A 286,143-nucleotide genomic window follows, 5' to 3' on the forward strand; every position below is an offset into this window, starting at 1 on the left:
GTCAGGCCGGTGTTCACCTTTACTGCCTTTAAAGATTTGCTGTGGCCAATTATCTCATCGTAGGGCGCCTGCTGAACAGTGTGTGTCATCTGCTTTCATCTAACCGTGTGTCAGCTGTACATGTCACACTGCTTTGGTCAATATTCACAATGAAGAACAGCAGCAGGCCTAAAAACCCTCCGTCCCACGCCGGCCTCGTAGCTCTGGCAGCTGATGCTCCAGTGTGTGTCTCACTGTCGTGTCGGTTTGTTCACATGACTGGTTCTCTCCCCGACTCTCCTCCTGCCAGATGAGATCGACTCGAAAAGTTTCTGTGTGGCCTGTGGCCTTCGTGGGCGGTTTACGGTACGAGTCCCCCAAGGTCAATGCAGCTGGAAAGGTCTACGGCTGGAAGACGGTGTTCGACCCTCATCGGCCCTTCGCCATCGACATGGCTGGCTTCGCCATCAACCTGAGGCTCATCCTCTTCAAGCCACAGGCGTATTTCAAGCTTCGCGGGGTGAAGGGGGGCTACCAGGAGAGCAGTTTGCTGCGGGAACTGGTCACACTGAATGACCTGGAGCCCAAAGCAGCCAATTGCACCAAGGTAATTCCACCTCTGTTCAACTTTTACTGCTGTTAAGCTGCTTAACATCAGCAGCTGGTAATTAAGGGATTTGCTCAATTTGTATGAGCGTGTAAAAAAAATGCAAATGAACCCTTGTCTGCTATAACACAACATGATGTCCTGTGTACCACGTGACCCTCAAAGGTCCGACCAGGTCACCAAGAATGTTTGACCTCTGTAGAAGTTCATGCTGAGAAGAAAAGAGAAAAACCTTAAAAGATTTTCAGACTTGGTGTCCGACCCCCTACTGTGCGTCGCCCTTGGCAACGGAGAGAATTATAATGTTTTCACATCTATTAGCAAATTTTCTAGATTCATTCTGCAGTCAGATGGGACTTGATTTCATTGATACCAGCGCTCGAGGGTCTGACTCTTTACTCCCTTATTCATCTTTTTTGTTTGGAGAGGAACTGCGTCTCCGTAGGTTTCCGTGCATCGATGTTTCCACGTTTCTGAGGCTGTTTTCATCCTTCTTCCTGAGACGAATCCTGGCTCCTCCACCACAACTCCTCCTAGCTCCATCGATGCGAGCTGAACATCGATGCAACGTGGAACTGTCAGAAAAACACGCGGACATTGATAAACGTAACCGATAACCTTAGATGCATCCGATGCCGGTCGGATGATGTCGCTCTCGTCCTCCACCCACAACAAGGAGACTCAAAATTAACTGAAACAGAAATACATTGAGACCAACATGGCCTCCGACAATTTAAGGCCTTGAATCTTATTCTTGAAACTATATCTTATGTCACATGACATAACTTCAGTTATTTCAGCAGTGTCAGTTTCTACAGCCGGAGTCTGACGGCGTGAGTCTGCGAGCCGTCGTGAGGCAGTGAGCTCGTTCAGCTGCCAGTGTTCCTCAGGAGGCGGCCTCCTGCTTCTGGACATCCTCTAACATCCAGAATGTAAATGAGTGTAATTTTTTGCTGGTACACACCAACACTTAGAGGGTAGAGGAAGGCAGGGGGAGCTACTTTCAGCCAGCTTGTGCTCTGCTCTCCTCCGGCCATTCAGACGGGGAAATGAAAAGAGGGGATTCAGCGAACGGCTGAGAGAGCGGAATTGGAGATCAGGGAATGAGGAGGGTGGGAAGTCATGCTGATTACAGATGAGTGCAGCCACGGACAGAAGGGGTGGGAGGGAAAAAAGGAAAAGTTGTGCATGGGCATCTCTCTCCCTTATAATCAACTACTTCAGATGCAAGCATGACGATTAACCTCCCCTGCACCTAAGAAAAGTGGGAGTGGGCTCCTGGCACATCTCAACATCCCTATGCATAATTCATGGATGGCACCGTGGCAAGATGAAAGCAAGGAGCCATCCAACACAAAGCCGACGAGGGAAAATTAGCTTGACACTTTTCTGCTCTCCTCTTCCTCTCGCCATCCTTTACCTGGATGTTCATCCGGGGCCAAATCAGCCTGGTCAAAGGCTGGAGAGCACAACAGCAGGCCCAGGAGAACCCTGCTGCTGCAAAGACAAGAGCTCAAGCACCGCGTGGAAACATTTCCAGTTGGCTGAGAGCGGCGTGTCGTATCTGCAGGAAGACACTGTGATCCCTCCTCACTCTCATCTAATGCAGGGTTCACGCTCAAGTGGTTCTCCACCCGTGGATGGAGGTGTGCTGCTCAGGCTGTGACAGAGTAGAACAGAAGCTGGAAGAGTGAGTGAGTTGAGAGGACCTTGGTTACTAATGGAGCTGCTCTTTGTGCTTGCATGTGTTTTTCTCACCAGATACTTGTTTGGCACACGAGAACAGAGAAGCCTGTGCTGGTGAACGAAGGGAAGAAAGGATTCACAGATCCCAACGTGGAGATTTGACCATTTCCTCCCCAAACCACGGTAACTATCAAGCTTATATCATGTATACACGATGATAGACCCTCCATTACCGATCTCCCTACTTGGTCTCGTAGACAAACATAAAAACACCTTGGTATCAAACATCCGTGTGAACTGAACTCTCTGTGATTGTGGGGTTCAGAGGTCACCCATCCTTCCTGAATGGATGTTGTAGAGGAAATGAAAACGGGATTTAATCTGGTCTGGGATCTCTCGTTAGGTGCAGTAACAGCAGAAATGTCCTGTATTACATGTCACCAATGAAATTAACAGGATCAACTGAACGAAGCACTCACACTTAAATCCCTCCGATTGCAGGTGGATGGCCTTTGACCTGCAGAGTCTCAACCAGCGCTCACGTCGTAATCATCAGAGAGAAGAAAGGGTGGCCTTTGAAGGAGGATTCGGTCCCCTTGCCTGAACGTGACATTTCTGAAACTAAGACAAAACATGTATCATTCTAAAGCACAGATAGGTGAAAGGTGGCAGTTATTTATCAGGTCCAAGATTTAAGTGCAAAGCAGACGACATCAAGGACGCCTCAGAGACGGCGTGGACATGAGCGGCACCGTCACGGTGACGCGAGGACATCCTGACGGAACAGACAGCACAACTCGGACAACATAGAGCCAGTGGACCCAGAGGAGTCTGTGCTGGAGAAAGAAAAGAAAACACAAATGTGTGGGGCACACTAGCATGACCAGAGAAACTCCGCCTGGATTCAAGGACACGTCTGACATCATCAGCCTGGACGACAACACAACAGGTCTCATGGATTTGACCAAGGGAAGGAATGTTCTTTTGACAACTATGAAATGTTTGCTTTATTTAATTTAATCGGTTTGGGTGTCTTCTGAGCACTTGACTTGCTAGTTGAATACTACTGACTACATTTACTCTTGGGTTGCCATTGTTCATGGTGTCATTATAACTCATGTCTTCATTTAAACCATCACATTCACTCGACGAGGCCGCAGTCAGAGACGTACCCCTGAAACCTTCGTGTACACAATCCTAACACTCTCCTTAGCACTTAAACACACTGAGATTTTTCTTTGTGGTGACGTGTAAATAGTGATCCCACACGGGAGCGATGGGATGGTGAATGGGACATTTTGACAAAAGCATTGTAACTACTGTATTTATATGTTTAATCATAGCGACACACAATGAGGCACAGATTCATCATGGGTTTGACACATGGAAAGAGTAATAGCACATCCCCTCTTTGATTTGGTTGTCAGACATTTAAAACACCCCAACCAACAATTCAATCATCTACACGACAGCGTCAGGTTCGAAACCACGAGGGAAACGGTGTTTCTATGGTGACGTGGTGAATATTTCCCTTCGTCTATGCACGCTCACGAATGTACAGAAGCAGGAATTAACAAGAGCCTCAACAGCAACACTCAGTTTCCCCACACACATGAAAGGGAACAGCTTTTTGGGAACATTACCGTCCATCGTCTCCAGAGACAGACAAGCAGACCTTCGCTCCTCAGGCTAGTTAGCTTAGCACATTGAAATATGGGAAATGTTAACATGTCTGCCAGGATTTGCACCACGAGGATTGGTTAGAACGTTTGCTGTACGACAAGACCTTAAAAGGATGAGGAGAATCAGACACTTAGCCGGAACTACTTTCTTGACTGTGCGTAGTGATTTGACACAGCACCTTGAAATTTCTGCCAACAAAACTAAACGTCTGTTGACAACTAGAAGAGCGACTACTTCTGGACCAGTAAAAAACCCAGAATCTGATCTGGTTAATGCTAACACTTCCCACCCACTGACAGTCATTGTGCTAAGCTAACTAGCATGGGCCTCAGAGGAGAGAAGGATCTCTAGTTTCTCAGCCGACTGTAGGACGATGGGCAACTCACTGCCAATCAGCTGGTTATTTGATCCTGGGTTACATAATGCATGACTCCTGCTATCTTCTTTTCTGGAGAGACTCTGGCTTCCACTGAGATCACTCATGCTACTGTGACATCAGGCGAAAGAAAAGCACAACAAAAATAACTTTTTTTCCTAATTTGGCCGTTGATGTCACATGGCGTCAGTCCTGACGCTGGCATCTCATGGCTTCTCTTTGAACTCCTATCCTTTGAATTTGACCCGGATTGTGGAAGGGAGTCACTGCACCTCTAATGACCCTGTAGAGCTCAACGCTAACACTTCCTCGACACCTCATCTCGATAAACCTTCCCCCCGGTGCAGGATACAGTGGTGCTCGTTATCTAACGTTTCCTGGCAGAAGTAGATAATTCAAACATCGAGCCTCTGTGCTGTTGCCAGTTTATCTCTGTGCAGCCCCCACAACACACACACACACACACACACACACACACACAAAATCACCCCAAATACACTGCTGCAGTATGAAGACTTACGAGGATGTTACAGCCAGAGTTTCACACGTTTTACTTGGAGGTGAACACTCTCTCTCTCTCTCTCTCTCTCTCTCTCTCTCTCAACGACTGCATGATATTACACTGTATAGGGTTCGGCCATGGAGGTCACATCTTTCAAGTCTATCTATTCTTCGACCTGCCTCCCATTATTTATTAAAAAAGCAAATGTAATATATTTATTTATGTATTTATTTGAATTGTGGACATGCAATTTGACAGCACTGTTTAAATCCCAGCTGCACTCTAAAACAGCATGTGCACCAGGACGGTCACGTCAATCAGTATCTGGGTTAGCGATGACGTCACGGAGCTGCCGTTCATGAAAGATCAAAACACAGCGTCACTCGTTCACTCCACCAAGAGTCTGCAGCACATTTGTTACGTTTCCAGTGATCCTCGCTTTCTCCTAAGTGTGTCGAAACCTGAATTGGTGGAATAAAAATGTATGCATCACATAAAAATATCTCGAACAACTCAAAGGGCTTCACTTCCTTAAGAGTGATGGTGTAACGGCTTCGTCTGGCATCGGAGCTGAAGTATATCCAACATACGATGTATCAAGCAATATGTGACGCTCACGGATGTAGTCTAGGAGAGGCGACCGGCCCTCACATCAGCTTCAGCAGCGCAGGTTGCCCCGTAGCCACCGTCCGCCAACCAGCATCACCCTCGGAGGGCTTCTCGAAGGCACAATACACACAAGTCCTCCCTCTCCCTCATCGTCATCATCCTCATCTCAATCACCTTTTATGCATGTGACTCTTGCGGTTGTTTATTTGCCACAGTGATTCTGTCTCAGAGGAAGATGTTAGTTGAATCAAGAGAAATAAACAACTGAGAAGAACGAGTGTGTCGGTGTCCCTGGGCAGTTTGCACTCCGTGTGTGTGTGTGTGTGTGTGTGGAGGGGGGGTCAGGAGAGTCAAATGTGATGCATCAGTAGCACCGATGAGCAACACAACTTCACCACTGATGAAGATGTTTGGCCCCGGCAGGAAATGGCACTCCTCCTCCAATCATGTTGTATAATTCATCGGTCGTGATCCTGAAGGTCATCGAGGGATTGCCAGGGTACGACTTCCTCCCAGGGCCACAGACTCATACAAGGGTTTATGCTGTGACCTTGGTTGCTATGGAAACAGCTTGAAAGACTGGCTAAATAGAGGGAAATGACCCATTTATTCAAACAATGGTTAAAATTATGATTCAGCGACGAAGGGTTCCATGCTGAGACCTGAGCGTGATGTCACCAGCGAAGAAACGGAAGGCACATTTCACACTAATTCCTGAAACGAGGTCTAATAAGACGATTAGAAGGAGCGACAGTGTCTGTGCACGTCTCCACTTGACAGCAGCTGGAACAAAACCCACCAGTGAGCTCAGGAGAATATAAACCTTTGTCAAGGGGAATCAAACCAGCGAGCCTTCCATTACTGAACAGCTGCAGGAATTCTGAAGGTGAAGAGAAAACCAGCTTGATGGCTTCAAACTAAAAGCCTCAGTGGTTAGTTGGTTGTTGTGTGAGAGAGGAAACAGGTTCATCCTGAAGCCTTGTGAACACGTGTACACGCGTGTGCACGTGTTCACAAGGCACGGTGCAGCATTTCTTTGTCAGGAAGGAGCACTTTGACTATCGTCTGGATACGAATCCAGGAAACTGTTCATGTTTGGCTGGAGGAAATATTCACACGCTTGGTAATGAGGAAAGGTTTATTGGATGAAAAATACTAGGAATAAATGCAGATAAATGTGATTAATAAGCACAGTGGGCGACACCATAGTGGTGATCCACCTGACGATGGGAACCAAGGCGAAGGTTGGAGGAGCAGACGCACCGATAAAAATGGAGATTACAAACTGCCACAGAATAAAAGAAAATCTGACACCGCTGGACGATACAGCCTCCATCCAGCTGAAGGGAAATCCAGTTAGACTCAACGACACCGTTTACAGGGACGCTAGGAAAAAACTGATCGAACCAGCCTGCAAAGAGATGCCGCCCGCTGTAACCATGGTTACCATCTAACGCTAGAACCGCTGCTGGAGAGTAATAGTAAAAGATGCGGTTCCTCTGATTCAAACAGTTTTCAGTATTAACCACAAATGTTTACCTTGAATAATTGTTGTTGTTTACAAAGCAGCATTTAGTTTCTCATGGTTGGTTTGGTGAATTCCTGCTTTGTTGAATCTTTCAAACATTTCTTTCAGCTCCTCCATCATTTCCTGCAATCTTTCCAGGTCTCCAGTGAAAAAGGCCACTTCAGTTTGGGTCGTATCACATTTATAGCCTCGATGGCGTCACCAGCGAGGAGCAGACGGCACGTTCATACGTGGTTGATGTTCATCTCTTCTGCCAACACCAACATCTCGTTCACTGAGAGCTGCTGGCGGCGGCCAGCGTTTGGTGTCTGAGCTGATGAAACTCATCAACATCAGCAGTGGCGCCGTAGTCGGGGCTGCTGGTGAACTGGATCTTACCGTCTGTTTGTTGCTCTTCAAACACGATGACCTGTAAATGAAAAAATATCAGCTCAGCAGGTCGTTGCGGGACAGCGTGAGTGGGCGAGCGAGTCGTGATGTCAGTACCAGCTCAAACAGAAAAGGAAAGTTCGCGGAGTCAGGGAGGCGAAGCGGTCCTGAGGCGGTAGCTCCTGGCCTCTTAGACGCTACTGAGCTCAGCAACATCACAAGTGAGGTGAAGAATATCAGCCACTTCCTTCTGTAACGCCTGCTCACCCTCACCAGAAGCAAACCTGACAACGGTAGGGCTTTTTTTCATTCAGCGGGCTCATTTTAAGTGAAGCAGACTGATAACCGTAGAGGTGAAACCTCTTTATTTTCCTGAAGAATTCAGTCGGAACGGATGCACATGCAGACGTGCACAACTGAAGTTGAGATGGTGAAGACGTCGCGTCTGGAAAACTGATCTTAAATGGAAAAACAAACTGGGAATTACGAACTCAAAATCCCTAATGGGAAAATGTCATTCGCGACAAGAACTTCCTTCTGATATTATTTGGAACTCGTAGGAAATGTGTTTTTATGGGGAAACATGAATGTTAGAAAGCAAGTGCATTCAGAAAATTCCGCATTACTTTTCAAAGCAGGCACAGAGCAACAGCTTTGATGAGTCATCGCTCAAACACAGCCTCCCCCTACTAAATATACAGGCGTCCTGTCAAACACATTCTGGAGTTGAGAGACGAGGAGCGAGAGAACTTGTCATCTTTCTAAAGTCACGCGTGTTTAACACATGTGCAAGTTTGTCCAGAACAATGAGGTTATGAGAGTGAAGGGACACGTACCTGGTTGTGGCCCTCGTGGATCCAGGGGCCCGGGAGATACAGAGTCTGCTGGGGGCCGACGGACCAGTAGCGTCCCAGGTTCTTACCATTGACAAAGACAACACCTTTGACACAGCCCTACACACACACACACACACACACACACTGTCAGCCATGAGGAAAAACACACACAGTCCTTCCCTCTGATCAGACTTTGTTCAATCACAAGTTTCTCCATCTGAACGTTCTACTGCCCACGTTAAAAAAAACCCGCTTGTTCCCAAAGTAAAACACAACAAGAGAAACAGACACGATAAGATAACAGATAAGATAACACGTTCACTCTGATGTACAGTAGGTGGCGCTAATGCTCATAAATGTGGGTCACCACTTGCCACAAGGAGCAAAGGAAGAAGGAGAACAGCGCCACCATATCCACCTGTTAAATATGAGAGCAAGGGTGTCGAGTGTCCAATCATGTTCCTGTTACCAGGCAGAAAACACAGCCTGAGATTCTGTGTAGCAGGAGGGGAATGAGCGGTCAAGAGCCACTTGACTTGTAAGAGTGAGTTACGCGGGAGAGAATAAATATCACACCGTCAACTGCATACTCAAGTTCTCACCATCCGACTAAAGGAAGTAATGAAGAAGGAGTAGTAGTAGCAGTAGCAGTGGTAGTGGCAGTAGCAGTAATAGTGGCAGTAGCAGTAGTAACGGCAGTAGCACTAGCAGGAGTTGCAGTAGCAGTATTAGTATCAGTAGTAGTAGCAGCAGTAGCAGTATTAGCATCAGTAGCAGTATTGGCAGCAGTAGCAGTATTAGCATCAGTAGCAGTATTGGCATCAGTAGCAGTATTGGCAGCAGTAGCAGTATTGGCAGCAGTAGCAGTATTGGCAGCAGTAGCAGTATTGGCAGTAGCAGCAGTATTAGTAGCAGTAGTAGTAGTAGCAGTGTTAGCAGCTGTAGCAATATTAGCAGCAGTAGCAGTATTAGTAGGAGGAGCAGCAGCATTAGGAGCAGTAACAGCATTAGTAGCAGCAGTAGCAGTATTAGTAGCAGCAGTAGCAGTATTAGTAGCAGTATTAATAGCAGTAGCAGCAGTAGCAGTATTAGTAGCAGTATTAGCAGCATTCGTAGCAGTAGTAGCAGTATTATTAGCAGCAACAGCATTAGTAGCAGTATTAGTAGCAGTAGTAGTAGTAGTAGTAGCAGTATTAGTAGCAGTAGTAGCAGCAGTGGCAGTATTAGTAGTAGTAGCAGCAGCAGCAGTAGTAGCAGCAGTGGCAGTATTAGTAGCAGTAGTAGTAGCAGCAGTATTAGTAGCAGTAGTAGTAGCAGCAGTAGCAGTGTTAGCAGCAGTGGCAGTATTAGTAGCAGTAGTAGTAGCAGCAGTATTAGCAGCAGTAGTAGTAGCAGCAGTAGCAGAATTAGCAGCAGTGGCAGTATTAGTAGCAGTAGTAGTAGCAGCAGTATTAGCAGCAGTAGTAGTAGCAGCAGTAGCAGAATTAGCAGCAGTGGCAGTATTAGTAGCAGTAGTAGTAGCAGCAGTAGCAGTGTCAGTGCATAGATTAAGTCAAGGCTCCAGATGTGCTCCAGGTCGAGGTTTTCACCCGGGAACTAAGGGGTTTAATTCTGCAGCTACGAAGGAGGAAGCAAAACAAGACCAGACAATAAAATGCAAGTTGCTCAGGGTCACAATGAAAGAACAGCACCACACTGGGATCCCACTCACAGGGAGCTTGATGAACGTGTCTTTCGGGGAACCGCTGACGTGGAGCGTGGCCTGGAAAAACGCCGGGAACGCTGGCGGCTGGTGCATCGACCTCCACTGACCTGAGGCCTGCAGTCTGGAGACAGTTCAATCATTTGTTACTTTTATTTCTCTCCATATGTGTTCAAAAATATTTATCAGTCTGGTACCCGCAGAAATAAACGTCCAGTTGATGGATGAAAGATGATTTATTTCACGTCCGTCTTGTCTGGAACTCCGGCCGTCAGGCGCTCTTAAATAAACATGAATGTTAGAGGCCTGTTTTCCACCGAGCCGCTCAGCAACCTCACGCATCACCATCTCACTTTTATGTGCTATGAAGGACCTGTTTATACGTTTGAGTGGTTATTATTTTTGAGTTCAACAGCTAATCTTTAAAGACAAAAGCTTCTTTCCACGTGCGTTTACGACGCTCTCAGTTCTGCTGCACTCGTGTGTGACAGGTGTTAGCGGCGTTAGCGCATTCCCACTTTCTACTCCGGCTCTTGTTTCTCGTTCAGAGTTCTCCGTATGCTGTCATGGATATAAAATGACGGTGGCGACCGAGGCGCTTCACATCTGTTTGGATTGTCACGAGTGTCACATGGAAGATCTTTCAGTATTTAGGAGCAGCACCTCTGGGTTTCACGGCCTGTTTGGGGTCGAGGAACGATCAGATTCATTAACTCTCATTGTTGTGGGCTTCATGCTGCTGAGTGACATTCAACCTTCAATTAATTGTGCCTTTACCTCCCTTTTCATGTTGTTTTCATGATTATGATCAATTATAGATTAAAGCCGCGGCACATTTTATGCTGCATGCTGTCGACCTTTATTCTCATTAAGACTCAAAATACCAGACAAGAATTATGGTGCTAAAAGGGTGGAATATTGGAACACCTTGAACCGACTCCAGCAATAAAACCACTTGTTCTTCATCTGACTTCATTACCAACATGAGAGACCGCAGCGAAGGCCGTGTTCTCTTCTCAAGGTAATTGTGTAAATCAGAGAAATAATCAGAGGAAGACGCGTGTAATGGCAGAGAAACACAAGCATGAGACAAACCTGTTTACAAAGCCCGGCTTCATCTCCAGAGAATGAATGGTGAAATCTCGGAGGAGCTGCTGGTTCAACGCCACATCTCCAACCAAACCTGGAGCGTGAGTCAAAGGTGTCGTCAGAGCCTCCAGCAGGAGCGCAGAGAAGCCTTGGAAGCCTTCCTACCTTTCCGCTGCTCATCCAGCTTTTTCCCATAATTCACTCTTCCCCAGTTCTCCACCAGTAAACTCAGAGTTCTTTTTCCCTGCAGTGAAAGAAAACAAACCTGAGAACACAATTATTCCTCCACGGGAGAAGAAAGGGACAAACATCGATTCTTTGTCGCTGGTCACGGCTGCTGGTAGTTTTCTGGGAGGTTGGAGTTTAGTTCAGATCACTTTGTTCAGCTAAATACTCAGAAGAGGGTTTACTGAAGTTGGATGCTTGGAAGTTTGCCACCAAAACCTCGATCAGCTTCCCCTGAAGCGTTTCAAGCATTACATGCAAAGAACCGCAATTATTAGGAGGAAACCAACTTACCTTCCCATCAGGGAGAGCGAGTTCCTGCTTGTTATAATCCAGCACCCCAACAAGACGTCTGTCCACAAACACCTGAGGGGGCAGGAAGAAACGGTGTTCAGCGACGACCAGCCCACTCCAGCGAGAGCAGACTCAGACCTGCGATCAGAAGCAGCAGCAGAGACCAGGAGGCGTGACGTCCTCACCAGAGCGCGGTCCCTGACGTTGTCTCTGGCGTTGAGCGTTCCTCCGCCGGCGATGCTGGTCTCATACAGCGTGTATCCGTACGACTGACCGTTGTTGTTGTTGACGGGGAGGTTTTCCATGTTCACCGGCTGCTCCGACGTCAGCGGCTGCAACACACGGGAACGTTTCTCAACGTCTTTCTGGCGAGCTTCTGAAACTCCTGTCGTCCTGTGTTCGTCTGTGAGGACGCAAAACCTGCCGCACTGATGTGGACACCACTGTTCAACTGAAAATATGAACATTTATTTTTGTTTTCCACTTTGGAGTGAGCTTTACAGAGAAGTCCACCCTTCTGATTTACTTCTGAAACTGTTCCAGATGTTTCTCGCTCTTTGGCAGAGCTCACAAACGGTCGGTGCCGATGCTTCTGGTGCCGTCCTCAGGACGCTTTCATCAAACCTGCGGGAACGTCCCTGTCTGATGTGAAATTCTTTGTTTTCAGAAACATCTTTTAGGGGACCCTGGGGAGGCAGGGACAATAAACCTTCCCCGCTATGACACAATTAACCACCGACCTCCAAACGGAGGATATCATCTCGTCCAGCTCCTGCTCTGAGGAGAAGCAGTTCCTTTAAATCGAGGGTGTGCGGATGGTCAGAGGGACGCAAACGGCGTGTTTGTGGAGCCACACGTCAAACTCCATGAACCCTTCGGTTGGTGTTGAGAACTCCAGAGGGAGATCAAATCAGTCTGGAATATATTAACATCATGTGTTTGCCCCTCCTGCAGCTGCCATAAATATCATATACCCTTATTTTCTACTTTGTTTGCTTCAATCTTTTACTGCAAGTAAATGCCAGGCGTGCCTGAGTCTACGTCTGCATGAAGGAGACCTTCTTAGTCAAGGAGGCTTCAGGCTGCAGGTTCCTGACCTCCACTTGACAGTCAGAAAGCTGCTCACAGTTGATCACCGCTGATCCCAGAGCAGGTCGGACCTCCTTCGCCCCCCGCTGGTGAGAAGACCTTCATTCTTCCACCTTCTTACACACGAGAGCCGCACCATTTTGAAAAATTATCTAGTTGCAATTACTTTGAGTGCTCCTGAGGTATGATTGGTGATATTAGAGGGAAGGCTACTTCTTACATCATGGGATCATTTCTGTATCGAAGTGGATTCTGAAGTCAGGAGCAGATGATGTGTAGTCAGAAATGGAGTAGAGAGGAAATGGATGCTTCAGTAAGAGCTGAAGGATGTGGCTCATTTCTTTGCTCTGTCAGACAGTCTCAGTCACACTGCTGATCCAAATGTGGCCAACTTGTGTTTTCCTGTTTACGCACTGTGATACTTCAGGACTTGATCATGCTGATCATCAGAGAGCATCCGACATTTCACCTTCAGCTCCGCTCAGCAGAGGAGCTGGACTGATGCTCAGCAGCTGTTACTAACTAGCTGCAGTAACCAGCGTTAGCGGGTCGCTGACAGCTGAACGCGTCCACCTGTAATTCTACACGCACAAACGCTGCCTTGAGAGTGGAGGCTTGGTGTGAGCTGAGCAGACGACAGCCTGGCGGAGTTTTACTCCACAACAGGCTGAACATCCTCCTCAACACTTTACCTCTGAGACACAGAACTGAGCGACGCGATGCAGAGGATCTTGATGACTCCGTCAGTCTGACCTTGTCAGTGAATTGCAGACTGTCCCACAGAGACAGGTGCTGCTGGACCAACACCGGCTGGTACTCGCTCCTCTCCTGGGGGGGCAACAGTTCAGGGAGAGGCCGGCCTGAAAGACCAGGACGGAGAGTTAGAGCTGAGTCTGGATGCAGTTCAGTCACTCGATTCAGAAGTGTAATTTGACAGTACAGTTTTTAGAGCAGCAGCTAAGACCCAGTAGGGTCCTGAACTGAGGCCAGAACAACGAGCACAGAAGTAACATGTCAGACGCATCGGAGGACTCGTGGTGGACGAGAGCTGCAGGGTTCTACTGAGACCCTGCTCACGTGCCTGAATGGAATTATGAGAAATCAGCATCAGAAATTAAACCCCAGCTGTCAGACTGGATTGTGACTTGCCTTTTTTAAGAGGCCCGTGATCATAAATGCAAGTTCGACAATCTCCAGAGTGACTGACAACCACCAAAACAGATCCTTTTAAGAATGAGGTCATGTGTTGCTGGGTGGATGAGGGAAGCTCCTCAGATTCAGGCCACTGCTCATTGTTCAGCAGACTACAAAACATACGGATGAATCACGCACAGGCCGCCCGTCCAACCATGTCCAATCACCACAACGCTGCACAAATTGTTGTGTTTGAACGAGTCCCAGATCGCCAGCAGCTACGTTTCCAGTCCGGGTCTCTAAACATCTCAGACTTCTGCCCCCAAACTCAACCCACTTGTTCCACTAATGGAAGGAACTGCAGAGGCAAAAAACATGAACCGAGGCAAGTATGCAGTCTCACCACGGGCAGTAAGCGAGGGTCTCTCATTCACACTCACGCACACACACATATCTAATCCATACTTGTAATCATGTGCTAAGTTATCCTGCTTTAGCCAACAGAGAACAGGTTCTACAAGCAGAATTAACTTAAGTGGGGAGATGAAAGGGAAAGGTGAGGCAGGGACCCTCTCAGCAACAACACAACACTCACTGTGGTACTGGCTGAATACATTCCTCAGAAGATGGTACTTGGCGGTGTAATCCCCAGCCTCGGATAATGGAGCATCGTAATCTGAAAGATAATGCGCTATCAGAGGAGCCGACTCAGGAGCCAGAGAGAGAGGCAGGGATGCTTCTCGGCGAGGCAGCTGCTTTCACCGCGCTCCCCTATCACACATCTGGAGACGGCAGCGGGCACAGACGCATTCCCTGTTATCTTGACAGAAGATTGAGCCTATTTAAGGCCAAAAAGTGAAAGCATTCAGTGAACACAAGTAGGATGATTGCTGAGAGTCAGAGGTGGCCTTCACACTGCTGCGGTGAGGAGCAGGAGCGACGCTGCGCTCTCTCCAGGGAGACACCAAACCCTTTCATTCATATTCTCCATGTATTCTGTCAGGAATTAAAGGCATATTAATCATATTCTAATTTCCTAACCACATTAACTTCAATGAATCAAGCAGAGGGGCTGAGATTTCTGGCTGATAATTAAAGGCAGATCAATTAGATAATTTCAGTAATTGTTTCAGCCTTCTCCAAACACACGCGAGTCTTTGACTCGTGGAATGATGCCTCGATTGACGCTGAGACCTTCAAATCCAGACTGAAGACGGGAGTGTTTCTTATTTTTCTCTGCACTGCAACATCATTGGCTGTTTCATATCCATTTGTTCAGTTTTTGCTCACATCTTCACTGCCTTACTTCCCTCGGTTGGGTTTCCTTGTCTCATATCTCAGCTGTCATTGTATTATCTTCTTCTTTTGCTCGGGTGGACAGCAACTTCAGTTGCCATGTTACTGCAACGTGCTATCCAGCATACGTTTGCCTTGCTAAGTAGCACGCAGCTAGTTAACCTTAACTAATCCAAGCAAACAGTTCTCCTAAGTCTCCCTGGGAAGGTTTTATTCAGATAGTATGAAAAGCGACATTAATGCTGGTGTCTGACAGTGGAGGGGATCAACGGTACCAACCGTAGCTGGTTATCATGGGTTTAGGTGCCGGAAGCCCATCCTCAAACGCTCCGTTCATGAAGCCAAAGTTTGTCCCTCCATGGAACATGTATAGGTTGATTGACACGTCAAGTTTCAGGATTTCAGTGACCACGTGAATCATGTCTGTCAAAGCAGTGACAGAAAACAAATACCAGTTAATGCAGAAAACAAAACCAGTCACAATGTCAATAATCCTGTTTGCTCTGATGTCACAAACATGGAGGCTCGTCCACACACTAGAGCAGGTTACTGTTATTTATGAGGCCCTTCAGGGCGCCGCTCCTAAAAACACATTAAAAGTACATAAAACTTGCCAGCATAAATTAAGCCACCTATAAATGTAACAGTGCAGTAGATGAGAGTTTAAATTAGATTTGACAATGAGATGGAGAAGAACGTCTGAGCGAAGGACGGCGAGACAGAGCCGGACAGGAGCCGTGACCAGCGGCTGGAGCTGTTTCAGTCTGCAGAGGGCTGAGCTGTCAAGGACGCGGATCCCTGAGGAACGATCCGGGGTTCATCTCATAGCTGTCACGTTCCACACGGTGACACTGCTCTCTCCTGTGTTCTGTTCTCACTGCAGAGAACAGACAGAAGCCAGGACTCCCTGTCCATTCCACTCCGGAACGTTGCTGGGTGGGATGGGTGTAGTGTTTCCCAACCACTGGGCTGGGGTCCATAACCGGGCTGTTAGGTGCTTTCTTGTAGGCTGTGAAATGCTTTCAAGTTGAGGTTCAATAGATCATTAATCTAAAAATATGATATACAATACGATAGCATTATAGAAGATTAGCTGTATAAAAACCATCTTTGCAACCACTGTCTCATTAAGGCTCTCTAACAAGCTAACTGCTAACATGAGGCTGCCGCCTGGGAACAGGAAGTAGTGCTGATTCATGAGTTCACAATGTGGCAGCTGTTTATCATGTGACATTAAGATACTGTAGGAAAACATGATATCCTGAGATGTGATGAGAGAGCAGCTACAGCAGACTGATCCAGGGACAGTGAGAGGACCCGGCATGAAAGTCACTCCTGCGGTGAGTTCAGCCGGTCCGACAGAATCACTGCCACACATCTTTGAACAATTCTGAACAAGCAAACGTTTGAAAATCCATCCTCTCATCTGCAGACGTGGACACACAGACTGTTGGGATGGTTGGCTCGTAACCTGCTGTGCATGCAAAGTACATAAATCTGTGACAAAGCCAGAAAGGAAGGAATTAATGACCATATGCTGAGCGGTGCCCAGCTGCACTGAGTGGGTTCTGCACTCAGTCTGGAGAATTTCTCTCACACAACCCTGACGGCTCTGAACTTGTCCTTGGTCTGCACTATTTCCTTCTCTGCTAAAAAGGAATGGCTTAAGCCTTTTTCCCCTACGGCACCGACACTCTCCAGAGAGTGTGAGTCCGTCTCACCTGAAGATATTCTCTCCTGGCTCGCAGCATGAACCCCAGTCAGTGTCAAATTAGCCAGTAATAGCGACCCCCCTGCAGACAGAGCTGCTGCAGCCGCCACAAAGACTGAACAGCAGAAACTCCCACTGATCCTCATCTGGTCGCCTGTCTCACTGTTGTTACAGATCCAGTTTCCCTCTTTAAAGGAAACCATCCATACCACAGTCCGGCTCACCCTCAGCGGCGAAGACGTGATGGGGGTCCCCCCAGACATCGAACCAGCCGGACCAGTACTCCATCACCATCTTGGGCTTCTGAGGCTGAAGGAAGACACAATGTTTGGCTCTGACCCGCTAACTAAAACTTAAGTGAAAAGACTGACCTGTCAATCATTTCAGCAGTGCTACAGTAATAAAACTCACTTGTACTTCATCCAGATACTTGATGTCATCTCGGTTAAGTTTTTGAAAATTGATGGTTTCCAGAGCTGCAACCAGGTGAAGACAGAAGATCAGCAAGATGTTAAGAAGAGATTCAGCGCATCAGAGACCTGAATTGTGGGGCCACAACGTCACGCCATGGTAACTGATGCGAAGACGTGATCAAGGCCACAACAAATAAACTCATCGTTACTGTACAACAGCTAATCCCTCTACTCATCTCCCAGAGCTCAGCGTGACCAAGTCTTGAACTTGTTGACGTTCTACGATTCGCGAGAATGTCAAAATGATTCAGTGATGGTTTTATCTCATCTTCACTTTCCAGGGCTGAAACTGAGAGAGGACCTCTAGTATCGATTTACACACCATGACAACAAGCAGCCGGTTCATTCAGTGAGCTCTCAGTCACAGACGGTGGTACTGGTGAGTCAGTCCAACACCAACCAGGCAATCAAAGATGGCGAACCACAACTTCAATCAGCGAGAAGGTCTCCAAACGTCATTTCTAGATTATGACTGTGTGGATGGAGGGTGGTTCTTTTTTAATGGTTTGGTCTTTTTTTATTACTTTTTGAGTTCTTTGCATATTAATTTTAGTCACTGACACACACCTCACATGGGAGACGCCCCCCGAGCGTTCAAGTTCACGTGCTAATAACTCAGTAAAGAACATCTCCTCACGGATTATTCCTGAATTAATGCACGTTTCTACTGGTGTGTGTATGTGACGTCACACTGCACAGCGAGATGAGGATTAAAAAATGAAGTTGATCTGATGTGGAGGAAGTGAAACACTCCAGCTAGCAGAGCCTGAAGTTCACTCCCTTCATCCTAACAGCTTCATACCTGCTTCAGCTCGCCAAGCCTCTACGCACCCAAACCAGCCTCTGAGAAACCACTCAAGCCCTGGTGCTAAGCTGCAGCTGCCTGAGTGTGTGTGTGTGTGTGTGTGTGTGTGTGTGTGTACCTCCTTCCACGCCTCCCAGGTTCTGTCCGTCGTTGCTGTCTGAGGTCAGCAGCAGCTCCGTGATGCCTCTTGACAACAAGGCCTAGAAAGTTGTGGGATTATTGAGACAATCATGGACTCAAGAGTGAATGAGTGAATATGTGAAAGGGTGCATTACACAGGCACCCCCCCACTCACTAGAAAGGGGGTGATGCGGACATTGATGCGATATTTGCTGACATCACAATGGCTGGTAACGATTCAGATTCTGGCGCCTGGCAGCACTGAGACCACATCCTCCGCCCATCCAGCGCCACCTCGTCCACCTGCATCGACTCACAGACGCGGACGGCAGGCTGACTTTACCCCCCCCCCCCCCCCCAAAAAAACCCTTTCCTTAGACAAATGTATTTCCAACACATGGTGGAATCGGGGAGAGGGAGACCTTCCATGCGTATTTCAAAGATGGCACCTCCCAGTGGATCAATGTTTCTGGATCACTGATCGCTGAATCTGTGTATTCATGTCTCGTCCCACCTTCTAACCAGCTGGCACCCTTTGACCTTACTCTCTCACCTCTTTGATGAAGGCCATGTAGGCTCGATCTTCAGCGTAGGAGCCATACTCGTTCTCCACTTGAACCGCGATAATTGGGCCACCCTTGGAGTACTGCAGATTTAGAAGCAGAAAACAGAGAACGCGGATCAGGATGTTCTAGCCTCAAAACAACACTGTGAAATCCATGATGCAAAGTTCTGATGGAGAGAGAATCTGGCAGCGAGGGAGGTGTATGGAAGCAGGATAAGTGACGGTTCAACCACGACCCTCATTCTCCACATCAGTGAGCAGTGACACGTTGGGATAATCGGAGCTTGGCTGCTACGGAGTTTTTGGGGCTGATGCTGGAAGCAAGAGACGGGCATCGCACAAGTCTGGCATCGATATTCTTACTTGCAGTGATCCCAGATATGAATTTATCTAAAACTTATAACAAAGATATGCATTTTACCATTTGGAAATAAGCTTTATGAACCAAACTATCATCAGTGCACTGGTAGCTTCAGAATGGCAAATTCTCCAGAGCATCTTTTCCTAAATCAGGTTGATTTCTCCCTGCCAGGACCTTCGGCCCGGCGCTGACGGGAACTACCTGATGTGGGAGAACCCTCTTGATGAGTTGGTCCAAGTAGGAGTCGACCGCTTGGGTGAATCCTGGGTAGGTCGTTCGCAGTCTCATGTTTTTATCCCGTAATAGCCAACTGAAATGGAATCACAAGAAAAACCTTGAAATGAGCCAGGAAAGTAAGACACGAGGAAATGTTTGTGAACTCTTGTTAGGTTTGTTGCTATCAGAGAGAATCTCATCCTGCTAAGCATGACTATCATTAAATAAAGTAGCAGAGGAAGTGATGCTCCACTGCTTGCCTGTAGAAACACTCGCTTTTGATGATTATCAAATAAATGTTACCTCTAACTCACTTTCCCTGAGGGCAAACCACTCCAAAAATACCTCCCTGCAATCCCTCTGCCTCTCTATTATCCGTCCACATCTATTTTGATTACAGAATGAAATTAATTCACCCTTTCAGGGAGATACGCCTGCCAGATTTAATTATCGTTCCACCTCACCTCTGATAAATCAACCCTGGTCTGAAGTGGCTTGTTTGCATGCTGTGGATCTGAAACACGTCTTCAGCTGTTGTCTGTGTAAAATATGTGAAAGTCTGCATCGCCTTCACCGACAGAACTGACTTTGTTGTTGGAGGAGCTGAGCAGCGCTGGTTAAAAGTGAAACCAGACGAGAGGCAGCACGCTTGCAGTCGTTCACGCGACTCAACTATGAATCAAGAGTTATTTTGATTTCGCCTGCAGCAGAGACACCAATCGCTCACACGTTTCAGCTCATAGCCGAGCCGTTTAGGAGCCTGACTGGATGGGATCACCTCATGATGGTGCGTGACTGAGAAACAGGTTTCTACTCAAGGTGTGTTTGTCTACCTGGGAAGTCCTCCTAAATCCCACTCAGCACAGATGTACGGCCCTGGACGCAGAATCACCCAGAGGCCCAAGCTGGAGGCCAGCCGGAGGAAGGCTCTAAGAGACGGAGATGTTCTCAGTAGAGGGCAAGAAAAACGTTGACACTAGACGACGCAAACTTGCCAGAAAGTTCCCTCGGACAAATTTCACTGTATTATATTGATTTCACATTTACAGGGAGAAAGATGAGCAGTTTGAGAGAACATCAGTTTCCTGTGTCAGACCAGATCAATAAACGAGGAATCGCTGAGAGCAGCTCCTCCCTTTAGCAGGGCAACAGCGCCCCCCTGTGGGGAATCGGCTCCTCCTCAGTCTTTTCTTACTCCAAATCCAGCTGATCCTCAAAGCTGAACGACCCCCTCTCAGGCTCGTGCAGGTTCCAGGGCACATACCTGCAACAGACCATGATGCTGATGACCACACAGTTTGGTGGTGTAAAAGGCTCAGTTATCACGCCGTGTCCTTGCTTAAAAACATGCCAATGTCGTGTCCTCCCTTGAAAACATGTCATGTGTGTAATATGTACAATCTTCCCCAGCAATGCTGCTACTCATCCTGCTGCACTGAGGACGGGAATGTGAAACAGATGGAGCGTACGTGGTGAGCGTATTGAGACCACAGGCCTTCATCTTCAGCAGCCGGTCCTCCCAGTAGGCCCTGGGGACCCGGAAGTAATGGATGGAGCCTCCCAGGATGAGGAGGGGGTCCCCCCCCAGAGTGAACTGAGGGGAGTCGGCCTTCAGGCCTTCCATGCGATTCATTCTCCTCACTGCAGGGGGCTTCCTGAGCGCTGAACACAGACCAGCGTGGTCTAGTGACACCTAGTGGTGAGTTGAGAGAGGGAACATTGACATTTTTACAGTTGCTGCAGCATGAACTAACTTTTAGCTCATTTAGTTAAACACACACACACACACACACACACACACACACGAGAACACTTCAGACATTAAACAAAATTAAAGACTTCTCTCTCATCGTAGTTGATACAAACACAAACTGCGCAGGTTGAACTTTGACGGGCTGCGTGTTAAACATTAGTGCGCGAGCATCGTAATAACCGTCCGCAGAGCCGCGGAGGTCAGAGGTCAGAGGAGGGTTCTCAGGTGTGGCGGTGCAGTGGTGGGTTTCACCTCCTCCACACATGCAAGCGCAAGCTCGCCCCCGGTTCGGCCTCTCAACCACCTACAGGCGCCAGCACATGCATGCACAGCTGGAGCCAATCAGACAGTTTCTTCACATTTTGTACATTCTGAAAAAAAGCATTTAAATGCTGTGAATTTGAGAAATTTTCCTTCTTTCTCTGCAAAAACCTCAATGATAAACTTCGTCCTCACCGCCAGGACTTGAGAAAGATGTTTCTGTCAATACCGATATCTATCAATACTGATATCGATCAATACCGATATCGATCAATACTGAACAGTTCCCTGAAATCCGAGGGAGAGTTTGCTGCCAGGAACTTTGCAAATCTGTACAAACCGTCCGGATGACGTGAGCGCCACTGGGAGTCCTGGAACCACCGTTTATCGGGGAGAGGAGTGTAACTGACGCTGGCTGGTGTGACGTGGCGACGTGAAACCTTCCGTTTCTGGGTTTCTGGCTCCCAGCGCGCGGCAAAGCGTCTTCAAATGTCCCATGAAGCCATGGCACCGCGTCGGAAGTGTCCTCGCAGTTTTCTCTGGTCAAACAAGAGAGGCGTCACCACCGGCGGTGAGGTGACCTCATCCACCAGGACGCAGGAGTCTGTGTTTGTCAGGTGTGACAACTTACATTGTTGACGGGGAAACAACTTCTAACCAGTCAGGAGCGAGACTCCGCAGCCATCCGCGAGCTCCGCGTCGGCCACCGTCGACTTCTGGGATCGTCTCAAACTTTCACCGATGAGAAAAAACGCAGACAAAACATTCCTGACATTAATTATTCAGAATTGACTGTTCTATACTAAAGTCGCTGTTGAACACATTATTAATATTTCTGTTTACTTTTATTCTTCATTATTCATACTTCCCTAGTGGTTTTATCATGCTGTTATATCCTGTAAATGTTACTGTAAAAATAATGTAACAATTCTAAAAGAAACGATACAAATAGAGTTAATTAGTCACTGAGGCATTTTTGACTTCATTTTTATTATTTATTTAATTGGAACCAGCCCAGCAGGCAGAGAATGTCAGTTCATCCTGTCCTGGCGTAAATCCGAGCTGGAAACAAAAGTGTTCATGCGAGGTGCAACTTTGAGGAAACTCTCCATGTGGACGAAGACGTGACATCATCACTCGGAGTGTTGGACGTTTCCTTCCAGACCGTAAATTTCACGCTGCTCTCTCGCTAAATGCTGCTGAAACTATTTAAAAGTCCCCCGTGCGGGATCAACTAAGTATTCTCTTTCTTCGTATTAAACCACGTTTGTATGTTCACATTTGCTCCGACACACCAGTTTTCTGTTCTAGCCCTCAGGCTGTTCATTGCTCAGTTTGGAGTACCGGTACTGACAGAAAACTGCATTCATTTACTCGTTGGAAATACTACTGGGCAGCGCCTCTCTGTTGAACGTGAACTTTGCTCTTGCGTCGGCTGCTGCTTCCACGAGCTTCTGATTGGACCAAAGGCTTGTCTGTTACACCACCCACTTTTACAGACCGGAAATACAATATTTTGACTTTCATAATAATAATACCTAATCCATTAAAAACTGAGTAGCAACGAAAAGTAAAAGAGACAAAATAACACACATGCTATAGTCTCATTTTACTATCTGAAGACACTATGGAAACGTGGACGTAATATGCCACATCGGGAGGTGTGACTGTGAGGGTTCGGTTGTAAGGACTTATTTTGAAAGCCCTTACCGGAAGTATCCTTTAAAGCTCTCGCAGCTTGATGTGTGAAGGAGTGAATCACGTTCCTGTGACGACTGCGAGGCGGATGTGGAAAGTGGTCGCTCGGTTCAACTTGTTGAAATGTAGACGAGGTGTTCTTCTGCCTTCCTCCGCCGTGAATGTCCTTGTGACGGCGTTTCGACGAGCCGGGAGTGGAGGCGTCGCCGCTGCTGGAGCAGCTCCGGAGTGTCGTAGCTTAGCCGCCCAGCGTGCGCCTCTGTAGGGCGATTTAAGTTTAGTAAGTGAGGGCTGCGCTCGTCTTCATTCCCCTGCAGCCGAACATGGAGTCGGCGGGAGCCGTGCTGGGATGCTCTCTCGGCGCTGTGCTGGGGGTTCTGGTGTTCGCTGCCTACAAACTTGGTTTGCTCTACCAGTTGTTCCACAAGGTACGGGATTCACCTCTTCGTGAAGATCATGACTTCCTGCTTCTTTTGACGTAGTTACACGCAGGACTCAGCACGCATCCTCGGCTAGCTCGCGTGCGTCACCTGACCCTCAACCCTAACAACTTGACCTTTCCGCCGCAGCTGTAGCAGGTGAAAGGTAAACTGGACCCTATAAACGTTAAACTTTGGTCCCTCACTCAGGCCCTGCAACACCGAGCCCGCCCCGACTGGGTGATAATGGTCTGTGGCTATTGTGAAAGGTGGGCGGAGTAACAGGGTAGTGTGGGACAGGTGACCCTGGGGTTTGTGGGGCATCATCTTACGCTAAGGGTTTGTCTGTTGCTGCTCTCTTCTATAATGGAACAACTCCATATTTTCTAACGTTTTCTAGGCAGAAACAAAGAGTCCACGGCACGGCGGTGAGAGCGTGGCAGAAGTCCTCCGCGCCCACGGCATCAAGTATGTTTTCACCCTCTGCGGGGGGCACATCTCACCCATCCTGGTTGCCTGTGAGAAGGTGGGCATCCGGATCGTGGACACCAGACACGAGGCCACTGCCGTCTTCGCTGCTGATGCTGTGGCGAGACTCTCAGGTGCAAATTCATCTCCATGGAATGAAAAACTGCTGAGATTGGTTTTGCTGATATTCTGCTTGGAGTGGTTTGGGAGAATTAAACTTTATTGAGAGTGTGTGGCTCAGCTTAGGTGTGTTTTGGTGCAGAATATTAATAATGGATGCATTCCTTTGGGGGGTTCCACTCCTGCAACAGCAAGTAGTAGTACTCTGTAGGGCTGGGGAAACAATGTACTTTAATCCAGAATAGCAGAGATGATTGTCATTGAGACGGCTGGATGATTAACTGATAATTTATTACTCATAATAGGCAGAATGTGTAGAAAGTCATTTTGGAGAAATCACCACCAACGAAGTCTTCAGATCTCCTCAGAGGAACCCAGCGTCTTCATGTCAGTGGTTTGAAATTAGAAATCATGAAACAATCATGATTCTGTCTAATATTGTGAGTCATCGCAACTGAAATATCAGTTAAAGTCATCAAAATTAGATTTATTTTCCAAATATTTCAGTCCAGTCAAAGAAAATGTATCAAATACTGACATTTAGAACCTGACTCTTCCTCGTTGGTGTTGACTTCGTCAATACCTTCCCTCTAATAGTTCGACATATTAACAGTTCTAGTAGGACTGAGTGGAACGCTAATAAATCATCTTTCGTGAATCATAATCACGTTTGAAAGAGATTCATATGAAGTCATAGTGGCAGCTGCTACTCCTGCTGGACGGTACATTTCCATGTTAAGTTGAGTCTCCTGACCCTGACTGGTGGCGGTGGGGGGTGCTGTGGGTGATTGTCTCTCCATCAGGGACTGTGGGTGTAGCAGCAGTGACGGCCGGTCCAGGCCTCACTAACACAGTCACAGCAGTGAAGAACGCTCAGATGGCTGAATCGCCAGTGCTGCTTATGGGAGGAGCTGCTGGGACACTGCTTCAGGTAGGCTCAAATGCTGATGCGTCTGCAGCAGAGCGCCGCAGGACAGTGGTCACTGGTTCCTTTGACTTTGAGCCAATAGGATCACAGTTCATCAAGATCATCTTCACTAATGAACCCTCTGATGATGCTGGAAGCCTGGATGCTACGGTTTGCAGTGCTAAGCTAACAGTAACCTATGAAGGAGCTACACCAGGGTCACATGACTTCAAGGTCACCACCACTAAGCTTCAGGCTTCTTGTGTTTCCCCTGGTGACCTTTAATGACCTCCATGACCTCTGTAGGCTCCTCTAGACTCTTGTTAGCAACCCAGGTTTTTAAGACTCCACCACTCCACCATCCACCGGTCTGGTGTTTACTGGTGGATCTGATGTAGAACTGAACCTCCAACATCCACCGGTCTGGTGTTTACTGGTGGATCTGATGTAGAACTGAACCTCCAGCATCCACCAGTCTGGTGTTTACTGGTGGATCTGATGTAGAACTGAACCTCCACCATCCACCAGTCTGGTGTTTACTGGTGGATCTGATGTAGAACTGAACCTCCACCATCCACTGGTCTGGTGTTTACTGGTGGATCTGATGTAGAACTGAACCTCCACCATCCACCGGTCTGGTGTTTACTGGTGGATCTGATGTAGAACTGAACCTCCACCATCCACCGGTCTGGTGTTTACTGGTGGATCTGATGTAGAACTGAACCTCCACCATCCACCGGTCTAGTGTTTACTGGTGGATCTGATGTAGAACTGAACCTCCACCATCCACCGGTCTGGTGTTTACTGGTGGATCTGATGTAGAACTGAACCTCCACCATCCACCGGTCTGGTGTTACTGGTGGATCTGATGTAGAACTGAACCTCCACCATCCACCAGTCTGGTGTTTACTGGTGGATCTGATGTAGAACTGAACCTCCACCATCCACTGGTCTGGTGTTTACTGGTGGATCTGACGTAGAACTGAACCTCCACCATCCACCGGTCTGGTGTTTACTGGTGGATCTGACGTAGAACTGAACCTCCACCATCCACCGGTCTGGTGGATCTGATGTAGAACTGAACCTTCACCATCCACCAGTCTGGTGTTTACTGGTGGATCTGATGTAGAACTGAACCTCCACCATCCACCGGTCTGGTGTTTACTGGTGGATCTGATGTAGAACTGAACCTCCACCATTCACCAGTCTGGTGTTTACTGGTGGATCTGATGTAGAACTGAACCTCCACCATCCACCAGTCTGGTGTTTACAGGTGGATCTGATGTAGAACTGAACCTCCACCATCCACCAGTCTGGTTTTTACTGGGAACCACACAGCTGATTGCAGGTCTTTGACCGGGAGACCAGGGAACCAAATGTTCTACTTGGAGAATCAGGCCCCTTCTCCAGTGCTCTTTATGCTGTGTTTGTGTTCTTGGGTTCTCACAGCAGAACAAGGGAGTGTAGTAGCAGCTGGGGGTTTAGTCTCTGACAGATGCAGCCTAGTTGATGAGAGCAGGTTTCATTCTTCAGTGTATCCTGACTGTCTGTCTCATGTTTGCTGTCTGTGGTGCAGGGCAGAGGAGCGCTGCAAGACATTGACCAAATGTCTCTGTTCAAGCCGCTGTGCAAGTTCTGTGCCTCCGTCAGGACTGTCAGGGAAATCGTGCCCACGGTCAGAAAGGCGCTGGCCATCGCCCAGTCTGGAACTCCTGGTCCGGTGTTCATAGAATTCCCCATCGACACACTCTACCCCTTCCACCTGGTGTCCAAAGAGTTTGCGGTTAAAAACCCTCCCAAAGGCTTGTTGGGGAAGATTGTCTCATGGTAGGTTATCAGCAGGTCTCGTGTACACTGGAAAAGAGGAAAAGTCGCTATCAAATACAATCAGACTCTGGGAATAGAAACCAGTAGACTTCAGACAACAATAGGCATTATATTTGCATGAAATTAAAATTGTAATATTGCTGTAGCACAGCTCATGAATGTCATGGGTATATGAGGTGCTAATTATATTGTTAATCATAAATTAATAACCTGTGAGGCCTGCAGAAGCGTGCCTCATCACCGTAGCATCTTTGATTCCACCTGGACTCCAGAACCACTTTTCTCTCACCTTCCATTTATGTGTCATTTATCTTGTAAAATGCAGAACCGCTGCTATCAGATGACTGTATGTCCTCAGGTACCTTCAAAACCACCTCAATAACATTTTTGCCGGTGCCTGGGAGATGAGAGATGTCTCGCCACTTCCTGTTGTCGTCCCACAAGCCTCAGACGATCAGGTGAGTCTGCTTGCGTGGCGCTCTTCATGTTGTTAATGACATAGGCAGGTGTGCACAGGGGAACTGACCCTGGATGTTTAATCAGGTACAAAAGTGCATCGAGTTAGTGAGTCGGGCCAAGAAACCTGTGATCCTGCTGGGCAGCCAAGCCACACTGCCCCCGACGCCGGCGGATGACATCAGGTAAACAGCATGCTGTTTTTGTCCGGCACACTTGGTGAGGTTTTGGTGTTGAAGTCTTTCATAGAGTACAGCTGTTTGGTCTGGTCCTCGTAGAATCACCTTCATCCAGGCAGCACAAACACTCAGTCACACTAGAATGTTCCCTGCATTGAAAAGCTGACTTGTTTCAGTGATGCTCATCTGATCAGAATGTCCCCCTGCGTGCAGGAAGGCGCTGGAAGACCTGGGCATCCCCTGCTTCCTTGGAGGCATGTCCCGCGGCATGCTGGGTAAAGACAGTCCCATCCACATCAGACAGAACAGGCGAGAGGCTCTGAAGGAGGCTGACGTGGTGATCTTAGCAGGTTGGCCAACGCTGTAACTGTCAGAACACTTGTCACTGACACTGTGGTTCTCAGGTGTGTGATGTCATTGGTGTTGTTGCCTGGTTCAGGTTCACATGACACCCGCAGAGTCGGAAGCTGTGGAGTCGTGTCCGACTCAGCCTTGATAATGTACACATGGGTGCTGTTTTCTAGAATATCGCCACATGGCTGACATTTTGCTTCCCGACTCGTCACAGAAATCAGTTCTTCTTCACTGTTCAGAAACAGTAGTTGTCAGTGGAAGCACAACTTCCTGTGTCGGCTGCTGTTTTAGAGCGGTGCAGAATTCATTTCAATTCATTTCCTGTATGTTATTACTCAGTTGTTCCACTTGGCTACCTGGGAAGTAGCAGGATCTTGTTTCAGAGCTAATAAATCCTCTGGTATCAGATGGTGCATAAATTTTCATGCAGATCCTGACTTTGTAGCTGGTATCAAAGGAGGGAAGTACCGGTGTCAAACTCTTAACAGCCATTGATCGCTGTCAATAGTGTTGTCATGTAGGTTTACACATGGTTGAGGTTGAACTGTGGTTCTGTAGAAGTCCTAGAGAAGTGTGTGTGTGGGGTGTGTTTGCAGGAACTGTGTGTGACTTCCGCTTGAGCTATGGAAGAGTTCTGAACCGACGGAGCAAGATCATCGCCGTCAACAGAGATAAGACGCAGCTGCTGAAGAACTCGGACATGTTCTGGAAACCAGCTGTAGCCATTCAGGGTATGATCGTCCTCCTCCAGGGTTATTATTCATCGAGCGGATGAACAGGGATGGAGAAATACAGAATATTAAGACAAAAAACCCAGTGGAGTTTCTGAGCATCGTGTTTGTCTGATAGGTGATGCTGGCACATTTTTAGTGAGGCTCTCCAGAGGCCTGAAGGGCCATCGCTGTCCAGAAGAATGGCCTCAGAGCCTGAAAGCTGGAGACGCCACCAAAGAAAACACAAACCGGTAAGTTGAGCTGTCGAGGCGCGTCAGTCCTTCTTTTATAAAACCACATTATAGATTCGCTCCTTTTTTTTTGCAATTTCATTTTGACTTTTTAAAAATAATATCTTACAGTGTGTTAAATATTTAGTTTTAGCCTTGTTATTAGCTTCTGTGTTGTTTTATTCTCTTTTTATTTGTCATGAGCAAGATTTTAACAAGTCAGCAAAAGTACTGTTTTAGGTTAACTCAATAAAAGACAGCATTTTAAAAACTATATTCTCTTAAGGTAGATGAAGCGAAGCCCCAGAAGGCAGATTGATAACTCCTAGCATGCGCCTGCAGCAACAGAGGGATTCCATACTCCCCCTAAAATACTGGGCTCAAGTATAAAAGAAATCCTCAGTTCTGGACTTGTGCGTATATCCATAAGCTCCTGTGAGGGTTACTTGCATATCTTTTTGATGTCACAGGTCGAGAGACGTCCATCTGTGCTCAGGTCACATGAACATAACCTCCTCCATGTGTGTTTCCGTTCTTCTCTTCCATCACAATAACAACTGAACAACATGCGCACTTGTATCTTAATCAGTGTGCTCCCAAATTAAATGAATGCAATGCAAAGTACCTGCTGAGTATGAATGTTGTTCCTGTGGATGGTGACTGCGGTCCTCGAAGAGAAGAGGCTGACGCCTGCAGCGGGTTCAGTTCCTGTGACTTGATCAGTAAATTCCAGTGTTGAAAGGGTTAACTGCAGTGCTCAGATGCTAATCAAGACCAGATTTAACGCGGTTGTTGTTTTGGATGAAATCAGGAATTGATGACATTTAATATCTGAAAAGTCATCTGCAGTTTGACATCACAACATTAAGATATTTGTCAATTCTCTCTAAGATTCTCACAGAAGGAATATTGACATTTCGGTTTCTCTGCAAAAGACGGTTAGAACTTTTCAAGATTCGGTCTGGTCTTTGCTGTGAAGGTTCGAACACTGATGTAGACTGGACCGTTGGTGGAGGCGAACAACCGTGAAGCAGTAATCCAAGTTTGTCCTTTCAGGGCTAAAGCTGACGAGAAGACCGAGCGACACTTGAACCCTTTGAAAGTTCTGCACCTCCTGGATGAGCTGATGTCAGAGGACAGCATCATCGTTGCTGACGGCGGTGATTTCGTGGGAAGTGCTGCTTACATCATGAGACCTCGAGGACCGCTGCGCTGGCTAGATCCAGGTCAGATCCTCGCCACTGCCTTCGTAATACATTTTTGTTCACCACAATGTGATACCCGAAGGCTCGTAACTTCATCGATATGTGAAACGGTTCATAAAGACTCACCGCAGTTCTCGACCCCACAGGAGCCTTCGGGACCCTGGGAGTGGGGGGAGGATTCGCACTGGGCGCAAAACTGTGCCGACCTGAATCTGAGGTGACGCAGTCGTAAAAGTACTTTATTCAACCGTCTGCTCATCAGCCGTTAATTTAGACGTACTTTGTGTTGCTCTCCAGGTGTGGATCATCTATGGCGATGGCTCCTTGGGTTACAGTGTTGCTGAGTTTGACACCTTTACGAGACACAAGGTAAAAGTACAGGAGTAATGGTGTCACTACATGTATGTACGCAACTCCAGCATCGGTGTGCAGTACCAGAATTGCTATTGAAAATATTAGGAATGCTGCTATCAACACACAGGAAGTTGAGTCAGTCCAGTCCAGCACAACACGGGTGCACCCCCCTTCATGAGAGTGAATCTGTCGTAGGAAGTGAGTAACCTCGGGTGTCGGGGCAGCACTCACCCTTGATTGTCCGTCTGTGTCTCCTCTGACGCTCTCCCCAGACACCAGTTATAGCTGTGGTGGGAAACGATGCATGCTGGAGTCAGATTGCCAGAGAGCAGGTTCCCATGCTGGGCAGCAATGTGGCGTGCGGTCTGGCGTTTACAGGTACTATTACTACATATGACATTGACATCACTTTTAATGACCAGTATGTAAGATTTGGAGTAATTACTGTGTTGTGTTGGGCTTCTATTTACTCTCCCCACTTGGACTGGAATGCTGTCAGCCGGCGGGTGAGGTCTCGCCCGGACCGACCCAACTCAAATCACTTTTTTCCTGAAATCTAAGAAGCATTTTAATGCTCTAACCATAAAGCGTAGAGACCTTTTCCTTAGAACTGATCCATTGTAAGATGGAAGCTGTGATTAGCCATGGTTGAACACTGCTCCTCTGTTGCCGCTCGTGGTGACGGAGCGTGACTCTCATGGTGGAACCGCTGAAACACCAGGAACCAGAATAAAAACAGGCTGAGCCACGGTTGACAACAAGGAAGCAGATTGGTATGAAAAGTGTTTTGAGAGTGACGCAGCAGTTGCCCTTTTTCTGCTGGTTAGTAATCTAGCATGGAGGCCTCCAGAGGTTTGGCTCCACTCTTGGGGGGGGCATATGGGGGATGGGGGGGGGGCATGATGTTTGGGCAGAGGCTAACTGGCAAATATCCCCTCCTCCTTTGTGCAGATTATCACACCGTGGCTGACGGTTACGGTGGTAAAGGCTACCTTGTTGGGCGCGAGGACGAGGATCGGCTCAGTGACATCATCAGGGCGGCTCAGAGGGAGAGCTGGGAGGGCAAGGCGACACTTCTCAATGTTCTGATAGGGAAGACCAACTTCCGAGATGGCTCCATCTCTGTGTAGAGCACGTGTGCTTTTCTAAAAAGGGTTATCCTCTGTACCTTCGGCTTCCTTCCTAGACTGCCAGCGTCTATGAGCGGCGTGGAAGCTTCTCTAGCAGACCTGCTAATCCCTGGTGCCCTTTAAGCCTTATTTCCCTTTGGTAACGAGAGCCGATGTTTGATTCCCTCGGTCAACAGGTTCTAGTCAGTCATACGAGTACTTATTGTCTTCTGTTGTGTTATAATACAGCTGAATTTTGCTCAAGATGTGCAGGTCTTGACACCAGACCTTTATTTGTGCATCATGTTATTTTCAGGTTCATGTTATTCTCTTTCAAAGATTGATTGCTGCATTTCAAAAAGGGAAAATGTGAGATGAGGCGAGTTTCATGAGGGGCTTTTACCTCTTCAGGTGTCGGTTAGCTTTCTTTTGTTTTAGCCTCAACCAGAAACACAGCAGTGATGGAGTGATTGTGTGAACTTATGCAACCAGAATGCCTTTTTTCCTGTTATGAATTGAACTTTGGAGCCTTTTAATGACGATGTTTGAAATCTGACTGCTGTAATATTTGGGTTTATGATGAATTTGTTAAATGGAAAATATTTTTTGAATGTGAAACATGGATAAATGTTTGCCTTTAATATTTGATTGTATCTTCAAATACACTAATATGTATGGATTGAAAATGTTTGCTGATTCAGCTCTGATCCAGTCAGATTTAATTCTAACATGTATGCACTGATGCTGGCTATCGACTACAATATTCCTATACTCATTATGTATTGCACTATAATTGTAAATTATTGGCCTGCAGGGGGAACACACGTGTGGGTTGTCTCACTCCAGAGAACATGTCTGGTTCCTTGGATGTCTTGAGGGATGTAACTTTTGATCAGAAAATAAATTGAGAAAAAAATCAGGTTGCAGGATTGTTTCTCCCAGCATTGCTATGCTACTGCTGTTGTTAACCAGGGCAAAATCAGGTGAGATTCTCTGTTTTTGAATAAATCACAATCTCATTGTTTGGGTTTGTTCGTCTTGCTTTGGGTTCGTCTTCTAGAACATCGAAGTGACTGCAGCTTCATGAGGTTCTGAGCATTCAATACATGTACGGCTCCTCTGTCTCCCAGTGTGTATGGACCAGTGTTTACTTCTGTATTGTCCATCGTCCATCCACCCATCCATCGCTCCATCATCCCTCCATCATCCCTCCATCTTCCCCCTCTCCTCCTGTTCAGGGTGGTGGGGGTGGAGCCTATCCCAGCTGCCTTCCCCCTGGACAGGTCACCAGTCCATGGCAGGGCCAACACATAGAGACAGACAACCATTGGCTCTCCCAGCCACGCCTACGGTCAATTTAGAGTCTGGATTAACCTGGTCCCTCTTGATGTCTTTGGACTGTGGAGGAAGCTGGAGTACCAGAGAGAACGGAGAACATGGAGACTCATCCAGAAAGACCCCGTGCTGCAGCTGGGGCTCCACCCACAACCTTCTTGATGGGGGCCACAGGGAGGACCACTGCTCCACCGGGCTGCCCCTTTTTGTATTGTAAAGCATTGAACTTTCTTCAAGTACAAGTTGAGGAATTGATTGCTTTAATATTATAAAATACTGTGTATTCATGTATCTGACACTTATATTTGGAGTTTGACCCTCATACTACCACAGTCTGACAAATTGCAGTTTTACTGTTGAATATTGCTAACACTCCCTGCAACTTCCCCCATCGATGTAGAAATGTCTCAACTTGGAAATCAGTTTAGATTCTATCAGTTCTTCTGCACGGCCGCGAGGAAACACGGGTGTTTTCTGGTATCGGAAGGGTTCCTTCTATTTAGTAAACAGTCATGGTGAATGCAGATATCAGCCCATAAACATTTCCTCAATGTACTTTTGTGACTTTTGCCCTAAATACTGCATAGTGTGGTTAGGGCTTTAAACAGGAGATGGCGCTCTATCGGTGTGTTGACAGAGTGAGTCTATGCTGACGTGTTCCTGTACTGCAGAAATCAGCACTTGTATTCAGGGAAGATAAAAACAAGCCAGCGGGGGAATTCATATCAATAATTGAAATTTTACCTCCAACAGTCAAACTATTAAAAGGGCGTAAATCCCATCACGGCCCCGCCAGTGCTCAACAACAACACATTCACGCAGTTCTCGCTGAAGGTGCAGATCCTGAATAACTTTATTTTCATATTATTTTTAATCCGAAAGATGTACCACGCTCGCCCTGCTTTGACGTCACATAATTGGAGAAAGTTTGCTGCGTTCAAGGACTCATTGCAAAGCTCACTTTAAGCTCACCGAACGCTTTAAATCGAAGTACAGGAAGGCTTCTCGGCACGAGCGGAGCTGAACTGTGCTGAATGAACTGTTGTGATGTGTGAGATTAATAATCTTACATAACAACAGCGGGGTGATAAAACAGGCGTGACTGCTGCGCCCCGTTCTACCGAGCTTTGCTGGAGTCCGTGAACGCGTCATCCGACTGGACGCTCGTCACCGCAGGCGGCGACTTCAACCGCTCCGCTGAAACTTGAACACGGGCGAGAGTAGCAGGGAGGACCGGGGGACATTCACGGTGGGGAACCCTCCACAACGGAACTGACCGTTTCCAGCGTAATTCACCGGCTCCGCTCAGCATGACTCACGGCAGCGAGAGTCGGGGCTTCTAGCAACAGTTAGCTCAGCGCGGTTTTGTCCGTTATTCACGGTTCCCTCGCGACGGTGGAGGGAATATATTTGGAAGTAAATTCAGATCGATCCCAACCGGGAAGCGAGCCGGTGTGAAGTTAAGCAGGCTACTTTACGACTCAGATTAAAGGGATTTATTTTGTTTCACGTGAACACAGACAGAAGTAGACGTCGGACCTCAGTAACTCAAGGTAAGGCATGTTGACGTAAACACCGACGTTTGTGCCCGTGTGGTCATGGTAGGAGCTGAGTTACTGCTCTCCACTGGGAGCGTCAGGGTTCCGCCTGGAACAATAGGTGACTTCTTCTGAGGCACGTGTCAGTAGCCGAGGTTTGTTCCCAGCAGGAAATTCAGAAAGATTTCCTCAAACTGGGAGGACGCGTCGCCTGCTGGCGCGCTGGCTTCTCACCTGTGGAGGTGAACCTGCCCGGGATGAGCGGGGCTCTGTAGTGCGCTGAGCTGGTCAAAGCGTGTGGTCGGTGTTTGTGCTCCAGGTGCTGAATGGCCTCCGTGGTAGCCGTGAAGACGGAGAAGAGACCTGCGGCTGACTCTCAGGATGCAGATTCCAACGCCAAGAAGCCCAGGTGAGATCCGGGAGGGGGGTCGTGCATCAGTCTGACCGCAGTTCAAGGCTCAGTCATTCCTGGAGCGTTTGTTGAGTTACCCTCAGAGCTCTTGAGTGACGTCACCCCCAAGTTGAAGATGTGGGGAAACTGAAAACCTCACATATGCCGTGTTTCCATCAGCACCCCCATGTACTGTAATTATTATTTTTATGGTTCTGGGTTCTACTGGTGAGGGCCCCGGTCAAGCCCTTGGAGGACTTTTCCCGTCCCTCCATTTTTCTCCCTCTGGACCTGCGGTGGGCCTGGTTTGTCAGGGGGGATGTGAACAGTAACTGAGGGTATGTAGCATGGACGCAGCTCCAGGGCCAACACTCGAATGCCTCGGCAGCAGAAACTTCCCGTACCTGTTCTGTGACCTGGGCGATGGCGGCCCGGAGGTAGTGATGGGTCAGAACCCTCCCCTCAGTGAACCCTCATGGACGCCCCCCTGATTCTGCTATGGTAGCAGCAGTGGTCCCTGTCACGTGGACTGAACCGGGCTCTCTTCCTCTCCTGCAGTGTCCCCATGTAGCAGTGGTAGTAACCGCGACGTTTAAAGAACTCACTGTTGATGATGCATACATGGTAATCTGGTTCCAGACCCACTCACTGGTTTATGGCAGTCACATGGTGGTGTTGCTCCTTGATGCTGATTCTACTCTCCACCTTTCAGACGTGTTTGATATGAAGGGGTTTTAAAAATGGATGACAGTGTAAGTACTTCGCGACCAGAGCCCGGTGGCCAACGAGGAAGCAGTCGTCCTCCTTACTACTATTTACGACTCACTCCTCCTTTTAGAACCGTGTTGACCACTTCTCCTCAAATATTTTAATATTGTCTGTGTCCTTTCATTTTTTCCTCTGCGTGTGGTTTACATGCCCCGCCCCCTCAGGCTTAATCATCCTATTTGTGCTTCATTTATTTTTTAGATAACTCATTTGACCACAAAGAGAAAACAAAGAAACAGATTTCAACGGGAACTTGACTGCGTTTTTTATCTGTTTGGTCAATGCTCATCATTGTGAGAGCGTCAGAAGCGAATGTTGGGACGCTTGCTCCTCTTCCTCCTCATCTTTCTGCTGGGGTGCTGTTTATTTGCTTGTTGTTTTTTGTCTTGCCGTGACTGAAGCACAAGCCGCTGGTTCCTTGTGTTAACAGTGCAGGGCATTCAGCTGTAAATGTGGTGTTATTTGTGGTTGTAATAAAGTAAATGAAGGGTTACCATGATCTGCTAGCTAGTTTAGAGAGTGAGGAGTGAGCAGCAACAAACTATCAGCACTAAATCATGAAGGTGTTGATCAGGTTCTTATTTTCAGGTGATTATACACTCATAAAATCATAATTCTCCATGTTCCGTCTACTAGAACTGTACACTCTGGAACTTTAAGTCTCTTGCTGCACACAAGAAGAAGTTCTCTTTGAACTTCATGCTGTCAGAATGATTTGGAAAACTTGGTGCTTGGAACCATCACCAGTCAATCTCTCCCTGCCTCAAAGGAAACTGCTGCCCAGCTTGAAGACGAAGCGAGCCCCCGAGCTTGTCCTGGTGATTGGGACGGGAGTGAGCTCTGCAGTGGCCCCTCAGGTCCCGGCTCTCCGATCCTGGAAGGGCCTCATCCAGGCCCTGCTTGATGCAGCCAATGACTTTGATCTGCTTGAAGAGGAGGAGAGTCGACGTTTCCAGAAGCACATGCAGGAAGATAAGAATTTGGTGCATGTAGCCCATGACCTCATTCAAAAGCTTTCCCCGGTAAGAGTGACTCACCACACGCTTGAACACGTTAGCCAACCAGCAGCTCACAGGCTTCCCTCAGCCAGCTAACCTTAGCATGAATGCAGTAGAATAAGTGTTAGCTAATTAAAATACATGCAGCTGACGCCACAGGACTGGTGTCCACAGACAGAGCAGTTGATCCTGAGGATGTTGTTTCTTGAGAGGACTTCCTGACACGAGCCTCTGATGAAGGCAGGGCGCCGCAGTCGTCCTCTTCAGTCTGGATCACAGCAGACAAAACCTCTCTATGCTTCCCCTCTACAGCTGCTGTTATTGCTCTGTGCCAGTGAAATCCAACGCTGGAGGCATTTTGGTTTTGTGGCGTTCGTCAGCAAGTTAACATACTATGAAAAAACATCACAAACATGGCTAATAGCATGAAGTTAGAAAGCCAACTTCAATTTGCCATTGTTCTATGTCATCTCAGTGATGCCTCGAGGGAAAGCACGTCAGACATTTTATGAAATTCCTTACAAGTCTCAGCTACACACAGAACATTATGGTCCCTGTTCAGACAGTTGGCAAACTGATTTTAGACGGTCCCAACAGCTAAAGTCAGATTTTGACCACGTTTGGAGGTGGTTTGAAATCTGATTCAAATCACATTTAGTCATTGTTCTTGTGAAGCTGTGCCACTAAAATCATCAAAATCAAAATTCAGCCAGTCTTGATCTGACACTTCCCACCAGAGACGTAACCAGTCCGTCTATAACTGCACAGTCTCTTAGGCTCAGAGGTCAAACACCGACATGAACCCTACAAACGGTTTGTAAAATGCTTGTTGGGATTTTGGTGGTGCTGCAGCAACAAACTCCACACAGGAACACCACCTGCAAATAAAGTGACGTAATCAAGGCCACCAAAAGTGCAAGGAAATCCCGGCAACCCAGAAGCCCGGCAGTGTTCCAGCGTTTACGTTGTCACGGACTATGAGAGGAAACTTTACAGATCCTGAAACTAACGTCGAGTGGCAGAATCACAACTCTCCTTTTTTACCGCAACTGGACTGTTGAAATAAAGTAAAAGAATGATTGAAACACTTTTGGACCCATGTAGATGGGACCGGTCTGGTCTGGAGCAGAGCTGGCAGGTGGGAGGCTTAATACCGTTTGCCTCCTGTGTTAGTCATGTCTCATCGCACCTTTGACATTGATAAAACTCTCTTTGTTTCAGCCATCAGCCTGTTGTCACAAAGGGAACAAACAGATCTTTTATGGCTTTATCCGTTGTGTTTACTTCGATCCACATTAGTGCAGACACCAGACACACAGCAGGCTCGAACGCGCCGAGGGAAAACAAGCATAGAACAGTGTTTTCCAGGCCCAGGGTTTACATCCAGGCAGAACTGAAGCACCACTCAAACACCGAGCATACAGCAAGTTACAGTAGGAGACTCACGAATGTAGCGAACCTTCATTCATAAAACCTGTCTGCGGTATAACAGCACTCAGGTCGTCTCTGGATGTGAGGTGGTGATGGATGTAGCGGATTAAAACAAAGCTCTCTGCTAAATGCGCTCAAACGCATCGTTCTGAGATGTTTATCATCCATCAAGAAATGTGCTAGAATCCAGTTAAACCCAGCAAGGCTGGGCTGTGAGTGTTTAACCTACTTTCCAGGGAGTTGAGAATCAGCTCCATGCTGGCGGTCTGCTCGCACAGCGTCGGGTAATTAGGGTAATCTGAAGTAAAAACTCCAGAGAATGTTTTTGTCGTAAATCCCCTCACACCTTTGACCCCAGTTTGCAAGGTTAACTACAACTTTGCTGAGTAATTCATTGCTCAGTTCAGGAGAGAAACACGAACAACTTTCTCCCCCCAGTCGTGGGACTAAATCATTGATCATTTTTCCTTTTGCATCATTTTAAAAATGTTATCGTTCTATTTTGGCCCTCAAAGTTAACTGTCGTTGTGTAATTAACCAGAACTGTTTGTGGAAAAAGGTCACGCTCCTTTTTATCACTGTGTTAAAGGAATTTCCAATATAAACACATCTATGGACACGTTGCTTTCACCCTTATAGATCTGCAGGAACTGGACTGTGCACCGATGGCTGCCGAGACAAATCAACATGAAAAATAGTCCATTCACTTAAAAGCAGAGCTGTTTACTTGCACTTGATGTGGTGATTACTGAAGTTCGTGGATGGTCTAAGGACACCGTGATCAGGATGGTGTCGTGGACACCAGACGCTGATAATGAGCGTCTTCCTGTGGAAAAGGCTCCTGCTGCTTAGCCCATTAGAGCTGTAATCTCTGCGAGTCAGCGGAGCATCTCCCTCTGCTACCATCACCTTGGTCACTACAGCTCGCACAACCCACGCTATACTTAGCTGCTCGAGCCTTTCCCCTGTTTACAACAAGCCGTGCCAGGACAGAGTTGATGGAGAGGGTGTAGCCGCGGCCCATAATCTCAGCTGGCAGCGGAAGAGAGAAGGAACAGGGTCAGAGATTAGTTTGCTCTGTTCTAGTTTGTCTTGTCCTGTTCAGAGCACGTTAACAATATTCAGTTGCAGGCATACCGCTATACAAGTCAGTCGTACTCAACCTGTGAGTACAAAAAGTGGACTCATATTTCTGTGTCCAGAGCTAAATAACATTTCACTGTTGTTGAGAAGTTGTACTTTCACCAGCGGTACTGAACACTGTACTTCTGCTTCCACTGACTTAAGACACTTGTTGCATGCATTGTCGAGTCACATGGGGTGATGAGTGAAACTGTGCTTGAGAGTTCAATCCAGTATTGAGCTCCTTGCAGGTTTTTGAACACGTACTTGACGTTGAAGTTGGGGTGTGTTGGTAATGACGAAGTGGTATTTTAAACTCCAAACTGTTGTAACTAACAGTAATAGCACTCGTGGTTCTGTGAGAACATTTCTGCCAGCGGTCACATTCTGGCTCCTCTGGCAGAAATGTAGCCAGTACAGGAATGCTTGGGTCAAGTCATTGTTCAGGAGTAAAACTTTGGGTTCTTCTCTGTGTATTTTAATGTTTGGGTACTGTTGGTTTTGTTCATCTACAAGCATCAGGCCCAGAGTACCAGCACCAATTTTACTTCTTGTACATAGGGGACCTGGTGGGTCATGGGGGGTCATAGCCCCTAATCTCATGGCAGATTAGCTGGCATGAGTCAGCAGTTGAGGAGCTGGTGAACAGGACCAGAGATGACTTTGTCTTGTCCTGTTGAGAGCACGTTCACAACAAATATTGAATGAAGCCTGCATTCATTGTTGTGGGTATAAAGAGATTCTGCAAAATGTAAAAATTAATTTTTGCCTTTTTAAAAAGCTGAAGGAACACTGAAGCGTTCACTTGGTTCTTGAAGTGTTGGCAGAAATGCTGACTGAACATGTTGGTAATGGAGGGATCGAAGGCCTATAAGTGATTAAGACGCCAAAATGTGTGACCTACAAGCGTTTGCTGTCTTTGTGTTTTGAAGAGAACGGGGAACGTGCGATCCACATTCTTCAAGGACTGCCTGTATGAGGTGTTCGATGACTTGGAGTGCAAGATGGAACATGCAGGGAAACATCTGCTGCGCTCCGTGCTGCAGCTCATGGAGAGCGGGGCGCTGGTCCTCACCACTAACTTTGACAACCTGCTGGAGATCTACGCAGCCCACCAGGGCACCAAGCTGGAGTCTCTGGATCTGACGGATGAGAAGAAGGTAAACAGTTGATGACTGTATTAGGGATGCGCTGTTGTAGTCCAACAGGAAATGATCATGTCAGAGATGAGGTGTATTACCAGCCCAACAGGAAGTGGTCATCTCCTGGTTCCTCCCAGCAGCCAATAGGATCGCTCCATGTGATTGTGGTGATTGAATCAGTAAATCAGCTCTGGTGAACAAAAGTTGATGATCTTCCAGGTTCAGTTCATCAAGATCATCTTCACTAATGAACCCTCTGATGATGCTGGAAGCCTGGATGCTACGTTAGCAGTGCTAAGCTAATGTTAGCCTAGGGAGGAGCTACACCAGGGTCACATGACTTCAAGGTCACCACCACTAAGCTTCAGGCTTCTTGTGTTTTCCTCGATGACCTCCATGACCTCTGTAGGCTCCTCTAGACTCTTGTTAGCAACCCAGGTTTTTAGACATATGAACGCATCAGAATAACTGTGATTTTTACTGACAGATGTTATGGTATAGAAAAAGAATCCTCTTGCTTGATAATTTCAGACCTTATTTCTGGCGGCTTTTAGAAGCCACGGGCCTGAGATGTTGAACAGCTATTTCTGAGTTCAGGACTCACTCCTGAGCCGCTCTATTGGCCTATTGGTTGATTGATCTTTCCTGCCTCCATCTGATTGAGTCATTAAAGCACACTTGAGCAAATACTGTACGCCTCAGATGTATTGAGTTACATTTCCCTTATGAGCTCAAACACGCTTTAACCTGCCTGTCAACTTGTATGGAAATCCATGCCGATGCCTTTCTGTAAAGTTCTGTCTCGGCCAAACGGACGGTTTGACCTGAAAGAGCCTTGTGTCTCTGACAGGTGGTGGGAGGTTGAAGGCCATTACTTAGCTTCTGTCAAATTTTATAGATTGAACAATATTTGCTTTTGGTTTAAGACTGGGCTGAAGCGGAAGCACGCGCTTTCTGAGCAATTATGTGGTTGTATAATTTCTGACCAGTTTTCCACAAAATCTCAGAGGTGCAAACATGTCATTTATCTTTGTTAGTACAGTTTCTGTTTGAATATGACCGAAACTTGTTCGGAATTGTAATAGTTTTCAGGGGGAGAGCGAGAGCTTTGCCTCTCAGTTCTGGTATTTATGTCTCGTCTCCATCAGGGCTCATATCCTCTCACCGACGCTCTACCCAGCCAGAACAGGATCGAGTGCAGTGGACTGTTAAAAGTGTGTGTGTGTTTAGGTGTTGGAGTGGGCTCAGGAGAAACGGAGGTTAAGTGTTCTACATATCCACGGTGTTTACACCAACCCCAGCGGTATCGTGCTGCACCCTGCTGGCTACCAGAATGTACTGCGGAACACGGAGGTTATGGTGAGCGCTGGTGTGGTTTTACTGCTGCCGATCACCTCTGTCCTTAGACCTTCATAGCTGAATAATACGTATGGTGCAGCTTTAAAAGATGAATTTGCCGTATACTTTGGTTCCTGTTCGTGAAGACGACTAACGCGTCCTCTGACTGGACTCAACAGCGTGAGATCCAGAAGCTCTATGAGACCAAATCCTTCGTGTTCCTCGGCTGTGGACGGACTGTCGATGACACCACCTTCCAGGCTCTCTTCCTGGAGGCAGTCAAACACAAGTCCGACCTGGAACACTTCATGCTTGTGCGCCGCGAGGACGTGGGTGAGTTCAAGAAGCTGCGGGACAACATGCTGGACAAGGGCATCAAGGTCATCTCCTATGGAGACGAGTACGCCGACCTGCCTGAGTACTTTGAGCGGCTGGCCAATGAGATCTGCAATCGAGACATATCGACCAATGGCTGGGGTAAGAGGGACAACAGCCAATCGCAGCCTTCGTTTCACCCTCATCTCTTTGATGTTTTTACATTTGAAGTCTGAAGTAAATTCTGTACCTCTGATCCTCTGACTTTATGCATGAAAATCACTCATGTTTTAACTCTGATGAGTCCTTCAGTTAGCAAAGTAGGGCGCGTTCATCTGGTCAGATTGGAGTTATCGGTGCAGCCAGCAAAGCGTTCATGTAGTCGGTGACGTTTGTCTCTGTAATGTGGACCGAGAAAGAACTCCATCAGTTTGGGGGCAGAACCCTTTAACCAGGACAGACTTCTCTGAGTGTCTGATACGAACCTACACGACCAAGTCTTGTTGATGCTTTGACTCTCCTGACCAGCCTCGGATGGCAGGTTTCTTTATTTTTAACCGCTTCAATCACAGAATTGTTTTCTTTTTTCTGTACAAAAACAACTGTTGTTCTGGTGCTGGTCTTGGTGGGTTCTAGAAAAATGGCTCATTTCAGTTTAGATTCATTTTTAATTGAAACAGAGCTGCTATGCTTGGAAGCACCAGCAGTAATTCTGCTTTCGCCCGGCGTCCTGCCTTGATTTTCTTCTTGCGGGTCTGATTCACAGGAGTTCAGTGAGTGAATTGTCTTTCTTTTATCTGTTATTTACAGGCTCTCCCTCCCAGAACGGGGAGGAACAGCAGAATGGCTTTAACACACAGAAAAACCTCCTTCAAGGTTAGGACTGAATGCTTCTCTTTGACACCAGCAGTCGCCACTGGCAAGAGACTTTCCCAGAATAACTCAATAAAGCTCTGTCTTACTGCATGCTGGTAGAGGTAGAAAATCAAAGTTTTTGATTTTCAGTGTGGAAACAGCTGCTGGTGTTCCTTTACACGAGATACTGAAGTGATGTAGCGGTCTTGCATGCATGGCGACGTTTCAGTTGATGCTCTTGTTTTTGTCCAAACGTTCACTCAAGTCCCTCCTTCTCTTTTCACCCCAGACCATCAGTCTTGACAGTCATCAGACATTTTCCTCCAACAAGAGATCAGTCTACTTGAAGTAGTACTGGAGTCTGATTTCATTCAGTGGATTTAGGAATCCAGGGACATTACGGAGACCTAAACGCTGTTTTTATTTTCCAGATGTGTTCGTTGTTTTACAAACCAGTAGCCAACAGCCCCCACTGAGCTGTTTCTGATGTCGCTTGAAGCTGAGGTTTGGGAAGTTTTCCTAAAACCATGTATGCAGATGATGGAGCTGTGATATTTTTGACAAAACTGATCCGAATCCATCGACAGATGTCAGCCGTGGACGAGACGCTTCGACAAGTCTTGTTGACGTGTTTCGCACACGACTGAGTGGAAATAATTGAGTCCTCGCTGGTTTGTGGTTTACAGACTCGGATGTTCTCAAATGTACGTTTCTCTAGCAGAGCGGCTCCCTGCCTGTAGCATCACTCTGCCACTCCTGTGCTGAAAATAAAATGCTCTTTGTAAACCTTTGGGTTTTTTTTAAATACTTGCATGTTTTGTGACAGCATTTATAAGTAATATTTTCAAAATAAAGGTTTTGGTATCCTATTAACGCTTGCATTCCTTTAAAAGTGAACGAGTGTAGTGGAGGACTGCTTCAGCGTTCTACAGGTCAGAACAGAAGAACTTCAGCTGTCATAGTGAATAGCAGCTTTATTAAGAAATGATTACATTCCAAATGAATCCTTTATCATTCTCTCTTAATATGCACTATCAAATTAAGGGGGGGGTAGAAGTATTTCTTTAACTCCTTTATGAAGATGAAATCAAAGTGGGACACATAAATAAAGAAGCCTGAACTTATTTGGACAACCTAAGAGTAAACGTAATTTACACAAAGTCAAATTTTCATCTCAAACTGAAGGACCACCATCTCCTTTTGGTTGCTAACATAAGTTACTTTGAGTTTGGCAGCTATGGAATTCTGGGCGTTTGTAGATTACAGTTAAAGAAGTACTGCAGTAGTCTGTGTTCTGGACTCTTCTGTGACCCCTCCTCTGGACCAGGAGGGTTCTGACCTGATAAACTTGATAAATCTCACCATCCACGTGGTGCGAGTTTCACCTAAAGACAACAGGAGGCAGAGAGGCACTATGGTCACTGAGCTTTCCTCAGGAGGAGCCTGGACATGATCGCATTCTCAAGAAGAGGGAAAGCTGACTGACAAAATGAAGTACTTTTACTGTGTAAAGGAGTAAAGTGAGGACATTTACAGCTGAGGTCCATTTAGCCAGCTGTCATTTGAATGTGAATTCCATCATTTCAAAACTGATTTGAGGCCTGGAATTACGGAAAAGGAGGCTCGTCTGGCTTCGTTGTCTGTGTCTGTCGTGCACGCTTGTCCCTTACTCAGGCCTGCAGCGGGGAGAATAAAGTCCTGTGCACGACATGAGTTACTGGTTTGATGCAGAAGTGACGGGAGGCGGGGAGAGGCAGGCTAGCAGGACTGGAACATCTCACGGCAGCACGGCAAAGGTATCGTTGGCTTCGTTGCGATGATGATGGAACAGAACATGCAGCCACTCAGGCCTTCATCAAAGCGCTGACCACAGCACGGGCGTTGAGGCTGCGCAGGTCGTTGTAGGTCTGCCCCGTACCCACAAACACAATCGGCTGGCCTGTGATGTAGGTCATGGAGATGGCAGCACCAACCTGGGGAAGACACGCGTGTGTTCAGCTTCATCACAACAGTCACGGCACGATTCAGTCATGGCTGCTAAGCTGAGGTACCTTATCATCAATGGTGTCAAACTTGGTGAGAACGATTCCGTCGATGAGGCGAGGCTTGTCAGACATGGAGTGGTCGGCCAGAGCCTGGTTGAACTTCACCTGAGGGCACATGGAGAGATCAGGTGGAGGATCACATGTAGAGAACCATCTTTCCTCCTCAAACACAACGTGTGAAAGACCAGCTTGTGGAAGTCTAGGACTCAGACATCAGTGGAGCAACACTGACCTCTGCTGGACAGTTCTACTGAGCCAGAGTTTGCAAATGATATTATTGTTATTTAAGGATTTTAATAATAATACTAATAATGAATCATTAGGATAAAACTTTGAATGACAAGACGAAGAGTTTTTTGATGATGATGATGTCTGTTAATCTGTCAGGGTTCTTACCAGCTGGTCAACAGCCTCGTTGCCCACCAGGGCCTCCCCAACGAACAGTACCAGGTCAGGCATGTTGACGGCGATGAGCTTGGCCAGGGCCGTCATCAGGGGGGCGTTGTCCTGCATTCGTCCAGCTGTGTCCACCAACACCACATCAAAAACTTGGTTGCGTGCTGGAGGGATGAAGAACAGACGTGAAGTCACTACTGATGCTTCTCAGATGACATCAGCACCTCTGCTCCTCCCCCTCTCACGTTAGCTACAAATCCCCAAACTAGTTTACCGTAGGCAATGGCTTCCATTGCAATTCCAGCGGCGTCCTTCCCATATCCCTTCTCATAGAGCTGGACGACCGGCCGTCCTCCATGCTGCTCCGGAGGATGTAGAGAGTTCAGGCGGCGCTGATGAGTGCGCAGCTGCTCCACTGCCCCGGCACGAAACGTGTCACAGGCAGCGATCAGCACGGTGAAACCGTTCTCTATTAGCCAGAAGGATATCTGCCCCAGGACAAGGACAAGCATGGGTCATGTAGACAGGGAGAGGACACAATCAGCAACATCATCATTACCCCTCCAACAACTCACCTTCGCCAGGTTGGTGGACTTCCCAACTCCATTGACACCACAAAACGTAATGACAAACGGCTTCCGCTGACTCTGCGCCTCCATGACGTCTCTCAGAATATCCACGCGTCTCTTGGGCTGCAGGATCTGCACCAGAGACTCCTGCAGGGCCTGCTTCACCGTCGAGGCCACAGCTGCCAACAGAAGCCCCACCTTTAGCAACAGGGATTCAAGCAGTGCGCACAGACGTCCCACTGAAACATCCCACCTGCAGAATCTTCAAGTCAGGTCTGAAACATCCAGCATCATCATCGTCGTCTCAATGATGTGCCGAGGAAGAGTTGGACAGGTCTGGTCTGGCTCTCTGTTCAGAGGTACTGACTCAGCCTTTTGTGTTAACCCTGATCATGTGACCTACTCACGTTACCAGAACTCTTGTTGGTCTTGTAAACAACAACTAAAGGACCTGCTGATGATGACGAGGACACCTCCCTCCCTTGATGACAATTATGATTGTTGGTCTTACAATCAAGTGAAGCATTGTGATCCTGGGCTTCCATCTTAGATTGTCAGTAGAAGCCAATCACACGGTACCAATGGGAACGAGGATTGATTAGGCAGAACAGCAGATCAATTAGCAGTCAGTGTGAGCTAATGAGTAGGCGGGGCTGTGCATCATGATTGCGCGCTGTCACAGGAACAGTGCAGGACTGGAAGCCATGTTGTAGAGAGCTGTAGCCTCCGGTATCGAGACATGAATTTATCAAAAACACTTGCAGCATCTTTAGAGGCGTGGGGACGTACCGGGGTCAAGCCCGAGTGTCAGACCAGCCTTCGCTTGAGCTGGAGGCTGATGACCAGCTGACCAGAGAAGCTCCCAATAAAGACATCTTTCCAGTCCATTATTCAACGCTTCTCCACTGAGCGACACCGCGGGTCACGACCAGCCACGTAGAAACGCCGCGCAGCTCTAAACGAGCGTACGGTGGGAGAGTTGTGTACTTACTGGTGAATGTGCCCATGACTTTGCCCTCCAGTTTTTTGGCTACAGAGTCACAGAGCTGGGAGGCGATGTCGGCTGCTACATTCTTTGCTGGGGGGGCAGAGATACATGACTAGATGGTGATGATCAAATCCTCTGGGATGAAGATGATGAGAGAGGGGGGAACACATACCAATGAGGTGCTCCCTCATCTTCTCCAAAACTGGCTCCATGTCCCCCTGAGTCAGACTCTTGGAGCCCACCAGGCCCTTCAGCATCCCAAACATGCCCCCAAATCCGCCCCCTTTTTTAGAGCTGAGAAAAAGATGTCATAGCATGACCCATGTTTGAGGTGTGTAGCAAAAAGTCACACATTTGAAAAATATTTCTGGTATAAAAAGAAGGAAGCATTTTACCTGATCTTACTTGTTTCCTTGACAACCACTCTCTCCTCTTCCTCCTCCAGCCCTCCTTCGTCCTCCTCACTGGACTCACAGTCCACTGACAGCAGGTCTCCCTTCATGGAGCTCAGCTGCATCACCTGAGACACAGCAGCTCAGTCACAACCTTGATTCTACCTGTGAGCGGTTCAGGTGCTGTGGAGAGGGAAGGGGGCGGTACGTACTGGGTCATTAAGTGGTTCCTGGGTCTGGTCCCCACCATTGGGGGAACCGTTTCCATTCCAGGCACTGTAGTCCAGCTCCTTGGTGCTGCAACCACCCATGTCCCAAACGCGCCTCTGTTTCTCCTTCGGCTTCTGAGGCTTCGGAGACTTACTGAGAGACAACAGATTCAACTCCATCAATTTTCTGTGCACGTACCACGTATTTGTAATGTAAGCGCTCAGGGTTCTCTTGATGAACACATTAGAACCACGTCATTTCAGTAAACTGTTGCCTAAATACACAAACAGTCAAGAAATCAGTGGGTCGTCTCTTTCTACACTGATGTTGCTGAGACAAGCGCAACTAACTGTCCCTGACATCTTTAACTAGTTATTTCTCACCTGGATTTTTCAGCAGTTCCTGTTGTGCGCTTGCGATAGAATTCCTCACGATTCTTCTGGATCTCTTCCGGGGTCAAGCCCTGGTTACCATTCTCAACCGTCTTCTGGCCAGCGGTCGAGGCTTTGCCTTGATCCCCTTTGACAGGTTCAGCTGCTGCAGCTGGAACAGACAGAGCCGTCGACTGAGGTGAGGTCTGACATTAAAATAACCCGAACCACCAACAGCATTTACCTTCCTTTTTGGTATTTTTACTCTTCTTGCCACCTTGATCCTTTCCTTTGTCGCCACCCTTTGTCTCAATCATCGACTTCACAGTTTTTTGGGATTTCTCCGACTCCTTGAAGGACCGCATGGGGGCGGGGCTCCGAGCTTTGCAGCTCTCCTCTGCCTCTCTTTTAGTGAACATTTCACATCAGTCAGCCACAGACAATCACACATTTGACTGAACTGATCATTAAACCCACTCCTTTAAATACACGACACAATATCCCAGCTGAAGCAGCTCATGACAAACACATGGACTCCCTGCCCTGAGCTCTGCAGCATCATTAGCATCATCACCTCAGAAGCATCTGGAACTCGTCCTCGAACTCGAAGTTGTTGCTGAGAAGCTTCAAAGCTCCCTTGTGCTCCAGTTCATTCTTATAACGATCCCTAAAGTGAAGCTGGACGTCATCTATGAACTTGTCCACGTATGTCAGCGTCAGGATCTTTTGAAAACCCACCTGAGCAGGGACAAGAGGAGGAGGTGAAACTGATCAGCACACACGAACGGTCTCTGAACGGAGTGGATGTGCAGGTGTCCGACTTACCACAAATATCAGCTCGAACTCATTGTCCAGCTTGTATTTCAGGCTGAGAGCCTCATGAGTAAAGGAATTATTCCCACTTCGCTCCTGAAACGTCACAAACATCATCAGCTAACACACTCGTCCCTGATGCTAAAGCTAACCGCTAGCTCTCTGGGGCTCCATCAACATGCCAGGAGCCTCTGGAGCACCAACCAAGTCACCTGTCAGCTGACACTCATTCTGAGCTCTGGAACCGAGAAGCATTGATACATCATCGGATTGGTTACGCAATAAGCGTGCCGCTACTCTTAGCATTAGCATTAGCATTACCATTAGCATCCCACGCCGCTCGCGGGTAAACACAGGCGACAGATGCCGGTGTTTGACCCGTCAGCGAGGCTCACCTGCAGGATCACGGAGCGGATCAGGGCGTTGACAGGCCCGGTGAAGGACTCGGTGACGCCCGCTCCCTGAAAACACCACAACACTATCCCCCCCTTGCTGAAGATGGTGAAGAAATCTAGCATCTTGTCAGCACGTCACCTGGAGTACGGAGAGTTGACAAAGAAACATGTGAGGGTTAATGACGTGGGCGATGACGGGGGTAACAGAATCCGCTCCCCAAGCCTGCCTTACCAGACAATAGTTAATAGAAAGAAAATCCCCCACGAACACACTCCACCACCAGTGCAAAACAGCTTGAGACACGTCACATACAGAACCAGGAAGTGACGCTGCTTCCGCCCTAGTTTTTTTTTTTTTTTTTAAATTTTGCGCCTGCGCTGTTTGGTAGCAAAGCACAGCAACAACAATAATATTAATAATAGTGTTTTGTTTATGCGATCTTGCTCTTCCATCACATCGTTATGTCTTTTTTTCCATTGACTGTGTCCCCGTTACTCCTAGTCTGTGGAGATATTCAACACTTCTGCTACGCAATTTCTTTTTACAAAATTTGATATTTTCTAACTTTATATTCTTATTGCCCAGATTAAACTATAAAATTAGCAATAAAAAAGTACAATACACTTTGCAGGTCATTTCAGTTCCAAATCCATCCATCCACCCATCCATTCATCCATCATTCATCCATCCATCCATCCATCGCTCCATCCATCCCTCCATGTTCTCCCTCTCCTCCTGTTGAGGGTGGTGGGGGTGGAGCCTATCCCAGCAGCCTTCCCCCTGGACAGGTCACCAGTCCATGGCAGGGCCAACACATAGAGACAGACAACCATTGGCTCTCCCAGCCACGCCTACGGTCAATTTAGAGTCTGGATTAACCTGGTCCCTCTTGATGTCTTTGGACTGTGGAGGAAGCTGGAGTACCAGAGAGAACCCAGCAGGAACAGGGAGAACATGGAGACTCACCCAGAAAGACCCCGTGCTGCAGCCGGGGCTCCACCCACAACCTTCTTGCTGGGGGGCCACAGTGAGGACCACTGCTCCACCGGGCCGCCGGTTAATAAAAAAGAAAAAAAAAACCAAATACGTCCATTGTTGGCATGAATCTTTGTGTCTTCCTCTGATTTCTAGTGATGTCAGTCAATCTTTTCTTAACTGGAGGTCTGACTTTGTTTCTTTCATTTCCCTTTTGTCAAACTGTTTTCTGTGTGTGTGTGTGTGTGTGTGTGTGTTTCTGTGTGTGTGTGTGTGTGTGTGTGTGTTTCTGTGTGTGTGTGTGTGTGTGTTTCTGTGTGTGTGTGTGTGTGTTTCTGTGTGTGTGTGTGTGTGTTTCTGTGTGTGTGTGTGTGTGTGTGTTTCTGTGTGTGTGTGTGTGTGTGTGTGTGTGTTTATGACTGGATCAGACAAACTGAAGCCGTTAACAACATGCACAGTGAGTTTTGGCGTCGTTCATGTTGTCATGTCAAACTCACAGCATCTTTGACGCGTTTGAATATTTATTCATTTTTACGCCCGTCTGTCTGCCGCAGACATTTGGACGCGTCAAAGCACATTAATAAGCAGCATCCATCAATCATCCAGTCAGGGAATGAAGTCTGGCTTCACCTACAATACTTTACTACAATACTGTAATGTTCAACAGTACAGTACTACAGTACTACAGTACTACAGTACTATAGTACTATAGTACTGTAGTACTTCAACTGTGAATTGAATCAAACCATCTTTAAAGTCTTGTTGCTGTGTTGACATTCCTAATGAAAACAGATTATCGTAACCAGATCATGTGATCATTTCTCCTTTTCTCCTCAACTTGTTCAACCTTTGTTGAAAACCTAACCCCCCCCCCCCATTCCAACTGCTTGTTTCCAGTACAGTACAGAGTATTTCTCTTGAAAAGAATCTCTTCTGTCAGCGTTAATAATCCCGATAGCAGAACGTGCTACATGAGGAACTTGAATTACTTTTGTGAGGAAGTTACTTAACAGCTGCATTCTGAGTCTGTTTCAGTCAGACCTCCAGCTCTGAGATGACCTTTCACTTCAGGCTTTGGTTTTGTTTGCAGGGGAACTCATGAAGTCTGCTTCTTCATCATGTCTGAAACATCCAGAGCCGCCCTGACGCTGTCACCTCACTCTTGAATGTTTCCTGCAGCGTGCTGCTATTTGACATCAGGACGGTTACTTTCAAGGATAAAAGATAACTTTTACTCCATGATGTCACTGTTTTTACAATGAACCTGTCACCCCTAACCCCACCTCAAACCCTAACCCCAGAGTTTTTCTTGACCTTCTCTCCAGGACCCAAGATGGAAAATCCAACCTGAGATCCATCATGGCGCTGAGCCTCTCATCCAGTGATGAGAACTCTTCATTTCAGCTCGACACGTCAGACATCTAAATGCCACAACAACCAGACATCAACATCTATAAAATAAACACGACACACTTCCTGTACAGCTCACAGTGTTGAGAAACAGGATGCAAGAGATCCACTGAGTTCAAATCCCTTTCAGATGAGGTTCAGCTCAGCTGGGTAGAATTCATTTGGTTTTTGTCATTCAAACCGTTCCAAGTCAGTCAGGATACCCCAGGGATCTGGTTCAGGCCTTGAGCTGGCTGGTGGACGTATGTTCACAATAAGTTGTGTCACTTCTTTGAGCTCTGGGGTTCATTAGGAAGGGACTGGGCGAGCAGAGGGATGATGGAACCATTCAACACCTCGATGGCCTACAGCTGGATGAATGCCAGTGTACCTTCATATTGTCTTTCTTCTGTCTCTGGCTGGTTCCACAAACTCTTGAATCAAGAACGTATTTATCAAGAAAACGTGAACGAGACGCTCCTGCAACTGAGGGGACTAAAAAGCCAACTGGCCCACCTGAGCCACGATCACAGCCTGCTCTCAGCTCGCTTCTGCAATGGAGCCAAAAATATGATTCTTTGTATGTCACAGTTCTGCACCGAAAGGTCTGATGGAGGCTGAATGTCGTCTCTTCCCTGGGGGTCTGCGGCCTCAGGTCCCTTTTTTGGGAGAGGGATGATTGTCCAGGAGGCACAGTCTTCACGGAATGATGCCATGCTGTAAAGATCAGCCCCTCGAGGGCTCTGCTTATCACTACGGCCTTCAGGACAACCAGTGCAGGTTCAGGATGCTCCAGGCTCTGGCTGAGGGGTCGATGTCCAACCACACTCTCCCGCCGGTTCAGAACCCGTCCCACTCTCAGTACCCACAGGAGCTGAAGTTCTACTTCTACATTGGCGTGAGCAGAGACTCTGAGCAGAGTTAAGCTGCCGTCAGCAAGACTGTGATCACGTGTGAGTAAAAGAAGAACACGCACGTTCTCTCAGTTCTCAGGAGAATGAAGAAGACGCTGAAGGGCGCGAGGCTCTCAACAGGACAGTAGTGGACCTGGTTCACCGTGTGGGTGTGACGTGTGTGGGGGGTGTTCCTACAGTCAAGATGAAACGGGATTCTGTTCTTATTTCCTGCATCAGACTGGCAGAAGTACAACGTGCACTGACCTAGTTTAACAACTGCAGCCTATAAGCTGACACTGAAGAGGCCTACAGAGTCAAAATGTAACGAGCAGGACGACTGACTGACGGCTCCGCCCCAGGCTGGCAGTGCTGTGAGAGCGCTGGGCACTAGGTGGAGCATTTTCTTATTATCTAGGACGGGACACTCACAGCAGTCAGTCAAGGGCCATTTAACAGTCACTAAGAAAAGAAAAAACGCCTGGTTTTAAGATAAAAATTCAAATTTCTGGATTTAGATAAAGTTGCAAAAATTATTTTGATGAGTTGCCTAAAAAATGATAATGGTAGTCATTGCATCGACTTCATATTGTGTGTAATTTACGATCAAATTTCTGCATTGATGTGATGTCTGTGTGTGTGTGTGTGTGTTTGTGTGTATGTTTGTGTGTGTGTGTTCCACCCATGATAAACCAAATTCTGACTACCTGGAACGGAACACACGTTCTCCTCCCGGCTGTCATCAGCTGTTCCTGGCAGCTTTGTTCTGTCCTAATCAAGCTCAGTAGCACCGAGCGCCAGACGTCAGGTGTCTGGACTGCTGAATGTAGCGTATCACGTATTCGGCAGATCAACTGAAGGAAAACATTTGTGATCCTAAATTTGAATTTCCCTTTAGTCCCTTTAGCAGAGGCGTCATCTGCCAGCAGGGCCGCATGTCTTTTCTCTTGTGATTCTGTTACTGCTGTATCATCCTCACGTCCCCCCTCCCCGAAACAACCACAGACATTTAGCAGAGCAACAAAAGAGTCTTTATAATCGCCTCCTCTGTGGCTGGCCAACATTGTAACATAAAAATCTAGACTAATCCCTGAGAGGCACAGATGTTCTATGAGGTTTTTGTTGTTAACACAATAAATCCTCCTCCACATCACACACACACACACACACACACACACACACACACACACACACACACACATCCATGTACACACACACACACACACATCCATGTACACACATGTCCTTTTCTATAAAATAAAACAAACAGAGCAATCTTTCAATATGTATATTCAGTATGTTATTTCTTAAAACATCATTTAAATTGTGAGAAAAGTCAAAGAAGAAGACAGTTGTCATCTGCATGGTTTTCTTCATGGTGTTGCACCGATGATGAAGATCAGAGTGTGAACTCTGAGATTCTGCACACAAGGGAATGATCGCATATTTAAGTTTTATAGAAGTCAAGTCAGGTTCATTAGTGAGGCACCAAACCCCAACCAAAGTCCTGTCCTGACTCTGTCCAAGTAGAGCAGGTCCAGCACCTCCCTCCTTCAATGAACCTCCACCCAACAATTCTCCATCAGCAGCACATCCTGCAACAGCAGCCACCAGAACCTTCCTTTACCAGCAGGAAGGTGGAGCAGATCCAGGATCAGTGGGGACGGAGAGAGAGCAGGAGAGCAGGACAGAGACAAAGACAGAGAATGGAGGAAGACAGAGAGACAGAAGGAAAGAGAGGGACAGAGATAAAGAGAGAGAGAAAGGAGGAGAGACTGATGGACAGAGACAAAGACAGAGAATGGAGGAAGACAGAGACAGAAGGAGAGAGAGGGACAGAGATAAAGAGAGAGAGAAAGGAGAGACTGATGGACAGACGGGGACGTGAGCAGGTGGAGCTACGGGTGGCAGCTGGAGCCTCTTCAGGTCTGCAGCCTCCTCCAGCAGCACCAGGATCTGGGATGAGGGGAGAAGAAGAGGAGTCAGTAACACGTATGAGGACAGGAGGAGGAGAGAGAAGCCCAGTGCATCATGGGAGATCCCAGCAGTCTGAGCCTATAGCAGCAGATCTAAGGGCCAGCCTAAGCAGTCCTGACTATAGGCCTGATCAACAAGGAGGGTCTTAAGTCTGCTCTTAAACCTAGAGAGGGGGTCTGGGTCCTGGACTGAAACTGGGAGACGGTTCCACAGGAGGGGAGCCTGATAGCTGAAGGCTCTGGCTCCATTCTACTGTTAGAACTCTAGGAACCAGCAGGAACCCTGCATCCTGGGAGTGAAGGGTTCTAGCTGGATCATAGGGGACTAGGAGCTCTGTCAGGGATGAAGGAGCCTGACTGTTGAGGACTTTGATGGTAGAAGAAGAATTTTAAATTCTGTTCTGAATCTGACAGGGAGCCATGCAGAGAAGCAGTCCAGGAGAGACCTGGTCTCTGCTACCAGTTCTAGTCAACATAATTTCATGAGTTCACTTGACCGTAGACAAGAAATCTCTCAGCATTTCACAGTTTTTTGAATGTTACAACATTCTGCTGCTGACAGGTGACCCCTGTCAGAGACTTACACTGAGCTGCTACTTCCTGTTAGCCTCTGCTAATGATCATAGGCCAAATGCGCCAAATTTTGACAGTGAAGCAAATCATTTCGCTGGATTCCAACATTTTACATCCCATGACCTCTGCACACATGAACAGTTGTTTGTGTCATTGCCAGACGACAGAGACAAAAGTGGCATGTTATAAACTATCAATCTGAAACTGTCTCTGATGTGCTGCGTGTCATCACCCTGCAATTTAAGCACCAAGAAAAAGTGCAGGATGCATGATGGCAAGCGGCTGCACTTCAGACCACCAACAGCACGGAAAAGCACTCAGCTGTGAGTCACCATGGTGGGACCACCATGCTCTCGGCGTGCTCATCTCTACCGGGTCAGCCCGCCGTGCTCAGGGGAAGCGCCAACAGCCTGGTGCAATTAAAGATGAGACATCAGAGGGCACCAATGGTCTCACATGGGACGTACAACATTCGTTTGAAAACTAGATTCTGCAGCCAGGTCTCACACTTTTTGACACCTGCTTTCAAACAAACAAACTTTCAAAACTGAACTTCTGTTTTTGCTCGTTTTATCCGTGCTTCTATCCTATATGGACGCTTTTAGGCTTTTTATTCTGCCTCTGCGATGGCGCCTTCCTCTTGCAGGACAGGACTGTGAAGATTTGAGGTGAGCTGAACAAGAAGCTGTTTTCCAGATGCAGGAGAGAGAAAACCAAACTATGCACCAGTTGTCTGAGTGCAAGTCTCTCCTGCTCGCCGCGTCTTTCTTACTCTTCTGATTTAAGAGATCAGACCACAATAGGCCTGCCCGCGTCAGGGAAACATGTGTTGGTCTCTATTTTCTGTACCAAGCAAAGAAAGAGTGAACAGAGCCCATCGTGTGCCGTGGCACCAGGAAGTGATGTCCTCCCCGGCTCCACTGGATTATTGACAGCACCCAGACTGTGTCCTTGGTCCGAGGCCAGCCAACGTTTATTCAGCGCAATTATTCAGTTTACATTTGTGCGAAACAAGTCTGCTGCCAATAGATCCATTGGAGGAGTTCTTATTTATTCAGCAGTTACTCACAGCCTAATAAAGATTTGCACTTTAAAAAAAGCATCATCAACTGATTCATTTATCTGTTTTTCATTTAATAGTAGAGTAGAAAGTCTTTTTCCAGTGATGGTTTTGAGTAAAACATTGTGTTTCTGGAGCTTCGACGATCTTGTCGTGACCTTCTCTCGGTTATCTCTTCACAAACTGATTCACAGCATCGCAGCCAACAGCTTCAGGGCTGCAGATGTTTTTCCCAGTTGAGAAAAACACTGTCAGAAAGAGAAAGGAAGAGACAAATGACCATAAGTAGCTGAACATCAGCGACATGGCTATTAAGGCGGAATTGATAACCATCAGTTTCAGCCTGTGTGGCTTTATTTGAGCATATTTGTTCGGATCAGAGCGCTGAAGGACGGCGAGCTGCGGTGCCACGGCTCTGTGCGCCTCAAGTAGCTGCACTATTTACTCTTGAAAGGTTCTTTGGTTTGTTAGGGAGCCTGCAAATGATCCTGCATGAAGGCTTCGCCAGGAATGAGTGGGCCTCACCAGACTGTGCCATCCTCCCGTATCACTGGTGAGACGCAGACACCGCACAGACACAACAAGACCACAGGAGAGAAGCAGCGTGAGAAGCAGGCTCGTTCATCTCTCTGACGCCGAAACGCTGACAGAGTTCCGGGTTGTTCATTCACCAGCCCTGCTTGATAATCAACTCTTTAACCTGTAAAGAGGTCATACGCCTGGTTTTCTGGAGCAAGTGGTGTCTTGTCCTCTGATGTAATGTGCTAATTCTCTTAGGAGCAAAGAGAAAAGTTAGAACAACCGGAGGAGAGTGTATGTTTACATTCCCGTGGTGCTGAACCAGAAGTCTTCTACGAGTGTTCGTGGATTACCGATCCCACATCTGGATTTAGAGGACCTGGATTATACTGGCCACTGTATACTGCACCCTGGAGAGTTTATGAATGGATGTTTTGGATGGTTTAGCTGTTGTTAGCAATCAGTCTTCATTAGCACCAAGCTAGAAACACGTGAGTCACTGAGAGGTGGTGCAGGAGGGTAGAACATCGCAGTGAGCTGAATACTCCTATTGGTGTGTACAGGAAAGACAGAATAGCCAAGACTCAGCTCATTAATCACTTGGCGAAAACAAGACTTTGGTTGATCTGTTGCCATGCAGTCGATCTCCCAGGTGCCGCTCCACCAGGAACACCTGGATCACATCAGTGCCGTGTATAGAACTCTGGGGTGAATCCTCCTCTCATGGGCGTTCCTGTGCAGTTTTCTTTTCCAAAAATTGAGTCTGATTTTGTAAATTCACTTGTTTTGAGAAAACAGCCTTTTGTTTCTCAAGATAACCAGAAAATTCAACTGCCCTCAGGTGAGTCTGGTGGTGAGCAAGTGTGCATGCTAGTTATGTACATATTCATCCCAGTGATTTAACAGAAAACACCTGAGATGTCACGGAAGCAGGACTGACTGGAGGCGCGCGCGCGGCACTGCAGCTTCCTGGTGTCCTGCAGGACGCCTGCTGACGCACTGAAACATCATTTCACCGAAACGAACTGTCACACTGAGTTTAACGGAACTACAGCCAACACTGCCCAGATGTTGAGCACCACCTCTGGATGTGTGCTACGGGAGGAGGAGGAGGAGGAAGAGGAGGAGGAAGAGGAGGAGCTGCTGGTCACATGGAAACATTTCAATAATCGCTGTGAAACATCAAAATTTCCACGTGAACATTTTTGGCAACCACTGCGTTTTGAATGTCCTGTCCTCAGAGCCAGTGCGCGTGCCCTTACGCGCATGCGCGTGTCCGTAGTACGTACTGGGAGGGGAGAGGAGGGGGACAGAGGGAAGGGGAGGGGGACAGGGAGAAGGGGAGGGGGAGGCGCGTGCTGTTCCGGTAAACCGCGCTCGGTCGTTGTCAGCAGTGGTCGTCTGCTGCTCTCCTCCTCTCCGGCCGGGACCGGGATGCTTCCTCCGGTGTGTGCGGGCACGTTACCGGGCATGTCTCTCGTTCCCTCGCGCCGTGAACGTCATTAGGAGCGACGTGAACTTGCTCCCAACATCGTTGAACACACGGTTCGACCCGCTCGCTTCACGGTGTCATCTGGGTCGGTAAGAAACGTTCCTGTGGTTCTGTTCAGCACGTGAGCTCTAACAGCCGCTCCAAGGCTCCGAGCGGAAGGATGGAGAGGAGTCGTCCCGGGTAGATAGAACAGTTGTAACGCCCTCCGCTCAGCGAGCTGGACCCGGACCGGAGTCTAACCATCGGTCCTAGCCGGTCCAGTGAGGTTCGGAGGAGGAGCGTTCGCTGTTGGAGCTTCCGCTGGTATCGCCTGCATCCTGAGCTCATCACTCTCATACTCAGTAGAACCCAAACGATAAAGACCATCACAAACTACTAGAACTGTGAAGCAGTGTACAGAATGAAGAGCGAGTTCCAGGAGTGGAATTCGGTATCGAGTGAGAGGGAATCGGTAGTCGGTGCTGATTGGAACCGCGCGCGGTTCTCAGGGATTTACAGTGATATCGTCAGATGTTGGTGTGTTTTTAATATCATCAATAAGGAGGGAAAAAAACAACAGATGCGTGATTTTGCTTTGTATCATTTTCAACATGTTTTGGAAAAAAAGAAAGTTCTGTTTTACAATGCACAGCTTGCTTGTCACTGTGTGGATAGCAGACCTGAAAACCTGCTGTCCTAGAGGTGACATCGGTCAGTGTCGGCTGAGCGGTGAAGTGTCCAGATGTAAGGCAGGTCCCTGAACCTGACATGAGGCAGTCTCAGCTCGGTGTATTGAACCGCATGTGTATATTTTTGCTCTGTCTCGCTGTGTTTCTCTACTACTTCAACTGTAGTGGTCATGTTCATGAAACGAGCTCTGCTACTGGAGCGCCATCAGTGCGTCTGTACTCTGACCCTGGATGGTGCCGGTGCTGTTGGGCCTGGGCCGCACCAGCCTCGTCACTGCGCCACTCACTTGACTTTACAACCACTTCAATACATTATTTAATATGAATTAGGACGTATGACAGCGGAGCTGAGTGCAGGTCTCCATGTACGCAGGTGCTGGAACTCACTGAGGAAGGTCACATGACTGGCGAGCCGCTGCTACACGCGGTTTCTCCAACCTGCTTGTTTGGTCTTCGGAGGTCCAGCAAATATCACGCAACATCTTTTAAGTCATTTTTGTGTGGAATGAAATAAAACAGGGAGCACTCGTACTAAAATCCCAAGTCATGTCCTCTGAGTCGTTCTGGAGCAGACTTGTTTGTCTCACCGCTGCCAGCACGGACGCCAACGTGCACGTTGGACCTCAGCTGGTGTAGCTGGTGCTGCTGTCGCCGGGATCAGAATCTGGGGACCAACTGCTTGAAAGTGGTTTTTGTGTGTTGGTGTTTGAAACGGCAGGGAGGCACTCGTCCTGGAGTCTGTCAGAAAGTTCAAAGACCCTTCAGATATTCATTTTAATTCATTCAATCCAGCTTTTAGAAATTTTGTCAAAGCACCACATGTTCTTAAGTGGAGCACCTAGAACATCAGTTCTAGTGTGAGTAGAGCTCCACCTTGACCCGTGTTCCTCAACGGTACACCAGCTAGGGGAGAACCTCAGGTGGCAATGGTGGAACCTGCCGACGAGCACAGGCAGCTTTCAAAGACCAACTGGAGGTCATTTCACAGCTGCGTCCGTTCAGGCGGCCGAAGAAGCCCTAATAACTGATCAGATCTTTGTTCCCATCGGGCCCGGAGCCACTGGTCCTCACAGATGGATCAGGACATTATGTCATCAGCGTTAAACTCACCCGACCCAGGACGCCGGGGCTGTTGTTCACCAGCTCCTCCTGTACAGAGCAAAGAGCGTCTCATTTCCTGGACGCAGTGTCGGTGTCAACAACCTCAGTAGAATTACTCAGGTTGAAGTCATCATATCAAACCGTGTGTGTGTGTGTGTGTGTGTGGGGGGGGGGGGGTGAGACCCTGGTGTGTGCTCAAGGGCGCTCACTCAAGGTGATACGGCGTCACCCAGCCACTCACAGGCTCACAACTGCAATGACAATTAATTTGTAATCCAGGGTTTTTGGATCGTCCTCCTGTTATTGAGCTCCGTTTTCACCGAGGCACCTTGAGTCGCTAGAAAAGGGGGAGAGAATCTGAGTTAGCAAATCGTCTTTGTTGGGCAGTGAAGCACAGCTGCTGGACAAAAGTAAGAAAGGAAGTGGAAGAAAATGTACTTGCATAAGGGAAAGTGCCGGGTGTGAGGCGATAAAGAGTGAAGTTGCATTATGTGGAGTGACGCAACAGATCCGTTGTTAGTGACCTGATGACCAGCTTGTGGGCAGCCCTGCAGCCCTGCAGCCCCGCAGCTCCGCAGCCCTGCAGCCCCGCAGCCCCGCAGCCCCGCAGATATTATTGTCAACAGCCTCATTCCATAGCTGAGGTGACATTCTCACAAACCAAATGGATTCTTTACACTGCAAAGACGGGGACGTCAGCTCTCTGCCATCCTTTATCTTCTTTCATTCACTTTCATTAATGGAAATCAAGTCATGTGACAAGGATGAAGTAAAAGTCGTAACGAGGTTTCCACAGGTCAGGGGTGTCAAACTGGTCCAGGACAGCGCCGTGTGGCTGCAGGTTTTCATTCCAACCAAGCAAAAGCAACACCCGATCCAACCAATGAGCTGTGAGGACACAGCTCAGTTGATTGAAGTAGAATCAGGTGTTGCTTTTGCTGGGTTGGAATGAAAACCTGCAGCCACACGGCGCTGTCCTGGACCAGTTTGACACCCCTGGCCTGTGGAAGGATCATTACCAGTTTGTTCATGCATGTAGCAGTGTTCTTTGTGTGCCTTGTGTTTATGTTGTCTCGTGGCTTCCTGTTTTATTTTGAAATTGAACTCTCCTCTTGTTTCTGGTAACTTCCCGTTCCCCTGGTGTGTTTCCTGCCAGTCTGATTGTCTTCCCCACCCTGATTGTGTCCACCTGTTTCCCATCACCAGCGTTTCTCTTAGTCTGGTGCAAGTTCGTCTTGTCCCAGATGTTTTGGGTTCTCGTCCAAGCTCATCTTGTCATCCCTGCTGATTCATAATTACTCAGAAGAATCCACCTGTTAGAACGACACCGTCTGTCTTTAGCGACAGTCTTTCTGCCTTCTTAACTCTCCACTGTCAGCCAGCGATGCTCCTCCCTCTCCCCAACAATCAGGCTCCTTCATCCCTGACAGAGCTCCTAGTCCCCTATGATCCAGCTAGAACCCTTCACTCCCAGGATGCAGGGTTCCTGCTGGTTCCTAGAGTTCTAACAGTAGAATGGAGCCAGAGCCTTCAGCTATCAGGCTCCCCTCCTGTGGAACCATCTCCCAGTTTCAGTCCAGGACCCAGACCCCCTCTCTAGGTTTAAGAGCAGACTTAAGACCTCCTTGTTGATCAGGCTTATAGTCAGGACTGCTTAGGCTGGCCCTTAGACCTGCCGCTATAGGCTCAGACTGCTGGGATCTCCCATGATGCACTGGGCTTCTCTCTCCTCCTCCTGTCCTCAGACGTGTTACTAACTCCTCTTCTTCTCCCCTCATCCCAGATCCTGGTGCTGCTGGAGGAGGCTCCAGACCTGAAGAGGCTCCAGCTGCCACCCGTAGTTCCAGTACTAGTATTAGTACTGGTAGTATTTATATCAGTATTCTCAATACTGTATTAGCAGTAGCATCAGCATTCTGTTTGTTAGCACATAATTGCTCATATTTTGCTGGAGTTGGTTTGTTTTGAGCCTGTAGATTTGAATATTGGTAGCACGTTGTTGTTGTCCCCACTGATCCTGGATCTGCTCCACCTTCCTGCTGGTAAAGGAAGGTTCTGGTGGCTGCTGTTGCAGGATGTGCTTGCTGATGGAGAATTGTTGGGTGGAGGTTCATTGAAGGAGGGAGGTGCTGGACCTGCTCTACTTGGACAGAGTCAGGACAGAACTTGGTTGTTGAATCCTGTTATCGTGCATCAGGTGCTTTTTTCACTTTGGTTCTAGCAGGTTCTGTCCTGGTTGCAGCAGCCTAGCCGGGGGTATTTAGTTATGGTGGGAATCGTCTTTGTGGCGTGTTGTGAGCTGTGTGCTAATAACCTGAGATGTGCGGCGGTGACAGACCAGGAGAAGAGTGACAGCAGAGAGCAGGCGGATGTTCCTGCAGGGACTCTCTGCCTCTCATCCAGCGTTGCGCCCTCGTGGCGACGGCGCTCCACATACTGATGCCTCAAAGGAAGCAGAGAGGTTTGACCAGAGCCTGCAATTTCTTTGACCGCTATTCTTCATAAAAGTGGTCAAATGTTACAAATGGGCAGCAGATTTAGCTCTGACTGGAATAAATCTGGGATTATGTATTTTAGAGGTCATTTTCGATGGTGAGCAGAACGCACATGGGATTTTCTTGGGAGTGTTTCAGTGAATCAGCTGGAAGGTGAGAGGTGTGAGAGTGTTGGTGTTGGTGGGTTGTGCAGCGAGGCCTGGTTCTCCACCCATTGAGAACCAGGCCAACCGTTTAAGAGGAACCCGTTTGCGTCTGTGTTCACGCTGTGAGAGCACGCCATGACGCTGGTGGAGGTTGTTTGTGTCAACATAAACTTCACTCATTACATGTGAGAGTTCGTGGCTTTCAATAAACGTGGTGTCGCTCTAACCACAGTCTCAGGCCACATGATTTTGAAAGTCTGTCATTGGGACTTTGTGGTCTGATACTGCGATGGCGGTTGCACGTGTGATATAATTGGAATGTTACTTTTTACATAATTATTGTAATTTTCTTGGAAGAACGCTGACATTGGTGCGTGTTTTTTGTGGGATTTCATCAAACCCAGACGTCGCTGCAGCACCGTCTTCGTATTTCATGTCAAACTGCATGCTGACACATGGACTTCACCAAATATCGGAGCTTTCTAGAATGTCAGGTGGCACTGAGGTTTACATTCATTGTGCGTTAATGCGTTGTGGGTTTTAGGTGATAAAGTTGTAAACAGCATTTTTCTCACAGTGCCCATAAATGTTACCTTTATGGGAAAATTCAACTTTCCATGTATGGACTGTTTACATTTTTACAACCAAGTTGGTCTCATCCTCCACTTCTGCCAGAGTTTCCTGTGACTCTGTCTCTGCTGAGTCTGTCATGGCTTCCCAGCCACGTTGAGAATTTTATGATTTTTTCCAGGACTCGGTTTGTGCAAACAGGTTTGTTGTATGGAAGTGTTAACTTAAATATTTCGTCCTTCAAGGACTGTTGGAAGTTTAACAGCTTGGCTTTGATGAATCATGATCAGCGTATTGATTTGTTTTTAAAGAATCAAGATGTTGAAAGAGGCTGATGTGATGGGTTCCTGTCAGTGAGGGCGTCGTCAGCGCCTCCTCCTCTCTCCCAGGAACTGTGGAGGAAAGCTCTAACCAGAAACTGCCTGAAACCATTTTCCCATGGAGTCCTCTCGCTGGAGTCACTTCCCCTGAGCTATTCTGCGGAAGCGTCCTGACTCATATTTAATCACTACAGTGTGCGGCTGAGCCATTTTAGCGGCTGCTGCTTCTGTCACGATCCTCCGGCAGACTCGCAGCAGGAACATTGGGGTGAAGGGCACTTCTGACAGGACCTTTGTTGGTCCCAGTGTCAGTCAATCAGAGCTCGACCCGTGGTACCACCCCCCCAGCTTCGCCTCCACACGCTGTCAGCCGTTGTGCTGCTCTGCCGTTGCCCGTGGAGGTGATGATGTTCTCTCGGTGGCTTCTGGGATTCCTGCTCCTGGGGGATTTGCTAGATCCTGCTGTCCTCGCGCTCAAGTGCTGTGAGGGAGTGTTTATGCAGGGTGGTGGTGATGATGGTGATGATGATGATGATGATGATGTCAGGCAATGTGCAGTGCTGTCACTGATCAGTTTGAGTTAATCAAGTAATCATTTGGGCAGGAAGTAGTTGGGGTTTTCTGTTTCCAGAGAAGTTCTAGATGCCTGACAAGAAAACATATTCTTCTTTTGCAGATGTTTTTTTTAGCAGTTTGGACAAATGTCTGATTGTGCTCTGCTTTTGCAACCTCTAGGAGAAGCTCCGCCTCCGTACGCCTGACCCTTGGACGATATCTTCACTGGAAATGAGAGAGGGAAAAGGTGAGCCGATCTGCTTGAGTGCAGTCATTTTTTTTCTGAAGATGTCAGTTACAGTCTTCCTCGTGTTTTTGGTCCTCAGTCTAACATATTAAAGCTGGATTTATAATTCTGTGCACACATCTGTCACCTATAAGTGTATGCATGGATCTCTCTCTCTCTCTGTATATTTGAAGTTTTCTTCTGTTCACATTCTTTGGCGTTTTCTTCATTTCCTAACAATCATGCAGAGACTTCGTAGCCTGCTGAGGAAGAAACAGCTCACCGCATCGATATCAGGCTGCTGCACATCGTATCCTGTTTTCTGTAATTAGTGGGAGGGGCTTGGGCATCCAGACAGTCTGGATTAAATCCAACGAACATCCCTGTGGTGGTGTTAATTGATCACTGCTTTGCTGCCTTTCACTCTGTGTGTGATTTACGAGTTGTGGTGTTATGTTGCTGTCACCGGGACATAGCGAGTTCATGTACAGACACGCACCTCTTAAAATAGAAATTCAGCTGTGTGCTCCCTCACTTTACTAGATTCTGTGACGGTGGGCTGTGGAGCCGTGTGTCAGTCACACTCAGGCTCAGAGCTCAGGCTTGTGCAAATCAGGAGTCGTGGAATAGTGGAGAAGATGTGCATTGTGCATTAAATAGTCCGATTTGTGCAGTTTTAAATGCCTTTTTAATCTGATCTAGGCTGTAATCCGACTCAGCCTCTCCAAAGCCCAGCAGAAGCAAGGAGAGTGTTGATGTGACTGTTTAGTCCAGCGTGGTCGTCCCCCCCCCCATCCCTCCCTTCCTCTCTCTGTCTCTTAGTTGTTCTTCTCAGTTGCTCTGTCAGTTTCTTCCACACTTCCTGTGGGGTTTCGCTTGCCGCTGCCATTTCTTCCTGTGCCATCTGAGCCGAGTCATCGCTGTACGTTTGCTCGCGTGGGCCTACTTTAACCCCTCACGTTCTCTTTTTTTTTTAGGTATTTATTTGCCTGGATCCTCTCAGAAGTGAAGGATCACATTTATTTAACAGTTAAAAGGGAGGTGCTAATAATCTGGTCTTCCTCCTTCTGTGGCGCCCACCAGGATAACCTTGTGCACTAAGAAGACATGAGAGAGCCAAGGAGCACCTGAAGATGTCCCAGACAGCAACTAAAAGTAAGCAGGCTTCGATGTTGTGAAGATGACGTGAGACCCTTTCTGTAATATCACTGGTATTTGCCAATTGGGCCACCTGTGCTCACGCTGACTGGTCGCTGCTTCTGCTCTGCCCACCGTCACATCTCAACAAGTTCGTCTGTCTCCAAAATGTAGAGCGAAGTCTCCCTGGACATCAAACTCAAAGCTGGATTGTTGTCTCTATCCAGTAGAGCAACACAGGGGGAACAAACACACACGAAGTTGCGTTGTCTTGAAATATGGTTTGAGTGTCAGCTACTGAACGTTTCACGGGGCCTGGGTCCGCTGTGTCGTCGCGCGGACACAAGACCACAGGGCAAGGCAAGGCAATTTTATTTGTAGAGCCCATTTTCACAAACAGTTTGTCTCAAAGGGCTTCACATGGCATCATAACAACATCCTCTGCCCTTAGACCCTCACATCGACTGAGGAAAAACTCCATAGAAAACCCTTTTAACAGGGAAAAATCTGAGAAACCTCAGGGTGAGGAGGGGAGGAGGGATCCCTCACCCAGGACGGACAGACGTGCAGTAGATGTTGTTACAGACAAGAAAACAGTTTACAATACAAACTGTGGGAAACATGGAAATGTTAATAACAGCTGAAGAAGGAAGCTTCTGGAAGGGGAGGCGGGGAGAGCAAGCCAGCTTGATGGGGGACTGGATGGTGGACTGGTTCATGGAAGGGGAGGCAGGGAGAGCAAGCCAGCTTGATGGGGGACTGGATGGTAGACTGGTTCATGGAAGGGGAGCGCAGGCCGGTGTAACAGTAGGGAATAGGGGGGGGGGGCGATGCAGGCGGCGGTTGGGGCTCTGGTGGATCTGTGGAAACACAGAGAGACTGCGAGACACCAAGGACAAACTACAAAGTGCAACAAGTAATGGTAATGACAGTTCCAAAAATGTGCAGGGAGGAGAGGAGGAGAGAGGGGGAGAGGAGAGGAGAGGAGAGGAGGGAAGGGCTCCATGTAACCTGATGTGTCCCCCAGCAGGCTCAGCCTGTAGCAGCATAGCTATCAATGGTTCAGAGCTACCTGAACCAGTCCTGACTGAAGGCTCTGTCATAGAGGAAGGTCTTAAGCCTGGACTTAAACGTAGTTAAAGTGTCTGCCTCTCTGACCCATGGAGAGATGCTGGTTCCACAGTAGAGGAACCGGTACCTGAAGGCTCTACCTCCCAGTCTGGTTTAGAGATACTGGGAGTCACTAACAGACCTGCATTCTGGGAGCGGAGTGCTCTGGTCGGACAGTAGAGACTAATGAGCTCTTTCAAATAGGATGGAGCTTCATCATTGAGAGTCTGATGAGTCAGCAGAAGGATTTTGAAGTCGATTCTAGATCCTACAGGAAGGAGAGAAGCTAAAGTGGAGAGATGTGTTCTCTCTTCTTAACTCCTGTCAAAACCCTCGCTGCAGCGTTCTGGACCAGCTGGAGACTCTTTAGAGAGTATTTAGGACATCCTGACAAGAGAGAGTTGCAGTAGTCCAGCCTAGAAGTGATGAATGCATGCACCAGTTTCTCAGCATCACTCTGGGAAATGATATTCCTAATCTTAGCGATACTTCGCAGATGGAAGAAGGCGGTCCTAGTCACATGCTTTATGTGGGAGCTGAAGGAAAGGTCCTGGTCAAAAATGACCCCAAGGTTCCTTGCAGTTGTACTCGAAGTTAGGGTGATGCCATCTAGAGTAGAGATCCGATTCAAGAGTGTGTCCCTGTGGTGTTTAGGTCCAAAAATGATGACCTCAGTTTGATCTGAATTGAGCATTAAGAAGTTAGAAGACATCCAGGATTTCATGTCTTTCAGGCAGTCTAGCAGATTAGTAAGCTGGCTTGTGTCGTCTGGCTCCATCGACAAGTAGAGTTGTGTGTCATCCTCATAACAGTGGAAGTTGATTGAGTGCTTCTGGATTATGTCACCTAATGGGAGCATGTAAAGAGTGAAGAGAATCGGTCCTAAAACTGAACCCTGTGGTCCACCATATGTAACTCTGCTATACTCCGAATGGTCATTATTAACATTAACAAACTGAAACCTGTCAGATAAGTAGGACTTAACCCATTTTAGGGCAGTTCCTTTAATCCCAATGTCATGGTCTAGTCTCTGTAGCAGGATGCTGTGGTCGATGGTGTCAAATGCAGCACTGAGGTCCAAAAGGACAAGCACAGAGACAAGACCTCTGTCTGAAGCTGTAAGAAGATCATTAGAGACTCTGACCAGTGCTGGTTCAGTGCTATGGTGTTCCCTGAATCCAGACTGGAAGGCTTCAAAGAGCTCGTTGCTGTGCAGATGTTCATGTAGCTGCTCCAGGACAACCTTCTCAAGGATCTTGGAGATGTAGGGAGGTTGGATATTGGCCTATAGTTGGCTAACACATCTGGGTCAAGAGAAGGTTTTTAAGTAAAGGGTTGATGACAGCCACCTTAAAGGCCTGTGGCTCATAACCTGTGACTAAGGAAAGATTAATTTGATTTAATACAGAAGTGTTGACTAGAGGGAAGGCATCCTTAAGGAGGCTTGTTGGGATGGGATCCAGCAGACAAGTGGCTGACTTGGAGGAACCGACTGCAGAAGTTAATTCTGACAGGTCGATGGGGGAGAAGCTGTCCAAGTATGCACCAAGTCTGGGAGGTGCTTCTATGGGGACTGTAGTCTGTCCTCCATTACTGGCAATCTTCGTTCTAATATTCACAATCTTTTCAGTAAAGAAAGAAAGGAAGTCGTTACTGCTGAGAGTTGGGGATGCATGGCTCAACAGCACTATGGTTCTTGGTGAGCCTGCCCACGGTGCTGAAGAGGAACCTGGGGTTGTTCTTATTCTTTTCTATCAGGGACGAGTAGTAAGCGCTTCTAGCATTATGGAGTTCTTTTTTATATATTAATAAACTCTCCTTCCAGGCTTGGTGGACTTCCTCGTGCTGGCTGGAATGTGTCTTCCTTTCCAGTTGTCTGGTCTTCTGTTTCAAGGCACGCAGCTCTGGGCTGTACCAGGGAACTATTCTTTTCTGGTTGATAACCTTCTTCTTCAGGGGAGCTACGGCATCAAGTGTCCCAAGGAGTGCTGCTGCAGTGCTGTCCACAAGATAGTCCACCTGGGTGGGGTGGAATCAGCATAACTGCCCATTATATCACTACAAGGTGTGGCAGCAAGCTCTGCTGGAATAAGCTCCTAAATCTAGAAACAGCAGTGTCAGATAGACATCTACTGAAGCGGGACTTTTTCCCAGGTAGGATATAATTTGTTAAAGTAAATTCAAATGTAATTAAGGAGTGATCAGACAAGACGGGGTTCTGAGGAAGAACTATGATGAGGTCAGCTTCTATTCCATAAGTGAGCACTAAATCAAGGATGTGATTAAAAGTGTGAGTGGGTTTGTTTACCCTCTGACAGAAGCCAACAGAATCAAGAAGCGACTTAAACGCAGTGGCCAGAGAATCATCATTGACGTCCACATGGATGTAAAGTCACCCACTAGAATGACTTTGTCTGAGTTCAATGCCAAGTTAGACAGAAAGTCAGGGAGTTCTTCTAAGAACTCAGAATAAGGTGCAGGAGGACGGTACACCCCAGCAAGTAAGAGTGGTTTCTCTGCTTTCCAGTCTGGGTGGGAGAAGCTGACAGTCAGGCTCTCAAATGAGTTAATGAACAATTAGGTGGAGGGTTAATGAGCAAATTTGGGTCTGGTCAGGGGTCTGATATGTAGACACACGGCAACATTTATTTGTTGTTTTCTACTCAGGAGGTCTCATTCATATGAAGGACAGGCAGTGAGCGTGCGTTCACCATGATACACTCCGCCACGTGTACACAGCGCGAGGGACACGTGACGGAGTGAGAAACCTGTGATGACATTGCAACGTTTTTATTTGAACTCAAGTGTGCTGAGTTTCCAGTGTGGATCCATCACACATACCAGGGATGTGATTGCGGATTGATGTGTGATCCAATAATAGTCGGCCTCAGTGGTATAAATAGTCGTGTGTAATATCTGGGCGTTACATGACAGCAGCGGACACTGAAGCCATGCGTTCAGCTGGGGTGCTCAATGTGGGGCTCTGGGGCCACAATTGGCCTGCGGCAATGTTTGCTTTGACCTCCTAAAAGAAAAAAAGACGTGTAACAGGTATCATGGGGAAAAATTTAAAAATGATTTCAAACAATTTAACTATTTTAAAAAATTCTTTATCATCACTCTTGAAGCTGTTCTTATGAGGTAAGATGTTCTGTAGATATGAAGCATCCCTCCTGAAAGATCGTGGTAGTGACACTTGACAGGATGTCAGTTTGACTCAAGGGAAGACAGACAGACAGACAGAAGCAGCGACGCAGCCACAAGCACTCAACAGATGGAGATTAGCACCCCAGTGGAGGCGTGTGCGTGCCCCTCCATAGGGGAGCTGGTCGGTTTCCTGACTGGTTCCTGTGAACCGTTGCACCACATTCGTGTGAGAGGAGGAACCTCCCTCAGCGTCTGCACCCGTCAGTGCTGTAAAGTGTCAAATTTGATTCAGCAGTTTTATTTTTTCAGTGAAAGTAACGTGAATGTTCATCCAAAGAGTTGATGTTGTTGGCGTGGTTCTATTATATTATTGTCATCAAAGTTGTTATTATTACTATTATATTAGATCTATTATCGTGTTGTACTTCATCAGTGCGTTCTAAGTTCAAAACTAATGCACTTTTTAAAAGGTTTTGTCCACCTGATGGTCTGCGAGACGTGAATTTAAAGGTTCTTTGCTTTACTGCCACTGAGAGCACCAGTGTGGGCCCCACCACCCGCGACCTCTTCACCACCCCAGTGAAGCAGCTTCGGACCTGAAGACCTTTAGCGTTGATTTTTTCGGACAAAACTCGACTCAGCTGCTTCAACAGCAGCCATGACATCTTGGGCTCTTGGATATGTTCAGTGGAAACCAGTTTTCTTGTTTGATTCCATTTGTCTTTATTTCCTTTGACTCCAGCATGGTGCCTTCGGCTTCTACCAGTCCTCCTCTTCTTCATCTCCTTCATCACATACTACTGCTCTTATGGAATACTTCAGAGGTAATGACACAACTCTTTCTTTCGTTCTTTCTTTCTTGCGCTGTCTTCCTCCCTTCGTTGCTGTGCTATTGAGGTCACTCAATTACAGAAATGCCCATTTCTGGTAAAGAAGTAAGCTCCTGAGGTCTCTGAAGTGCTGAGTCACTAAAAGCTGAAGCATCCAGCGGTCGAAGCTGCTGGTCAATTTAGGCCTTCACACACACCAGCTACTGCACTTCCTTGAGGCTTCTGGAGCCGGTTCCTGGCGCTCAGCTTTCTGATGGATTCAGCAGTATTTTCATGCCAGTTGTGGTGATTGTCTGTGCGTCTGTCTTTCAGCTATGGAGGCACCAGCAAGTCTCCGAACAGTAGCAAGCCGCTGTGTGGTGGCTGGCTAACTCAGAAGAAGTGGGAGAGCCTCAACTTTAAGTGCGTAATGGCATGTTTTTTTCTTCACAATGTGGAGGGCATGGACGACTTATTAAGGGAGGAGGGGCTGCCAAGATTTTGATTTGAACCAAAAGGTGCCAGGTTATTTGAAGCTGTGAGGGCTGCTCTTTAGCTGTCATGATGGAAAAGCACGTGTTCTTGAGAAGGAACAGGCTGTATTATTTAAAATATGTATTTTCCATCTAAATAATGATTTCAGTGAGTTTCTGTTTTGGAAGTGGAAGGTCTTCTTGAACTGGTGGAGAGAGGGAGTAAATATTGAGCCTTCTAAAAAAGGGGTTTCTTGATTAAGTTGCAGACAATAGCTGGCTTGTCCTCCTCAGGTCCGGTCCTGTGATGTAATCCCAGTCCTGCAGTCATGAACTCCCTCTCCTTTCTCTGAGACTATTATCAGTTTATTCAGCTGCATATTTACAGTTGGTCTTTTTGTGTGCTCCGCTAGCAGATAGCGATAGGGTTTCCATCTGTGGTCGCCCACTGTTTATTTCTTCAGCCCCGTCGAACCCTCCTCAGCCGCCCTTCGCCTTTCAAAACATCAGGAGTCACAATCCGGGTGTTTACCTCCGTGAAAAAGAACATGAAGTGCGTTGTGGTGCAGGCTGACTGGGGTTGTCACATCAGTCATCACAGTCACAGGGAGGGAGGCGGGCCTTCCGGGCAATCACAGTGACATTTCACTAATTAGTCCCCTCCTCAGAGATTTATCCTGATCTCCTGTGGAGAACTTGCTGCCACATGAGGGTAATAAATGTCTGTGAGACTCACTGTCAAAGACAGTAGGTCATAAACAGCTGGAGTGGAGAGCCAGTGAACACAGGACAGCAACTGTTACACTTATTGCAACCTGCCACATTTGTCTGAGTCCACAGGCTCTGAGAACGTTGCTGTTTTCTTTTCCCTCCCGTCTGCTCACGCATGCCAACACGAGCGCTTTAATGAGGGAAATTCTTATAGAATGACATCACATAAATGGCTGGTTGGCTTATAATGAATCTGGTTTACCTGCTTAATAGATACCAGAACATTTGGGCAAGTTAAGAGTCGTTCTATTACACAGAGAGGTTTTCCATATGCCAGCATGCACGCTGGCAGTAAAATTGGTATTGTCCATTGTGTGGTTTGAGAGTGGCCAACAGCCACAAAAATTAAAGCACTTTCCTTCAGGCTGGCTGTCTTACGCCTCATTCCTAACCTCCCTCTCAGCCGCAAACCCTCCTGCAGTAACTCATCCATGCACTGAAACTTGGTGCACCGTATTATTTTGTCATTTCTGCCCTGAAATGTCTCGTGCAGCATTAGCCGACAGACACAACTCTTCATGAGACTTGATGACTTCTTCTGGCGAGAGCATCTGTCAAAGTTGGCGTTACCTTACGGCATTAAGGGCAGCGGTATGTTGACGACCCGCCTCTCTTTCTCACTCACTGCACATGTTCTCTGCTTTGAATTACTCACTCATTCCTGGTGTCTTTTATTCACTGTAAGAGGAGCCACAACACCAACTCTAACAGGATTTCTTACTATAACTTCCTGCTCACTTCTACCAAACCCGTGTGGCGTCTCTGGCTGTGTTTGATCAGCGAGGTCAAGTGATGCTCTACTGTCCTGAAGGCTGAGATTAGATTAGTCCTTTGGTCCTGATCAGAGTCCGTCTCGTGTTTATTTAACCCTCGTTGCATCTGATATGTTTCCATCCTGTGGTTTTCAAACAAGCGTCTCTTTCTGTGCGGCCCCTGACAGAGCTGCAGCTACTGAAGGTTCTTGCTGTAACAGCAGATTATCAGCTTCCAGCCAACATCGAGAAGTGAGTGAGCACAAGAACCTGAGAACTGGCCTGCCCTGTTTTGTACTAGATTCCACAATGCAATACAAAGATGGACAGATATAACTAAACTCTGTGTGTGTGTGTGTTTTTCTGCAGCCTTGAATGCAGAACGTGTGTAGTCATTGGCAATGGCTTTGCCATTAAAAACAGCTCCTTGGGAAGCATCATTAACAAATACGATGTGGTCATTCGGTGAGTAGAAGAACTGCACATGAAATTCCTTTCGGAGCTTTACATTTTTGGTGCGGACTGTCGTGTAGCTGTGTGCACTGTGCTGCACGTGGCGACCAGTCGGAAAGCTCTGTAACCACCTCTGTTTGTCGAGCCTTGCGTGTTTGAGGACATAAGCAAGTGATGATGCTGATCTGAATGCACTTGGCTGTTGGACGGTACGGGGCTGACCCTGACGCAGGCTCGTCCTCCCCACGCTGAGCACACTTTTGGGTCAAGTGAAGTTATTTGAAAGGAGAAAAGAAAGCATTGAGTCAACTCAGGCACAAAGGCACTCTGCAAATCTGACTTTACAGCCTTGGAATGAACACATGCATTCTGCGTTTTTATAAGCCTCTTTCAAACAGCCAGAATTTGGCCTGGCCACAATGCATTTTTCTCCTCCATCAACCCCCCCCCACGGCTCCCCTCTCAGAAGCTAATCATTCCCTGGCCAAGTAGAGTAAGGTTATTGATGTTGTGGATTCAGAGCATGCCTGAGAGTTTGATGTCATCGCCCTGGTTCTGTCATAGAGTCTTCAGCTCAACAAAAGCACAACGGGCCAGCGAGGCCTTTACCAAACTATACCTTCAGCCACTGTGTTAAGGAATGCTAAATGGAGGAGTAGTGCGTTGGATTTTTGCTTCTTCTGTCTGGGATTTGTCAAACAATAGTGAAGGAAGAATAATGCGTCAACCCTGGCGTCGTGTTCTCTCTTAGTGAGGGTTGACAGACATGGTTTTTGTGAGTCTGTCAGCTCTAGAGAGTGAAGAGAGAAGGACCGATGCATCCTAGGGGGTACAAACCCAACAGCCTCGTCGCAGGGAACCATAATTCACCTGCAAATATTTGAACTTAAATCTTCAGGTTCCTGGATGTTCAGCAGAGCAGAGAAATAATAATAATAATTGAAGCAACAGCTTTGAACCAAACTCTGGAAAACAAACTGAAGGGAACCCGTGAATGAGCTTGCTGGAATTTCCCTTGAAAACTCAGAAAAGTTTGAAAAGCTCACGATGGGATTGTTTGAGTTAACGGGGAACTGCTCGGATGATCCCAGCTCTAAAGAACCCTCTTGAATGCTACGTCCCGTCTGTCACTCAGGTTAAATGACGCACCAGTGAGGGGCTATGAGGAAGATGTGGGGAACAAGACCACCATGAGGTTCTTCTACCCAGAGTCGGCCTCCTACAACCCGGGCCTGCACAACGAGCCCGGCACTCTTATGGTCCTGGTGCCGTTCAAACAGCAGGATCTGCGCTGGCTCAAAGAGATCCTCTATAATGAGAAGAGGGTACAGGATATGTGTGAGAAAGCACTCTCACACACCAACTCACACACTCTTGCGTGCCATCTCTCTCTCTTCCTCGTGTAAACACTCTCCCTTCTTGCTTCTTTCTCTCCTTGTCAGCCGTCCATATCAGGAACAAGTGCTTGAAAGGTTCCAGTTCACTGATGCCAGTTAAATGTAGTTTCCATCCCTCAGTCTGTTGCTGCCGGGACCCCCAGCTTCCTACTGCTAATAGTTGCAGGGTCATTACCCTCTAATTAGCACATTGCCTCCAGACATGAGCCAGGCACTGGTTGACTTGCAGCTCTGTTTGTGTGAATGGACTCTGTGTAGTAAGAAAATAGCAGTTTCTTCTTCCTGTGATTTACTCTATTCATGTGTTCACCTTAGGTCAGGAAGGGCTTTTGGAAGCCCCCTCCCCAAATCTGGCTGGGTGACATCAGTAAAATCAGAGTGCTGGACCCTCACTTCTTGCACCAGACAGCAGCGAGACTGCTCCGGATCCCTCTGAACCCTCGAAATAAACAGGTGAGAGAATGGGGAAGCTGCAGGTGAGGGGATCAGAGGAGCAGACGTTCAGTCTGACATCCACACCAGCACTTCAGTCTTAACAAAGCCACTTAAATATCTACTTTAATCATTCGGAATGATTGCTTCAGATAGTGGTTGTGACGCGTCTCCTCAGCTGCAGCTCAACTGCACTTTCTTTCCTGCTGGAACAGTTTCTTTCTCTCGTACCTCCCTTTGTCCCTCTTTGCCCTCGTCTGCCTCCCACATGAATGCTAACAAGGCTGGAAGGAGCATCCACCGACTAACCGCTGCTCCTTCACTCATTAGTCCTCAACGCTGTGATAAACAGTTTACTGGGGAAGCATTTCTCTGGGAAACTAACCGGGTCAATACTGAATATATGGATCCAATTACTGCCGAGCATAATGACGATTTGCTCCTATTTGGCATTCTGGCATCTCATCACAAGATAACCTCACGTCCTCAAGGCTCCGCAGTGACTCTGTGGGAAATAACTGACCGAAATATTGCAGACAATTATTGTTTAGAAGCAACGTGCAGTAATTCTTCTCTGCTTATCCTCATATCATTGTATTCAAAGTACTCAAGGCAGTACGGGGAACCTAGCCAGGGCGCATGAGGAACTCTGAAGAACTGTGATTGTGCAATAGGATAACGTGACCCAGGACTCATGCAGAATGCTATTGATCTGTTTTTGCTTCACAAGTTGGACTCTAACTCCCTCTTTGGCCAAAGCAGTTGGATTTTGAAACACCGCGATTGGCTCATGTTGAAGTTGTTCTTTTTTGAATGTGCAGTTGTGTGTTTGGAGGGGATCGTCCCCGATGTGGGCTGGAGCCGAGCTTTGTTTTGGTTCTGCTTGTTCCCCTCTCCTGAGCCCTTTTAGTCAGAGAGTGAGGGGGAGTTACCACTCTGGTCTGCAGTCCAAACACAACTGGCTAGTGCATGAGAAGCGTGAGCAGTGGGAGGGCTGTGGTCCTGCAGGCGAGCAGCGGGCTCGCCCGACAGGAGGTCTGCACCATCTGCACAGGCTGTATGGAAAGCTTCAGGAGGGAGAAAATGGAGGGCAGGAGGCGAGAGAGCGATGGAGGGATGAAGAGGGAACATGAGCCTGCAGGCACTAAATTCAGCAGGGTTGAACATGTTTTAAACTTTTCTAGGAACAGTGATGTAACTTCCTGCAAAAGTAAAGGAATCCTAAATTTCTCTTCTCCCCCGAGTCTGTCCTTGGGTATCCCTCATCCATCAAAGCTCAGCGTGAGGCTGGACTGTTGCCCTGACAAAGAGGCGCTGACCCCATCAACACACTCAAGCACAAGCAGAGTTCTCAAGCACAAGCAGAGTTTTCATACATGCAACCATTTTTTTTGCTTCCCTTCCTCTGCAGTGCAGAGCCACAAACTCCTCTCATGGCTGCACGTCTCTCCCAGCACCGAGGCCTGGCTGCAGTGCTGACAGCGTGCAGTCGTCCGTCCCTGACGCTCACCAAGGCTCCACGGGCCTGCGTCCAAACTATGCTGAACTCTTGTGTTGGCCCGTGTGCTGCTGACCACATGAGGCTAATACACACAGAATGTGAGCTGGAGGCAATTGGGGGGGGGGGGGGGCTCTGTAGTGTCTGAATTAAAGAAACAAAAATACAGTCATGCCTGGTAAAATAGCAAATTTAACTGTTGGAATGCTTACGAGAGCCCACCGCCTCCAGCAGGGCGGGAGAGGTAGAACACAGCTGTAGAACACACCTGAGTGGACGCGCTAGGTTTTGTCTGAAAACCCAAGCTGAACCTCTGCTGGCTCTAACATTCAGGCTTGAGAATGGCACAGGATTCCTGACAGACGAGTGCGGAAAACTGCTCCATGACTCATTTTCTGACTCCGATCCTGATTTCTCTCATGTAAGAAGATCGTGAGCTAGAGGCTCCAACGGACCTCACATGATGTCATCAGATTCAGACCAATTCCAAAATCAGATTTTTCTTCAACCTAAGTTTGATCAGTTTGCCAAATTTCATCAAAATACTTCCTAAATTTTTTGATGCCTCCAGCTAACAGATAAATGAATGGCAGGGATCACATGACCTCCTTGGCGAAGGTACAAAGGTCATACCAGGACACGTCTCTCCTTTTCATCTGTGCACCAGGCGGTCTTTTTGGTGTTGCCAGGATCATTTTTCTAAGTTTCTTTTTTCATCTGTGAAACAGGTGGGAAAATAGTTTGGCAGTGGATGAAAGTTTTTTTGTCAGGATGGTTTTTCAGTTGTGTAATACTTTTTGTAATGTTGTTGTAGTAATCATTTTGGCCACAAGAGGCTGAAGTGCACCACTAGTGTCAATCCCAAATGCGCCTGAAAGCTGTCATGTTTTCTTCAGGTACAACACACTGACTCCTTCAACTCTGAGCTTCAACAACAGCTGATGGAATTAGTTGCTTGTGCTCTGTTGTTTTGAGGTCCAGCATCAGTGGTGGGGCGCCGGTGCAGCCAGCCAATAATCCACAACTGTTCACGTGTGCTGTGACGGCAAGTTAGACCAGGATAAACCATCAGAGCTCCTTTGATTACGATGACCCATGCTTGTTAAACCTGCTTTCATTTTCACATTAATGGAATGTAATGACCCACTGGGAACAGGAGAGACTGTAATGCGTCTGCCCCTTGTGGCGGAAATCTGTATTAAAACAAGAGAAACTTAGAAAAATGAAATGAAAAGTCACCATTTTCACAGACAAAAAAGTGACTTTGGAAAATGATCCTGTGCTTCTCAGTCTTACATCTAGTAGACAGAAACATCCTAGACCCCACTCGTGTCTGGTAGCTCCTGCAGTGGGATATCAGTCCTACGGTCACGCGTAGCGATGTCATGTGACGATATTGCACACGCTTGTATCAGATGCACACGGACCGTATCAATAACCGCATTTTTGCAGCTTCATTTTTTTTTAAGAGCTGAAGTCCAAGAAAAATCATCAGCAAGATGATGTTGTTTTATCTGCGTCTAGAGTCAACGGAGAAAAGACCCTCAGTCCAGCTAAAAAGTCAATAGCTCCGACAGGCTGGAGGATGTGGAGGCTCGCCATCGTGAACGCTGGTGTGCACACTGGTATCCAACAATAGAAATTTCACTGCAGAATTACTCCAGCGGGGGAAACCTGACCACTGCAGAGATGTGAAAAGTCTGCTGTGGAAGTGTTCAACGTCAAGAACGAATCCAGCAAGAGGAAGTCTTTTCTGTCTCATGTGGAAGTGATTGAGCTGCTCGTCTCTGAGAACCTACATAATCATTGGCAGAGTCGGGGGGGGGGGAACGGCAAACGGCTCCAAGAGACTCAGCAAGCCAAGAGTCCAAAAGCCCACCAGGGACAACACAACAAACATGCCTCTGCTCATTCCAGATCCCTCTAGTTTCACATCTTGTTTTTCCTAAAATGGGCAAAAACAGGTCACCTGGCTGAGCTGCCGGCCCGTATTTGTCTTCTTTTAGCAAAGGGTTGGGGTTCGGCTGGGTAACGACTTTCTAGTGAGCAAGTGTTCCTGGACAATAATGTTCTATTTGACCGTCTCTCTGTCTCTGAATTTGCAGTTCCAGAATGTTCTGGGCAGGGACGGAATATCAGAGCAGAAATATGGGAATGACGCTATCTGATATAGGATATTGGCGTTAATGATCAGCGATCCATAGGAACAGTTCAAATCGCAGTAACACTCAATAGCCTTTGTACTTCCACCACAAGATACCGAAGAAAGGAACTGTAAGAAAACACAAGTCACTGATTCATTTAAGTCAAATATTATCGCCAATGTGCTGAAAGCAGTCTCCTCCAGCTCGGTCCTCTGTTCCAAGGGTAAACAGTGTGAGCACCGTGAGTCAGACTGAGTTTTCTATTCATAACCCAAACATGAGGCATTGGTACCTGTACAGGTTTATGGGTGAGGACCTCGTCTACGTTCATCATCTCATGTGCTCCTCTGTTACCATGCAATAGTCAATATTGGAGTTGCCTTATTTATTATATCTGCATTGAGCAGAGTTTGTTCAGGCTCTTTAGGATGATGGATATTAATCTTGGCGTGTTGTGTTCAGGGCTTATATGAGGTCTGTTGGTTCATGTCCTTCTTGGCTCTGTGTCTGTGTACAGAGGTGGGTCGCCACCTCATGTACCCATTGCATATGGCGTGAAGGCTGTACACCAGGAGAATGTTGGCTACTGTGAGCACGAGGCCTGGAGAGGCAGCGAGCCTGAGACTCATCTGAACCGCCGTATCTGGGCAGGTTGCAGAGAGAATGAGAAAAGCTTCATCCCGAGCCGCAGCAGGGATCGGCAGTCTCAGCGTACCCAGCTGGCTCGCCGCACTACGGCTCGCTCTCTTATTTCTTCTGGAGGGCCTCTCTGCTCACCGGCATACTGATGTTGGTAGCTCCTCCCTCTCCTTCCTCTCCTATTCAGGTTGTAACTGATACCTTTTCCTCTGTTTCAAGCCTGCCTGTCTGATCCCTGATCAGTTATCTGATCTAAGCTGAAGCAAAACTTTTCACATCCAAGTAAAACTGCAGTTTGTCTCTGCTGTCTCTCAGGAAGAGGTCTGAGCGAGAGAGAGGTCTGTTTTTGACAGGATGAATCCCTTTGTTCACTGGGATTAAACAACGAAATTTTCATAAAATTCTAAATCACTTAATTCAGATTATTGAGTTTTTCAGAAGTGGTTTAGGTTTTAGTTAGAAAGACAGAATGTGAGGATGATCTTTGTCAATGTGAAAGTTTGATCTCTTTGTTGAAGAGTTCACAAGATGGATTACTACTGCAGTTGTTACTACTACCACTACTACTACTACCACTACTACTACTACTACTACTACTACTACTACTACTTTACAAAACCTTTGAGCCAGACCCTCACCCAGCCTGTGCTGGGACCTGTAGGTGTGGATGTTTTGCTCCAGTGGAATTACATCACCATGAGTTTGGAGCGTCTGGTGATGTGTTGACCTCTGTCACCATCTGGTGGTGAAATCATTAGATTAATAATTTGATTTCTGCCTGCATCTGACTCTGTGTGTTGGCCTTGCCATGGACTGGTGACCCGTCCAGGATGAACCCCGCCTCTCACCTGATGGCTGCAGGGATAGGCTGCACCCCCACCTCCGTGAACAGGATAAGAGGGAGAAAATGGATGGATGGATGGATTCCTGCCTGCTGGATGAAGACACAATTCAGTCGTTTGTAGACTGGATTTGTGCTTCATGTCTAGCACGGGTTCATCTCAACATACTCAAGCACTGATTTAATCTTGAAATTATTACTCAAACAGGATTTTCAGCTCCTCTGGGGACAGTTCTCAAGTCTTCCTCAATACCTTCATGAATGTATTAATAGACTCTCCATATCTATAAAGTGTTTTGATGTTTGTTTGGGGGAAAACTAGAAGCCTGCTGCAGTTTTTCAGGGTCATCTTGGTCCGAGTGTCTGCTGGGTTTCTCCTGTTCCATGCCAGATCTTTCCAGACGTGTCGGAGTCGTTTCAGTGGGCTGTCACTCAGTTTGGTTTGTTCCAGATGCCGGTGCATCCCACCACGGGTATCCTCGCTGTCTTTGTTGCACTCAACTACTGTGACGTGGTCCACATAGCTGGTTTTGGATATCCAAACTCAAGGAACCAAAGGCACCCCATTCATTACTACGGTTACGACACTATGAAGTCTATGAAGGTAGGCGGCAGCCGATCAGCTGAAATACAGTCGGATTCACACTCGCTGGGCCATCCCATGAATACTGATGTGTCTTTGTCTCCCGGTTGCAGAACTCTTATCATGACCTTAATCATGAAGCTGAAGCCTTAAAACGTCTGGAGGACGCAGGAGCCATCTTGTACCTGCACCCGCATTTGTGATACTCTCTCCAGGTTGATCTTTGTCAGAAAGGATCCGTCAGCTCATCTCCTCAGAAGTGGGTTCAGGTCATGTGACCTGAAGTCACCTGCAGTGAGATACACTGCTGGTTTTTGAAGTCATCATCGGGCGATTTAACTGTCACCGACCGATCCGCTGTGAAGGGCGTTGGCGTCCTTGGCACCTTTTGTTCTGTGGAACTGAGATTGTAAAGAATTTTACCTGCTACTTTTACAGCATTTATGACGCAGTAGAATGTTTCTGTATTGGAATGTGTAGCTGTCGGTACCTCCAAACCTAGATCAAGGAGATGTGCAGCATTAAGGTACACGTGAGGATTGGAATTATAGCTGTCAGGTGTTTGCAGCTTGCAGATATCATGTTCTTATAACTGAGGGAGGTTTGTATCATTTGGGTTTCAACAATCACAACCAGCTAGTACTGGTTCCAGTCTGATCTCTAATCTCGGGTAATCAGATGCTCGGCTCTTGCTCTTAGAACCTCGTCATATTTCAGGCTGGTAGGAATCAAGCAGCTCCCGCCTGCTGCTCCACCGGCACGCGCGCTCATAAGTCAGATGAACGGTATTTCCCTCTGACTCTAATCTGTCTCAAACACTTGGGGGAAATCAAGGCTGAGAATCTGTTTTTCTTCTAATTGACATGAAGTTAGAATTAATTGATCAGCTGATTTATACATTTAGTGGGGCTTTTAAAGTTCTTATACTTGACACAGTCCTTGTGTTGTAGTTGTCTCTTTTTAATTTATTAATTTTTTCACAAACATTACTGGTGAATTCTGCCACTGGATATTTTTATTGTACAGAATGAAATAAATTTTTAATTAAAAGGAAATTGGAGTGAATTTGATTATTTTATACCAAAGTGACTCCTGCTCTCATGAATTATTGAACAGGCTCATGTATGGAAATCCCTCCCACAAGAGAGAACCTGCACTCAGCGGCTGCTGGTGAGGCATTCATGTAAAAATCAGGGTTAACCACTAGATGGCAGACATCTCCCTCAGCACACTGAGCTGCTCAGCTCCTGGTGCTGCCAGCCCATCCTGAGGTGCCTGGGGTAACGTCAGAACATCACCAGCACATGTGCTTCGGAACACGTGAACATCTGGAGGAACAGAACATTACACAATACTGATAACTGAGATGACTTGGGAGTTTTGCTCTTGGCGACATGCTAATGATGGTTTCTACTCCTCGTACACACGGACCTTTATTAATGTTGACGTTAAAGGCGGGTGGTGCCCACAGCATTTATGTTATGGACTCACGGTCCATCTCATTAGCTTCGACCTGAACGAGGCAGACGTGTACTGTGATATGAATTCTGGGGGATGTACTCAGGAATCATGGCAGCTTTTAATTGGAGCACAGTGTTTTTAGATCAAGCAGCAGTGACGGCGCGTGGACAGAGCTCACCACGAAGGGTCAGAAGTCTATAGAATAACTTACATTTGAGTGTTTCTGTGGGGACAGCGCGTCAACGTGCGTCCACGGGTGTCCACGCGTGTCAGCCTTCTATCCAGATGGATCCTCACAATGATGTTTGGCTCCCAGATGTAGTTTCCTTGCATGTTCCTGTTAAATGGTGGCGCTTGCTGTAATGCTACTGTGTGCTACTTGCAGGACTGTTTTCCCTCAGTGTCCGGGCCTGCCTATCTGTACGATCTATTTCTGGTGGCCCACCCAAAGAGTCCGTCCATCTTTTAGAGCACTGCTTCACCTGTGATGTGATTGTCTGTCAGCTGTTGAATATCTTGAAGTCACAAGGAAGTTAATTTCCCCCTGCATGTGTGTGTGTGTGTGTGTGTGTGTGTGTGTGTGTGTGAGTGAGAGAGAGAGAGAGAGAGAAGTGAGCCTGTGACTGGAGAGCAGGGACTGATTCTAATGGGCGACGTGTTTGAGAGTTTGTAAAATTGATGTTTTTTGGAATCGTCGGCCTCCAACACTCACGGGGCTTTCTGGATTCACCAAGACGTCATGATGGAGTGAAAAGTCTTCATGAATTCCAGGCATCTAACGGTGAGTCACTGATGAACAGATGATGGTTTTTGGGTGAAGTGTCACTCCCTGTGAGTCTGGGGTGACCAGCCATGCACAGGAACCTGGTCTGGGACTTGAAGCCTTTCCTGACTGACAGGCTTCTGATGGGTCCGACTGTAAGGAAGGTTTAGGTTATATCAGCTGAACTCCACGAGAGAATGGTGTCACTCTACGTAGACTGGTTCCACTTTTGTCCGTCAGCTCAATGTGAATTCTTTGGCTGTCCGTTGCTGATGGAGCTGGTTGTCTTGCAGCTGGGTAAAGACTACAACTCAACGCCTGCCCCATATTTAGTTCACTAGATGTGTCAATTGTCTGTGCAAAATGATTTCCTTGCTCCTGAAAGCCAATCTGATAACAACAAAACATCCTCTCCAGGCCATTCAGAGCTCGTCATCTCAGTGGTGAGAGCCAGCCTTCATGTGACGAGGAGCTATTGTCTCACTCTGTGAAACCGGCCTTTTTCATCGCCTCCCTCATGTATTCACACATGAAAGAACTGGTTTGGCGTCCACGATTACACACCTGCTGTGCTGCAGTGTCTGTGTGCACACCTTACCTGGGCTATCGCATGTTAGCAGCCACCACATGAAACTAGATGCAGCGTTGGATTGGACTTGTTTTCTGAACAACACAGGAAAGTGTCGGGTTGTGTTCACTTCCTTTACACAGAAGAGGAGTTACATAATTGCTTTGTGTGAACCTGCAGCTTGTTTGTTTGGCAACTGAAAACCAGGTCGGATATTTCAGGAGAAACTCTTTGACTGCAAGCGAACCTTCACTGTGCTACACAAACAGGAAAGTGAATGTGTTGGTTTGCATGGGCTTTTAAAGAATCAGATGATTTTCTCCTGCTGCCTTTGCTGCATTCATGCATCTACAGTTTAGTTCAATGAAGGTGTGCAGCTGTGGTTTCCCAATGTCGTCCTCTTTTCTTCATGAAACCTGATGTGTGATTGTGTGATAAAAAATGACCCAGAATTTGTGGTTAGTTGAAGAAACTCCACAGGTCGCAGTGCCACATTCCAGACAAAAGCACGTTTTCACTGCAGTCTCATATTTTTCTCAGTCTGCCTTTTGCTCCTCTGACTTGAATTGTGTAATTTTACTTTAATAGACCTGAAATATCAGTTGTGAGCTTTTACCAAGCGCAGTACTCGTGCTGTTGTGCAGCTGGAAGGGTAACGTCACTGTGCTGTTAGCAGCTGTTGTTGCTACACATGTTTGAGGCTCAGGCCTCGAGGTTTCAGCCCCAAACGTTTGGGCCTCTTCTGTGACCACTGCGTCTGTGGTATCGGTCCTGGTTGTGTGGTGTTGATCCAGGGTTTTTCAGTTCTGAGCATGTTGGTCCTCTCCCATGGCGCGGCTCTGGATGAGAGCTCTAACCGTGGCGCTGATCTCGCTGCGGTGTGTTTACGGAGCCCTGCGTGCTCACGTATTCATGTTCTCGTGGCCAAATGAGCCGATGGCTCCACTAAACAATAAGAGTCATTTCAAATGCATAGCTTTGAACTTTCAGGCAGACCTGTAGTGCTTGTGACCCCCCACCCCCCACTTCAGTACTTGTGATATTACAATGCATCAGTTTTATAGAAAAGTAGGGGGTTGGCGATGACTGGGCCCCTGTGGCGAGGTCTCATGCAGGTTATTGTTATTACAGGATAACACGCCAGCTGCTCCCAGCCTGACACGACTTGTTACTTTAGAGCTTTACTCTTCCACTCCGAGTCACGATCCCCTTTGGTGGACATTTATATTTCGTTTGATGCGATGAAAAATGTACATTACTACATTACTTTACCACCAAGAGGGTAGAGAGGCCGTTGTTGGTGATGATGTCAGGCGATCCGGTGAAGACACCTCAGGCCTCTTGTTTTCTCAACATAGTTAAAAAAGGAGCCAAACAGTAGTAATGTGTCATGTGTGAGCTGGTGTAGGCAGAAGAGGCAGAGTATGCAGCCGGCTACCCAGTGAGAGGGCATCTGGCTCGACTCGCTGATAACTCCCCCACAGACCGGCGTGAGTCAGGTGCTCGTGAAATCCCACTACCGCTGGAACAGGGACAATGAGTAGAAAATAAGAAGAGTGGGGAAGGAAAAAAAAAGATAATCCGCTTTTCTCCAGTGAGAGTTTTGCTAGTTCTGCTTTTGCTTCTCAAAGCTCTTTTCCTCGCTTTGGTGTGGCTCTGCCTCCGCGTGACGTCAGATTTTCAGTGTGATTTTCATCCATTCTACATTCCAGAGAGGCTTTGGCCTGGAAAAAAATCTAATTTAACACTCTGCAAGGGTAAAAAGCTGTCAAATATAGTCACAGGCTGTCTAAAAACAAAAGAACAAAAATAGAAACCCCAAAAAAAGAAAAACACTCTAATTTCCAACATTTTATGCTAAATGGTTCCAGGAAAGAGCCCAAAAGGTCAGCCAGCTCAGCTGATTTAAAGGCTAACACGCCGTCATTGTTTCCTCACGGGCAGCCAAAGGAACCTTTCATGTTACCTCGCTAGGCTATTTGTTTTTGCAGTGAACTCATTAATAATCACACAATGTTCTAATTCTGTGTTAATGGGGTTTGGAGGAGACTTACCCCCACAAACCTTTTGATGGGTTCGACTATGCAACAAAATGAACAGAATTAACAGGAGGACAAAGTGGAGTTCCACTGGCTTCATGTCAAAGTCCAGTCTGAGAGGGTCGAGGTTTCTGAGACGGCCAAGTCTCCGCTTGCTGAGCTGCTCTTTACCTGAAGGTAGGAGGAGGGAGTGACCAGAAATCGGCAGCTGAAGGAGGAAGATTTCACTCATTGTGCTACTTTGTGGCACCTCGGGCCTCCAAACCAGGACCAGACGTTAGCGGCAGACCAGAACAACTAAAACACGGCATCACCTCCGGGGCGGCGTTCACAGCACACACTCAGCGCTGCCTGGAATTCTGCAACTGTATGAAAGACAAACAATGCTGGTTAACAGTGGGTGGCATCAGCGTCCGGGGTATCACGGCTGATCTAGTAAACACCGCTAAAGGCTGCGTGCCGTGTCAGGGCGCCGTCAGCTGTGTGATCTGACGGGTCCTTGACTGTTTGCTGTGGCGTGGCTGTCCTCTGAAGTGAATTCTTGCTTGAGACTAATTGAGGCCCAAGAATTAAGTCAGCAGCTGGTTAAGAAACACGGGGTAAGTTATGACATCAATACAAATGTAATAAATGTGCAGTAGTCTGTCTGATGGCAGGGAGACGGCGTTCTTAACCTCAGCACAGAAACAGTGGGGTCAAAGGTCACAGACTACACTGGAGTAGCTCCTCTCTTGGAATTAGGAATACTAATTGTGCTGCTTGTGAGGTGTCTCACTCACTCTTATGTGACATGATACGGCTCAGCACGACGACGACAATGTTGTCTTCGTCCTCCTGCGATGTCAGCGAGGGCGGCGTCGGATCGCGGCACCAGTGTGTCTGTCGGTCTGTTGGTGCATGAGCCTGCTGGTCATCCGTGTCTGGAGACGGCGGTCTGTACAGTCCTCTAGGACACACGGCCAGTATGTTGTGCTATTTTGTGTCACTGCAGAAGCTGCAGAACCATAATGAGTGCTGGATGACCTGAGCGCTAAGTTGAACTGAGAAAGTCAGGAAACCTCGCCGGACCGAATGCTAACCCGGGTATAGCACCATCATGCTACACTGTAGGTACACTGAAGCCATATTGCGAGTTATTCTGTGTTACCTTTTATTGTCACAGTTACTGTTGCTGGTTATTTTGTCCCACTGACACTACAAGTTTTATGGTACAGCAGGTCAGCATCACGTGACGTGTGACTGAATGACGCTGCAGCAGGCTCATGATCTGACTGGGCTTCATAGTCAGTACGCCTCATCTCACCAGGACAGAATCCAGTCTTTACATGGAGTTGTTCAACAAAAATGAATTAAAAAACAGATGAATTAATGGCTGTGAACTTTAAAGCCTTGTCTCTAACGACAGTGTTCTGTGTCTCTCGTTGGTGCGTCCCTCAACTGGAACTGGGCAAAACCTTCATTGATTCCAGGTTCCTCTGCACACATTAACACCAGACTTAGAATCCAATCCTGGTTCAGATTTTAATTGTTAGTCATCTTCCACCTTGCAATCACCAATAAAATCTCATAATGAGAGCTGTGACGCCGCTTCATCCTCCTCCTCGTGTTGAAGATGAGGTTTATACGACACCACTAAGACACGAGAACCCACCTGACAGGACAGCAGGACCTCTGTCTAACTAACCTAAGAGAAAATGGAGCTGACTCACACTTCTGCTGTAGAAGAAACTGACAGCACATGAACACGTTACATGATGGTGACGATGATGGTGACGATGATGATGGTGGCACCAGCAGGACACAACAGAGACAGTCCCTTATGTTCTGTGCAGACGTGTACTTCAATAAAAGTGTTGTGTTGACACGCGGGAGCACTTCAGGCATCATGTTGACTGTAAACTCAGACCAATAGTTGTCTTTACTGTTATTATTAGAAACAAATAAATACAAGTCTGCACACGCAGCAACAGGCTGTCTGTCTGTCTTCACTCGGAAACAGACCTGACGCTGGGACCTGTAATTGTCTGGTGTATTCACTCTTATGGGAAAATGCTTTCTGGTTTGAAATGTGCACTTACATAACGGTGCGTTGTCGCCTTTTCAATATCCAATCGACGTTTGTGGAGTAAGCTGGGGCCTTTTGTACCTGTCAGCCACCTCTCAGAGTGGTAATGCCCGCCCACGTTCTCTCTTCTGCTGTCTGCCTGTAATACAGAGGCTGGAATAATGACCATACAAAACAATGTAAAATAGCAGCAGGAGTGGATGGTTTCATAATGCTTTAAATGATTTTTTTCCTGTCTAAATGATATTCATAAGTGATACTCTGAGTGAGGTAAAAGAGCCTGACTGCAGAACTCATTTGTCAGCACTGACACGGTGATGGGAGGCTCTGTTTTGTACACAGCGTTATCATGTTATGGTGATTGTTGATGGAAATGTCACTATAACCCTTTTCTGAACTTATGTTGGAGGAACTTCTGCTCGTCTGGATGAGTGCATGCATCAATAAAGTATGAGTAAGAAGTCACACCCCTGACACCAGAAAGGAGGTCTGTTCAACAAACTGCAGCTTGCAGTACCGACACTTTCTTATTTTCCATATCCTCCTCTCACTTCTGCTTCATATCATTTCCTATACACACAAAACAAGACACCCTCTGTGCCGCAAGCTGAGTTTCTGCCAGCTGAGAATGATAAACGCCGCCGTCTTCCTCAGCTCTGAGGTGACGCTGATCGATGCTGCTGTCATTAGAAGCACGGGAACTCATCCCCTGGCCCTACTTGACAATTCCTGTGAATTCAACCCCCCTTTCATCGTCTGCTTCAGAAATGACTCGGACCCATCCTCGTGGAGGCAGATCAGTCTGGTTTTGTACAAACGGGCTTTACCATCTGAGCTGGAGGAATTACCTGTAGGCGCTGCTCGGAGTCTGCTAATATCAGTATGCTCAGCAGGAAGGGGGTCAGACAGTCGCTGCTCGGGCCAGTAATCCATTTTCCTGATTGCCTTATTCTACCCCCACACTGGTAATTCAAAAGGAGACGCTATCTGACACACCTGAAGTTATTTCTTCCTGTTCAACAGAGAAAAAAGTGCTACAGGTGAGGGACAGGAGCTTGATTAGCTGGGCGCTATGCTAATACTGGCTTGTGATAATGGAAAAAGACCTTTCGAGGTTTTCTATTCTTTATTTGAGAGAATCCAGCTAAAAGAGAGAGCGAGGGGGGGGGGGTTCATATTCTATGCACCTTCTTATCTTAAGGCACCAAATTGAATAATACTGTCAGTAACAGCCGGCGTTGCTTTATGTATCGGTGCTTCAGATAGAAACCTTGCAGGCCTCACCTACGTACTCATCTGTAGCGCTGCAGTCGGCGTAACCATGACCTGCAGAGCAATCAATCATAAAACTGTTGTCAGGAAAATGTTTATTTATGGTGACACAGCGACTTCCTCGTGGCAGGCGCCTTTGGGAATAATCTTGTCCTTCATGGGAAAATCACGATATTCCAGGAGTTACTGAAATCCTGCAAACACAAAGGACAGGTATTTTCTTGTTTCACAGGGAAAGTTGAAATGATCATCAAGATGGATGGCGATGCAACATTGTTGTTGCGTGGCGAGCTGGAGCGCTTCCTGGATCGCCTCTAAACAAACAGATTTGAGTGTGTGTGTGTGTGTGTGTGTGTGTGTGTGGGGGGGGGGGCTAACAAGCTGCGTCACCTGACCTTCGTCTCCACGTCATCAGAGGTTCTGTCTCTAACTGCCGGTTCTCCTCGCTGCCTCAGCCACTGTGGGCAACACCTCAATTGTAAGTCATCTTCATGGGCGCTGCAGGTCAGCTCCTGTTGACGGGTCTCCATCAGGAGGGTTTATTTAGTTCTGTCAGGTTCATTCACATCAAGAAACAAGAGATGATAATGAGCTTGATTGTTTATTGTAGTACAAATTGGCGGTATGGCTCTGTTCAGAGGAGTCCCCAGATAATTTTTCATGAGCACCATGAAACAGGGGACCAGCAGCGTGAGGGAAGGTTCTCCCAGTTTAAGACTGGAAGAGCAAACATACCCCCGTGAACAGAGCAGCAACATGACATGGCGATCTATGCCATGTATACACGACAAGGTGGAGCTGCGGAGGTGGAGGGGAGCAAGTTGCGAGCAGGAGCAACTGTAGCAGCAGCAGCAGCAGATAGCAGCAGATAGCAACTGTAGCAGCAGATAGCAGATAGCAGCAGATAGCAACTGTAGCAGCAGATAGCAGCAGATAGCAACTGTAGCAGCAGATAGCAGCAGATAGCAACTGTAGCAGCAGATAGCAGCAGATAGCAACTGTAGCAGCAGATAGCAGCAGATAGCAACTGTAGCAGCAGATAGCAGCAGATAGTAGCAGATAGTAACTGTAGCAGCAGATAGCAGCAGATAGCAGCAGATAGCAGATAGGAGCAGATAGCTGCAGATAGCAGATAGCAGCAGATAGCAGATAGTAGCAGATAGCAGCAGATAGCAGCAGATAGTATCTGTAGCAGCAGATAGCAGATAGTAGCAGATAGCAGCAGATAGCAACTGTAGCAGCAGATAGCAGATAGCAGCAGATAGCAGCAGATAGCAACTGTAGCAGCAGATAGCAGATAGCAGCAGATAGCAGATAGTTGCAGATAGCAGCAGATAGTAACTGTAGCAGCAGATAGCAGCAGATAGCAGATAGTAGCAGCTAGCAGCAGATAGCAACTGTAGCAGCAGATAGCAGATAGCAGATAGTAGCAGATAGCAGATAGTAGCAGATAGCAACTGTAGCAGCAGATAGCAGATAGCAGCAGATAGCAGCGGGCAGAGCAGCATAGCCAGAAGCTAGCAGAGTGGTAGTTGAGGCCGGGTGACATTTAAGTTGAGAGGGGCCAATCAGAAGCAAAGGATTTGATCAGCTGATGTGGAGCAGCTGTAGATCACCTGATTGATCAATTTGCTTGATAGACGGGAAGCCAATAGCGCTGGACTACCATGGCCTGACAGAACTAACGCTAACGCTTGATTTTTGTGAACATTATTCTCAACAAATAAAAAGGATTTACTCTTACTTGATTATTTCTTCCCTTTTATTAATACATTTTCAATCAGTCAGGCGTCCAGTGCCAGTCCCAGTGTGTCTGGGATGTGAGTTGCAATAGCAGCTGGTTCCTCCTTCCACTTTCCTGGTTCTCCATCATAAATGTGTCCCCAGCCTCTGAGTCTGGGTCTCTTCTGACCTCTGAACCCTCGGTTGCTGGCTGTTATTAACAGTTTTTGACGTGATTCTTGCAAATATCATCAAAGCAAAGTTGCTTAGTTTTCTGATCTTCATTTCTGAGACCAAAGCACATCAGCGCCACAGGAGGACACCCTCTCCTGGAACCAGCTTGGCCTTTTTAGTTCAGAGCTTCAGAGAAGGAAGAACACCATCTAATGACATAAAATACTGTGAAGAGCAGAAAAGAAAACAAAGGTAGTTATACTGTTAAGAAGTAGATACTTCCATGACTTTGACCACTTACATGAGCTGAAACATCCCTCCCAAACCTCCCGTCTCGCCAAGTCTGAACGCAAGGCTACAGAGAGACACATCAAGGACTGTCTGAGCATCCATTTCAGAGGATTCAGTAAGAAAATGATGAAGTAATTTATTTTCAGGGATTCTCAGTGGATGCCTCATTGGGGCCAACATCCTTTGGCACGGTTGATAAGCTTCATCAGCCCATTGTGACCTCACTGGCCTCAGGGGAGCGGAAGAATCTAAGCTGCTCTTTCTGGTTTGGATGGAGCATGAAAAGTTGGGATACAACAAGACAGCCAATGTGCACTTGTCCAGCCAGGTGGGATCTTTTAGCCGCCTCACTCTGACCCACAGGCACGAGTCCAGAAATGCCGTGTCACGTGTGGATTGGCTAAACAGCGAGTCCGCCCCTCCTCCTGACTCATCCCTGCTACTTGTTTCGCTGTGACCAAGTTGAGACATGGAGAGGTGACGGCAGCACAGCAGACTCAGTTCCAGGTTAGTCAGGATGCTAGTTTGACATGTAGCCAAGTCCAACAAACCTGTCACCCTGTCATCCAGGCCCTACACTTTGTCTCTGCTTGCTCCGTTGGAGATAAGAACGAGACCTCCACTTAGCCTTGAATCTCAGATGAATCTGGACTTCAGCTTCAAGCTGGTGATTGACCGCTTGCTGGTTTAGGAAGTCTTCTGTGTTCATGACGTTCCTGTTGGGTTTTCTGGTCCACTTTACTGGTCTGGAGGACCTACTGACCCACAATAGGTGCCCCCATTGGCATTTCTGCAGGGTTTCATCCTCAAATGGTCGAGCAAAAACGCAAAACCAGGAACTAGGAGACCTCTCCTCTTCCATGGATGTTCTACAATATAATATAATTATAACAGGTAATTATTATTTAAAGTAACATTTTAATTGTAAAAAAAACACCTGTTCACACTTTTACCAGGGTGTATTTGGGCTCTTTGGGTTAGTAGTCCTATATCAGTCATGATGAGAGCTTCCCCTCCACTGTTCCAGCCTGAAATGTACCTTCGTAGTCATGTGACCTCTGACACCACAAATGCTGGGGATGGATCTTTAATGAATTTGCTGGAAAATATCAGAAAGTCGGATCTAAAATCATTCAGCATTCAGAATGGTGATGCTGTTATTATCAGGAAGTTTAAACTCACACTGCGATGGGTGAGATATCAAACTAATTGAAGCACTTTGACATTGGTTCATTTTAATAAAGTTCTGTCTTCATCCTCAGTGACAACGTACTTGATTAGATTTCAGGATCGTTCCAAGTATCAGTGTTACTGTCTGATTCAAAAGCGCAGAATTGTGCGGTGACATTTGGATAAAACATGAGAGACAAAAATATGACTGCATAAAAAATATTTTTTAAATATAAATTTAACATCTTGTACAAAACGGATACAACTGTTTGTTCATCGACGGCGTTCCAGTCTTCAGTGCTGGAGCACCAAGGACCAGCACTCAGGCCCAATCCGGCATGATGAAGACCTGGACGGATGACCAGGGAGAACACACACACACACACACACACACACACACACACACACACACACACACACACACACACACACACACACACACACACACACTCAGGTATCTATGAATGCTACAGGACGTTCACTTCCTGCCAAATTACCCCTCTACACTCTTTAATTTTATTCAGATTCAAAACAACAAAGCACAGTTAAGCAAATCTGGGTTGTTTCTGCTTGGTTATCTTGGGCTGTGCCGGGTCACAAAGGCAGTATAGTGATTTCTGTATATCTAATGGATGCAGTTACAGTCGCACACATTTAGTATTCGCTTCACGCGGCTGCAGTTGTAACCTGGGGGGTTGTTTCCTCAATAAGATTGTGACAGCACATTGAGGGGTCTATGAGGAGCTGCAAATGTCACTTTAGGCTTCCATTTAGCCTCATCTATTCAGCCTTAACCTCTCACTCTTCCCTTTGACACCCTCTGTGTATGTGTGTGTGTGTGTGTGTGTGTGCGCACGCGCGCGCTGGTCTCAGAGGAGCAAGTTAACCCAGGGGTAGAGAGGCAGGGAGGAGCAGCTGGAGATCCTCTCTCCCTTGGTTCCTGTCCCAATTAATTAGCATGGACATAGACACATGTGCATGCACACGCCTACATATTTATAAGTATACATGGACATGTACCGCTACATATAAATAAGCACACATATGCATTTACATGCATGACTGGAGAACATGCAGATGGCTATTTTAGACTTTCACCTGAGTGAGACAAGTGTCAGCTGTTCTGAGACCTTCCTGTTACTGCACAAGTGTAATGCAGTAATACTCTCTTCAGGTCTAAAGTACTTCAACCTGATTTATGTCCACCTCAGTCAGAGTTATTATCAGCTGTTATTGTGTAGTCATTACCATTGCAATAATTCCAGGTAATCATAATTATGTGCTCCAATGGCCTCGCCCTTGAATTAATTACATTTCAGGCTTGCCAGGAGGACACAAGAGCAGATTCCTGCCGCAGAGACAGAGGAGTGGGTCTCCAGCGTGTATCAGAAAATGAGTAGTCAGAGAGAGGCGTGTCTCTACAATATCTCCACCGTATGCTGTGTGTCAGTCCTAAAATAGCAACGTGGATATAAACTGTCACTGTTGTCTCTGTGCGTCTGACGTTGGGGTGTGTGTGCACGTGTCTCTCAGAATGTTCCCCTGTCACATTCATCTTCACATGCATCTGCAACAAATGCCTCGACAAACTGTCAGAACTGTCTCCCCCAGAACAACAGCAGCGATGGGCTGCACGAGCGAACCTGCTCACTCCTCGCCACAGTCTTCCATCATGCATCACGGCCGGTGGTTAGAGGGAGGAACCCAGTCCTGGTTCTAGATCTTGGCTTACTGAGGGAGCATCTCCTGCAGTAAGGACCATGCTGGCGTACGCCAGACTCCTCCCTACTAGCAGCAGGTGTCACAGCTCCTTAGCATTTACCTGCAGCGCCTACCTCAGGAGAAGAAATGCAGTGAGAGGAGGGACGGAAAAGTGATACTCCCATACTACTTGGAAGAAGGGTTTATTTCTTGATCTTAAAAATATATCCCCAAAAAGTAGAACTGAAACCAATGACTATTTGAATCTGTTTTGAAATCTAATCAATCAATCATGAGCTCAACAAAGAATCCAACCATGTCATGAGTTCCTCCTGGATAGCAAACAAATCCAGCAGGTCGATTTCCTGATCAATTCCAGAATCCAATCGATTCTTCCTCAATCTAAATCCAATCGTGCTGCCAAACTTCATCAATTCCATCTGCAACTGGTTTATCTGGAGGCAGGGGACCGTAATCTCCTGGGTGAGAGTAAGAATCCTCACACACTCTCTGGTGTGTGTGTGTGTGTGTGTGTGTGGACTACAAATGTAATGTGGTTACAGTGACTTGTGACATAACTCACGACAGGCAACATGACATAAAGAATCATGTTTTCTACTCTGGTGTTTCTCTGTTTCTTGCCTGATGTGCACCACTGACCTCAGCTAAACTATTTTCCTCTTCTGGATAATAAAGACCACAAATAAAAATACCTGAAGGATGATTGAAATGCACTTTTACAGATGGATACAAACAAATATTGCAGATGAGGAATCAAACAAGGTCATTTCAAGTTTTCAAATGAATAACTTGTTTTTTTTTTAATAAGTTGCTGGGGAGGGAAATTGCCAATATTCTGTCAACGTTTAGTAAAACTATTAACAATAACAACATGAAAAGAAAGCAAATTAGATGTTGTTCTTTCTGAAACACTGGCCTGCAACACGCCAGACTTCCATAACGCAGGTGCAGATCCCTTGGCGAGCCGATCCAGCTTTGGAAGGTCCAGCAGTGATATTCAGAAGTTCCATATTTCCGTTCAGCCTCAGTTTAAGCCTCCATCTGCATGTGATTAACAGCTGTCGGAGGGAGGACGAACTCGAGAGGAGCCGCCTATGGATGCTGCTGGAATGATGAAAGGACCAGATGAAAATAGAGAAACTACGTGATGACCAACAACGACGCGGTGAAGGGTCATGGTCATTAGAGCGGCTCCCTGCAGAGACTAAAGGAGCTGCTTTACCTCCACTCGCCCGCCTGAATCCAAATATTGGCTGATAAAAGGCTCATAACTGTGGGACGGGCCTGCATCAAATCACTGCTGTCAGCCTGAGCTGGTTAATCCATAATTACAGCAGGAATGCGAGCAGCACTATTAGAATAACGGCGATATGCTGCCATTTTCTCTGGCCAGTTGAACTTGTGAGAGAGATGCTGCTGTCAAAAGAATCACTGAGTCTGAAATGTGAATGAGCCGGAGCGCTTGCACTCCAGTCCAGCTAATGATATTGTCATGGTGGATTAACTTTCCTGTCCCACTGTTCAGCTCAGCAACAGTGTCAGGCTGGAGGGGAACCCAGCAATTAGCATTCTCACCAGAGGCTTATTAGGGCTATTATTCTAGTATTATATCTGTTTGGTACCTTCAGAACAGGTTCCTTATTAGCACAGCTCCTGCTGTGAACGTCGCCTCCAGATTATTGACTGTGACTGTCATTTTTTACTCCACGTTTTTCTGGGATTTCCCAGAAAAACGAACCGTGTACAATTCTGTCTGGGAATTATGTTCCGCCTGCAGGGAAACTGCTTCTAACGGGGTGACGTGATGATGCAGCGGCAGCATCCCCACATTAGCATGTTAGAATAGCACTGACTGCACTGGTGGTCCCTGCAGTGAATCGCTTCTCTTCTCTTCTCTTCTCTTCTCTTCTCTTCTCTTCTTCCCATTTGTATGAGTTACAGGGAAGGAACACGTCTTCAACCGCACCACAAATTACAGCTTCAGAAATGCACATTCGAATAAATAAAGGCGTCTCTCAAACAGATTAAGTCAAAACTGAACGTCCTCATGAAGAAAGATGCCTTGCAAAGCTGCTTTTGATGGTTTTGCTCATCGGAGTTCGTTTCTAGTTTACTGGTTATTTCAAGTCCGATTTTGGAATGAAAATAAACTTTAAAAATGCTGCAGCCAAACAAATACAGTGCACTTTTTGAACTGAATAAAGTAATTTGTTCATTTAACTTACAGGAGTACACAACTGGTTTACGTTTAAGTTTTAAGTTTTCCACCGACCTGTGGATTTGTAGCTTTACTGCTTACTAGCTATGACTTCTACAGCCACTTACAGCATCTGCTCTGTCTTGATTCGAGTACTCACTGCACCGCGTCCAGGCTTTGAGAACAAAACAATGCAGCTTTAATGATTTCTGCAGCCAGTTGTCATAATGACCATGAAGCTATTTTTAGAAAACTTGAAAAATGCTTTTATCAATGTAAAAGTGGCTTTAGTGAATCAAGTGGCTGAGTGATTCTGTTTCTTGAGACATGAAGCTTTTGAAACATCCCTGCAATAAGAGGATATGAAATTAAACCATTCAGAGCCGCACGCTGAGCCCAGCAGACGGCTGGAATGGAGAACATTACCTTTTCAGCAGGACGGAGCCGGGACACTGACAGAACGTGATGATTCCGTCTTTCGCAGGGAAAAGTCTGGTCTGCTCCGATCGTCTCAGATCTGTTTGCTAACTCACAGCATGGAACAGCTGACCCCCCAACAAGCTGGACCTCAAAATATCATGTTTAGAAGTAGTTTATGAATGGACGAAGTATTGGATGCAGCCAGATGTGTACTTTCAGCAGTCGTCTGGCTTTTGTCGAGTAATCTTCTGAGAAGCGGTTCTGTTGTTGTGTGGTTTGCGTGTTGGATTCCGCTGTCACACAACCACAGTGTCACAGACGTCATGTATCACCAGCGTGTCACTGGGATCTCTCAAGAGCTCATCAAGTCACATGACATTTTCCTCATGTTTCTGTCATGCTGCCGTTCTGGTGGCTGACAGCCCCCTGACCTGCACTATCTACCCGCCGGGGAAATGTGTGGATGACATAAAGAGTGACATTAACAAGAGCCATCAAGAGGCGTCGACAGGCCCAGTGTGAGCATTTGGCAAATTGCAGAGTCATGCAATGCCGTTGTTGCTGCGTCATCGTTCTGAACGTCACCTTAAACCACCTCAGGCTGAAGCAAGCAACAGTAAAACACCGAGCCCAGCTGATCATCGGCAGATTTATGTAGTTATGGGGGAATGTTGGCAGATTTGTGCAGATGCAGAAACTTTGTAGAACAAAACGCTGGAAAAATATGCTTAGAAATGGTGTCATCAGTTTTTGAAGCACAGCACATTCAGTCTCCATTGTTTGGAGTTTCATCCAGCACTGCATAGTTTGGCAGAGCGATGCAAAGTTTATATACATGAACTTCTAAAGCCCAACGCAATAAGGCCTTCAAGATACTGTGTAGTCTTGCAGTGGGTCAGACAGGGGCTGGTCGCAGCCGCATGGCCTTCACCGCAGACCGTACGTGTAAAAAAAGAGTTGTGTGGTGGATGAGTTTGTTGGTTGCTGACTCTAGCAACATTCTAACCTTCATGGTGTAGCCCTGTACGAAAATCATATAAATGACAAAAAAATAAGATAAACCGTTAAATAACATGATGTGTTAAAAAGTTCATAAATAAATACTGTTCATAATAGTTAAAAATGGTTAAAATGTGAGCAGTTAAAAGCATAAATATAATATGTAATGTTTAACAAATACGACATTTACAGTTAAAAGATAAATTCATACAAAGGTCTTTAAGCTCATTGAGTCTGTAAGGCGCGAGGAAGAAGCCGCGTTCTTGTGAAACATAACCTGCTACCTGTCAATCATTTTACTCGCTTTCTACCTTCAGACCTCACAGGCCAATCAGAGGAAAGTCACCGTGTAAGGGGTGGGACTAGTGACGCAGGTTAGTGTGGGGAGGAGTGAGCGCCTTGAGGAGAGAAACAGACGCCATCCACCGGGCGGCGAAGAGAGGGGGCGTCGCTGGTGTGGGGAGCGTCTAAGTTCATCGTGGAGGTCGACAACTCCTCGTCCTGACGTGAGCCTCTGTGTGACCTGCAGGAGGCGAACATGTATGTGTGTTTGTGCACATCTAACTGCTACAGTGGAAAGAGACTGGATGGTGCACGGTTAGCGACGTGCTAGCTCGCGGTAGCATTCGGTGCTAATGGCCTGCACATCTTAGCTTTAGCAGTGTGATATTTCTGGAGCTAAAGTAAAGCTAATGCTAATTCGACATATTGTGGCTCAGTTAAGATCCTATGCTTAAAGGACGCGGACACTGGAGGGAGAGAGACGGGTTTCCGACCCGTGGCCCTGCTGTTCCGCCGCCCTGTCCTGCTGCGTTTTCTTCTTTGTGACTTCCACCGCCACCGCCATTGCCATTACCACCGTCAGACCCTCACCCCATTCCCCTTCTGCCCCTACTAATAAAACCCTGGATTCGTGAGTACTAACACACACATGGACGTGCTTTTATTTTGTGCTCAGCCACTGCAATTTTTAGGTCCCACCGCACACAAGCTTCAGTAAACAGGCCTGCGACGGTAAAAGTCTCATTGAAGGTGTGTTTCAAAGGAGTGTGTGTGGGCCCACAGGTGAACTATGGAGTTTTGAGTTGTTGTAAATTAAAGAAGACTGTGTTGACAGTAACTTAAAGATTCTGAAAGGGATTAAATATTTGTTGTCAAGTACAAAAGCAAAAGGTTTTGTTTGGAGTGTGAAGTGTTTGTGCTCATAATTGAGGTGTTGTGAAGGTACTCTATTTGAAAGTAACTAAAGTAGGGGTTTCTTTTTAGTAAAAGGAAAGGTGTGAAACAAAGAAGAAAAAAGTTTATTTTGAAAATCTTTTTGTTCATACTGTGAATAACTGCATTTTATTTTTAGTTTGTGCTAAAATAATTGAAATTTCATTTCATCTTTCTGTCAGTAAATATCTGTGAGGGATCATTTTGCATTTAAAGTGCAGTGGTGGTGGTCATTATTCTGAAAAGTTGTATTCAGCTACAAGCAGCCCAGGCTCAGTGTGTTACCCACTCTCTCCAGCACTGAACTACTGGTCCTGGGTCCCAACAGGAAATAAACGACATCCCCATATTCTGGTCTCCTGCCACAACCATCGTGCCACCGCTGCATGTGGCGCTAATAAAACCTGCTGTTTGAATGTGAGCTCATGTGTTAGCCACTCCTCAGGAGGGCAGTGGTGACGTCAGTATACGGTTCCAGCGTTGGCGCCAAACTGCATCAGTACACCGTCCATCGAACGCCAAAGGTTTTAATCACAACAACCATAGAAGGGTTTCTCCGGCAGAAAGTCTGAACACTGACACGTTTCTGATGAACAGGGAAGAGTGTTTTTATGTCTGATTTCAAACCCCTGAAACAAAGTATCTGACCAGTTACAGATATTATTTTGTTAAAACTTTTTTAAATATCTGCTGATGCGTCAACAGAATATTTTGTTTATCGTTATCCTCAAAATCCAACATCAAACTCTGGTGTCAGTTTTTGATTAATCTAAAAAACTTTACTTGAATGGCCAAGTGAAGGTCCCAGATGTCTGACACATAAAATTAAAGAAAATGCGAGACGTTTGCGCTATGATGAATAAACTAAACGGCTGAATGAATCTTAGTCCAAAGCAGTTCTCCATTTCTAATTTAAGAGCCCGCGTCCCACAGGACGTCTGTCTGTGTAACAGCCGAGAATACCCAGAACACAAGGAGCCATCCAGTCCTAATTAAAGACATTTTACAGCTGAGTCCTCACACACACACACACACACACACACACACACACAGCCCATGGCTGGCATGCTCTGTTTCATATTGTAGGTTTAATGATTATTTGCAACAGAAAAATAAGTCTGATTCTGGATGAACTTTGTTTCTTTAAGGATGATGTGACAAACACACACACACAAACAACAGAAAACTGTTCGTCTGCATGTCTGCTCCTACTTTTATTCCTGTTGTGTGTTTTCAGTGTGAACTTGGAGGAAGCGACTGAAAAGTGCCATTGTTGCAAGACAGAGTTGTGATTTTGCTGCCTTCAGCACCTGATCAGCAGGTGGAGGAGATGCAGGTCTGACTCCAACCACCAAATTCTTCTTGCGCAAACTTTGAGCTGGAGATGTGTGTGCGAGGCGTCAGAGCAAACCTGCTGCATGGCGCTTCATCGGTGGCCCCGTGTGGTCAGGGTGAGAACCCGGGTCTGAGCCGTGGTACGTTATCGGGCTCTGGAGTGTGTCGTTGCTTCTACTCCAGCAGCGTGGTTGAAGGCTCTCAGGGGTGTGTTCACGAGTGAAGGTAAGACGGAGCAGGCGGTTGACAGGTGTGACAACAATCCTGCAGCAGTGTGGGGAATGATTTCAACCTTAGCGGTTGGGAGTTTTGTGTCGTGATTCTGAGAACGAGATTGTGGCGACACTCCGTCAAAGTTATTGTCTTTAGGGCTCAGAGAGGACAGGGAGCTCAGAGCAGACCGCCAGTCCTCACCATGAAAGAGCCAGGTGACGGTGGAAGAATTATAGAACGCATCTGCCTGAGGAACGCCTCAGGACCCCCGGAGGAGCTGGAGTGTTGATGGGGAACAGCAGTAATGAAGGTGGTCGTGGGTCCTTGGGCTGGCCTTCGTGGCCCCCAGCCCCTCACTCACTGTGCTTTACTGGAGAAACTGCAATTTTTTCAGGTGTGTAAGCCTGCTAGGAATATTACATGGCCCCCCCCACACTATGCAACCGGGACGCAGCGGCACACAGCGGCACACAGCAGACGTTGGCCTCGCCATGAAACAGCCTAGCTAGACTCTTTTAGACGCTTTTTCTAGTCAGAAAAAAAGGTTTCACCTTTTTGAGATCAAATGTTGAACTTCAGGCGACATCTCGCCGTCGTCAGAGACACCAATCAGTTCCCCAGGGGAGGTAAAAAATATTCAACTTTGATTGACGCTACTTGCATTTTCTATTTTCTTATTTATTTAAGGGTGTAAACGTTTCCTGAGTCCTTTCTTTGGGAGGAAGGAGGTGCAGCTGAACCAGGGAGACTCAAAAGGTCACTGATGAAAAGTTAAACTGAGCTTGTCTCTGCAGTGACGGCACGCAGGAACCTGCTGCCCATGAAAAAGAGGGAGCCAGGCTTGCGGGTGGAGTGGTAGTGGGGGGGGGGGGGGGGGGGCACATGGTGGGGGAATCAGGTGGTCAAAAAAAATTCCATATTTTTGATGTGTTTGGACTCATGAGGGCAGAAGTCAGCAGAAGGTGAGGTGTCCCTCATACAGAGCCCACCGTGGGGCAGACTAGGACGGACGCGCGTCTCCAGCACCAGACGAGCAGATCACTTTCATGCTCTGAACACAGAAATGGAGTCGAGGATTTCGCCCCCACCAAACCACACCTCGTCATTTCAGACCTCTGAATGATGATTTAAAGCCTTTTTTTCCATCCAGTTCCATTTTGTTGAAGGCTTTCATTGTTTGGCTTTGGGTGTGTTGGGGAAAACAGGCTTCTTGTGCAATGCTGACACAACTTGAAGGCCGTTTCTTTCATTTCTACGAGATCAACAACGAAAGGTGTTGTGATCAACATATTGCGTCTTGGAAGACGTGATGATGGAGAATTCAAAGGATTGCAGGGTGGAAGTGAACAGACGCGCGGGTTTAGTTTTACTTTGACGAGCTACACAAACTGACAAACTGATTTGGATTATTTGGAGAGTAACACTCGTGTGGCAGGATGAGAATTATGAGTTTTAATCACGGTAAAACTTGAAAACAATACTTCAAAAATACCTCTTAATATCGTGGAATTACTATCAAACTGACAAGCAGGGGTGATTCATGAAGTTCATATATGTAGATATGTATTTTCTAAATGAACCAAGTCTTGTCCACTTGCTTATAAACAAACACCATTTTTATGGTTTGTGGAGTTAAATCTGAGCCTTTAATATTTTTTTCCTTCCCAAGTTTCTTCCCTCTGATTGGCTCAGACATATAAAGAGAATCAATGTTCAAGGTTTAACCGCTTACAGCTGAAAATAACTTCCATTGATTTCAGGAACACCGCCGGCTCCTCTTAATTAGAAACAGTGAGCAGCTCCTCTCTTCCCTGAGCCAACACCTCTTCATTTTTAAGGGTTGATCGTCTCTTAGCCTTGACAACAAATATCAACTCTCATGGTGGAAAACCTTGGAATAAAGTTTAGAGAAAACACTTGAACTGGAGCAGTGGGACGACAGGACATGGAGGAGGCGTGATGGGGACCATGGAGGTCACATCAAGAGTGATCAGTGGCGATAGTCAGCTCTACCCTGGCAGGGGCCAAATTCTTATCTCATCACGGAACGTTGGTTATGTAAGAGTCTTCACTCTGCAAGTGGCAAATCAAGACACACTTCAGCTCCTAATAATCGTGAGATCTCCTCACCCTTTGCTCTCATATCTATGCCAACAAACATCTTATGCAGTGCCATAAGCATTTTCACAATTAGATCGGGTGAGTAAAGAATAGGAGACGAGAGAGAAAGGATTTGTGGTAAAGATTATGGGCTTGGCAGAGCGTGTGGTGGAGGCTGTCAGATATGCCTTCCAGAAGCTAGGTGCTCATTAGCATAATTCATTCGTCTAAATATAGTCCTAATCCACAGATGAAGGGCAAACAAACTAATCACAGCATTTTCCACTCATTCTGATTCCTGACCCTTGAAATATTCTATTATGACGACAACATTCACAGTCTGCCGATGCGCCTGCCATGCAGCTTATGACCCTTCCAGAAGCGTTTGCTATGCTGCTTGTGACGAAGCACACAGCAAATGACTGCAGGCTGCAGTGATGCCAGGGGAATCTGTTAAAAGGTCACAGGCAAAACAAGCTTGGCTGGAGGGAGGACATGCAGTGACAAGGAAGCACGTGTTGAAGATGCATAAAGCTTCTGGGACTTCAAGAGTCTTTGACACTTTAGTCTATAGTTTGCATAAAGGAAGTAGGATTTAGGGAGCGTTTTAAGCGGCGCTGGGCCAACTGCGAACGCGTGTGACACAGAACACTGCATGTGACGTGCTGTACATGTTTGATGTGATTATGGTGTGAATCAGAAAGGGTGACGCCTTAATCTCCAAGAGTTGTAACACAAAGCAGGTCACAGATAAATGGCAGGACCCGAAGGAGACAATAGCCTCAAGAGGAAAACTCAGTTTATCAGTCGAACTGAATACGATTTCATTCACCACATCATTACTGTCACATTTGCAGATCCTTTACATTCCTCCCCAGCAGCCCACAGCAGCGTTTGTACTGTACTGTGCTGTGATTTGGCTGCATGAGTAATAACCGAGCGTGTCGTCTGAGGATTTGCGTGGTGCTGCTCTCACTGTCAGCTGTTCCGGGGCAACGACTTGAAGCAGAGGCATTAACTGGGTGATGACTGGGAGCTTGTGGACAGGAATGGAGATTTCCAGGTGAAAGTGATGCAATAACGCATGTGCTTGTGTCTGTGCTGCGGCGAGTACTTGGTCTTGTAACCAGTTAGTCATCCACAGGTAGGTGAGAAGCCGACAGGACTCTTTCCTATTCTAGTATTGTTTTGGTGTGTGGGAGGAGAGAAGTCACAAGGGTTAGCTACTCAATGAGCAACAGAGATGGATAGAATGAGAGAGGAAGAGAGAAATAAAAAGGTACATATAGAGAGTACTAACTTCCCCTGCTGAGGTCATTTGGTTTAGCCCAGACAAACTGATAAGGTGAACAATATTCAATGCTGGTTTACTTTACGTCTCTGTTTAGCACGTAAGCTTTTACACTGTAACTGACGGGGCCGAAGTCAAACATCTCTTGTGCAATTACAACCACACTCATCCCACTTCACCCCAGAACAAGTGAGGTGGACAGAAAAGGAGATGAGCTGACGTGATTGGCTTGGCCAGGGGGGGAAGTATTGATCCTGACTCTTTATTTCTGCGTGGTGCTATTTAATCAATAGTCTCTTTAACGGTGGGCTCACACCAATAGCTGGTTTACTCAGTTCCACATCAGCTGATGAGTTTGGAACTTGGCCGTATTTTCCATTTGCCTCAATTTGTTTTCACTCACACTGAAAAATTCCAGGGGGCGGCATGGCTCAGAGGTGGAGCGGCCGTCTAGCAACTGAAAGTTCGCTGGTTCGATCCCCACTTCCCCCGGTGACCATGTCCAAGTGTCCTTGAGCAAGATACTGAATCCCTAACTGCTCCTGACGGACCTGTGATGGACTGGTGACCCGTCCAGGGTGAACCCCGCCTCTCACCCAATGTCAGCTGGGATAGGCTCCACCCCCCCAGCAACCCTGAGCAGGATAGATGATGGATGGAAACATTCCATTTACAATCCACATGGGTCGACTCACTCTGTGCAGTGGTAAAAAGTGTTGCTTTAGCATTCATGGTCTTTGTTTTTTCCCTCCACAAAGTTCTGCTGCATCCAAAAATGCAGATCACACCTGTGTACAGGAGTGGTGTAGCTCACACTTGCTCACCTGGTGGCTGCTTCGCTGGAGTTCACGTCATTCAGCTTAGCGAGCTGAACTCAGGGGAACCTTCTAGGCTGGAATCTCATGCATCCTGCTACATTTCCTCACGGCAGCTGGATGGGACACAACATCCACTCTGCCAGGCTCTGTTCAACACTTCAGCACTCTAAAGTAACAGGTCACGAGTTTGCACGTCAGACCTGTACGCTACTCGCATGCAGTGACTGTCCACAAAGGGCTCGGAATGTGGTTTGTGTAATATTGTCATGCTCTCACCTCGCTGCAACGTCGCTCATTATTTATCCGGACATTTCCTCTCTCTCTCTAGTTTGCTTGCTTGCTGTTTGAGCAGCTGCTGTCCCTGGTCTTGCAGCAGCACCATGCCAAAGCCCCCCCAGACTTCAGGGAGCAAATGTGCTCTGGCATGGTACAGATCACCTAGTGCGAGGAGGCTCTGTGACTCATACTCAGGATGCAGTAAGTGGCGAGTTAGATATTGCTGTAAAAGTTACTACCAGCAGGAGAGAATGTCTGCTGGAGGCTTGAAATCCTGTTAGAACAAAATCCTTGTTGGTAACTGAGCTGCCAGACAAGTAAGCCCTGCCTTTATCTGGAGCGTTTGTGTGGGACTATTGATTTCTCTTAATCATTGATGTGGGATCTCTTGCATCTCACAGACTTATCTGGCTCTCTCCTACACATCCAAAGGATCTCAAGAGGGCTTAAAACCGCCATGATTTCAAAAGCACACATCAGTTCCAGCCAATTATTCTCATACAGTTACCAGAGCAATAGTTAGAGAAGAGATGAAGAAAAGTGTCAGCCATGACCAAAGGGAAAACATTCAGAAAGTCAGTATAAAAACAAGGGGTCGAAAAATGGCGGTGTGGAAACAACAGGGTCACTTGTTTCAGTCCAAACTGGTAGGAAGGAGAGTTAATATATACAGTATAGAAATATATATATATATATATATATATATATATATATATATATATATACACACACACACATATATACATATATATACATACATATATATGTATATATATATACATATATACACACACACACACACACACACACACATATATATATATATATATACACATATATACATATATATACATACATATATATGTATATATATATATACATATATATACACACACACACACACACACACACACACACACATATATATATATATATATACACACATATATACATATATATACATACATATATATGTATATATATATATATATATACATATATACACACACACACACACACACACACACACACACATATATATATATATATATAAAACCCTAAAATAGAAATAAGCCTCAACTGATTCACTCCTCATTCTCCAAACCAGCATTTGTCAAACTACATTAAAAGTTCTCCTCAAACCTGCTGTACGCACTCACACACGACTACACACAACCTCCAGATTTCCATCAACAAAAGCAAACATAACAAGTTCCCAAACCTCCACATGAGCTTTAATCTCCTGAACCCAAGTATCACAACATCCAGTGTTTGCTGCATCACTCTGATGATGAGTCAGTAAGCTTTTAAAGTGGCGGATTACAAACTCTTCTCCACACCTCATCCACTGGCTCAACATTCCCTTCATGTTTTGCTGCAGTAGAACTGTAGGAGTGGTGAAGCTGAAAGGCTCGCATTAATTAATCCAACGCCCTCCTCGAAGTCCTGAGTTGACATAATTAGCTCATGTAGCATTGAGAGAATCTGCTGCTCCACAATTTTCTGAGGTGAAGCGAAGCTCAAAAAATCATCATTGCGGTGTTGCTGTGTGCAACAGTCACAAAATATCGTCTATTAATTTGCCTACATGCACAAAAATCATCAAAAAACATTTTCTGTGACACTAAACTCAGCCAGTCTAAAATGTCACGGTGGACACACAAAACCCCTGACTCAGCGATATTGCAATATTCACATAATATGATGTTTGATGTTGGTTACCTTGGTGTAGAATGAGGGATATCAATGGTAGATGGCATTTCTTTTCAGCCAGAAATTCAATAGAACTACAATGGAAAGAAGTCTTGTGACTTGATTCAATATCCTGATGATTTTCTAGTATTTTGTAAACATTTGTTAATTTTACTTTTCAGAATAACATCAATCAACAAGCGATGCTGGTGGTGAGGAGCAGTATGCAGTGGTTCCAGTGGCTCACTGAACCCTCTAGTGGCTGTAGCCAAAAATACACCCTGTTATTGTCTTGTACGTGAACACAGGGCTGGTGGTATATAGACGTACTGACCCGAGCCCTCTGGCGCTCACGTTAATACTCGAGACAGACAAAGGAAGAGAGGTAATGCTCCTCGTGGTGGCGCTAGCGCAGCTTTCAGCAACAGTTCCTGATTTTCTATCAAAGAGCCTCTTGAGGAATGCAAATGGCTGAAATATGGCAGCACAGGTGAAGCCTGACACAGCCACCCTCGCAGAGACCAACGTTCTAACAACTGAGCTGCTCCGACGACTTCAGGAACCGAGCTGCAGAACCTTTCCCTGCCTGGATTTGGTATCGTCCAACAGGCCAACCCTCGGTGGACCAGTTCCAGGCTCATAAATGTTCTTTCTCCAAAGATGAGTTCTGTCACTGACTTCAGTTCCTATCACGCTGACGTACGTTCAAGTGTGGGATCGGTTTGGTTGTAATTGCTTCTTTGATGCTAATGAGAGCACATGTGATGTGACTGGCAGTGAAACGCCACTTTAACTACTGAGGCCAGTGAAGAGGGGACGTGATTGTCCCTGTCAGTGAATTGAAGCTCCGCTCCGCCATCGCTACGCTGTGGAATCTGCCTCCAGACACTGTCGTCCAATGTGGACGTTAAAGAGAAGCCAACTGAGAAATGCAGGAAGCTGTCCGTAGATATCGTGGTCACCTGGGCTTTGTGCTGACAACAATCCTCGTCAGAGACGACTGAGTCCTGCCACCGGCCACTCCCTCACGCTGCTTCTGTCTGAACGCACCTCAGCTGACGTATCATCAAGCTCCTCGGGCTCAGCGGTGGTGCTCACTCCTGTCTCTCCAAGAACAAAACGAGAGACACTGAACCAGCACTCACTTGATCAGGCTCATTGTCCCCAATCATTCCTTTCACCTTTAGCACTGACTAGACCTTTGAAAATGATGGTGTTTCAGTGGTGCCTGCCTGTGCTTCTCAGCAGGTGGAGCTCAGCCTGTTCAGTTTTGAGCCAGAGCCACGCTGAGGCCACCGAAATTTTCATCAAAGACTCTCAACGCCCAATCACATCAAAGAGCTGCAGACCTGTTTACCGGCTGTGTCTGTCTGCCTGTTTCCCTCAAACTCCGAGAGGAGAAGCAGCTTTTCCTCAGAACCCGTCTCTCCTCACCTCTTTTGCAATGTTACTGCAATCCTGACTATGCTGCATTCTGGTAACGTGTGGATGGTTGCATAGCTCCTGGATACGGTTTCCTCTATTTTCTTGTCTCACTCTGATTCAGATACATTTTTACCATGAACAGCAGACCCAGATGCGTCATCTCAGAGCTTCTCGTGATAGGTTCTCTCGCTCAGTGTGAAGCTGCATTACATAAGGTTTTATAACATGTGGGATTCTCAAGGCTTTCAGATTTTGTTCAGCTGCAGTCGTTGCACAGTAAGATTCCCAAGAAACCCATCAGGTTTTGTGGGTTATGCATGAAGATCCATGTGCAAAGAAAAAAAAGAGAGGCCTCTGCTTTTGCACCAGTGTATTTCAATGAAGATGATTTAGAGGAAAGAAACAACACATGTGGAGGCATGTTGAAGCCAGGGGGACCAGTGAGGGCACGAAGACAGAGGAACAATCACAGATGCATCGGAGAGGAGATTTGAATGCTTAATAACAAAACAATGCAGCGGGGAGCCGTAGCAGAGGAGGAGAGGTAGATTTTTAATTTGGATCTTGTTCTGGATGGTGTTAATATTACCAGGCGAGGAAAACCTTAGCATGCTGGAGACACGTGCACGCATTCACTGTAGGAGAACCTGCGCTCCGCTTCAACTGTGCCTCTCGCTGTGGTGTTTTCCCTCTGAGTGGGTGGGCTTGAAGGGGCTCGCTCCTTCGCAAAATAAAGGGAGTCTGAGACCGAATATGAGCTCACACTAGTGATCTGTCCTACAACAAATTCCTCCCATTGTCTTTCCTGATGCTTGATGTTCTAATGGCCCCCACCTTTGTCACACGCGTGCAAGATTGCAAGGAGAAACGCATTCACTCGCAGCAACAATAGCAGGTCATCAGCTTTAGCCTTTCTCTTTTCTTTGTTGTTTTGCTTTGTAACATGAAAAAAGCTTACATTGATAATTGTGTGTGTGTGCGTGCGTGCGTGCGTGCGTGGGTGGGTGGGTGCGTGGCGGGGATTCATTGTGTGTACATCTGCACAGTTCCCTTGAGGGTAGGATGATTGATTATGTCTCTCTCTCTCCTTCACACACACACACACACACACACACACACACACACACACACACACACACACACACACACACACGCACAGTCATGCTCCCCCACATGCACCTGCCTTGGGTCGCGATTTCAATGCACCATTCAATGGATGCATTCTATTCATCATCGTACATTATTCAGTTTTGAATCAGCGACTGTCATCTTGCTGACGATCGAGCTTCCAAATTTAATAGCTCAGACCAGAATAGTCGTGACAGCACATTGCTGTGATTCAGTGAATTTCTGACATGCTGGCCACCAAATGTTACATCATGATCCATTTTTCTGACTGCTGGACTCTGCAGGCACTGGATAAATCTGTGACTTCAGCTGTGTTTTCTCTGTCGCTAGTTAATAGCGGCCATCTTCATTAGTCTGCCAGCTGTTTTCTGGGATTGTGTCCTCCCATGTGTTCGCATGTCTCCGTGTAAATGTAACTGCAGTGTCATATTACACAAAGCTGATGCAGCCATGACATTTAGGACCTGAAGACTCCTGCAGCCACAATCATAAGAAACCGTGGTCTCGTTGCCTTAGCGGCTCGGAGCGCGCCGGTGTCGCCCAGTTTCTCCCTTTATGCAGCAACCCTTGTGTGGACGTGATCATGCCTGACATGCTGAACATGCACTGGCGCACAGTGGAGATGATCTCAAACCTCACAGGAGGTTCCACGTTAGGTGTTTTCTTTTCACGCTACGACAAAAGAACCGTCTCCATCTTCAACTCTACACCTGGATGACATTGACAACAGGTATCGTCAACATAATGCGGTCTTTATTTCTATGCTGACTCCAATGCCAAGAGGTCAACCACCTCGCCTCCACACAGCTGAGAGAAAGGCTTGTGCAGTGAAAGGCTTTCATACAAAATACACTTTCTTGTGGAACCGCTTGAAAATAAGTTGATTACTTTTGTAACTTCATAACTGCATTACTTTCACTCATAAAGCACTCTATTTCATGAGCTCCTATTAAGTCTCTTTGTAAGTATGAGGTAGATATAACCAGTGTTTTTGGGGTATTTCTACTGCGTAGACCTGTGTACTCTGTTCTTGGGTTTCTGCTGACATGTATTCACTTCGCCGCTGTGCACGTGAACTTAATTCAATCACAGACACGGAGAGGAAGTTCTTGATATTGTACTTGTTCTTCATACTTGCCTCCCCACCATGCGTGATCAGTGAGTGCCTGGAGCTTCAGTGTGAGACAAGATTGCGCTGCACTGATAAATAAAGGTTGTTCAAGTCGCCTTTTCATGATCTGATGCACAGCTAATCCAGTGTTCAGGTAGTGTGTTTGTAAGACACAGTTGTTTTACCCAGAGCCATGTGTTAAATCTGTATTTGTCACACTCCGGCTGATGGAGTGCTGTGTCACACTTGGCTAAATTAAGGTAATTTCCACTCCTCGCTTGCAAATTTATGTGCAACATAACTACACACCTGCACACTGATCCGGTCGCTCATGCATACACACATTAACGGGAACATGCTGTTCTTTCGGCCATATTATGTTTATTCCCATGAGAACACACAGAAAACAGATGACATTCCAGCAATGAAAGATGAACTCTGCCTAATGACAAACGTTCAGCAAATGGAATACAGAGTAAGATGCCATATTGTCACAGTGAAAAGAAAAACACTGAATAGACGTAGCATCTGTGAAAGGATTCAACAATAAATTGGGACGTGTGTGTGTGTGTGTGCGTGCGTGCGTGTGTGTGTATGTGTTGGGGGTTAAACTATCAGGGATCTAATTTTTTCTGTCAATGAATGATAGCTGGATATTAATACATTATCTGATAACATATTGTAGAAATCTCATAATTTGCATGCCTAGAAAATACCCTGTATATTTTTTTAATGTATTAAACTTACTCAGCAATGGGCGACATAAGGGCTGATTCATGCATGCAAGCTCTGACGTGTCGTTTCAAAGAAAAGTCCAAAAAATACTGTAGGCTGTGGCCCTCATGGGACAAGTGTCAGCTTCCAGACCTGCGGCCTCAAGGGGCCCTGAGAACTCAATTTGTGAAACAGGGACAAAGTGGCGATTGAAGAGAATGTGTAAGAACACTTCAAGTCATAAGGAGAACATTAAAGGAGAAATTCACAATAAAGAGAGCAAATATTCCAGGTTTGTCCAGACTCACGAGATTAGACAGAAAACCTGCTCCATTCAACTGAGAAATACCAAGGTGAAATCTCCTCTTAATATTTAAAACAAAACAAACATAAAACCATGTTTCATCTTCCTGGTGTATCATTTGAAATATTCATGTGCGCTGTGTATAAAAATCAAGAACATTTCATACAGCAGTTGAGAATAAATATTTCATATAGATATTTAACTCCACATGTGAATGTAGGACTGGCATGCATCAGCCAGTGGCGGTGGGGTGGCGAGGTGGGCGGTGGAATCAACTCCTGGGAAATTGTGCTTTATGTACCAAGAAAATGGCACACAGTTAATGTTTTAGTAGTGGGACGAGGGTGTTTTCAAGATGGTCTCACAGCTTTATTGTTAATTTATCGTAAATTTCAAACCCTGAAAAGTATAAAATGAGGTACTAGCTGATTTGTTGTGGATCGAGGCTCCCGGTGGGCGGGGCGGGGGGGGGGGGGGGGGCACAGAGAGAGTATTTACGACAGAACATACATGAGAAAAGGTTTCAACAAAGAACTGAAAACTGGATGGTGGTCACCACTGCAGGTTGCATCAGGTCCTACGTCTTGTCTAGGCTAACTAGAAGCCTTACATAGTTGCTCCAGGTGACCGGGACACGGAACAACAACACCCACAGTATCATTATCTCCCCCGCTTGTAGAAATCATCAGTCACAAGGTGCCATCGACATCCTGAAGCTGCTGTCAGACACTTCAGCTGAGGCAGGAGACTTACTGAGCTGAAATGACGCTGAATCAACACGCTCTAAATGGGAATCCTGGAGTACCCATGAGGTACTCGTCATGGCTACCAGTTCCAGCTCAAGTTTACATTATACAACTTGAGCTAGTTTAGCAGTAAGTGGACATTATGATTATAAAAAGACAATCTGTACCACCAACTTTAAGTGTAGATATAGATACTGTATGTGTGTGTGTTGTGTTGCAAGTGTACTTACGTGGCTAAAAACCTAGACTATAGATCGACACTCTAGTATTGCATGAGTTGAACCTGGAGAAAAATGTGTTGTATCTCCAAACATTGCAATGCAACAAGCTGGCCATTGACTAAATGAAGTATTATACTGTCCAGGCCTCATGTCCTTCAGTCTCTGCCAGGTTTTTATCTGATGGCGAGTCAATCAGGCAGTGCATCAGTTAGGGGCGCCAGCTCCTCCAAAGCAGCAGCTGAGCCATTGGTCTCTCCTCCTTCACCCCCTGATTCTCGCTCCTCCCTGTCCTCCTCCTGGGTTAGGGGGTCCTGTTCTGACAGCTGGTTTAGAGGGTCAAAAGTATGCGTTTTGGGTTCTGGGCTGAGAAGTGAAAGTTGAGGCAACAATGGCTCTTCCCGAAGCTTAGCAGCTAGCTCCTTGGCGCTGCAGGTGGGTGTGTTGGTCTCATAGACCTCGTGGAAGTTGTTGTAGTCTACCTCGTAGAAGCCCTTCTCCAGGGACAGAACCGGGGTGAAGCGGTAGCCCCACAGTACCTCCGTGTCCAGGTAGGAACTTCTTGCTTGACAGGTCATCCCTGTTACAGGTAAGGATAGGTGTCCACATGTAGCACACACACACACACACACACACACACACACACACACACACACACACACACACACACACACAGAATGTGAGGCAAGCACACATCCAATCAGAGCGAACATGTACAGGTTGAGGGGGAGAGAGAAATAATGGATCAGTTATTCGTGTTGGTCGAGGAGCTGATCACTGGGAGCACTGGGAGCCTGTGACACTGTTTCTCTCATCTCCCAGTGCGCCGCACTACCAGTAAAGGTTTCGCTGAGGAATGGAAGAAGTCACTATTAGAGTGTGAAACCAACATTCCACTCAGACAAATCATTGTTAAAAAAAAGAATCAATAATTATTTTCTGTTGCGTGATTTGGTGACTAAACGAGACAGAAATCCCTCTGGACAATGGCCGGACTTGGATTTGTGCTCTGGAGAAGCTGGGATGACCTTTGACAGCAGAATTCCCTGTTCTTGTGTGATAATGGGACTCTGGGCTGCAGTGTTGATGGCTGCACCGACGATACCACCTTAAATGAAGCAACATGTCGTGTTGGACTATTGGCTGAAATATGAAGTAAATCCATCAAAGCCTGTGAGAGATTTATAAGCTAGTGTTCGAATCAATAATCCGATACACGATACAATAAATAAATATTGATAAATATTAATAACTGAATTTGCCCTTTAGGTCAAAACAAGTTGGCTGTGTTCTTGGAACAGACGAGCAAATTTACTCCACGCAGGTGGCAGACAAATGTATTCTGCTCTCGTTCTACCAAAATCACGCTGGTTTGACTGAAGTGCTCTCATGCACTCAGGCTTTCGTCTCTTTTCTTCTCGTTCTTCTCGCTCCTCTTCTCTCTGGTACTTCTAACAACAACCTTTCCATCCTCAGAAGGCGATAGATTCGGGGTGGAGTATCACTTGGCTGATTGACGCTCACACAAGAGTTACATAACATCTTGTTTCCCTGCGAATTCAAAACACGGCTGGTGATCTCGAGTATGAGCTCTAAAATAGATTTTAACGCCAAGTTGATATGGTGTCTGATGTCACAGCAAGGGGGAGGGGCTTTTGTTCAGTTTTCCTTCTGGAAATGAGCGGCCTAGTTTCTACTTTTAACTTAGGGGGGAAAAAAACTGTTGCTATTTCTGGATCATCAAAGACAATGTAGCATCTTTGGTTTTCTAATAAGCCGTGATTCCATCAGGAATATTGTTCAATGCGGTGTTTGGATTCAGAGTCGGCCCGTCAAACAACGCTGTGTTTGTGAGCCTTGCCTTATTTGCGGTTATGATCTACAGTCTTGTGCGTCACTGGCGTTTTCACCTGAATGTGCTGGTTTGTCTGTTACAGCATGAAGCGATGGCAGAGGGACAGGAACATTTTGAGGAATATTAGGAAGGAACTACAACGCTGGGGCGTTCGCTCAGCGTGGCACCAAAGTGGAAGCGTGAAATGTAGTTTGTGCAGACATCTGGACGAAGAAGACATGGATTCGACGTTGACCTGGAGGGTTTGTGGTCTGACATCTCTGGACAGCTTTGCTGTTGTTAGCCGTCAGGCTCCTTTAGCTCCTAGCTACATACACATGGCTGGCTCTTCCTGCCATGGATGAACAGGATGAACAACCAGCTCCCCTGAGAGCGTCAGTCACACCCCTGACCTGTCGAGGACTTCAGAGACGTGTACGTGCCATCTCTGAAGACACTTCCCACCTCTCGGCGTCAGCCTGGTAAATCCTGTAAGGTTTCTGTTTCCTCTCCTGCCGCTGATGTGGAATCAATACAACATTAATGAAGGCTGTGTTCCATTTAGCTGAGCCATTTCCAGAACTCTGCCATTGTTGCTGTGATGGGAGTCCATCATTAGTGTAATTTTCTGCTTCCACAATCAAGACGTCTGCCTTGAAAAGCGTCTATTGATTCTTTTGTCCTCTTTAAAATGAACGGTGATTTATTTTGTGGACAAAGTCTCCTGCTGGCTGGGAGGGGGTTCGTGCCACACCAGGCTGGTGTATTGTGTTGCCAAGCGAAGGGGAGCCTCAGTCACAAGACTGTCTCCCTTACTTGTGACATTCAGCACAACCTGTTCAGGACTACAGATGGAAACCATTAAACCATGAATGGACTTCAGACTCTCCTTGTATAAACTAAACAACATCACAAATTTCCAAGTTATTCATTACAGTAGGTCATATATATTTTGTGTTGCAGCAGGTGACGGGGCGTTCAGGTACCGTTAAAGTCACGATTGTGGCCACATTTCACAACGTGAACTCAAAGCATCACATCTTTTTTGTTCTCAAACTAACTTTGATGTGGGAGAGATTTTACAACTTTATCCCAATCTAGTTTTTCCTAAAGAGAATGTGCTTCTGTACGGGAATAACTACCAATAAAATCAACTCTAAACAATGAAACCCTTTGTACTGTAGTATCGTTCAACCTCAGATTTAGTGAGTTGATCCCATTCTGGTAATGGAGCAGCTGATAGAGCAGGAAAAGGAACAGCAATAGTTTGAAAGTTGTGCTGAGTGTTACAAAAAGTCGAAAATGCCTGTGCATGTACAGGAATAAATGGGTTGAACCCTAATGACTGTTAGACTGCAGTGAGTCTTTCTTTTTCTGTTCCGTGCCGCACCTTCAGAACAGTTGCATCATCGCTGCTGTCAGTTCTTATATGATTTTGTGTGACAGCAGTTGACCGACATTCACCCACAGTGAAGCAAGCAGATGTGGAAAGAGACAGAGACATGAAATCAACACTCGGCAGACTTGTGCAGCACACACTGTCACACACAGGTGTCATCTGATTAAATAATCCCTGTTCCCAATCGGTGTAATGTATCGTGCCTCCGTGAAGCGAGGGACCCGGAACAGAGATGGTTATTACATGCAACAGCCTTTAGCAGAACCACACCGTAGTGAGAAACAGCGTCCAAGATACGAGCAGGAGCCCTGTGACATGAAGACATAGCAAAGGTGTTCTTTGACCTCTCCGCCTTCACAAAGGTGAGTCCAGTAAATCAGTCTCACACACACACACACACACACACACACACACACACACACACACACACACACACACATCACAAAAACAATACATATCCTGTCAGTGGTGAGGTTTCTGAGTGAGAGCCATGTTAAAGCCAATCACGTCCCTTTGTCCTACTTTTGTTTAGTTGGAATGAAACTAAAGGTCTCAAATAATCAGGAGGGAATTTAATGCGTGCATAAGTGAGGTGAGAAGAAGTTGCAACAATTAAACTGTAGACCTCCAGTTTTATTGCTGTGGACATGAAAGAGCAATTAATGGCTTCATTAAGGCCAGTGAACACTGACTGAGCTCAGTTTACTGAGGGCTGCTGCCTCCTCTCATGCCGGTGAGAGAAGTGAGTAGTGTCCAGTTCAGCTTCCGCCAAACTCTCAGCTGGAGCCCCGAAGTATCTGATGTTTGAAACTATCACACACACACGCACGCACACACACACACACACGCACGCACACACACACGCACACACACACACACACACACACACACACTAACTGTAATATGAACTTAAGTCATTCTCACCTGTAAGAATATCCCACCAATCACGACTGACCCGTTTCAGAGGGTGTTTGTGTTTCTTTTATTGACTCTAATATTCTGCCTCTAAACTTGACCTGACTGCAGGAACACACACTAACAACGCCGAGTTCAAATTTTATTTTTTTTTACGCCAGGAAAACTTGTCACACGCCCTGAGGACCTCCGATTCTGGAGTGAGTCACATTTGATTTGCTCTTTCACACGTCACAGGTCTGAACTGAGCTTCGTCAGCACGACGTGTGTACGTGAGGCCTTGAGGGCAAAATCAAGACTCAACGAAACACAAGAGAAAACCACCAATGCTGCGCTTCGTCTGCACAAGACGCGAGTAAGTCGAGGAGCCTTGAGGGTCCAATCAAAGTCAACAAGAAGGACGAGCTGATGATGAATAAAGAACACATGACGGCAAGGACGTGACTTCACAATGGGGTTGGACTTATTCTGTTTTATCAAACGTGTCTCAACTCCAGCATGTGAAAATAAAGTACAGCGTAAGTGTGCTTGTGTAGAGACAAATCAATCAACAACAGTTTTTGTTGTTTTCACAAGATCATGGAGCACCAAATGTACTGTTGATATCCAAGGGTTCAGTGGGAACCGCTAAAGTAGCCTCAGTGCTAACAGGTGCGTGCTGTGGCAGAGGCGGGGCCAGCCAGCGGTGACTAAACAGCAGCAGTCAAATCAAAAGTGGCCGGGCGGTCAGCGACACTGGTCTTGGTCATGGAACAGGTTCATGTGTTCATGTGTTCATGTGTTCATCATCGGCTCATCCTTCACGCTGACTGGGCTTCGGCCCTCAAGGCTCCCGTGCGTTCTCAGGTCTTGTGCAGACTTAAAATTATCGCCTGTCTTTTTTTTTTTCAAGTGTTTTTAGAAAACACAAAAAACTGGAGGTAAAACACCATGAGACGTTGTTGTAGGCAAAACATTTTTTTAAAAAGTCAAGAAAGTGCCTTAGGTATCATTTGAAGAAGGTGACGATTTGTAGTTTACTCAGCGTGAGTCTGGATTTCCCCTCCAGGTCTCCTCTGCACGCGTGCTGACGGCGCTCACTATTGATGAGGAGGCCCTGGTTAAGCCGTCTGAGGCACCGGCGGATGGCGGATGGTGCTGTGTGCTACTGCTGCTACCACGTCAAGCAAAGGAGGGTTTGGACCTGTAGGTACATGGACAACGACTGTCAGTCAGCTGCTGACCAGCTATGAATGTGAGGCCTTTTCAAGTTCTCATTCTCACAAGCTGCCTGTTTCTCTTCTGTCTGGGAAGCCAACACAAGAACATCTGTTGCCTGCAGTAGGAACATAGTGAACGTGTCACACGACCCTGCAGTGACTCAGACGGCGTAGAACTCCTTGCCTCACGTAGGCCGAGCGCTCCAAGCTGCAGTGCCAACACCAAACACCACGGAGGCGAGGGGAGCTTGTTGCCTTCGCCAGGAACTTTAGTGTCACTTTGTATGATTTTTGAAGTAAAGTAAAAACTTTCTATCATCTTGGTCAAGTCAGCACTGAGTTCGAGAAACAGACCGGAGTACAGATCTTTCTACTGAGACACCGCCACCCACCATGAGGCTAAGATGCTGATTATTTGATGTGTGTGTGTGTGTGTGTGTGTGTGTGTGTGTGTGTGTGTGTGTGTGTGTGTGTGATATTGACTGAGATGAACCAGAGCAAAAGAAAACATATAAAACCAAAGCGGGCCAGTCAGGTTTTGTTGCAGGTGTAAAGCTGTTATGTCAGATGACTGCGCCCCCCCCAGCTGACCTGGCAGCAGGAATGTTTAGGACAAAGCACTACCAGGAACGTTTGGGCCTTGTTTCAATCTCTGGATTGAGCTGCAAAATAAATGCAAATACATTCTTTCTCCAATATTGATGGAAGATGCGATCTGAATTCTGAGATTCGGCATCAAACGGCCTCACTGTGTCCACAGATGCTCTGGTGTGAAGGAAATCAAACCCAAAGCAGTCAAACTGTGTCGTCACAGACTTTCGACGATGGAAACACGGTTCGCTGTCGGCAACATGAACACACCTGACTGGACGACATTTTAATAAACTGCAGAAGAGTCACGTTCTGTTAGCATCAGCTAATTCAACTTACACACTCGCTCGTTCTGTTTCATAAATGTCAGAACACGTTTTAAACGACAAGGTTTTTGCTAAGAATTTTTGTGCAATTCTGGACTCCATTGCACTTGCACCTCTCATACTACTGGACGATCCCTCCGTTATTTTAACAAATGCTTGAACAAGGATGTGGAAGTGGGTCACTGTGCATGGTGTCCTGTAAACACGCACAGAAAACGAAACGTGAGGGGAAAAAAGTCAACTTCTTTACTGTTGTCCATAAAAGCAGAATCTTGCAGCTGTGCTCTGTTGACCTTCGCGGCCGCTGGAGTTCTCATTCCTGGTCGTCAAAGAGTGACACTTCCATCATCAGGGTCCCGTGAGTGACACGGATGTGCGGAGCAACAGCTCGTCTCTTCACTCCAGAGTAAAACCTTCTTCGTCACTCTGCTGTGGTCACAGTGGGAGTGGCACATTGACATAAATGTGTTGAACCCTCATCAGTTGTTTTTATCTTCCTATCAGATCTAAACCAGAGCCTTCATGAACAAGTGAGAATGAAATATGTTTGTTAAAAGCGTTGTGTAAGCTGAAAGTTCTCAGACGCTCTCATCGTTCTACGACGAGTAGAAAGTGAGACAAGACAGGACATGAACTTTGACATCATGCTGCAGCTGGCGACCCTTCTGATGTTTGCTCAGTTTTAGTTTCATGCTAGCATGTAATACTGAGTCAGCGGGGGGGGGGGGGGGGGCAGAGATTTTAACGCATCACATTGTTTGTGAATCCAGCGAGTGTCTCCTCACAGTCTGCTCGCTGCACGTTAGCACTGCTGCTGGTGTTTAAACTTGTTGTCACCTGACTTCTAAGTGGTCAACCTGCCCATCACCATCGGATGTGGAACTTTTACTTGTGGTTCCTCTGGATGTCGGTTTACTGGCAGAGGTGCAGTGAAACCAGTGCTGATAGAGACGGTTGCTGAGGCAGAGACAAGTCTTGAGGTTAATTCCCTCTTGATATGTAAGTCAAGCAGGGCGTTTACTCCACTGCCACAGAGCATCAAGGGCGTCCCATGATTTAATTACCCATTCACACCCCCTCCATTACCCTCCACAGCTCTGAGTGTAACTTGATTTGCTGTGACCCTTGACAGTGAAGGGGCAGAGGGAAGGTTTGGAATGGCAACAGAGCCGAATTTCTTTGCATGAATCAAAAGTGTGACACAAATCGCTTCACCACCTCTTTTTCCCAAATGAACACACCCATGGGTGCACGTGCATTTGCTTGTTAAATGATGTTGGTGGGGGGGGGGCAACGGCATCAGTAAGAAACTAGGAAGAGTCCTGCACTGCTGCGTGGGCTGTGCTGCATCAAGGCCCAAGAAAAAAAACCCTGTGACAAGAAATACAGCTACAGGTTCACACAGTTTCACCACTAGGGGGTGCTAGACTAAAGACTTTTTAGTACACATTGCTCCTCCCAGATAGCCAGACATGCTGGACATGATTGTATGTTTAAAATGTCAGGCATGAATATGACCTATTAACTTGTACAACGCTTGTTGATAAAACCTAATCAACCCTGATATTTTTTGAGCTAAATCAAAAACTGCAGTCTTCTAGAGATTGAGATCCTAGCACAGGACTCTGCTAGCACAGGACTCTCTTAGCACAGGACTCTCTTAGCACAGGACTCTCCTAGCACACGATTCTCTTAGCACACGACTCTCTTAGCACAGGACTCTCTTAGCACACGATTCTCTTAGCACAGGACTCTCTTAGCACACGACTCTCCTAGCACACGACTCTCCTAGCACAGGACTCTCTTAGCACAGGACTCTCTTAGCACAGGACTCTCCTAGCACAGGACTCTCTTAGCACAGGACTCTCTTAGCACAGGACTCTCCTAGCACAGGACTCTCTTAGCACAGGACTCTCCTAGCACAGGACTCTCTTAGCACAGGACTCTCTTAGCACAGGACTCTCCTAGCACAGGACTCTCTTAGCACAGGACTCTCTTAGCACAGGACTCTCCTAGCACAGGACTCTCTTAGCACACGACTCTCTTAGCACAGGACTCTCTTAGCACAGGACTCTCTTAGCACACGACTCTCTTAGCACACGACTCTCTTAGCACAGGACTCTCTTAGCACAGGACTCTCCTAGCTCACGACTCTCCTAGCACACGACTCTCTTAGCACACGACTGTCCTAGCACACGACTCTCCTAGCTCACGACTCTCTTAGCACACGACTCTCCTAGCACAGGACTCTCCTAGCACACGACTGTCCTAGCACAGGACTCTCTTAGCACACGACTGTCCTAGCACAGGACTCTCTTAGTACAGGACTCTCCTAGCACAGGACTCTCCTAGCACACGACTCTCTTAGCACAGGACTCTCTTAGCACAGGACTCTCTTAGCACACGACTCTCTTAGCACAGGACTCTCCTAGCACAGGACTCTCTTAGCACAGGACTCTCTTAGCACACGACTGTCCTAGCACACGACTCTCCTAGCACACGACTCTCCTAGCACACGACTCTCTTAGCACACGACTCTCCTAGCACACGACTGTCCTCGCACACAACTCTCCTAGCTCACAACTCTCCTAGCACACGACTCTCCTAGCTCACGACTCTCTTAGCACACGACTCTCCTAGCACAGGACTCTCCTAGCACAGGACTCTCCTAGCACAGGACTCTCTTAGCACAGGACTCTCTTAGCACAGGACTCTCTTAGCACACGACTCTCCTAGCACAGGACTCTCCTAGCACACGACTGTCCTAGCACAGGACTCTCTTAGCACAGGACTCTCTTAGCACACGACTGTCCTAGCACAGGACTCTCTTAGCACAGGACTCTCTTAGCACAGGACTCTCTTAGCACAGGACTCTCTTAGCACACGACTCTCCTAGCACAGGACTCTCCTAGCACACGACTGTCCTAGCACAGGACTCTCTTAGCACAGGACTCTCCTAGCTCACGACTCTCCTAGCACAGGACTCTCTTAGCACACGACTGTCCTAGCACAGGACTCTCTTAGCACACGACTGTCCTAGCACAGGACTCTCTTAGCACAGGACTCTCTTAGCACAGGACTCTCTTAGCACAGGACTCTCTTAGCACACGACTCTCCTAGCACAGGACTCTCCTAGCACACGACTGTCCTAGCACAGGACTCTCTTAGCACAGGACTCTCCTAGCTCACGACTCTCCTAGCACACGACTCTCTTAGCACACGACTGTCCTAGCACACGACTCTCCTAGCTCACGACTCTCTTAGCACACGACTCTCTTAGCACAGGACTCTCCTAGCACAGGACTGTCCTAGCACACGACTCTCCTAGCTCACGACTCTCTTAGCACACGACTCTCCTAGCACACGACTGTCCTAGCACACGACTCTCCTAGCTCACGACTCTCTTAGCACACGACTCTCCTAGCACAGGACTCTCCTAGCACAGGACTCTCCTAGCTCACGACTCTCTTAGCACACGACTCTCCTAGCACAGGACTCTCCTAGCACACGACTGTCCTAGCACACGACTCTCTTAGCACACGACTGTCCTAGCACAGGACTCTCCTAGCACAGGACTCTCCTAGCACAGGACTCTCTTAGCACAGGACTCTCTTAGCACAGGACTCTCCTAGCAGACAACTCTCCTAGCACAGGACTCTCCTAGCACACGACTCTCTTAGCACAGGACTCTCTTAGCACAGGACTCTCTTAGCACACGACTCTCCTAGCAGACAACTCTCCTAGCACACGACTCTCCTAGCACACGACTCTCCTAGCACACGACTCTCCTAGCACACGATCTCCAGATAGGTCGAAATACTGCAGTCAGCAGCAATGAATGAATGAATGAATCTATGAGGTGAATGAGGGAGGTTCTTTGTGACACCTCTACGTTTTTGTCCTCGGGGTCATTCGAGAGGCTTGGCGGCTGCACTCACTAATTGGAGTGGGAACCAGTATAGAGCTGGTCGTCGCTGGTAAGCGCTGGTGTTTAGTCTCGCTAGCTGATTCACTGAGGGGTGACTTGAGCTGATGAACACAAGAGGCTGATGAAAAGTAAAAGGATGGAGACATCGAGGCACAGTGGAGGCCTGAGGAGGTGAAGAATTACCTCCAACACCATCAGGATGACGTCTGCTAGCAGAACCGTCTCCAACCATTTCACACGGACTTGATGGCAAATTCCTGCTAAGAGCCTGGAACAGGTTTCCAGATCCATCTGGGATCCATCAGCACTTCCAAAAGTTGATCATGTCCTGGAATGTTTTCCTCCAACCTCATTCAAATGTGTTCATTATTTTTGGAGATATCCTGCTAATAAACACAGTCTGTCTTTGGCTCAGGATGGAACAGTGCATGATTCGCTTTTGTTTAGTCTGATACTGGTTGGTGAGTTCAACCTCGTGATGTATGAAAGAAATACAATAAAACAGTCTGAGATTTTGGTTTTTGCCGATGTAATTGCATCCTTTTTGTAACCAGGAGACGAAGGAGGACAAAAGTAGAGGAGGAGAGAGCAGAGGCGACCAGGAGTTTCAAATGGAAGAGACAAAGAGCTTCTGGAGAGGTGAAGAAGAAAAGAGCTCAGATAGACTGATATGACACTGAGTTAACGCCGTTTGTCACAATTCAGATTTGTCTCCGATCAAAGGGAGGCCTTATCACACAACAGAAGCTACAAGACACCAGCCGGTATATTTTCTAAATGGATCAAAGCTTTGGGGATTGGCGATAATCACGTTTGACTGCTTCAGCATTTTCAAGGCTCTTATTTATCTTATGGTTTTAAGATCCTGTATAAGGACACACGCTGGTGTGACCCTCCCTAGAGACAGAGCCATGCACGGGTGAGCTGACCTGACCGGTTCAGCTCGTAACATCCCATTCCTGCAAAGCAGTTTCACACTTTCTTTTCCTTTGCTATTGTAGTTATTTCAGTACATGTATGTGCACAGAAGCCCCCAGCCGGTGCAACTGCATGGTGTCTCAGACGAAATGTTAATGCTGTTAAATTGTGAGTATTTCTTGATTTTTTTTCACGCAATTAAAACTTTTGTTAGAGTATTTCACAATATCTTTCATGAAGATTACAATATTTTTTAAGTATATAAGCATAAATTGACTATGAGGAAAAAAGTGCATGTTGATTCATATCGTTTTTCATGTGTCTTTTTCAAGGCTTCTTGTCAAATGAACTTTTCAAACTCGGTTTTTATGAAGGGACTTTGAGAACGATACAGTTTCTTACTCGTTGTTTAGACATCGAAGAAGAGTCAGGAAACAAATGCTTTTAGCAAATTAAAAGTTTGCGTAACTTAAAATTTATTGTCATTTGCATGCAAATATTAAAAAATCAAATAGAAAGGACTATTGAATCGTATTCGTAGGAATTTATGCTTCAGAGGGTTAAACTGAACATTTGTTCAATGATTTTGAGTTGACTTCAAAATAATTATTGGTCATGTAAAGGCCATATCGCCCAGCCGCCACCAGCAGCCCGACATCAGGCTGTGAGGGAGTTCTTCTGTCCTGTTTTGTTTGGTTCAGCTACTTTTACACGTATGAACTCTTTGATATTCACAGTTGTGGGATTTACTGACGTAACAGCGCTGAGCAAGTGGGAACTGCTGACCTTATCTCAGACATTCAACCAAAAAAATCAACTGACTTTGATAACTTAATCATTCAACACCTCTTCACTTAATGGTTCCTTCGATGAATATATTTCAAATCCATTTACGCAAAAGGGCCTTTAATTGGCTAATTCTTTTGTGATTCCTGTGGACAATAAACAGAGCAGTTCTGCAGCATCATCAAGCAGGAAGAGAGCAATTCTCCAGTAAGTCATCATCCTGTTCTGCTTTTCTTCCCAAATGTAGAGTGAGTCAGCGATATGATATTTCTTAATTCCCAGGCTTCAGCTGTCGACCTGTTTAATAAGTCTCATAAGCGGGGAAGGATGCGGGGGAGGGAGCGAGAACCGTCAGGCTACTCTGTTGACCAGTGGTCAAGGACGGTGACCACATAACCTCTGCATGATGCCATAGTCTCTGCTGGTGAAGCGAGAGGTGATTTAATGCGTGAGTCAAGTATCCAGCAGCGTGATCAGGGAGCATGATGACTACTGGTGCTTTGGATATAAAATCAAACGTGAAATAGAGCAGAAATGTTCGGATGCATGCAAAGCCATGCCTGATCGCATCAGGGAGCTCTGTCTGGGCTTTGTACGTGTTTGCAAAAGAAAAAAACAGCGTCCGCGAGACTGAAAGCTCCTCGTCAGTCAGCGAGTCTCGTTATCTGATGTGAGCTATATCCAATAAAGTAAATTACTAACATGTATGTATAATGCATTGTATTTAAAATGAGTGAATTATAATTAGTCCTAGGGCAAGGCCAATAAACAACACCTGCCTCAGACAATCCCCTACTGCACACACATTAGCACAGCAAATTAACAGCTAGCTGTGGGACAGTAAGGTTTCTGCATTCATCACATTAGTATGGTGAATAATAAGCAGACTGATGTTTCATTAAAAGTTTCTCAAAGATGAAAAAAACCTTCGCTTTAAATATCATTAATGGACTGTTTTTATAATCCCTTGAATGCAACTTGGACCTCTTATTCCGCTACTATTATTGCTGAGTCTGACATTCTTCCAGCTTTGGCAGTTTCATGTTGAAACCAGTCGGTTTTTTTCCTTCTTTCGGGGGGGAAATTTACAGGAGAGAGCTGGTTCTGTCTGGCTTTTCAGATCTAACCAGCCTGGAGCCTTTTCAGGACTGCTTGGCTTTTACCCAAAGCACAGACCAGCAGTGTGGGTAGCTACACTCACTTTGAGCTAAACAATATCAAAGACATAACCTTGACGTAGCAACAGAGGAAATGTGGGTAGCTGTGAGTTCAGAGAAACACTTGCAAGACAGATTTAGCGGGCAGCTCGGCCAGCCTCCAGTTGTCTGCCTTCGTTGAGGTCACGAATGTGAAATCATGAAAGAAAGGAAATGTCATATTATCATTTCTGTCCAACTGTAAGTGTCAGCTGTTGGTTTCTGTCTCTCTCTCTGTCTTTCCATTGCAATATCATCTTTTTCCATTTGCTGCACTCACTCCCGCACTTCCTCTCTTCTACATAATGCCTTTCCATCCATTTATCTTTCCTGCCACCCTGCAACTCACCTCCTGCATTCATCAATTCATCATTCTCCCTCCCTCCATTTATTCATCCCCCATATGTCCTCCCATCCCACCCCACCCTTCCGTGAATCATCAACGTACCTGTGGCCTCCACCATGCCCTCGAGGATAACCACGATCTCAAACTCCTCCTTCTCCATTTGCGCCAGTGACATCTCCCAGAAGGGGCTCTTCTCATTGATCTCATGAGAGATGATGAGTGGTGAGACCAGGAAGAGGCGGTCGTCACCGGTGTCAAAGCCGATGTTTATGTCAGTCTGGTTGAGTGGGATGAACTCCCCCTCCTTGGTTTGCTGCGAGCGGATCAACTTTGCTCGGATCGACGCCTCCACGATGTGAGAATTCCTCAGGTCCCCCACCCGAAACATCAGGCACATCTTGTTGTCTCGCACCGATATGACAGCTTTGTGTGAGAACATGAGGGTTTCGGCTCGGTTCTTTGGCTGTGAAATCTTGACAAACATGCAGCCCACCATCATGGCGTTAACAATGGAACCCAAGATGGCCTGCACCAAAAGCAGTATGATACCTTCGGGGCATTTTTCTGTGATTACACGATAACCATAACCAATGGTTGTCTCTGTTTCAATGGAGAAGAGGAAGGCTGAGACAAAACTGTTGAGGTTCTCCACACAAGGGGTCCAGTCCTCCTCGTCACCGTGCACAAGATCCCCACGGATGAGCGCGATCAGCCACCAGAGAAAGCCAAAGAAAAGCCAGTTGACTACATAGACCAAGGTGAAAATAAAGAGACTAAGACGCCAGCGTAGGTCCACCAGGGTTGTGAACAAGTCACTGAGGTAACGGTAGGTCTCTTGCACGTTTCCGTGATGAACGTTGCACTTCCCATCCTTCTGCACGTATCGCTGACGTGGCTTCTTCGCAGGGTCACATATCAAGTGGGTTCGCTCTGTCGAGATCTGAGCCTCCCGTAAGTGTTTGGGAAGCTTCTTCACCTGTGGCGAAGATAGAGAGGCAACGTAAGAACGACAGAGTGAAAGAAAACAATCTTGAAATGACAGAAAGAAAGAAAGAAGGGAGAATGAGAACAGTGGCAATGATTGTACTTCTCCACACAGGTGTATTGTATATCACTGGTGATGATTTATTTCCATAACCCTTTTCTCTAAAGCCATATTGACATCGCACCAGAGGACGTAGGTTTAACCTCTTTTATATGATATTTTTGCAACCTTAGCAAAACCACACAGCTCTGTGGTGCTGGAAGGGAGGAAGATAAAATTAAGAGGTGTTATACAGTTACTGGTCTGTGCCGCTGCACAATGACATTGCAGGTATCGGTGTGTGTAGCAGGAGATGAGAGTTAGGACAGAGCAAGAACACAAGGACGCCTGGGTCTTTGTTGGCCTGGCTCCAGTGTGGCGATCTGGCTCCGTCGCTGTGCCTGGCCTCCATCCCCTCCCCCTGTCTTCCCTCCCCTCACACCCTATGGGACATTGGCAAGCCTGGATATGAACAGCAGAGTAAGCTGCATCCTGCTCCTAAGGATGCTTACGGCATCCTAAAAAGGAGAGAAATGTACCTCACATGTTCTGTTCTTTCACATATACACAGATTTAAATATTATCTATTCTGTCTGATTTGAATATGCGTTCCTGGATACAGTTTTACAGTTTCTTGACCCTTCTCGACCTAATCTGGACTCACACTGAGGAGGACAGAGGGCAGCAGTTACTGGTCCGGAGCTGCACAGTGAGTCAAGCTGATGGTCACCGATGCCAACAGCAGTGGCTTTGACTCCTGCGCTAGAGGACTGAAGAATTGGTGCAGGACCACTCAACCCTGGATCCTGATCCAGGAGTGACCGGCAGAACTGGTCCCCTCAAACAAAACACCAAATGGCCCCCGCACCTGTTTAAATATGTGTGTGTGTGTGTGTGTGTGTGTGTGTGTGTGTGTGTGTGGATACTGTGGTTGAAAAATCAATATTAGAAAACAGAAATTAGCTAACAACAACTCTAACAGTAGAATACAACATCACCCAGGCAGACAACACAGGCTTCTAAATGTTAGAATCTCATTACACAACAGCTGCCACAGAGAGAAAAAAGCACTGGGAGCCAATAATGAGCCACACAAACACAAAGCTGCGATGCTACACACAAGAATGTGTGTCTACCAGGTCAGGACTTAGATGGCAAACAAAGGAAGTGATGTACACAAGAATATTTGTAATCTCAAAAGTTAGTAGTATGATCCCTTTTATATCGCAAAAGCTTGATCGTGGAAGGGGAACCAAGTGCAAACATGCCATTATTGTGGCCTTTGACATGGCTGGCCTGTGTACTTGAACACGTTTTGGTTGGGGCATCGTGTCACATGGCTGACACATGAATGAGGAGAATATACGGTTCTGTGTTTGTGGTCGTGTGAGCTGAATGTGTGCACAGTCATTTGTTCCAATTCTCCCTCCAGAAAATACTCTTGAAAAGGTGTGACATTCGTGGTCAGCGCTCTCTGTCAGACTGAGGCTGATATTACACGTTGGCGCCTACATTCACGTGTAAGACTGCTGGTGGTCAGCAGGGTGCCCACTGGGACGCTGGCCAGCTGGTACAGCACTGCATAATGAGTAGACCTCATTCGCTGACACCTCAAGACCCATGCTGGTGACAGATGCCTGCACCTATGGGTGGCAGCCTCCACCAGGGACGTAGTAATTATGTCAGGAACAAATATATGAATGACCAACCGGGAAAACTGAAGAACACAATCAGAAAGTAAGGCGAAGCAGGAGTTTACACGTCTGCTTTCGAGGAAATACTAGCTTGGCTTACTGTAACTCACAGATGCTGCACATGTATGTGAGATTGACCCTTTATTTGTCAAAGCCACCAAGGGCATGTTGGCACTTTCCTATCTGAGCTGATAATGGAAATGTATTGAGTCAAGAAAACAGCCGCGTGCCCCCTGAATCTCTCCCTGCTAATTGGACGCCCGTGATCCATCTCTCTCCAGAGACACGCTCACCTCGCCGGGAAAGTTCCATCCCGCTGCTCTCCTGACCCCCACAGCTCAGCCGGGAAAGACGCAATGTGAAAGGCTGCTATGTCAGTGCAGTTTGATTGTAGAGGCTGAATAATGAAATATGTCAGAGGGTTAAATCTGGATGAGCTAGTTTCCTCCAGGTGTCTTTCGCTGCTCGGAACACATGCACATTCAGGGAGACCTCCTGAGTTTTCACATATCGATTTGAAGTGATCCCTGTTTAAGGAACGTTTTGACAAAGAAGAAGTGAAAGACAATGCTCATTGACCTGCGTTGCAATTAGTGGGTTGATGACAATGCATTCACCAAATGTCAATCGGCTCCCTCATGGCTGCCTGTGCTGAGAGATACAGGATCAAATGTAGACTGGGAACACAGTCAGTCCACCATTTTTCAGATTTAAACTTTGCCCTGACAACCCACCCAGCTGCACTGTCATTTGTTGTTAGACGCTGTTAATCACTACTGCACTGCTGTCAAATGAAAGACAAAATTCATTTCCACGCGTTGTTCTCCAGCTAATTGAGTGATGGATGAAGCTGTCTCATGCAGTGTCACCCAATCTTTGGCCTTTGTAGTCAATACAGCCCCTCAGGGTGACGGTCCAACAACAAATCCATTCGTTCCCTTCACGTGGTGGTAGTAAGTGGTGGATGTCTTGTCTCGTTGAGTTTTAGCTGGCTGTGCTTTGGAGTTTAGGTTCCAGTCAGCTGGAGGATCGGTGCAGTGAAGCCAAGTTCACACACTCCACCAGTCACTGTCTTCAGATGGGAATCTTTGTAGATTACACATGAAAACTTGCAGGAGAAGAGACATGGAATGACAAAAACAATGAGTGAGACATGGTCTTTAGTTCCTGAAATAGATGTCCCCAAAACACAAGTGATCAGAGCTGTTTGAGCACTGATCTGCAGCGAGCTCCAAAAAAAGAAGCAAAGGAAAAGCAGATCTGTGAAAGAACGGATGGCGGAGTTGTTTCTCAGAGTGTTCACGGAGGAAACGGCAACGACTTTGGTCCAAAGTGCAAATGAAGAAGGAGACAACTGCAGGTTGCCCCTCCCACGGCGTCTGACACGCTCACAGACCACCGACAGGGAACCGTACCGTTCACAAACCTTATTGTGAATCCTTCTGAGGATCCTCACCAAAAAAGGATTCGCTGAGGCCCAAAGAATAAACCCCCAAACCAGGTTTGCAGAGGGAGGTGGTGCACGTGCACAGTAGCGATGCAGCGCCTGCATGTGAGCCAGTGAAATGAATGAACCTCGTCTTGGATCCAGTGTCACTGGTTCTCATCTATAGAGTGAATAAATGGGAGACGGGATTTTTGCATTTACCCAGTTTTTAATGGACCACGAGAGCTGCTGAAGCACGATGTCATGGATGTGTGTCCTGTATTGAAGCCAGCTCACGCGTAGCACTCCACTGATCTGTGAGCACCGATCCGTCTCTGATCTGGGGTTTTTGTTGGTGAGCTCAAACACTCAACAATGAGCAGAAAATCACAGCTGAAATCCTGGAATGTGAACTGGGCATAACCAGTGCAACTGCACCATCTGCTCCTCTGAGCGAGCGGTGCGTGCCTCCCTTGTCTCTCCATCCCAGTGCCAAGTAAACTGAATCTGAACAAGAGAAACTGTCTTGGTTCCGCGTCTGCACTGCTTAGTTGATCTGTCGAGTCCTTATCTATCAGCTGTTTATCTTCATTCCTCCTCATCTGGCTCTCTTTCTCCATCATTCCCATCTCACTTTGTCTTCCTCTGCTCTCTCAACACCACACCAGCTTCCTCTCACGTTGAACGTCTCACACCCTTCGTCCCACAGCTGTGAGGACAATCAGTTGTGTGTTCGGCCAGTAGTGACTGAGCAGTTTACCTGCGCAGGTGTGACTCCAATCTCCATGTTGTGATCCATGAGGATTCGAGAATCTCCTGCCATCCTCAGCTGAATCTCAACACCTACAGGACAAAAGAACATCATGGCTGAGTGAATGAAACCAAGCCTAAACATGGGAATCATCTTGCTCGTGTTTGCAGCAGCAAAGTGTTGCTGCATTGATCACAAACATTAAAATGAATCAGTACAACAAGAACAAGCTCCAGCTTCCTCAGAGAATGTGTTCAATCGTTATCCCTGCAACCTTTCAACCCTCAGCAGTCTGTTTTACACAGCTTCTTTAAGAGGAACATACATCACATCTACGCAAACAATGTTGTGCTGATCCAGAGTGCAAACCCTCAGACGTATTATTTTCTATCTGTCACTGAAACCGTTTCAATTTGTCATTTCATCAATATTTGTAAGCTGGTGTGATTAGTGTGCACAGAAACTCGCGACGGTGGATTGAACCATTGGGTCTGAAAAGGTCAACTTGATATTTGCATTCTTATTGATTGTAATACTGTTTGGATGTGGCTTTCTTTACAGGAAATCCTTCAAACAGAAGTAAAGAAGCTGCTGTTAGCGTTCTCATTTGTAAAGTATGTAAAGGATTACTCCGTTTGTATCACCTTTTGTGTTCCTTTCTGACTGTTTTTATTCCGGGCACTGACTGAGTGGTTCATCAAAAATGCATCTCTTCAAAACAAGACAATGGACGCTTTCTACACTTCGTGACAGCAGAGCAGTTTAAAATACTGCAGCGAGTAATGGAACTCAACGCTGCAGCCACAGTGAGATGAAGCGATGGAGGTGAAAAGGCTGCACACCTCGACACTCAGTGAGGAAACAAATTCCTTTCACTGCTCCTCACAGCAGCAAACAAACCCCACATGATTGCTCACAGAACGGCAGACACACACAACTGGACTCTTTTGTGAAGAAAACCATCAGATTCAGTTGACCAGAGACTGTTACTTCTATGCCCCTTGCCCTCAAAGACTACTGTGGGACAACGACTTCAGAAATATACCCTGTCAGTAACGGGAGAGGTCAAGAGCTCCATCAGTTGTCTTGTGTATCCCAAAGGACACAAGTTCAAGATACAGATTTTAGGTTAGACTAAACAGAAGTATTCAGGACCAAGAACGGTCCTACTGGGTTGAGCCGGTTCCATCTTTTCATTTTCATCCAAGACACTTTCTGATACCTGATGCTCTGCATGTTTGGCAGCGTGCAGCCTTCTGGCGTGTAGCTTTACCGTTGTTGGAAAGAAAAATTCACCTACTGACACCTTGAAGTCTCAGCCGACCAGTCTGATCCCACAAACACACACACACACACACACACACACACACACACACACACACACACACACACACACACACACACACTATTTAATGTTACACAAGTGTGGACGCTGCCAAACCGTCAACCGTTGCGACCTGCAGCGCCTCATTTGCAGGGTGAAGGCCAACCCAGCCAACTGAAACTACTGTAGAAGATGTCATGCAGGCAGGTAATTCAGGATGCCAGAGCCATGCTGCTGCGTCGGTGGGCTGGAGGCTGAGCTAACGTGTTCATGTGAGCAGAGCAGCGCTTTACAAAACAAGCAGCCATTAAGTATTTCTTTTGTATGTGTCTATTTGGGAGAAGGAGCATAAAATGCTGTATTTTTCAAGCAAAACAATATTTATGATGTATGATAAGATTCTATCCAGATGACATCATATGGACGTCATCAGTGGGTCTCAGTGCTTTTTTATTAATATCCCCTGATTGTGTTTGCATTCCAAAAGTTTCCATGAATTCAAAATTTTGAAGGAAAAAGCATCCACTTGGAAATGAAGATAGGAGATTTTCCGCGCTACTGCAGCATCGTATTTGATCAGTTTGTTCTATGAACATTGGAGACTTATGTGGTGAGAATTTGCAATTGCAGCACAGCTTGAAGAGAACAAGGCTAATATCCCCCCACCACCAAGCAGCCTCAGCTGCAGCGCTTGGAACAGCGATGGCAGGCTTGTCTTCACCTGCACTGGCCGTTGTTCGGGGCCCCAGTAGCCACAACTCCACCTCCTCGCTGCTCCTCGCCATCATTCGCCAGATCAGAGAGGAGAGAGAGAAATAAACTCTGTCACAAAATAGTCAGCTGCTTCTTCCTCTTTACATTTAATCTAATGTCACTGAGAGTCACGTGCATATCTTCAAGTCTTTTTTTGTCTCCAGTGGAGCAACAAGGTGATGTGCTGACAGTCTACAATACTGTATGTGTGATGTGATCTTAAAAAGTATTTCTCTGCTGAAGTAAGTATTTTTAAACATCTGATATGAGAGGTCCAAAGAGGAGGAGGAGGAGTTGAAAAGGAACACTTTCCCATTCTACTGAATGATGTGGGATGTAATAACAGCCACTGCTCCAGCTCTAGAGATGAGTGGGGTGAGTGTGTTGGGGGGAACCTCTGATAAAGCCCTAATTTTAGCAGCAATCTTACAACACCTTTGCAGCTCCACGAGAGGCAATTAATTATAGAACCCCTGGGTGTTATTAGAAATTCAACTATGTTCAATTCACAGAGCTCAGTAACCAACCAAGTGGATCAAGAATGAACTTTAGTAAAGAATGTTAGCCGCTGTTTCTTGACCTTAACAACATCTGACATTTCTTTGTCATCTGTTTTTGATGTTAATCTATTTTATCGCTGGGAATGCAGAGGCGAGAGTGGGGAAGTGAGAGGACCGCGTCACAAATCAGATCCACACAGGGATGCAGTGTTGACATTGATGGTCCAAAGCAAAGGGCAGAGTGACGTGACAGGCATCTGAGCAGGGAGAAGACAGACACATAGCAGAGGTGTGCGGGACACACAAAGCTTCTGAAAAACCTCCACGAATATATTAAAAGGGTTGCAAGGTCTCTCTTTGTGACTCACTTTAGGTTCTCTCATGAATTAAACATGACTCCCTGGAGATTTCTGAACTCCAGACCTGTGCGTATTTTCAGCGAGGCTGTGATTGCAGTGTCGTTTCACTGTGGTGGACTCAACAAGCCCAAATGAGAGGTGTTTGAACATGGATACCAGCTGCGGTTGTTATCTTGGTGGTTTAAGAGGGTAACAAGCATTTATCTTGTTACCAGGAGAGTGACAGGACACTTTGGCTGAATAGCGTTTGCATCCTGATAACAGGAATATTCATCCATTGTGCATGAAGACCTAGAGTGCTATTAAACCAGGGACACCTGAGGGAAACCGACAGAACATACATTTTCCCTATTTACTCATGCTGCAGAGTGAACAATGCATTACAATGCGCAGCAAAAAAACATTTTCATACAGACATATGAGCTGTGTAACTTTCCCTTTATTATACTCAGGAGCAAAGGGATATAAGCAAAATCAAAGACACCTCAAAAGCCAGAAGGTAGAGCTTCAAATGCAAAATACTAAACCGATGTTTGAGAGGGAGACGTTCCAGCTGGAAGGCCGGGTGCGAGTTAGCTACCCAGTTAGCAAGCTAACTGTTTCACAAAATTGTTTTGAGATTAATTTACAGTTTTGTTTCTCTGGTTCCATAAAAATTCCAACATCAACACTGCACCGGCTAAAAATACTGGGTTTACACTGCTTTACACGAAATGCACCTCTCCAGATGTCATTCCATTTTCTGCCGATGGAGTCATGGAGTTGCGGTAACTCAGTTCCACTGGGGGGGAGACAAAAGCTGAGCAACTGCGAGCAGCTGAATGCAGCCTGAACTAACATTACTCCTGACTTCTATCAGGTAAACAGTTGGTTCCTATTTTACAGAAGCATCCCATGTTAGTCGCAGGTTGGTAACCAAGGTGTCCTCCTCTCCAGATTTTTTCTAAATCTAACAGATATGGCCAATAGTCTAGAATTTTCACGCTTCCTGTTCTGGGTCGTAACCCCTGAGCACGTCACAGCCACAAATGTCAGTAAGACATGCAAACTCAGCAGTAATTCTTCGTTTGCTATACAAATCTGACTATTAGTGGGCGCTCATCCGTAGATTTTAAGGTCGTGGCTTGCAGTTTTCTGTCGGTCCATCAAATACAAGGAACACTGCTGACACAGTGGTGATATAGAAAAAAAATAATGGAAAAAGGGGAGAGTAAGAAACAGCTTCTATATTTACTAAATCACTGCATCAGATTGATATCTACAGCAGCGGAAATGTCCCAGCGTATCGTACGTCTCTGTTTCTCGGCTGTGGAGACGCCCCCCTTCTCTCCACTGAGGGGCCGGGTCATGGTTACTGGACCTGTCATGATTATGTCCCAGGCTGAGATTAGCCCATAAAATAACATCCCTATCTTTGCTCACTTATGACACTTTGAGGTCAAGCGGGTCATATGACTAAAAATGTCCTCAGCTAGTTTGGCTCCAGGCCTTGCAAATACAGACAGACAGGCAGACACACACACGGACACACACACACACACAGACACACACATGGACACACACACACGATACAAGAAGCTCATAGTGACCCTCCCATCCATTTCCCCATTATGTCCGATAGAGAGCTGAGAGTGTATCAAGTTGCGTCCTTCTCATGGATGACCTTCTCTGGACTGACACTGCCACACCAAGACGTCCTCTGACTCACACTGGCAAACAATTTCCCTAATGATATGTCCAACTCTCTCTCTCTCTCTCTCTCTCTCTAGCTCACACACACACGTATTTCTATGTGAGGGCCTACATTGGCATCAGCCGTTCTCTCTGAACCCTCACAACTACATGCCTGACCCCGACCCCAACCTTGACCTTACTCCAACAGTTTGAAAGACATTTGTAATTGCAGTGGACAGATACTGTGATTGGAGTGATTTCTGATATTAGAGAGAATGTTAATTTTCCTCAATTATCAACAATGGCATGATGTTTGTGGGTCTGTACAAAGATGTGTTCTTAGTGGAATGGGACCTGCAGCTCCACACGTGTGTTTTGACACACGGTTCGCCTTTTACAAACCTTCCTGCAGGTTTGAAACTGCGGAAGGACATATTGTGATCAATTTTGATGAATTTTGCAGCCCTAATTCTAATATCAAGCCTAAAACCAAGTCTTGACATTCAAACCACCCCTCATGAGGACCGACCAAAATGTCCTGACAAGTCAAAATGTTCACACAACATTGATGTTCTGTCAAGGGTTGGTTGACACAAGAGTAGAAAGACACACACACACACACACACACTCTCTCTGTCTGTCTCTCTCTCTCTCTCACACACACACACACACACACACACACTCTCTGTCTCTCTCTCTCTCTCTCTCACACACACACACACACTCTCTGTCTCTCTCTCTCTCACACACACACACACTCTCTGTCTCTCTCTCTCTCTCTCACACACACACTCTCTCTGTCTCTGTCTCTCTCTCTCACACACACACACTCTCTGTCTCTCTCTCTCTCTCTCACACACACACACTCTCTCTCTCTCTCTCTCTCACACACACACTCTCTGTCTCTCTCTCTCTCTCTCTCTCACACACACACACACACACTCTCTCTGTCTCTCTCTCTCTCTCTCTCACACACACACACACACACACACACACACACACACACACTCTCTGTCTCTCTCTCTCTCATTCTGTCTCAGTACATTCCGCTCACTACCAACCAGGAACAGAGACAGCCAGATTACCCTGCTACGTGTTTCAGACCTGCTTCCACTGAGACGTTTTCACGTTAAAGAAGCAACTAGTCAAGATTTCACCATGCAGCTGCTGAGTGCAGCTTGAATGGGATTAAAACTCAACACCTCCTGGAGCCAAATAGCACCCTCTTCACCCGTGCTGGCCTCAAGTGTGAGAGATGGCCAGTGACAGAGGGAGATGTAAGCTGTGTGATGTTGGTTGGGCATGTCCCCCAACACCATGCTTCTTCTTATCAGGCGCTCATGTCGGGCTCTGCTTGATTCAGGGCTCAGATCGCGGCTCCTCCACGCCACGGCTCTGTCTCAGCACAAGAAAATGATTGGCCAAGCAAAATATCAAACTGGAAGGAGAGGGATCTATAAGTGGAGATGAGCAGTAATCTTTGTCTAGCATTATATATCCACAGTATGACTCACAGTGCTATTATAGCAATAGAAATCTGGAGCGTCTTAATTCATCAGACTAATACAAATCCTCTGAATCAAACGTTACCAGCCATGCGGATCATCTGCTTCTCCTCACTGGTCTTGTTTCCTTTTCATTGTCAAGTGGATTCTAAGCAAACTTGTCACAAATTTCTGAAGAGAATAAGCTAATCTACATATACAATGCATATTCGTCAGAAGATGGCAGTAGAAGATGCGTCTCACAGCCTTCTGCCAGTGAAAATAGAGACAAATCATCAGGGACTCCTTCATTTGAGCGTCCTTCAAGTTTTAGTTCTTCTCCCATGCCAGCGAGCGCTGACGGTGCTGCGTGTTGACTGGAGACAAAGTTTCAGATATTCAGGAAGAAGGAACGTGGTAGGGCACGTTTGCGGCGTCAGAGATTATTCAAGTTTATTATTTCCACCTCCCATCGTGTACATTTGCGGTTGTACCGAAAAGGGTTTTTAAACTGAGCTGTTTCCATCAACCCTTTCTAATGTGATACTTCAAAACGCACATCAAAGTAGGATGATGGGAACTTTTGTGGAGGAGGGAATATCAGTGATAAAGGGAAGAGAGTAAATGAGCGGATGCGAACGCTCTGAAGATGATGTAGCAGTGCTGGCATCTTGCATCTTTGTCGGGTTGAAAAGATCCCTGCCACCTCTAAATGTCGTCTAATAATCGTGCGTTGCTCAGATGAACTACGCTGGCTTTTTACTGTCCAGTGATTCCTTTTTCAGCCCTGCACCTGAACGTGATGTGTGCACATCCACTCCCCTGCAGGAGAGCAAGGCCATGATCAGGGCGGGGCAGAGCTGCAGAGCCAGGCAGGGCATGACGAAAGCAGGAGGAGCCAAAGGTCAAATGATATTGATTGGAATTCCTGACATGCTTCAGTGTGTCCCGGGCTTGACCCTTGGAGGAGCCTCCTCCCCTGTCATCAGCAAAAACCGAATCAGAATAAAATGGGATTAATTCCCACAATTGCATGTTAAAACAGCCAAGACCAGTTTGTTGGCAAAGCAACATTTTCTGACGAGGCGTCTCTTTAGCTCCAGTGGATGACAAGCAATTGATGTATGAGTGAGCTTCATCAGTGTGGAGCGAGTGAGTGCAATCACATAATCACAAAGAAAATCAGTCTTAAAAAGAAGAAACATGTCAGATCCCCCAAAATCCATGCTGTCACTCTATAAGCCTTATTAACCAAACACTATTTCTCTCCTCCATCTGTGTTAATGAGCTGAAAATCTACTGGAATGTTCTTCCCTGGGGGAGCCAGAAGCTCACGGTACATAGAACCTGTGAAAAAAGAGAAAAACCTCTCCAGATGTGGAGAGCACCTGGTTGTGTTTCATTCCGATATCTGAAACGTACTCAGCGATGAGCAGCATCAGCTCATTTGTTCAAAAAGTGTGTTTTGTATGGAATGTCTTCCCTCCGGTAGGTGATGCTCATTTGCCTTTGCTCTACTGGAAACAGTGAGCGAGTGGGCACTGTTACGTGTCCAATGTGTCTGTGCACCAGAGTGAGCAAATAGTTTTCATGGCAATTTGTTGTACTGTCCAATTAAAGGAACTATGGTTGAAGTGTTTTGTTGCTCAATCATCTCAGGGTTGATGGCTGCAAGCGTGTGAACCACACACAGTAAACACACACACTCACGGATCAGGTGAAGGGATCTGACTTGAATGCTTATCAGAGACGTCAGAGTGTCGCCCCGTCGTCAGAGCGCCGCCCCGTCGTCTGCCACTCAAACAAGTCCTCATGAATAATGCCAGGGCTCCACCTTTTCTAAAGGAACTCCAGACAGCAGCTGGTGTGGCCCTGCTAGTGAAACCACCACCAAACATTGGAGAGAGATTTCACCAAACCTGCTGCTGCCAGATAGGAACGTCATGATGAAGATTCCCCTCCGGTGTCACCGGCAGTTCAACTCTGATATGAGGTTAGCACAGCTGTCAAAGTGGAACCTGTGATGGAGAATAGTTGGGAGACTTTTCTGGTAACAAGCTTTGCCATTTGAATACTTCTTGATCACATGGAGATTAAAAAAAAAAAATAGCGTCGCGAATGAGTACACTGAGAAATGCTGAGGGGAAGGTGACCCGAAAGCAGCAGCCATCTTTTACTTGTTTGATCATTTTGCAAATACACAAGACAGCCAAGAGTCTGTGGGGACTGTTTGCATTTTAGTGTTGGTGTATGAATGCATCCCTCAAACCGTCCGCGCTCTGCATCGAACAGAAGGGGGAGGTTGGCTCTTGTTGCATGTGTGTGTGACAGCACCACAGCAGGGACACACACAACACCAGGTCATTGAGAGTCAGCTGGGTTGGACTACTATCATCACCCCAGGATACAAGAAGCAGGGAAGAATCGATTCACTGGCACCAGAATGTCCACCCCTGGAACACGGACGGTCGCAATCAGGCTTTCTGGTTGATGTTTGCCTTCACAAACCAAACGCATTGAATAAAATTCCAAGATTATCAAAGACAAATGGAGAACTCCTCAACTCTCCTCTTCTGAGAGGTTTTCCTCTTAGAGCCTCCATGATGATGCCCTCATGACTGAAGTGCGTAAATGTACTGCATTTAATTTTATTTTAAAAAGTCCAGTTCGAGTCGGACCAGCACACCACATTGACTTTTTCACACATCATGTAAACAGACTGATTAGATTTCACTGCGATGACACTTTAATCTGCAGTAGAATCTTGAATTTGTGTTGCAACCACATTGATGAGTAAATTTCTTTGGGGGTTGACAAGATTGGGTGAGAAATGTTCTGCTGCTTATTTCTTCGGTGCAAATACCAAAAGATTAGGCTGGATTCCTGTCGCTCATCAAGCTAAAGCAGAGACAGTGTTTTCTATCAATGAGTGTAGCCTACAAACTAGGAGTGGAATCAAACGTATGGAGCACACAATCACTCCACGATGCTGTAGAATGAATAAAACATCTGCATGTAGCTGCGTCCATCACCAGCATTGCAAACAAACATTCTCTCTCTCTGCTCTACATGCACACATTATTTTTCATGCCACTAAATACAAAAATACCATCATGCTTGGCTAAGCTGCTGACACCAACGCGCCGGCGTGGAATTAGAGAATATGGATCAGCTTGAAGAATGGAGCGCTTCCTTCAGCCCCAAGAGACACACAGACTTGACAAAATAAACAGAACTAATCAATTATTTACTCGGTCTTCTCTTTTGAACGTCTCTTTAGCATTACAGCTAACCTTTGACCCATTTTGCTCATTTGTTAGGGAGGACGTGGATGATAAGTGAGCAGGAGAGTAGTGAGGTACGCAGCGCTAAAATGCACCTGCAATGATGGCGCTGATAATAAGGTCAGAAGCCATCCATCAAAAACCATTACATCAGAGCAGTTCACACTTCCCCCAACACTCTTTAAATAGCTGATAACAGTTCATCCAGCTGTGAGGAGGGCCATGGGAGATTACAGCGATAGAAGAAGCTAGAAGTGTAGGCAGCAGGCGAATGGGCAGGTTTTACTGCTAATCCTGAATTAAGAAATCCGACCAGCACTGCTTCTCTTCTCCTCTCACACCAAACAGTTGAGAATGTGCAGTAAAATGGGATGACATGATGAGGGCAGAAATAGCTTGAACTTTGATGTTTTCCATGTGAGGAGATATTAAAAAATGATTCCAGCCGCTGCCTGTACGTTCCCTGAGGAAACAGCACCACGAAGGACAAGAGCTTTGGGAAAACTATACTGATTAATGTGGCTGCGAAGCCCACTGCATTGTCATAAAAGTTTCACAACTCTCAAGATGAGTGTCCTGCAGAGTACAGTGTGCTGGAGCTTGAGGAGGTAATAGTGATGCACAGACATGAAAGCAAGCAGTCCTCATCCTCTCCTCTGAGGGTGAGTTTCCAGGGAATCAATAAAAATGATTGTAACTCGTTGCTTTTGGTGTTGTCTACAATATTCATGAAAGCAGACGCTATCACTCGCCTGCGTCAGTCGCTTGCTCTCCTGCTACCAATGAATGTATAAAAATGCATAAGAGCAGAAACATGCTGCGCTGTGTGCCTATGGAACAAGACCCCCCCCCCACACACACACACACAGGCGAATGCACTTGGTAGCACGTCGATGCACATGCACTCATGTTTGCTGCTGCACTTGGAAAAGTCCTGCATTGCACGAGCAGAACTACTGGAGTAGGCAAACAGTAGGAGTGTTTACAGGATTTCTCTCCTTGTGTTGGTCCTTTCATTACCCCCCCCCCCCCCCCACGAGGGCAAGGGGATGCATGGTGATTATCTATGTATCTCTGCAGTGACATCAGAGGTGAGGGATGAGGCGATCAGGTGGTGAATGCAGGAAGGTGATCCATACTCTCTCCCTTTCAACACTTTCCTTTTCTCGCTTGCTTGCGCTTCAAGTGTCACATCATATCTTGCTATCTGTCTTGTATTCATTCTGTCTTGTCACTCCCTCATCCTGGTACTGCCTGATCATTTCTCAAGTAACGCACACTTTTTATTTGGCATGCGACTCCGGATGAGATTTGTGGCTGTGGTAGTGAAATGGAATGATAATACAATCGCAGCATGCGATGCCATCCACTGACAAATTGAGAGGAAGCAGCTCGGAAGAAGCCATGGTTGTACACAATGCACCAGCAGCTTTAAAAATCTCCTGTCTTCCTTGCCTTCATCAGTGGTGTTCGAGGCTTACCTTCAGGTCCGTGCAGGAGAAGCTGACAGGCTCCCTTCCAGGCATCTCACAGCTGCTCTTCTTTCCTGGACTGCGCACTCCTTTCCTGGCTTTGTTCAATCAACAACAGCCCTCCTGCCTCTCTCCTGCCACCCTGTTCCTTCTGCTCTTCACCGCTCTCTATCTCTGTGTGAGAGAGGGTCTGTCTCTGCATGTGTGTGTGTTAGAGGAAAGAGGGGGAGCGCAGAGAGAGAGAGAGAGAGAGAGAGAGAGGGAGCATCAGCGAGAAGAGATGGCAGGGATGTAAATATGTGAGTGCTTGATCCCTACTCTCTCCCACTTCCTCTGTCCCTCGGGATTTGTCCTTCATAAAAGTGTGTGTGCGTTCACACCTATTTGCACAGAGCATCTGTGTGTGTGAGTGTATGCATCTACCACATGGCTGCCTTCCCTCTAATGCAAATACGCATCCTCCAAAAAGTCAAGTACAGTTGTGCAGTGAGAGATGGAGGATGGGGGCCCTACCAATGAGACCAAAATGTGTGTGCATGTGTTGGATGTGCAGAAGGAGAGAGAGTGAAGAAGAGTGTGGTATAATCAATTGCTCTAAAACTGCCAGAAAATGCCCTAAGGGTTTGAGAGAGATATAAAGTGGAAGCAGAGAAGAGAGTCTTGGGAGGAAAAACACACAGAGGAAGACAAAGAAATGGTATAGAAGAGGAAGAAAAAAACATTCAAAAAATGTGTGAAAGGAGTGAAAAAGATGAAGTGGACTGAAGCGAGTGCAAAGGAAAGGGAGTGAAAGTCGAGATAAAAGGGTCTGAGGGCATTTTGACCCAGAATTCTGGTCAAGAACTGGAGAAATAATAAGCTGTCATACCAAATTCACTAAACCATCCACAAAAAATTGCTGCTGCTCTTAACATAAGGCTCTCATTTATTTCACATATTCTACATTCTGTGAGTCACTGTGTGTGTGTGTGTGTGTGTGTGTGTGTGTGTGTGTGTGTGTGTGTGTGTGTGTGTGTGTGTGTGTGTCGGGGTGGGGGGTGGAGGAGAATATGTAATGGAGTTTTGCAAAAATACACCTGACTCTGAGAAAGGTGGGTGCAGTGGTTGGGTTTCCGTTCCAATTTGAAGTGAACTTTGGAAATGTGCAACTCGGTTCTCTCGGTCATCAGAATCTCGGCTATGAAATATATCTTTTTGTCAGAAAGTGTCTGTCCAGGGAAATAAAGTCTCACATGGTTGTAACAAACAAGCAATTCTGAGGTTCTTTTTTGCCATCTGCATTGGCGGTGTTGCGTGTGAGGTATGACGGGAGCGTGACTGTTCAGAGCAGTGAAGAGGTCAGCACAGGTGCTGCGGCAGCATCAGTTAGCAGACCCGGAGAGTCCTGGACTTTTCTCAGTGGTTTCCACTCTTTGACCAACTGGCATCAGTGAGTTCATTGATCTGATTGGCTGAAGTTAGCCTGGGATAGACAGATGGTTCATCCAATCAGGTGCCACATGCCTGCGCTTTTCTTAACAAGCATCCGTGGAGGACTTCTGAGAGGTTCTGCCCAACAAGCTATTTGGGGTGTCGGGGAGATGCTGGTTAGTCATGAGAGTTAAAGATTCACTCGAGCAGCTCAGTAGACCGCAGCACTACCAGGGCGGCCCTCCATCAAGGTAATGTGATACTTTATAATGTGCATCAAAGAATGTGAGCAAAAACTTGATTAATGAGAGAGAGAGAGAGAGAGAGAGAGAGAGAGAGAGAGAGATGGTGATGTGCTAGGGGCAGCAGCTACGATGCTGCTATCATCTGAGTACTTCCTGCATTGAGTTTAGAAGATTTATGACTCTGCCTCCCCCTTTTGTTCCTGTAAGGCCCCCCCCCACTCACACCAACACCACCAAAGCTGAGTTGCAGCGGCACAGCAAGACTACAAGATGGCTGTCAGATACTTCCTCTGTTCGGAACTGTAACCAGCCAGGGAACCAATTACAGTGGATTATGGAACATCAAGGAGTGAGGCGGCAGTAACGAGGAGCTTGGGATTTGGCTGAGGGATACAAGTCCTGGGCCACGCTCACATTCACTCCTGAGGTGTTAAACTCAGCAGCCATCGTGTTGGTGATCTTAATTGTGAGAATTCTGCTCCGTCTGCAGCAGCGCTACATTGATCCTGCATGTGGATCAGGCTCCGGTGGCTCCCGGGCCTCAGATCCAGGACGTGTGTAATTATTTCCCCTCCTGAGGTTCAGTCCTTCCTCTCACTGCCTCCACTGCTCATCCTGTGGAGAAATTCCTTCAGCTGACTGTGTACCAGCTCACATTAATCACACATCACATATTGATAAAGCTGCTTGTCGGCGTGTTCATTACAACAAGTGCTGAGAGGAGGCTTATTTATGGTGCATTTGAAAAGTGTTAAGGAGTGTGGGCATCGCATTACAACAGAGTCTTCATTGATCATCTAATAGATGAGCCATTAGAATGATCAAATGTTTAATTTCCCAGCTATGCTACAGAATGGAGATGTTAATAGTATGATTTAATATTCATCCACTGTCTCCATCTCCTCTGTTGCCACGTCCCTGGTCTTCTGGCTGCTAACAGGGAAAACAGACCAACAGAACTATTTTGAAATGTAGAATTGCCGTATCAGCACATTCAAAAAGAGCGGCGCCAGTGTTTACCTGAAAGAGCTCAAGCGCTCGCCGCATGTGTGTCGCTGATAAGACAATCGCCTTCGCTTCAGGTCACTTTGGCTTCTTCCTGTCACTCTGGTAGACCACAGAAGCACCAGCCAGCCATGTGCTCAGTTCCAGTCTGACTCCAGTTAGCCAGTACCGATACTGGTTCTGATATCAATGTTTCTCATTGTTTTTGTGCGTTGTCTTCAAGGTTAGGAGGCAGAAGCAAAGCACACAGCACTTTTTATTACTTAAGAACAAGAATAAAATACACACATGCATGAAATAAAAAAATTAAAAGTTCAGGGCAACTTCATTGAAGTTTATGTGGGATCAGTAATGTGTCTCGTGTTACATGGTCCACCTCAAGCTATCTTTATGGAATCTGGATCAGAATGTGGTTCAGCAGATATCTGAGAGACGTCGCAGCGTTCCTGATGCCTCATCTCTGGCTCCATCAGCCACTGACTCCATCTCGGCCCACGTTATCTCACCTCCTCCCAGGCTTCATTCGCTCTGATTGATCCTCCTGCCAGTGCTCCCAGCACCGCGATGAGCTGCATTGTCACTGAACATTGTTCACCAAACAACCGCGACAAATACATCACAGCAAGAGCATAATGGAGGAAGATGAGAGTCGGAATGTGTGTGTGTGTGTTGAGATATTCCATCAAAGCTTGTACAGACATACCTGGCCATCTAACATATTAAACAGTTCAACCAGATATTATTTTGCATTTGTGTTTCATGCCAAGAGCAGAAGTGGGAGGCAGCAAGGAACAGCAACAAAAGGTGTGTTTGCAATGAAAGATGTGTTCAGCTTACCTGAGGAAGCTGGTACACTTGTAACACTTTTAATTTGGGAAGAATATTGGTTTTTTAAAGTAATGTTTGTCCCAATTCAGACATACATACGCCATATATATGTGTATGTGTATATATATATATATATATATATAATTTATAGCACATGTACAGGAAACGATGATACAGGGTTGAGAATATATGATAGAAATTCTTGTGATCAGCGTGCTTTTTCAGGTTTCCATGATCATTTAACAGCGTCTGCTATGAGGCAAGGCAAGGCAACTTTATTTGTAGAGCCCATTTTCACAAACAGTTTGTCTCCAGGCTTCATGGCATCATAACAACATCCTCTGCCCTTAGACCCTCACATCGACTGAGGAAAAACTCCATAGAAAACCTTTAACAGGGAAAAATCTGAGAAACCTCAGGGTGAGCAACAGAGGAGGGATCCCTCACCAGGAGGGACAGACGTGCAGTAGATGTTGTTACGGACAAGAAAACAGTTTACAATACAAACTGTGGGAAACACGGAAATGTTAATAACAGCTGAAGAAGGAAGCTTCTGGTAGGGGAGGCAGGGAGAGCAAGCCAGCTTGATGGGGGACTGGATGGTAGACTGGTTCATGGAAGGGGAGGCAGGGAGAGCAAGCCAGCTTGATGGGGGACTGGATGGTAGACTGGTTCATGGAAGGGGAGGCAGGGAGAGCAAGCCAGCTTGATGGGGGACTGGATGGTGGACTGGTTCATGGGAGGGGAGGCAGGGAGAGCAAGCCAGCTTGATGGGGGACTGGATGGTGGACTGGTTCATGGGAGGGGAGCGCAGGCCGGTGTAACAGTAGGGAATAAGAGGGGGGGGGCAATGCAGGCGGCGGTTGGGGCTCTGGTGGATCTGTGGAAACACAGAGAGACTGTGAGTCACCAAGGACAAACTACAAAGTGCAACAAGTAGTGGTAGTGACAGTTCCAAAAATGTGCAGGGAGGAGAGGAGGAGAGAGGGGGAGAGGAGAGGAGAGGAGGGAAGGGCTCCATGTAACCTGATGTGTCCCCCAGCAGTCTAAGCCTGTAGCAGCATAGCTATCAATGGTTCAGAGCTACCTGAACCAGTCCTAACTGAAGGCTCTGTCATAGAGGAAGGTCTTAAGCCTGGACTTAAACGTAGTTAAAGTGTCTGCCTCTCTGACCCATGGAGAGATGCTGGTTCCACAGTAGAGGAACCGGTACCTGAAGGCTCTACCTCCCAGTCTGGTTTAGAGATACTGGGAGTCACTAACAGACCTGCATTCTGGGAGCGGAGTGCTCTGGTGGGACAGGAGGGACTAATGAGTTCTTTCAAATAGGATGGAGCTTCATCATTGAGAGTCTGATGAGTCAGCAGAAGGATTTTGAAGTGGATTCTAGATCCTACAGGAAGGAGAGAAGCTAAAGTGGAGAGATGTGTTCTCTCTTCTTAACTCCCGTCAAAACCCTCGCTGCAGCGTTCTGGACCAGCTGGAGACTCTTTAGAGAGTATTTAGGACATCCTGACAAGAGAGAGTTGCAGTAGTCCAGCCTAGAAGTGATGAATGCATGCACCAGTTTCTCAGCATCACTCAGGGAAAGGATATTCCTAATCTTAGCGATACTTCGCAGATGGAAGAAGGCGGTCCTGGTCACATGCTTTATGTGGGAGCTGAAGGAAAGGTCCTGGTCAAAAATGACCCCAAGGTTCCTTGCAGTTGTCCTCAGGGTCAAGGTGATGCCATCTAGAGTAGTGATCTGGTTAGAGAGGTGTCCATGAGGGGTTTAGGTCCTAACATGATGACCTCAGTTTAATCTGAATTGAGCAGTAAGAAGTTAGAGGACATCCAGGATTTCATGTCTTTCAGGCAGTCTAGCAGATTAGTAAGCTGGCTTGTGTCGTCTGGCTCCATCGACCAGTAGAGTTGTGTGTCGTCTGCATAACAGTGGAAGTTGATTGAGTGCTTCTGGATTATGTCACCTAATGGGAGCATGTAAAGAGTGAAGAGAATCGGTCCTAAAACTGAACCCTGTGGTCCACCATATGTAACTCTGCTGTACTCTGAATGGTCATTATTAACATGAACAAATGAAACCTGTCTGATAAGTAGGACTTAACCCATTTTAGGGCAGTTCCTTTAATCCCAATGTCATGGTCTAGTCTCTGTAGCAGGATGCTGTGGTCGATGGTGTCAAATGCAGCACTGAGGTGCAAAAGGACAAGCACAGAGACAAGACCTCTGTCTGAAGCTGTAAGAAGATCATTAGCGACTCTGACCAGTGCTTGTTCAGTGCTATGGTGTTCCCTGAATCCAGACTGGAAGGCTTCAAAGAGCTCGTTGCTGTGCAGATGTTCATGTAGCTGCTCCAGGACAACCTTCTCAAGGATCTTGGAGATGTAGGGGAGGTTGGATATTGGCCTATAGTTGGCTAACACATCTGGGTCAAGAGAAGGTTTTTAAGTAAAGGGTTGATGACAGCCACCTTAAAGGCCTGTGGCTCATAACCTGTGACTAAGGAAAGATTAATTTGATTTAATATAGAAGTGTTGACTAGAAGCTGTCCAAGTATTCACCAAGTCTGGGAGGTGCTTCTATGGGGACTGTAGTCTGTCCTTCATTACTGGCAATCTTTGTTCTGATGTTCACAATCTTTTCAGTACAGAAAGAAAGGAAGTCGTTACTGCTGAGAGTTGGGGGGATGCATGGCTCAACAGCACTATGGTTCTTGGTGAGCCTGCCCACGGTGCTGAAGAGGAACCTGGGGTTGTTCTTATTCTTGTCTATCAGGGACGAGTAGTAAGCACTTCTAGCATTAAGGACTTCTTTTTTATATATTAATAAACTCTCCTTCCAGGCTTGGTGGACTTCCTCGTGCTGGCTGGAATGTGTCTTCCTTCCCAGTTGTCTGGTCTTCTGTTTTAAGGCACGCAGCTCTGGGCTGTACCAGGGAACTATTCTTTTCTGGTTGATAACCTTCTTCTTCAGGGGAGCTACGGCATCAAGTGTCCCAAGGAGTGCTGCTGCAGGGCTGTCCACAAGATAGTCCACCTGGGTGGGGGTGGAATCAGCATAACTGCCCATTATATCACTCCAAGGTGTGGCAGCAAGCTCTGCTGGAATAAGCTCCTAAATCTAGAAACAGCAGTGTCAGATAGACATCTACTGAAGCGGGACTTTTTCCCAGGTAGAATATAATTTGTTAAAGTAAATTCAAATGTAATTAAGGAGTGATCAGACAAGACGGGGTTCTGAGGAAGAACTATGATGAGGTCAGCTTCTATTCCATAAGTGAGTACTAAATCAAGGATGTGATTAAAAGTGTGAGTGGGTTTGTTTACCCTCTGACAGAAGCCAACAGAATCAAGAAGCGACTTAAACGCAGTGGCCAGAGAATCATCATTGACGTCCACATGGATGTAAAGTCACCCACTAGAATGACTTTGTCTGAGTTCAATGCCAAGTTAGACAGAAAGTGAGCTTCCATAGTGCATCTATTAGTGTTTAAATTATGAATTGTGCAGATCTACAGTGCTGTGCTTGTTTTATGTGAATAATTTAGAAATATCGTACTTTGTTTCTCTCCTATGCACAGACGGATGAAGCACTCCACAGACTGGACTGTCTCTGGACTGTGGACATCCAAAATTAAAGCCATGGCCGCAAAACACTTTCTTGACCAATTCAAAGAATAATTAGAAAAAGAAAAACATTGCTGAAAACAACCTCTACTGTATGTTTAGCACAGCACCATCTCATGTCGCCGTGTTGGTTGAGGAACGTGTTTAACCCCTGACCCTGAAGACGTTCCAGGAAAAACATCACATCAGGTTCTGTGTTGCAGCTTTGACAAGAATCGCCAGCGAAGCCATTTCTCATTTCTCGTTTCTCATTGGCTCATCGGACGAGGATCACAACCTATTAGGGGGACATGTCTGAATTATGTTTCACCAGAAGAGCGATTGTCCGCCACCCTAACAGATGTTGACATCATCACATATGAAAACAGCCAGCAGCAAGATGTGTATTTCATTAATATCTTTACATTAGATTTTCTTCTTTCATCTTTGAGGTAATTATGTTTATTTTTAAGCTTAAAGAGTTAATTGGATGTACAGAAAGTGACAGGTCCTGCTACCCTGAGCACCAGCACACAGCTCAGACACAGTGCCACCATGTGGTGGAGGGAGGTATAGCAGAGGCTCTGTGCCTGGAGGTGCAGTGGCAGGATACTCTTATATCTCTGTCACCGTGGAATTAGCAATGAGTCTTTACCATGAGTCAGCACCATAAACCAAACTCGATGTATTTCTGAAATATTTGTAACTGCCATCTGTCTGGCAGCCCAAAAGCTGACGATGTAATTAGGTGTTCGTATTAATTATAAATAGAGTAAAAAAGAGGGACTATCCTGGACTTTGGGGCCTGACATGGCTCAGATAAATGTTGAGACTGGCGTGCAGTGGAGCTGTGGGTCTGGTTTGGCAGCACAGGGAGCAAAGCCACAACAGTAAATCCAAGTTTTTTCCTCATCTACAAACATTGACTTGTTTTGTGTATCCCAGGCTTGTATTGTTTCTCTCTAAAATAATCTATGGCATTATATAAAAATCTCTGTGTCTTTGGCACAATATAACCAAATAAACTACAATTTGTCATCAATATATCCAGTTTTGTCATTTTGTCTTTTCGATCCCCAGTAAATGTGATGAAAAGGACACATTCCACAGACTCTTTTAAATGTTTTTTATTTCATTAAGTCAGCCGTCGATGTCAGCAGAGCAAAGATCCAGCAGCAACCAAAATCTGTTGTGTTGAAAACATCCGATCTTCAGAATGCCTGCGCCGGATCCGCCTGGCCAGCTGCGTGTCTTTGGCATTATTGTGATCTGCTTAGCATGACAGGCGCAGAGGTTGGCGTCATCAAACAGTCCGATCAAGCAGGCCTCGCTGGCTTCCTGCAACGGTCCAAAGATACCCGTAGCAAGTCAAAAGGTCAGCTAACCTGAAGAGCTCCAACTGCAGCCCCCTGGAACTGCAGGTCAAGTTTGAAGTCGTGAGTGATTCCCTTGACGAGGCGCTGGGAGGGCAGCTGTGGATGAGCAGCGGATCTTCTCAAGTGCAGCAGTGCAGGCCTGGAACAGAGCACTGACACTGACCCACACGTGCAGGAGGAAAGGAACCAACGGACGCCAACACTCTGGTGGTTGGACCTGTACTGGTGAGGCTTCCGACCCCCCGACCCCCCGGCCTCGCTTGTGCTTGTGACACTCCCACTGACTACAAGCTGTACTTGACTTTGGGTCTCAAGAACTTTGAAGGAAAAAAGGCTTTATAAGAGATGTCTTTCTTGTTGTCTTCCTAACGTGGCCTGGCTCTGAGCTGTTATCATGATTATAAGTCTTCTTGGTAGTCCGCCACATAAGACACGTGTTCAATAATTAAGATGAGTACACACACACACACACACACACACACACACACACACACACACACACACACACACACACACACACACACACACACAGGTATGTTGTGTCTGATCTGGCAGTACTCAGTAATCATGTAAATCCAGTGCAGTCATGGCTACTCAGTACTCAGGTCTGAACGGCAACACGCTGATGTAATCCCCTGGCAAGATCTTCTCTAGTTTACATCGTCATAGTTACTGCAGCTCTTGTGGGACGTCTGTAACTTTCTGGCTTGGCGTGTCCTGTGTCCTGCCCAGAACACGTGTGATGTAACAGAGCTGCACCTCCACTTAGACTCTAATACTGCGACATGCTTATTCTGTTAAAAGATATCTTAGCAAGAAGCAGGACCAGCGGCTGCTCTGCTAGTTTAGAGATGCAGACATTCTTTGTACTTCTCTTTGAAGTGAAGCTGCATCGTCTAACTCCTTTTAGTTAAATACTCACCTTTTTTTGGCCATTAGTTCATGAAAAAAAGTAGTCGTCAACACAAGATCTTCTCCTGATTTATGCCATGAAAAGGTTTTTTGAGGTGGTTTTGCTGAGGTCAGTTCATCAACTAATTGCAGAAAATGAGAATAACTATAAAAACTTATGTCACACAGCTTCACTTCGGTATTTTGAATGACTTATTTGGAGAAACGTCACAGTGTTGAGGTGAAATCAGGCCTGGAAAATGAAAACCCATGTCTAACAAGAAAGAGTCTTTCTCTGCCCACTGAAACCACGATGCCTTTACTGAAGTCCAGCCCCTCCACACGAGTCAGACACCATCAGCATCAAAAGAGTTGGGCATCCTGGCTTTAAAGCAACCACCTCTTCTAATGGCCATGTGTTAAAGAAATACGGCCTGCTGAGAGCTGCTGTCAGGTTGAGTTTTCACTGAGAGACAAAATCATGTAACACTGGATCATAACCCTCCAGGCACAAAGGCTTCCTCGCTCTCTGGTGCCTTGTAGCTCCAGATCATGTGCAGGCCTTAATATGCAAGCGTAGCGGTGCTGCACTCCACTGCAGTCCGTAGGGAGGCCCGTCAGAACGTCATTAGAAGCACTGCAAAGAAGAGATTAGTCTTCATAACAACACGTCCCATTTTTTTTCATTAGCAGAAAATGACTTTTGGACACCCAAAATGATGAACATAATGAAGTAGCCATAAAAGAAGAACAACAAGCCGTTGAACCGCGTGAAAGGAGATATAACGGCGGTGTGGCTGTATCCACAACAGAGGAACGGTATAATCAATCCCTCAAGTGGAACAATAGTGCAGCGTTCTCTGGTGGATTTTGTCACCAGGTGTCACTTTTCATCTTACAAAATTGAACTTGCGCTCATTCCACACATGCCACAGAGGGATGGGCCGAGAAAAACAAGCCAGCAATCGAAGGTCTGTGTGTTTCTTTCCCCTTCATTCACCTCCTCATTCAGGCTTGGTGGCGATGCAATCAGGCTGAAGTCCTCTGAGTGGTGGATGAGCCACAGGAAGCAGCGCTACACCGTGACCTGGTATGATGAAAGGATAACACGAGGACACGCGTGATCTCCATGTGACCCTCTGGAACCTCCAAAGTGATTGAGCTTGAGGAAATTCCCCAACGATCCTTCACATGTCAACGCACCCTCCTAGTAATGACACTGGATATGTTTGTGCCAAATCCTAGTCAACAATACAGAACCTCCAATCAAACAGGTCTGAGTGCCCAGCTTGATTCTTTTAAGGTTCCGCAATTGTGCTGGAACTACGGAGAACTGATTCCTGATAAATCAAGTGCTGGTACCTGAGAACACATCAAGGCAATGGGGAACTTTTTAAAAGTCTTCCTAGACAATTAAGTTGCTTGTAATCTGAGATGCAAAGTGGGCCAAGATAACGCATCTCACCTGAGGAAACACCTGGTCAAATGCGAACTACACCTTAAAGCGATATCTGACAACCAGTCCCCGGTAGCTGCTGCACGCCTGGAAATGCTCCGCCTTAAATTTTACAACTGGAATTTGTTTGTAGGGAAATGAAAAAGTATGGTTGCACGCTAGTAACAGATTCTAGGTACTAGTACCACTAACGACATTCACAGATGTGAACTTGTAGGAATGTGACAGCATCCAGCCCTGCGTGATAAACGTTATTGCACCAGTAATTTCATCTAAAGACAGTAACTTTACCTTTGCCCTATCTTTGAGCTTTCATTTCACAGTCGCACCTGATCACTGATTTAGTTCATCTTGAGACAAACTGTGGGTAAATAACAACACAGGAGAAGCAGGAGTGACTCTGTGGCTTCGACGAAGCCCAGCAGTCGGTGGACAAGCAGGTGCAGTATTAAGTCCTCTGCTGGAAAATCCCCACCGGCCCTGTCGGCCTGGCCACTCGTTGTTATGCTCACAGACGTCAGCCAAAGGCTCCTATTGATATGCACATTGCAGCCAAAGGCATCAATACTGGATTCACAGATGCTGCATATCTGTCGGGGCAAAAATGCTCCCAGCTCAGAAGCATGCTGGTAACAAAGCAGTGACATGGTCAGAGAGGCTTGCTGCTCATGTGAGTGTCATCACGACAGGGGAATGCTTCACCAGCACATTTCATTTGCACAGCTTGAGGTTGCAACACTTGGCATTTAGCACTTTGCCATTTTTAGTCTGAGAATGATGGATATGGAATATAAATGCTCAGTGACATGATGACCTAGCAAAATGGTTACAATTAGTGTACACACACACACACATGCGCGTGCGCACACATACACAGATGCGCACACACACACACACACACACACACACACACACACACACACACACACACACACGCACATGCATAATGTACAAGATGTACAAGCAGCCACTGTCCCTAAGGTCTACAGAAGCATTCGGCCGTCAGATGAAGCTGAATGTATGTGGGTGGAGCCAAAGGACGTCTGAATCACACGTTTAATAAACACAAAGTCTTCATTTCTTTTTACTCCAAAACCTTTTGAAAGATTTGACCCCAATGCTCAAGGCTGCAATTCATAATTAATTCAGATGGCATTTTATCATTAAAATATCTGATATGCTCTGCAAAGCCCCCTACTGGCCAATCAGCAACAATGAAAAATCCTCACTGAAGGGTTGACTTGTCATCATGAGCTCAGGCGGTTCTGCAGTAGGAACAAGTATTCATCCGCTCCGATCAGCGCTGTGGCCAACACAAAAGACTGCTTTAGTAGGTTTGCTGATGTTGCCTGGATGAGCTGCAACGTACAAAAACAAAACAGTCTCATGGTGTGTGAGGAGCACCCCCCCCCCCCCGGGATAACGACCACATCTACACGCTGGGCTCAGAGGGACCGACGGGGCCCAGACCTCAATCTGGAGGATCACGACAACATCCTGAATGATTAACAGCTTCAGTAGAAAATCCTTGCCGAATGAGAGCAAACGGCAAATGAGATGGTTGAGCTTGATTCAATCTTCTCCGCCGCTCACAGTTAAACGTGGTAAATGTTTAAAGGTGGCATTCATGAAAGTCGTCAGTTGATGAAGACAAACAAATCATCATCGTCGGCCCAGAACGATCAGCTGATACCCTCTCTTATCTTGTCTGCTACTGTACTGATCACCTGCTGACGATATAAATGACAACTGATACAGAAACTGCCATTGTTGGGGGTGGGGTGTTGGGGGAGAAACTGCCATTGTTCACGAACGCCTTGAGACGCTTGTGTGTCATCAGCACTCCAGAGCTGATCCTTTAAACGCATTCATGATCAGTGAGTGCCTGCGGGGTCAAAGAGCGAAGGTAAACATGAGTGTGGTTTTATGGCACAAAGCAGATCAGAAGGGTTTCATCAAATTTTGTCTTGGAAACCAACAGTAGGAGGGGGAACAGTTTAAATTACTAATCCAAGTGAGCTGTTCAGGTAAAGGAATGACAAAGAAAAAAATACAAGGGTAAAATAAAGAAGAAGAAAACGAAGAAAAATAATGTTAGCGTTTAAAAGTTGTTGCTCTGTGGCAGAATTCGTCTCACCACTGTTTCCATTTCTATCAACCAAGTCCTTTTTGTCTTTCTTTTTTTCTTTCGCTTTTTAGCCGCTGCTAAAGGAGAGCTGCTGCCTCCACAGCCTGTGACCCACCGCACCAAGTCACCATGAGTGTTTCAGTGGGAATTTGTCCAAAAATAAAAGAGTTGGGATAAAAGGAGTTAATCGTTTCTTGAATAAAATCCCATTCCCTTGGAATATTGTGGGTAAAAGTAAACATGGGGCAGCCTGTTGTCGTATTCTTGCACGTCAAAAGCACTGTATTGTGGCTGCAGAGCCCACAATCTGCTGCATGTAAGGTAATATCACTTCTTTCATCACTTCAGCTGGGAACAATAGAGTTGAAAAATGATCTCGAGTCACAACTTTTCTTCTCTCAGTCAACAGAAAGTTTTCAAGTCAGGAGTGAATTTGGTTCCCAGCTGACCCGGGAGCTCGGATCCAGGGCGCTTCTCTCTCAGCCCAGCAGCGTCTGGCGTCTTCACTCCAGCTCCTATTTATATCCTAACTCCTATGTTGCTGATATTTCATCACTACGCAGTTGTGTAGCGGCGGCCTCTGCTCGGAGGAGGACGATCTGATGTTTGATTGATAGACTGTATCTGGGATGTGCTCAACACTTTTATGGTATTGTCAATGAAGTGGAGGCCCCAATGTGTAAACAGCCATGGATTAAATTTGATTTTTAACACTTTTCATTGATGTCAACACTAAAAAAGTGAAAGCTCCTCCAGAATAAATCATCTTTGCTGATAACATCTTGGCTGTGTTGTCACAAATCATTGCTTCATTCCTCACTTGCCAAAAGCCGGCAACAATTAAAACGCCACCGACTCCCCAAACAGCAATAACGAGGTTTGCGTGTGTCTACAGTAAATAATGCCACACGTTCTGTTTGTCATTGGGACACAGAGAAGTGGAACCATACACAGATGCTCAGCACTCAGCTTTTCCATTTCCATTGTCAACATTCGTCTGGCCATTTTCCAGAGTGTTCACAGAGTGCAACTGTTAACAAAAAAAAGAGTAAAAGTGATATCTAAATCCAGTTTGACTCCCAGACTGGGGGAGTTGGAGCGTGGCTGTAGTTGGAGGTCAGCTCAGCCCTCGGTGCCAGGCGTCTGTGGGGTAAATACAACTTATAAGAGCGGGGGGAGGGTTATAACATGTGTGGTGGGGGTGGAGGGCGTAAACATTACCTGGACGATCCCAGCACGCAGTGAGAGGACAGTATAAAAGTACACAGGTGTTGCCTAACAGGCACAAGAGGGGGACACACCTAAGCGTCTCAATCAAGACAGAGAAGGGAGGAGCAGGTGGAGCTGGACATCGATTCATCCCCGTCAGACAAGTTGCACTTCTGCTCAGAAAGGTGAGTTGGAACTGAAGGAACTCCACAGTTCTTCAGTTTGATTGTTCTCAGCTGCATAAATCTTGGTGAGCACTGTGTGAACCATTTATTCACTGAAATTTTAAAACCTAATGAAGGACAAGGTTTGTGAAATAAGTCCAAATTAAATATTTTCCTCTTTTCATTCATGCACATTGTAGATTAGCTTATTAAAGTGTTATTAAACTGGACTGTGGCTCAATGCAACCAGAGACGCACTTCTCTAATCCTTCAGAATCCTCCATCCTTTAAATCCATCAAAGGGGATTTTTATTGACCCTGAAATCAGAACATGCACAAATTATGTTTACTATGACAGTGGAGACATTTATTTCAAAAGTTACAAATTCAAATCTTAAATACTGTTAATCTATAAAACACTATTATTATTATTATTTACAAATCACATTTAATCTGCTCTAATGGATTCAAGTGAGCAGCTACTTTCTCTCGTGCTGCTCACTTGAATCCAGAAGAATGTGAAGCTCTACTGTGACTCAGAGCTTCAGCACGAGGCTGAGTGCAACCTCAGAGAGGGGATCAATACAGGCAGTCAGTGAATGTGACATTCAAGGCGCTCGAAGAGTGCGGCGTACGGTAGCAGGGATACCACAATACAAACAATTTAAAAATCCATCATTCTTGCAATGACCTTTTTATAAATGATTACTTCTCTGTGATTGATGGGTTTATTAGCGTTGAACTGAACTCTGAGCACAGCTGAGGTCAAGAAGTTTCAATGCTGAATCAAGAGAGTTTTAAAGTTGTTTCCATTTGACTAATCGGCCCCCAAACGGACCGAGTTCTCGCCCGGTCCATTCTGCACCCCTGCACCACGTTTGCTGAAATCAGCCTCAATCTTTTTATGATCCTGCCGACAGACCATTGGCACAGACACAGACGGCGTGACTTTGAGGCAATTATGATGCTCAACACCTAAAATCCTCTCAGCACATTTCCTGTTGCATGTAAGCACGCCGAGCCAATCAGGAGGCTGCGGTTCACATCTGAAGAAAAAGACTGAAGCTGGCAAACAAGCCACAGTGCGACTATCAGCTCTCTTCTGACAAAATCACTGGACGTGAGCGATGCTGGAAGCTCAGACTCACCGCGCTGGTCGTTTTGTACCAATTAAAACTCAGCAGCAAGCACACCATGATCCAGAATGGTATTTTGCATGCTTGGCCAGAGCACAGCCCAGTGAAACCAGTTACCACCCATCAAGCAGCAGACAAATGAGAACTCTGAGTTTGTGTAAAGTTTTTCTGGGAGCAGATGTTTTGCTGCAAAATAATTTTAATGCCACATTTATTTTTGCTGCATTGAAAACTGGCAAGCAAAGATGATGCTTGTGTTGCATCAAAATTCCCAAATGATTTGGTTTATTTGGACTTATGCGTTATGCTTCAGTGGAAGATTTTTGCTTCTCATTAAATGTGGGTCTTTATTGCAGTGCTGCATTCATTCACACACTGAGGATTAAAGCTGCTGGGGGGGGGGGGGGGGGGGGCAGCTTGGAACATATGAGGCCGTTATAGTTATGTAACCATAGCAGGAGTGAAGACTCTCCGTATAGTCTCTGATAATATGCTGTTAATTGAACTCAAAGCAGTCCATGTGACCTTTTCCAACCGGGCACAGACGCTCTTCTATATTTGTCTTTGGCAACGTGCTCGCTTAGCCTCTTTTTTTAATCTCCCTTCCTTCCTGACAGCCGGCGTCAACTCAGCTTTTTGCTCTTTGATTGTGATGAATTGTCCCTGGATGACTGGCAGCTTGAGGGACTCAATGACAGAAGAGTGACTCCATCAAGTATATTTGCTGGAGAAGAGGACCATTTTTTTTACCTCTGATTTTTTTACTTCAAAGTTCTTTGCACATATTGAGAGCTTGTTTTCTTCGTAGGCGTCAGAACTGTGTGAAATACATTTGCATTGCTGCTGATGAGTACAACTCTATCCCTAAATTATGTCTTTCTGTTGTCTTGTAGGTTGTGGGCTTGTAGAAAATGGTTGGGTCATTAAATAAACGCTTCCAGGACTATCTGGTGGAGAGAAGAAGTCGCAGGACCAGGCTGGTCACCAAAGATGGCCGTTGCAACATTGAGTATGGAAACATCATGTACAGCAAACACTTTGCCTTCCTGGCTGACTTCTGGACCACCTTTGTTGAAATCCGGTGGCGTTTTGTCCTCTTCTTCTTCATCGCCTCGTTCACCCTCAGCTGGTTCATTTTTGGCTTGTTGTGGTACTGGATAGCCCGCAGCAATGGAGATCTCTCCTGGCAAAACCCCCCTGAAGACCACACGCCTTGTGTAGATAATGTTGTTGGATTAACCACGGCATTCCTCTACTCCCTTGAAACTCAGACAACCATTGGCTATGGCGGGCGAGCGCTCACCCCGCTCTGCCCCGGCGCTGTGGCCCTTCTTATCATCCAGTCCCTCCTCGGAGCGATCATCAACTGCTTCATGTGTGGAGTCATCCTCTCCAAAATCTCTTTACCTAAAAAGAGGGCTAAGACCATCTCATTTAGTGAGATGGCCGTTATCAGCCCAAAGAACGGCGCTCTCTGCCTGTCAATAAGAGTGGCCAACCTCCGCAAGACCCTGATGATAGGAAGCCAGGTCTATGGCAAGCTGCTGAGAACCACAATCACTCCAGAAGGGGAGACGATCATCATGGACCAGGTGAACATCGACTTCATGGTGGACGCTGGGAAGGACAACCTCTTCTTTGTATGCCCGCTCACACTGTACCATATCATCAACAAGAGCAGCCCCTTTTTCGAGATGGCCGTGGACACACTCCACAAGCAAGAGTTTGAGCTAGTCGTCTTCCTCGATGGCACGGCAGAGTCCACCAGCTCCGCCTGCCAAGTCCGGACCTCCTTTATCCCTCAGGAGATCATGTGGGGCTACAATTTCTTACCCATCATCTCCAGAAGCAAAGAGGGAAAGTACAGAGTAGACTTCTCTAACTTCTCCAAGGTGGTGCCTATGGCTACGGCACACTGCGCCTACTGTTTCCACAACATCAAGGGTCATCATCACCACTCCAGAGATGGACATGACAACCAGGGTTTCGAGGTGATTGATATCCACGACCAAGGGAATGTCACCAAGATGTGAGATGATGAGAAACACTGGTAATAGACTAGCAACACAGTCTCAGAGGCCTGAACCTCGGGCTTCTGACGGACCAACAGAAAACCTTCCTTATTTGTTATTCATTTATACTTCACACAGATAAGAACAGTGTCTGTGGGTCAAGACACTTCTTGTGAACAATGTGTGAGTAAAACTACACCTGTCATTGTCTAGTGACCACAAACCTGTTTTCAAAAGCGAAGCCAGGTCATGCAAGGCAGTAAAACCAGTCCAGAACAGAAAAAGACAGGTTTTTTACACCAGGCACATACGAATGAAAGCGCTTGTGAATGAGGATGGATGGCCTTGCACATCAGGTTTACTGACAAGAGCAGCAGAGGCAGCAGAACAACAGTACAAACTTATTATCATGCATATGAACCTTACAGTGACTTGACTTGAAGGACAGGTGCTGAGGCCATGCTGCTGTGGTGGGTGGGCTCACAATGAAAGCAGTTGTAGACTTGGAGACACTTGGTCTTGAACCATTAGAACAAGCTGAGCAGTTGGAACACTGAGGCACGAGCAGATGGTGGAGCACAAGGGCCAGTGGTGATGAAGCTGTGTTGCTGTTTTTTTGCGTGAAGACGTCGTGAGAACAAAGCTCTCCGAAAACACTTAAATGTTGGCTGCATGCAGCCTCAACTTTAGCATGAAAATTGATTCTTAGTCTTTTTTTAAATTTGATCTCAGGGGAAAAACAGTAAAATAAAAGCTATTTTTGCATTCAAAGGCATCTGTGTCACATTATTCTGTGCTGCTGAGCAGAAACATCATATAGGGACTGTGATCAGAAAGGTCAAAGCAACATGATGACAGGTGCCAGCCCCTATCAAGGGTTTTCTGCTGTAAACAAAGCCGAGTTGTGACAGCAAATAGGGATGCAAACACAACACAGTCAGAGGGGTTGGCTGAAGAAAGCTGTCGCTTCGTGCCCTTTATTTTACCTGCAGCTCCTGAACATGAAACCAGAACTCTCCATACGTGACAGCGTACACACACAGTCTGGTCCGGCGCTGTAACAGGTTGAACACAGGCCGACCTCCCACTAGGAGCCTGTAATGAGCTGCAGATGCACCTGGAGCTGCTATTGTTGCAGGCGGCGTAAGAAGCTACCGAGGGAAGCCGTGTGGCAAACACAGGACTAACGGCATAAAAATAATGCTGTCTGAGCTACATTTGGTGTACATGTACATGCAAATTAATGGAGCTGAAACCGTTCATACACATCAGTCATTAAACAGCTCCCTTGACGAGGGATTTTACACCCACGCTAATAAAGCACGATGGGTGTTGTAAAAAAGCACCGATCAAAGCCAATTTCAGCTTTCAAGACCTGAGGTTTTACCCCATTTTCTATGAAGTAGTCGCACAGGCAGCGATTCTGCGAACACACGTGTGTTTCAACGGCAACAATCAGTTGCACCTGTAGGGCAGTGAAGCGTTCTTGAGTGTGTAAAAGGTCAAGGTGGTCGATGGGTGAACACACTGAATGAAACTTACTGGTCATTTAGTTCATACACAATCACCTTGGGACCTGCCAATAACTGCACGACTGTAGAGGGATGCAGTAGAAGTACATGAGCTAATACAGTTGTCATAACGACCTGCGCAGGGAGCTTGGCATGATTAAAGGTTGCTTCACCCAAAGAGTGTATTTTCAATTTTCAATTGCGACAACACTGCACTATTCACAGTTTTATGATGCAGACTAAAACGGTTGTAACACAAACTGGACATTCTAACCTTGATGGAAATCAGAGTTGCCGCAGGGCTGTGGGCGCATCAGACGCAACCCATAAACGTTTTTCTCGACTCTACACATTTCCAAAGCGCCTTGTCACGGCAAGCTGGCGCATAAATCAAATCACATTGCAATCAGATGAGAGGACTTTCATTGTTGATCGAGATAAAGTTGCTTAACTGCTAACACTTGAGCCCAGGTGACACTGGAATTATCAAACGGGAAGGTTGTTTGTCAGTTGATGAAAATGTCACAACCGCTCAGTGCACGATAGTCCTCAGTCCCTCCGATAACGACAGAGGCGAGGAAATGTTCCCTTCCAAAGTGTGTGATGAGTGGTCACACACTTGAGGAGCATGACGTTCCAAACACAAGTGAGTGGAGTACCGCGTTCTCAAAATGTCGTGAATGAAAATGCAGATTTCATCAACAGTGACGCCATTGACAGGCAGTGGGAGAGAGGTAAAAACATTTATTTTGTCACATTTTCCTATACAAAAGCCCTTTTTCAAAAGGTATTACTTCATACATTTGCTGGAATGGCAATAATAATAATGCATTGGTTAATTGTAAAATTATACACACACACACGCATACACACACACACACACACACACACACACACACACACACATATATTTATATATATATTTGATATCCAAAATACATTGCATATATGAAGTAGCACAGATCCCCTTTGATCGATATTGCTTGTAAAACATGGATGTTAAGGGTGCAGTTGAGTACTTTTTATGCTACAAATTACATGTTCCCTTTTCATGTGTTCATTCGAAGCTATAAAACTTGAAGCTGTTGTAGATATTAATACTGTTGGTATTATTTTGTATAAAATACCTGAAATTCTTTAATGCAAAGGGCAAGCTACCAATTCCAGGCCAGTTTGGCATTAAAAAGTGAGGAAGAACCGTCACAATCACACGTTGCATATCGAGGAAAGGAATCCCTGGTTATTGGAGGATGATTCAAGCAGACGTTTGTGGTGATGGGAATACTGGAGAATATTTTGTGCATGTAAAGGCACGTAGGATGTTACAAATTGGATTTCAGAAGTAACAACAATGACAAGAAACAAAAAAAAAAGTTAAAATGTATTGCCCAAATGTACAAATATAAAAACGCTTAAAAATGCTGAACAAACTACTTAGCAGAAATGGACTTAAAAGGTTTGCATTTTTGACCGAGGTCAACTCGTATTAATTCTCTTGACTTTTTAATACTGTGTCACATATGAAAATAACTCTGCATAATTTATACAGTAAGTTGCTTTAATGCCTAGTTGACTGATGCTTATAAAATAATAAAAAATAGGTCTGACAAACGCACAGCGTTTGCGAATCTGAGGATTTCTTTGTTTCATCTCGTCATACTTCATTGGTTTTGCTCTCTGATAAACTACTTAGTCCAGAGTAATTTACTTTCAAGTGTCCATTTTCAGTTCCTGGTTGAAGAATACTTTTGCTATGAACAGCTTTGAACACCTGAAGGTGGATATGGTTTGACATGATGGAGTTGCATGATGATGAAATCCTGCCTTGAGTTTCATGTGCATTTTGCTGGGCTTTCGATCAGTGAGAAACTAACATTCAAACACACATGCTGCTCTCAAACTAGGACCCGGCCCTGGTAAAATGCAACTCGACGGTCTAGAAACATGACTTACTGCTAAGCCACTTCTCAGAACGACCCACGCGGTCCTGACTGGCCTACAAAAAGAGCGGACATACCGTCGTCAGTGTTCTTCAAAATCAAAAATTGTCAGATTTCTTGTCAGACCTGGAGGTGACAGAGAGGATCTCTTCCATGGATCTTGAAGATGATGAATTGTATAAAACAGCAGTTAAGGCACGACAACATTTGAGGGTCACTGCTTTGGTTCTCATTCGTCACATCGTAACACCGGATGGTTCTGGAAGCCATTATCAATAAAACATACAGTTTCTCTATGTAGACATTTACATAATTGCATCAGGAAAAGGACATTTTATGTTTAATGTTTATATTTTTAGCAAATGTGTTAAGTAAATGATCCTTTTTTTTTCTTTTTTTTTTTTACAAACTAAAAACATCTGACAAATTTTGATTTTTCTGCAGGGCATCCTCTTTTTTTTTGTTTTTTTTTTGTTTTGTTTTACACGCGTTTCACAAACCAGACAACGTTCACATTAATACTGACATGGTCGAGTGACAAAACATCTGGAAATGACTAAAAGGCATCAACATGGCAAACATTTAATAGCCGAGTGTGTGGCCCCTGAAAATTTCTGACCTGGGTTGAATTATTGTTGCAAATTACTTCCAATTACATCTTGACTCAGCTTCCTCAGCACAAGAGAGTCCACTGTATATCTTGAGCTCTGCACAAACCATGAAAGCATTTGAAGTAACTGACTTGACCCAGGTCAGCAACATACAGCGCGTCCTTCTCCGGTATTTAACTCTTCTCTAGCCTTCCAGTTTGGAGGATAAATTAAATCTTGAATGGCATATTCCAGTTGCCAAATTTCATTCAGTGCTGAGAAAAGTCCATCTGTTTGAGAGCTCCTTCTTGTCCAGCGAATTCCAGAAGACTCTCCACACACATAAAACGATACAGATGGACAGACGAGCAGAGACAGCGGAAACAGAAGGCTAGATGTGATGGGAATAAGAAACCCCGATGAGGCTGTAGACAGCGGAAAGAGCAGATGCTTTGAAGCCTAATGTACATAATGTACTCAGGAGGATGTAGATTGAGACCCATAAATAATAGGCCCATGTCTGGTAGCGGGGTGAGGAGGCAGACAGACTCGGGTCGTTCTTCTGTCCTGCTTTGGCTTTCAGGAGGACGGGGAAGAGAAAGGCACAGGAAACTCAGACGCATGTCCAAAACATAAAGAAACAGTTGCTTGTCTTGTAAAGGTAAGTAGTATTCCATTTTGGACCATAGCATCCAGTTCTTCATAGATCCTTACAAGTATAAAATAATCTTCAATTTTATCATCCTTCATTCAGGAGTAACATTTCTTCAGAGGTCACAGGCCTCGATTCACTTAGTCTTCGTCACTTCGGCGTCATTGGGAGTGCAGGTCAGCAATCGTGGATTTCAATCAAGGTTTTTGAGGGTAGTGGATGGTCAGATAGAGGTGTCTAATAGTAACTACCCAGGTGGGATGGCACGTGGGTGTTAGGGTGGCGGGGGACGTTTGGGTTGGGGTAGATGCCTGCAGTGGGCGAGCTCCAGTATGGAGCGGTTGGTCCGAAGAAGTTGGAGGAGGTGACTGGCATGGATGGAGGGTGAGGGGACACGAAGTTGACCTTCTGCTGGTGGGTGTGGTAGGAAGGCACATAGGCTAAGTCCGAGGGGTACTTATACATGGAGGACTCAGTGGGGTGCGGCTGCAGCGCCTGAGCAATGCCGTGGAAGTCAAACTTGTAGGCGTATCGCTTGCCGTGCACCTTGGTCATGATATTTTTGTCATAGTAGTAGCGCAGTGCACGGCTCAGCTTGTCGTAGTTCATGTTGGGTTTGCTCTTACGCTCACCCCAGCGCCGCGCCACCTCGTCCGGGTCCGTCATCTTGAACTCGCCATTGGTGCCCTCCCAGGTGATGCAGCCGGCGTTGGCACTGTCAGACAGGAGCTCCAAGAGGAACTGCCACAGCTGGATCTGACCTGACCCTGACGGTGGACACACACGAGAACATCGTCATTGAGCTACGAGCGCATGACGCAGCACCACCACTCATCCTCTCATCATCTAATCATCCAGCACAGGTTGCATCAACGCCAACATCTGAGAGAGACAACAGGCTTTTCACAGCAGAGGCAACGAAAGTCTTACCCGGATTGGCTAAGCGACTACTAGTGGGACCGAGAATCTGGTAAGGATCTGCAGACAAAAGGGACATTTGTTGGTTTACAGCTGCGATGAAAAGGGAATGTGACCACGATTGGACGATGCTGGACTGGAAAAGGATTTCGAATATGAACTCATTTCACTTTCACTGATATCGATATAGCTTAGTATATGTAGAACACTTAAGTCTTGAATGGATTTGGATAGGTTAGCTCTGTTCATCCACGGAACAACCGGCTCATGCCAGTATCAGACAGCAGTGTAACAAAGGTGTGTTGTTTTTTTTTTTTGCTTGATGCTAAAATTAGCTTGCCAAACTGATTGAGATGCATTTCCTAGCACTAACAACTTATATTATTTATAGACTTTAAAGAGTTGCATCATTCAATGTTCATCACACTTTTAGAAAAAATATTCTAATAATATTCCCTTGGTAAATGTGAGTTGAAAAGGTTGAGACCCACTAGAGGGCGCTCACAACCCAGCACTGAACCCACTCATGCTAACTGACTGTGGTGAATGTGCCTGACAGATGTAGCTGCTCTCCAGAAAGTGAGTTGTTCCCTGCTGAAAACCAGGGGAATGCATTTTGTGCTTTTCTGAGGGAGTGATGATTGTCTGGGATGTTTTTATTCATTCGACATTTGGGCTATCGTTCTCGACACGATATTGAGCAGGCGTTAATATAAGCTGAGGTTTGTAGATCAATAAGATCAATTCGAGAACCTTCCATGAATATTCTGAATTTCAAAAGATAAAAATACAACAATATTGTACAAGTATTCCGCTGCTGTTTGCATGATGAGCTGCTACCTGGCTGAGCTCTGGGCTGCTCAGAGGACTTAGTCACATTCTGAGTTACCACTGGTGAGCCTGCAGACAGAGAGAGAGAGAGAGAGAGAGAGAGAGAGAGAGAGGAGAACATCAGCGGCGCAGCAGACACCCAGGCTACACATCTTGAAGGCACATCAGCACTGATGTCAGTAATAAGGGAGCAGCCGGGGGCTGGACGGGCTTCCGTCAGCTTCACATCTCTGAGCTGCAGCTCTGGACTCGGTGTGGGTTAGAACTGAACCGCCCCTGGTGCTCTGCAAACTTTGAGGTGAAAAGTGTTTGCAAATAAGTAGCACAGAATAACGCAACGTGCTCCTGGTCCTCACCTTTGGCGCTGTGCATGTTGTTTGACCATCCTGTCCGCCGTACAGCATCGTAAGAAGGGTCTGACAAAGACAGAGGAGAGACAAGACAAGTGAAGATGGGTATATCCTAGAAAATGAAGGCAGTGATTTATTCTAATGGGTGAAGAATAAAATGTTTCTATCCATACTGAAAGATATTTCCTAGCTTAGGACTGTAAGTGTAGATGTCTCTCCTCAGCCTGTCATACAAACAAAGGACTCGTGGCATCAATAAATCCATCAATACGTGGCTGGCGTTGCTCTTCAGGATATCTGGACACGGCAGTGTGGTTTTACTTGGCACCTTGTGATGATTTAAATGTCGATGGCACAATCTTTGACAAAAGCCACAGTTAGCAGAGCAGCTTGCAAAACCCTGACCACAAATAAAGAGGGTGATGCAAATTAAAGTAGAACAGAAACACACAGAAGCCCACGCGTGTGATAGTCACCCTCTTTCCATCTCCCCACGTGAGTGCTTTCATGAAACCTTGACAGACAGCCAACCTGGCTCCATTTGCATGAGCTCTACCTGCATGTCTGCAGCTCAAACCCGGCTGAGAGTGAAGCTGGTCAGCTTCCAGGAACAATCAGTCACTCTGACACGAGCAGATAAAACAGAGGATGTATCGTTCCCTGGCCATGTCTCAAAGACACACTGGTACACTGACAGCGCACCTGGCAAGCACCCTCCTTCTACTGTTCTGGGCTGAACCGCTCCAAACGCTTGCCAGAACACACAATAAACTGGATAAACTGTTAGTGTGGCTAGAAATGTTTCTCCTCTGTGTACTGAGCAACATACAACAGTGTTTCTAAACAGATCTGATGTGACGGAGATGACGAGGACGCTGCTGGGATCAATCAGCACGCTGTCAGAAGGTCAAGAGGCAATCCCATTTCCCATCAGTGGAGGCTGAATATTTGAGTCGCAGGAGTACCGGCGCTCTAAGTTGGCTGTTTATCAATCTTTCCTCCATCAGCGTAAGAAAGATTGATACCTTACAACCAAGAGGATAAGAAACCTGTAATGAATCAGCTCAACAGCAGCTGACTGCCCACTGTTTCCTCCTCTGATAGGAAACATGGCCTCGCTTATAAAAACCATCCAGGGAATTTCAGGACTTGAAAGATGAAAAATGTGGCTGGTAGTTTTTTGGCACGATGAGGAAGCTCAGTCTGGCCTTGTAAACTGATGGGTAGAACAGTACGCCGTTGCACGGCGAACCTCAGGACTGTAACTTCTTCCTCTATGTTTTCATGGGCGTCATGAAAATGTGTTTATTTCAAAATAAGTGTGATTTTATTGGAACATCAAATTTCCTCCCAACATGCCAGAAAAAAACAAACTATTTACTGCTGTTAAAAAACAGACTTCATTAACTTTGAGTCTCCCCTTGCAGCGACGAGGACGGTAAATGAAACGATGACTGATAGCAGATGTCCCAAATTAACAACACTTGACGAACATAACACGCTTTCAACTGGATATTAGATGTAAACTTCCTGTTCCATCTCGACCCATTTAACCCCGTAAAAACCAAACATCATCATCATCATCATCATCATCAGCTCAGTCGCCTGTGATTTCTACACTATACAATGCTGCCCTCTAGTGGACCAAAATATACTAACAATTTAACCTCCTGCTATTGGTTTCCCTAAAATAAACCATAATAATAATAATAATAATAATAATAATAAAAATAAATCCCTCTAAGACAAAACTCTCGTGCTCATGGCGGTTCTCCTCATATCACAACTCAGGCCTGTCATCCCTCCACCACTTCATTAATTGATCGCAGATGTCATAGTTAATCAATGAAACTTCTAATTAATGATACATTCGTGCTGCTTTCAAGGGATGTTTTCCTTCTTTTACCCAAATGGCACAATATCCCTGAACTGGAAAAATTCCCGCTGTTCAGAGACTTCTTGATCTCTTCACTAATTTCCAACTTCTCAACTGTGAACCTTCAAAGTTCCATCAAAGAGGCGATTCCCGTCTGCAGACGACGGGAGGGGTCTCTGACCGGAAAGACTGATATCTGGATTAAGAGAACAAGACAGGGCTGGAAATGTATGAATAAAGGAGGATATTAAATCTCTCAGAAGTGAAAGAAGTGACTTCTTAGAATGCGATCAAAAGAATGGAATAAAGCGCAGAGAAATACAGAAGAGGATAAAAAAGCGGGAGAAGAGGGACAAAGAACAAGCGGGCTGCCGTGGCTCAGGGGGCTGTCAGGTTCAATCTGGTGTGGGCTGGTAGGATAGCCAAGGAGCAGTGACTCGGGGAGAGTCCTGAGAGACTTGCGTTTCCTGCCTGCCTCGCCTGCAGACAACCTCTCTTTGTTTTACTGGCCCTTTTTTCCCCTCTACTCACCGCTGTACACCCCCAACACACACACACACACACACGCACACACACAGACACACACACACACACATGCACACACACATGCACACACACACACACACACACACATACATCCACCACCCTGCATAAAGAAAAAACCCCCACATTAACATCTACAAGTAGATAGAGGTTACAAATAGAAGGCAAGATGAGTAAGCGCACAAAGAGAAAGAGCAAAAAAGAAGAGAAGGAGAAGAAAAAATATGAGGGAAGAAAAATATTGACAAAAAGGGTGAGACGAAACACAAGTTTGGAATTTGAAAAGAAAACAATGGCAGCAAACTGAGCTACCGTCTGGTAGGGGCTGGCCGAGATGCCCGGCATTATGTGCCCATCAACATACTTAAGGTCCCTTATTATAGTCACTGGCAGCCAATCAAATTCACCCAAAAAAGACAGTTTTTGCTTTGCCAGGAGAACAGCGGCAGCAGAGGCCCAGCAGCTCTGACAGCCACGCACTATTCCAGGTTTTCAACAAGAATGACTCTGTTTTGGAGTGAAATGCAAGCGAATGTGCAAAAGGAGATGCAGCAGATGTAAAATGTACAAAACCCAAGTGGTCGGGGGTACGAGGAGCGAGCCAACAATTCAGACACAGAGCTGCCTCATCCCCCCCCCCCTTCATTTTTCCAGGCTTTGCTCTGACTGCGACTTGAGCCAGTTTCCACTCTTGTCTGGGGTGTGGTGCACGCTCCTGGGAGACTTTGACTGCAGGACCGGTTAGTCAAAACAAGGCCTGAGTGCTAGACAGAGAGGGAGAGAGAGGTAACGAGACAGAGGGAATGATAGCAAAGAGAGAGAGACAAAGTGAGAGAGAAAGAAAGAGGAAGCATGTTGGAGAAGGGGAGTGAGTCCAGTTATGGACCGGGCCGAGCAGAGACACTTTCAGGCCTGTAATACAGGTGCTGGAACGTCTGTGAGAACGCGTAAGAGGAGGCCGCCAACGGAGTCTAGAACACGGAGGAGACAGAGACCAGAACACTGGACCTAGAACATCGTCGTTACCTTCCCTCAGTGTTGTTACTCTAAAGAGAAAACTTAATCTGTCTGTTTTTTTAGGTGGAGCTGTGAAGAGAGCAACTGGAAGCCATCGGCATGTGAACAGCTTTGCGCACTTCAAGCTTTATTGCCACTTTGACTTGGCAGAAAAATAAACCCATTCACGGAGGTGAATCATCATCTTTCCTCATACTCCGAGAAGAAGTGGAGAATATGAGTGTTCTTGGTTCACATGATAAATTCCAAAATTTCACAGCAGTAATACAAACAAAGTTGAAGAGAAAAAAGTCTCAGGAAAACTTTCCAGCAAGCAAAACTCTCAGTCTGTTACAAACACGGCGATTTTATCCACATATATCTAACTTTCCTAAAGACAATACAACTGCATACATGCAGGAACCCACCCACACAAATGCCTATCCACACACACACACACGCGCGCGCGCACACACACACACACACACACTTTCATAGCTGCTGCATTCCGTGTTTTATATGCTCTCTTTTATTCATAACATTGCATTTTACACCAGCGAGTCTGGAGCAGATTAAGGGTTGTCTCCTGCTGTACGCTCCTGCTTACTCTACCCCAAAGAGCCTGTATGGTATTTGACTGCTCTCACAAGGCAATATGAACTTGGACATCTGGCAATGCTGATCTGAGAAAATGTTGATAAAGGTTTCTCCTGAAGGGAGCTTTGCAGTTGTCGAGTCAAAAACTCAATGAAGGCAGAAGACAATAATGCCGTCCTTCCTCACCTTGCTTTGCTTCTAATAAATCTAAAATTATTCGGCATGAAAGTGAGATTCCATAAATTTTATTTAAATTAAAAGCGGTCAGTAAAATACTTTGGGACAATGTGATTTGGGAGAGCATGGAAGATTCAAACTGTCGCAGATACCAGCTTGTTCTCATGAGGAAGGAGGCTGAACTGGAGGCGCAGCGGCGTTACAGCAGCCCATAATAGAAATCACCTCTTGTGAAAGGGAAATGCTATTGAAGGGAGTGACCCGCTATTCCTGCCAGTCCAAATACCTGGTGCTGAGAACCAGGAAGAGAGGGGTCGGGGGTGACTGAGCAGAATCTTATCTGGCCTGCCCATTGGTCGATTGGTATTGAAGCCGGGCAAGAACAAGCACACTGGCCGCTAACGCTCACGGCGGGGACAGATATAGAGGCAGAGGGCATTCTCGGACACTTATCAGACTGAGTGTTTCCTCTTTTCCTGCCCTGATAGGGCCTCTCATCCTGTGAGCTACGCTATCACTGTTATTGCAGTTGGTGGTGACACCATATAGCCGATGCAAAGGATGTAGCTTTTCTTTTTTAACTGATATTCAGTTCGGCCTCCGTCTACGTTGTGTTGTGTCAGCACAAACTAATGTTTTAAGAGTGAAAGGCATCCAATGGAAGGAGGCCGTCATCCTGAGTTGCCGTGGGCGTCGCTCTTAGAAGCTCGGCTTGGTTTTGCAATGATTTTACCAGTAACGTTATTATGAGGAACACAAGTTAGTTAACACAAGACTAGTTGAGGAAATCTGGCCACATAGTTTTTGATCAATTTGCCACCAAAAATGAGATCTTTGTTGAGATTAAAAAAATAATATCGAGCATGATTAGCGTGACACAAAATTTGGTGAAAAATGTCATTTTGTGATTATTTTATACAACATTGCAATTTGCAACTGCGCCATATTAAATCATCTGGTGAGTTGATTTATTTGGGTACAGAGAAAAATTCATTTTTGAATCATCACTTCTCGAACACACAAGCGTAAACTAGTCTATATGTGAAACACACAAACAACAACAGAAAAGGGAATAAATGGCACCGACCAACTTCATCTTTTACATCCAGCGTGGTTCAAGCTGAAGTATCACAACCTTTTCGGCTTCTTTCAGGGTTATTTTGACAAATGGCAATGCAAAATTAAATTCAGACAATTGGAGGTTTTATTTCTATCCCAGGCCAGGAGTTTGAGTCGCCTGATGGTTTATGTTGTCTTTCATTCCCAGGTCCTGACTGTCACCTCACAGAAACACCAAAGAACATAAACTTACAGACCAAAATCTCCACGTGCAGGCCCCTGGCCTCAGACAGCTGCTCCTCTCTTGGGTGTAACAAAAGGACTAAAGTGCCTCCAGCATGGACTGTGACTCTCTTTCATCCGTGGTGAGCCCCGTCATACGTGTGCACACACAAAAACACACCAACACACTTCCAATGCAATCTGGTCTGGTGGCCAATCAGACTCTTTCCCCACGTTTATCAGAGACATGGTCGCCACAGCACCTGCCCAGCCACCGCCCTCCTTCACGTGTCTCACGTCCTGCTGCCCCTCCATAATCACTACATTCAGAGACTGCTTTCAGCCCCGCTGCTGTGGATGGGACTCATCATCACACTGCCTTTGTCTTCTGGTTAATGTGCCTCCATTCTTCAAAGCTCGTGTGTGTTGTCACAGCTTTCAGGTATTGGCTCTGAATAGCACAGTCTGTGCTAGCAGCTCACCTCGTATTATTCTAACACAAAAGGTACACCTGTCCAGAGCTTAGCACGCTGAGACTGCATGCGCTTTGGATTTAAGTGAGAGCGCCGTATTCTCAGCAGAGCGATGGCAGACGCTGTGAAGCAGAAAATGACAGGAAAATCTCTGAGTTCTAATGTCTCTTATTCCATCTCACCACCTTTTATCTCCCTGTAGCATCAGCTCACTCACTGGACGTAAAACAATTACACCAAATCAAATACACAGACAAGAGTATGACAAAGGGCTCCTACCCTCTTTGGCAGCCAGGCGTGGGGAAGGGTCTGTGTGAGATGGCGTGTTGTAGGATAATGATGAGCTACCTGCAACGAGACAGAGGCACAGACACAGAGTGAGAAACGTAGAAATCTTAGCTGCCCTTGTTTTAACTATGAAGACAAATTGAATTGATTACAAACATGCATGTAAATTAGAGTCATCATCTTTGCTCTGCAGGATATGGTTGTGATATTGTTGTGTACCAACACTGAACTCTGACAGACACGAGAGGGCATAACACCGGCCAGCAGGGGGCAGCAGAAGGTTCCTCAGCAAGTCCCTCTCACTTCTAAAATTGTGTCCCAGTTTTTTTGTTCTCAATAATCTCTGGAGGAAAATGACTAGCAAATACATCTCCTCCTAAATATATAAAGAAAACTTCAGTAACAACTGCTTACAGTCGATCTGAAAAATGAAGGGAAAATCTGGAGCTCTGATAACATTTTAACTGCAAACTCTGAACAATAAAATCAGAGTCAGGACTCTGCATATGGCTGCCTATTCATTTCACCTTATGGAGCAGAAGTCTGCGCTGCATTCCTGCACTTACACAGGCACCCTGGGCGGCACCAAAATGCTCTCTTAATTTTAGCTGCCCCAGGCATAAATCAGCGAGTGGAAAAACAGACCCAAAAATGCACAGAGAAAACACAAGAGCAGCTACTACACAGGGAGTGTTAAGATTCAGCACTGAGATGGCGAAGAGGAACTGCTGAGGAGGGAAGAAACATGAATGGAAGAATTGAACAAAGACGCAAAAACGAACAGAAAAGTTTGTCATGTGAATTTCTTATGATTTGGTGCAGCTTGGTTACACTGTGTGCCTGCTGCTGGCGGGGTGGGGGATGAAGGGGCCCATGGTGGCAGACTAGGGGTCTGTTATTTTAGGGGGTAGCCAGAGGGGGAGAGGGGTGCTCCACAAATGTATGCTAACCTCCCAACACCCCACCCCTCCCAGTTCTACCTTCTCCAAGGCACCCCCAAGGCTCTGGGTCTAGTTTAGAAACCTGGGGGCCTCAGAACAGGGGAACCATTGTATGAGGCAGGGTCCCTGCACGGCAATCAAACGCAGCTCCACATAGAAAAATAATTCCTCACGCAGAGCGAAAGCACACGGGAGCAAGCTAGCCACCAAAGCACAATCTTTGGAGTAAGGGTGAAGTGTGAGAGAAGATGAGGAGGCTGACAGAAAAAGAGAGGGGCAGAAGGGAGCAGGAAGAGGCTGTTAACCCTTTTCCTACTGTGTGCCACATATGTGGGCTGACCCAGACAGGCAAACAGGCAGCATTGCTGAGAAAACCTCAAACCATCCCACAGAGAAATTCAGGGCTGCTGCTGCTACATGACGGAGAATGAGAGTGAGAGTGAGAGTGTGTGTGTGTGTGTGTGTGTGTGTGGGGGGGGGGGGGGGGGCACAACTGACAGTTTGGCGGAGGGAGTCTTGGCTGTGCTGCCTATTTATTTGGATGGCCTCTTCCTCTCTCAGAAAACAAACATGTCCCGGTAATCTGACAGCACAGTGGGAGGACTGGCCAGTGTTCAGCCTCGAAGACCCTCACTCTCTCTTTGTCTTTCTGTTTCTCTCTCTCTTTCTCCAGTCACATCTGCTCAGAGTCTGTTGGATTACATAATATCCACAAACAATTTTCTTTTCTCTCCTTCCTATTGACTGATGGCTGTTTCAAAACTCCTCCAGTTTGGCACAAGTGTAATATTGACACAGATCATTCAGGCCTTGTTCCGTATTGTGATGTTGCTCTTGCTGTTTATTCTGTCGAGCCACATGATACCAGCGCCTCAAAGATGTGGCGTGGGCTTTGTCAACAAACTGGGGGTCCACTCTGATTGGAACATTCCGCCATCTAAAGGGAGCAGAAGAGACCAAAACAAATAGATGGCCAAAAACAGCTGATTTGCCTAATCGTTCCAATTAGGCCAAAGTCTTGGTTTGGGAAATGGCTTAAAATAACAATATTATCCTTAATAACATTAAAAACAGCTGGTCCCTCCGCCTCATCCCGGGTTGATTGAGACGATTTCCTCTGCGCTGGATTTTGAGATCACACAAGACAAAAAGATCACGCAACAGAGTGAGAAAGTATGCTAGAAACGTGGTTGTCAAACCCTCCATCACGCGGTTTACGTCCCCACGTCACTCAGACTTTCAAAACGCCTCTCAAAACCCATGTAGCCTGACCGGGTTAGCATGGCACAGCACTGGCAGACACATACTGTAGTGAGAAGTAGAAATGGACAGAATCCGTTACAGACAGAGATGGAGCGCGGCTTGCAGCACGACTGCCTCGTTCACAGACTGACGGCTGCCGCCTTCAGAATGAAGTGAAGTGATCACATGACCCCTCTCGTCCTCTTCAGCCGTACTGCCTGTGCCTGGTTTCCTTCAACACATTCCTCTTTTTCGTCAAACCTTACATTATACAGTTTGGTCAAACGTTCGAGTGACGGTACGTCATGTTGCTCTGAGTCCCGAGCTTCAAGCGGAGATGAGAGGAGGTCTGGTAAGATCGCTGCTTTCTAACTCCACAGAATTTTTTTTATTTCCGAGCTTGTAGTATTCGGCCCAGACTGACAGAGGTCTAATTTATCACATTTTGCACAGCTCCCCGAGGAGTAAAAGTATTTAAATAACTTTTTTTACATATGCAGTCCTCTCCAAGCTCTGGTGTTCCCTTTTAAGATTGGGAAAAAAGTCTGTAGACACAAACTCAGTTCTCCTGCATGGAAGTCAAACTCTCACACATCCATTCATCCCTTGTGTTGTCCACCGAGCTACAAATGAGGCTGCCTACTTCCAGCATTTAACAATGCAAACAGTATTAAACACACTTTCTTGTTATATTTAGAAAAATAAACTCTTGCTATGTCCAGCTGGGGGTTACCACACAAACCTCCACAGGACAATCAGATCCCGAGCCGGTTCTGACCCGTTACACATCGACTCGATTGTTCCTCAACCTCAATATTCATCACCCTACCAAAGTTCTTCAAACTACTTCCTCAACATTTTGAGTTACCGGATAAAACGGCAAACCAGCAGCTGATAACCGAGTCAGTGAGCTCATCGAACTTTGAGTGTGTTGCTGCTCTCTCGTGATCTTGTACCTGCTGCCTAACATGTATAACATGAATGCACCAACTTTTAAAATTAAATGTTTGGGTCAACTTGTCCATAGCTACTTATAGTAGCTAACAATGATCCTGGCTAACCGCACTAGGTTCTACTGGTGGAGGAACAAATCAGTTAAACCCACGGCTGCTGGAGGTGTGGCTCACCGTGACAGGACCAGGTCTACCTTCATCCTTCACACGCAAACCCAGAGAACCAAAATGATGACAGACTGGGTTTTTACTCCTTGAGAGGGAATCTGGTGACAGCCTTTCATGGGTTTCCTGGATGTTGCGCTCCCACAATGCAGCTTCTTGCTATGATGTTTTAGCTTGATATCCGACTCTGCCACCATGCGACGTGAAAGCCAATAAACTAAATTGTATCACTTCGCTTCTGAGCAGCCGTTCACGTATTGTGGAACTGCACTTGAACGCCCTACAGGGAGCTCTAAAATACTTCAGAGCACCCTGTGAAAGTTCAATGCTGACTTAATGCAGGTTCTCGTCACTGTATGGCAATATAATTACCCTGCAGTAAAGCAAAGGCAAAGTGCAGTTTCTGCCATAAAGCTGCTCAGGCCAGCATGAAGGTCAGCCTATAATATGCTTGTAATTCACTTCATTCTCATCTCATCACTTGGTAGTTACATTCAATTTAATGCTCATACTTGCTGACAGAGGAACAAAAAAAAGGAGCTGTTTTTGTGCTTGCCATGTTTGCACTTTGTCAGGCGGCACAGCTGAACTCATCTCAGTGTTTACACGAATAGCAACAGCTTATTATCCACGTCCTCCTATTCTAATGTGATATACATTCCTGTAGGGCTAAGTGTCTGAGCCCCAGCAGTAAAGTGAGCAGCCGCAGACTGCTCTGTAATGGTGGCTAACAGCAGACAGCTAACAGTAAAGGGCGCAGAGCCAGGCCGTTGAGCCCCTGCGCACCAGTGATAATCTGCCAATAGAAAGAACTAATGCAAGGGGAGCTCAATAAAAATGTTGTGAGGGGAGAAAGAGAGAAAGAGACCTCCTTTTTCCCTACTCAGCCTTCGAGCCCAGATGTTTATGGTCTGTATAAACTATTGAGGGCTCGAGAATGTCCCCCACTCAGCAACAGAGCAGTGCAGGAGCCCAGACGTAGCTCTCTCTCTCTCTCTCTCTCTCTCTCTCTCCCTCTCTTTCTCTGTCTTGACTCCCTCACTGTAAATCCATCCAGACACACAAGCAACAGCAACAGCTGAGAAACAGGACTATTGCTATTCTCCAAAGGCACTCAATCATGACCACCTCAAACCATTTCCACACACTTTTTGAGAAACTTCTTCAGCTTTCTGTCATGGATATCACTCTTTGTCCAATTTCTTCTTTTTCTTTTAATCTTTGGTAAATTTGTTTTTGGGTCTCTGTCTTCTTCTTGGCAGAAATGGAAAGAGGGAATGATCTGGGCTTATTCGCTCCTTTCAGTTCCCTCTCTCTCTTCTTGGAGGATACAGTCTCTCGTTGTCTGAGGTTTTTTGCTCTGCTCCGTTTCCAGCACATGTGGTATCAAACCGACCTACATGGGTGCGATAAAGCAAACAATCCGTGGTCCCTCCCTGACAGACTAATTTGAACAAATTCTCAAATTGCACCCCAAATTGAAAGCACATTGGGGTGCGGATGGCCATCATTTATAAAAATCTGGATAAGTGACCAACAATGAGGCCAAAATAATGCACTGGCAACTACCCTTGTTACTGAGAGCAGCTGGGTAGCCATACAGATGTTCAGACTGTGCTGGCGGATGCACCAGTGTGGGTGTCTGAATGATATTCCTGCGCATGACATGGCAGGAATGTTTTGATTTGGTATGGCCGTAGGGTGGGGAAATGTGTCCCTGCCCTGCACCGAGTGTACAGGGCTTAATGACTCTGAGGAATGTTAATCAGAGGTCCAATAAACACACTCACACATGATGCACACAGATGTGTATTAAATGATTGGAGTGCCCCTTCGCACAATCTATCGTTCTGAGTAGGATGGGGGGTAATGAATGAAGAGGTCCTGAATGAAGCGGGACGAAGACGTCAGGTGACCTGCAATCACTAATACTTGCAGGGCTTGGCTCAGTCTTTCCCGCCCTCTCAATATTTTCTGTATTCTGCAAGCTCGGCCCAGGTCCAAACCTCGTGAGTGAAGCCAGAGATCTATTTTCTCGACAGTTATTCCTCATCTATGATTGGATTTGTTTGTGTTGCAAAAGGAGAAAAGACAAAGGCTTTGGTTTCCAAATCACCAGCCCTGCAGGGTCTGCGCAAAGCCTCAACCCCACTCTTCCATCTCTTCCTTCTCTGTCTTATAGACGTTGTGTACTAAAGTGGTTCCTCTTGCCCTTAGGCTCCCAGTGTCAATAAAACCCACGGTTGGTTTCTCCTGAGAGCTGCTCCGAAACACGTCAGTCAGTCCAGGCACGGGATGGGAGCATTCATCTCTTTTGATTGTCAGGAATGGATCCAAAGCAATTTCAACTGGCAAGTGGAGAGGATTCCCGAGACATCTCTTCTGTCTCCAAAGCACACAAGGTCTAAATCAAAAAAGGGGCAGCAATGTGCAGAGTCGCGGTGCAGCACGCCTAAGCCGTGGCTAAGTCCTGCAGCCAGTGGCCATAATGAAAACTGCTGTGCGGACTGTGCCCAGTGGCGGTCAGACAGATCCACCCGCTGCACCACTGCACAATGAGACTGTTATACTCATGGCAAGCATCTCCCTCTGCCCAGACACCATGCACAGAGAAAACTGTTGACACCCACAAAATACAGTTCCCATTACATCACGCTGAGGCCCATCACAATTTTTTGGGGAGTAATGTTAAATTTAGTTGAGCCATCACTCACTCCACCCAAAGTTGTGTCATGAGATTCAGCAGAAAAAGTAGCTCTCTTCGGTTCAGAATGCAGAGTATCCAGCCTTTGTCTACAGCAGCGCATTCAAGATTCCAACCACGCCAGATGTTAGATTCTATATTAAAAAGTCATTTGCATACTGCCTCAGAAAATTGGTTTCGTATAACAGCTGAAACATATGAAGCAGGATTACACAGAGAACATCTTCAAAGGTAAAAGGCTCAAATTTAGTTGCCCCTACACACGGGGCTAGCGTGATTCCTGAGGCGATGCACCTGGGCTTCATCTTGCTCTGGACCATGTGGAATAAGGCGCTCGAAAATGTAGTGGGGGGATGTAATCGATGCTTATCTCAAAAGGGAATAAAAACCTCCAGGTTTCCACAGCTCTGTTTACAACTGCTTAGCCAATAAAGAAGTGTCATTGTTTAAGGATGATAGTAGAACATAGTTTGGTGAAAAAGAGAGTTTTGTGTTGTTTGCCTGGATGGCTTTGGCCTCATCTGAAGTAGATAAAAAGACATGAAAGGAGGCTTGGTTAACTCTGATCTCTGGTTTTGGTGAAAAGAGATGTCAGATAAATAGAGTGGATGAAACAGAATATTCCTAAAACCTGGAAATAAGTTAGTGTTTTTGAATGTCCGGTTGCCTCGTCTCATCGTCCACAGGTTTTCTGAATGGTCTTTTGGTGAAATGCCTGAAATAAAGTCTGTGGTTGACAGTCGGGGAATATTGTGGCGCTTTGTTGCACTGGATGAGGAAAGATGCCTCACCCAGGCTGTAGAGGAGGAGGAGCTATTGTGTGATGACCTCAAGTGACAACGTTTCACTTGTACCTTTCTTCCAAGCCGCACAGCTGCAGTCAAAACTGAAAGTTGGGAATTTTGAAGCATTGTTCGTTTTAAAAAGAAGTGTCTAAAGGAGGCTACGGAGGCTGTCATAGACATAAACGTCATCCTGCAAAAACAAGAGTTGCAAAGTTGTGGTCATGTTTCCGTGGAGCAGTTCCTTCATAGCAAACGTGAGCTTTGCACTGCTAATGATTGCATTTAGGCTTCACGAATCATAAAAGTGGCGTTCATTTCTGAAAAATATTTTGCAAAATAAAAAGTGTAAATCTCATAACCTTTTCTTCTCCGCAGAGCCGATTTTCCAAAATAATCCATAATCAACCATAAAAATCCTATTGGTTTATGGTCGAGGGAACTTTGGGTTTTGCCTACAAAAATACGTCATCCCAGCGGCATTCTATTGTCGGAATAAAGAGCGCATTTCACCACAGAACTGTCCTTTTGCTGCCTCGTTGACAAAAATCAGTCTTCTTTCTGCTCTGTTTCTGTCAATTTAGTATCTAATTACTGCTGTTGGAGTCCAGCATTTGCCCATCTGTTTATTCTTAAACATTTTCAGAGAGTATACTTACTTTCCCTGAGGTAATTGAGATGAGAGAGAAGCACTTCAGCATTGTACATGGTGGTGAGCCGGAGGAAATCATCCTTGCTCATCTTGCAGAGCTCTTTGCCGTCTGTGTTCTGAAACATGGCCGTGTCGATCTCTAGCAGGCCGTACTCCTTGATAGCCCACTCTAGCCACTGGCGCACATGGTCCTGGGACCACAAGGAAGGGTCTGCAGGAAGAAGAAGAAGAAGAAGAAGAAGACGACAGGTTTATTGACTGCACACAGAATGGTTCTGGACACAGCCAGGAAGACAGTTTTGTATCTCACTGGCACAAGAAACAGAGGAGAAATGGACAAATTGAAAACATAATTTTGTATTAGTACCAGACTTCTGATGGTCGTTGTAAATAATTCTTGGTCTTATTTTCACCATGAGAGGGTTTGCCAGAGATTTGGGATATTACGTTACAGGTAAACCAGCTTTCACATTCATTCTGAAATCCTTTCCTGTCATTGTTCAACATTTGCGGTGTCTTGTACGGTGTATTCTTCCCTCTGGCTGGTGAACTTAAACAAACAAATGCACAGCAGGTTTGATAAACCCTGCACAGACAATCTGGGATCCAGGACCCCAGTCATCCCACTAGGGGTAAAATAGCCGGCTCTGTGTCAGGATAACAGATGAGTGGCCTTTTGTTGTTCAGCACTAACACTTGGATAGCCTTTAAAATGGAAAATGAACCGAGACTCCATTTGAATGTAATTAAATTAATTTTATGCCCTCATTTTCTGGGAAATTCTCATTCCTCTGGCTGCATGGCTTAAGTCTATCCACAAAGTCAACTTAAACATGGAGAATACTTTCCTGAAGACTCGGAACAACATTAAATTATACAAATTTAAGGATGAGCTGCAGGAAACCAGAGGAGAATACATAAACCTGGCAGACGAACAAACGCGTCTACCTGCGTGCATTCAGCCGCGCTCCGGTGGGTGAGGTTAACATTGGCACGGTGCTTCACATCATTAACCGGCTAAATAAAAACTGGACAGCTTCGGCAAAGTTTGGCCAAAACAGTGGAGGGATTCTGTCCCAAAGAACTGACACGGAATTCACCTAAACTTTGGTGCTGATCTGTTTCAAGTGGCAAAAAAATAGCTTTTTTTCTTTTTGGCTTTGGATTTGGTGGAGGACCTTCATCTCCAAGCGTCTGTCTGCTGTATCGCTCTGGTGTAGTTACATCTACTTTGCACTGCTTGTCCGAAAACGTTTACCTGCAGGTACAATGACTCTCCGCTCATTGGTGGTCATGTTGGGGGGAGGAGCGTTCTTCTCATCCATGTAGCTTCCATAGTTCATCTGAGATGTGTCATTACTCCCCACCAGCTTATTACATTTACCCACACTGCAGTCCACAGGAGACTCCCTGCTACACACACACACACACACACACACACACACACACACACACACAAGACAGTTGTAAAAATATTATCAACAGATAAATTGGGTGTTGCTGGTTTTCCTTGCACGTCATTGACTTTGGCCTGAGATGTGTCAGCCCCTCACTGGCCAGGGTCGTGTGTATCGAAGATCAGGAGCAAAAGACAGGGTCAAGAAATGACCTGATGGGCGGCGACAGGGGCAACTGTGAAGAAGAAGATCAGTGCCATGACGGTTTACCTCGAGCCATTCATGTGCTCATATTCTCTCTTGACGTTGACCCTCACTGGCTGGTTGATCCACTCCTGCTGGGGGGGTAAAGGGTTGATTTTGTGGGTCTGGCCGTAGTCCTGCGCTCCAGATGCAGTCATGTCTGTCTTGGGGAGAGGGGCAGCAGCAGCGTATGGAGGCTCAAATAAGGACTGGTCTTCACTCACCACTGATAGCGCCTCCTGTAAGAAGATGGAACAACTGGCTGTTACGTCTCCCTTCACTAAAGCAGACACAGCAGTCCTCACAGAGATGCTACCGGCAATGACCAGGCTCGCTCACGCTTTGGGTTTCTAAAAGTCCGACCGATGTGTTAGGAAGTTTGAGGCTGTATCCTGGAGGAACTTGAGCTGGCCACCATGATTTCCTGGAGTTTCTGCTTGTTAGGTAGCACATAACTTTGCACTTCTGACTCTGAATCAAAAATCAAGATATAGTAAATCTATGACCTTAAAAAAAATGCTGTATTTGACATTTTTTAACCTTTCAAGAAACTTTGTTTCCAACAAAAATCTCCTGTCTGTACTTTCTTAGTTAACATAAAAGCATAATATTGGTTTTTAATTCACTATCTTCTGAAGAGCAAGTCAAACACTTCCTTGGAGAATATCAGGATTTGGTCACGTGGAAATGCAACTTCGGAATCTCATTTGACACAACACAGAAACTTGTGATGTCAAAGTTTCCCTCTCTTGAGGACTTCTGTTTACAGTAATTATGTGCAGTTATGGGTCATATCACAGTCTGGCATCCTGAGTAGTTTGTGTAAACAGCCCACGTTGCTACTGTTGCTTCCTGTTGATGTTAGGACGACTTCAAACATGCCCGCAGTGGGCTAAGACAGAGTTGTAAGCTTGGGTTCCGCCATCACACAGGTTTATCATCAGCCACTACGCGACGGTCCTGGTGGGAATGACTCATTGGTCCATGAATAAAGCAAATAAACAAAGCTTCTGGAATTATAAGATTCTCACATAAAGCCCTGAACATTTTCCAGATTCCTGGAATAATACGCCTCTATCTCTCATTTCCAGTATCTCTTCATCACTGGACCTCAGACTCCTGTCAGGCCCGGCAGTGCCGGCCTTGTCTGGAGCACGGGTTCCACTCCGCAGCTGAAGACTCAACAGAAGCAGGGGGGTCATGGCTACACTGACCCCTCTGCTGTGGCTCAGCTGGAGCGATGTAAGTTTATTAAAGAAAACAAAAGCAGAAACTCTCAGCTGGACAAGATATTATGTGGTTTCAGCGTGTGAGGGTTTGTGTAATGTCTAGGGAGTAGAACATGGATTATGTACGTAACGGGTTATATGTTTTAAAATGCAGATGTCACCGCTTTGGGTTTTACAGTGAACAGAGTCGGACAATGTCACCATCCTAGAAGCGTCCCAGGCTCAAGCTTGATCAGCTTCAAGAGGGTTGATACTCATTAAGAAGGACTTGATGAATCATTTTTCTCTCTTCCGTCATCGTTAAAAACAACCAAACAAACAGAAAGCAGAGAAGGAGAAGTCAGAATATCAAGTGAAATCATTACAGTCATGCCTCTGCCTCTACTTAGACTCGGCATCGGACTGATGCACATCTGGATCTGATAGCATCTGATGGCACAGCTTAGACTGAGACGTGTCTAATCCCTGAGGACTGAATTATTTCGTTCCAAAATGCCACATATCTGCTTCAGGGGAAAATTCTACTTGATATTCATTGATCAATATTTCCAACATGTAGCCATTTGCATTCTTTAAAAATCCTCAAGCTCTCACAGAACTTCAGTACCACTCCTCTTTGAGGCATTTCATGCAAGTGCAACGTTTTCATTTATCCATTTTTGTCCGAATCTTATTTTGCAAATTTTCATTGGCCACTGTACATTGTGTATCTTGACATACACACACACACACGCACGCACGCACGCACGCACGCACGCACACACACACACACACACACACACACACACACACACACACACATATATATATCAACAATGGTTATAGTTGTTTTTTTTAGTAAGCTTTTTAGTGCAGTTGTGGCTCCTTTATAGACTGTAAAAATAAAACAACCGTTTATATTCTGAACTGATTCTGGGTTTTAGGTGTTGTCTGTGTGTGTATAAAATTGAAGTTAGAAAATTAGAAGTCCAACACTACCAGAATTAAATATTCTTCAAATTATTCTACTGGATTAATGAAAACATAGCAATCATTGTTATGCTGCGTGACGTAATTCTGGATTCGCGGTGACATTAGCAGTGTGTTTAATTTACATTCTGAAGTTATGTCAGTGTTTACTGTGGAAAAAAATCTATCTTGTAAATACATGTGTGCATTATAGCCTTAAATGTCTTTACACCAGCAAAGGGTCGGAGCACGATCACCACAGTCTGTGTTGTATGATCTTCAAATCTAAAGTCGCGTCTCCACGCTAAAAAGCACCTGTGTTGAGCAGAAATGTCATTTTCTTCACCTCCGTCTAAACCAAGTGCCAAATACAAAGAGAACTTTAGGGACTTAAAAGGAGTAAAAAAATATGACTCTGCGGGTGAAGAGAAGATACAAACGCTGAACCTCACCAGAGCATTTAACCATCTCGCCAGAACTAGATTTTCCAGAGATTTAACCAGGATCCATCATAGTCTGAAGCCTGGCAGCAACGCTTACTATCTAGGCAGCGCACAGCAGCTAGTCTGCCCTTGATAATGTGTAGAAGAGTTTGAGAAGGTCTCATTACAGCCTGATAAGAGCCTCCTCAACTCTCATGACTGTTACAAGTTGTATTTACAGTGACATATCAGCCTGTGCAATTGAAACCATGATTGGCAAGTGGTGTGTGTCCTCTTATCAAGATTACAGATGGAGCTTAAAATAGGAACACTGGTAAGAAAAGCTGAGAGCCGTGCGAGTTCACAGTAGTTTTCCTCTCATATCTGCAGCAAACACACACACACACACACACACACACACACACACACACACACACACACACACACACACACCAGCAGTTACAGTTAGTCTCAAGTTTTATCTATAGAGGAACACATTTGAACATAATCGCCAATAACTGCAGTGAAGATAAAATTAAGAAGAACAGACAAAGAAGGAAACAAACATCCAAGTCTGCTGTTTGTGTGCCACCGCTGTTCCAGCATTGTGAGAGTGTGACACCTGCTGGGGGGGCACCCCGCTGCGGCTCGGCTTCAGTCACGGCCGACTCCTCAAGTGCGTCACGACGCGTCAGGAGTAGACTGGATATATGTAACCTCTCCACATCCAGACTACACGTGTCTGTTTGGCGTCCACACACACACACACACACACACACACACACACACACACACACACACACACACCACCACCACCATCCAGCAGGAGGGGGGTCATTCCTGTCTTTTGTTTAAGGAGGAAGAGGAAACCTGTCAGGAAAAGATTGTGTGGAGCAGGAAGCTCTCATGGTTGCAGAGCCCTTCCCTTCTCTCAGCGAGCATGAACGCAGCCAGCAGCCGCTCATTTACACCCACGGATCCAATTATGATTACGTTCCTCCTCCAGACCTCTGACTTTCATACACAAACACCCTCTTACACACACACACACACACACACACACACACACACACACACACACACACACTATATCTTATTTTATTTATATAGATATATCTATCATCTATCTATCTATCTATCTATCTATCTATCTACCTATCTATCTATCTATCTATCATCTATCTATATATATATATATATATATAGAGAGAGAGAGAGAGAGAGTTATATAGATATAGATATAAATATATAAAATAAGAGACACCACTTTCCACGTAAAGACATGCTGCATTCTTCCAGCTCACACTTGTTAACTGGAGGACAGACTGAACGCATCTCAGTCGGCTAATAGGGATTTACCATTCAACATCTGGCCGCTGCAGCCATAAACATCTGGAATTTGACTGTCGGGGGGCCAGTAGCCAATGTTAATATAGAGCAGCGCTCCTGACTACCAGCATTCCATTTCAAAATAGTTGTGTAACTACACAAGGAGCAGGCGAAAGGCACCATTGTGAAGTCTGCGGTTGAAAGTGTTGCGAACTCCTCAGTTGCCGCATCAAGTTACTAAATGACAGTTTTTCTTCAACATGTCGGACAGAGGAAGGAGCAGCGTCACACTCCTCCAGCAACAGCAGCACACAGATCCCCGTTATATCGTCTATAAACTCCCACCATCATCACCCCGCTGGCCGGTGACGGTCCCGGACCGGGCGACGTGCCACGCCGCTGTTGCGCAGCTCCGCACGTCGTATCCAGCTCTCCCTCCAGTCCCGGCTATTGCTCAATCCCCGCCGCCCAGACTAAACTAAGCCGCTGAACTGCGGGATAAATCATACCTACATGAAAGCCCCGTCTCCACCGCGCTGTCTAAGCGAGCGGCCACTCCTCGCGCCCGTCCAGACGTGCGTAATTGTGCGCTCGGTCCCCAAAATCCAAAACCGTCAGCCTTCAATCCACATCGCTGCGTCCCCTCGCAACCAGAGAATTGTTTAAAAAAAAACAGGGGCAAGGGGACACTTTCCCTCAGAGAAAAGAGGAAGAGAAGGAAATCTGGTCAGCGCGCTCTAAGCCCAGAGAAAGAGCCGCTCATCGTCTCAGCTCTCACCGACACACGGAGGCATTTCAGCCCTTCGCTGAAAAAAGGAGGCGCAACTTCGAAAAAGCGGTCTCCCACAAACTCCTACACCCCGCTCTCCACCCTTACCTTAATAGTTCCGTCCATTTTGCGCAATTTTCAGCGGACTCCGACAATATTCCGAACATGACACGCTCCTGAATTAATTCCAGCCCCCGGTACGCGGCGGAGAGAAAGAGACACTTTTACCGGATTGAGTTTTTTCTTTCCTCTAAATTTGGGAAGTGAAGTCACCAGTGTTGAGAAGGTTGAGGAGGAAGCTGTGTGTCACCGAAAGCCCTGCCTTCTGAGAGCAGGATACTGTCCCGGGGAGATAAGCAGGCTGAACAATTGACTGCTCGCTCCGCTCTCATGTTTTTCTGCTCGGAAATATTTACAGGATGGCTGCCTGCCGGAGCTCGCTGCTGCGGGCTGAGGGACGGCGGCTGCTCGGCCCCGCGGCGGTGGCACACATGTGGCGGGCTGGACTGGTTCTAAAGCTTCATATTCACCGAGCCTCCCCGTGGAGAACGTAGAACTGTTCTCTTACTTATCTCCAGTTTTAGAGCTCTTCCAGCTCTGGCCAGCCCCCCCCCCCCCCCAAACCTCAATAGATTCAATGTTTTATCGTGAAATTGTTACATGAAAGAAGGTTGATGGAGCTGTAAATCGGGGGGGGGGGGGGGGGGGGGTGAGCACCCATGGCGGACCTTCTTGCTCCAAGCCTCCGTGAAGACTTCCTGAGATGCCGCTAATGATCCTCCCGCTCAGGGTCTGCGCCACACGTGCGCGCTGCGTGGTGATCACACGCAGCCTGCAGCGGGGAGTCAAGAAGGGGCCACTATCATTATTATTATTATCATTATTATTATTATTATTATTATTATTATTTTCAGTTGCTAGTGACACTCGTGTTCCCTCCGCTCTCCTGGGTCACACAGAAAACATCCCCCCCCCCCCCCATAGGTATTTTTCTTTCCGTCTACCAGATGAAATTGCCCCCATCAATCCCAGCACATTTTGGCGCGGCTGGCTGACGTGGAGCCTCTGACCAGCGGCTTTGGTCCTTCCTCCACTCGAGATTCAACAATAAAAACTACAAAAACAAAAATAGGACTGGAGGCTTTGATCTCCTTCAAATCACCAGGTTATTTTAAAATTGTGTCCTTTTTTCCAGGACAAAGATACAAAAAAAATGTAAATCAGAACCCAGAAAATCCCAGTTAACAGTTAAACTGAATTTTGGAGAAAAGTCGCCGGAGCAACTGCTGCTCCCAGCAGACGGAGGCTGCGCCACAGCGGCGGGCAGCGGGGCCGGCCTGTCTGCTCTCCACTTGGGGGTCTGGTGGGGCTGAGGGCCCCACCCTGGGGACCACCACATCTGGATCCTGCTAAGGGTCAAGGCTTCTCCTGCCTGAGGCCAGCTCAGACTCGTGTAATTAAGGGAGACACCTTGTTTAACTCTTCAGTGACTGTGCGGGCTCGTTTCTGTTGTTGTTGCGCGCTGAGGATATACAGCCCGCTTATTCTTCTGGAGGCAGAGCAGTGATGAAGTGGCAAATTAGAGAGTTGCTGGAGATGTGACCTCCAGGTGCTCCAGCACCAGGAGAAACATCTGCTGAATTATTGCACTCTTGTATATCATCTTTGTCCATTCATAAAAAGGTGAATGTATCTTCCGCTCCACTGCTCTGCCAAATTTACTTCAAGTGGTGTAAATAATTGAAACAGCAGTGAGATGAAATACAACTGCAGGACGCGTTTCCACAAACGCCCTCCTCTTTTCACCAGTCTGGCTTCTAATCTGACAGCATCTTTGAAAAACGAGGCCCGGCCAAGATGGCTCCCTGTCTCACTCAAACGCGAGGAGGTCCGGGGTCCGGGACCTACCAGGACTATAATGAATACAGCGGTAACAAACATTTTGGAAGGCCAATAAACAGATGCAAGTTGGTTTACACAGTCAACCACAGAACATCTGGCTTGACGCTGCATCGAGACAGCCAGACATTTCTTCCTTACACCGCGAGCAGTAGCTCCTCTTGGGGGGGGGGGGGGGGGGGGGGGGGCAGAGGTGGGCGGACACGCCGGTGGAATTATGTTCAGCAGCTCTCGATTCTGAAACCATCCTCATATCAAGATCTATTACAGCACTCGGGGTGTAGGATGCATGCGGATAATTTGGTTACAGGCCTGGACGGAAAAAGTGAGTTTTTTATTCGCCACAAAGGTCCAGAAAAAGTGAGAAGACTCCGTCAAACGGGAGATAAAAAGAGGAAAATAAACTCTAATCCAGCACATTTTTCCTGCTGTGAAGGTTCTGCTTCATATTAAGATGCTGGCGCTTGTTCCTAAAATATCATAAAGGCTAACAAATCAAAATGATTGAGGAATTTATTTCCCTTTTTATATCTTTTTATATATATAGTGCACAAACCGACTCTCTCTCTCTCTCTCTCTCTCTCTCTCTCTCTCTCTCTCCTTCTCTCTCTCGCTCTCTCTCTCTCGGACAGGTTTATTGGGTCTCCAGAATGTGAACCTCCATCCCTGATGTGTGGGGAGCAGTGAGGAGGTGCTGAGGGGCCTCGCCGGCTCGCGTCCTCCTGGATGTCGCTCAGCGGATCACCAACTCCCATCCGCCTCGTTCTTTCTTCTCTCGGACTGAGAGACGCGCAGCCCGAGTCTCAACTCCGCCGGGCAGAGCGCGCAGTCTGCAGCACACAGGCACGAACTGTCTGGCCCCTCGCTCCAGGCCATAATTAATTTGAGATTTATTTTTTATTGGAGAGTTCCAGTCTCGCCCGGCCTTAACCAAACAAAACCAAATGCTGGGCCGCGGAGTCGCCTGGATGAGGGATATTTCTTTTAAATTCTGAACTGAGGCCTGCAACATTCTGACCGACGTCTCTAGCAGGGAGGACGGGACGGGGAAAAAAAGAAGGAAAGAAAACAGAATCCGGGTGGAATGACAATATTTAATAAATAGAAACAGATTCGATCTCTGCATTCCCACTACAAGTCAGAAACCGGAGGTTAAACCCGGCGGCTCGTGCCTGGTCTGGCATTTCGGAAGCAGAGAGACGAATTTAAAAATCTCATTTTCTCCTCCTGAACCTTCGTCTCTCTCCCACACAACAAACCAGGAGCTGTGGAGCTCCGAGGGTCCGCAGGGGCTCGAGCGCTGCGGCCGCCCGGTGAAAAGCGCCTTTATTCAGAGTGGAAATCAAAGTCGAAAAGACGAAATAAAGTCGCTCCTGCAGAGAAAAAGACCTTGATTATGAGAGAAGCTGGCATCACGAACACGTGATGATGATGACGATGATGACGATGATGACGATGGATTCACCCTCCAAATATTGACGCGTGACTTCACATTTATACCGCAAAGAAGAGAGAGCGGCGCAGGTGAGATAAGAGGCAGTTACAGGTCTCCGCACTGCGCCACATGCAGAATAGGATTAGAGAGAGAGGGAGGGAGAGAGACAGGGAGGGAGAGAGACGAGAAAGAGGGAGAGACTGGAGAAAGGAGAGACAGGGAGGAAGAGACAGGAGAAAGGGAGAGACAGGTAGAGAGAGAAAGAGAGCGAGACAGGAGAAAGAGGGAGAGACTGGAGAAAGTGGGAGAGAGGGAAGGGGAAGGAGAGAAAGGGGAGACAGGGAGAGACAGGGAGGGAGAGAAAGAGGAAGACAGGAGAAAGAGGGAAAGACAGGGAGGGGAGAGGGAGGGAGAAAAAGGGAGAGAGAAAGAGAAGGAAAAAGAGGGAGAGAGAAAGACGGAGAGTGAGAGAGGAGAAAAAGGAAGAGAGATGGAGGGAGAGAAAGAGGGCGAGAGGGAAGGGGGAGTCTGATGTGCAACTGATGATTCGGGAGTGTTGTAGTCCAGGACATTTGAGTCCTCCACCGCAGCAGAAAGTATGGAAGCAGCAGGGAGGCAGTTTGATAGGTAGAAGAAGAAGAGCGAGGGTAACATCAAGCATACTGGGTTGATACCAAACATACTGGGTTGATACCAAACATACTGGGGTTGATACCAAGCATACTGGGTTGATACCAAGCATACTGGGTTGATACCAAACATACTGGGTTGATACCAAACATACTGGGTTGATACCAAACATACTGGGTTGATACCAAGCATACTGGGTTGATACCAAGCATACTGGGTTGATACCAAACATACTGGGGTTGATACCAAACATACTGGGTTGATACCAAACATACTGGGTTGATACCAAGCATACTGGGTTGATACCAAGCATACTGGGTTGATACCAAACATACTGGGTTGATACCAAACATACTGGGTTGATACCAAACATACTGGGGTTGATACCAAGCACACTGGGGTTGATACCAAACATACTGGGTTGATACCAAACATACTGGGTTGATACCAAACATACTGGGTTGATACCAAACATGCTGGGGTTGATACCAAGCATACTGGGTTGATACCAAACATACTGGGTTGATACCAAGCATACTGGGTTGATACCAAACATACTGGGGTTGATACCAAACATACTGGGTTGATACCAAACATACTGGGTTGATACCAAGCATACTGGGTTGATACCAAATATACTGGGTTGATACCAAACATACTGGGTTGATACCAAACATACTGGGGTTGATACCAAACATACTGGGTTGATACCAAGCATACTGGGTTGATACCAAACATACTGGGGTTGATACCAAACATACTGGGTTGATACCAAACATACTGGGTTGATACCAAACATACTGGGGTTGATACCAAGCATACTGGGTTGATACCAAATATACTGGGTTGATACCAAACATACTGGGTTGATACCAAACATACTGGGGTTGATACCAAACATACTTGGTTGATACCAAACATACTTGGTTGATACCAAACATACTGGGGTTGATACCAAGCATACTGGGTTGATACCAAACGTACTGGGGTTGATACCAAGCGTACTGGGGTTGATACCAAACATACTGGGTTGATACCAAACATACTGGGTTGATACCAAGCATACTGGGTTGATACCAAACATACTGGGTTGATACCAAGCATACTGGGTTGATACCAAACATACTGGGTTGATACCAAGCATACTGGGTTGATACCAAACATACTGGGTTGATACCAAACATACTGGGGTTGATACCAAGCATACTGGGTTGATACCAAGCATACTGGGTTGATACCAAACATACTGGGTTGATACCAAGCATACTGGGTTGATACCAAGCATACTGGGGTTGATACCAAGCATACTGGGTTGATACCAAACATACTGGGTTGATACCAAGCATACTGGGTTGATACCAAACATACTGGGTTGATACCAAACATACTGGGTTGATATCAAGCATACTGGGTTGATACCAAACATACTGGGTTGATACCAAGCATACTGGGTTGATACCAAGCATACTGGGTTGATACCAAACATACTGGGTTGATACCAAGCATACTGGAGTTGATACCAAGCATACTGGGTTGTTACCAAACATACTGGGTTGATACCAAGCATACTGGGTTGATACCAAGCATACTGGGTTGTTACCAAACATACTGGGTTGATACCAAGCATACTGGGTTGATACCAAACATACTGGGTTGATACCAAGCATACTGGGGTTAACATCAAGCAAACTGGAGTTGATACCAAGCACTGGTTATTGAGGTGGACAGATGTGACACCAGGATCAGTTCAACATGCTTCAGTCAGAACGAAGAGCCCAGTTTGTCCCGCCAACATTACCTGGTCGAAGTGACGGTGGTGTCTTACCTTGACGTAAGACGACGTGTCAGGGACAGTTTGGAACATGACTACTGGACGGACAGACCCGGGGTGCTCGGTGTCCGGTGGGCCCTGGCGGGGGAGGGGGGAGGGAGACGAGGGTAAATCACCTGACAGGTGATCGAACCTTTCTGATGAGTTCTCGTGCCTGTGTCAACACACCACGAGGCCCACACACGGCCCCGACCCACCACTTTGACCACAATACAGAGAAGCAAATGTGCTTGACGGAGCGCTGCGCGTGACTGCGGCTCATCCGCGGACGCTCCGCAGCAGTAACCGCGTCTAGAGATGGACCTGATACAACCTGGGTGAACTTCTCCCTCAGCCGGGGCTGCAGGCCGGAGGAGGAGAAGCAGGGCCCCATCCCAGCCCCCATCACGTCCCCCCTGAAGCTCGCCACATATTGAAGCACTTTTCGCTTTAATAAGTGCAGCTTACAAAGTCTCGGGTGAAAGGGCGCTTAGAGGACGGTGCTCAGCCCCACCACCCCGCCCCGCCTCCCGTCACCAGGAAGCAGCTCCCGCCTCACACACACCTGAGGGGCTCAGGAGGTGAGCGCGACGTCACCCTCCTGCTCACACACTCACCTGAACCAGAGGTTTCTGCTGCTCGCTGAGCGTTCGGTTCGTTTCTGACAAATTAAACCAAAATGGAAGCAGAAGCGATGAGCCGCTGCAAGTTCTCTTTTTAAATTCACATTTTTTTTCCTGCTTAAGTGATAAGTGATATTGGGCTACCCCCCCCCCCCCAGGGTTTTGGGTTTTAAACTCGTAGTTTAAATGCTTGTGTGGGACCACTGGTTTTTGTAGTCTCAGCTCCTGCAGGCGAGCGCGCGGCTTTGCCTCATAAACTTCCCCAAATGCCTCCAATTTCTGAGCGGTAAAAAGAGCCTAGGACGCCGCATCTGCAGCCAATTAGGCGGCGGAGGGCTGGTGAGGAACGGCGTGAACCTTCCTCCGAGACGGCCCCGCGGGCCCGGACCCCTCTAGTGTTACATTTTAAGCGTCCTCGCTCGCTGCTATCCATCATAAAGCAGGGCCAACTGATCCCCGCTCCCTCGCGCCATGTGGACTCGCGCGTCCCCCCGAGCCTCGCGGCGCAAACCGACTTCAACCTCAAGACTCAGACGTTGAATGACGCAAAAAAGAAAGAAACAAAACAAAAACAAAACAAACAACACCGAACAAAGCAGCGACATAAAAGGGAACCCTACGCTTTAATTGTCGCCGACAGAAAAGCGCACCGTTTTTTTTGGGTTGCAACGCTCCGTTTGAAACACAGTTTATGAATCAGTGACGTCAACAAAAAACAGGTATTGATGAGTGATCAGCCTGAACGGTCACGCGCCTCTTCATTCGCGCGCTGGTCGCTTCGCCCACTCACCTGTCGGTCGACCTGCTCGGTGGAATCCCTCCGCTGCCGATCTGAAACAATTAGTCCCGCGCACACAGAGCCGGTTTTTCCAGAGGTGACGGTGAGTTATTTTGGAAGGGACGTGAAGGAGCGCCGGGTGTATGAATGGAAGCGTCCCCGAGCCCGAGCGCCGCGGCCAATGAGCAGCGAGGGAAAACCTCCCCTCCTGCCGGGTGAGGCCACTGGAGCGTGAAACAGAGGAGCAGCCACGGAGCACGCGAGTGTCGATTAAAATCATTCAGATGCCCCCCCCCCCCATCGTTATGTTTTGTCCGAGTTACGTTTTCATTCGAAATATTTAAAACAATCCTTGAAAAGATTAATGTTGCTGTGCGCGCGCGCGCGCGCGTGTGTGTGTGTGTGTGAGGGGAGTCACTGTGGGCCCTAAAAAAAGATTCTCTTTTACAAATACCAATTTACCCCAAATCACGCGATGTTTCCTCTCCCACCTGCTCCTCAGGTTCATGGCGTTTGTTTCTTGCTATCTCATATTTTTATTGTGATTTAATGAAACTAAACTTCGCACCAACGAGGAGCCGTCACCACCAACACCAGACACGTCGCCCCACACCGGACACCAGCCACGGCTCTCTCCTCACCGTCAGCCTCCGCAGCCCCACAGGTACACGCGGATCTCAGTCACGGGAATTGTTGCAGTTCCTCCGCGGGTCCCTTCCTGCTGATGACCCCGCTCACTTCACTGACTCCATTTCCTCCGCACCGAGAGGGAGTCCCAGCAGAGGAAGTGGGCCAATTCACGGCGAGGAGAGTCGCCCAACCGTGGGGTTTTACAGCCCCTCAAGGTCGAGCGGCCGCAGCGAGCTCAGCTCACGTCTGCGAGGCAACGCAGCCACTAAAGGCTCAGTGGGACCGAACTTTTCTACACGTCAAAGCTCATTTTCTTTGCTTTTTTTTCTTGTTATTTAGGCACTGAGAGCTTGGTCTCTTCTCGGCTGATGAATTCTGAAGCTGTGTGGGTTCATCTGGTAAACACCTTGTCCGTCATCAGTGGCCCGACCTTCTGTTTGTCGCGCCGTTTCCTAACGCGGTGATTAAAGTGCAGCGGTGATAATTGTGTTCCCAGCATGAAACAATGACCGGAACTCCCAGCATCCGTTAGACCCAAACCCGCATTGACGAGGCTGCGGTGTTGCCTTCCTCAGGATGCAGAACAAGACGGCTCCAACACGTTTGAACAGCAACCGCTGAATTCTCAAGAAGATGCTCATGTTTTGATGTGATATTCTGTGGATTAACTTTCATAAACACAGGCGTTTGTGGTCTTTTTTTTAAAGGACACCAAAGGAATTAAAGTCTTTTTTTAAATGAACAAGTATTAATTTCCAAAATGTGCCACTTAAGAAGTAAAATATCATTTCATATCATGTGTGCTTCGCTGACAACATAAGTCTGAATGGAAATGATGACCACGTCCAACCCTTCCTTACATCTCCGTCAGTGGGACTCAGTGAGCTTCCACGCCTCCACCTAGAAGGACATTCTCAGGCTTCCTGCAAAGACCTGCCTGTCTCTCCTGTCTCTGAAGGAGGTAAAAATGCAGATTATTTGCAAATTCTTCAGGTCTGTCTGGTTGCTTCATCAAGTCTTACATAATCCAGCACATTTTTTTTATTTGTCATGGTATTGAGATTCAATTAGAGGTGATCATGCTCGTGGCGGCAGGATGGCACCAGACTTCAGCGTTTTGTACTCATCTTCCAGTTCTCAAACTCAAACTTTACTTGAGCGATAATAAACAGATTTAATTCCTCTCGGCCATCAACAGTCTCGGGCTCTCCTGGCTGCTCTGTTAACATTCTCCCTCTCTTGGGATTCCACCAACAACAGATGATTTGGGCGACCTACAGACATCTGTGATTTCATCAAGTAAATGAAGCCCCTCACTCTGAACCGTAATGAATTATTTATTTAGTTTAAGGGGCAACCAAGAGATGATCTGGAGATGGAGATCAGACCCGTTCCAGCCTTCTTTTGCTCCTCAGGGAGAGAGAAAATGGCAGCGTGGCACCAGGGCAGGCAGGGCCGAATCTCAAATCTTTTCACGCAAACTTCCAGGCAGTTATGGAGCAACATTCAAGCAGAGGGCCGGCGTTCAAAAACCAGCAGACATTTTTTTGTACGTTAAAATGTGTACCAGACAGACAGATTTAAGAGAAATGGGGGATGACCTGCAGTGTTTGCAGGGAGGTCTTAACCTCTGTAAACTCTCTCACCACTTATAAAAGAAAGTGGGACAATGGTGCAAGCTTCTGGTTCATGTGATAAAAGAGTCAACAAGACACCGAGCCAGAGCTCCACACACGCAACTAAAAGAGTCCAACTTCCAGCAAAACTTGTCAAAACTCCGCTTCTCCTGTGAAAGGAGCTCACACAGATTGTAGACAGCAGCCGACTCGTGTGGGTGCTGCAATAATTAGCAAAGGGAAGTATTAAATTAAAGCAAGGCAGACCTTTTATGAGACAAGCATTTATGAAGGTAATAGCATCCCTATAAATTAACGACCTCCCAATGCCTCCTGATGTGCTGCCACTCATCAGGGCCAGGGCTGATACGGCCACGGAATGACCTCATCTGCTCAGCCGTGGTATTCTCACCCGGAGGGTTGAGGCTGGGATGAGAGTTTAGGAGAGGGAATGTTTGGGGAAGGACATGTGGTGTCGAGACAAAATACATGTTGTCATTACGTATAATATATTCTGGTATGCACTTAATCAAGAGAGCTGTGTGTATGACCGTCAGGCTACGTTTGTGTGTGCATGAAAATAGTGTAAATTCTATTTTCTAACAGAATATTTGTGGCTTTCCCAGACCACTTATCTTATGTCAATTCAGCTGTTGGCGTGGACACACCCTGCTCCATACCAGACATGGGAAACCAAGGTGCTCACTTTACATTTTAAAACAATCTCAGTTTCCACGGGAGAGTCATCCCTGCCTGAACAACACAAGGCTGAAATTAAGCCCCTGAAAATGACTGCTCCTGTGGAAAAAGGCAGGGTGAGCAAGCTCAGGAGCAAAGACGTGCTATTTAGGAGCCTAAATCATTCCCTGAATTATAAATCCACTGACCGCTCATCATTCAGCAGCATTTTAAAAAGCCCTTAAAGAAAAACACTGGGTGAAATGAATATGCTGTCACCTCTCATTTGGGTCTGGCCTGCTGGCTCAATAAGAAAAGTGTTGTTCCCTAGAAGGCTGCTAGCCTGATCTGAGCTGAGCTCTCAGGTTTTGGGTTTACCCCTGTCCCGCATTCTCAAAGCTTTTACTTTGAGGCCAGCGTCTCTTTTTCCTCCCCCACGTCCCCCCAGACGTGTCTGACAGGCTGAACTCGATGTGGGCTGCTCACCAGACTACAAAAATCATTCATCTGTGCCTTCAGACGGTCAAATCTGGATCTAATAAAGGGAGCTTGCCTATTGATCCTATTCATGAGGAGAGGCAGTACCAACTCTCACCACTGGAGGGCTCTCAGGCTCAAGTAGAGGCAGCTCATTCAAGACTTGGTGCCTTTTATTCACAATATCTGCCAGTTTGAACGATTCGTGATGGTCATTATCAGTATTATTATCATCATTTGGGGGTTTACAGGGGATTCAGCCTTTTATCTAACTGTTTTGAAAGGCTTTCGCAAACTGGGTTGTTTGTCTGTAAAATGTGCTTGCATTGTGCATTTACCTGAGATTTACTCATCAAACCAACATGACCAAGAAGAGGGAGTTTCCTCCAGCTTAAAAAAAACCCCCTTACAAGTTGCTCCAACAAACGTGAAACAGGAAGTAGAGGCTAGCATGTGCCAGCCAATTGGGAGCAGTTTTCATTAAATCACTTGAGTGGAGCAGAAGCCAGGTGGAGGCCACAAACAAGCCAGAGGAAGTTCATCACGCAGGCGTACTGGGTTAGCAAAGCATCGGAGAAGGAGAGTGGAGAGACAGAGAGAGGGAGACTGACTCACTTTTACAGTTGTGTTTATGTGGGTGAGGGCACTACCCCAAACGCCTCAGCAAACCACAGCATTCCACGCCGGGTCTTAAAGGGACAGACGAACGCTGTCATCATGGGTATTTGGGGAGTAAAGTGTTAACACATGGTGAAGGCTGCTTGAGCAGGCTGGTGAGCCAGTAGGTGGCCCTGCCAGCTCTGGCACTCTGACAGGAGATGTGTCACATAAGAAACTCTGAACTAAAAATAATAAAAAATGATAAGATGTCAAAGGTACCCCAACTGTCCCAGTAGTCACTCATATTCAAATCTAAACAGACTTTTATCCAGGGTTTGAGTCATGTTGCTACTGAAATTATTGTTTAAACGGTGCTGCACCTGCACTTCTTAGAAGCAGCGATAGAGGGCAGAGTTGAGCTGTGAAAGAAGTGATGGCAAGCGTGTGTTTTGTCAGGGTCCTGTATGAAACTTTTCTCCACAGCAAAGTACACACACCTCAACTGTTGCAACACTTTCATTTGTTACTAAAAGTTCACTCAAGTAGCTTTAAAGTTTGTCATTGTCTCATTATTGCTGGAGTAATCAGCCATACACACACGACCATGACGTTTGTGTATCACAAACTGGCACTGACCTGGTGGTTAACGCCACTGCTCACACCAAGCTGTCAGTCAAGTGATGTCAGAACCAGAGAACGTCAGAATAATGAAACTCTGAGCAGGACAATGAGGATGAGAAGCAGAAAATATATAGGAGACGACACGGTGAGAAAGTGTTTAAGAGGACGGAGATTCAGAGAAAGGAATTCTGGGAAGAAAAGAGAGGATGTAAAGAAGGAAATTAAATGGGAGATTGGGGACAAAAAGAGAAACATTCTGTTTCCTCAAAATCTGCGGACCTAACATCCTCAAGCCATCAACTGAGCTCTAAAAATAGCCGTGTTTCTGCGCAGTAAGAGGTGGGAGTGGGGCTGAGTGAGGTGTGGGTGAGAGGAGGCGGCTGGTGGCTGGAAATGGGAATCATGAGCCTGGGAGAGAAAAAGTTGGAGAGAGACAAAGGCGAACAAGTCTGCCAGACAGCGGTGAAGAGAACTGCATGTGTGAGACAAAGATGGTGAAAGAGAGTGAAAGTTGGAGAGACCCGACTCAGGACCCTGCAAACCCACTTATCACTACCCTTCTACTATGCAGAGGCTCTGCAGGCAAAGTCAAGTGGAAAAGTTTTTGGAAACCCTCTTCCTCTGGTCTCGAACCCTGAATCACACCTGCTGACTAACATGGAAAAGACCAAAAAAGTTGCTGCAGCTTCTGGAAAAAAGAAAGTTACATGAGCAGACAGTCATGCAGTGGCATCATAAAGACAACACCATAAATTCATGACAGCTAAAGCGCCAGCTTAGGTTCAGAGTCCACCGGCAGGATCCACCCTGGTGCCCCCAAACAAAGTGCCCTCCACACTGAAGCAGTGCCTGCCACATGGGGGAACTGTGCCCCTTTGGTGCCCCTTCACACAAAAGGAGCCTGCGTACACATTGCGTTTTTTTTTTCTTTTTCCTGAGGCAGCGCCACTTTGAAATAGTTTTCACGTTGCGCTACAAACACCAGCAGCGCAATAAGACACTCTGCGTCTTCTCTATATTCCATTCCTTCAGTCTCAGTTGAGGACAAATCCCACAAATGCCAACTGACTCATTCTACACATACCAGCGCTGAACCCCACCACCAATGAAGGAGCTTCTCAACTCCTCAGTCACAAATTCTAGTGAACCAACACAGGCCAGCGGCGCCGTCTTCTCCCCCTGCGTGGTTCGGCGTGGATTTGATTCTCACCGAGGACTAGAGGAGGTAAGCATTGTGCAAGTGCAGACACTTCCTTCTTCCAGGGATTTACTGTATCATAGCAACCAAAGTATCTAAGTTGATCAGACGCTGCGCCTGCACGGTGCTCTACGGCTGCTGGGAGCTTTCAGAAGAGAACCACGTGTTTTAAACGGTGGACACAGACCCGACAGTGAGACGATGAGCCCTCTGGACTAGAAACTCTCTTCAAAGATTTGTCTCTCCTGCAGGGTCCTGTGGGAGCCCCTCAAATAGGGGATGCAGCTTTCTGTGCTGGCGGGGCTCCGTGTCCAGGAGTGGGTGCCCTTGTGAGCTTTTTCCTGACCCGCTCTTCAATGAGCCTGAATCTGCTGATACAACCCAACACCATGTTAGAGTGTAAGGTTAATATTCAAAATGCTCACTTATAATATTGATATTATTTAGGAGCTTTTAACAAACATCCTTTACATTATATTGCAAATCTATACTGGAAATTTAAAGCATTTTTTTTAAGGAGATAAAGCGTCTGATATGAAGACAAATAAAAATATAAAGGTAAAATTAAAATATGATGTAATTGAGAGAGGACACAAAACAGACTCGAGTGGAAATGAGCCACTGACAAGTGGCTCCTTCTTCCCTCTCATCACCCTGATAAGTGCCCCCCCAGGCCGGACCACAGCTCGTCACAGGCTGGATGGAGAGAACGGAGCTGACAGGGTGACTGCTGGCACTGATGCTGTTATCAGTGTTAACAGCACGGGGATCGAGTGGAGCTCATGATTCCACTTTCTCCCGACACGTTAGAGGGGAACACTCAGCGTCGGTGTGATCAGCGTCTCTCAGATGGCGGTGAGGTTCATCATCCGAGGTCCTGAGCTGTATTCATGGGTTTTGTTCAGAGAAAGTGATGCAGCGAGCATAAATATGGTGGAGTGTAAATATGGACAAGAATACCAGTCCACCTGACAAGGCTGATTTTTCACTCACAAAATGTCGCCTCGGTCATGAAAGTTTCTGTGTCCTGCTGCTCTCGACGCCTTTTCCTGGCATGCTCTCTCTGTCCCTCGGCCTTTTTCCCCCCATCTGCCTCTCTGATTGCTTCTCCCTGGTTTTGCCTTCCAGGCCTGCTTCTCCACCTCTTGTGTCTCACTCCAGCCTTCTCTCACTCCTCTAATGAGAGTGTATGTTACACAGGCATTCAGAAAACCCTCCTTTGCTAATTACATGACAAGCATCTTGTTCTGGGACACTAATGAAGAGGAATAGTGAGCTGTAGACGCCACTGGAATGGTGTGTGTGCGTGTGTGTGTGTGTGTGTACGTGTGGTGGTGCTGGTGCTGCTGCTGCTGGTGGGGGTCAAACTGGCCACTGGGTGGGGTGTGTGTGTGCTGGGGGGAGTACTCCGGCGCCAGGCCAGCAGCTTATCAACTGGGGCATGTTGGACTCAGTATCTCGTTCTCTCCCTCCCTCCCAAGCCTGCTTTCTTCCTTTCATCTTACGACACACTTATTTTTCCTCTCACAGACGATCAGTGTAAGGCCATTATTTTGCCAAGGAATGATAATTTCAAACTTATTAAAGCTCTCTGCTCTGAGAAATGCTTATTCCTACTTTAGTCGGATGTTTGAGCTTTACTGGGGAGAATGATGTACGGGTAGAAGTTGACACCATAAGGTTCTTTTCACATTTATCTACTGAAGTCGTAAAGTTTCTGTGCTCATCAAGAGTGTGGGTGTAGAGGGGTGGGCTTTCCAGACAGATTTATGACCTCACAACTAGTTCGGAAGTTAATTATGGCCAAGTGAGCAACTTACTTAGGTCAGATGTGGAAACTTGTCGAAATCTCAGTCAGCAAAGTCAAATAATGATGCTCCCAGCCCACTTTCTGATGTTGCTTGCTTGATACAGCAAAGCACAAAACTCCCTTTGGTGTCTCTCAGGGACGCAGTTGCCTTTCATCTGGCAGCCATGCAAACCCATCTGAGTCAATATAGGCTTGACTTCTGACAGGGTTGCTGCTGGGCCAACCAGTGACTCTACTTTGCAGTGGGAGATGGGTGTTGATCCCCATTTGCAACCACAAGTTTCTCATTTGCAGCAGCTTGACACTGTAACGGGTTTACTGTACTTAGCAATTTGAAATTGTTATATTCATCGAGCAGGTCCCGTTTTCTGTGGCTGTGTGCAGGGTCATGCAAAAGCCGTGAGGCTCGTGAAGTGGGCGTGTAGAGTGGCTCTGGGAAGAACCCATTGCATTTTGGGTCAGATGAGTCACGGAGCCACCTGGGGGCATCCTGAGATGACATGGGTTCTTTACTTTCTCATGTCCTCCCAGTGGGTCCACCAGTTCCCTCTCATGAGTGGTGAGACACATCTTGAGAGTGTGGTGATGGGTTTGCCAAAGTTATTCTGGTGAGACGCTTTTGTTTTGCCAAAGAACACAAAACTGTTCTTTACTAGATGCGACATGGTCTCTATTCCAGACTCCATGAGAGTCCAACAACTGAATTAAGTCACAGCCATAGCGCCACCTTCTGGTTACAGGAAGTAAGCCTAATTAAACAAACATAATTTGATTTACATCAGAACTGTACTGTTTTCCTTCCCCTGATGTACAAAATATATTATAGGTGTGTATTCTCTAGCACCACCTAGTGGACACAGGAAGTGATATTTGCATCACAATCAAAATCCAGTTATTATCAGTTTTCATCTCTCTCTCTCTCTCTCCTCTCTCTCTCTCTCTCTCACTCATCACTGCATCCCAAACTCGTGCCACAGGGTGAATCAGACACAGACGGCTGTAACAATGCATCGCTGTTGATGGCCTGCACGAGAACAGGCTGCTCACACACGTTCAAGCAAAATGAGCTGCGTAGGAGATGTCTTATGAGCCATTTTCTTCTTCGACATGTCTGGATGGAATGAGATCTGAAAAGGACACCTGTGCTCTGAAAAAGCTCTGACAGAGTTTTTTAGAGTGGCTGTTCAATTCACCCTGCTCCACGCGGCGCTGTGATTCAACCGAATCAAAGCGCCACCTGCAGTTATGGAGGAAGGAAATACTAAGAGCAACGTGGTGGGAAGGTTCTGCCAATAATTGCTTCGGTGGTCTTTGTAGGTTCTGTATTCTTGCACTTAAATATTCTGTACTTGTTTATGAAATGTGATGTCATCCAAATATTTTGTGTATTTGTTAGATTTTCACACCTTGAAGTTATGAACAAAATGCGTCAACGTCAGCAAACCATAATTTGTTTGTGAGTGAAACGATTGTTGAGCTCTGGCATTCAGGTGGATTATGTTTCCACATCGATGACTAAAAGTGCTTTGTGTGATGAGCAGTGGCTGAATCCTTTTTTTGCCGGTATGAAAATGAATTCACGCAACAGTGACTCATAAATGGAGGAGTCAAACTGGAGCATACACATCCAATACACACAAACCAACAAAGAGGACACAAAAAGAGTGCAGGAGCAACCCAGGCAGAAATCCAACAACTCAGCATGTGATGTGGAGGAACTTGTTCTGTCGAGAGGCCGACTCGAACAGAAGATCAGTGTCCCATACCATCCCTCATGAAACGCCTGAGAAACACAAACCATCTGGAGGCTACAGCACACACTCTCGACCCATCAAATATTGAGGATGTTTGTCTGATTTACAGGGCCTATTTAGGGCTGTTTGGACAACTTGGCTGAGGGATTGGTTCTTTAATTAAAGATAATATCAAGAGCTAATATTGCCCTCAAGACCTTTGCCTCACAGAGCAACAGTCACGGTTCTTTGGGTGAGGGTGTGTAGAACCACAAACACTGTAAATGAATCTAGTCAGGCCTGATTCACAGACTTCTCCGTGTTCCTGGCTTCGCTGAGGTCACTGCTCCATTTTCCCCCTCCTCTCTGTCTGCTGATATCAACAGCAAAGCAGACTTTTTCAGGCCCAAGCCCACTGCAATGGTGGCATATTGATACTGCCATAAAATATTACATCCTCACTTTATTCATTAGGACTGGGCTTTCATCTAAAAATATCACGGGCAAGAAATAAAACAGAGTTTTCAGCAGTAGAAGATTAGGCCTGTACTTCTCACACTGAGCACCACGGCTCGGAAACACTGAGGCCCAAAATAGATGTTCCTCTCATAAAGGGCTCCTTCTTTGTAGTCGGCATACAGCAACAACATCTGCAGGGCAGTTTCTATGGGGGGAACAGATTTGGGCAGGCTATCAAAGAGAGAAGCCATCTCCTATGAGAAGTGGTGGGTGGAGGACTGTCTTTTTTTCCTTCGCTCTTGCTCTTTTGCTCCATCTCTCACTTCCAAAAAATCTGTAGCAATCAGGATGATGCTAATAAAAGACCATTAATATCACCTGTCAGCTCTATCTTTGGAAGATCCAAAATGAGAAAATGAGACAAACGGATCCACGGTGTGAAGCTGCTCACCACCACACAGGGGACCAGTGGTACGGTTCAGTGAGCTGATTTAAATAAAGCTCGCAGAGGACAGAACTCCATCGCTCACCGAGAAGAGATGACACAAGCGCTGAGTCCTGTTTATCGTAACTGATGTTTAATCTGCAACACACTGCTTTATCAGCTGAAATATTTGCTCTGCCTCCAGCTTGATTCCCCATTTTCAGTTCATAGGATGGTTTTTGCTATTTTCAGTCTGGTCTTAAATTTACACACCAGGCTTTTCAGATGTTTTCAGCCCGTGAAATGAGTGTTAGTATCAGTTTTGATTCTTTACGAGGCAAACAGCCCCACAGGCCACGAGTCCTAACCAGGAGGCTCATATATAAGGAGGCCGAGCAGGGCGACGCTACACCCGATGACAACTGCTAACGGCCATTTAAAGAGCTGATCAAATCTGACTCAGGTGTCTCGTAGGACCGTCACTTCTGAGAGAAGACAGGGATAGGAAAGTGACCCCTCCATGACTCCTCACACTGTACATGATTGAGAGCAGTGAAGGAACCTGCCACGAAAGCTGCAGCCATTCAAGATTCGAAACTGCTGACAGAACCGTCAGGAATGTGACACCTGATTCAATAAAGCGTAAAACCAAAATCAGATTGAGATACTAGACAGTTTCCTCAAGTTTTATCTTAAATATTCAGGTAGAGACACAGTGACAGAGCTGATGTAGACGCAAGAACACTGAAGCAAAAGCGACTTCACGTAGATTGATGGTGGAGGCTGTAAACCCAGGCAGGCCCTCTGACTGATGGCTTTTATTGGAGGTGATGGCAAGGCGTTCACTATCTGTTTAATGTGAAACATGAGCACGACCAGCGCATACACGCCGACTCAGAGAAAGGTGGCACCATAACGGGGAGGTGAAAGGTGAGGGGCAGAGTGATGATAGTGGCTTCATGCAGAGCAGAAGTGTATCGAGGGCTTCGCCTTTGAACTGGCGAGCCGGCTAATTGAAACAGCATTGCCCGAGCATCGGCTGAAGATCTGGATCACATTCATCCCTGCTTTTATTCAATTTGGTCCCATCACAAGGGCGCGCCCTGTGCTTTTCTCTCCACATGGCAATAAGTCATACCCTCGCCTTTTGCCCCCGACGTGTTGCCCATCTGTGTCCCCCGGGGGCCCGAGGCGCTGAGGCACTGAGTATGGAGAGGGATTCAGACAAGGTCTTGAGAAAATGCAGGCTGCCTGCCACTGAGCCCCTTATGGTACTTCTTCACGCCTCTCACCTTGGACTTGACCCCCCTTCAGCTCCTCTCTTACACACACACACACACACACACACACACACACACACACACACACACACACACACACACCACACACACACCACACACACACACACACACACACACACACACACATATCCTGGAGTTTAAGATTTACTGTTAAAAGCAGCGGCTGTCAGGAGGTTTGAACCGTGCACTTTCTAATTCAAACAAATGCTGCTCTGGGGTCATGGAATTATCGTGGAACCACAAGGTGTTTCAGATGGCTCGCAAGTGTTAAGCTTTAAACTGATAGACAGAGAGAGAGAGTGAGAGAGACGATGGTAGGTATCACTGCAGTGTAAATAAATAAAGAAATAATGCGGCAAATAGGCAAATGGACAGATAACCCTTCACACTCCTACCTGGTTATCACCTGAGCCTATCAGAGCGGCTGTTGTACTGGGGCAACTTCTCATTTCGCAGAAGGGCGGTCAACGCTGCTGTCGTGGGCTGTCGTGCACGGCCGTTGGTTGAGTTGAGTGTGATAGGCTGATATGAGTCAGTGATAGGCAATGAATAAATATTCACACAGCAGAAGGCTGTCGGTGGTGTCACACCGAGACCTGACGATCCAGGCTTCCAGGTGTCACAGGTTCACAGTTCAGGACAGAGTATGACAGGAGCTCTACCGTCGTACGGGCTGTCGCACTGTATGACAGGAGTTATTCAGCAGCTTTAAGTGAACACAACAATCTTACAGATGTTTTTTTTCCACATGACAACATCCCAGAAACATCAGCCATTGTTATTGCACCGTCTCCATGCCATGATTTCCTGCCTCTTCCCTCTGTCTCAGCAGCACAAGGGCTAATTCAAGCAAACAAACACCCACCATTCAAATCCAACTTTAATTAAAACTCTGGTCATTTTATTGAAATTTAGCAAGTTAAGCCAGCAGCAGGGAGGACAGGGATGTATGAATGGTTCACTCCAGCTATCCTCATTCCCGTGTACTTATTTAAAAAAAAAAACTGGGAGAAACTTTATGGAGGAATTCATATGGACACTGGATTGTACTCAGACTTTGAAACATTGCAGGACTGCAAACCAACTTCAGATGTGAGTCCAGCACCAGCGTGCACCTGTACAGGCTGCCTGTGAAGCGCAGCTGCATGTGAGTCCTGAGACGAGGGGAACTAGGATTTGGAGAGGATCACCGTGTGATCGAGGGAGGGACTACAAGTGTGCATAATATTCCTTCCTCTGCGGGGCTCGCTGCGAGCAGGTACAGCATCTCTCAAGTCCACCGCTCAGCTGTCAGCTGCCCGGCGCCTTCAGCTCACAGGAAACTTCCTACACCGCAATCGGTAAGTTTATTTGGAGCAAATTTGACTGCAGGTCAGCTGATGGGATGAAAGGACGCGTGATTCGGACTTCTTTTGCAGCATCAGGATGAAAGATTTGGCTCTAAAGTTTCCAATTTTACACAACTGAGGTGCGCCCGTTTTGTCTGTTTATTTGCGTGGAGGTCCCTTCTGAACTTTCAAACAAGAATTGCATGCACATTTCCATCTCTTTTAAACTAAGCTGTACTTCAATGATTATTTCATTTTCGTTGCATTTCAGGAAACTGCAGGCTTAGATTAAAATTAGTTAACATTCAACATTTCCCAAAAAATTGCAAGCGGGACCCAATTTTCTACAAAGTGCGCTTATACGAGGCTTTTATCTTTGATTTCCTTCAGTGACATTTCAAGCTTTAGGTGCATGCACTTGAGTGACAGAACTCATTTACACATTATTCACTTTGGATGTATGGGCACGTTTTCTCCCTAAAACAAGAGCATCTGAATCTTATTGAGTGGGTGAACATCTGCAAGCATTGAACACTGGCGCATCATCCCTCAATCTGTCAGCAGCTGTCACGGCCCAGATATGCCAAATTGCTTAACATATGAATGTGAGGAAGACGGGGGCCTGTATGCAACATGTCACTGTCCATATATACAACATTCTCTCTTTAATGTTTCCCTTCAGCTCGGTCTCTTTTTGATGCTGCATCAAGCAAACAATGTGGAGTGATAAGCAATGTGTGTAGGAGAGGAGGAAGGAGAGGAAGCAGAGGGAGAAGAGGAGGAGAATGAGGGGGAGGAGAGGCAAATGAGAGGAGGAGGTTTTATAAAGAGCAGGGAGGGAGTCATGGAAACGTTGAGTTGACAAGCCCCTGTTGGATTCGCTGCAAATGATTTTCTTTCCACAAAATATTATATCTCTGAACAGAACGATCAAAAGTCCCTGAACCCCAAATCAGGAAATGATTGGCTGAGGAAAGGTCTTCTCCAACAGCTCATTTTCAAACCAAACAGCAGAGTTGTTTTTCCAGGTTACTGAAAGATGTCTCTCTCCGCCCTTACCCCCTCACACACTCATGCCACACACACACAGTTTACAACAAACTTGCACGCTGAAAGTGTAAACAGCATGTGATGGATTGGTGCCTCATCTGCTTGCATCTTGATCCCTTCAGCAGGCCCTGCTTCTCCTGTCCACTGTGTCCACCATGAGTTACTACATGGATCCAGTTTCTTCCTACCCGGCCCTTCACCCCTGTGACCGTCTGGGCGCAGTGGTAAGACCTCCCTCATAAATAACCTCTGTGCAAGACGGCCTCGGCTACCTACCACACAGCCTGCCGGGAGTGCGAGGGAAGTGTTTGTGTGTGTGTGAGCAGCTCGGCCACATGGCAGCACTGGAATGTCTGCAGGAACATGTGAGGGGTGTTCATATGTGTGTTTGCAACTCTGGATTCCATCACCTTGCCGGAACACACACTCTATCTGAACGTTGTTCCTGTTTGGTATGGTCAGTGTTGCGCTCGTCGTGTCCCCGCACATGCTGTTCCTCATGATTTTGTCAAAAGTTTAGAAACAGCTGTTGAAAAAGACGATTTTCTACAAGGCTGTGAAATTGCTCCTATGAACTCTGTGTTACACAACCTGCACCAAGATGCACTTCTCTTTTGTTCGTAATATTGCAAATACTGAGACCTAGGCCTCCAACCTCGCCACTAACTAATCAAATTGGAGTCAGACCATCTCCACAGTAACACTTCTGCCAGCGAAGCCACCCCCTCAGTGCTGTGCACTGGTCCGTTTGCAAGAACACCAAGGCTCTTAGCATTTTCCAAATGAGAGAGCTGAATACAGAGTCAGAGACAGTGGTAGCTGGGAACATTGGGATTCCTGTCAGGTGAGAATTTGAAGGGTGAAGGCCAAGGAGCAGCAAAATAAATGCCTCCATTTGTATGCAGAGCGCCGGCACATTAGGATAAGAGACTGAGGTTATATGTAAATGGAAACCCCACACTGCCCTGATAGAAAACATTGAAGAATCCTGCTCCCTGGGTCCTAATTGGCTCAGGTGGTGGGGCTTGCCTTTGAAATTGAGACTTCTGTATACGAGGGCAGACTTGGTCAAAAGGTGAACCAAGGCCACCTCAGCAGCGCCAGTCATCTGAATTTACATAAATTATCATCTGAACGCAGAAGTATCAACATTTTCTTTTCATCTTTACACTGCGGTTCTTGCCTGTGTTGTATTTGTTTCACAATCATTTTCCTCAGATAACTGGATGGAAATTACAAGCGGCTCAGACGAATAGAAAAAAAATACTGTTGAGATGTCTGACATCCGTCCGTCCGTCTGTTGGTCTCTCAGTTCCAGTTAGCAAACATGCACAACAGTTGCAACAAAGCAACATTAAGTAAATGAGTGAAAGGTTCGATCGCCACCCTTGAGCAAGGCACTGAGCCCCTAATTGCTCCTGATGTGGAGGACGTTACCCTGCATGGCAGCGCCACCATCAGTGTGAGAGTGCGCGTGTGAACGGACGAATGAGACGACGCTGCTAAGCGCGCTGACTGCCGCTAAGGTGGGAAGCCGCTGCATAAACATGAGTCCATTCACCAAATGATAAAACATAAAAACATCAACACAATAAGTTGGTTTGCGTTTACTAGCATGTAAATAGAAAAGAAATGTTATAAAAAGTGAACAATAAAATGATGATTGAAAGCAACAATACTGTAACGCAGGCTAAAGGACAGCGTCTATTCATATTTGAACCATTGCTGTTCCTTTTGCAAACTAAGGACTGACCTCCGTATTCAAAACTATCTTTATCCATCTCTCTAAACCCATAAATCATCTTGTGGCTCCCTCCATGCTTCCCAACTTTTCCCTCTCGCCAAATAGGACATGGTAGCAACCCCCGCAAACCCCTGAAGGGTCTCATAAATTGGCCTCTCTGATCCTCTGGTCATGTTAGCCATCCATAAAGCTGGCCAACTACAGATAAATGCTGCTGTGCTTAAGCAGGGGATGCTTATCAGATTGGCATTCACTCTGTCAGCCTGTCAGTTACATATGACATTTAACATACTAAGAGGCGTGTGCTCTGGTGTAACCTGGGGGAAAAAAACATTCTCAATCATGTCCTTTCTTGCTTCTTTAGTCATGTGACAATGAAGAGGAGAGGACAAAGATATTCTTTACTCATTCTATTCTCTCTTCTATCAAATTATATCTCGGACTCTTTCACAGTGCTTCTTCACGATAGCCACATTTTATGTAGCAATGAAGTTCAACTCTGCAGCCTGGGTTAGAACCAGAGGTCAGTGGAAAGCCCACATCTGTATTTCTGTCCCTCTTTTTGTTCAGGAGTGATTAAGGAGCAGGCGCGCGCGCGCACACACACACACACACACACACACACACACACACACACAGTTCTCCTGTAAGATAGTAACATCCCAGAAGAGGACACATTGGGAGGACAGTCTGTCATCACTCTGCTTCTTGAGCACTTACAATAAAAACAACCAGTCCTCTACTTGAATGGGAATCTGAGAAGAAAACAAAATGAACGTCCAGCAAAATGTTCAAGAGCAACATGAAACGCATGTGAAAGATACCAAGAACATGTTCTATTTTCTCTTCTGAGAAAAATACCAATCGCCTCTTCAAATCTCTCTTAAAAAGAAACAACCAACAATATCCATAGAGTTTTTGTTTGTTGACAAATGCTAAATTCTTGATATGCTAAAAATGGCTGAGTGGCTATCGCCCCTGTCTATCTCATGTATCCACACAGAACTCCATATCTCTCCTGGCTCCCCTGTCAAGTCCTGACTTTAGACTTCCCCTCGGTGCGGCCTCTTACGTGAATGTTTCTGTGATAAGCAGGATAAAACAACACAGCAAAGATAAACTGAAGGAGACAAATTTAGACCTGATGAAAACAATGAAAACATAGTTTCACAATCCAAGGTCAGAGAAAGCCACTGGAGGTTTTGATCTGCTGTTTCAGATGTAACTCCTTTAATGTGCTGGATAAACTAAAATAGGTAAATGACCAAGCATGCTGTTCCCCAGAGGCCAAGTGGAGGGCTTGCAGTGGGCCCTCAGACCCAGCTCCCAGGTGTGGTTCACCCTCAGCAGCAGCACTACCCTTCCCAGCCCCTCTACCCCCAGGATATACCACTGCAGGAGGTGCCCAACGGACACGACATGTGCCCCACAGGTAGGACCTAACCAGCTAAAACATGGTTCAGTTAGACTTGGGAAACACACCTGCCATGATGACTTTTTACACCGTAATGTTTCCTAAAATTCATCATGGAACGATGTATTGAGGCGGCACGGTGGTGCAGTGGTCCTCACTGTGGCCCCCCAGCTAGACGGCTGGATGGATGGATTCATCTCAAAGAGTTGCCTTGCGATGACAAAGATGTTTTTTCCCTCCTGCATTACTTTGTGGGACTCCAGAATGCAGGAAGAGACAGCCACGTAAATTTAGCTTGAAGCTAACGGAGACTGCCAGCTAACGAAAGCAAAACTTGACTAAAAGTCACCCATTTAGAAGCTCTGGAGCACATCGTCTGATGTAATCCACGTCTGCTTCATCTGGCTTAGAATTCCACAACAATTATCATGCTTCCAGTTTGTAGCTGCCATGGCTGAGTGTCACCTGATGATCCATCCAGGTGAAGGAACTCGCTCACATCGAGAGACTGTAATTGCAACTTTTTGCAGTTTGGCCGTTGTTGGCAGTCTCCATTAGCTTCAAGCTAAAGACATGTGGCCGGCTCTTTCTGCATATTTAGGTGAAGTACATGAAGCTGTAATGATTCAGTGATTGTTCGTCATCATCCATGTACCCATTACACGTGTTTCAGCTTTTAAATGCATGACAACAGACAAAGGAGGATTAATAAACAACCTCAACCAAACAGAAGAGTTTGTAAAACTGCAAAACGCTAAATGGATCATCAGTCACACTGACGCATGATGTCTGACACACATTCAAACTCCCTCATTTTGTGTTATTTTAACACACACACAGAGTTTCAGCTGTGCTGGCTGCTCAGAATGTGACGTAGGTGATGCTGACCTGGAGGGCAATGCCTTTACCAGACCCCCCCCCCCCCCCCCCCTCTCCTTTTTCCGCCCTGTCATCCACTCTGCCTCTTCTGGGGTCAGCTTATTGCTCTGCATTTTTCTGCTTCCAGTCCTCTCTTGCTGTTTTTTTTTTTTTTTTTGTTGCAAATTAGTTTTATTTTAAACTGGAACATTCTTTCCAGTGCATTTGCCTGTGCTTGACTCCGGCCTCTTCTCATCCTCAAAAGTGATTGATGCTGGCAGACTGGGACGCACGCCACGGGAGTGGGGTAGGGGTGCTGGGGGGCACAAGCCTTCTTCCGTCACCTCCCTTAGCTGGATGCAGGGGGCAAGGCAGGGGGCCAAAGGGCGGCCATCTTTTTCCCAAGCCTCTAGTTTGGTCTCTGGAGAGGTGGAGGGGGCCTGTGTATGTGTGTGTGTGTATGTGTGAGTGAGTGTAAGTGTGTGTGTGTGTGTGTGTGTGTGTGTGTGTGTGTGTGTGTGTGAGTGTGTGTGTGTGTGTATGTGAGAGAGAGAGAGTGTGTGTGTGAGTGAGTGAGTGAGTGAGTGAGTGAGTGAGTGAGTGTGTGTGTGTGTGTGAGTGAGTGTGTGTGTGTGTATATAAGTGTGTGTGAGGGAGTCAGGATTTGATGGGATTTGCTGATGTTTGTTGCCAGAGACACACTCCTTTGGAGCCCTCACTTCATTGCTCCCAGCGCTAAATCGTTGACATAAACATTGCTGAGTGGAAAAAAATGACCGAGCTCTGACCTTTTATTTTCTTGTCCTCCTCCAAAACCCTACATTATGCAGACTGCAGTTCTTACAGCGTTCAAGCCACCTGGACACGCTGTCTGAGTCATTCAGCGCTTGTATGTGGCATCTTTAGCTGCCACTGAGGTTAACGTTTTACCAGCATACGAGTCTTTGCTAACCTCAGTGGCAGCTAAATAACCTCTGACACAGTCTCACTACCTGCAAACCTTGCTTTGACTCATTTCTCTCCAACTGAACACAACAGTGTCTCCCTTTGAATATTCAGCATTCTCAGCATTTTTTAAAATAACTAAAGTTGTGCTGTTTTTAATTTGATTATGATTTTGCTCATTAACAGCAGACAAGTTTCATTAAAACAAATCAGGTTGTTGAAGGAGGAAATAAGAGTCTCGACCAGTTGTGTGTAGATCACAACATCTTTACTCAGCTCAATGGAAGTGTGATAGGGCAACATTACAAACAGAAAACAGATGAAATGAGACATTTTAAAGCTTAATCTTGTAAAGACGCATAAATGAAACATTTAGTGGCAGCAGGTGACATAGGCATGATAATTCAGTTGGTTATTTTTGTGAAGAACAGCGGGGAAGTTGCCAAAATTCTCAACTTTCCCAACAGAAGTTGCCTTTCTTTTCACTGAGAATGGGTCGGGTTGTTAAAATGAAATGTGGTTGTGTGAGCAAGACAGAGAACAGAGCAGATGTGAGACGGCGAAGTTGGATGTTAAAGGACTATCGCATGTTTGGCCCTGAGCCCAATGTCACACACAGTGCTTCCTGACAGCCAACAGCCATGGCATGGCCATGTTTACACTGACCCAGCCCTGCTCCTCACTGTCCAGGGCTCACACTGCAGGGCTGGTTGTAAACATCTATTGTAAAATCCCTCCTGTGTGTGTGTGCGCGCGCGCGCGCGTGTGTGTGTATACATATGTATGTGTGTGTGTGTGTGTGTGTGTGTGTGAGCAACCGGAGTTAGTGCCTTTTTCTGTGCAGTGTTATTGAAATTCAGGGCCCACATATCACACACAGACACACACACACACACACACAAACACACACACACATACGCACACACAGAGTCAACCCCCCAAACATCCTGGAGTGATGCAGACACTCCACATATTCATTCATTAATTTCTCACCCTGCACTCTGCTGTGTATTGTATTTCAGCATCCTCCCATTCATTAATGCACACGCATACACACATGCTAGCACACGCACGTATGCATGCAGTTTTGGACTCCACACACACACACACACACACACACACACACACACACACACACACACACACACACACAGACCAACTCCCAGGCACTCTTGAGTTCACTGTACATTTAAACATGCACATCCATTTAGTCCAGGCAGACACAGCTGTGATCTGGCACTCAGGGACCATTGGCCTGTGTTTTATTTGATGTGATTTGACAGCTGGACGGTTGGATGGGGGGGGGGGGGGTGGAAAGAGAAGAGAGAGTGGGTGGAATAGAGTTTGAGGAGACGGTTAGGACGAGGGATAAGTCGCAGGACGGAGAGTGGTGGTTGGAAAAGAGAGCAGGGGAGGAGGATCTGCGATGTGGAGCCTTGAGGGTGGGAGACAGGGGGCTTCGTCTCTGATGAGGGGCACGTCCTCACGGGTGCAGGCCCATTTTTTATTTCGAAAAGTAAACAGGCAGCCTGCGGGGGTCTAGGGGGTTATGGGAAAGGAGGAAACAGTGATGCTAATCAGGCCAGCGCACACTTCCCCCTCCAACAATAAAACAAAACAAGAGTGGAAACACGGAAAAGCAACAGACAACTGTGGAGGAATGAACATACCACTGCCGTGGTCCTTGATTTGAACTGCATTATCAGAGTTCAGAGGCAAGAGGTGTTGGCCAATAAACAGAGGAAAGCAGTAATATGTTGCAATGTCACTGTACGTACGTACATTTTATAGTATTTTTAGAAGCCCGTACAAACCGAATGAGCTCCACATCAGACTTGTGAAAAGTGTCTGCATCGTTCATTGAAACACAGCCACTGTCATTTGTATCTCAACGTGCTGCTGCACTGAACTCAGAGGATAACCTGAGAGAATAAGAGATTCATTTTGAATAAATCGCCTATTTTTGATGAAATGTCTCAGTAGTTTCCTCTCACTGGCAGCTAAACGTCTCCTTCCATTAGAGCCAGTATTTGATAGATGCTCCGCTGTGAAGCATCAGCTAAATACCCACATTGTCAACTTCCTTTTTCCAGAGCTCTGTGGGTTTATTTCTAGGATGTGTTATAGTGTGGAAAGTTCCTCTTGATAGCACTGAGTAATTAGAAACCACTTCAGCTCGAGAACATGCAGTACTGAAACACATGCAATCATTGATGATGCAAAAAAATGCCAGCTCATCAGGAAGGGTGGCGCTGTACAGGATCCTGAGGCCGACCCCTCTGTTGTTCTAATGTGAGTGTCATGAGCTTAGCAACATCCATGCACTCTTAATTACAATTAGTTTACAAGAATAGGAAGAGTCATTGCCTCTGCTTTTGCCTCGATATGTGAGTTTAAAAGAGCAAGTCCTCCCTATAAAACATTTACTGTTCATAATTCTTCAAGGAGGGTGTATCAGGCAATGAATGAACGCATCCATCCACATTATTACAGCTGCGTTATGTTCTTTTCAGGGTAGCGTCTTTTTGTGTGCAGCTACAATGTACAACCTTCATGTATTCATTGAGAACTAAATTAAAGCCGTAGCCTGGTGTATTGTCCCTTCAGCTGTGTACTCGCGGAGCTCTATCTGAGAGCATGATGCTAACAGAATAGGAGGGAGAGATGGAGGGATGGCAAGAAGAGGAGAGGGAGGTCTGGGAGGCAAAAAGACTCAGAGGGGGGTGGGGATAATTGAATTATCTGCACAATGGAGTGATGGGGGGCACGTGGTGCTGCTAATGGAGGAAGAGATGTCCTTTTTAGCGAAGCTAATTGTTCAGAAAAGCCTTTATTCAGGGGGGCTCTGCTACTTTCCCAGTGCACTTACACACACACACACACACACACACACACACACACACACACACACACACACACACACACACACACACACACACACTTTCTCTCTCTCTCTCTCTCTCTCTCTCTCACACACATACACTCAGAGCAGGCTGGAATGTGAGGCACAAGGGAAAGATGAATACAAGCACAGTACACCACACATGAGCACAAACACCTACACACACACACACACACACACACACACACACACACACACACACACACACCATTCCTAGCCCAGCTCACCCTCAGATCTCAGCAGGAGGGCATCCAGCCTGTGGCACCTTCAGACAGCATCCAGCACTGATAGCGCCACAAGACAGAGGCCACAAAGATCCTACTGTTTTACTGTCTGCTCTCCCTCTCTCTTTGTCTCTCTCTCTCTCTCTCTGTATGTGTGTGTGTGTGTGTCCACCACCCATCTGCGCGTGTGTGTTGAGTAAATGAGTGACTGATTGATTACATGCTACAAGCGGTCCATTCACACAGAGTAGCTATTGTCTGACATATTTCACTCTCATTGCAGTCCAGTGAAATCATGCTTCATATTTTACGTCCACACGTAATAAAAACAAACAAACAACTGTGAGCAAAAATAAACAAATACAAGCGACTGAAACGATTCCACCATCCGAGCAAATGTCCCTTGACAGCTGAATGCATTTGCTCGAAATTGAAGAGAGCGGTTAACTCTGTGAAAAGTAGCAGGTGTGACAGTTACATGTGAGGATTATAGACAGGCAGAAAACACAGATGTGACAGTGAGAGTGAGACAGCCAGACACATGCTGGAGGTGCCTGTGTGTTTACTGCAGCAGAGCGTGGAGCCAGCTAGCTGTCAGATCCATGGCAACAGCACTTACCAGGTCACGAAAAGAGACCCTGGAACTAAAACTTTTTTGATCCATGATATTTTGTTCTCATGCAGACTTGCACATCACTGCGCGATTGTTTGGGTTTTTTTTTAAGTGGAAAACAATTAACAATCCCCGGTCCCAGCAGGAAATGGCACAATTTGTTTCTGCGTTTGTTTTCTGAGATCATTTTGTGTAAAACTTCAGCTGACAGATCATTTTGGAGATAAACTGAATGCTCGCTGCAACATTTTTAATCATTTCCCTCACACCGTTATGTTCTTTCCACAAAACAACGTGCAGTTTGGTTGTCGGCCTACACGAGGCTGCATTTCTGGTGATAGAAACGTCACTGCTTTGAGTAACAAAGTGCTATCAAATGTGTCCTGACAGCAGGAATTGAGCACAAAAACCTTGCAACGTTCTTTATTTGAAAGCCCATTTATTTGATTGTATTTTTCTGTTTAATGATTCCTTTTTGCTCGTATCATTATGAGTAAGCATCTTCAAACCAATATGGCGTAATTTCTTATAATCCTAGACATGCAGGTTTAAAGGAAGGCGAAGGATGGATAAAAGGCCACGTAAAACACATATTGGGATAATCTACAGTGGCACCAGCCAAGGTATTAGTCAGCTACACCATTAAAACCCTAATGGCTGCCCTTAGGCACAGAAGGACTCAAGCTGTCCTTTAAAGAACAGATACAAGGGAGTTCATTAACAGAAAACAAAGAGGTCCAGTCAGAGAGAGAGAGTGGGAGACTGACTTGGATGAAGTAGTGCTCCCTTCGTCTATTCTTCTCCTCCATCACCCCCTCTACTCGGAGGCAGCTCCTCTCACCGCAGAACCCATGAGCGTTCTTCCTCAACGAGGCTCCTATCAGGCCAGTGAAACCCGACCCAGAGCTGCTAATGGAACCTGTGAAGTACTGCTGGTTTAAAAATCCATCCCTGATCAATATCCTTGGCTCCCCTGCCTCCATCCACATCACGCCATTCACAAACACACATATACAGGTCTCGAAAAAGTATTGATGGCGATCGTAGGCTGACTTACCCTCATGACGGAGGATTGTTCAGGGAGAAATTTTCCTGTTGCTAAAGGGCCCAGACTCGCTGCCTTGATTCTTCGCCAGTGACAGAGCAAATTTCCAATTTGCAGGTAGGCTCAGTCATTGTTCCTGGGCAGAAAGAAAATGCAGATGTGCAAAAAGACAATCAAGACCCTGCTCAGTGTGCATCATCAGGCAGCCTCTGCACATCCCCCTGAGGTGAAGGAGGACGTTGGTCATCTAGGTGTCAGAAAACAGATCAAATTAACCGCCAATCCCAGAGCCAATCAGACACTTCTATCCATAATCTGTGTATATTCTTCATTTTTAAACATACTCCAGCCATATTAGGCACCGGAAATAACGGAAGGAGGAGCTTCACCGTAGGAAGTGAATGGACTTCCAGGGTGTTTCGCTTACAGGCTCCCGTATGTGGAATCAAGACGTGTGTTCCAGCACAGACTCACACTCTGAAAGGGAGTGAACTCTCGGCGTCCACACATCCACACACACGCTGGAATGTGTCGTCATGAGAGACCCAATGACGAGTCACTGGATGAAGTGTTGGTGACATGTTTGGAAGGTGTCCCCCTGTCAGGGGTCCAGGAAAGTCTCAGGCGATGCAACAGTTCACGTCTCCTGCTTCTCGTCCCTGCGAAACACCAATTTGCGGGAAACTTCCAGCCGATGACGTGAAGGGCCACACAGACACGCCTGTAGTAGTAGTGTGTGTGTGCGTGTGTGTGCGTGCGTGTGCGTGCGTGTGTGTCTGGGGAGAGCTCGTAATTGAATTGTGAATCAACTGGCAAGTCGCCCCCCCTCCTCAAACACCGCCCCCTTCAGCTGTCGTTGCTCCTCGCACTGTAACGCCCATATCACCCAGAGATAGAGCGGAAGGAGTGAGTGTGTGAGTGAGTGAGTGAGTGAGAAAGAACGAGGAAAAGAAGGAGTGTGTGTGTGTGTATCGGAGAGGGAAGGAGGGAAAGAGACAAGTTGGGAGTAAAAGAAATCCCACCAGTGTTTAGTGAGAGAGGGAAGCTTCAATCATCGGACAGCAGAGTTCCCCGGCGCGCTGAAGGAAGATTCTCGCCAGTATTTTTGCGTTTGGAGCCGTTAGAATAAAGAGGGACGCGGCGCTGTTAATGACCTGATGATCATGACGGCGGCTGTCGATATGAAACCGACGTTAACCATCATAAAGGCTGAAAAGATGGACGGTGAGTAGTGGAACTCCTCTCGTGGAGCCGGGCGCTTGGTTGTGTGTCTGCCGGTCACAGATGCGCTCCGAGGTGTCCTGATGCTCCTGATGTTTCTGTGTGAAGACGTTGTTGCTCAATTTTGGACAACTTGAGAGCAAATCAATCACGCCGGAGGCTCAGAAATGTGTTTCTCCTTACAACTGAATGAATCATGTTCTGACCGGTGAGCTCTAAAATGACGTTGCCTCTGAGACATGGCGCAAATATGGAAAAAGTTACCACACACGTCTTAAACAAAAGCAGACTTAATTATGTAATGCCAGATAGCTACCAGGCTGAGAGCTTCGTAGTTTACAAATGCCTTGGCATGTGAAGGAACACATTCATGACATTTCCAGATTTGCTCCCAAGTGTTTGTCACTGGTTGTTTGTCACTGGTCGCTGCTGATCTGTCTCCTCATCCAGCTTCCTCCCTGCACCTCCATCCTTTCCGGCCTCTACACCCTCTGACCTGTGTGACATAGGGGAGAGCCAATTGAGGCATTCCATTCAGCTGGCATGAGTGGTGTCTAAGACCCCCCCCCCCCCCCCCACACACACACACACACACACAACCAGTGGTTGAGGCTGAGGTGATGAATCTGCAGGGCTGAGGCTAGCCTCTGTGACCCTGCTGCCTGGAGGACTTGGCTTGCTCCAGGGGTAGTCCAGCACACGGGGAAGACCACAACCCTTAAACGTTTGTGTGGTTTCACTTCTCATTTTGTATTTTTACACAGGTTGATGTTACACATGGCAGCGTGTGTGGGTAATTTGCATGAAGCAGCTTTTACAGAAACTTGTCTCCTGTGCTTTTGCAGCTCAGGTGGCGTTAGCAGAGCAGCACAGATGCATTATGGAAATTTGATACTAATTGCAAATGTTGACCCACTAAGGAGCCGTGACTCACCACATTAACCACTCACTGCTCTCTGTCAGTACCTGCAGAGCCTAGCTTCACACATGCACATCTCACAGACACGCATTAAAAACGCTGACAGCTGCAGTTAAGTTGCTAAAGCGTAGCACTATCTTGCAAAACGATTTCGCAATGCTTTCTCCAAATTACGCTTGTGTTGGGTGCACTTGGGTCAAGCTGAGGCTGCCAAGGAGCAGTTCATAAGTTGACTAGATGAATACTAGATGTGCTATAAATGTCCTACATGTTTCAGATTCCAGAAACCAACACCAGCCATACAAAGAACAGCACTCATGACAAGAACACTGTTTTTGGATGGTGGAAGTCGTACTGTACTTCTCCCAGTGGATGGAACCTCCTGGCTGCTCTAAACTGTGGCTGTGATGGAAGTACACATGCTGTTCTTTTTAAATCTATTACTTGCAGCCACATACTGCGTGCGCCCCCCCCCCCCCCCCCCCACCTTTTAACTACAGTAATTGCCAGGTCATCTAATGTAATGCTTATTTGCCTTGGTGACAGCCAGTGGGAGCTTACCTGAGACCTGCCCTCCCTCCTGTAGCACTGGCAGCTAAGCGGTACATCCAGGGGAGGCTGATGTAGCGATGCTCCACTTGTTCAGTGTTCAAGGAGTCAGTTCCTGGCTCAGCACCCTTCACTCTGGTTATAGCTGATCTTTAAAGCATCATCATAGCATTTCATCTCCATAGAGAAACAAGATAAGGGAAGTTATAAAGTGACATGAACAGCAGCTCACGTCGTGTTCTGTGCTTAGTCAAGTCATATATTTAAGAAGGCTGTCAATCATTTACTGTACAGAGTTTTGGACTTGAGTGAGTTGCCTCTCCTGTGTTGGTCAGGGTTCAGTGGTGGACAGGAATGCTTGTGAGCATGCCTGCTAGGTGACATGCATGGAGGCATGGAGGAGCAAGAGGGGGAGACTCACTTTTATCTGATCAAAACACTGCTGTTTGTTATAACTGGCGTGCCTGATGATTGGGCTGAGAGCCCTTTTATGGCATCTTGTTTCCTGCTGGCTGCATATGCACACAAGCACATACAGGCCACGCCACGCAGAGCTCGCCTCTCCCGAGGTGCCTCCCATGTTGGTACAGTGCGGAGAGGGGAACTTTCTGTCAGAACTGGGTGTTACATAAGCTTCAGATTTTTGCTTCGGTGTGGTTGTGTCAGCACTCCTTCAAGAGCACTGTGTAATATATGCCAGTGTTTGAGTGTGCAAGGCTGCCTGGCAGCTGCGCAAACACTGTTTGGTCTGTCAGTGAATTGTGCCAAAAAGACAAACAGGTACATTTTTCCTCGGGTGTGCATGCCGTCAGCCTGATGAGTTCGCTGATGGCGAAGGCTGAATGTTTGACCCGTCAATGATCCCTTTGGTCACACTTGTCAACAGTTGGTACATTTGTGTGATGTCAGAACAATCATCCAACCATCATGTTAGTCTGACTAAAACTGGGCTTTTAGAATTAATGTCACAACGGTGAAATCGCACTGGGTCAATCATTTTGAAGTTGAACTTGAGTACGCAGGGGATGCGGTGGGGATCGATCATTCCAGCACGTGCACACTTCAGTTAACCAGAGATTAGCCGGGGCGTTCTCTGCATGTTCTGTAGCTGTTAAACCTGGACGCTGGATAGCGGACTGTTGAGACGGCGTCATCATGGAGGGTGCTGGGGTGAAAACACGGCTGCCGTGGATGGACAAGAATGAGTGCACAAACTTTCTGCTCTTTCTTTTTAAGGAGTTGTCCTTCAACAGGTTGCTTTATAACTCACTTGATGTTTGACACAAAAGGTCATCCAGAAGAAAGCCTGATGGCAACCAGATGCACAAAGACATCCACTGTCTAGCATGGAGGGATGGACACACGACCCCGATGACTGATTCCTGCCCAGTTCTTGAATACTGGGACATTTGAATGGCCTAAACGAGCCTTGAGTAAAGAACTAACTGTGCGCTGCCTGGATGTGCAGTGGGGATGTGGACATGCGTGAGTTTCCCTGCTCAGTGATGTCATTGTTACATCACATGGGTTATCCCCCCATTCAGCCTGCATTTCATTCATTGCTATTTCATTCAGCCTGTCATATCCAGTGTTGCCGTACAAACATAAAAGCGCTGCGGCCCTGTCTTTACACACCCCTGGTGACTACACGCCTCACTCTTAGTCACACAGTAAGGCGTGTCAGCACCAGATACTGCCGTCTGTTAAATACTAAGCTCACGCTGAGAGAGGAAGGGGTGGGGGTTTGTAGGGAGAGAGAGAGGAGTGAGACCCTTTAAGGTGTGGTCCACTTGATGGTAGCGAACAATTATCAAGACGCTCAACAATAATTGGAAATGTAAAGGTACCTCTCCCAGCAGTTCAACAGCTTTGACTCTCATTCTGCAAAAAGCCTACAGTCAAAACAAAGAGGAGCATTCCTGGTGGGAGGAATCGAACATTCATAACTGTTCAATCCCTGACCCCCCCACTCCTCACCTCACGGCCTCCTCTCCTCTCTGCTGGCCACATGAGCTGCTCTCACGTCACCTTGATGTGGTGGTGAAGAGTGAGTTTCTGGTGTTTGTGCTTCGTCCCGTCCTCACTCATTCCTTGTTTGTAATCTCTGAGTCAGAGCGCTAGACGCCTGCTGCGCATCACGCCGCTGGCTACACTGCTGTACATCTGGTGTGCTGGTTTCAGCCACCGCAGGCCTTTAACCTTCGTACTTCACCAGTCAGACTGTGAACCCTAACTGGCCCAGAATGGCTCCACAGACACCCACACAGCTCCACGCTCCACATCAATATGTCTGGTTCATTCATCATTCATATATATATATATATATATATATATATATAAAGCTCTGAGTTCTGTTGCTGTTTTTGTTTTACGGCTCCATTTTTAGGTGCTGTGTTTGCTATAATGGAATGGAAAGTGGGCTCATTTAGAAGCAGGCTTGCTTTTAGACTGAGTCTTGAAAGAAAGCAGGTTTGTTCTACCATTGATGTTCAGCTCTCAACATCAAGGCTGCGTCACTCATTTACTTCAAAATATGTTCCAGGTTTTCTTCCTTTGTTTCCACTTCTGCTGCTGCACACCACCTGCTTTGTGTGCTGCTTTAGCAATCAGGTGAGCAAATGTCGCACAAACGCAGCCTGAATGGGAATCAGAGCTAGCATCAGACTTTCATCGACTGATTGGCATGCTAAAGCAAAGACTGATAAAGGAGGAGTGTTTGTGTGGGTGACTGTGGTGTAGGTGTGGCTCTGGCGCTCATGTTGATGAGTTGGACCTCAGTGACGCGGCGAGGCACATGTTTTCTGGCAGACATGCAGGAGGTCAAAGTTTTTAGGTTGCTGCTCTGAGAGTGAAAGCAGCTGGATTCCTCTGATTTGTCTGCCTGACCTCCTGAGCATCGATTCTTGTTACAAGTTGAGTTGCTTTGATTGCTTTTATTTTATTGTTGCTTTTACCACATAACCGGGGCATCACGAGAACTTTGCCGAGTTCTTCCAGAAAGGCCACTGTGTTGGTGGGAGACCATCTTCCGCCTTTACGTGAATGCTCGTTTGAGATTTTCTGTTTAATTGCTACAACACATGTTAGTTTTATGGACACCGACGTGGCAACAGGATTAGAATATGAGTCACTGAACAGGAACTTTACAAGATATGGTCATTGTTTTCAACATGACCAGTCACATTGTCAAAGGAGACGGCTTGACATCCTCCTCAGTCTTTGATGGAATGAGTCACCACGTGTGTGTGTGTGTGTGTGTGTGTGTGTGTGTGTGTGTGTGTGTGTGTGTGTGTGTGTGTGTGTGTGCTGGACAGTTTATATCAATGTGCAAATCACTTCCATCTCGTTGCTAAACACTGAGTTGTAACTTTCCAGTTATCAAACTGTGGTTTTCATCTTCTCGTCAGCACAAGCAGCCAAAAATGAGGTGCTTATATCTCATGTAAGATAAACAAAGACATACGTTGCCAGATGTCTGATGTTATTAGCCATCGGGCCTTAGCCGGGCTTAAAATAGATGGGCAATTTATCTTCTTGAGCTGAAACCATTTTGCAACTTGGACCACAAGTCATTTTTGGTCACATTAGAGGAAAACAAGAAAGCTGTGAGAAGCACATTAGCGATTGTAAAACAGGGGTGGAATGTGAGGCACGCAACATGAAAACACTGTGGTCACAGGGGAATGTATTAATCAAGTATCCATCTGTCGCCCATTGCTTGCCTTCAAACAAGCAACAAGCTTCTTATATACGCTTTCCCTTACGATTCTGTAACACTTTGACAGCCAGATGAATAAATTCCCCTCACCAGTCATATTTTGTTGTTGTTGTTGTAACTACAACTTTATGACGAGGCCAACAGGAAATTGTGAGGTACGCTTATCTGAATGTGTTGATGGAACAGTTCAGCACTAACACAACTCAAGAAGATTTCAATGCGTTTGTTTCTCTTTTTGTCTTTGACATAGTGGCACCAGAACCCTGCCATCTTAGCACCGCGCCATCGCCTCCCTCTCACTCCTTCTTCATCTCTAAATCTCTATTTATCACACTTAGGCTTTCTTTCTCCTTATCCTCTTCGTCCTTCTTGCTGGTGGATTTTTCATTTCAGAGGTTGGCATACTCCTTGCAAGCATCGCCACACGAAAGCTGTTTAATTAAGGCTAACAGCAGCAAGCAGCAGCCAGGCAGTGAGGGATACTGTATTTGGCGGAGTAGCTGCTGGAGAAGGTCATTTTTGCTTCACTGTACAAACCTAAACACACACATACACGTGTGTGTGTGTGTGTGTGTATGTGCGTGCATGTGTGCATCTTCAACGCTGACTTCAGAGGATGGAAACAGCACACACACATAGATGACACAAAAATGCAGCAGCGATTCTCTGCATACTTTTTTTGGTCAACTTTGACCCTTTTTGGTTTTCCTGCCAGTCTGGCGGTTACTCTTTTTAAATTATTCACCAAACACACATCTCGCATTTGATGCCAAGTGGGTGTTTTGACCCAACACAACACCTCCGTCAAATGAGTATGTCTGTTTGTATATGCTAGTCACATTGATTGAAGTTCTTATCCATCCATCCATCGTCATCTTCTGCTTATTCCTACACATTAAGGGTCGCGGGGGGGTGGAGCCTATCCCAGCGTCAACGGGCGAGAGGCGGGGTTCACCCTGGACAGGTCGCCAGTCCATCACAGGGCCAACATAGAGAGACGAACAACCATTCACACTCACATTCATACCTACGGTCAATTTAGAGAATCAATCAGCCTCGTCCCCAATTGCATGTTTTTGGACTGTGGGAGGAAGCCGGAGTACCAGAGAGAACCCACACAGGAACAGGGAGAACATGGAGACTCACACAGAAAGATCCCGTGCCCGAGCCGGGACTGGAACCCGGAACCTTCTTGCTGTGAGGCCACAGTGCTGACCACTGCACCACCGGGCAGCCCCAAAGTTCTTTTCATCTTCTAAAATTATTAATGTTTGAAACTGTCAATAAAAGCAGTTTTGCCATCATGAAAGAGATCTCATAAAGAAGGCAGCTGACAAGCGTACAGACAATAAAACCATAACTCATAAAGTCATTAATACTCGTCTCCACTGCGGATTAGTGACCTTTTTCTCTCTTTTATACGGCTTCTAGTTTGAGCACTCACAAATGTCATGGCGAGATCCTTCAGAAAACACAACAATCTGTGTCTTTTTCCATGTACATTATAACGATATGAATCTAATTGTGTGAAAATGCATAAACAAAATTACTGATGTACGATTGGACCCAGCCAGTGTATACGCTGATGTACACAAGCTGTACGCGCGCTAAAGAACTTTGGAGGGAGTGTTTGTGAAAGTGTGGCTGTCCCACATAATTCACACTTAGGTCTATATCAGGACCCTGGTTGTTGAATTTATCAGTTTGGTCCAAAAAATGGGGCAGGCACCATGTTTTGTGGAAAAAAATGCAACGCACAAAGTAAATTGTTTGTCAGATATGTCTTGTGTTTGGTTTAAAGGCTAAACAGTTCCTCCAAAGCATCCCCTGTCTGTTTACAGCAGTGATGGAGGCTGGAAGGGCAGCTATCCTGGATACGGTGGCTTAGCACCAACTGGGATGTCATTGGAGCTCCGTTTTGTATTTTTGAGTCTTGATTCCAATTTTAGGTAGTAAAATAAAGTGTGACAATAACCAAGACAGGTCTTTCAAATGTGCTGGAGCTGAACAATGAATACTTCAGAAAAAGAAAACTACATGTGTCTACATCCCTTCATAAGGTGTTAAAGCATTTATTCTGCTTTAAAATCTGCAGAACAGAAGCCAACACATGAGCAGATGTTGATATGTCTTCACAAGGCCAAAATCCACAGAAGAACTGTCCCAGTCCTGGAGGGCAGGTGTGTTTTCTTGATGCAACAAGCACTTTGGACTAATGAGCGCATTTTTATTTCATGTTTTAAATGAGAGGAGGTCGTAGAAAATCCTGTAGTTGCGAGGTTTCACATCTTTACAGCTTGTGTAGGATCTCAGCACATGCATAGAACAGACAATGGACTTCTGTGAGAAGTGCTTTGCAGTTGCTCAGTCTTCAGATACTTGAGGCGACCCTCAAACCCAGACCATCAACACGATCACAGGATGGAACATGTAGACAAACACACAAATTGTGCCTTTGTCTCCTCTGGTTATAAATGATTGGAGTCCAAAACTGTGTGAAAATGCCGTTTTAGGTAAAATTAAATTCTTCTAGAATCTTGAAGAAAACCCTGGTGTGTGACGTGTAATTAGTCCCAGCCTTTATAGCGCACACTTGCATTCACATGCACAAGAAATGAGGAGCAAAATCCTCCTGAAAACACTTTGTCTTCATTTCCATATTTTCCTGTGGAGAAGAAAGACTTTCCATTAAGCTGTTAGGGAAAAATATGTTTTGTGTCTCTTCGGTGGATCATTTGAAACTCAGAAGTCACATGAAGCTCTGAGACGTTGGCATAAACTGTAGAGTTAATGCACTTTCACATCATAAGCTAATGTGATTTCAGAGATGGAGGGAGTGGAAAAAGAAAGACAGCAAGGCAGCTATGGGGTATTAGTCTCACTTATTGTCTGCTTCAGTAGCCGGTGTGTCTGTGGTGGTGGTGATGATCCTGGACAACTCCAGTTTCATGGCCAAAGATAGATGTCAGCAGTCGTGGCCTCATCCCGCACAGCCGCCTTACACCACCACAGGCTTGCGCTTGCAGAGGGCAGCCAGAAGCCAGTGGTGGAGCCCTAAGAATAAAACCAGTGTTTCAGCACCACTGTCTGTGAGGCTGGGATGGCCCTGGTTTGTGTTTTTGGATCTCTCAAAGTTAACACTGTCCTGTGTTAGGAACAGGCTCGGCCAGGATCTGATCTGGCCTTTTCCCTCTGGCCTTAGACGGGCTTCTATTCCTGGTCTTTGGATTTGAGCTGGAAATCTAAACAGCGAAGCAGCTGGCTGAACAAGCAGCCTTCTCAAAACCAGACCGCCACCCTGCCCTCCTCCTCCCGCTCCACTGCAGCCCTCAGCCACCACTTATCAGCCTGTGGCATTGAATGGGCCCCCTTCATGTTGGTTGGGTTTATAATCCCGTGTTCTCAGACCAGGGATCCTGATAGAATCTCCATCAAAGGTTCTGTTAGATACCGTCGTCACCTCTGGTCTGCTGTGGGTAGACTGCTCCACGTTAAAGAGCCAGTTGTAAGTCACTGGCAAAAAGCCAGGACCTCCCCTCTTTTTCCTTGCATCTTGTCGTGACCCCCGCTCATCTGTGCCCGTGTGGGATATTCATAAAAACACCTTAGTGGTGAATCTGAAATTTCTGACCCTCACCTGAACCCACAACTCACCCCACTTCCCACAGGAAGTGGCAACTTAGCCACAGGAAAAGGACTCTTTAACTGTTTTTTTAAGCCAACTGCACACTTGGCTACAGAGGTACACAGAAAAGCAAAAGTAGTCTTTGTATCTGTTGTCTGCATTTCTTTCACCGTCCACTCCCCACACCAACACACACTGACACACTGATTCAAGTCTATCGGGCTAATTATAGCTCAATGGCCTGATAGAAAGCATATTGTCCCTTATTTGTTGGGTCTGGTTGCCTGCACTACTTCTATCATTGCATCATTCTGAGTGGAGGCAGCAGTCCAGGCTTTATGAATGAACTCAGCCTCTGCCAGAGGCTGGGAGATGGCACTGATCCCACTGTGATGTCACTCCAGAGACAAGGAGAAGGCTTCATGAGACCTCCCATTCATTCGTCTGTTTCTTTCTCTCCCTGTGCCCAACCCTGGGTCTCCTGTCCTGTGATAGGATCATATTACAGGCCGGTGACTCATCCTCACTCCTCAGTCACCCCTCACCCACCCTGTTCCAGCCCTTTAGACCTTGGCTCCAGCCGCAAAAATCCCAATTTCACACCCTTGCTCTGGCGCACAGGCAAAAGGAGGTTGCTAATTTAGTTCATGTGTGAGCGTCTGTTTATGTGTTAGTCAGTGTAACAGCTTGAGGTCCTGAGGCGAACCTTGGTCTGAGGCTGTGTTTGGGGTTGGTCATTAGGGCAGGCCAGTAACGGTGCACAGCCTCTCAGGAAGAATCCCTGAGGGGAAATCTCATAGTCGCACTCAGCAGCCATTACTCATATCGTGGTTCGAGGGGAGGGGCCAATCAATAACATTTTACTGTACATCCAGACCAAACATCTCTGACTTCATCAGTGATTCTCAGAATAGATTCTTAGCAGGAATTGGTTTCATTTTCCCTTTATTTCCCTGCAGTGTTCGTGTTATTCTGAGTCTTGTTAGTGGACTGTGAATGCCATAATGTTTCTTGCGATTTACACCCACTCCCACAGTTCATTGCTAAGTGGATGGGACTCATTTTGTGGACAGACGCACACTGGCTAATGTGGAAAGTGATGATTTGTGGAAGCTCTATCTCTCAGTGCGTACTGACCATTCTGTTTCTAATGGGACTCACAGGCATTGAAATCCTATCAGGACTTCATCATTTACTAGATACCGTCTCGATGCTAGCTCCCCTCTCCCACTAATGGATGCACACTGTACATTAGCTCTGCCACAGATAGCTTTCATATTCACCCTGCTTTATTATCATTGCACATTTAGTCGTGTGTTGCAGTGAGTCCTTGGCAGGTTCAGTTCAATACTTGTGAAAACAAAAATACATGAACACTGTCACCTCACTGTTCAGAGAACTTCTGTTGTGCTTGGAATTGCAGCAAGACAGTAAACAAGAAGACCACTTCAACCCCATTTTAAACAAGAAGAAAAAGTAATTGAAAGTAAAACGCAATAAATGACACAAATTGCAGTCTAGATCTGGATTTACGCTATAATCATAGATTTTAGAATGGTTGTTCTCATGCGCTATGGTGTCAATGTCTTTGATGGAGGATTTAGTGCTAAAGTGGCTTCAGGACTGCGTGGGCAAGAACAGGCTGGGTTGCTAAAAGCAACAGGGAGGGAGACATGCAAGCAGTCAAATGTGCAGAGAAACTCGACTCAATCCAGCTTCAATGAACTGCCACATTTCGCCTTTGCCTTCACATCAAAGCCCAGACTGTCTGAGCCCCAGTCCCATCTCGGTTTCACAGTGTTCCTGTCCATTCTTTCAATCATGTAACAGAAAATTAGCTCTGCAGAGACAACATGCACGCACAGAGCACACACAACTGCTTTTGATTCATTGAGTGACCTGTGTCTGGCAAGGTCTTATTCTCCTTAACAAACATGTTTATTTTCATCTTTTTCACCTTCATTTGAGTTTCAATCAGAATTGATATGGAATCACTTGAAGAAGAAATGGGCTGCTCCCTGTCTTCCATCTTGAGTTTGTCGCAGTTTCTTTCTTTAGAAAGAGAAAAAAAAAAGGGAAAAAGTTGGGACACAAAAAAATCCCCAGGAGACCTAATTTTACAAAGAGCCAGACAGACACTGGTTACATGGGTGAAGGAGGGACAGCCGCTGTGGATCCCAGACAAGGTCGAGACATCAGTGAGCGGTGAAAACAAGCATGAGCTGCAGTTGCTCCAGCCTGCTGGCAGCTAAAACCACCAGCCGTGCAGCGGAGATGTCAGAACATCTGGGTTAAACAAATGATGGTGCTGTGAGATGAAGTTTCTTCATCACTCGGTTGCCGTCAAGACAAAGCTCCCGTGGACTGGTTTTAACCATCAGCATGCAGCAAACACAGACGAGTAGGGTGCAAGAGTGTTGCAAGTTTGACCTCAGGATGAACAAGGAGGTTCCAATGCTACCTCATGAAAATAAAGCCTACATTTCCCCCTGCAAGTGTCACTTATGTCTGATTTGCAGATTGACCAACAAAGACATGATGGTTCATTTCGAGCTCTCTAGAGACTTTTTGTGTCTGTTTACACGTGATTTCTCGAATCTCGGCCTGATTAGTTTGTAGCGGTCTATTCTAGTCGTAGTGGCCCGGGGGTCTTTCCCCTACTTTCCCCCCTTATCCAACACTTCTGTAGTCTAGTCAATCTAATTAGATGAGCGTGAGTCATCAGGCACTGTTTAAAGCCATCAAAGGGAGTTCTGTTCCTATCTGGGTGCCCACTGGCTGTGAGCAGAGAACAGTAAGACCAGTGTGTGGCCGCAACCCTCGAGACAGCCCCCCTCCACCTCTCCTAGCCACCCTCCAGCAGCCATGGTGACATCATCACCTCATCTCTCGACCTTTGACCTCTCTCAGTGTTTGACCCCATGCTTGGTCCTGTGACAGTCGGCCCACTGTTTTGGGGTAACGTGGTAGGAGGCCTCGAAGGGGTCACGGTGTCGCTGATGGGCACCAGGCGCTGCTCTCCCACCCAAGTTGTGTGTGTAGCAGAGGTCGGTGTTTGTAAAATTAACAACTCATCTTCTGTGTTTATTTTAATGCAGCATGTGAGGGGTTTGCTGTGGTTAGCTGCCAAAAATGCCTTTGGTGGAAAAGTTTTGAAAAAGTTTTTAAATAGATCAGATGCAATGGCGGGACAGCAAATGGATTTGATCAGATGTTAAGAAAGTGTCTGTCTAGACGGGATGTAATTGTTGAGCCATGTTGTTGATCGCACTCAGATACAGCTGTGTTGATTTTCTTTGCATGAGTGGTTTTATGAGAGTGTGTTGTTTCTGTAGGACTATCGAACTGAACCACACTCTTCTCCCGCCCTCTTTTGGTCTAAATTCAATTTTCCATCCAGTTAGAGTTGGTGGCATGAAACACAATACAGGATACTTGCTGTTATTTGGGGTTGTCTAAAGCAGTACGTGATATACAAATTCAAATAATCCCACTCCCAAACTAAAAGGTGACATCTTACTCATTATCCTTTGTGATTTGCAGATCCAGAGTGTGGAGATGTCCCCCTGCTCACTCCGGGGAGTAAAGAGATGATGTCCCAGGCTCTGAAGGCCACCTTCAGTGGCTTCACCAAGGAACAGCAGCGGCTGGGAATCCCCAAAGGTAAGACTGCTTGCATTCTCATCAGTCGCTGAACATTTTCATTGGAAAATTAAATTTTCTCAGTAAAGCATGAGCCCTCAAAACCTCTTGGACGGGTCCATTCATCAGATCTCTTTAATTCATAGCCTGCTCTTGATCTTTCAGTGAAAACATCACTTATGTCAGTTCACAAGAAATGGCCTCATGTGACACACATCCCACCCCTGAATGAGCGGCTGCAGCATCCACAGAAACGGACAGTAGAATAATGACATAGCATCCTAATTGAGGCCCAGCTTGTTCATGCTGAGGAGAAGCAGCAGGAGTTTCAGTGTCTGCAAACTACAGTTTTACACCACCACCCCCTCTTTGAGGTGGACTGACTTATAATGGACAGATATATTTGCCACAGAGGTTTCTCTCATGTTTCTGAATGCAGTTTATGATACAACAACCAGAGTGAAAATGGTCTCAGTGTTTTCATATTACCGTAATGTTCGGACGATTGAGTGCACCTGAATATAAGCTGCACCAACTAAATTTAAAAAGAATAAAAAGTTGTACATATATGGGCTGCCCTCGTCTATAAGCCACAGGTGTTCACGTTGCAACATGAGATATTTGCACAGAAAGATATTTCTAAATTTTTAATCAAATAAATGCTTTTTCCTGAACAGTGCCTGTAACACAGCAGTAACACAGAAGTAAAACAACAGTAAAACAGCAGTCACACAGCAGTCACACAGCTGGTTAAAATAATAACCAGCCTAGCAGCCGTAGGTCGTTAGCCTACCAGAAAATTCACTGGTCGCTATCTTCATCTTTCTCCTGCACACTAAAACCACTGAGGTCGTCTTCAGTGTCGCCTTGCAAAATGACTGTTCAAAACACAACCGAACGAGCGTCATCCCCGGCGCATCATCTCTTCCACCCGTCCGTCCCACTCTTACGCTTCCTGCTAGAGAGCCCCCTGGAGGCCTAGCCTGTATAAATCTGTGATTAGCCTAAACTAACGATGAGCCGCATCATTGTTTAGGCCGCAGAGTTCAAAGTGTGTGAAAAAAGTAGCGGCTTATAGTCCAGAAATTACGGTAGTCAGAAAAGGTACAAGTACCTCACACAACTGTACAAGGTGAATATAACAATCATCCCTTTTGCTCCTCTTTAGATCCGAGACAGTGGACAGAGAACCACGTAGCCGAGTGGCTGACGTGGACAGTGAACGAGTTCAGTCTGAAGAACGTTGACTTTGACAAATTCTGCATGAACGGCGCCAGCCTGTGTGCGATGGGGAAGGAGCGCTTCCTGGACTTAGCGCCAGACTTTGTCGGTGACATCCTTTGGGAACATTTAGAAATGCTTCAAAAAGGTGAAGACGCAGTGGTGTACTGACAAGTTCATTTACACATTTTATGATGGTTTTTGATTTGTTTGTCCATTAAAAACTGATTTGTAGTGCAGACAAAATACTAAGAGTAGTTTGAAATTTCAGTGTGGAATAAATCCTACAGCGCAAAGGATTATTTCACTGCTTGCATCAATTTCGGGCTCTGTCGGCATTTGCTATAGTAACAGAAGCCAAACAGGAAGACACAATTTAGCCCAGGTCATTAATTTTTGATAATGCTGGATGCAGTTACATGATACATAAAATCAATGACGAGGTCACTGACGCTCGTTCTCTATCTATTTTTCATGAAGAGGATACAAAGCATTACCCCATCAATGGCCTGACCTCCAACTTCCAGGAATCCCGTTATACCTCAGACTACTTTGTCAGTAAGTGCTGAAAATATGTATGGATACACAAAAGACCAGTGGTTTATTTTTTAGGGAATTTTTGTCAGGAAAAAAAGCTTTATTGCAAGTATAGCTACTTGGATGTGCAGCTATAGTCCACCTTGATGATATAGCATGGACTTTAGGTGCATCTCTAATTAGCAATCCTGATTGAACGGTACATGTGCTCAGGGCTGGGGCTTGTTATTCACACAAAGCATTTGAGTAGCAGTTCAGCACATGAGGGAAAATCACTCTACACACTTAAGATTGATCTCCCTCCTCCGTTTGCTCCTCTCTTTCCTGCTCTGCTTTTTCTCTAAACTCTTCTCCCCGTGTGTCTGCAGGCTATGGTGTTGAGCATGCTCAGTGTGTTCCTCCGTCTGAATACTCAGAGCCCGGCTTCATCACAGAGTCTTACCAGACACTTCATCCCATCAGCTCAGAGGAATTGCTGACACTCAAATATGAGAGTGAATATCCTGCTGTCATCTTACGGGATACGCCCCTCAACACCCTGCCGGGGGACTACTTCTCTGTCAAACAGGAGGTGGTGTCCCCTGACAACATGTGTGTGGGACGCCTCAGCAGAGGTGAGGGTCAACCATCAAATATGAGGAATCGATTTTGAGATTTAGCCTGGATGGGCATGGCAGGGAATGTGCTCCATTTCTGTTAACCAATTTGTTTGTTGCTTTATAAATGTATTCATATGTGCTGATGGGAAGCATGTCGGTGTTTTTGCAAGTGTTTGTGTGTGATTGTGTGTGATTGTGCTGAAGCCACCAGAATCTTGTCATGCCACAACAGTTTGCATGTATTACAAGTGGAAAAAAGCAGGCCCTCTGGTTTGCGGTTCAAACAAACCCGCCTCACACAATCTAGCCTAGGTTGGAAAAAACAAGAAAAGTGTATTGTTTTTGTCAAAGTGATACAGGAACAAAGCCACAGCCGATTCTCTTCTTACCGCTCGGCGTTTATGTAAAGTAGTTCAAGTGGGGTAACCTTCTTTTTTTTTTTCTTCTTGCATGTCTCAACCTCTTTTCCCCGATTCAACCTGTGGGTTCTGTGTAAGAAGATAAAGGTGTTATCCTCACTTAGCAAGCGTAGGGGTTTCACATGAGACGGTTTGCTTTTCTTCTCTCCTAGTGATAGTTTACAGAGGAATTAGCAGCACAGTTTACATTTACAGCCATAAAGCTTGGATAGACTTCTCGCAAAGCTCCCAGCTGCATGTGTCATGTACATTATACAAGCTTCGCCCCAGTGCAACCTATGTGGTTCAAGCCTCTTGCATCACACATACCAGGCTTCTCTGCATTGCTCTCTGCTTTTGTGGGAAAGTATTTAGTAGCACAACTGATATCCACATGTGGCTTCAATTTGAGCAGTTGAAGATTTCAGCATCAGTCGCGCTGCTACATTATCTGTCATTTGTTAATGACTCACCAATGAAAGGCCCCTCTTATCTTTCCCAAGGCCAAAAATAGCCAGGCAATTTGTGTGATTGTCTTCCATCTTAAAATCAAATCCAAATGGTGGTTATACAAGTGAAATGGGCTGAGAAATGGAAAGAGATGTGGAGCTGTAGGTTGGAGTACAGCTGAGGGAGGGGACAAAACTGACTCTCAAGGTCTACGCCACTTCACATGATTTTACATTGTATTGTTCGCAGGCTGTGTCTCAAAAAAACACACCAGTTTAAACATTTACTTATATATTTGGATTCATTTCAAATATAAAATATCTTGCAACTGTCCTCCATGAAAGAAACAGTCTGATCTTTTGTTCCAACTCGTCTCCTCCGGTCTCTTCCGTCAGGTAAGCTCGGTGGCCAGGACTCCTTTGAGAGCATTGAGAGTTTCGAGAGCTGTGACCGGTTAACCCAGTCATGGAGCAGCCAGTCTTCATTCAGCAGCCTGCAGCGAGTACCTTCGTATGACAGCTTCGACTCAGAAGACTACCCCACTGCCTTGCACGGCCACAAGCCAAAGGGCACCTTCAAAGACTATGTGAGGGAGCGCTCGGACCTCAGCAAGGACAAACCCGTCATCCCTGCAGCGGCGCTGGCAGGATATACAGGTAAGATGTCTGCAAGATGAAGCTGATCTTTCTGATGGCAGAGAATTATAAAATGGAACAACAGCACAAGCACAACATAGCCAACATTTATGAAGATGGAGAACTATTGATAGTAGGTGTTCTGTTGGCGGAGGCCTGTAGGGAGACCCAGACCACACGGGAGGGATTATATGAAACCTGGCCTGGGAATGCCTCGGAGTTCTCCAGGAAACGGGAACCTGAATAAGTGGTAGAAAACAGATGGACAGATGACAGCGATTGATTCCGTATCAGCGTGATTGATTATTGATTCCCTGTCTTTTATTCCTGGTCAGTTTTCGATGCAGATCAGTAGATGCACAGGTTTTCAATGAGAACAAATGTGCTCAGCCTGCTAACTGTGGTGTTGTCGTCACATCAGACATTCGCCTTCAGTAATGGGTGCTGCTCGTGTGTGTGTGTGTGTGTGTGTGTGTGTGTGTGTGTGTGTTGGGGGGGGGGGGGTCTGAACTGGAGCCTGTGTAGGGTAGAAAGATGTTTCAGCTTACTGTTGAACCCCTGAAATGATCATCGCTATAACGAGCATTGCTATGGATATCCGGGGAAATGAAGCCATTCTTCTCTGCCATGACTCCGTGTCCGAGAGGATGATGTCGTTAGAGTGCAGTGTGAACATGCGAGTGCCACAGCAACAAGCTGGTGTTGATGAGAGGAATGAGTACGTGTAGAGGTGCATGATTCCGGTGGATTGGATCGTTTGGAACTGGTCCCTGGGTTGCATCCGTTCACACCTGCTGGGTTTTCATGTTAATAATTCTATGGGTGGTCATGTCTTGCTGTTCTACTCCACTCTGTTCTATGGGCCTTCCTCTTACACTCGTGCATTCTAACATATTCTAATGGTTCTGATTTCATGACCATCTTCATACCATGAGTTGAATCATTCGTTTTAAAAATGTGACTGGAGTTTTATCACAAAGTGACGAGTTTATCTACGAGCACCGTGAGTGCAGCTGCTTGTTGATGCTCTTGAAAGCTCCAGACGTGGTAGAGCCTGAACTGTTAGACACCTAGAAAGAAAAAAGAGAAACTTCTCCCCAGATGTGCTCATGACAGGAAACAATGTATTTTGCTTGTACCATCTTGTTCTTGTTTTCTCTTGTTTTCTGTCTCTCTCTCTCTCTCTCTCTCTCTCTCTCTCTCACACACCTTCTCACCCCGTCTTTCTTGTTTCTCACTCTCTTTTGTTCTCCCCTCTCTTCTCATCTACCTCCCTGTTATCTGCTGCCCACATCTCAACCTATTTTTCTGCAGGTTGTCGTAGTAACACTTTGGGTAACATAGAAATGATGCCTGCCGTTGCAAAGAACGCTAGAAGAAAGTTATCGCCTCATCTCATATGACATCTTCATAGTCAAACATGCTCAAAGAGCCGCTACACGTACGTCCTCCGAGTTCAATGAGATGTGGAGATATTTCCACCAGCTCTGGAGCCAAGGCCCTATTTAGTCTGTCATGGTTTATGTTGAGAAAAAGATGCCTTTCAAAACACTTAAACAGCTGCTACGTGTAACAGGAGGATGTCTGAGAACACTGAGCCAGAAATACCACATCTGTAATAATACAAACCTAATTAACTGATATAAAACTTAAAAGATGGCTTGGAATTCTATAAACTGCATCCCAAAGTTAATTATGGCATTAGCTTTTCACACATGACGAGGGTGCTTTCCACATTTTCATAAGAAAATCAATCTACAGTGAGCTTCTGCTGACATGGGTATAAATGGAAGTTAGGTCACGCTTCATGATTCGTTGCAATTTGAAAAACTGTATTGTACGGAAATCTGAACAGTTGCAGATGAAACAATGAATCACACCAAAGTGTTTGAAACTGAAGTCACAAGTCTGCAACACTGCCAGCGTTAAAAAAAAGGGGAAATCCATGTAAATTCCTCAGTTCCTGACATGGCGCACATAATATCTGAAAAGACTGTCCCAGAGCTGGTATGTCCTAGTCCATTGGTCATCGGCATGGTTGTTAGTTCATGTGCTATGACTCATTGGTTCATAATGATGTTGGAATGATGTTGAGACGCACATATAATCAAATAAGACTGGGCGACTTGTACAGCGTCGGAGGCGGGGCTTTTCATCCCTCTGAGAGCTTCTCATTTGCTCATGAAGCAAAGAAAAGTGGCTTCCAGGTATGAAGGAGTTCATGTGCTTTTTGGGCCGCACAGAAGAATCCGGCAAAACCCGCCAAGCCTTCTAACCTTTGACCTTCTGTTAGCTTGAATGGAAACATTCAAAGCAGTACTTTACAGGGTGACACCACTGCACACATAATGTTGTTTTACCTTTTAAAGTACTCACAAATAGGCGTTCAGAGCTTGCAGTGTGTTTTCCCTCCTGTGCCAGACACGCACATTTAGCTTGAAGCTCATAGAGCGACGGCTAACAACAGCAAAACTCTCCAAACCGTCCTTTACAAACTCTCAAGGTCGTCCTCAGAGAAGTGAAGCAGGAGGGAAAAATGTCTTCGTGAGCTGAAGACAACTATTTGTGAGGAACTCAGAGGCAACATACTCGCTTTAGGTGAAGTGGCCCTAAACCTTGCAACACTTCCAGACTTTGTAAATGTTACCGGACCACATCCAACTTTTAGGGTGAAATGATGAGATCTGAAGGGGCCGTGAGGCGTACAGCACCATTCCACCATTTAAGCGCTTCTTCTTACGCAGAACAAGTCTTTGTGAAAATGTCATTTAAGCAGTACTTCATTACCATACTTGCAATTCCAGGGTTCGGCCTCCATCTGGAACAGCCAGCGCTCTTCATTATGCAGCCCCTCCAGCGACCTGCACTGTATCATACAAACTATTGTTCCATCGTCCTTGATCACATTTCTGTCATTTGGTTAGACAGAAATCTGTGTTAAATCAAATTATAAAACTGACCTTGTGGAAATATCTTGCTCAACCACCTCTGAATAGCAAATCCAGACAAACAGGGCTGCTTCAAGCTGACATGTATCCGCTATTTTGACTCCAGAGAGCTCATGTGTGAAAGCCTGCAGAGCCTAATGCATTGTAATGTATTGTCACGGACGGGAATGTGCCTCGTCTGAGGTTTCATACAATCAGAAAGTGAATGATGGATAAAAAAAACCTGCCAAAACACCCCAATTTTGAAGAAGCAAAGAAGCAAATGTTGGGCTGAGCTGGTGTTTGGAGAGTGTAGATGCTCAAAGACAAAAAAGGAAGGCAAGATGGAAAACCCTCAAACTGAAACTCCCACAACCCCCCAAAAAAAGCTTTTGTGAAATTCCAAAGTGATGCGTATGACGGCTTGCTCTGCTCAGCTTCCTGTCCCAGTCGCGGGGTGACAGGTAACACTTGTAGCGCAGGACAAGAAGCCTGATAAGCCTTCAGAGAGACACGTCAGGCTCCAGTTGTCCTCTGCCTGGTTTCCTGTGACAGCTCAGCGAGTGCACCTCTGTAGACACCGACCTCAGACACGTAACAGTTGTCAATCTTTCTAGCATAAACATTAAATCGCCAGGCACGCACCTGCTCAGAAATTGAATTCAACTTCAGGCTGTCTCACCGCTAAAATACTTTTGAGCTCAGGGTAAGCTTGGGCTGTAGCACATTTCAGGTTTTTCCTTCTCAACGGGTTGTTTGAATTGTTCTGAACTGATTTTGTGAATGATCAAACACGATAGCTGTCGTGGCCTCGGTCACCTGCCTGTCTTGAGTTAAGTGGAGGCTCATGAGCCTGCCACGGCTCCGACACCATACGTTGCTGTGAATGCCGGGCCCAACCCCACCCACCATTTTGTCACACTGTATGCTTGTTCAGTGAGGTCCTTTGTGCATGAAGGCTTGTAAAATATTTTTGGAAAGCCTTTTATTTTTTTATATAATTTGTAAAAGGGTCGCCTGCGTTCTGGCGTTGGAGCAGAGGGGGCTTTTACAGTAGCAGACTGTGGAATGTGAGTCAAATCTCTGTGTCTGAAAGAGACCCAGTGTTGCAGCATGTATTTTTCCAAATTTGGGGCGGCTGCAGTCATATGCCTTCTCCCATATTAACAGGAGTAACGAGGGCTCAGAAATGCCATTTCAAGCGTACAAACCACATGTCTGTTTCCCTGAACGCCTTTGTTTGTGTTGCATGAGGGTACATTCGCTTTTTTTCGAGGCACTCGAGAAAGGTGACTTCTGCTAAGCTTCAGTTTTGCTGGGGCTGCGTGCTGCACAGGCAGGTGTGATTTCACCATATGAGCCTCAGAAGTAGGTGGGTAAGTGTCTATGCTGAAAAACCACAAGATCAAAGTGCTGCTGCAGTGAATCTAGTTCACAGCTGAAGCCAGGCTTTTTTTAAACTAACTTTGTTCTGCTGCTGTTTTCTGTAATAAGCTTTTGTAGTAACATTTGCTTGTAACTTTCTGCTCCGCTCCTCTTTTTTCTCAGGAAATATTGCGTTCAGCTGTAACGTCATAGATACCTCCACGAGCCCTCTCGCCCCTCACACACACACTGTCTGTATTCAAGGCGCTGAAGTCTTTTATTTTTAACTAGTGATTTCATCAGTGTGGAACTCCTGCAGACACAGACAGACACATTCACTGAACAGGGCAACTGGCTGACATGGGAATCGATGATGAACGGTTCTACTACTGTACCTCGTTCTGACCCAGATTAGAAGCTTTACTTGCTTGGATCTCAATACTAACGCTCCAGAATTTTAACACATTTTCATACAAAGCAGAGGCATGATGGAATCAGTCCCTCGCTTTGGCTTGAGTTGTGCTGTTCCTTCTCAAAGATCTTCAGTCTTTTATTCTTGCACAGTGTGTTAGCGGCATGTAGATCTAGCATCTTAGCAAACCTGAGCCCTTTGGCTTACATTTCACATTAACATACGTTAGATCCAGTGCCAGCAGCATATCTTAGAGCATTAATTTAATAATTAATAAGTCCACAGAACGTTGGAGCATTCTCCGAATCCAAATGTTCACACTACACAAGCAACAGCCTCTGTAAGTCTCTGTTCCATCCTCTCTGCAGGCAGCGGCCCCATCCAGCTGTGGCAGTTTCTCTTGGAGCTGCTGACCGACAAGTCTTGCCAGTCCTTCATCAGCTGGACAGGCGACGGCTGGGAGTTCAAGCTTTCTGACCCAGATGAGGTGAGAGGTCATGACCTCTTTGGTCACCGGCACTCATGCTGGGAGGTCTTAAGTAGTTGGCCAGATGAACAAGTAGTCTGACTCTGTCGTGAGCCTTGTTTGGCTTCTGTCGGAGTGACTTTTGTCCGTTTTTTTTATTTCAAAGTAACTTCATAACACCAATAGTCAAAGTGCTCCTCCCTGATGCCGATCACAGGCATGCACTGATCTCTACGAGCTCCACGATGGCGTCAGATCAGTGTCGTTATCTGATCATCACATAGCCAGAGGAAATAACCACTGAATAAAAGACATACTATGAAATAAGAATTCAAGAAAGAAGAACAAAAGCGCTGCATCTATGTACTGCGTGACTGAACAAGCTCCCGACTCTGATTTCTCATGAAACCATATACACTACATGTGTGGCATATTTATTGCACGACCATAAATGTAATATTTAATGGCACATTTTATGATGGCCCATCATAACCTGCATATGCTGCACTTATTCTCTGTGGATTTTTTAGGTTGCTCGGAGGTGGGGCAAGAGGAAAAACAAGCCCAAGATGAACTATGAGAAGCTGAGCCGCGGCCTGCGCTACTACTATGATAAGAATATCATCCACAAGACTTCAGGGAAACGCTACGTCTACCGCTTTGTGTGTGACTTAAAAAGCCTGCTGGGGTACACTCCTGAGGAGCTGCATGCCATGTTGGACGTAAAGCCAGACACAGACGAGTGAACGCAAAGATCAAAAACAAAGTGAAGACAAAAGTTAAGAAGCCATGTGGACTGGGGCTCATAAAGTGGTCTTAACTGTTTAAGTCACCATCTCTGGGGGGACCAAAATGTTGAAACTGGTCTTTGTCATCTTAGAGCTCTTGTTTCTCAGACTGTGTTTTAAAAGAAGGCACAAGCCAAAAGCCTGTATTCATACCCTGTTGCATTTGAGATGTGTGTGCGTGTGCGTGTGTGTGTGTGTGTGTGTGTGTGTGTGTGTGTGTGTGTGTGAGTGAGTGATATATAGTGGTATTATTTTGCAGATGGAGGACTATCAGGTAGAGTTCAGGTTCCATTCTGCTTAAGTAGCACAGTGTTGAGAAGAGGACCAAGAGAGACGCAGGGGAGGGACGCAAGAGAGAGAAAAGACAAATGAATCATTTCACTGTGGGTGGTGGGGGGGGGGGGTTGTCAAATGTAAAAACTGAGCTAATGAATATTTACATACATGCTCATTGTTTCTCTGTTGCGAGGAGACAGTTTTCAGCTCGGACCAAAAAGTGTAATTTATGTTTGAGGAGCGTATGACTGTGCCAGTATTATATTGTTCATGTTGCGAGCACCCAGTGTAAACCCACCAGGCATATATTGTAAAAAGAGTAATTTTCTTATGTTGACAATGAAGGTATTACAGTGTAACCAAACATTAGACACCAAGATTAAAGTGTTCTGGTCTCTAGAAGCCTTAAAATGTGCTGATTGGTTGTCAGACAAAGCTGTTGATGGTCCTGAGCGTGTCGGGTGTGAGGACTCATACCACGAGTGTCTGATCGACAGACACCTGAAAGTAGCCGTTGCTTTTGAAACTAACGCTTTCACCTTTGCGTGTGTTTGTCTCTCGTTCCAGTCCTACATCGTGACTTAAACGTATGCATCTTTTGCATATGCCACCAGTATTAGCAAACTGTAGACAATCGTGGGCGAATTCAGGAGTCTTGATGCTCCGATTAAAAGTCTAATTTGTCGGGTCACTGTCCATGTTGTTTCAGAGGCACGAGAATATTCCTCGTTCAGTCTGTAAAGTACAATCACAAGTGAAGTGGTTGAGGGAGTGATGTAAAGCGAATCTTAAGAACGTCAAGAGTCTTTTCTAAGCAGTACTTAGTGAAGGCACAGTGCAGAAATACAGGACAGGCAATAGAGAAGTGTTGACGCGAGAGAGGTTTTGAATTGGTGATAGATGGAGGGAGCTGGAAGAAATCTGTGGATGCTGCAGGTCATGATCACTTGTGAGGTTGGATAGAGGAAATATTCAGCGTATCGGGAGTAACACATGTAGAACTCATCCGCATAAAGATTCACTGGTTCTATGGGCAGATTGGCAGCAGGAACAGTGGGAACAGTGGCTGTGCACTGGCCTTATGGGAAATGCCAAAGTCGAATATCGTCTTATGATACAATGTTATTGTTTACAGTGGCTGAATGTTACCCATATGAATGAAAATAGCTTTTGAGATGTCTATTTGTACAGCTTTTATTTCATAATGCTTTATTGAGACCCAGATTACACAAATAAGCAAGAGACAAAGCAGGAATAATAACCAAAACCCATGTGAGGTCTTTGGACGCGGTGCTTTTGGGTATCGTCCACAATGTTGGAAGACAGGGACCAGAATTCTCTCACAGTTTTGGGAACTGTTGTCTTTTCTTTTAAATTTGTTGACATGTTGGAAAGCACACAGCTTCAGGACAAAGAGAGGAGCTGATAGGGGTCTCCCACTGTGGAAGAGAGTCAAGGTCATCATTGGAAAGAAGCTTGTTCTTCATCATCATCGCCGTCACCATCGAGCACTGACTCCAAAACGCACCCACACGTCTAATCATCTTCACATAATTGGATGTTTGGCAGATTGATTCTTGGTAAACTGCACTGTAATTTCATTCTTTTCTGCATGTTGATGTCAAGGTCTCCAAACACTGTTTTTTTGGATTGTTCAGGTTCTTTGTTCTGATATCAGCGTTTCTGTTAAAGAGAGCTTTACACATTTTTAAACTTTAATGGTTGGCAGTGCCCAGGAAAAACATGTTTGTCTGTTGTTGTTTTTTTCATTTCAACCTAAGGTCATTAAAGCAGATGGATTCATAATGTAAAGATTCTGTTACTGTTAATATTTTGAAAGTTGTTTTGTCCTTTGTGATAAGTCCTAGATTACAATCTACTGCAGGAACCTAGCTGGGCATGTGGACACACACTGACCGTTGTGGCGTTTGCACATCTCAGAATGGATTTGGAAGGAAAACCTTATTTTGTCTTGATGTTGTTTTTTTTTATATATATTTTATAATGTCTCTGTATTTTTGTTATGAGATCATTTTTATTTTATTTAGTTCACAAACATTTGAATATTTTTTCAATAATTTATATTTTATAAAAGACAAGATATGCAGACAGCTGGTGCTTTCATGGGAATTTAAAGGTAGCGCAGGACTAAACAATGTAGCGATTAGTTTTTTTCATTCTTTTTTTAATAGAATATAGACCTGTCTGCTAGAGAAAAAAGGCTGATGCTGGCCCATCAATGATTTCTGCTGGAAAGGTTTTATAAACTGTAGCTTCTATTTCTAAAATGTACTTATTGTACTTCAAAATGTTATAAAATATATGTGAACAAAGATTTCACACCCGTGTGTGTGTGTGTGTGTGTGTGTGTGTTGTTACAGTTTTATTCATGGAAACATCATTACTGTAGCCTACTCTGTTTTACCTAACAGTTTTATCCTGCAATGAGGCTCAAGATCGAGAGTCATCATCAGCGGTGAATATTACAGATAAAATCAATTAATTGTTCACATCAGCGCCGGCTCGTCAAAGAAAGAAAGTCTGGGGTTCTTTGAAATGTATGCGAGCTGTGTTGTGTCCCAGTTTAATGAGTGTGTCCCATGCGCACTGATGAGGTGACGTCAAAGCAGAAACAGCACACTGGGGTCCATTCATGTGCTTGTAACCCCAGGCTCATATAAATTCCACTGCAGATAGGAAACATGCAGGGCCGTGGCCCGCTGCCCCAGAATGGCACAGCTGTTTGGCCCCGGTGCAGCAAATCAGGCAACAAGGCCAACGTACAGATGCAAAAGTGGCAAGACAATGTAGCGAGAGATACACCGCACATCACAACAGTTTATGAAGACACTGGAATGTGTTTTAGGCAAACTACAGAAGCGTAGAAAGAAGGCTGGTGAAATAGGATGTACACTCCAACTTCCACCGACTCGTTTGGACACGCATGAATGATTTTACATGTAAATCCAAAGGCAACACAATGGTTCTGTCTCATGTCAAAATAGGACTCTTTCCCTCCTGCTGGGCCTGTGGAGGTGGTGTTCTTGGCAGAGAGCAGGCTGAGGTTACCCAGGTGGTGCTTCTCCTGTTCCACCTAAGTCACTCTAGCCGGGCTGATGATCCAGACCAGACCGCTGAGCAGGACAGAGCGTGGTCCAAAGGCCTGGAAGAAAAAGCTACTTGTGCTTATCATGTCCCATCATCTGTGGCTCATTCTAAGCGAGCTGCTGATCTAAAGCTGTGCTGCAGAGGCAGCAGAGCGAAAGCTAAAGAGGAAATCTGTGTGGAAACTGAGAACTGTCACACCTTGCACTTCCACAGAGAACTTGGGCTCCTGTCGTCACCAGCTTACAGTTGTCTTGACGCCGGAGCGCAGCTCATTTGTCAGACCTCAAACCTAAATATTTATCTAAAGGGTCTTACATGCTACATCTGTCTCCTGCATGTAGTCTTAACATGGCTAAGGAAGACAGGGAGGGAGATTAAATGATGCACTGGTGTAGCCATGAAGGGGGGCAAATGTTTAGGGCGGCCATATTAGGCACACTACTCCAACCTCTTATAAACCTCTGAAGAGGATTTGTTTGTTGAAATCAATAAGTCATCATAACTACCTGGATTTATCTCATTGGTGCCTTTCCTGAAGCAGGCTTTTCTGCAGTCGTATTAGAGTTCTCCATGCTGTCACACACGACTCCGTATGCATCACCACATTAACGGTGAATGCAGGATGTAAGGTGTAAATACTGTGAATGCATAGCAGCTCATTTTTCACATTAACTTGTTCAGAGTCTCCCAGGATTAGAGGCCACAGGAGTCATGGCTCTATATTAGCACTGCGAGTGGGTGGGATGCAGCACCAGCACTCGTACTCTTCGGTGCTCTGTGACTAGACAACACTTCCCTGAACCGCATTACCTGGGGACACTGATCAGGACACCAGCTGAAATAAGCAGTGGAACACGACGTCCTGTGGGACTTCAGAACACTAATAAGAGCCACTTGTTTGGAGTGACGCTAACATTAGCTTGCGGCTACATGTTTGCATTTAACTCTGCCGGTTGAAGCTTATTTGTGTTGAAGTCTGTCTCACCTATTCTGCTGCAGCCAAGCCAACATAATTGTCACTCTTATTTAGGGCTAATGTAACTAAGTGTACTTGGCTGCAGAAATACTTGAATCACTTCTTTAGCATATTAGTCATTGTCAAATCAATCGTTTGGTAAATGTTAGTCACTTTGGGTCAGTAGATATTTGTTGGGAACATCAGCGAGATCTCCATGATGTAAATAAAGGAACTACAGGCACCCTTTTTCCACCTGTCACATTGAGACCAACTGTGATTGGACTTGGTACCGCTGCCGGGTCACGACTGTAATGTTTCTTTTCTAAGAATCTGAAGTGCCTCAGATGTCAGTCGGTTGAGAGCACTTGTTCATCTGTGTGGAGTGAGATGTGAGCGCTGCATGATAGAGTTTTGAGTTAATGTGAATGTATTTTAGGGCATGGCTGCGTGGGAGTGTAAAATATGAGAAGAGGGAACGGACGATTTCCAGATTATAAGTGACTACCGCAGCGTAGCAAACTGTCTGTGAGCCTGAGAGAAGCACCAGTTGTTACACTTTTTAATTCAATTTCTCATCCATTTGTGGAGCTGACAGCAGTATTTACACCACTTCCATATTTCAAGCTCTGTAGCAAAGCTTTCTGTTGTGGTTTACTGTGTACAAGGTATGCTTACGACACACATGCTGTCTCAGATCAAGTCCTAACTAGCAGAATAACATTCAAATGAAATAATTGGCAGCACTGCAGCAGAACCAGTCTTAGGGAAAACTAAATATTATATTGGAAACATGTGCCAGCAGCGAGCTACGCTCATTTTTGTGGTACTGATTAGAACGTGTGGTTGATTTAGTCAACATGTGTTTGTATCTCTTAATCCGGTCACACCTCAGGTCTGGCAGAAGCAGAGGAAGCTGCTTTTATGAAACTAATGTGAAACACGACTCAGAGGGAGTTTCATTGTTCACAGTAACTACATGTGTATGTCATCTCAATTAGTTGTTAAAGTGACGTTTTCATCAACCTAAATTAAATCCTGGCCATGCACGGCCACTTCAAGGTACCAACTGAAATATTACATGTTAAATATCAATGGTGTCTTCCTGTTGGACGCCGGGTGTCTAAGAGTAGAGCATCAACTGTATCTACGCTCTGTTATTAATGCCCTCGTCAAAGACAGAGAATCCCTGGGATGTGCAAAGAGCATATCAGTGGTTCCATTACGTAGAGGAGTTGTGAAATATGACCAGTGTTTCCCCGAGGACCCTCAGGCCCAACTTAGACACAACTGCCTGGGGACACACGCATGTTTTGGTCCACCATGGCTGGGTTTACACGGGCCAGGATGGACTCTCTGAAGTCCACTTACATAAACTCAAGTGTGTCCTCACAGACGTGACCCTTCTCATGGATTGTGGAGACTCGGATAGACAATCAGAGATGAAGGGCAGAACTTCAAACCAACGAGAAAAGGTTTATTTAGGTTTTTTTGTATGATTGGATAAGCCGGCCTAGTAGTGCGAGTTTGGAGAAACTGTTGTACTATCTTGGTTCTCAGCGATGTATTTGCGTCTTTAACTCCAGTCTTGTCAGCTGTTTTATATTAAAGGGTAGTCCAGCCATGATTTTCCATGTTGCTTTTAAAAAACAGCTGTGTATCAATGAGAGAAACACTCAGATACTCAAAACATCACTCACAGTAGCCCCTCCATCTGTGCTCAGACGTCACAGTTATTGGTAGAAGAAGAAAGCCACATATGAGACAACTTTCCGATCCTTCTTGGATGTTTGTCAGGTCAGAGCATCGTCCAATAAACGTCTCTGACTTGGAGTGTGAAGGATTTATGTGCATTTACGTGATGGGTTAAAACCCTTTAGTGGCAATCCTCAAGAACTGAGTTGCTTATGTTGGTAACGCTTCATGTTTCCAGTTATCTAGGCACTAGGCAAGACTTAGCGACATCTAGTGGTCAAATGTAAGATTGCAGCCTTGCACCTCCCCCTCCATTGAGAGAATCAATGGTGAAAAACGTTTGGACATGATTGACTACAGTAAGTTGACCTCACATGCTAATAGAAGAAAGCTATGGCTTGGATCTGCTATCGTCATTAACTTACTGTTGCTGCGATCCAACTGTCTTAGCTGCTCGCTTTGCTCCTCCTCTGCGTCTTCTGTGTGTCCTAAACTCTGCAGGGATGTCCGTTGCTGTAGTTTCCATGTCAGTGATCAGCTGATGCCTGATATAAACAAGAGCGTGGCGATGCTGCACAAGTGCATTTAGGAACAAGCATAAAGTAGCTGAGTGAAGAAACTGCAGCTAACGACAACAGCAGAACTCTTTCAGTAAGATTCTATGGAACCAGGAAAGCTCTGAATATTCAGAGCCAACATGACTACAGAGGTGCTGATTGGTTCACTCTGGGACAAACATGGAGGGCTCTGGACAGAAATATTCAGCAAAAGATCCATCCAATTCCTTCAATGTTATTTCACAAACCACTGAACAACTAACAAAGTCAAGTCAATTTTTTTTTTCACCAAACCCCAACCAAAGTTCTGTCCTGACTCTGTCCAAGTAGAGCAGGTCCAGCACCTCCCTCCTTCAATGAACCTCCACCCAACAATTCTCCATCAGCAGCACATCCTGCAACAGCAGCCACCAGAACCTTCCTTTACCAGCAGGAAGGTGGAGCAGATCCAGGATCAGTGGGGACGGAGAGAGAGCAGGAGAGCAGGACAGAGACAAAGACAGAGAATGGAGGAAGACAGAGAGACAGAAGGAAAGAGAGGGACAGAGATAAAGAGAGAGAGAAAGGAGGAGAGACTGATGGACAGAGACAAAGACAGAGAGTGGAGGAAGACAGAGAGACAGAAGGAAAGAGAGAGACAGAGATAAAGAGAGAGAGAAAGGAGGAGAGACTAATGGACAGAGACAAAGACAGAGAATGGAGGAAGACAGAGAGACAGAAGGAAAGAGAGGGAGAGACAGGAGGAGAGACTGATGGACAGAGACAAAGACAGAGAAGGGAGGAGGACAGAGAGACAGAAGGAAAGAGAGGGACAGAGAGAAAGAAGGAGAGACTGATGGACAGAGACAAAGACAGAGAATGGAGGAGGACAGAGAGACAGAAGGAGAGAGAGGGACAGAGATAAAGAGAGAGAAAGGAGGAGAGACTGATGGACAGAGACAAAGACAGAGAATGGAGGAAGACAGAGAGACAGAAGGAAAGAGAGGGACAGAGATAAAGAGAGAGAGAAAGGAGGAGAGACTGATGGACAGAGACAAAGACAGAGAAGGGAGGACAGAGAGACAGAAGGAAAGAGAGGGACAGAGAGAAAGGAGGAGAGACTGATGGACAGAGACAAAGACAGAGAATGGAGGAAGACAGAGAGACAGAAGGAAAGAGAGGGACAGAGATAAAGAGATAGAGAAAGGAGGAGAGACTGATGGACAGAGACAAAGACAGAGAATGGAGGAAGACAGAGAGACAGAAGGAAAGAGAGGTAAAGAGAGAGAGAAAGGAGGAGAGACTGATGGACAGACGGGGACGTGAGCAGGTGGAGCTACAGGTGGCAGCTGGAGCCTCTTCAGGTCTGGAGCCTCCTCCAGCAGCAGCAGGATCTGGGATGAGGGGACAAGAAGAGGAGTCAGGAACACGTCTGACTGTGATTTATGTATGACACATACAGGAGGACAGAGTGAGCACAAAGTGAAGAATACACAACAAACTGTGTCATTCCTCTCAGTTCATGTGTGAATTCACCTCAGGAATTAATAACCTACACAATGTAAATCCATAAAAATGGAGGTATGACACAAGAACAGTTCTGAGATACTTTTGAAGAATGTTCCTTCAAAGGTGCATTTGTTACCACAAAAGTACAACATTTGTCTTCCGAAGGCCAGAAGAGACCTGGAGACTAACAGGAGGTGTCAGATGTGAGGATGCAAGTGGGCTGGAATCCACAGCATTGTGGAACTAAATTAATGAACTTCATGAAAATCCCAAACAGCAAAATGGTGGAATTGCACAGAAACGTACAATATTCTGGAAAGCACGCATGTGAATTCAACGAGAACCAAATGGATCCGATCCAACACCGAGAGAAATCACTGAGAACCAACAAAGACAGGAAGTGCAGCAAACCAGACACAATGAGTGAATTTCAAAATAAAACAGGAACTAACTGGAAACACAAGAGAAAACAATGAGCGAGACAAAACAATAATAACACAACAAGAATAAAAGAATGTTCAAAACTATTACCTGGAACCGTGACAGGAACTGACCCCCCCCCCCCCCCCCACATTACACTGGTACTTGTGTATGGTTTATACATTGCTAAAAAAAGCTGGTCCCAAATAGTCTTTAGAACACAGTCACAAATAAAAAAATCTGAAGAGTTGTTACTTTAAGAAGGAGTAGTTCCGTAACTTCACATTCTGAAGACTATTTCATCAACCTGCAGTTACTCAGACACAAGAGACCAGCAGTGATAGTTGTCCTCTCAGTCCTCCTCGTCTCAGTCTTCCTCCTGTCAGTCTTTGTGTTGCTGTGGCTCTGGACCACATGTCTTGGCAGGTGACTGTATTATTCAGGCCTATGAAGGGCAGATCCAGGCCATCTCCTGCCTTGGCTGCTAATTTGCATTTTTATTGCCGTTGTCGCATCCTGAGTTAATACACCATTGACTCCCAGCGGCACCTCTGGACCTAACGGCATCACCTTGCTATCCCACCTGAAATGAGAGTGCCTGCTGGTCCCCTGATCACATGGGCCGAGGCTCAGGTAGCAGTCGACCTGGCATTCTGGGACGGAAATGGAGTGTCCTCTCACGTTAATGTGGACTTTCCATTAGGAAAGATGATTGATTTGTGCTGCACTGTTGCTGTGAATAGGAAAGAGACTGGCACAATAAAAGAATGAGATGGGGCTTTGTTTGCAGGTGAAGCCACGTGTGAACTAGAGTGTGACAGAATCAGGGAGCTGATGATTGGAGGGGAGGTGAGACGAAGAGAGGGTGAAGGGGTAAGGAGGAGGAGAAGGAAGGGGAGATGAGCGGTGGGAGATGGCAAAGGTGTGGAAGCTCTCGACTGTATTCATTTAAAATGTCTTAAAGAAAGAAGACGAGAGAAAGGAGAGGGGTCTCAAAGTCAACTGCTTTTCTTATACAGATTATAGGTTTCCTATTGTGATGCACTTGAATAACTCACCTCCTGAAAGCCATTCTGCAGAGAAATGTGTTGGTTTATACACACAACTGAAGCATTCACCAAGGACCTGGATAGCAAGAGGGAGGGAGGAAGGGAGGGAGGGAAAGTTCAGCTGGATTAAAACACATTTTGGTCACTGTCCAGTTGAACAAGCAAATGTTTTTGCTTTTCTTTTACTGTGAGTCGACTGGGATTCAGCAACTTTCCCAGGGCATCCGGTCCCAACGCCCACGTTTCAATCTTCATCCAGTAGGAGTGCTTCTTTCACCCCTAAGACCAGCAGTTGCTGTGCAGTGATTGGCTGCCTGGGCCAGGGCCCAGAAAGGGAAGGCTGAGCCCTGAGAATTTTCCGAAACATTTTCTTCTCTGTCTTGGCTTCTGCCAACATCTGCTTCCAATCAGTGTTAGTGAAAAGACCGTTTCTCTTTCTTCCTGCAGTCTGCCTGACACTCACACACACACACACACACACACACACACACACACACACACACACACACACACACACACACACACACACACACACAATCAACAACCTAGACTTTGAAACAAGTCAGATTTTCCTTCAGGTTCATGTTGTCTCTGTTATTGTGAGCAACATGCATTTTCTTAAATCATCTTGCAGACTTGAGACTCAGATTGGGACACTCAATGTGAGTGTGTGTGTGTGTGTGTGTGTGTGTGTGTGTGTGTATCTGCGATGATTAACATGCAAAACATTACAGAGTAAAATAATGACACATCACCATAAATGCGTCAATTCATGAATCACCTCTGACTAAACTGATTGGGGCAACACGGTCAACACTTGTAAAGAGTGAAGAATTTTCACACACACAAACACACACACACATGCATGTGCGCAAGCTCACACACACTTACATGCACACACACACACACAGAGTGTCCCAGAAACTGCTGCCCTCAGCGCCTCTTCCCACCCTTTCCGTGAGAAAAGAGTACCAAGGGTCAACTTTCTTGACCACCAGTGCCAGTTTCTGCAGTTCTTTCTCAGTTTCTTTCAGTTTTTTTTGTTTCTCTCATCCACAGCTCGTCCCTCCCGTGTGGTCGACAGCTGTGACTTTCAACTGCAAAAAAGAAGCTTACAGGTCCACAGATATTCAAAAATAAGCAGGATTCACTGGAGAAAGTGTAGGCAGCAGTGACTGTGGTTCTCAGCAGTAGCTCGCTGTTATCAGCGGCCGACTGTTGCTTCTGCCAGCAAACTCCTGATAGGCTTCAACTCCACAGTCCAAACAATCATGAGCGCGAGTTCCTGGACTTTAAGAAGTCTGAGTGAAATCTAGGAATTGTTGCTGAGAATGATGAGCCGTATGTCTCCAGGTGCACAAAACTGCAAAGTCAAAGCACCCTTTCCATTTTCCTGATGTTAATGAATGAACAGTGGCCTTCAGAGATGAAGATCTTAATCGTGGCTGCCTGATTTTAGCTTCCTCGTCATTGACCTTTAACCCTTAACACCATGGTACGGTGGCCCCTCTCCTACCTGATTTACAGCACAGAAGTGCTGGCTGAGGCTCAGGAGTAATTCTGGGTCAGACCCAGCTAATAAATCCAGAGTGCCACTCAGGGGCAGTCAGGCCATGTTTGCCACAGTTGACAAGAAAAACAGAATAAATGGATCCACAATCTCAGTGTTTCTGAACCAACGTTATGTTGAATATCATCACTTCAGAGAAGAGCAAAAGCAGTTTTGTGATAACGTTGCTGGAGAGAGAAAGTCAGAGAGGGAGGTAAGGGTGGGGGACGAATCAGAGACGCCAGACTGCTGTGGCCTGAGGAATCCCTTCATACAGATGAACTCCAACCAAAGCACTTCTGCTTTTTTTGTCTCTTTTGTTTGTCTGTCAGCAGGTTTATATAAAAACAGTGGGCATATCTATTTTCATGAAACGTGGTGGAGCACTGGCCAAAGAAGAACCCATCATATTTTGGAGCTGATCTGAATTACTGGGCAGATCTGTGTTAAACTGTTGCATATTTGACCAATCCTTCTGGTCACCATCGTGCAGTTGTCATATTTGAGATATTGTTTTGGAGGAATTTAGGCAAAAAGACACATTTAAAAGGGAGACAAGCTGGATTACAGAAAACTAATCTTGGTTTATGATCAACAGGTGGAAAAAGCAAATACTAACGAGTGTGTCTTCGCCCCAGTGTACCTCCGGGCTCAGGCCCTAATTATTATGTCCCCTTAGACTTTGAACCAACCCCCCCTCTGTAAAGCCTGTGCTGAGTGCGTTGTGCTTTTGTCAATCTTTGGTTAAAGTCGTGTAGGAGAGGACAGCTTGTGTGAAAGCGTTCGTGTGCCACATGAACTAACTCTGTTTCTAGCGGTGAATGTATTCGCTGAGTCTTGAGCCGTGAACTGGAGTAGCTCTGAGAGGAGGAAGTGAGAAGGGCAGCTCCCCCGGCACGCTGGGAGAAGTTCAATGTTCTTTCGCGCTAAAGCCGCATGATGCAATCATTTTAGCTCTAAATAATGCTTTAGCACCACTGTGACTCAGGTGCTAAGGAGAATGCTGCAACCTTCGTTAGCAGTGCTGACGGAGCACACAACTCCTGCTGACTGGTGATGCTGCATTCAGGAACCAAAAAATACAGAGCAGAATTCTCCCCACAGAAATTATGACAGACATCAATATGACAGACTAATATCTTTTCGTAAATGTTGTACTTTGACTATAAACCTTGTTCTTCCATTCATTTTTTCAGAATGGTGTCAGACCAGTGGGGTGCAGTCCTGGTGCAGCTTGGCCCCCAACCCACGATGAACACCCAGGTCTGACTTCCCACAGGCCCTGAGAGAATCAGGTATGCTGATGTCATATCTTCTCCACACTGCTAAAGCGTCTGGACTCCAATGTGTGTGTTTTGTTCTTCGTCTGCTGAGGCTTCTGAAGTGAGAATACAAATTTGTGCTCTATTGACTTATAATGCGGTGGTAGAATATATCCTCCTTCACCATGACCACAGGGCAACAGCATCACCGTATTTCTAAATGTGCTGCAAATATCCTGGAAACCAAACAGCAGACCCATATTTACAGAAATGGGTGCAAAAACACTGTGGTTGCTACGTAATCATGCGTTAACAGTGACTCTGCAACACTGATAGTTGTTCTCATAACAAAACAGTCTCTGAGATCGCATCCATTTTTCTGCCAGTGTGCAATAGTAGAAAGTCATAAGGTGACACGCCAAGATGCATCCTGCTAACATAACCGCTAACCACTCCCACTTTCCCAAACCAGAAACGCTAACACACACGCAAGCTGATACAGCCTCCTCACAGACTTTCATGTGTGTCAAAAAAAATGCAAAATGAAACTTGCAGAAGAAATTTTTTTTTAAAAATGAGGTCAGCGTTCTCCTGGCTGTCTATCTCAGCGTCCTTGTCTCAGTCAATATAAACACAGCTCCCTTGGAAAGTCTGCTAATGTAAAGCAGGCACGGGGTGGTCTGGAGCCAGCGAGCCACCGCCGCACCCACACAACACCTAAATAAGAAAACAGAAAAATATAAAGCTTGAAGGACGGGAGGAGCGGGGGGTCATGAGTGCTCCTCGGGTCCCATATAAAGGTCCACTACCACATATGGACACCGCATCACTGCAAAAGGTTGGCTGGAGAAGTATAAAAACTATCAGCTGAGCGCACGTGAACATATAGCGGCCATGATTTATGTTTTTTTCTATATTTTGTGAAAAAAATCATCGGACTTGGAACTTCGGGAGAGTTTAGCTCTGCTTGATCTGCTTTGCTCATATGAGAACCTGGTGACAGAGAGCCAGTGAACTGTGGAGCAACCCTGATTCCCATGGCAGAGAATACAGCTGGAAACACGCGAGGATCTCAAAATGATAATGCGCTCTAAACCTAGAGGAGAACTGTGATCTCTCCGAGTGTTTTGGCACTCTGGTCCTCAGCAATAGTGTGAAGTTGTTTTATCTGTGCATATGTGAGTGTGTGTATGTGTTTGGCTCCTTCTAGCATTTGACACTGAACAGATCCTCCTGCTCTTTATCAGTCTAACACACAGAGACTCGCCAGAGATTACTCACCACGCCACCATGCAGTCCTTCTCCTTCCACACTGACATTGTTCAATCTGCAGTTCTCAAATTCTACCCATGCAGCTGGATAGGAGTCATTAACCTCTAATGCAGGCAGCGTAATGAGCTCACATGTACAATAGCAGGAGTTCGACAAATAAAAAAGCAAGGAACTTTGAAATAAAAGGAGAAAGAAACCAAAGTTTTAAAGCAAGTGTCAGTGTCATGACGATAAGAGTTCCTTCCGTCACTGATGAACAAGATGAACACTTGTGGATGAACTCTTCAGAGCTTTTACTCAACAGTAGTGAAGTTTATATACAAGTAAAACTAATGCGTTCAGAATCTCATTCAGTAAAAGTACATGTACTGTAAGCAAAACTCTAAAATTTAAAGTACCAGCAATGCAAAATGGCCCAATTTATAGTTTTATATTCATCATTTACAAATTATAAGAGTAAAACTAATTTTGACGTTGACACTAATTAACTTACAAAAATTGTGCATGTCAAAACCTCATCCATCTTCATCTGGTTATCCGGGGTCGGGTCCCGGGGCAACAGCCTAAGCAGAGACCCAGACTTCTCTCTCCCTGGCTACTTCATCCAGCTCCTCATGGATCCCCAGGTGTCCCCAGGCCAGCTGAGAGACATGGTCTCTCCAACGTGCCCTGGGTCTTCCTGGAGGCCTCCTGGCGTTCGGACGTGCCCTGAGCACCTCGCCAGGGAGGCGTCTGGGAGGCATCCTGACCAGATTCTTGGGATAAACTTTGATAGAAAATATTGTTCTGAACTTTAATGTGAAATAATTGCAATGTGTACAGTTCAACATTTCTCTCTGCAATAGAAATACATTGGGCAGAGTACTTCTGAAGTGTACTCAGTAAAAGTACTTACAGTAACATTCCATGTCTGGAAGCCAAATCGATGTTTACACTGATCTTTGTGGTTGCAAGAATCAAAACTCACTGGTGGATTCAACCTCACTGACTCCCACATCAACGTGTGTGGCACGTTGTGTTTGTCAAGGTGAAACAACACGGCAGAGAAAACACGCCATCTTCAACACCGATGCTGTGGCCGAAGGTTCTCCTGATAGGTTTGGAGCCTGGGACGACTGCTGAAGCACGTTCAGCGGGACGCCCTCCCAGGCTTTTCCCACATCACCGGGGTCCGGGGGGCCAGGGGCTGAAGTGGGCTCTTTGCTCCACTGCAATCTTCTGGGCTTTGGCTGGGAAAGGCAACAGCCCACTGTTCTCACCATCTCCCCCTGTAGTTAGTAGAGCAGTAGAGGGAGAGAGGGAGGGAAGAAGTATCCGAGGCCAATGTGTGGTCAGGGAATCGGCTCAGAGCACTGAGTCATCGGCCAGCTGATGTGCAGAGAGGCGACTCGCTGTCAGGTGGTAACAAACGGACACAAAGCAGAACAGACTGACTCGCTGAAGGGACACTGGTCTTCAGCATGTTGATGTTAGTGAGATAGCAGCTGAAGAACAGGGACATGAGCGCTTCCTCGTCTAGATGTGTTTATATCTATTGCAGCATCCACAGCTTAACTGCTGCTTTTCATAACACTCATTGGAGTGCGGCTACTCTTCTATACACATACCAATCATGCAGCAATCCCAAAAATAATTACACTGTTGTAGATGGGCTCTCCTCAGCCTGTGAGCACTTCAGACGTCTAATTATACAATCACATTCCTTGCTAAAGTTAATCACAAAAGAGCTCAGTACTGACACAATCAAACCAAATGACCCACGTAAATTCAGCACAGCCGATGCATCGTTCCAAATAAACTCATCAGGACATTCAACAGTGAGGAAAGGCGTCGGCGAGATGGACTGTGAACAGACTTTCCCAGCAGCTGAGTTTACCAAATAAAAAGGAATCCATTTCATGAAAACTGAAAGCTACAACTGCCGCAATCAAATGCAAATTTCAAATGTTGTCATCTTCAAGTTAGCGAGACCGGCTTATCATCTGCCATACTTGCAAAAAATATTGCAGAATAAACCAAAAATAACGGGAAGTCTTACGGGTACATGAGTGTTGGCTAAATGAATTATCGTATTGGTTTAAGAGTCCTGGGAGGTCCTGGGAAGCATCTACTTTGTAGTGAAACATGACTCCAATTGTGTGCCTTTTAAACATATTCCTATTTGAGGAGGTGGTATGTCAAAATCCAGAAAACACAAAGAACAATAAGTTTATAAGTACATGCAAAGGTGAGCAAATGTTTGTGGTTGTGCTGTAACAAGAGTAGCTTTTCAGTTCCTGCACACTCACCTCACCCTGTGAGCAGATGAGAGCGAGTGGGCGGCAGATGGTGAAGAGATAAGGACGAGTGAGCAGGAGCAGACAGAGAGGAGGTGGTGTGTGTTTGAGGGTCATTGACCAGCCAACTCGCTCTGAAAGTCATAAACACTGAATTAGAAGTCAGGTGAACAACAAACAAACTGCATCATTTCACTGGAACTGCTTTTCTCAATAAGACGAACACACACACACACACACACACACACACACACACACACACACACACACACACACTGTCGAAATGACGCAAGCACAGGAAACTACCCTTATCAGAATCTTTACTCAAGAGGTACTTTTTTTTGCTGCAGCTGCAAAACTGAGCACCGTCAACAGCTTCAACTGAAGTATCCGCAGTGTGATATATTCTAAACCTCACCTGGCACTGAAAACTCACTGACTGGCCATTACAGGAAAGAGGAGAGAGAGAGTGAGACGGAGGGAGGGAGAGAGAGAGAGAGAGGGACAGACAGACAACAGGAAGAGAGAGACTGAGAGAAAGCTAGCAGGAATAAAAAGCGACCTTTACGTGAAATGAAACTTCGGATTTCCAAAGATGTGACATAACACACTTCTTGACACGTAATTAGAAAAATGCTCACAGGAAGGACCTTAAAAGTGATGACAACATTTTGAAGTGTGTGATGGGTAATAATCCCTGTGGCGATCGTCGCTGGAAATGAGTTGATGTCATGATGCTTTCGTTTGTGCGTACGTCCCGTTCTTGTTGAGGCCAGATCTGAAGGCATTACTTCAAGTTTGCCTCAAACCTCCACTGGGATGAAGGGAGAAGATGTTTGTGGTAGGTCAAGGTCGCTCTCAGCTCAGTTCTAAAACAACACCATGAGGGACTTCCTCCAAATCTGACACAAATGTCTACCAGGACTCCTACAACTGAAAAATGTGGTGGTCAAAGGCCACTGTGCCAGGCTGCCATTGCGGAGGCCAAGTACCTTGATGACCCCATATCTACTTTAGTCATGATTTATAAGCATCAGATTTAGCCACATTTGTGTGTCAAACACCTTTAAACTGTTGCCTCAAATAGAAAACAGATTTGCTCATCATGCTGAATCATCTTTGTTTTGTAGTGTCATTACACTGGACCTTCCTTACCAGCGACTGCGCTCCCGATGACTCAAAACAAGAAGTGATGCATGATCGGATGTGATTACAGTCTTGAGCGATCCTGGACACACTGGTGCGAGTGCACAGGAGAGAAGCGCCTCCCTGGGGTCTGCATTTAGAAGCAGTTAATAAATTACCGTGCTACACTGAGGCCTTCAGACTTTAACGCAGAGCATCTGTGCCTGTCAGGGGGAGATCTATGAATTTCTGTGCATGGCCATGTTTTTTTATTTACCTGTGGATGAATCAAGACATGATTTATCAATTCACCTCTTGTGCCCCCCCCCCCCCCCCATCAGGGGAATTAATCAGCTGTCTGACACATGCGCCGAGGCAGACAAAGAGAGGGAGATAGAAGGAAGTGTGGTGGGGTTGGAGGAGAGGAGGGAGAAGAGTGGCACGAGTCAAATTGGAAACATATCCTTTCAACGTGTACTATCTGAGGATTTTATCTAGGAAAAGAGGCACAAGGGGCATAACCCCCATGGTTCAAAGGCCCAACTCAATTCGGTGCTGAGACCGTGGCAACTCTTCACCAGACGACCCCACTGCTCTCCAGCGTTCCCCTCTCAACACCTGCAACCCATCCACAGCACTGAGAGGACTGGAACCAGTTACAGCTTCCTGAAGCTTCCCTGACGTAGTTTTTACATGATAAGTAAAACAGAACAAAATTAATATGAAATACATTCATTTTAGAGCCAGAGATGATGGTTCTGTATCAAGGACTCAAGCTGTACTCCTTCCCCGGTATGTTTGATGGGGAAACTATCACCCCTCTGTTGTTCCCCGGTGCTGGGTGGGATCAGACCAAGATGGAGCACCTGATCCGGTTTACCAATGACACCCCCCCCAAGAACCAACAGGACTGACCACTGTACTGAAATAGCTCAGTGTTTGTTGCTGGGTTAGGGTGAACACATAAAGATAATACAATACTGGGGAGAACTTTGCAGGTTGCCTGCATTTTGGATCTTTTCATTTCAGAATCAGGGCAAGTGGGGGTCATCTGATCCAACAGCAGGGTAGAACACCCCAGCCCCAATGGGTTAACCTAACAGGAAACCTGGAGGATACACCCTATTAGACCTGTGCTTCCTGCTACTTTCAGGCATGTACAATTTATGAGCCCAGAAGTATCATGAACCACAGCAGATCTGATGGATTTCCTCTTTCATTCTCCACAAAAAGAATGAGCCAAAGCATCTCATGAAAGGAAATTTTGGGGGGAAAAAAGGGAAAAAGGCAGATAAGGTGAATAAAAGAACCATCTGCAGGGCAAACCCTTGGACCAAACGGTCTGGAAAGCATCACCCATCTTGACAGTGCAAGCTATAAATATGCTCTGATCTTTATAATTCAAATGAAATGTAGCAAGATATTAAATAGATCCTACTGCCTGAAAGTCAGTGCAGCAGTGCCAGTGTGAGTACAGTAACTCACCAGGAATAGTAGCTTACTAGAAATAACTCCAAATTGATAACAGATAGACGTATAAATAGATAGAGGGCTTTAGACAGGCTGCAATTTCCTTTGCTGAACGCGCGTCTCACATCTCTATCACTGAATTGAAATTTTCTCCGTTTTTTTCTTGGTTGATGAAGATGTTTTTCTCTTGAATTTTTTTCAAATGAGAAAGAAGGGAAGATGAAACAAATGCAACTTCACTGTGACACAAACTCTAGAAACCACAAACCTGTATCGCGAAACAAACGTCTCTGGCTCCTCTCACCAATGAAAACATTTGCATAAGTCATGTCGCATCGACTTTGCAAAAAAGCAGCGGCAAAATCACACAGAAAACAAAGATGTAGAAAGAAGCAAGTGAAGGAGGAAGAGGATGAGTTGGAGGACGGTTTAGGAGGGAGGACGGTGAGAGGCGGAAGAGGAGCGAACCGTCTCCGCTGCTGTCAGGATTGCTAGAGCAACTCAGGCTTTTTGTTAGAGACTGTCTCCGGCTTTTATCACGCTGCAGTAAAACCCTGATCCCTGATCTGCTTGGATACAGAACAAGATCTCAGTTTGACCAACATCAAGCCTGGGCTGGTCTCTGTGGACCCAGAGTGATGAGTCTGAGGTTAAAACCAGTTGGCACTGGTGGCAACACTGACGCAGTCGGCCACCAAGCAAAAGAATGTGATGAACGTTGAACAAGAAAGAAACTTAGAGTTTAAAACATCCAGGCTTTTTCAAAAATATATCTTAACTGTACTTCATTTGGAAATGTGATGTCACTCTCAAGAGTAAAAGTACGATACTCGGTTCAGTTTAGTGAAGAACTGCTGGTCTCAGCACGTCACATTGATGACTAAATAATTAGTCTTTAATTCCATGTTTACTGTAGAATTCTGGTTAATAATGACTGCCTGAACCTGCAGTGGCACCATTTAGTTCCAGGGGCAAACATTCTGAAATCTTATTTCTTCACAGTAAGGCTTAAATTTCCTGTTTGCCAAAGGCCAAAATCTGGGATTATTTACCTCTAAAATGGCAGATGTGGAGAAATATTTAATCCTACACTAAATCTTTTCGAGTCCATTCAGGATTGTTTTTGTTTTATGTGGCTCCTCTAAAGCTGATTTAAATGTCTGTAATTGGGTTTATTTTCACATCTTCCGTCCACGTGGGCCTCACCTGACTTGGCGACACACTGTTCTCCAGCCTCGGCCCCCAGCACAAAGGGGAGCACGTGTGTGCGTTGTGACGCTTCACGTAACAGGTGATGTCGCGGAAGAAATCCCATCCAAACTTTGAAAAGGATGTTTCTAAGGGAAACGCCTGCATAAATCCCCAAATGATACACAGCCCTTTATTTCAGGGTTACATAATGAGCGGTTACATGTTTCTGGTAATCAAAAGCCACATTTTCAGTCGGTCCACACTCATCAAACAAAAAAGCTTAATTAATTAAGTGATCTCATCAAGGGTGTAAATGTGTCTTTTCTATCACTCAGAATCAGACACAAATCTAGTGGCGTTATTATTCACATCTGCCTGGAAATGGCCCTTTATGAAGAGGTGACTCTGGCTGTCGCCCAGAGTTTCCCTGAAGCAGAAGGGCTGTTATTATATAGTGAAGTGAGTGGTGAATGGAGGCACGTAGCCCTGAATGGCTTTAATGCAGTTGTCTGATTATCACATTTGGGGCTATTTTAGCTGCACCTCAGCAGACAGAAGGAGGACAATTACACAATATCCTTTGATAAGAAACACTCAGTGAGCGGTCCTCCCTTTGTGTGTCTTGAAGGCCAAAGCACTTGCCCTGCATCAAAAATAACTCTCCTCTCCCACCAACAGATGATGACATTTGGAGTATGATTTAGCATTGTCGCCAAATTGCTATCAGCATGAGGCCTTAGGTAAACACATTTGATGGGACCCAAAGGTCTAGCACCAACTCTGGGCTGGGAGGACAGGCAAGTGTGCAGGCCCTCAGCCCTGCAAAGAATCATCTGAAGCTCAGGAAACATCTGGAAGACCCAGCGCAAACAGATGTCGGAATGAGATAAGAGCCCCTGAGTTAGAGTTCAGCCTCCCAGTCCTGCACGATGAGGCTTTGTGACATCCAGGTGGGCCGTAACCTTGGCTCAAACAGCTCAAAGGTCCAAATAATCAAACTGCAGCTTTTTTTCTCACACCACCATCTGGTTGAGGCTGTGAATGTTGCCAGTAACTTGTGTTCCATTGTTCCTAGTCTCATTTTGATCCATTGTCAACCAGACTCTCCCGAGACTCCTGTTTTTGCTTCTCCGGGTCACCATTTACATCATTTCCTGCCATTTTTATCAGCGGCCGAGCAACAAAGTCCAGTAAGCATGAATGGTCAGCTATTTAATCCTATCGCCCGTGTATCAGCTCGCTGTTGCTTGATATTGAATGACTGTGTCAGCTGTATTGTTTATTTTCAATTGTCTCAGCAACTGAGGCCATAAATTGTGATTTCAAAAAGAAATTCTAAGAGGACTGTATGTGACGGTACTGAGAGTTTGAGCTGTGGAGCACTATTGTGTTCCAGTTTTTAACCCTTTGCCTCACCATCTTCACAAGAAAATATACTCGCTCCTCCCTTGTGACTTCTGATTACTTTGCTTGAGGAACATGAAACAGAAGAGAAAATAACAGAGATAAATTATAAAAAAAAAAAATCTATGTCACTCGCACAGATGAGTGGAAACCACAAGGGAGGGCTGGTTCTTGTTAAACTATAAAAAGGTTTCTCATGGGACCTGAGATCTGAAGTGGAACTCACAGATTGTTCTGCAATCAGAAACAACTACACTCCACCAGGCTGGATCTTCATAAATTGATAAATAATAGGTCCTTGGTGGTATGCAAATAGGCAGAAAAGTATCTCAGAGTAAAAATTGAAAATATAATTTAATGCTGATTGTCTATGCAGTGCTGTTAAAAAAAGTCAGCATCAGTTTTTTGTGGGCGCGCTGTGATTCTACCAAACAATCCTGACAAAGTTTGCTATAGGTATTAAAAAAGATCATTTTTAAATTGGGGCATCAAACCCTTTGAGAGTTGAATAGATTATATTTGAAGCGTTTTAGTTAAGGTCAGCCTCCTGCATCAGGTCGAAGGCTCCGTCAAGGGCAGGTCTGGCGTTGTGGCTGTTTCTGTATCTCACTGAGAAGGAACCTGAGGAGGGACACTTGCACGGGGACAGTGGGGTTCTGTGGATGGCTAATTAACTGAGAGGTCTGGGGAACAAAACCATCCTGAGACAAATGACAGCTCCTGATTATTCAATGATTGCGTGCTTTAACCAGAAACACAACTGAAACGTAAAATGTTCTTTTCATACTCAAGAACTAAAAGTGCGGTGACTTGATAGTTCTTTATTCTCGCTCCCTCTACGCCAGCAAGCTCGTCAACCTCTGCCCTGGTGGGCTGTTTTGAGTTGAGCGAGTCCATTTTGAACATCCTGATACCAAAGGGATAAATTACCAGGTGAACACATCCAGACCTCTTCTTTTCAGATGTGGAGGAGCTCTTGAGACTAAGAGATAAGAAATATCAGTAAGAAAAATAGATGATACATCATTCATAACCTTGGCGGTCAGAATTATGTGACCACTCAGCACGACTTCGATCTGCCTCAATTGCAATGTCTCTTCATTCAGAGGATTTACCCAACTACCCTTGGGATGACCACTGGTCTGCAGCACAAACAGGAAGTAGAGAAGAGGTCAGTGAATGAAAGGAGGAAGTACTGGCAAAAAGGCAACAATACAAGAGGAAGGGCCCTGATCCCCCCCATTATAAATAGGAACAGACCCCTGCAGTGTAGTGGTCGGGGTCACAAATGAAGGAATGGGAAACAATGGAGGTACAAGGCCACTGGCCCAGCAGAGGAGGCGTGACACATCTGTGGGACTGAGATAGTGAAGCGTCAAGAGGGACACAAGCAAACAGACAAAACAAGAGCGTCAGACGTGCACGATGACTAGAACTGCATCCAGACATTCAGCGCTCCAACAGAAGAATGTCTGTGGAGCTCCAAATATGTTGATACGAACCGATTCAGCACGTGTTCAAGACAAGAAAACACGCCATGAGTAAATCACATTCAAAAGATCGCCAACAAAATGTTGATTGTATCCTGTGTTAGCATGTAGCGTAAGTTACACACACGTCCAGCTGGCTGCAACCACCTGTACAGTACACTATGTGTGTGTGTGTGTGTGTGTGTGTGTGTGCGTGTGCGTGACAGGACAGAGTAATTGTGCTCTTCACCTAAAGCAGCCTGCGAAGCTGTCAGGCTGTGCACCTCCACCCAGTTTCAGTGGAGGATCATCACAGGGCAGCCAGACACTTCCCCGAGGAAATCCTCCGGCCAGCCAGACATAACATATGCACTGTAATAATTATCACAATGTGACATCTGCTAATGCCATTTTGAACGGCTTCACTCCGACGGAGCGCACGTGGACAAGAAGTTGACAACAACATGTTATTTGTAGTGACAACTGTGGCACGAAGGAACTAAAAGCTTCTCTGGTGACGTTTGAGGGAAAGAACAGATTAAATCTGTGGCCATGACAGCAGCGGACTGTGAAACATATTTTGGTCACGACTTAAGAATGTGTGTGTGAGCGAGCATGAAGGGTCCCACATGAAGGGTCCCACGGGTGAATATCGGCCAATATTGGCTGAATTCATTCTCCCCCCGCAGTGACCCAAGCAGAGGCGGCATGTTATCACTCACTTCATCTCATAACAGTAATGATCACATTACCTCCATGGCAGCCATGACACATCATACCTCCGCCAAGTGGGTCAAAGCTCAATAGCCATGTCCTCCAAAGACCTAGTCCAGGATCTAGGATTTGATCCACATCGCCTCCGACAGTTCATTGCCTTTCCTATGTAACGTTACACAGATCAATGCCAACTTAATCAAAATCCATCCATTAGTTTTAGAGATCTGATGACATTCCCTCTAATCGTTTCACTCGGGTAAACCAGCCATTAACCATCGGTTATCAAACAGCTGACTAGCAGCCGGACACAACACAACTAACTCCTGCATGTCTTGTACCAGCTAATCAACTACAGCTTGACTTGCTCTTACAGCCAAAAATCGCCACGCAAAAACCAAACGGCAACACCATTCGCAATTTGAAATTTTGTGCGTGCTTGCATTATTGCAATAAAGATGAATTTGAATAGTCTGAAGGATCAATGTACTTGAGCCTGGGTACGTTCATAGACAGAGCAGCTTTTACAGTTGGGTGTTTAGTGCAGGAAGCTAACTGGTAGATGAACCGTGACAGGCTTCAGCTGATCAGCACGGCCTGAAGGAGTGAGCGCCAGGTCCTGTTGCTGCACCTCCACCTATTCTGGGGTGTTTTCTTAATGAACAGTATTCATTTCCTGGTACTTGCCAGCACCACTAGACATCTGACCAGCCATGCAAATGCTGGGCTTAATTAACTTCTTCCAAGTTTGGTTTGTGCTCCTGGAGTGGCTTGAGCCAGAAACCCCCGCCACCCCACCCAACACCTACACACTGTAATCCATTCATACTGCTCTGCGTAGGCAGATCAATCATAGTCCAGGATTTCTTTCCATATCACACATCCTGCCACGGAGACACAATCATACAATAGCCTGGTGTTTTCCACTAACAACTGATGTCAACTAGACACGGTCAGTGGCGGCTACAGGCTCACCCCCACGCCATCATCCCAACACCTCTCGAGCTCGCCACTGAAACAATGAACAGAGAGCCTACTTGAATGATGATAGTCTACAATGCGTGAATAAGATGAGAGCCAGCCTGCCTCCTGCACGTTTCCACATCTGATGAGTTCCAACTGCACTGGCAGAAGAGTTCAGTTGGCTCGTCCTTGTTCTCAGTTCATTTTTAACCCTCACCAGTGAAATTAACTGCTCCTCCTCACGATGTGCAGATGAAAGATTCCAGACCGTGAATTTTTCTGTACTGTGACATAGAGATAGTGATTGAGTAATGAATATATTATTGGATTTGAAAAGGTGGTCTTACTTCCTCATGGCGCTCTGCAGAAGGCTGCTAACACCCCGTTCACTTGACTCAGCTGAGTTGGAGCAGAGAGCCAGCAGGGCCTCGTGCCGTCATGCTAAGTGTGACATGTGAGGTGATTGCACTTGCATTTTTATATCTTTGATTGCATTTTTTATAACAAACATTAAACTACTTAGAGATTCCATCGGGGGGCCTCCGCATCGCTGCTCGTGGATGCTGTTTTGTTTAGTTCAGCTGGAGGTGGGGCGGCTGAAGTGGCGGCCCGGTGACCGCCCTGTTAGCTGCAGCTGTTAGCATCGTTTCCACTTCACTGTTCTTTTCTTGTTTTTAGATATTTGCTTTGCTGCCCCGTCGCCCCACCCTTTATTTACCCATGTTTGTTAGTTAGCAACCAACAATGTCTGCAGTTACCATGGCTACAGTTGACTCATCATCATCATCATCATGATCATCATCATCATCATCATCATCATCACACACACACAAACCAATCTATTTTTATTTCCAACTGAGGTAGGTTGGACTGACTGAGACTTGTGAGACTCAGCAGCAGTCACAGTGTTACACACTAATACGTCCGCAATGAGACAACTCAGCGGACCCTTATGGCCTACAGAGGACCAACATGGATCAATTTCAATTTGAATTTATTGGCTTGGAACGACTGAAACAAACCTGCTTAGAGATAAAACTGTAAAACACAACGGTGAGCCTCAATATTATAGAGCCTGACTCTATTTGCAATTGAATATTCTCAATTCTAAGTGGACCCTTTTTCACTCTGTAAGGATTCCATGAATAAAAGTTATCTGACAGGATGCTTCCCTTCCATAGATCTGAGTCGTTAAAACATGAGTGACTAACCGAGGAGGGTAACTGGAGTCAAACGCACAGGGCAGAGGACAGAAATCACACCTGTGAAAAACGAACAACTGTTATTTTGAGAGGCGTGTGCTCAGATAGAATATGACAAGTCTAATTTTGACAAAAAGAGCACAGGGTCTTTAGGCCTCTAACGGATGGCACATCAATTCCTGCCTCCGGATTGATTTTGACAGGTTTAAATGTGGTACATAAGACAATAATAGTTCGAGAGATAATGGAAATTTCACTCAGATGAACAGCGCCACACTGTCAGAAAGATAAATTGTCAGGTCAGAAAGAGGGCTGAAAAAAAAAAACATCATTTAGTTGACAAGCATGCATATATTCAAATGATTAGAAGATCACTTTCTCTTCGGTAATCCATCATTTTGTGGAAGGGAAACTGTCAACTTGCCTCTGGCTGACAGGTCAGTAACATGATGATTTGGAATGATCTATGCATTCATTTCAAGGACATATCTGTCCAGCTTTTCATGTACAATAAAAAAAGGTAATTCCAGTCACGTTGGTGAAAATATGCAGTCGAGTACAAACAGTCCACCACAGCACCACAGAGCGATGGCTGGAGGAGGCTGGAGCCTCCCAGGAGTTGCTAAAGCCAGGGGAATATGGAACATGAGGGGCTTAGGGCAGCATCCAAGGCCTTTCACCTTGGAGCTGTTAACAGTCGGGCCTGTGATCCCAAAGCCCCTGTTAAAGACCCCCTTGGGTTTAGGACTGTAACCAGAGAGTTGAAATAACAGAGGAGGGAAGCACCATGCAGAGGAGCCTCATGTGGTGCAGTGGGCTACTCCCTGGCCGGCCTGGCTAGAGGTCAGAGGCTAGGAGCTTTATTCTTCTCTGTTCTCTCTTCCACTCTCTTTCTCTTTACAGAGAATATTGCAATTTGAATTCTGAACAGCTGAATCCAGATGTGTTAACATGTTACGCCTCTGTGACAGAACACCAGATTAATATGTGTGAATACAAACTGAAACACTGGAGCGGCATCACCGCGGCCGCTCGGTTCAGCGCAAACAAGTAAAGCTCGTAATGATGGGGGGGTTGTTTTTGAGGGGGTACACTGGCTACTCTCTCGACACTCTCTCCCTTTGTCAAATAGAGATCAGCTGGACAGGAGGTCCAAGGGAGGTGGGCTCCCTGGAGCCTGTGGTGGATGGACAGAGGCTGGGGTCAAAGCACCCCCCCAGTTGAAGGCATTCATCAACGTATGCACTGACTGTGTGAAGGGTCCAGTAAGGTCGGTCCTGCGTGTGTGTGTGTGTGTGTGTGTGTGTGTGTGTGTGTGAATAGTGAAGTTAATATAGAGCCCACAGCTGTGCCTCCTCGGCCGTGTGGTTGTTACTCCTGGTTTTTGATTTAGCAGCATTCACCAGACATGTGATGGTTGAAGAATTTCATATAATTTCGTGTGACCTTCTAAGTCTCAGAATACAGTTTTCGTCAGCTCTCAGCCCTTCCAAGAATGTGCAGCGCTGTGTCGCCTGCTCCGTGGTGGAGGGTCTGCTTACCTGAGCAGTCTGCTTCAGTTGGGTTATTGAGCATCGCCTAGTATGTGCATTTTTAAGGTTATTTTTGTTTGTGTTTTAGTGAGATTTAATGTCCAGCAAAGATGAAAAAAATGCCTTTGCAATCTCTTTAGTTCCGATTTTTGGTTCACTCATTCGACACTTTATGAAAACTCATCTATTTATTTCTGTTTTTATGATCAAAATCCAACATTATTTCGTTCTCTAAAACTAAATATGTCATCCATATAATATATAAGTTTGTCAACCACTGATATCATGGTGTCCACCCGTCAATCAGTCTTCATGTCTAAGAGTTGAAGTAAATGTGTTAGCTAGCTAGCTGAGACGGTTCAGCTCCTCAAACAAGCCACCGTGGTTACAGGTCCACTGGCTCGAACGGATTCATTTTGAGGAAAGTGTGATGTGACATAGCTTCAGATTACACACAGGACATTTTGGGATTACCTCATCAGCTACATGAAGCACAAGATGGGTTTTGTCTGTTGCTCCCTGAAGGATAGAGCAACCCTGTCAGTGTCAGAGGCGGTACTTTAACTACCCTCTGCAGGGCTTCCTGATATACTTGAAGAATATAAATCCAGGAGGTTCATGGATCCAAAAGGTTCAGCTAGCAGCTTAAAAAAAATCAGAATGTCATATCAAATCTACCTTTTGATGGGGTAGTCGGACCAAAACTGGTTACAACCAACATCCTGCTGACCTTAAATGTGCCCTAAGACACACCACTGCGCTGTTGTCCTGCTCCTTGGAGTCATTTCTCTCCTGCACTTTTATGTCCAATATTGAATTAGGAAGTTATAATATATTGCTGCAGCAGTACCAGAGCCTGTATTTTATTCAATAAGACTGTATCTCCTCAGCCTAACTGTCAGTGCAAATGCTTCAGCATCAGAGTAGTTAAACAGAGGAACGGAAAAATTGAAAGGTCAAGTTGAGTGGCGGTTGAGTTACAGCACAACACTGCTAACCTGACCCCCCCCCCCATGTCTGAATTGCTTATGTGAACTGAAGTCTTTGTACGTCCTACAAAAACAACAACAACAACAACCCAACAACAAAAAACAAAAAAACTCACACCTTCAGGGAGGTTGGTAAACAAATGCTATGGATCCCATGGGTGTGGAGCTCAGCAAACCACAGAACGTTAGCTGCTCCTCCTTGTCTCAGCTTGCGGGTGTGTATTTCTGTCTTCTCTGAAGATGCAAAGGTAGCATGGTAGGACACACATCAGCACACAGACTGGTGTGCATCAACCCTTGCACGCACACACACACACACACGCACACACACAGTGCACACATAAAGACATATAAACACACAGCCCTCTGCACCAAAGCAAACAAAAATAACAGGCACCTGTTGCTCAAACCACAATCTACAATGAAGCCAAATTAGAGCGTCTCCTTGGCAACAGTTTTCAATCACAAGCTACAGCAGTAGCCTAGAAAAAAACTCACTTAAACAATGCTTCTATGTGACTCACCAGTAAACTATTACTAAAGTGTGTAACCAGTACACGTATTCGTCTGTTTTATTGAAGTTCATGTACAGACTAATACTGAATGAAGTTTTAATGGAAGATCTCAGAGATTCCTCTGCTGTTTGAGGGTAGTCGGGACCACATTCACCATTCGTGGTTTGGAAGATGATTGCAAAGTTGATTGCACAGATTTCACTGAAGTATGATGAATAAAAAACCTTCCTGCAACAGACTTCTACACCAGCAGCTTCTTGCTTGTGACAAGGCTGCGTGTTCACGTGTCATAGGGGCTCCTCTAGTGGTCACAGCCAGAACTTCTCTGAAACCACGGTTATTCTTGGTGGATCACAACTCAGTAGGAGGAACGACTTGAACACATACAACGCTCTTACCCACAGCATAATTCTTGGCATTTTCTTGAGCTCTGTGTTGGGTTCTGAGGGAGGATCAGTGATGTTTGCTGAGGTGATATGGAGAGATAAAGACAGTATGCATGTGTATCAGACAATTCAGCATGAACATCTCACGTATGCCGGCCAGCCATTGTTACTGTGGCCAACGACACTCAAAAGCTCTGTAAAGATTGATGGGGGGAGGAAATCCAAACAGCAGTTCAGTTTCTGTGAGGTGCATTGGACCAACAGGGTGCAGCTCAGCATTAGGAGGGTGCTCCTGATGTTTTGCTCTCATATGTGTGCATGTGAACTAAAGTGGGGGTGTGTGAATACAAGAAGGAGGTCTGAGGAGCCTCACTTCTTCACAAAAGAAAACCTAATTGAAAACACATGTGTTGCACAGTGCAGCACTTTTGGAGGGTTTGGGGGGTTTGCTATTGTGAATGAGGGTGTTACTGATGGGAGAAAGAAAGAGAGGGGGAAAGAAAAAAAATTGTTTGTGGGGGGTGCAGGGATTCTGGTGGTTGGGAGGGCATGAGAATGTAAACCTCGACGTAAGTGAGGCGATTTACTGGGGCCTGGGAATACGACGTGGGGAGAGGGAGGGGTGTAGTGTGAGTGGACTCAATTTAAACCATATTGTCCAGCAAACTAAATGTGAACGCTGCACCATAAATAAAGAAAACCCTCCCTGCGTCTCCTTCTCCCCCAGCATCACCTTGATGTCAATGTGCAGCGCTTGTCACTCAAAGCAGACAGAAACCACCCGTCATGTTGTTTTATTTCTTTTATTAATGGTCAGAGTGGTTTTACATTTGTGGCTACATGCTTATACTCTTCATGTGGGCCTCAAGCATTAAAATACTAAAAGATTATAATTCAAAGATGATGGGATGACATGGATTTATGTTGTAATTATGTTTCATAATGATAGTAATCCTGTAACTCCCATTATTCTCCTTAAAAGATCGACCACTAAGACTCAGACACGCATGTGGTCTGCTACCCTTGTTTGGATGATACATGAAGCTACCGGCCCGTGAGCTCGTCATTTCAAGTTTTATTTCAGTCCCCGAGCCGCTGCAATAAGAAACCAACATGAGAACAAAAGGCCATGGGACGGAGCACGCATACCTCCCCCCGGTGTCTCACTCAGATTTATACACTTTCATAAAAACGGGTCCAAAATGTCTGGCTGCGGGCCTGATATCCCATCTTCATGTTTGGACCACAGCCAAGAGAAGGATGTCTATTACAAAAGAAAAAAACAACAACCCTTTTTCAAATTTGTTGCTACAAACTGCACAAGGAAGGCAGGTGAAAGGCAGTGAAAGAGATGAGTGATGTGAATGGGAAGGGGGGATAGTGTGAGAGGAGGAGAGACCAGTGCGACGGAGTGGAAGCAGCAGAAGGATGATGAGGAGGATGAGATAGGGAGGACAAAGGGAAATGAAGGTCTTGGAGGTTAAGATGGACACCTTATAAGGCCTCAGAGTGAGGCTCACATCTCTCCCCCCGCCTCTGCTCTACCTGCAGCTGCTCCCCTTCCTCCCTCCCTCCCTCCCCCACCTCAGCACCTGAATTCTGGGTCTCATCACAGCTACCTGCCGGGGATTAACCAGAACCTGTTACCCCTCAGTGTCAGATGACTGAGCCCGCTCTCTTTGACTCTCTCTCTCTCTCTCTCTCTCTCTCTCTCTCTCTCTCTTTATTTCTCTCAACCACTCCCACCAACAAACACACACACACACACACACACACGTGCACGCTGTGAGAGTCAGTAATAGGAACCAACTGGGCTCTCAAGGCCGTGCAGTGGGCCAGACAGGCTCATTCATAACCCTCTAGTGAGTTTTAATGAAGCAAGGTTCTGGGGCAGCAGCGTGGGGGAGTGGCTAAATGATGAAAGAGGGGAAGATGGGAGATTTCTTCCTCCCTTTTAATACTTTCAAATAATGATTGGTGCACCTGAGCTTGGCCATAGTTCACCTGGTGATGAAGACCAGCGAACTCTTCATCATGAGTGACACAGACATGGGATTTTCTACTGACAGATTTCTCACCCGAAAATCCAGAACAAGCTTTATATTACTGTCGAGTTTTACCTATTTGATCGGTTCCGTTTTGTTAAGACTCCTCCTTTTTCTAGTTGCTTTGCTTCGATAGTGGGGGAATAATAGCTGCCTCGTCGCTAATCCAGATTCACTTCAGAGTGACACCTCTTTTGGAGTTCTGTCACTCCTGATTTGTTGAGTCCGGTCAAGGGTGTTTGCTATCTGTGCGTGGTTTGTTTAAGTCAGGTGTGAACATTAAAAATTGTACTCCTTATTCATAAAAACACAGTGAGGCTGAAACAAAGCAGACTTGTTGAAGTCAGATCGAGTTTTGGTCCTGTGGTCCCGACTGATGCATTTTTCACTTCTGCTATTCTGGTTCATTACAAACTGAAAAGCCTGGAGGCCTGAACCAAGTAAGGAAGACCTCCTTAATTAAACCATGCAAACACAAACTATCCATCAGTAAGTGCCCATGACCTTTCCAGTGACACTACAGGATATGAAAGGAGACTGAAAGACTTTGATAGTTATTGCTTAGGTTCCATATGATGTGCTTCAACAACTTTTGTTAATCTTGGGATAAGAATTTTCCATTTCAGTGGGTGATGAGTTTCACAAACCACACCTATAAATATGGCTAACGTAGGTGCCTGAAACATCACGCAGATGCACTTGTGGTGAATGTGCACGCTCTTGCGAGGATGTGCACATTTATGGCATTTATTGTAGTGTCAAGTATCCTTTCATCATGCGTGTTTTGACTGTGATGGAGCCACAGCAGTGCTGAAACATGGCTCTGTTTACACTGTTAAAGGCTGTAAATCAGGGAGCTGCTCAGTCTTTTATCTCAGGAGTTCGCTGACCCTGATCGGAGAAGCATCTGATTCAGCTCCATATTGCTGGAAGATGCACATACAACCCCTTTATACTTCATGTGCTCTGTGTGTATGTGCGCGTCTGTGTGTATATATGTAACTGAGTGTGTGCACGGAGTGACGGGTGTCTTGTGGATCCATTTGAACTTTAGTTGTCTATATATTAAGATCCATAATGGATGCCAAATGCTGCTGGGTGGGATTTGATGCATTTTGTGATTTGCACATGAGAGCGCAGAGATCTTTCATGCAGTGTTCACCTCCGTCCTGCTTTCTCAGGGTGAAGGGCTGGCGTGTAACCCGAGCTGCTGAAGTAACGGTGAAGGAACGACCCTTTACACCCTGAGGTCAGACTGATGTGAACATCAATAAAGTCAACTGGCACACATTATTGCTCTCAAGAAGACAAACCAACTGAAATCAAAACCTCAAAAACAAACAAATGCACAAAGTCGGCTGAGTATGATTGCAGCTGGTACCATTGTACGTCGCTCAGTCTGTGTAGAACAAGTGTGGAGTTTTTCCACTTTCATTGTCCATTTTGAAAATGTACATTCATACTGAGGTTCTGCCCTGTGAGATGCTTGGCTGAGGGTGTGATGAAGCCAAACAACCCCACTAAACCCAGCCTGGCTCTCCTCTCTCAGCCAGAAATACACACAAGCTGCACTCTCACACACACAAATACATGCATGTTTTCAGTGGGCAGATGGAGAGAAATCAGGGGCTTATAACAAACCTCCCACGTTCTGCTCTTCAGCCCTGGTGGCCGCGCAGCCTTTGATACTTCCCTCATAATAAATGAGTGGTTTTCAGCAAACCCCAGGAATGTTCATATGAAACCAATAGCACAACACACGACTGCATTATACAGTGTCTTTACAGTAATGATCCAGGAAATATTTTAGTCATGTAGAAGCTTGATTTAATCTTGCTTTCACCTCTGTAGATAATTGTGGAATTAAAGCATAGTTTGTGCAAGCATTAGCCTGCTGTGTTATGAGAAACTCTCTCTTTTTGGTGGAGCCACACAGGCAAAACAAATAAATGATTATGTAGGGAAGCCAACAATAAGATAAAATAATCTCAGATATTTTGAATACAGAATAATGAGCTGGGTATGGACATACTACTTGGTAATACAGTGATCATATCTTGGAAAAGTACTGCATGCCCGACCTCGCCGGTGTGATTCTGTATTCCTGTCACGCTGGGCTGATGGGATGTGTGTGGAGATTTGAGTGGGGAAGAAGAGGTCATCTGGAGTTGAAAAGAAGATGGGTCTTATGTTCTGTTGGGCTTTCCTTTCTCTGATCACCGTCTGCATCGGGGGATGAATCACCAACCAGTGTTCAGTTGCTTTGGCTGAGGGCCAAGAATGCAGGAGATGCTGGGTGGCGTGCTGGGTGATTTCCTGTCTGAGGGGTCTTCTTGTCGTCGTAAAGTGATCCACACCTAGTCCAAAAATAACCCGCGTCCCTGCAGGAGATGGCAGCGTAAAGCTGGTGGGGCACCACTGCAGCCTGCCCGGCTTCCTTCCTCAAAGGATGCTGAGGGGATGAAGCTGATAGTGTCTCAGAGTTGGTTGTTCAGTCAGCAGCTGGACGCCACAGACGAGGCCATTAGATGTGTGTAGAACAGGTGATAGGTATCAAAGGCACCAGCCTTGTTCCAGTAACAATAATAAGCTATACCGCAACCCCTATTTGTTCTTGCAGATGTTGCTTTCATGACTTAAAACCATTATCTGAATGTTGTACGGCAGTTTCAAAAAGGAAAGGGAGTGAAAATCAAAATCAGCACAATCGCTTCAGACTAAAACGAAACTGACACACCATGTTTATTTTCGCAAGAATGTATGATTTGGGCGCTGCGGTTTCACAGTGCTCTCTGACCTCAATGTGCACTGGCAAGTCAGAATGATAACAAATCAACATTTTTTATCACTGCACCATGTGTCAGGGAGAGAGTGAGCGGTGGATTTTATCGTAGAGACTTGCTGCCACTGGATGACAGGCTGGAGGAATCGTATCAAAGACGATAAATGAGGGTAAAGAGGGAAAACAGATTGCACACTTTGAAATATCTGACCCTAATAGGCCAATTATTTCCATGAGGGCTTTTCTGCTCCATAAACAGAGCAGCATATTTGTGCAGGTTCATGTGTGTTGTTTCAGAGAGCCCAGGCTGTCCTGGTAGGGGGCATTTCTCCGGGTCTCTATGCAGCAATTTAAGTGGCTTGGCCAGCATATTTCACAGCATCTGACAAACCGCAACACAAGAGACAGAGGAGAGGCAAAAACATGCACCGCCAGTAGACTGGATCCTTTTTGAGGAGGATATACCACAGAAGCCCAGCTGAGGCCTCAGATAGAGGTTTGCAGTTAAATTGCTTTATGTTAGGGGAGAATTTGTCGAGGGGGAAAAAATGGAGCAAAGGCTAAAAATGAGAGAAATCCAATAATGAAATAAATCTGCCCACAGCTTTTTTGTTTAATGAATGTGGAGCTGATTTATTTTCCGTATGGCTCGGCAGATTTGTCTGGGTGCAGAACAGAGCGTGCTCTGTTCAGTGCCACGCTCAGCGACCAGGTGTGGGACAGACGGGCTGAAACAGTTAAAAGTAAACTGAGTGCAGTGGAAATGGATCTGCTTCAAAATTGTGTGCCTCTTTTTTTTTTTTAAACAGCTTTGCCAGGGGAAATAGATTTGCACAGTCTGGTTTTTGTCCCTCTCCACGTCATCGTCACAACAGCCAGCTATTTTTTGTTAATTTTCACTCGCAGTCATATTTATTAAAGGATTTAAAATGAAAGTAACGTTAGCACCAGAGCACACAAATCAGGATAATAAATATCTGTCACGTATATCAGAAAATACCCTTCAATGAAGGGGAATCAAACAATGAGTTGGAGATTTAGAGTGGAAGCAAATGCATAAAACATGGTGGACAACCACTGACAGAGCGATAAGGAGACGCAGGGAGGGACAGATGGCTAGAACCATGAATTAATAGCATGAGAGAACCAAAGTAAACAGATCTGTTGAAACCAATGTGAAACTGAAAAATGCCCAACCGAAGTACATGAACACTTGTGAGGATTAACCTTTTGTACCCGAGCGACCTCTGTTTATGAAGACAAGCAAGACGAGTGCTCTTGACAAGGCCTTGAGGGACACCACTGGAACTGCCAGTTCCCAAAGTATTTTAATGTTCTGTCCTCCTTCTGTCCTGCTCAACAGGCGCGTGGGTGCACGTGTGCATGTGTGTGTGTGTGTGTGTGTGTGCGCATACACAATAACAGCATCTATCTCACTCTAATGTCTGCTGTTCCCTGCTATTGAAGGGAGGTAGATCCATGAGGCAGGGCTGAGGTCATGTCAGAGACACAATGTTGACAGATTATGGTTTTCCACCCGGTCACATGATCTAAGGTTCCTGCTAGCTGTTGTGTCAAGTTGAGCCTCAAAATTGGAATCTACAACAAATTTGTAGTTTTATTCAGACTGGGTTGATAAATTCAGGAACGTCCAGTGACTGCATGTCCCCATTACTTTGATTGCTCTTCATGTATGCCGATTAATTACTCAATTACACATTTCTAATTGTTTGATGTTCATTTCTTTTTCACATCATTAAATTTGTCTTGAGTCCTTGAAATTAGCACTTAGGTAGTGTTTGTGTTAACAACACAACACTGTGCTGGTAAAAACTAAAATAAAATTAACGCTGATATTCAGTAAGAGGGCAGTTAGTGCTTCAAACCCTCATGTTTGTCTCAGTTTACAGTGAACAGGAAGCATAAACGTTTCAACAGTTCAGATAAAAGCTGGCAGAAGAATGATCACTTTATTAGCGTCGGTAGAGCCGATCGTGTTTCACAGCTACAAGGTCATTTAAAGTGCTGAGGGGGCATCTTGAAGGGCTGCAAGGATCTCCATAGGCCAGCAATCCCAAATATTTCAAGGGAAGTCATTCTTCCAAAGTTTTATTGTCTTTATTGTCTTTTACCCCGGTTACTCTGCCTGCCATCCACTTTATTGGCCAGAATCATCTCATATGTCTATTTATTGCTTGTTATTAAGTCATGCTCCAAACTGACATATTGTTCCAACGCAGCAATGTGCCGGCAACCCCAAATATGGCTGGCAGGCTTTCAAAATATGCTTTGGAGATGGAGCAAATGGTGGTTTGGCTCATCTCAGACAGACAATTTTCAACCAATGAATCAAACAAGCCTAAATTTGACAAATTGGGTAGAGTGTGATCAACTCGAGTTCACGGCTTGTCTTCGGCATGTGGCTCTGGTCTGAGACCAAAACGGAGTGCTGCGATTCTTTGATGGCTAAATGCTGCCCTCTGTCAAAAAATGCGAGTCACTGCAAAAAAAATGTGGCCAAAAATGGACACAGTAGCACAGCTCCCAAACTATTTAAAACAAAATAAAATGATAACAATATGATATCCATCAAATAATTCCAAGGATACCATTTCAGCCGTGAGAGTCATTTCCTCTGTGTCAGCCTGTGAGTCTGCTTCCAGGAATGCAGCTGCAGACGCAGCACTTCTTTGTCCCAATGTGTGTTCCATTTGGGCTTTTTGTCTCAAACACACATGTGGCTCAAATATGTGGCCCGGCACTCTCCAACAGAAACAGCCGAGCGTTCCAGCGAGGTCTTAATATGCACCTCAGTGGAACGTGGCACACTGACACTAAACCAAGTCAGACACCACTTGTACTAATATTTAAAACACATTCTTCTACAGATGCATGGCTTCACTCGGAATCAGGCAAAAGACACACACCACCTAAAAAAGAGGAAGTAAGAACGAATGTGAAAGTTTTACTTAAAAAAAAAACAGCATTTGCTCTCACACACACACACACACACACACACTTCCCCTTGAGCTGTACATTTGCATATATATATATATATGTATATATATATGAATGGGAAAAAATGACATTTTATATCCAGAAGATGATGAACTGTATCCCACATCAAGATTATTTTGTCCTTTAAAGTGATCTTGGGAGTTTTCATCCCCTATCTTACATTGAAGGCCCTGGGGGGGAGGATCTGACTTGACAAGACAGTCACTGATGGCCTCTCTTAGTCCCTTTTGTCGATGCCAATAACATTTGAAACAGGAAAACACCATATAGGTGAAATACTGACATAGAAGTCAACAGATCATTGGATTATCAAGACAACAAAATAGCTTTGAAATGTTACCCTTCACAGTAGGACACATTTTGATACATTATTATGATCTCTTTCTTTTTAATCAGCTTAATTAAGCTGATTGTTTCTTGTTGCTGCTCTTGTTGCATGAGCTCAGCTCTAATCACTTCATCCAGGGAAGATGGAGGAGAGGGAGTGGCAGCCCACAGATCTGTGCGTAGCGTGACTTTGGGAGGATTCAGACAAAAATATCCCGGCCAGAATCACAAGACAGTCTGGAAATATTAGAGCCGTTTAGTGTGTGTGTGTGTGTGTGTGTGTGTGTGTGTGTGTGTGTGTATGTGTGTGTGTGTTGTTGTTGTTGTTGTTGTTGTTGTTGTTGTGAGTGCAGGGTACTGTCTGGTGAAGAGAATGTCCTGAACCCTGACAGGCAGGTTTGACCCGAGCTGCCACTCTACCATCACGTTCAGTCAGATTCTGAAGATCCACATTAACACCTTTTCTGCACAAACAGTCCTCAGGAAATCTGTGTCATGTTTACTTTGTGAACCACAATAACAGACGATGGGATAGAAGCAACCATGACAGCAAACATCAACCCTGCAGAAACGTCTGCAAGACACTGAGACCACTCCAGATCCTTGGGGGCCTCACTTGGGTTTGGCTGACACAGGCAGCAAGCCAGTTTCTCTTGAGTAGTAGAATGATCCCCAAATAAAGGTCAAATAATGAAATCATTTCTTGGATTAATCATCAGTAAGTCCAGTTGATTCAGGGAAGGACTGGATGTCAGGTAGGAGTTACAGCTCCCGTGTCCGTTCTGTTCTCATCTAACCCTCCAGGCTGAACTGTCCACAATCGCTAAAACATGTGGGAATTGTTCTTTTGCATGGAATTTCAATTTAAGGAGTTGTATTCCATAAAAATGTGAAGGAGAGCCATAAAGGAGGATCCAAGTCCACCCTCAAACTGTCTGTATAATGTACAACTTCGACAGTTCTGCAAGTAGCTCTTCACAGTCTCGCTTCTATATGACAGAAGATGGACCAGAAAAACTCTCATTGAGGAGTTTCAGGTCTGTCTCAGAAAACTCTTGCTGCAAACTGTTTACGTCAAATTTGGATTCAAGCACATTTGACTGCAACTGATATCTTCAAGTAGGTTAGATATCCTCATCAGTTTGCAGGTTGTCAAGATTTTGTTTCTACCATTTTTCATTCAAGATGAGCTCACAGGGTCGAGGATAATTGTTGCCAAACTTGAAGTTGTTTCCATTTTATATTCAATAAAAATGCTTTTGTGAGACAACAAAATATATGAGGCAGAGCTGGGAAAGACAGAAATGAGCTTCCAAGGTAGAGCAGCAGCCTGCCAGATGCACTCTCAGCAGCTGGATAACAGATATGATGAAATTTCAGATCATTCTATAAATGCCACCAGCAGCTGCTTCCAGTTAGTGTCAGATGATTATTAAAAAGTGCAACAGATTAACCGTTTGTTATCAGCTATTGAGCAATCACATTCCCGCCTCACAAAACAGTCACTAAACCAAGTCGACGGTGCAGGAGGTGACTTGAACAGACCCAAGGTTATACAAGAGCCTCCTGAGCTGGGATGAAATGTATCAGGACTTGCTGTTTGTTTGGGTTTTTTTTTGGGGGGGGGGGTCTTTCCTATTGCATCAGCTTATGTGGAATTTTACAAGCAATAATATGTGGAGATCATGGATGTGGGGACTGACAGCATCTTTCACTGCTCTCTCCAGCACCAGCTCGCTCTGTGTCCCGGGGGTGGGGGGGCTTCTCCTGTTACCTACTAATACGTCCCAGCCACACTTTCTACTCTTCTATGCCTCCAACTTGACAATCGTCCAAAACTGTTGAACATGCAAACATGTTTAAAGAGCTCAGCTTCAGTCAGGGGACCACAGCCCACGAGGCAGAATGAAAGGAGGAACACTGGAATACTGCATACGTGGGCCGACTGATTAAGATGCTAAGCTAAATACTTTATCCTGCTTCATAGTTTTGTCATATTCATTATTTTCTCGATTCTGAAATGTCCACACATACCTTATAAAAAAAGTCTTCCAGCTACTACAGAATCTTGTTCCGAGTACGTTTGTGGAAGATGCAGGAGAAATTCCAGCTGGCATTCCCAAGGAATCACGTGCAAGTGAATGGGACGAGTGTGATGTCACAGTGACCTCTAACCACCATCATTTTTGAAGTATTTGAGTTCAAGAGGATGTTTTTGCCAAATTTGAGTAAATTCCCTCTGTCCTGAGAGGTCATGGGATTTAGACAGACAGAGATGACCTGACAGCATGTCTCCAGCCCTCAGCTAACTGACGGATGTCCACAACGTTAAATCATTATTTTTAGTTCAATAAAATACACAAGAGCTGTAAAGCCCAGTTGTTTATTACATTTGCAGTTTATTGTTCATTTTTAGTTCTTTTTTGATCTGATTCTCCACAGCAAAATACAACTGATCACTTGAAGTCTTATGTTTTTTGCATTTGAGCACACACAGCAATTCCTACCGGATCAGTTGGATGAGTTGGTGACTGGATCATCATCAGCATCACCATCACCATCACCATCACCATCATCATCATCATCATCTGTGGCTTCATAAGTGTCACGTATTTACTTTACCTGGCAGAAATGACAGCAGGTTCTCAGGATTTGCAACTTTCCAGTGCTTTGGCAGGAGCGGAATCATCCAGAGAACACGGGAATACAAATAAATCTGCTTCTGGCTGGACTTCAGGACAGAATGGCGAGTGTCTGTGCTCATATTTTATAAATATCAGTGGCACCAGCAGAGTTCATGCTGACATGTACTCACACATGCAGTAAACCATCAGTTTGCAGTACTGTGGTTTTCATTAGTGGAATACATGTAAGCCGTCAAGGGTGGAAAGTCACAGAGAAGCCACCCGCTCGATTGTGGTGATGTGGCTGGTTGGCTGAGGGGTGTGACTAATTTGCCCAGAGTGACACGTCTTCCATGAAAAAAAAATTCCAATGAGTCTTTCTTTGTTTCTCTCATCTTCATTTCATTTTTTTACTCCTCATGGGTTTGATGATTTAAATGATTGCTTGGGCCACTTTCATCTCGAAAACACGTATAAATCGATTCATAAAAATCTGCAAAGCTGCCATACTTTTACACACTGATCTGAAAATATCCCGCAGAGGAATCCATAAGCATGACGTCCACTTAGTTTCTAACAAGACTGACTGTGTGTGTCTGTGTGAATGTGCTAACATGATGTGGTTTTCTAGCTTAGTAAAAGCTCAGTTTCATCCAGTTTGATTGATACTGGCTAACCATCAACGGCTGCATGCAGACTTGCACCTCTGCTCCTCTCTCCACAGCTGTTTCCTGCCCCAAACTGCTGAAAACAGTGGTGAGGCAGGACCAGAGCTAGGCCAACACAAACCAAAAGTCTCCACCACACACACACACACACACACACACACACACACACACACACACACACACACACACACACACACACACACACACACAGGTTTGCGTAGCTATCCTTACAAGGACATTCCATTGACTTCCATTCATGTGAATATCCTCACCCAAGCCCTACTCTTAATCCAAACCTAACCAATTGATGCCTGACCTCAACCTCAAACTAACTGCAGTTTACACCTTCACTCTAACTTTGACCAGGTGTTCATAAATTAAGTTCAGCCGCATTAGGACCAGGTCTTTGGTCCCCATGAGGACTAGAGGTCCTGATAAGGTTAGTATTTTTACCAGAAAAGGTCTCCAAAAGATAACAAAAACAAAGTACACACACACACACACACACACACACACACACACACACACACACACACACACACACACACAGGAGCGTACCAATCACATCTCCCATTAGACTGCTACTGGTCACCTTGCAGCACTTCCTGTCTGAGTTGTGTCATTTCCTTTTCTTTCAGCAGAGGGAGGGTTCAAGCTTTCCTCAGGCTGAAGCCCACAAGGGATGAAATGAGGACAAAGTCAAAGCTTCCTCCTCTTCTTTCTCCGTCACTCACTCACTCACTCACTCACTCACACATTCATGTAGAAAAGTACATTTTACAGCTCAGCTGAAGAATCTTTACACTGGTAGTGACATGATGTTATTTCTCCCCTGTAGCACATTTGCTCAAATTCACATCTGGGTGGAATGAAGCCTTGTGAAAATGTGGGACTCATATAATTCTAAATAGGGTATAAAGGCTGGAAAACATGTCTGTGACTGGGAGGTTGCTGGTTTAGCCTGGGAATTAGGAAAAAATTCCTGGGTAATGACAATGTGCCCTTGAGCAAGGAATTTACCTGATGCAGGAGGGTGAGCAGAGTGTGTTGTGGTTGGCTGTGGTTTCACTGGGCAGCTCCCAGATGTGGTGAAATGTATGCAAGGCACAAGCGCCTTGCTAAATTCGTCTTTCATTATTTTTTTTCAAGTACAAATTGGTTTTACTGAAAAATACAAGTAAAAATTCAAAAGAAACTTTGCGGCATTCTGGGAAAACAACATCAAGCATTCAACTGAGTGCGGCTGCTTCAGACTTACTTTGTCCTTCATCTGTGATGACGAATCATAACAACTCTAAATTGAGGCTGTTTATTGCCAGGGACTGAAACAACTGTTTAGAGACAATCCCCAAACACAGAAGAGAGGAAAATGTCTTGAGAACCACTGGAGAACACTTCAAAGTGGTCCCAAAGAGCAGACTCATAAATGGTTTGACCCTAAAGTGTGCTCAGCGCCATCACTCTCCAGTAGCGAGGATAAAGACATGAGGCAGATTGTTTGGGACAATTAGGCTGATGCCAGATACTGGCCGCTATGGTCGACACAATCACGGGTCCCCATCAGCCAACTCTGTTTATCAGTAATTGCAATTTGGAAAGAACTCTGTGGCAATTAGGCGCAGGGAGTGGCCAGACAGAGAGCTGGCCCTGCCCTAAACAAGCACGCAGTGTTTGGGTAGCGTGTCCACGAGGTCCCCCTGAGATGGAGAGAGGGGCACTGCGAAGGAAGGAAGGAGGGAAGGAAGGAAGGAGGGAAGGAAGGTTGGAAGGTTGGAAGGGAGGAAGAAGGGAAGGAAGGCAGGAGGGAAGGAAGTTGTGAGTAAATCAAACCCAAATATAAATGCGTAGTGGGGAGCCTGCTGAGGTGCTCAGCTTATCTGCTGCTGTGAGATAAGAAAGAATTATTCTGACACAATTTCAAAGATGTTTGTGCTAGAAAAAAGTCCCTTAAAAAGGACGTTCATAAATCATAGATTTGACTGTGATCAGGTTATTGAACAGGCTTTATCTTCTCATGTCTCCCCCAACATGTGACGCTACAGAAGCTGTGAAGGACTGATGCCCTCTAGTGGCCGTAGCTGATGGCTCCAGAGGAAAATGATTCAACAGAAAGTCAGCACAGGAGATGGATGAATTTGTGGTGGGATGACGGGATCTCACTTGTTCAGTTGCATTAGTTGTGGCCAAGCCTCAGTGCTGTGCTGCATGAAGTTTCTCTAAATGGAAGCTTTTGTCTTTGTGTGATGAAGGCTAAACCACTGATTCATCAAATAATGATCTCAAACATCGAAGACCCTGCTAGGTTTTGTCTGCTGTCATAAAACACTCAATCAAAATAGTGTACAGATTTGAGTCTAAAAGACAAATGATTTAAAAAAAGATCACAATTATTCTACGTCTCATCAAGGTAGCAAATCCAGGGCTCAGAGAAGAGCTTCAGGGCCCGGCTGGGCCAGGAACGTGGGGCGGCGAGCGGTCTGGGGGCCCTGTTAAGGGCCGAACAGCCACAGTCCCTGAGGGACCCTCAGCTGTGATTGCTACTTAAAATCCAGTGAGTCAAATAAGAATTACTCAAACCTGAACAGACCAAAAGAAAAAACACCTAGAAGGTGGCTGTTTGTAGTCTCCTTTTGTCCCTGGAGAGACGGAGCCGTGAGGACCATCGGCCGAGGTCTCTGCTGAGAGAGCTGCAGCTTCGGTCATCCAGGTGCCTCTCCGACCTGCTGCCTGATGAAAAGTCCTTGTATGGAGCCAAGAAAACTTCCAGCTTCAAGTATTTTAGATTGCAGGGTGATGTTGAGGAGGAACAGCTACTGTATGGAGGTGATGGAGATACCTTGAAAAATGGAGCTTCAGATCTCCTGCTATGAGGTCAGGTGTCAGGAGGAGGGAGGGCTGAGAAGGGATGCCAAAATGGAGGAAAATGTACCACCAGACCTCATCAGGAATCTTTCTCAGGGATTCCAAAGTGAATTTGACGGTGAGGATGTCCAGCTCAGGTTTCCGCCTGGTCTACCTCACCTTCATTAAGGCGCCTCAGTGATTCTACTGCAGGTGCACAAGTGAGCAGGAGCCGAGGGCCCAAAAGACAGTCACTGTGACTGCAGGGCACATGGACCTGATGAATGGCGCTTTAGGAAATAAACCTTCTGTTCCAGTAAATTATTTTCACAAATGCACAATGGCTGTATAATCACACCATTTTTGTTCTGGTGCCCACAGTCCTTCCATCTCTCCCGGCTCCATTCCAGTCATCCCAAAATGCTGCTTAAACCTCATATCGAGATGTGAACACAGCTCTGGCTCTTTGATTCTGTTTAGTGAAACATGACACAACAGATACTGTAACCTGGCAGACAACAGAGGAAAGGTGTGGAGGATGGAATGGAAGCAGCATCTGTTGAAGTGCCCGCACAGGCGACCGACCCCTCCGTGCACTGATCCGTCTGCATATCACATCAAGGAGAGTCACAGCGTTGAAGAGAATACTGATGCCAAACTGTCCCAAGATGTGCATTCAGTCCATTTGTCTACTTCTGGTTCCACAGAGTGCTGGCACGAAAGCATTGAAGGATCCTGACTGCCATCTTGTGGACAAGTCTGGTAGCTGCATTTGAAGGAAGAGACATGAAGAGACGCTGTAATGCATTCCTATTCCAGACGATAGGAGACCTGCTGGGTTCAAGAGCTGTCAGTGGTTCATGATTGTGTTCATGTAATGTTTCATTCTCTCCTGTTTTTGTCTCTTTTAACACAAAATCATGACATGTAAACACGTGCAGAGTTGCATCCACTCCCTGTTGCTGCCTTGACTCTAACACAGAAGTCATTGTGGAGAGTGTTACACTGTTACACACACAAACACACACACACACACACACATTTACACTCTCAGCTGCTTGAGCTGGCTTGGGAATTAAACAAGCACAATGAAAATAATGTTGACATGTTCACCCAACATCCAGGTGACTTTTCAGGAATAGTTGACCACAGGTAGACGCTGCAGAGGACCTGAGGGGGGGTGATAAAGTTGAATTCTACATGGAACGTGTTGTCTTTAATTGTTTCCAAGCGTCCCAGATTCGTTGGCAGAAAACCTGCCTTTGCTCGCCTGAGCCTTTCGTCTCCTTCCAACGTAAACAAACAAAAAATATTGTATCACATTGTTTCATATTCATTTGAGATATTAATACATTTCCTGGGGATGTGAGCATGGGCAGGTGATCATATGGGATTTAAAGTCAACTGAGTGTCCGCTATGATGGTGTGTGTGTGTGTGTGTGTGTGTGTGTGTGTGTGTGTGTGTGTGTGTGTGTGTGTGTGCTGCTATTAGCTCAGCTCAGCATCAATGTATCAGAGTGATCCTGCCACATATCACGATTCAAAAAACAAAGGAGAGTGACGGCATACATGATGCCAGCGATCATAACTCAATGCAACATCCATTATCATCCCTAAAATGAGTTGCAGCTGGAATCCTGAGGAGACGAATATTTTCCAGGCTGAATGTTTTGATTGGTTGATTTGACGCTCTGATATCACTCCAACACCATAACCTGCCTCCTGACACAGATACTCTCACTAAATATAGCTGTCATCTGTTCCATAGCCACAATTATTAGCTGCAAGACTTCATGTGCTCTGTATTGTTTGAATACATTTTTAATGGTAAAATGTCAATTTGATATCACAAATGTATCCGATAAATAAAGCTTTCTTCCTAAGACCCGTGTCCTCAAACAGCAGTTCTTCTGTATTTCTGACACAGGAGTGGCGAGGGCTCCCTTTCTGCAGGCTCCAGATGGCCGACTGGAGCCAGATTTTGGACTTTTCACTCCAAAAGTCGAAGAAGAAAATGTCCATCACCTTTGCTGGATCTTTGAAAGGAAGTCTCTTCATGCAAACACACACAAGAACAACAACAATGTGAAGCTGGAGCTGCTGCAAAACACTGAACTTCCAATCTTGTTCACACCTAAAAATCAATTTAATGTCAAAGCTACGCTCAAATGCCAAGCAACCCAAAAACAAACAAGGGAGAGGCATCAGTTAAGAACTGGAGAGTCAAATAAATCAACCTTATCAGTTTAAAACAGACTGAACCAGTGGATCATCCTTCTGTCAAATACAACCTTGTTTTTGTACCTTTAATTAGACATTCAACTTGTAAATGTCACTGGTCGGCTGCCATATACGCTTGAAATGGCCAGAACAAACAAACATTAAAACCTGGAGTGATGCTCCTTGATGGGCACGTCCACCACAGCTGACGGTGGGTCTGGGAGAGTTTCACTTATTCATAAAGAAAGAGGAAACAATGGAGAACCCTCAGGACAACCCGATACTTACAGCATGTGTCAAGAAAGAAGCGCTGCTGGCTGTGTACCTCCATCCACTCTCAGCACACAGCCTCCATATTCCAGTCAATCCTCTTTCCCATTTTGTCAATACATGGCGCTCAGGAGTATTAAGCTTCCATCTATCTTTAGATGGACTGTTGTGAAAATAGTTTTTTAACTTGTATGGACGTGGCAGAAGCTGTTTCCTGTCTGATATTAGATTCAATTTAAAGCTCTTGTGTGGACTACATCGACATTTCTTCACCTATACATCTTCCAGCAAACCCTTTCATGTTTTTTTCCCATCCTGTAGCCTCTACCCCCCCAGCCTTCCTCGCCCCCCACCACAGTCTCACCCCTCCATCCTGTTTGCAGCCTGCCAGCCTCAGATAAGTTGTCTTGGCAGGGAGTTGGAGTGCCGTCCTTCGCCTTGCTGAGTGGGAATCCAGGAAGCTGTATTCAAAATACACCACTGGAACAATAGCACAGGGAGGGCAAGTAATCGGGTTGAAAATTGAAAAAACGGAGAAAACAAAAAAAAGTGAGAGAAGAAGAACAATCAGTGTCAGACAATCAAGCTGCACCCTGATGTGGATGACGGTTTCATTCTTTGATTTCAGTGACTTCTATCAGGAAAATGCCAACCATCCTGGATATGATCTGGAATTTTTTTGAAGTATTTGTGACATTCAAGTACTCTCACTCTGCTCTATCATTAACACTCATGTCTTACTCAGTATTTTAGTTTTCCTTTTCTGAAAATATTAAAAGCAACAACTTTCTAGAAGAGGGGCGGCGTGGCTCAGAGGTGGCGTGGCCGTCTAGCAACCGAAGGGTTGCTGGTTCAATCCCCTCTTCCCCTGGCGACCGTGTCCAAGTGTCCTTGAGCAAGATACTGAACCCCTAAGTGCTCCTGATGGCCCTGTGACGGACTGGTGACCCGGCCAGGATGAACCCCGCCTCTCACCCAATGTCAGCTGGGATGGGCTCCACCCCCATGACCCCAAACAGGTAAGCGGTGTAGAAAATGGATGGATGGCTGGAAGATGGATGTAGAAGGCACTCAGGTAGTACATAACCCCCACCAAGGAGCAAATACTGCTAATAGCTACATGCTGTATGTCTGATGATGACCTGGAACAGTTTTCAGGGTCCTGCAGTTGACCCAGATGACCTCTAACTCTTCTTCCCATCTTTTTTCAAATTTCTTATAATTCTGTAGTTGTTATAACCTGCAAACAAACCTTTTTTTTTTGGAAAAATTTTACCACAAAAAAAACCCCCTTGATTTTAATCAGATCTGTTTTGGCAGGAAAGTTTTTGATGGAAATCTGCAAAATCTGACCTATTTAGTAATGTCCATCTACAGGTATCGATCTATCTATCTATCTA

The 286,143-nt window shown here is 46.0% G+C and overlaps 11 protein-coding genes and 3 long non-coding RNA genes across 32 annotated transcripts in view; 7 read left to right on the forward strand and 7 right to left on the reverse strand.

Moving 5' to 3' along the window:
* Positions 1-5,708, forward strand: part of b3gat1a (beta-1,3-glucuronyltransferase 1 (glucuronosyltransferase P) a) — a 70,916-nt gene extending 65,208 nt beyond the window's left edge. For all 4 annotated transcript variants that reach the window (XM_086215420.1, XM_086215422.1, XM_086215423.1 and 1 more), the window contains 3 exons: positions 290-586; positions 2,348-2,455; positions 2,774-5,708. In XM_086215420.1, coding sequence (XP_086071546.1) covers positions 290-586; positions 2,348-2,434 — 384 coding nt within the window. In that variant the 3' untranslated portion in view covers positions 2,435-2,455; positions 2,774-5,708. The remainder of the gene's footprint in view (positions 1-289; positions 587-2,347; positions 2,456-2,773) is intronic.
* Positions 5,709-6,568: 860 nt separating this feature from the next.
* Positions 6,569-21,894, reverse strand: LOC147254011 (beta-galactosidase-1-like protein 2). Of its 4 annotated transcripts, XM_086215417.1 has the most exons (21): positions 21,465-21,576; positions 21,261-21,379; positions 20,725-20,948; positions 20,451-20,519; positions 20,089-20,184; positions 19,241-19,349; positions 18,667-18,759; positions 18,112-18,193; positions 17,127-17,191; positions 16,940-17,024; positions 15,284-15,427; positions 14,304-14,384; positions 13,328-13,434; positions 11,671-11,817; positions 11,486-11,557; positions 11,132-11,210; positions 10,973-11,060; positions 10,075-10,157; positions 9,887-10,001; positions 8,176-8,292; positions 6,569-7,379 (listed from the first exon to the last, which is right to left on the reverse strand). In XM_086215417.1, the coding sequence occupies exons 3-21, from the start codon at positions 20,886-20,888 to the stop codon at positions 7,169-7,171; spliced, it is 2,007 nt and encodes a 668-aa protein (XP_086071543.1). In that variant the 5' UTR covers positions 20,889-20,948; positions 21,261-21,379; positions 21,465-21,576; the 3' UTR covers positions 6,569-7,168. The 4 variants fall into 4 exon arrangements, with proteins under 4 accessions (XP_086071543.1, XP_086071541.1, XP_086071542.1 ...); XM_086215415.1 differs by lacking the exons at positions 21,261-21,379; positions 21,465-21,576 and adding an exon at positions 21,610-21,894; XM_086215416.1 differs by having other exon boundaries at positions 21,261-21,575.
* Positions 21,895-23,011: 1,117 nt separating this feature from the next.
* On the forward strand, positions 23,012-32,312 carry hacl2 (2-hydroxyacyl-CoA lyase 2). The gene is made up of 14 exons (XM_086215419.1): positions 23,012-23,395; positions 23,787-23,988; positions 24,778-24,905; positions 26,458-26,708; positions 27,067-27,166; positions 27,252-27,349; positions 27,557-27,693; positions 28,294-28,428; positions 28,547-28,661; positions 29,697-29,866; positions 29,992-30,062; positions 30,143-30,214; positions 30,472-30,577; positions 31,151-32,312. The coding sequence occupies exons 1-14, from the start codon at positions 23,291-23,293 to the stop codon at positions 31,327-31,329; spliced, it is 1,869 nt and encodes a 622-aa protein (XP_086071545.1). The 5' UTR covers positions 23,012-23,290; the 3' UTR covers positions 31,330-32,312.
* A 1,446-nt stretch (positions 32,313-33,758) lies between these two features.
* Positions 33,759-43,356, forward strand: siral1 (SIR2 antiphage like 1). Of its 2 annotated transcripts, XM_086215426.1 has the most exons (8): positions 33,759-34,196; positions 34,501-34,590; positions 36,110-36,362; positions 39,824-40,051; positions 41,264-41,392; positions 41,551-41,848; positions 42,497-42,562; positions 42,831-43,356. In XM_086215426.1, exons 2-8 carry the CDS (start codon positions 34,508-34,510, stop codon positions 42,842-42,844), a joined length of 1,071 nt encoding a protein of 356 aa, XP_086071552.1. In that variant the 5' UTR covers positions 33,759-34,196; positions 34,501-34,507; the 3' UTR covers positions 42,845-43,356. The 2 variants fall into 2 exon arrangements, with proteins under 2 accessions (XP_086071552.1, XP_086071553.1); XM_086215427.1 differs by having other exon boundaries at positions 33,760-34,196; positions 42,497-43,356.
* Positions 43,357-43,497: 141 nt separating this feature from the next.
* srpra (SRP receptor subunit alpha) lies at positions 43,498-49,047 on the reverse strand. The gene is made up of 15 exons (XM_086215425.1): positions 48,953-49,047; positions 48,721-48,859; positions 48,338-48,421; positions 48,087-48,250; positions 47,757-47,917; positions 47,525-47,684; positions 47,144-47,294; positions 46,935-47,059; positions 46,712-46,833; positions 46,543-46,629; positions 45,558-45,730; positions 45,257-45,470; positions 44,983-45,146; positions 44,593-44,691; positions 43,498-44,514 (listed from the first exon to the last, which is right to left on the reverse strand). The coding sequence occupies exons 2-15, from the start codon at positions 48,841-48,843 to the stop codon at positions 44,386-44,388; spliced, it is 1,956 nt and encodes a 651-aa protein (XP_086071551.1). The 5' UTR covers positions 48,844-48,859; positions 48,953-49,047; the 3' UTR covers positions 43,498-44,385.
* Positions 49,048-51,445: 2,398 nt separating this feature from the next.
* Positions 51,446-52,046, forward strand: tirap (toll-interleukin 1 receptor (TIR) domain containing adaptor protein). Its single transcript, XM_086215592.1, is given in 5 exon segments — positions 51,446-51,521; positions 51,524-51,658; positions 51,661-51,703; positions 51,705-51,841; positions 51,844-52,046. Coding segments are annotated over 5 exon segments (594 nt in total).
* A 5,406-nt stretch (positions 52,047-57,452) lies between these two features.
* st3gal4 (ST3 beta-galactoside alpha-2,3-sialyltransferase 4) lies at positions 57,453-80,913 on the forward strand. 3 transcript variants are annotated; one of them, XM_086215429.1, is made up of 13 exons: positions 60,342-60,398; positions 61,151-61,231; positions 63,634-63,700; positions 64,763-64,834; positions 69,816-69,897; positions 70,216-70,305; positions 71,620-71,717; positions 72,067-72,130; positions 72,248-72,343; positions 73,467-73,656; positions 74,044-74,181; positions 79,734-79,886; positions 79,979-80,913. In XM_086215429.1, exons 4-13 carry the CDS (start codon positions 64,813-64,815, stop codon positions 80,066-80,068), a joined length of 1,023 nt encoding a protein of 340 aa, XP_086071555.1. In that variant the 5' UTR covers positions 60,342-60,398; positions 61,151-61,231; positions 63,634-63,700; positions 64,763-64,812; the 3' UTR covers positions 80,069-80,913. The 3 variants fall into 3 exon arrangements, with proteins under 3 accessions (XP_086071556.1, XP_086071554.1, XP_086071555.1); XM_086215430.1 differs by lacking the exons at positions 60,342-60,398; positions 61,151-61,231 and adding an exon at positions 57,453-57,687 and having other exon boundaries at positions 64,657-64,834; XM_086215428.1 differs by lacking the exons at positions 60,342-60,398; positions 61,151-61,231 and adding an exon at positions 57,453-57,687.
* On the reverse strand, positions 58,168-60,179 carry LOC147254017 (uncharacterized). 3 transcript variants are annotated; one of them, XR_015118103.1, is made up of 5 exons: positions 60,045-60,179; positions 59,810-59,947; positions 59,609-59,704; positions 59,140-59,415; positions 58,168-59,004 (listed from the first exon to the last, which is right to left on the reverse strand). It is a non-coding gene; the product is annotated as an uncharacterized LOC147254017 (long non-coding RNA). The 3 variants fall into 3 exon arrangements; XR_015118102.1 differs by having other exon boundaries at positions 58,168-59,415; XR_015118104.1 differs by having other exon boundaries at positions 58,168-59,415; positions 59,806-59,947.
* Positions 80,914-91,450: 10,537 nt separating the features above from the next.
* kcnj5 (potassium inwardly rectifying channel subfamily J member 5) lies at positions 91,451-140,926 on the reverse strand. 3 transcript variants are annotated; one of them, XM_086215433.1, is made up of 4 exons: positions 140,507-140,926; positions 129,657-129,739; positions 124,855-125,728; positions 91,451-91,739 (listed from the first exon to the last, which is right to left on the reverse strand). In XM_086215433.1, exons 2-4 carry the CDS (start codon positions 129,717-129,719, stop codon positions 91,498-91,500), a joined length of 1,179 nt encoding a protein of 392 aa, XP_086071559.1. In that variant the 5' UTR covers positions 129,720-129,739; positions 140,507-140,926; the 3' UTR covers positions 91,451-91,497. The 3 variants fall into 3 exon arrangements, with proteins under 3 accessions (XP_086071559.1, XP_086071557.1, XP_086071558.1); XM_086215431.1 differs by lacking the exon at positions 91,451-91,739 and adding an exon at positions 109,703-111,894; XM_086215432.1 differs by lacking the exons at positions 91,451-91,739; positions 129,657-129,739 and adding an exon at positions 109,703-111,894.
* A 13,791-nt stretch (positions 140,927-154,717) lies between these two features.
* On the forward strand, positions 154,718-160,380 carry LOC147254019 (ATP-sensitive inward rectifier potassium channel 1-like). The gene is made up of 2 exons (XM_086215439.1): positions 154,718-154,838; positions 156,847-160,380. Exon 2 carries the CDS (start codon positions 156,865-156,867, stop codon positions 157,984-157,986), a length of 1,122 nt encoding a protein of 373 aa, XP_086071565.1. The 5' UTR covers positions 154,718-154,838; positions 156,847-156,864; the 3' UTR covers positions 157,987-160,380.
* Positions 160,187-192,191, reverse strand: fli1 (Fli-1 proto-oncogene, ETS transcription factor). Of its 5 annotated transcripts, none has more exons than XM_086215435.1 (10): positions 191,952-192,191; positions 190,554-190,637; positions 180,095-180,306; positions 179,686-179,837; positions 178,435-178,638; positions 170,980-171,048; positions 164,764-164,823; positions 164,417-164,476; positions 163,589-163,636; positions 160,187-163,425 (listed from the first exon to the last, which is right to left on the reverse strand). In XM_086215435.1, exons 2-10 carry the CDS (start codon positions 190,590-190,592, stop codon positions 162,896-162,898), a joined length of 1,374 nt encoding a protein of 457 aa, XP_086071561.1. In that variant the 5' UTR covers positions 190,593-190,637; positions 191,952-192,191; the 3' UTR covers positions 160,187-162,895. The 5 variants fall into 5 exon arrangements, with proteins under 5 accessions (XP_086071561.1, XP_086071560.1, XP_086071563.1 ...); XM_086215434.1 differs by having other exon boundaries at positions 160,188-163,425; positions 179,686-179,840; positions 191,952-192,186; XM_086215437.1 differs by lacking the exons at positions 190,554-190,637; positions 191,952-192,191 and adding an exon at positions 184,873-185,027 and having other exon boundaries at positions 160,188-163,425.
* Positions 192,192-204,701: 12,510 nt separating this feature from the next.
* On the forward strand, positions 204,702-241,690 carry ets1 (ETS proto-oncogene 1, transcription factor). Of its 2 annotated transcripts, XM_086215440.1 has the most exons (10): positions 204,702-204,826; positions 205,987-206,088; positions 208,893-209,040; positions 229,185-229,304; positions 230,452-230,652; positions 230,985-231,062; positions 231,410-231,655; positions 232,884-233,144; positions 238,196-238,314; positions 238,824-241,690. In XM_086215440.1, the coding sequence occupies exons 2-10, from the start codon at positions 206,020-206,022 to the stop codon at positions 239,037-239,039; spliced, it is 1,458 nt and encodes a 485-aa protein (XP_086071566.1). In that variant the 5' UTR covers positions 204,702-204,826; positions 205,987-206,019; the 3' UTR covers positions 239,040-241,690. The 2 variants fall into 2 exon arrangements, with proteins under 2 accessions (XP_086071566.1, XP_086071567.1); XM_086215441.1 differs by lacking the exons at positions 204,702-204,826; positions 205,987-206,088; positions 208,893-209,040 and adding an exon at positions 216,443-216,833.
* Positions 215,146-216,320, reverse strand: LOC147254022 (uncharacterized). Its single transcript, XR_015118105.1, has 3 exons — positions 216,084-216,320; positions 215,622-215,745; positions 215,146-215,483 (listed from the first exon to the last, which is right to left on the reverse strand). It is a non-coding gene; the product is annotated as an uncharacterized LOC147254022 (long non-coding RNA).
* An 11,767-nt stretch (positions 241,691-253,457) lies between the features above and the next one.
* Positions 253,458-258,805, reverse strand: LOC147254023 (uncharacterized). Its single transcript, XR_015118013.1, has 3 exons — positions 258,790-258,805; positions 255,001-255,122; positions 253,458-253,980 (listed from the first exon to the last, which is right to left on the reverse strand). It is a non-coding gene; the product is annotated as an uncharacterized LOC147254023 (long non-coding RNA).
* Between the last annotated feature and the right edge of the window lie 27,338 nt (positions 258,806-286,143).

Source organism: Aulostomus chinensis, chromosome 10, assembly GCF_037954235.1.
Source record: "Aulostomus chinensis isolate RoL2024-O1b breed Wild chromosome 10, RoL_Achi_v1.0, whole genome shotgun sequence".
Taxonomy (NCBI): Eukaryota; Metazoa; Chordata; class Actinopteri; order Syngnathiformes; family Aulostomidae; genus Aulostomus; species Aulostomus chinensis.

Excerpts from the sequence above, each read along its gene's own strand:
- LOC147254011 (XM_086215415.1), bottom strand. The coding sequence starts at position 20,888 with ATGAATCGCATGGAAGGCCTGAAGGCCGACTCCCCTCAGTTCACTCTG. Across the intron at positions 18,760-19,240 it reads AGAGGGTTCTCCCACATCAG|TACTCCAAGGGTGGCCCAAT; the intron begins GTAGTTCCCGTC and ends CTAAATCTGCAG. Across the intron at positions 14,385-15,283 it reads ACCCATGATAACCAGCTACG|ATTACGATGCTCCATTATCC; the intron begins GTTGGTACCGTT and ends ATTATCTTTCAG.
- hacl2 (XM_086215419.1), top strand. The coding sequence starts at position 23,291 with ATGGAGTCGGCGGGAGCCGTGCTGGGATGCTCTCTCGGCGCTGTGCTG. Across the intron at positions 26,709-27,066 it reads TTGGGGAAGATTGTCTCATG|GTACCTTCAAAACCACCTCA; the intron begins GTAGGTTATCAG and ends GTATGTCCTCAG. Across the intron at positions 30,578-31,150 it reads GTGCGGTCTGGCGTTTACAG|ATTATCACACCGTGGCTGAC; the intron begins GTACTATTACTA and ends TCCTTTGTGCAG.
- siral1 (XM_086215426.1), top strand. The coding sequence starts at position 34,508 with ATGGCCTCCGTGGTAGCCGTGAAGACGGAGAAGAGACCTGCGGCTGAC. Across the intron at positions 40,052-41,263 it reads ATCTGACGGATGAGAAGAAG|GTGTTGGAGTGGGCTCAGGA; the intron begins GTAAACAGTTGA and ends GTGTGTGTTTAG. Across the intron at positions 41,393-41,550 it reads TGCGGAACACGGAGGTTATG|CGTGAGATCCAGAAGCTCTA; the intron begins GTGAGCGCTGGT and ends TGGACTCAACAG.
- srpra (XM_086215425.1), bottom strand. The coding sequence starts at position 48,843 with ATGCTAGATTTCTTCACCATCTTCAGCAAGGGGGGGATAGTGTTGTGG. Across the intron at positions 47,918-48,086 it reads GAGTTCCAGATGCTTCTGAG|AGAGGCAGAGGAGAGCTGCA; the intron begins GTGATGATGCTA and ends GTTCACTAAAAG. Across the intron at positions 44,515-44,592 it reads TTGACACCATTGATGATAAG|GTTGGTGCTGCCATCTCCAT; the intron begins GTACCTCAGCTT and ends TGTCTTCCCCAG.
- st3gal4 (XM_086215430.1), top strand. The coding sequence starts at position 64,813 with ATGTCCCAGACAGCAACTAAAA. Across the intron at positions 72,344-73,466 it reads AAATACGATGTGGTCATTCG|GTTAAATGACGCACCAGTGA; the intron begins GTGAGTAGAAGA and ends TCTGTCACTCAG. Across the intron at positions 73,657-74,043 it reads TCCTCTATAATGAGAAGAGG|GTCAGGAAGGGCTTTTGGAA; the intron begins GTACAGGATATG and ends TGTTCACCTTAG.
- kcnj5 (XM_086215431.1), bottom strand. The coding sequence starts at position 129,719 with ATGGCAGGAGATTCTCGAATCCTCATGGATCACAACATGGAGATTGGA. Across the intron at positions 125,729-129,656 it reads TTGGAGTCACACCTGCGCAG|GTGAAGAAGCTTCCCAAACA; the intron begins GTAAACTGCTCA and ends TCTTCGCCACAG. Across the intron at positions 111,895-124,854 it reads GGGCATGGTGGAGGCCACAG|GGATGACCTGTCAAGCAAGA; the intron begins GTACGTTGATGA and ends TACCTGTAACAG.
- LOC147254019 (XM_086215439.1), top strand. The coding sequence starts at position 156,865 with ATGGTTGGGTCATTAAATAAACGCTTCCAGGACTATCTGGTGGAGAGA.
- fli1 (XM_086215434.1), bottom strand. The coding sequence starts at position 190,592 with ATGTTCCAAACTGTCCCTGACACGTCGTCTTACGTCAAG. Across the intron at positions 180,307-190,553 it reads ACACGTCGTCTTACGTCAAG|GAGGCGCTATCAGTGGTGAG; the intron begins GTAAGACACCAC and ends ATCTTCTTACAG. Across the intron at positions 178,639-179,685 it reads GAGAGTCATTGTACCTGCAG|ACCCTTCCTTGTGGTCCCAG; the intron begins GTAAACGTTTTC and ends TTCTTCCTGCAG.
- ets1 (XM_086215440.1), top strand. The coding sequence starts at position 206,020 with ATGAGTTACTACATGGATCCAGTTTCTTCCTACCCGGCCCTTCACCCC. Across the intron at positions 206,089-208,892 it reads GTGACCGTCTGGGCGCAGTG|AGGCCAAGTGGAGGGCTTGC; the intron begins GTAAGACCTCCC and ends GCTGTTCCCCAG. Across the intron at positions 230,653-230,984 it reads TTTAGAAATGCTTCAAAAAG|AGGATACAAAGCATTACCCC; the intron begins GTGAAGACGCAG and ends TTTTTCATGAAG.